The sequence below is a fragment of the Mauremys mutica genome, chromosome 1 (assembly GCF_020497125.1).
Source record: "Mauremys mutica isolate MM-2020 ecotype Southern chromosome 1, ASM2049712v1, whole genome shotgun sequence".
NCBI classification, from domain to species: Eukaryota; Metazoa; Chordata; order Testudines; family Geoemydidae; genus Mauremys; species Mauremys mutica.
In genome coordinates this window covers 248122689-248367343 of record NC_059072.1, presented here as the reverse complement: position 1 = coordinate 248367343, position 244655 = coordinate 248122689, and the positions used below count along the sequence as shown (strand labels likewise).

Genomic DNA, 244655 nt, shown 5'->3' with positions numbered 1-244655 from the left:
TGACGTACCCCCGTCACAACTTTTCACATCATCCTGTGCTGGGCTGGTACAGAGGCCATTTCTCCTCTCCCTGGGACACCACTCCCTTCCGCCCCACTTTTTAAATGCCACAGAGAACCTTGCAGGGCTCCAGAGTGCCATGAGTGAATTTCATCCAGAAGAGGAACACAAAGGAGAAGCACAACAATCCATGTAAAAATGTGCAGGTGTATTAACAAAAACTGTTTTGCAGTATTCACCCATCTCTAACTACTACACAGTAGTAACTGTTCAAGGAATGTTACAAACGTCACAAGATCACTTTTGTGGCAGGAGGTACAATAACTAAGTCCATACTTTACATTTCTTGAATGAAAAGTGCACGCATTCTGCTCGTAGCAACACTGACAAAGGTGAGAGAAGGTTTGTTAGTTGTTGTTTTTCCCAGTCAGCATTCCTTAAGTACTTGCTACCCAGTTACATCACTGTAGCACTGGGCAATGACATTGTTGGTAACATACTGTATTGGCCCAAAATCAGTGACTACAGACTGGCCTCCATTCTGCTTAATGGTGTTTTAGCAATCAGAAGAGCCTCCCTGTTTAATATTTAAACAAAATGTTTAATGTTTAAACAGCAAAATTCTTCTTTGATGGCTTGTGCTAGGTTGCAGCAGGATTGTTATTGGTCTATTGATCTCTGATATGGAGTCCCCAATCTTAGTCTCAAAAATACAGTCACTTTTCATCAGTATGAGACCAATCACTACAGAAAAAGCAGAAATGCTCATTTTAATAACATGTGCTTGTTTATCTTCCAGTTAATCTTTGGACATAGTCATTAGTTTTGCAGGAGATTATTGTGACAGGATGTTTTCTGCTCCTTCTTTCAACCATGGCAGAGTTTAAAAGATTCTGCTGTTAGGGAAGGGGTAATGTGAAACTGCCTCACCCTAACATTACCCTTAGGAAGCAGTGTCAGTCACACCCCTCTAATGCACGATTCCCTGCCTGCACCCCCTCCGCGTTGATGGGATGATAACTGATAGCAAGAGCTGGTTGAAAATTTGTTCTTTGTTAAAAGTTTGACCGATTTTTCTCTTCGGATTTAAAAAACAAAACAAAAAACCCTGAAAAATACATTGCTGTTTTTTAAACTGATTAATAGAGTGGACAAAACATTTCAAAAATTTGATTAACTTTATTTTATGAACATTTTCAAGAAATCTTCATAAAAATGCTTGAGTGCTTTTTTATTATTTAATCAGCTCTACTATCAGCCTATTCCCAGCCAGCCCTATGCTGGCTCAGCTATTCCGGGCCCGCAAGAGAGAGGGTGGAGCTAACTCTCTATGCGTTCCCACCCCCCTCCCTACTAATTCCGTGCCCTTCTCAACCAGTCCCCATCTACCAGCTTTAGGGAGGAAGTGAGCAGGTAGTAACCTTGCTTTCTCCTAAGTGTCTGGACCCAAGATCAGGATAGGGCATGTAAAGGGGCAGGGAGTTATTCTTTTTTCTCCCTTGCGCAGGTGCATAGTCTAAATTTGGATCTAGCCTTAATCAGAAATAAGATGTAAAAAAATGCCAATTTTCATAAAAACTTTACATGTTAAACCAAGTCTAAGGCCTGATTCTACCTTCAGTAGCATGAGTTCATCTGTACCAATATAACTGAGGGTAGAGTTGAGCCCTTCCTATTTATATGTGGTAAGAAGTGCTTCTGAGCATGAAGGATGTACAGCAAAGCATGCCGTGGCATACAATGCAGTTCATTTTTATGATGAAAGCTAATCTTTCTGTTTACTTTTAAATAACACAGGATTATATTTTTGTAAGCAAAATTGCTAACAAAAATCATTGCTGTGGGCTTTTGCATTACATTCTTGAGTTTTTCCTCTGCATCAGTTCTGTGGTTACTTATTATATACATTTTGTTTTAGTGTATTTTAAATTTATTTTTTAAATAAGTCGCAAGGGTTCCTTGCAAAGCACAAACAGTAAATAGTTAATGTTTCATATCAATACAAGGCAGATTATTTTATCTTCAAAACTACCCTTTCACTTTCCTTTAAAGAAGAAAAGTGAGATAAAATATTCTTATTACTGTGCTGTCAATTCCTTTTCCTGGTATATTATAATCGAACAATTGAACCATCAAAGTCCTCTAGAATAATACTGTAGCTAAAGCTTACAAGTAAGTAGATGGTACTTAAGATAGCAATGTTTAAGTAAGGCAAAGCCCCACAGCTCAATATATGTAGTATAATTAATGAAGTGCACAGAAACAGTAATTTCATTAATCTATCTACATTATCCATCAAGTTTCTCAGCTGCGGCAACATGAAATTCCATTTCCTTTCTCTGATGTACTGTATGCAGAGCAAACCATAGCCCAGCTGCCAAATAAATACACATTCACAGTCAATCAGAATTAAACAACTGTGACATCAGTAACCTAATGGTAAATCTGTAGCACTAATATTTTAAAAACTAAGCAATCCCTAGTTATTCCTCTACATTAGTGGTTTTTACATTATTCCAATTGAAGTCAACTGGAAAATTCACACTGATTTAAATGGCAGCAGAATCAGGCCCGTCATTAGGAAGGAGTTTTGATTTAAGATGATACTCGTGTATTAAGAGGTTGCTTGTGAATTGCTGCCTTTCATAGCCATCAAGTAGTTAACTGATTGTGTGTTAAAAGTGTACATGCTCTCAGGGGTTATGAGGTGACCATGTGTCTTATACATAAACAAGAAAACTGAATGGCAAGAATCCATTTTAAGTGTGAATGCAGCTTTCTGTTAAGGTGTTGAAATATGCAGCTTCACCATTTAATTATTATTTCAGCTAGATTTTTAAGTCCTTATCTTGCTTTTGATTTACTGAATTTCTAGTCCATGTGTTCAGATTTAATTACCTGCTACGTATGACTCTTACGACATTGTGTGTTTTTATTCCTGAGGGTTAATATGCTATTGTGGAGTCTCTTAACTGTTCATCTCAGGCCACTGGTGGAACTGACAGATAATTATAGGTATATTATAGGTTTTCCATATGCCTTGGTGGGAGTTTGACCTTATGTTTACTCAATCTTACGTACATTCTGTTTCAGTAGAAATTATTCCCATTTAGTATTGTTCCAAAATCACATATAGATACAAACCCAGTCTCATCTGTCAGGAAAGCACAACCCATGGAAAAGGTAATTTTCAGAATTATGGGATAACTAGGTACTGATGGTTAAAATGATCATTTTGGCTCGTAATTCTTTAGGGCCATCAGACATATGGTAGAGTAATGCAATCTCTAGTCTGACAAGTTGACTAACTAAGACTTCCTTTCATTCTGAGGTCCTTACTCAGTTTGTACTCAGACCTCACTAAGGGAATTCAGTAGGAGATTCACTGAGTAAGAACCTCAGGATTTAGCCAGTTATTGTTCTTGGGCCTGATCCAGCACCCACTGATATCAATGGGAGAGTTGGATCAGGTCCCATGCTGCTATGCATTGACATTATCCTTTTATTACTGTTCTTTAAAGCCCATTGGAGTGTGCCAAGAATAGTGCCAGTGTACCCTTTTCAAAGGCTTACAGATCTCTATTAACTATGCCATTCTGATTTTGCAAGGCTAATGGGTCTGTATCTTTTTTTCTGGATGGACAGAAGCCATTCCCCTGGCAAATACTAACACATATAAAGAAATACATCCTATGGCAATTATCTTCTCCCTCAATTTATAACTATAGCTCTGAATTTACTCCAACAAAAAATCACATTTCCTAAAAATTATATAAAAGTAATTATTTGTCATTTATATTGTATTTATGCGCAAAAATTAAAAGAGTGCCTATCCAAACCATTAGGGGCACCAGCCCAAATTACAATAAAAACAGCAAACCCAACAAAAGCCAATAGACTTCAACCCAATACATATATAATCCATGGCTATAGCTTACTATTCCATTTCTCGATAGTATAATAAGTCCATTACATATAATTCTATATGCAGCAAGATTTTAAGAAAAATATAATGACCATATTTATAAACACATCCCTTTTCAGGAAAATTCCTAAACATGGGATTAACTAGAAGATGCTTAAATTCAAGCACATCCTTACGTGCTTTCCTGAACGGGAGTCAAGATAGGGGAGTATCTTGTATTCAAAGCCCTGCCCTGGGACTCAGAAGATCTGGATTCTCTTTCCACCTCTACCCTCTATTTCTGTGTAATCTTGGGTAAGTAATTTCGTCTCTCTATACCTCACTTTCCCAGCTGTAAAATGGGGATAATACTTAATTTCTCCCATTTTTTGTCAGCCTTGCCTATTTAAACTGTAAGCTCTTCAGGACAGAAACTCTCTCTTCCTATGTGTTTGTTCAGTGTCTAGCACAATGGAACAAAAACAAATATATAAATAATAATTTTAAGGTGGATGGTGTGTTACAGACATCCATTGCAATTAGGGCCTGAATCTGCTCCCAGAGAACAGCAATAAGAGTTTTGCCATTGATCTCAGTGGATTGAAACCCACCTCCCGAGTCTACCTGCCAGAGCTATTTCAAACAAAGTCACAGTAAAAGTTTTTAATTGTTAAATAGACTTCTCCAAAGAGTAAAGTGAAAGACAGTAAATAGAGCAAATGCTTAGTATGGGAACGTGGCAAATTCTGTCTGTAGGACAAAATGTTAAATTGACATGGAAGAGAGAGGCAAAGGCTTCCAGGCACACACCAGCTGTAGGCACCTCTACAGTGCACAGATACAAGGAAAGTTGTACAACAGAGGTAAAGACTGATTATTGCCAAACTGGAGATAGTGACATCACAAGGAAAGTGATATGACGGATAATAATATTTAGCAATATGTGGACTTGATCCAAAGGTCTTTGAAGTCAATGGAAAGATTCCCATTGACCTCAATGGGCTTTGGATCCAGCTCTGGACACCCAAGACTGAATATAGGTTAGATTGCCTAGAAGATCTGGCAAAGTTTTTCAGGAGAGGTCACTAATGATCTGTCACACCAGCCTCATTGGAACCTTTTTGGAGGTTGTTGTTCACTCTCATATCTTACCCCCTCCACCTATCTAGTCTCAGTGGATTGGGTTTGATGCTACTGGCATATTAGTTTTAGTTATTTCAATGCAGTTTGTATGTACAGGATATATAATTCTTTTGTATGGTCTTCTAATCATGAATTCCACAAATTGTTATATTTTGTGTATCCTGATTTGTAATTACTCCTAGTTAGTATTCTTACATACAGTCAAGTTGTTAAGGGCTGCCATCTCTTTTGTGTGTGGGTGTGGGTGTATGCATACTCAGTTAGTATCCAGAAAATGTGCACTTGCATTTTGGAACATACAATTTAGTATAGACCCAAATCCTACAATTTAGATGGCAAAATTCCTAATTTAATCCCCCTCTCAAGCATTTAAAAGACATATTATAGATGGTAGGTGGCTTTGATCCCACAACTAAGTGCATAGACCAAAATACAGATGCACGTTTTGCACGTGTAAATGTTTTCCACAGAAAAGCCAGGCTGGACTGAAGCGTCTGTATAAATCTGGCCCATAATTGGAGAAACAAGCAGCAGGGAAGTTAATTTAACAAAATATGTAGAACAAGATGTGATAATGCTTCCCATCCACCCAGGGCCGGCTCCAAGTTTTTTGCTGCCCCAAGCAAAAAAAATTTCCTGTGCTCCCCCGGCCCCGGCCCAACTCCGCCCCTTCCCCACCCCATTCCAACCCCTTCCCCAAATCCCCAGCCCTGCCTTCTCCCCCGGGCACACCACATTTCCCCTCCTACTCCTCCCTTGCCTGGGAGGGAGTTGGGAGAAGTGGTGGGGAGGAGGTGGAGGTGAGCTGGGGGGGGAGAGTGGTTCCTCTGCCCCCCCCAGGGTTACTTCCTGCGGCCCTCTCCGCACCCCCCACCGTCGCACCTCAACTCCACTCTGCCTGCTCTACTGAGCACGCCGCCGCCACTCTGCTTCTCCCCCCTCCCTCCCAGGCTTGTCGCAAAACAGCTGATTCACGCAGCAAGCCTGGGAGGGAGGGGGGAGAAGCGGAGCGGCGGCGCGCTTAGGGGAGCAGGCAGCAGTGGAGCGAAGGTGAGCTGGGGGGGAGCAGTTCCTCTGCCCCGCCCCGGGTTACTTCCTGCGGCCCTCCCCGCGCCCACCACCGCCGCAGCTCACCTCCGCGCAGGGCCGGCTCCCGGCTTTTTGTGCCCCAAGCAAAAAAAAAAAAAAAAAGGAGCCGCTCCTTGGAAAGTGCCTCCCCAAGCATGTTCTTGGAATGCTGGTGCCTAGAGCCAGCCCTGTCTCCACCTAGGAAAACACATGACTGCAGTCTGAGTGTCTTCCATCATCCTAGACATGGTAATATTAGACAGTAACACAAGTACACATCCTGAATGAACTTGTCGCTGTGATAGTCTATTGTAAAATATTATTTTGGAAAGCAAATACATTCATTCATTCATTGCTTGTTTGTGGATCTCAAGATTCCAGGTTGTCCTAGAGTTCAGGAATATTGTCTGTCTAAATCCCCTGCAGTGCTGGGAAAATCTCAACCTCAATTGATGTTTCTACTTAGTGTAAAAGGAAGTTAGGTGACATGGAAATGTGCCCGTTGTCAAATAAAACAGCCTCACTCTATTCAGGGGAAACCAAGCCAGTATACTATTACAGCAGTTGGAGGATTATATATATTTCCTCATATCTAGATGTGCCCCAATTACTTTCTTACACAACTGTCTTTCACAGCACATATAATGGAAAAAAGGTGGGGCAGGTACGCTCCTTAACTGCAATTTTCATTATTTTTGCAAACCCAGCCCTAACAACATTGCATCTCGTACCTCCTGAGGAAAGAATGCACTGCATAAACACGTGAATGAATGCTGATTCTTAGGACAAGGGCTGGAGGAGGGGAACTGTCTTGTTCCCACCTACAAAAGTTTGTGTGTGTTTTGCTGGGGACATAGAGGTCTGCTGGGCGGAGCTGTCGTGGTATGGAAGAGGTTTCAGGGGGGAGGTGGAAGAAGAGAAGACAGGAGGAAGAATTAGCCCCCATGTGCACAGGCACTGACTTTTGTTTTGGCTAGTTGGTGAGTGCTCCTCTCCTCTCCCTCCCTCCTATGTGAACGCCAGGTGGAGCCTTGAGGGGGAAGAGGCTGAGTGGGGCAGGGCCTCAGGGCAGAGCATGGACAGAGTGGGGGATGGGGCCACAGTCCAAGTGTCAGTGTTTACAAAAGATTCATCTGGCCCTGCAGGTGCTGAGCACCTCCTATTTTTTTCGGTGGGTGCTTGAGCCCCAGAGCACCCACGGAGTCGGTTGCTATGCCCACAAACCTTCTCTTGCCACCAAACCTCACAGATGAGCTATAGGCTGTTCAATAATGGGCAGTTCCTACCATTCTATATGGTTGCCTCCGAGAAGGAAAGAATTTATAGACGTGTGCTGTATACATAGATAAATGAATCCATTACTCATTTTTAAGGTAGTTTAGAAGGTTAAAGTAATAACACTGATCCTAATTTCTACCCAAGGCCAGCTTTTTCCAGATAGTTTGTACCTTGAGGCAGGTTCTAACCTTTAATGGACATAGCTATCTCTTCCAGGGGCTAAGTTCCAGGTTTTGTCAGATAATCAGCTTCATTGTGATTTCGGTTATTACAGTCTAAATCAGGAATGACTGTACTGGTATCAGTTGCATTATACCTGTGGAAAAACCAGTGCAATAGCTTTAAGAATTTGAATTGAACAAATGTAGCTAGCCATCTATGAAAACCAATGTGAAGTAAAAAAACAATTATTCTGAACTGTGTTTTTTACTGTAATAGGTAAGCCTTTTGATGCTTCAAACTGCTTCAAGTTTAGAAGCAAAAGACTAATATAGCAAGTTTTTGTTCTACATCATTTTGTTACATTAGGGAAGGATCTTAATGATAACTCCTGGGTAGAGCTCTGATGATGATCACATCTCAGAAAACAGAAAGATGTGGCCTGCTGAAATATGACAGCCATGGAAAATCATGCAGACACTATGAACTGAATGGAAAAAGGTTTTGTGCATTCAATTTCTAATCTTCTTCTTTCAGCTATTACTCAAACAATGAGCACAAGGATTGGATCAGCCCGCCCCCACAACACCCTGACCCACCGCTGTCATATGAGGTTTTGATGGTGTTTGAGTTTTAGCCTCCACTAGGAGTGGGTTTGCAAGGTGCAAGATGCCCCAAACCTCCCCACTATTGATGCTTGCCCAGCAAGCCAGCACGGGGTAAGAGGGAATATATCAATTCTGCACATGGTCTAGGCAGTCGCCATATGGGGTATCTTCTAGAGCCTCCAGCAAAACTTCTATCCCCTGGCAGAATCCATGAGTAAGTGTTACCACCTTCCCTCCCACAGCTGAATCCCTCCTGAAATGCAGCAGATCAGGAATGAAAAAAAGATGTACAAATTGCACTAGCAAGAATGAATGTGGCCCCACAAACGCAAGTTCAAAGGGTATCTTTTAAAAACAAGCATAACTGTCAGGGTTCAATTAAAAGCTGGCCTCAAGCAGAGAAGTTGGGTTCTAACTCTGGATGTGGTTGGACAGATTTCATATAGAAAGAATCTGAACACACTCAGGCAGAGTCACAAGTGAACCCCAGAGCATCCTGGGGAGGCTTTTAGTCTTTTCTTTTCCTTATTTTTAAAAAACAAGCAAGGAAAATGAATGCAAAATTTTATATGCAATATTACAGATGTGCAATTACAAAAACAAAGGCAATCCATTCAAATTAAATGTCCTCCCACAATATTAACATGTCATATGCTGTATAAAATAGCTGTGACATTGGGGAATGGGGTGTTCTCTCCTCTCATTATCATTATGTGGCATCTTCACAACAAGATTTCAGTAGGTTTACCATTTCCTGAAGAACACGGTGAGAAATGTTGCTGCTGTGATCTGATCACCCTGCCTGTGTGAGTTTCACACAGATGCCTCCACCCTCTTCCCCTCCCAAAAAAACATCTGTGACAAACAAAACTAACTAAAATGAAACTCCCAGAGTTTTACCTAGAATCCATGAAGTCTACTAAGGACTTTGCCATTGCAATTGATTTTAAAGGGAGAGTGCTCAGATACTATGGTGGTGAGGCAGCAGGGTAAACCCAAGAGTGAGGGAGGGAGGTAGACAATATACTTTCTTCTTGATTTTCTTGTTATTTATACATAGTACCATAACATATGCAGGATGTGTGACATAGTCAAGTTAAATTTGATATAGCAACTATATAACTTTTTGCATATCTTGATTTTTTTTTTGACTGCCTAGTAAGACTCAAGGAAATAAGGCTCTTAAATATGTACCTTTAACATACAGTTAATGACATGTTTGTAAATTTAATTAATACATTATTTTTCTTATTTTAATGTATAGTAAAAGGACACTTGTAACTTTGTACTAGAAATAGGATTAACTTTTCCTTTTCACTCCTCCTTAACCTTTTCACTAGTTATTCATAGGCATGAAGGATGATAACCATAATGTTTTATATTAAAAGTAACCCACCCTCAATAGTAGCATTTAATATAGACAGGGATCCACAGGAAAAAGCCCTTGCTCCACATACTTAGATGAAAGAAACTAGAGGTTTGGTGGCAGCATTAACTAATTTAAATTTCCATATAGAGAAAATCTCGGTTACTTGTCATGGTCAGGTTTGTCATAATTGTCACATTATTATTTATTTGTACTGTAGTAGTGCCCAGGGACCTCATGGATAATTGAGGCCTCATTGTGCTGGACTGGGTTTATAATCTAAAACTCTGATCCTGCAAATACTTACACATATGTAAATATAATCACATGCATAAGTCTTTGCAAGATCAGGGCCTAAGGCCCTGATTCAGTAAGACGCATAGGCCCTGCTCCTGCTGCTACTGCAATCAATGGTAAAACTACCATTAACTTAAATGGTGCAAGATCAGTCCCTAAATGGCTTGGTTTTAGTGAGTGGCACTACTCCCATGAGTATAATTAGGCATTAAGGCCCAGTTCCTCAAAAGTATTTAGGCACCTTATTCCCACTGATTAGTTAGGTGCGTAACTACCATTGAGGATCTGAGCCTAAGTCCCTCACTGCTGAATTGGACTTTTCAGCAGATAAAAGAGATTGCCTGGATTCTTGGTCATGAAGGCACAATAGTACCTAGATGCCTGACTCTGTAACAGGCAGATGGCCTAGTGAAAAGTTTCTTCTCTTCAAAACATTGAGAGTATGGTGTGAGAGGCTGCTACATCACTCCATCTACCAAAGCAGAATCACATAACATAATAGGATGTTACTTAGTTTAGCATAACCTATTGGAATGTTGTAGCAGAACACTTTGAAAAAAAAAATCTTTCGTAGTGTGCTACATCCAGTTATATAAACTCTCCTCCTCTCTCTTGCAACACCTACTCATTTAAAAAAAAATCCAGATTGGGGAGGGTGAGAAGATAGGAAATAAAAAATCCAGCCTGAACGTCATTCATTCCTCACAAAGGTTACTGTTGTTCCTATTTAGACCCATTTGGAGAACTTGAAGGTGTCAGCATTTTCTCTGTGGTTGAAACCAAACCACTATGTGAATGCATTGCCTGGTTTTAATCACCAGAGGTCACTGTAGCACTTTTGCTCTTTGCTAAAAGCGTTCCTTTTCCAGCAGATAACATGAGAGAATGTAGGACTCTCGCCTAACTTTAATTAGGCTTTGAAGATTGGAACAGAAAAAGACACAGAGATAAGAGTGAAAAACACATAATAGTAAAAAGGCTGTTAAATGGGATTCACTCATCAGCTTTTGAAATGAATTTATTTCATACAAAGACAGATAGTGTGTGTGTTTCTGGTTTTGGCTGTGTATGAATCTTGTGTCCAGGTGTACAGGGCAGGTGCAACCTATTAGGTGACCTAGGTGGTCGCCTAGGGCATTAGGATTTGGGGGGGCGGCATTTTCTTTGGCAGCAACCACAGCTGCCGGATCTTCGGCCGCCCTGGTCACTGCCGGCATTTAGGCATCGGGGCGCGGGGAGGGCCGCCTGCAGCAAGTAAGGGGGGGGCAGCACGCAGGGGAACTCACACCCCAGCTCACCCCTGCTCCACCTCCTCCCCGAGCATGCCGTGGCTGCTTCACTTCTCCCGCCTACCAGGCTTGCGGTGCCTAAGCTGATTGGCGCCACAAGCCTGGTAGGCAGGAGAAGTGAAGCATCCACGGCGTGCTCGGGGTGGAGGCGGAGCAGGGGTGAGCTGGGTCGGGGGGGGGGGGTGCCTCAGGGCGGAAGGGGGGGTGGGGAGCTGCCGCAGTGGGGGGTGCGCCTCAGGGCATGAAACATCTTTGCACCGGCCCTGCATGTGTATACCTCATGCCCTGGAGACAGAGTCTGTACTTCCAGTCTTGATGCTGGGTTTACAGCTTCACCCTGGCTCTTGATACATCAGGTGAGTATAAGGTACTTCACAGGGAAGGTTATTCTCACTAGAGTGGTAGAAAAAATGGGGAAAGTTTTTGAAGGACCGCCAAAGAAAACTCTCATTCCAAATGGTGGGATTTGTCTAGTAAATTTGCCAGCAACCATTAGCTGAATTTGAATCTGTTTATGAAAATATTCCCAAATGTTTATGAAAATGATGAGGGAGTAAATTTGAGGTTAGTCATTGGTAGCAATGAGGAATTCAAACCAAAAGATCCATTTGATCCAGCAATAATGTGAGTGTTGGAGTTTGCAGCTGATAGCCCAGTATAATAGATTGAGCCAAACACAGATGAAGTCAGAGATTGCTTTGGAAACAAAGTACAATACATTGTTAGCAATGAAGTTCAATTGTTACAACAATCATTACTGTCCTTCCTGCACTAATTGATTATATAGAAGTAAACACTTCAGTTTCTACAAGCAGGATAATAATGTTCTTTTCAAACAATATTGATGGAATAAAAAAATACTTAGCTCTTGCTTTTTAGAGCTCAAAAACACTTTCAAAAGGAAGGTATCATTATCCCATTTTACAGATGGGAAAATTGAGGCACAGAAAGCTGAAAGGACTCGCTTCTGGACAGTGGCAGGTCCAGTAACAGGACTCAAGTTTCCTAACTCTGGTGCCCACTCCACTGGACCACACTGGGTAAAAAGCGATTCAATTTCAGACTCCAAGAAATACAGCTCTATCTCGATATAACGCGACCCGATATAACACAAATTCGGATATAATGCAGTAAAGCAGTGCTCCGGGGGTGGGGGGGCTGAATCAAAGCAAGTTCGATATTACGTGGTTTCACCTATAACGCGGTAAGATTTTTTTGGCTCCCGAGGACAGCATTATATTGAGGTAGAGGTGTAAGTAAATTTGCTGCAAATTCTTCACTTCTCTTTTTCCTTACAAGTCCATTCAGTTTTGTTGGAGTGTCTGAGAGGTGTGTGTTTGCATAATATACCTATATCAGAGATCAAATTAGATATGTTTTTTGTCAACAGAGGTCAGTCATTATTCTGAATGTAACTACCTTTTCTTATCAGTCCACCAGACTAAGGTGGTACAGGGAAGAGTGGCTAGGAGAAACAAACAACTTTCAGTGCTTTATATTGTTAACAAGCCACTTCTTGAATTGAAATTATATCACAGGAGGTTGGTGTTTACACAAATATTGTAACACATACTGGGGGGACTAATGTTTTAGTTTGCGACAACATACCGGTACTTGAGGGAATTATTGCATTCAAAGGCCATGTCTATTATACCTATATGCAACTGTAGCTATGCCAGCATAACCCCATAGTGTAGGTACAGCCTACTCTGACAGAAGGGTTTTTTCCATTGGTGTAGGACCAATGGTAGCTAGGCAGACACAGGCCTAGCTGCATCTACACCAGAAATTAGGTTGGCATAGTTATGTCATTCAGCTGTGTGGATTTGTCACACTCCTGAATGATGTAGCTGTCGACCTAAGTTTCAAGTGTAGGCCCAGGCCAAACTTAGTGACAAACTAAAGTTGCCAGATGACACCTGACCTCACAAGTAAATAATAAAGGCCAGCCAATGGTACCCACACTGTAAGGTCCATCCTGGCATGCTGTGTTATTTTTGTTTATTTGTTTTACTGCTTCAGGTGGGTACATAGGTAAACATCCCCTTGTGATGTAAAGGCATAACCCAAATAGCCCCTGGCATTGTTTTTGTCCAAATATCTTCTTTTAACTTGGACTGTAGGAGATTAAACATTCTTAACCAGCAGGTGTTTTTCACTGACTCCAGGTAGTTTACAAACAACATCCTTTCCATTCAAGTTCTTCCACTTTCTATGCTGCAAATAAGAGGAACAGTTTAAGTCCATTGTTTTGTTCATCTGAGGAAGTTTCAGTCACCTGACTGAGGAAGTTTCAGTCACCTGAATGCCTAAGGGGTAGAAAGATGGATTTGGGGTCACAAAGTCTCTTTGTTCAAGTTTCTTTGTCTTTCAAATGAGGATAGTAATATTAATATTTGCTTAACGTACATGGGTTCATGGACTCTAAATTAACCGCTCTTTGGAAAATATGATAACATCTTTGTCTGAAAGATGCTATGCAAGTTCAAAGTCCTATTATCGTTACTCATGTATTACTCACACTGTATAAATCGGTGGGTCTGAGGGGAAATGAGTAAGTCTGCTTTCAGCAAGCAGAAACTTTTTAATCTCCTCTTTCATTCACAGGTGGTTGTGTTCCCCTCACTCCCACCTGGATTACCCACCCAACAAAAGCCTTTTGAGATTGGAAATTTTTCCTGGGGTAAAGACAAACTGAACTGGCTAAAGGGTAGTTGTTTTTATTGCAAGAGGACTTAAATAAAAGACCCCATTTACTTCAGCAATGAGGAATACCTATTGTTATTCATTGTTTCTTATCATTACTGATACTATTGTAAAGCCAAATTCAAATAATAAGTGTTCTGCTCAAGGGCTGCCAGTACCCAGGAATTAGTAGCTGAAGTAGTGGTACAGTGATAATGATACAGCAGATTCATTTCAAATATTGTGAGGTGGTATCATCATAGAATATCAGGGTTGGAAGGGACCTCAAGAGGTCATCTAGTCCATATTCAACATACTAACTAATACGTTGTTGGTAGAAAAATATTAACTAGCTGTCTAGCTATCTGATTTGTGGCTGCATACAGCCAGTGAGATCTCAAGTTACTGTTTGTGCCTACAGTTCACTGTGGGCACAAAAATATGGGCACGGTTATTGCTGGCCCAAAATTACACTCAAAAAAAGAGGCCACTGCTGAAAATCAAGGCCTCAACTTATTTATTTTTTTCAGACTGTCTCTTTTCTTTCTTTCTTTTTTTATTTATTTAGCTATTTATTTATTTATTTGATAGAAAGGACAGGTAATGGGAATCTAAATTGCTCAAGGAGAATGGATGGACTATAATGAACAAGAACTAATATTGATTCTTGAAATTTTACACCTGTGAAACCAAACCTACAATGAGTTTCACTTGCAATTAAGATTGAGAAAGAGTCTCATAAGAAAGTAAATAAAGGAGGCAATTTAGCACCATAGCTTTCTAGTCCTTTTAACTGGGCCAGGTGCTATTACTCATACAGTCTGACCTCTTTGATTTAAAAGTTCTTAATTACAGTGTGGTTTGCAATTAAAAATGCTAGCATTATTTGTCCTACTGGAGGAAATACCCACACACAACCAAGATGACAGATTATCCATTTTTAACTGTAACAAAGAGGGTGAGGTCATATATTTTATTGGACCAACTTCCGTTGGTTAAAAGAGACAAGCTTTCGAGCTACACCCACGCAGCTTCCCGCAGCCCCCAGTGTTATTGGCTTGGAACAGTGAACCGTAGCCAGTGGGAGCTGCCATCAGCTGAACCTGCAGACGCTGCAGGTAAACAAACCATCCTGTCCGGCCAGCGGATTTCCCTGTTGGGCCGCGTGCTAAAGGTTGCCGATGTCTGAACTACACAGAGCTCTTCTTAAGAGCACTGTGCAAGCTCAAAATCTTGTCTCTCTCACCAACAGAAGTTGGTCCAGTAAAAGATATTACCTCCCCCACTTTGTCTCTCTAATATCCTGGGACCCACACGGCCACAAGAACCCTTTTTTAACCGTTAATTTAAGACAGCTATGCAAGTCACCATATAAAAAGTTAAAACACTGTAAGTATGAAATAAGAACACTTGAGAAAGTTTAAATGAAAACATTTTGAAGTCCAAGGTAAGTGTGGTACCAACTCTTGTACTTTATCATGAATCTCACAATGTTTGGTATTTTTCTTAAAGCCTGAGCTTCTGGAGTCAAGTGATTCCCTAAGAATCTCAGCTTTAATTAAAAGGAAGGGTGAGATTTTTGTCCTTGTGATTGCAGAGAAAAGCTTGCAAACATTAATTCTAAAAGCTTAAGAAACAGAAGGCAAATAACTCAAGGTTTATTATTATTTAAAAATCTCATTATTTTGAAGCCAATCTCATGAGGTTTTTTAGAGGGGTGCTGACTCAAGATTTTCAGCACATGGGATTGACAAAACTGTAAGTCTCCCCATTTTTGTGACATTCCAAATTTTTCATGGCCTTTAAATACAGGTTATCTTTGAAAAAGATAGCGAGATTTGTGCATTAAGGGTGAAATTCAGTCCTGTTCCAAGCCAGAACAATAGTGTGACTTAAGTAGACCTTTTGCTGGCCCATTGCATGGGGGTGATTTTCATTCGGTGTTATTAAGTTATAAATTAGTGCAGTAACTGTTCTGCAAACACATGGTCGTGAAATCCTCACTCAGACAAAACTTCCATGAAAGTTAGCAAGAATTTTGACTTGTCTATGTCAAATCAAGTGTACAGAGTACAAAGTCAAAACATGAAGTGATGTTAGATGTATAGTATAGTATAGTGATTGCTTCGGTATCCAGTCAGTAAAAATCCCTGCTCATTTTCAAAAACCATATTAAGGGTCTGCTTTAGAACATGTGCAGCATTTGGGAATATTTTGTTAAGTGGCCTCATTTTACCTTTGTTTTTTTTTTAATCATGTAAATTATGGGCCAGGTCAGGCCACCAAGCAAGTGTTTCAATGGCTTTAAAACAGATAACACAAAACAGTCCTGTGTTATTTCAGTAGGAATTTCTCTGGAAGCACGGAGCCACAATGAGAATTTAGCAGGACAGATTGTTTTGGTTTATAATGAAAATGATATACTCCTGTTACATGCACCTCCATGACTCTTTGGATGAAATATATTAAAATCTACTACATTCTGAACTGAATTAAGGGATAGTCTGAGGAGCAGATTTCCAAAAGAGCTCTGCTCCTGTTTCATCAGTGCAGGATGAAGGATCTGGTCAAGATGAAACCATTTGGGTTCTCTGTCATTAACAAAGAATTTACAGAATTTAAGGATTGCGACCATGGAATTTCATCCTCTTGTGATGCAAAGTACATGGGCCCTGGTCATTATATCTTTCATGCATAAGAAAATCAAACTTAGGTATGCAAGAACACAGCTGCTGTACAGATCTTACACTCAAGGAGTTGAAGTATAAAAAGGGTTTTAGGGACTAGTATCTCCATATTGATGTGATCTGTTAGCACTTTTTGATACCATTGATCCTCTTCTCCATTTGCATCCTGTCTCTGGATGATCGCATATCACAGAGCCCAACTGTCTCCTCTATGCTGAAGACGTAGATGTATCTTTCCGCTTCTGACCTCTCTCCCACTGTCCAAACTAAAATTTTAGCCTTGTGGATATCCAGCCTTCAGCTTAAGCTCAACATGCACAAAACAGAGCTCCTAATCTTTCCCTCCAAGCACTCCTTCCACTATTCTCAGTCCTATGCACAGCTCTGAACCCAGGCATAATCTTTCACTTGGCCTTCTCTCTAGATCCACACATCCAGGCTGCATTTAGCTCTTGCCTCTTCTTTCTGCATAACATCATAAGGGCAAGTCTACACTACAAAAGTAAGTCAACCTAAGTTATGTCAACGTTCAGCCACCGTAGTAATTAAATTGCTTTTGTGTCCACAGTGCACACCCTCACCAGGGTCGCTTGCACCTTGGCAGTGTGGGGCATTGTGGGACAGCTTCTGAAAGGTAGTAACAGTCAACATAAGGAATGCAATGTCTACACTGACACTGCGTCGATCTAACTACATCGACCTAAGCACTACACCTCTCATGGAGGTGGAATTATTAAGTTGGTGTAGTGGGCGAGTTACATCAGTGGGAGCTACACTTTAGTGTAGCCACTTACCGAGTTTGATCGATGTAAGGCAGCTTACGTCAATGTAGCTCCGTAGTGTAGACCAGGGCCAAAAAACGGCCTTTCTTCTCTGTCCACACAGCTAAAAGTCTCCTCCAGGCCCTCACTGTCTTGCATCTTCACTACTATAACTTCCTCCCATCTGGCCTTGACAAATGCAATCTTAGGGTATGTCTACATTTAAAACACTACAGCGGCACAGCTGCAGTGCTGAAGCTGTAGTGCTTCAGTGTAGACACGCTCTACAACAATGGGTGGTGTTCTGCCATCACTGTAGTTAATTCACAAGAGACAGTAACGAGGTTGACAGAAAATTCTTCTCTCGACCTAGCGCTGTCTACACCAGGGGTTAGGTCAGCATAGCTATGTCTCTCAGGAGTATGGATTTTTCACACTCCTGAGAAACATAGCTAGGACGATGTACATTTTCAGTGTAGACCAGCCTTTACTTCACTTCCATCCATTCAAAATACTGCTGCAAAGCTCACTATCCTCCAGTGGTTAATTTGTAATGAAAGAGGTGCCGGTGCTCAAGCAATTAGGTGCAGGGGCTCAAGCAATTTTTTTTACATTCATAACTGATGCAGCAAGCCCGGGGTGCCGGGGCTCAGCCCTAGCACAAATTAAGCACTGCTATTCTGCTATCTTGCCGCTTCAACCACATCACTTCTCTCTTTGTATCCCTCTACTGGCTCCTCCTTCTCCACTGCATTAAAAACAAACTACTTGTCCTCACTTATAAGACCTTTCACAGCCTATCCCTGCCCTACCTATAATTTCTTAGGTAGCATCAAAACATCAGTTCCCACCTTTGTAATGCAAGTGATGCCAGTCTTACCTGCCCATTTGTAAAATTTTCTAACAAACACCTTTGTGCTTTTCTCCCTTTTTACCTCTTATGCATGGAAGGAGCTCCTGAAAATATCCTCAAAGCCACTGTTACTGTCATTTCAACCCTAGCAGCTGATCCTCTTTCAGTGTGGTTTGACTTTTCATAAGTACATAGTGCATTACTTATGCCCATGATAAAAAATAATAATGTAACTTTATAGTTATTGGCAAGTATTTTATATGGGCATCTGCAGTATTGCTTCTTGGTTAATGGCCAACTAAACCATTAACAGCAACTAATGGTGTGGAAGAAAAATTTCCTCCAGTGCTACTTTCTAATTGTTAGAAAAGCAAACTAAAAATGCACTTTGCAGGTTTAGGGCCAGATCATCAGCTGGTGCAAACAGATGTAACTCCATTGACTTCAATCTCTTTGTGCTGATTTACAACAGCTGAGGATCTGGCCCATTGATTTCTGGAAAAATAAAAGCTTAGAAATAAACAAACAAATAGGATGAGACTTGTCTCAGTCTCCCCATTGATTTTATTTGTATTTTTAAAAGACTTGCAAAAAATCAGATAAAATAAATATCCGCTTACATGAAATTTTAAAATATGCTTGCTCCTTGCTCATGTTTGATTGGTCTTTAAACACTCTACACCAGTGTTTCTCAAACTGGGGTCGCTGCTTGTGTAGAGAAAGCTCCTGGCAGGCCGGGCCGGTTTGTTTACCTGCCCCATCCTCAGGTCCGGCCGATCACGGCTCCCACTGGCCACAGTTCACCGCTGCAGGCCAATGGGGGCTGCTGGAAGTGGCGGCCAGTAAGTCCCTTTGCCCGCGCCGCTTCCAGCAGCCCCCATTGGCCTGCAACGGTGAACCGCATCCACCCTCTGCAGATGGTTTCTATGTATCTATGCTGCTCTATGAAACTGCAATAGTTCCATTGCTGTGGGGACCTTCTGTGGGCTCTGTGAGAAATGGGGTGGATTTCATTCTAAAAGAGGTATGAAATGGTAATTAGATACTTTGCACTGCGCGTTAAGAAAATACCAGGTGGAAGTAGTAATGTTTTGATTTCAACTGGATAACACACCAATTTAATTTGTTTTGTTTTTTCCCCAAGCTAATACAAATAACAGCAGGGTCTTAAATACACCCTATAGTTTTCCAGTGTCATGGCCAAGCAAGAGCAGATCAGATTAGGAGCACACCTCGCCACTGCTGGATATGGTGAATTTCCAAATATTTTCCTGCTCTGCCTTGATTGGCATGGTGGAGACTGACTAAGAAAGCCAGTAGAACTCTTGTTAGATATTCATCAAAGCAGGGCAGGCTCCAGGCACCAGCCAAGCAAGTTTGTGCTTGGGGCGGCAGATTCTACGGGGCGGCTTCCCTCCAATCCTAAAGTGGCATGGCAGGTTTTGAGGTTTTTTTGGTTCCCCGATCTGGCCGCCCTGCAGGGGGCAGAGGAGGGGAGCGCCCTGCAGCAAACTCGGCAGGGCAGCCCGCATCCTTCCCTCCCAGCTGACCGGAGTGGCGCAGAGCCCTCCCAGCAGGCAGCGCAGCGGTCGGGGCTGCGGGGCGAGTGCCCCGCTGAAGCCCTGGCTGCTCCCCTTCTTTCTCTCCCCCCACTCCCTCTCTCTCCCCCCCCATTAGACCGGGCGCACACTCTGCAGCACAGGGAGTCCCCCTGCACCCTGGCTTCGGCTACCCTGTAGGGTTTTTTTGTTTTGCCTTTTTCCCTGCTTTGCCGTCCGCACCATCCTGCCCCACCCACGCTTTGCCACTCCACCTCCCGCCTTTTTTTTTTTTGCTTGGGGCAGCAAAAAAGCCAGAGTCAGCCCAGCATCAAAGTGTCCTGTTGTTATTAGAGATGGACCTGAGCCACCATGTTCAGATCTGGACTTTCCCAAAGTTTGGGTTATTTGAATCTAGGATTTTAGTTCAACCTACAGAAGAGAGAGAGCCAGTCACAATGTTTGGACCTGGACTCAAACTTTTCCAAAATGTAGGTATTATCTGATCTAGGGATTTGGTTTAAATCTATCCCAAGTTATTATGTACAATTGTCCTTTTGTTTCATACAAGTGGGATTTTGTTTTTGGCTTTTTAGAAATGTTATTCATTGTCTATTCAGTGCCAGTACAAAAGACAAAATCCATTCTTCTGTTAATAGTTGTGCCATTGACTCTCTACTCTTAAAAGAAGATGAATACTTTCTTTCTATGCATATAATAGAAAAATATAAATAGGACTTAAGTTTCATCAAATCTTTGTATGCATTTAGCATAGATGATATGCTTCATTCTAAACTTCTGAATACTATTTTGACTTGTGAACAGAAGGAAGAAGTGTTTTTTTCCCCAGTGGTGCTTGCCAAATTTTATGGATCAGATGTTTGTTGGACCAAATCAGAAGTACACTGTAAGAGATGTAGCACAGATGTAGCACTGGCCCTCATCCAGAAAAGAACGTCACCATGTGCTTAACTTTAAGCATGTGAGGGAGCTGACTGAAATCAGAGGGATTACTCATGAGCTCAATTTAAGCACATGCTTAAGTGCTTTGCTGGATCATAGCCATAGTGTAGAATATAGATTTATGAAATACCATCAGTGAAATGTGTGTGAATAATTATAGTAAGTTAAGTTAACATACAACTCTCTTCCAGCAGATACTGTAGTCATTTACTGTTGTGCCATTCAGCGGCTTCAGGCAAACAACCTTCGATCTGAGTGTTCAAACATTTGATTCTACGCAGAACTTCTCAGAACCTTCACACTGTGCTTAGAACCGGTATCAGAATTAGTTCAGAGGTCCCAAGATGAACATTGTAATTATGGTTCATATAAGAACTTTGCTATTTTCTCCAGAATGGGGAGCTTGGGGTTTTGTGGAAACGTCTTACATTTCTTTTCTCTGGTGCCCATTTGATGGATGGCCTTGACGCCGCGACTGCTTCTTCCTCCTCTTCTGATTCATATCCCTGTATTTCTTCTTCAAACACTGCATCAAACTGGGGCTTTGGCATTAAAGCCAGTCTTCTGATTCTAGCTGTATGACCCTGCTTGCTTGGGGACCTCTGACCTGCAAAATCTGACAGTTTCTCTCTTCTATCTAACTGCTCCATCGGAACCATCTCCTGCTGACGACGGTTTGCTGCAAGGGAGCCTGCTCGGAGCTGTGGCCTGAACACGATGGAGACCATTGAATCAGAATCACTGCTGTGATCACCTGGACAGTAACACAAAAGGGACTGGTATTATTAAAAAAGAGAGAGTATTTTATTATGAACTATTAAAAGAAAATACTTAATATAATAAAGTATTATTCTGAGGTCATACATGTTACACTGGAGCTGCAGTGCTTGGGGCAATTACTGTAAAATAATGTACCTGTTATGAGGGACAATTAAAATAACCTACATTTCTTAAGTAGTGGAGAGAGACAATGGATTCTTGGCAGATAGTGCATTCTGTATTGGGCTTTGTTTTACCCAGCAGCTTTAATAAATGAGCATACTCTGCTCCATGTTAATAGCTCTCAATGCTGCTATTGTCATATTATCCCATGCTGGAGACTCATTCCTGTAAGTTTTAATGTTCTGCAAGTTATTCAAGCAGATAACGAAACCCATAATTCTGAAGCATTACAAAAAACACAACCTAGGACTGAATGTGACTGATGAGAGGTTTCCAACTGGAAATTTACAGGTCACCTGCAATTAACAAGACCAAAAGAACCAGTTGCACCTGAAGGTCTGGCTCCAGGGCCCTTTGATTAACCTGGGTGTGTCAGAGCATGAGCCTTTCCCCTGAAGTCAAAGTTCCCTAACCTTATTAGAAACACACCCTTTGGCACCCAAGGCACTTCCGTGGTCTCTGGTGCAAAACTTTTGCCTACACCAAGGTGAACTAGCCCTCTTGTCCTATTTATTTAACTAAGCAAATCTCTGCTCTTTCCTTAATTACAGGCCATCTGAACTCTGAAGGTGTAAAAATAAATTAGCCATACTATTACATAATTACTCATTAAAAAATACAGGAACCTCCAAATAAACAAAAATACATGAAGGGTTATAAAACAGATTGTATCCTATTGCAATTAAACACACACATAGTCGTCTCAAAGAAAATGGACAATCTGAAGAAAATATTTTCAGATTTGAAAGAGGACTGAACATAATAAGGTGAGGTGGCCTATATCTATATCTAGCCAGATGGGGTAATCAGTGCTATAAAGTGTCAGACCTATTGGTCATAGAAATATGTACTTGTGTGAAACAGGAGAAAAATGACCACTATTTTGCAATGTGGTTAATTCGTTTTACCGTGCTGCTTAGGATACTCAAGCAACCAAAGCCCCAGATCCTCACATGTATTTAGATGCCTAAGTCTCATGGGCTCTGTCAATGTGACTAACTCTCCTTACATCCCATTGACCCACTGTGTTCTGCTGAAGTTTGTTTTGCCTTCCCTGATTATTACCAGTGGGTAGCACAAGCTCCTGATTATTGTAAACTCCCTGCATAGATTCACTGATTGTATCTGTAAAACTATATGCCCTGGGCTAGATTCTCAGCCCAGCCTCAGCTGCTTTGCACCATTCCTGGGGTATGTCCGAAAGTCTCCAATGAAATAATATGAGATTTGGTAATGGCAGAGATAAGGGAAGGTTAGGCCCTAAGAAAGGGATGCAATAGATCTTCATATCATAGACTGTTGTGCTGAAATATTTAACAGCTTTTTAGCAGGACTGATATCCCTTGACTCATAAATCCTGTTAGTTACCACCTGTTGTTCTATATCTCTAGTTCGGCAATCTCTTTGAAAATAAATAACTTTGAGGGTTTTGGCTGGGTTCTTATCAAGTGTTCCATACTGTGTTATGCACCCAATATATGCACAACCTGAAGTGGGTAGTTTGCTTATACAGATCACAAACACTCTCTTTTGTTTCAATAGGAAAAAAGAAATGGAACAGAGTAAATGATTTTGCACATGCAGCAACATTTGGCTTTTCACCATTTTTCTACCAAGGTGATTAAAAAAACAGTGTCATTCACTGCCAGATTTTTAATTTTGCCAAAAATGAATAGCCATTTTCAACAGCCTAAACATGTGTTTCGGGAGTTCATATGTAAACAAAAAGCGGAAAGGTGTCTAGTGGCGCATGATCGAATGGGTAGGAGAATGGATGGAGAGTTAAGAGACCTGGGTTCCATGCCTAGCTCTGACACTGGCCAGCTGTGTGACCTTGACAAGTCACATCACTGCTCTTGACCTCTGTTTCTCCTCCCACCTAATGTCTGTCTTGTCTACTTAGATTGTAAGCCGTTCAGAGTAGGACTGCATCTTACTATGTGTATGTAGAGTACATACTACAAGAGGGCCTGATCTGCTACTGTCATACCAAGAAGAAGAAGAAAATGTATATCACAGTGGAGATCAGGGTAGAGACAATAGACACTTTGGGATAGATTGTGTCTGAACCCCAAGGTGTCTTCCTGGCTCTTGAGGCAAATACAATGGACTTTGAGAAATATAAGGGAAGCCAAAAGACATTCTAGTTTTCCATCATTTAGGGAACAAAGGGAACGGTGCCCTCTAAGTTTCTGAAGGTTGGATCCTCTGCAGGGGCGGCTCCAGGCCCCAGCACGCCAAGCGCGTGCTTGGGGCGGCATGCCATGGGGGGCGCTCTGCCGGTCGCCGGGAGGGCGGCAGGCAGGGTGCCTTCTGTGGCATGCCTGTGGAGGGTCTGCTGGTCCCGCGGCTTCGGTGGACCTCCCGCAGGTGTGCCTGCGGAGGGTCCGCTGGTCCCGCAGCTCCACTGAAGCCGCGGGACCAGCAGACCCTCTGCAGGCACGCCTGCGGGAGGTCCACTGGAGCCGCAGGACCGGTGAGCGGCAGAGCGACCCCTGCGGCATGACGCCGTGCTTGGGGCGGTGAAAGGTCTAGAGCCGCCCCTGATCCTCTGGCCTGGAGGGCTACAGGTGTTGGTAACTTGATGTAAATGAGAAAACTGTTTAGGCAAAAAATTTAACTTGCTAAAATGCAGTTTTAGTCACTAAAATGTTTTCTTTTGTTTGTCACCTCACCTGTCTCTCTTTCTCCTGCTTAGTATTTAAATCTTTGCTGTTTATTATTAAACTTATTCTTAGCTTTACTATAAACCATCTCAGTGCTGTTATATTGAAGTAAAGAGCAAGCCAGCAGGCTGGTCCCGTGAGAGGGACTGGACACTGAAGAGATATGTCTGGGGAACTTGAGAACTGGGATTCACTGATTGTTACACTGCAAGGCAAGGTTCAGACTGGCAGAATCTTGAGGAGTTTGCTGGATAGACTGGTGTGGCCGGGACCTGACCTACAATCTAAACTCCAGCAAAGCGCACACTTGCTGAGGCAAAGGGGTAGCACAGTGGCTTATTGGTTCTAGGTGTCCTGAGCAGATGACCACAGTTGGTGCCATGTGAACGCCATGGAGTGACAGATAGGTGAAGGGGATATTGTTGTAAAATTCATGGAGTAAATTCTTGGTTTGCCACTGTATCTTTTTTGGTGTGGTATGCAGAGTAAAGTGTGTTTGTTACCTGTAGAAGCATCATGCCTTGCTTTTCGTCTAGCTGGCTGATGAGTACCATACGGTAAAGAGAGGAAACGCACATTTTTGGTGCTAGCCTGTGTGCAAAGACAGAAAAGCATACAGTACATTTATTTATGCCAACCTGAATTTAGAAGCAGAACCAGTTCAGCATGTAGGACATTCCAGGCTGTGCCTTTCCACCGCTTAAACTATATGGGCCAAATTCAGACTGAGATAAATGGGGGCAAGTTCCCAAGGAAGACTCTGGATTTTAATTCAATGAAAAGATAAACAATAGAGGCACTGTTTTGGCATTCAATGATGGGCCAAACCAATGTAATTTACACACCAAGGGACTGGAAATCTGGGTTGTTACAAGAAGAGAAACTAGCAACAGGATGGAAATAAGGGACAGTGGTTATTTGGGCTTTGCTGCTCTTTGTGCTACACCTACACAGGCGTGCTACATCAGTGTGAAACCAGTGTAAGTAGGTTTACACTTACACCTTCCACACCCTTCTGAACCCATTTACACTGGACTTACACCAGAGCAAACAGGATCAGAATTTGGGATATGATCCAAAGCCAGCTGGAGTCAATGGAAAGACTCCCATTGACTTAAAAGGGCTTTGCCTTAGTCCCTAGGTGTGTGTTTCACTTGTTTTGTACTCACAGTGAATGGCAAAGTTAGTGCAAGTTACAGTGTTTTACCTCTTATAACCAGCATACAGGTGACATGTCACTGACATTACTGTTCACTGACTAGCATACAGGTGACATGTCACTGACATTACTGTTCACATAATTGCTGAATATGGCCCGTTGGGGAAATATTCATTTCAATTATTGCAAAAGCAGATTAAAATTGGCTGGGTTTTGTACGGTCCAGAGACGGGCAGGTATTTTCATGCCCTGATCACATGAATTGTCGCTTGCATAACAGTTACCGGTTTCCCCCAAGGCAAGCTGTTTCCTTTCCTGACACTCTGCCTCAGGCTGTTCTGGCGACGGATGAGAATTTCTTTGGCTTGTTTCTCGCTTGTTTCTGTTGGCAGGTTATGTCTGTTATATGATGGGGTCTGAAATAGGAAATACATGTATTTGAGTCTCTTCCCAATGCACACTTGCCGCGTTAGCTCAAGCTGCGCAGTCCAGTCAAGCATGCAACTGGGAGCAAGGAACGTCTCTTGCGTCCCATTCCTGGCTCTGCCACAGACTCACTGTGAGATCTTGCACAATCTCTCTGGGACAGATCCTGGCCTTCAGTATGGCCCCCTTGTACCACTCCAGTCCTGCCCTACCTGTGCAGCTGTGAATTCCCTCGTGCGGAGAAAACCCCACGTGGTAGACAGCCAGCAAACTAGCTCTACATTATCCTTACCCACATGCCACATCCTACAGAGCTGTGGCCAGGCCCAGGAGGAAAGGATTGCATAAACTGGGGGACCCTCAGGAATTAAGGAATTGCAAAGGGGGCACCTTTGCTTCCCACTCCATTCCTGCACCAGATAGATCTCAGTCAGAACCAAGGACTGACCCCCTCTATATCTTAGGCCTGGTCCACACTAGAAAGGCAGCACAACCTGGCATTTTGTGTCCTATTGGCAAAAGTTTCCATTTAGCCAGCAGTTATTCCCCATCTCTGAGCAGCATACATCCTCTGCCAGATTAGTTCTATCAGTGCAATGCAAGGGTGGAAGCACATGTGTCCATACTGGTAGAAGCTATAATGCCATAATGCAAAATGACCTTCAGCAGTGTCTGGTAAAAGTTTAGTCACTGAGCCTGATTCTTTATGATGTTGAGTACCCATTTACACCTATCCAAAGTGAGTGTAGGGTGGATGTTAAACTCTTTGGGCCTAACTCTCAGCTACACTCAGGCTGCTTTACACTGCGCTGACATTGTAAAAAAGCCTTAAAGTGGGCATTAGTTTAATGTACACTCACTTGAAGGCTCTTTAACACTGCCAGAATGGTATAAAGTGGCTTTAGTGTCAATGAGAATCAGGCCCTTCCAGTCTAATCTGACAGAGATTTACACTCACTGTGCACTGATGAATATGGCTGCAAATGGTGCAAGGCTGTAGAGAATCAGGCCCTCAACCCGTGAAATGAGAGTAATAGTTATCAACCTCATAGAGGTGTCGGGAGGGCAAATTCATGGATTTTTGTACTGCAGTTTGAAGACTTGGGGCCTGATCTCAATCCCATTTATACTGGTTTCACCCTGATGCAATTCCAGTGACATTCCAGAGCATAGTTAGGCCCTCGAAGTTCAAGATAAGGGGGAAGTAGTAGTATTAAAATCCTTCATTTCCAAGAGACGATGCGGTTTCAAATACCACATAGCATGCTATAGTGCACTAATAGACCTTAAGGTAACTGATTTTGCAGACACAGGGTTCACCTCAGTAATGTATAGAACAGATGCATATGGAACTTGCTAGTAAGATAAGAAATACCTTTCATAAGGATGATTGGCCACAATTCAGACAACTTTAAAGAAGAATATAACATGAACAATGACCTGTTATAAAATGATCATTCGCCAGCCCTGCATATGTTACATTAGTCAGGGCAGTTGATCAGCATAATTTCAAGGTTACCCAAGTGTACCTGCTAGCTCACTTTGCCATAGGAGAGCATGACAGTGCTCAGCATTATGCTTGGTTGGTTAGTGATGCATTGGACTGGATTACACTGATGTTGCACCTTTGACTGGCATCACACGGTATTTTTACAGGATACCAAAGCCATGACCATTTTTTTCAAAATAAAGCCTTGCTGAGACCCAGCTCAGCCCCAGCTCATGGGAAAGCTTACAAGACGAGGCTTGGGGTGGGAGGGAGTTCTTCCCCTATCGTCCTATCATGAGGGCAGGGTTTGCCTCCCACACAGAACAAGCCATGAGACCTGCCCCCCAAATCTGGCAAATCTACATAGATCCTGTGCCTCTAATGGCCCTGCTGCTCCTTCACATTGAGGGTAGAATAATATCAGTTTTAAACCTACTCTGCAGATGGTTTGCTTTAAAAAATGTAACTGCTGCACATGTTCAGATAAATACCATTACCCCTAAATTCTGTATCAACTCCATCTCCTCAGTTGCCATGGGAATAATCTACAGGTCTGCTGCTTCCCTCACAGGTCACAGCTTGTGTGTGACTAGAGAGAGAGAGGGCTTGGAAAGTTAAACTAGATAAAACAGGTGTTGGGCAATATCAGAAAGGAGACCATTCCTGAGTCACAGAGATCTTTACAGCTAGGGAAGCCTGACCTCTAGAGCTGGTTTCTAGATTTTCTTGTCCTGTTACTTTGCAGATCAGACATCAGGGTGAAAAGCTAGAAGCCAAACTCCCTTTTACTTTTTGTACTGTGGGATCTGAGCGCAATGGGCCAGATCCTCAGCTGATGTAAATCAGAGCACCTCCACTGAAATCCAGTTGACACCAGCTGAGGATCTGGCTCAGTATTTCCCATTAACACAGTTTCATGGTTCAGCTGAGAAGAACAATGCTATCTTTGCAGCTACCATTGGCTGTTGCTGTGATGGTGAGGAGGGCAAACATGATCTTTTGATCTACGAGTACAGAGCTTTGTTACGATAGTCGCTTACTCACCCTTTGTCGTACTTGATACAGACTATGTGCCAGCATATCCCGCATGGACTCCACCTCTTCAGGGGAAAGCCTATGCATTCTTTGATTTCTATAGCTCCTGTAAATAGAAGGGAAAGGCAAACATTATACTAATTTGTACAAATCACACAGGAATTATCTTTCCTATAGAATTATTTATTTTCCTATGTTATTATTTCTAGAGCACTGCAGGTGTAAATGGCAATTTTCTAACCAATGATAATAAGGAATCAACAAAAGCTAAAAGAGAAAACTTCCTAGTGTTTTGGGGTTTTTTTAAGGTTTGCACTTTGCGTCATCTTTTGAAGAAAGAACATAAGAACATAAGAACGGCCATACTGGGTCAGATCAAAGGTCCATCCAGCCCAGTATCCTGTCTTCTGACAGTGACCAATACCAGGTGCCCCAGAGGGAATGAACAGAACAGGTAATCAAGTGATCCATCCCCTGTCACCCACTCCCAGCTTCTAGCAAACAGAGGCTAGAGACACCATCCCTGCCCATCCTGGCTAATAGCCATTGATGGACCGATCCTCCATGAACTCATTTAGTTCTTTTTTGAACCTTGTTATAGTCTTGGCCTTCACAACATCCTCTGGCAAGGAGTTCCACAGACTGACTGTGCGTTGTGTGAAAAAATACTTTCTTTTGTTTGTTTTAAATCTGCTGCCTATTAATTTCATTTGGTGACTCCTAGTTCTTGTGTTATGAGATTGAGTAAATAACACTTCCTTATCTACTTTCTCCACACCAGTCATGATTTTATAGACCTCTGTCATATCCCCCCCTTAGTCATCTCTTTTTCAAGGTGAAAAGTACCGGTCTTATTAATCTCTCCTCATATGGCAGTCATTCCATTCTTCTAATCATTTTTGTTGCCCTTTTCTGAACCTTTTCCGATTCTAATATATCTTTTTTGAGGTGGGGCGACCACATCTGCATGCAGTATTCAAGATGTGGGCGTATCATGGATTTATATAGAGGCAAAATTATATTTTCTGTCTTATCTATCCCTTTCCTAATGATTCCCAACATTCTGTTTGCTTTTTTGACTAATGCAGCACATTGCGTGGATGTTTTCAGAGAACTATCCACAATGAGTCCAAGATCTCTTTCTTGAGTGGTAACAGCTAATTTAGACCCCATCATTTTATACATATAGTTGGGATTATGTTTTCCAAAGTGCATTTTACTTTGCTTTATCAACATTGAATTTCATCTGCCATTTTGTTGCCCAATCACCCAGTTTTGAGAGTTCCTTTTGTAGCTGTTCACAGTCTGCCTGGGACTTAACTGTCTTGAGTAGTTTTGTATCATCTGCAAATTTTGCCACCTCACTGTTTACCCCTTTTTCCAGATCATTTATGAACATGTAGAATAGAACTAGGCCCAGTACAGACCCTTGGGGGACACCACTATTTACCTCTCTCCATTCTGAAAACTGGCCATTTATTCCTTCTACCCTTTGTTTCCTGTCTTTTAACCAGTTACTAATCCATGAGAGGACCTTCCCTGTTATCCCATGACAGTTTACTTTGCTTAAGAGCCTTTGGTGAGGGACCTTGTCAAAGGCTTTCTGAAAATCTAAGTACACTATATCCACTGGATCCCTGTCCACATGCTTGTTGACCCCCTCAAAGAATTCTAGTAGATTGGTGAGGCATGATTTCCCTTTACGAAAACCATGTTGACTCTTCCCTAACAAATTATGTTCCTCTATGTGTCTGACAATATTGTTCTTTACGATAGTTTCAACCAGTTTTCCCGGTTGAAAACAACTAAAACATCTATTAACATATTGTGAAGATACAATAAGCTGCCATTCAGTTTACAATAGAAGCCAACCTTTGCTTTTTAAGAGTTAACAAGGAAAGTTACCTTCCACACAGTAGGGTCTTGGAGGAAAGTGTTAAACTATGGAAGCTGGTTGATCTGAAATGCTAACTGGATATGCCAGGTCAACCTCTGTGAGAACTTAGTCATACATCATATCATATTTATTTGTCCAGCTTTTCCCTCTTATTAAGTGATGTAATTGTGGTAAATGGCTTGATTAAAGAAGTGTTTCCTTTAATAACATTATGACAGGCTTGTGCTTTCAGTTTCCCTTACATTAGCAAAAGAATACAGCCTTTAATAGCAAAAAGCAGCTGTGTCAGGAGTAAACTAAAAACTGTTATATGATTCATGACTTGGGCCAGAGCACTGATGTTCAGATATGGATTAGTTTAGGCTAGGGCTTGGTATTCAGGTTCAGTGCACAATCCAGGCTAAGGTATGGTGGCTGTATGATGGTCAATTACAGCTAATTTCAGAAAATTACCACCTTCTTCAAAGCACAACCAGAAATAAGGCCTTATCGGGTTTTGCATCTGTGATAAATGAAGGGTGGGTAGGTCCCATTTATGGACAGCCAGCCAGCCAGTTAGCTGTAAAATTCCTCTTGGTAGCTGTTCTCTGCTTGCTGTACCTGTAAAGGGTTAAAAAGCCTCCCTGCATAGGTATGAAAAAGGGGAAGTGGGCACCTAACCAAAAGAGCCAATGGGAGGGCTAGAACTTTTTAAAATTGGGAAAAAACTTCCCTTTGTTGTCTGTTGTTCTCTCTGGGCTGCAGGGACCCAGAGCAGCCATGCTATAAGCAGGAATGCTGTGTAAGATTTGAACCAGGTATGAAAAAATATTTTCCATACCTAGAAGGAATAATTGGGGACAGGGAATGTCTAGATAGACGTGATCAGGTTTATTTCTTTATTTTCGCTTGTGGATTTCCTCTGTGCTAACCCCTGATGCTTTTGTTTGCTTGTAACCTTTAAGCTGAACTCCCAAGAAAGCTAGTTTGGGTGCTTAATTTTTGGAATTGCGCTTTTAAAATCTAGCAAAAGCCTAAGTTCCAGATGTATTTTCTTTTTTGTTTTTAATAAAATTTACCTTTTTTAAGAACAGGATTGGATTTTTGGTGTCCTAAGAGGTTTGTGCACATGTTGTTTAATTAGCTGGTAGCAACAGCTAATTTCCTTTGTTTTCTTTCTCAGCTTTTCCCCGGAGGGTATGTGTGTGAAAGGGCTCGAGAGTACCCCACAAAGAGGAATTCTCAAGTGCTCCTTCCTGGGTCCCAGAGTTGTTGGGGTTTTTTGCATTTGGGTGGTGGCAGCGTTTACCAAGCCAAGGTCAGAGAAAAGCTGTAACCTTGGGAGTTTAATACAAGCCCGAAGTGGCAAGTATTAATTTTTTGAATCCTTGCAGGCCCCCATCTTCTGCACTCAAAGTGCCAGAGTGGGGATTCAGCCCTGACAGCATCCAACCTGAAACCAAAGCCATAGGGATAGGTTTGGGTTCAGGTATTTGAATCTGAACACTGCCAAAATTCAAATGTATTAGAGATCCAAAGTGGCCCATCTCTAGGAAATGGCCAGTTGCTGAGATCAACTGTTGTCTATATGTAGTGATCCAAAATATATCACAGGTGAAAAATGGCAAGTTAGAAAAGGAACACGTCAGCCATAAAAAATCCAACATTTATAGAAAAAAAACACATTAAAAAAAAGTAACCATTTAAATAGTCTAGTTTAATAAATAAATAAGACACATTTAGCCTGGCCCCCTGTCTAGGGACTTATAAATGCACGCATCAGAGCTCTAAATTGGGGAGATGGGCCTGTGGTTTGTTCCAGTGACCATTTAAATCGCTAATGGGTTTTCGAAGTGGCTGCTTCAAAACTCTCTGCAGACCACTGACATGTGGTCCACATACCACAATGGTCCATGAAACATAGTTTGACAACTGATGTCTTGTGCAGTACAATCCCCTCATGGCTGATGCCGTGAAGAGTAACTGCTTCTCTACCCCCTTCTTGTCCAGCCTGCCCTCCCTAGACCTATGGAACCAGAAGCCTGTGGTGCACCTGTAGAGGGATTTTATATCACAGAATTGGAAAAGGGGTTGGGAAAGTATCGAGAAGAATGGGATCATGTAGAGATCACTCCATCCTGCTACTTTCCCCACTCCAGATCAACCCAGTCTGGCTCCCCACTGCGGGCAGATGTAGATGGAAATTCAAGCCTTAAATCATCTCAGTGCTTGTTATCGTTTCACTCTTTAGGTGACTCAAATAAAATACCCTCAGTTTCAGCTGAACTGAAATAGCAACAGAACAAACAACATGAAGATTATCTGTATCGTTCTAAAGCACAAATAAAAAGCGTACTCTTTGCATGGGATTAGCCATTAACCTGCCACACTGATAACATTGAGCCTACCTGGGGAATGGAGAAAAGGTTATGTATTCAGTTTAATAAGCACTTCTTTAATTAATATTTCACAATATACAATATATTTCAAAACCCGCGTTCAGCTAAAACAAGTTTGACTTGTTACCAACCCCATAAAATCATCTTTATTAAAATTCTCTCTCTGATGCTTTTTGCAACTTCCTGCATTTTACTTGCAGAGCCAAGTCCAGGTGTTTTATTTGCAAAAACATTACTGAGATTATATCATTTCGGGTGCATAGCAATTGGTTATAACTCTGGGTTGGCAAAAAAAATCTATTCTGATCACGAATGAACCCAAAATACTCTCCAGATTTGTTCTAAAAAAAATAGCTGGTTAAAAAATAAAAACAAAATTCCCAAAAAATCCTTATCTAATTTTTTCCCCATTTTTTGTTACATTTTGAACTTTCCATACTCTCCATCCAGTTCTACTAAGAAGAAAGTAGCATCCTAGTGGGATAGCGCTTGTGTAATAGTGTCACAGGCAATGAAAACACTCAGGCCTGGTCTACACTACGCATTTATACCGAATTTAGCAGCGTTAAACCAAATTAACCCTGCACTCATCCACACAACAAAGCCCTTTATATCGATATAAAGGGCTCTTACTACCGATTTCTGTACTCCTCCCCGATGAGGGGAGTAGCGCTGAAATCGGTATTGCCATATCGGATTAGGATTAGTGGTTAATCGGATTAGGGTTAGTGTGGCCGCAATTCGACGGTATTGGCCTCCAGGCGGTATCCCACCATGCACCATTGTGACCGCTCTGGAAAGCAATCTGAACTTGGATGCACTGGCCAGGTAGACAGAAAAAGCCCCGCGAACTTTTGAATTTCATTTCCTGTTTGCCCAGCATGGAGCTCTGATCAGCACGGCTGGCGATGCAGTCCCAAATCCAAAAAGAGCTCCAGCATGGACCGTACGGGAGATACTGGATCTGATCGCTGTATGGGGAGACATATCTGTTCTATCAGAGCTCCGTTACAGAAGACGAATGCCAAAGCATTTGAAAAAATCTCCAGGCTATGACAGACAGAGGCCACAGCAGGGACTCAGCACAGTGCTGCGTGACAAGCATAATGGAAAGCCAAAGAATCAAATGGACGCTCATGGAGGGAGGGAGGGAGGGAGGGGGAACTGAGGATTCCAGCTATCCCACAGTCCCCGCAGTCTCCGAAAAGCATTTGCATTCTTGGCTGAGCTCCCAATGCCTGAAGGGTCAAAAACATTGTCCCGGGTGGTTCAGGGTATATGTCGTCAATTTACCCCCTTCCCCTCACCCCTGAAAGAAAAGGGGAAAAAATCGTTTCTTGCCTTTTTTCAATGTCACCCTGTGTCTGCTGCATGCTGCTGGTAGACAGGGTGCTGCAGCGCTGAACAGCATCATCCCCTCCCCTTCCTTTCCTGATGGCAGATGGTACAAAAGGATTGAAAACTGTCCTATCCATCCCATGAGTGCTCCTGGCTGGCCTCGGTGAGGTTGGCCGGGGGCGCCTGGGCAAAACTGGGAATGACTCCTGGTCATTCCCACCAGACGGTGCAAAAGGATTGAAAAACATCCTCATCATAGCAGCTGGAGGCTGAGCTCCATCAGCCCCCCCCTCCACCTTTCATGTCTAATGAAGATTCTGTACTGCCTGGACTATCATAGCAGCGGGAGGCTGCCTCCCCCTCATTTTATCTCAAAAGTCAGTGTTTATTCCTGCATTCTTTCTTACTTCATCACACAAATAGGGGGACACTGCCATGGTAGCTCAGGAAGGGTGGGAGAGGAGGGAAGCAACGGGTGGGGTTGTTGCAGGGCCACCCCCTAGAATGGCATGCAGCTCATCATTTCTGCGGGATCTCTGGGGCTCTGACCCAGAGCGGCTGTGCTCTCTGGTTCTCTAGTACACTTGCTCCATATTCTAGACAGGAGTGACTCTATTTTTAGACAAAACATAAAGAAGGGAATGACCTGGGGAGTCACTCCCATTTTTGTCCATGCGCCTCTGGCCGACCTCAGCGAGGCCAGCCAGGAGCACCCATGACAGCAGCAGATGATACAAAAGGACTGATAACCATCATCGCCAATTTCCAATTGCAGACGGTGCAAAATGACTGATAAACGTCATCGCCAATTTCCAATTGCAGACGGTACAAAAGGACTGATAACCGTCATCTCATCGCCAATTTCCAATTGCAGATGGTGCTATAGCTGGTAACTGTCTCTGCTACCTTGCAAAGGCAAATGAATGCTGCTGTGTAGCACTGCAGTACCACGTTTGTCAGCAGCATCCAGTACACATATGGTGACAGTGACAAAAGGCTAAATGGGCTCCATGGTTGCCGTGCTATGGCGTCTGCCAGGGCAATCCAGGGAAAAAGGGCGTGAAATGATTGTCTGATGTTGCTTTCACGGAGGAAGGACTGAGTGACGACATTTACCCAGAATCACCCACAACACTGTTTTGGCCCCATCATGCATTTGGATCTCAACCCAGAATTCCAACGGGCAGGGGAGACTGTGGGAACTATGGGATAGCTACCCACAGTGCAACGCTCCGGAAATCAACACTAGCCTCGTACATGGACGCACACCGCTAAATTAATGTGCTTAGTGTGGCCGCGTGCACTCGACTTTGTACAATCTGTTTTTTAAAAATGGTTTCTGTAAAATCGGAATAATCCTGTAGTGTAGACATACCCTCAGTCTGATTCTGAGCCTGCTTACACCAGTGTACATCAAGACTAACTGTCCAAAAAGAGTCACAGCAGTGTGAAACCAGCAAAAGTGAGCTCAGAAACAAGCCCATCCTGTCTTTCTTGTGATTATATTTAAAGTATATTGTCTAAAATACAGAAATAGAAATGTGGTATCTACAGCATCTGCTTGGACGTGCTTTGCCTTTTGAAATCCCCACTTCTAAGGCTTATGTTCTCTAAGCCAGTATAACTAAGTGCTATATTTTATCGCAAATCTAGATGCTTTGTTGCACAGTCAATTGGCAAATACATAGTCGACCTGTAGGAATCCCACTGACATGAATGGAAGTTCTGAGCCTGGAGTGAATCCAGAAGACTCATCTGAGATCTGCCCTGATTACCAGAGAGATTTCTTCCCCTTGTCTCTAAAGCATGAAAACCCCAGATAGCAATGATATGCCTGTGCAACTGATCAAAAAGGCTGAGGAGAAATATATCATGTTATTACTGCATTGCAAATGTGGCTTTATATTAAATGCATCAGCATTTCTTTCCAAACCCCCCAGTTTCCAGGATTATTTATTTAGGACCAGATTTTGCCACCCTCACTCACATTGAATAGCGCCTTACACTACAAGCTGTTTCACTGAAATCAATGGGATTACTCACTCTGATACCCTGACCTTCAGTAGCCCCCTTCTCCTCAAACAGTCCCATTGGCTGCTTAAAAAGTAAGGGACTATTTACTGTGAGTAAAAAGTATCAGAATCTGGCCTAGAGTAAGATCCAATTCCACCTGAGCAAACTATTTATTCTAGAATGATATTTTACATCCTACAAACTCAGTTCAGGAGTGAATTTATAAAACTACATTAATCGGTTGGTCTTATGTTTTTAAAGAAAGTAAATAAAAATGTTGTTTGCTTGTCACAACTTGTCTTTCAAACGTCCTATTTGTATTCTCCACATGCAGCTCAGAAATATTTCTGACATACAGTAAAAGGAAAATTCACAGAGATCATGACCATATGCTTCCTTTAATGTTATCCTCTCACAAAAAAAAATGATTTAGAAAAAAATTGACCAGCTCTTAATACACAGTGACACAAGAATTCAAACAAACAAATTAATTTTTACATGATCAAGATAAACAGTTTAAAGAGTAGCCCTAGTAAGGTAACTTTTTTCTTAGGTGAGATCTCTCAAACTCTCCCATGCATATACTTGTGTGCGGTCAGATTGAGGTCAGTGGGTCTGCTCATAAGAATAATTATGTGCATTGAAGTGAAGGTTTCCATGATCCAGCTCTTTATATTTTATAAGGTTTTATCCAGAGTTCAGTTCTACTGATCTCAACAAAGGAACTGTGTTGCACTGAGGGTATTTGCCACATTGATTTCTATAGGGATTATGTTTGTTTTTCACCAAGCCTGTATCACATAGCCTTCCATTGCCTTTAAATTGGCTCCTCTGTTTAGGGGAGAAGGACGGACTCAAACCTTCCATGTATCTCTGGGGGTTGGTTCAGCATGCTGGAGGGATCAGACCACTCTTGCTGTACAGCAGGAAGCTCCCCCTCGGGCACCAACTAACAAAGGCCTTTGGCTAATTGGCACTATTTAGCCTGTTAGTTAAGAAAACTAGAGATGGGCAATAGGATAAAGTAAAAAACTAACCCCACCCTTCCCCATTCTGTCAAACCAAACATTTTTGGAGGTCCAGAAAGTATGTTTCATTATTTTTTTAGTCTCTCTCTGCACCTGATACTCCTGGGGGAATTCTGCACACCTGCGCAATGCAGAATTTTGAAGAAATGTACGTTGTGCATGCAGAATTTCCTTTCCCCCACAGAAATATGCTGCAGTGGTGCTAGCCGCCACTAGGGGCCACTGGACTTGGCAGATCCCAGCTTGCACATAGAAGACCCTGCTGGAGAGCGCGGGGGGGGGGGGGGGGGGGGCTAGAGGGTTCCTGGCAGCTGCAGTTCCCAGCATGCCCTGAGGGAAGGGGAAGGCGGCCTGCAGGAAACTCCATGCAAACCTGGGACTGAGCATCAGGCTCTTTCTCCCTCTGGATTCCTGGGCTCTGGGGGGGGAGAGGAGGGAGGGAGATGGGTGTCTGGACAAGAAAGGGGATGTGGGGCTCTGGGCCAGAGGAGCCCCACGGCTGGGCTCTGGGGGGAGTATCTGAGTAGGAGGGGCCCTACGTTGGGCTCTGGGGAGAGGGGGTTCAGGTGTATTGGCTGGGGGGGCCCTGCAGGAGGGCTCCGAGGGTTGCGGGTTTCTGGCCCTCCCTACTAGGCTCTGGCATGGGGGGGAGGAGGGAGGGGAAGAGAAACAGGAACTGGGTTGTCATAACAGTTCCTTTAACTCTCTACTCCCGAGGGAATTTTTGTGTGTGTCTGTATTGTTATAAACATACTTACTGACTGGTATTTTGAAACAAATTACCAAAATAATTGAAACTGGTGTGATTCTGTAGTCTTATTTTGACAAATATAATTTGCAGAATTTTAAAATATTGTGCGCATCATTTTAAAATGTTTTTGCTGCAGAAAGCCCCAGGAGTAACCTGAGTTCTGGCCAAGACTAGAAGGGGAAATACCAAAATACTACAAGAAAGCCTGTCCTTATGGCATTCTGACCCAGTCTGAAGTAGCAATCTTACAAGAGAGCCTGGTTTCATGAGAGCAGTACCCAAATTTACAGATCCCATATTTCTGGTTACTAATCTGAACTGAGGGCCAGACAAACTAGTACACTCCATTCCTTTGTGTTGCTCTTTCAACACAAAGCAGCTGCAAACCAGAATTTACTGGCCAGTTAAATGAAGCATCTGGCCTCTTTGCATCACTGGAGCAGTGCAAAGCTATCAGCGAGTACCACTAAGTCTAGACCTGAATCTCCAGGCCTTTGCAGGCTTGCCTGTCACTGCTGAAAAACATGGGTAAAGAGGCAGTCTCAGAACCATCGCTGAACGTTTCTTTTCCTATGTAACATGTCGAGGTCCCAGCACCTAACAGTTATTCCCCCCCTCCCAGTACCTTGTTCTTGTCACATTTCTTTAAAGTCCCTGTCTCCCTCAGCTATTTCTTCATATCCCCCTGTCCCCCTTCCTCCCTCTCTCCCATTTGGTAAACTGTAATGATGCTGATACTCACTGGAGAGAAGCTGTCGATGCAGCTGAACTTATCATCCCACTCTCTGCCATCTCAATGGCCTGTTTGATTTCCAGCTTCTTGTACAGAGATACAATGCTGGATTTGGGCTGGTTCTCCCGGATCAGGATTTTCTTTAGATATTTAGTGTCAAACTTTTTAAATCTATGAAACAGAAATGAAAAGCAAATGTAAAAAGGAAAGGAGTCTATCTTCCTCTCTGACAACATCCATCAAATATATATATAATTGCAGGTCGGAAACTGAAGCCAAATTGTAGGCACCCGTGGCCGTGAACAGAAACCTGTTGGAGGACAAAGGGCATGGCCTACTGGTCCACAGAGATGGTAAATCTACTATACAAAAGAAAGAAACAAGCTGCAATCATCTCACAAAGAAGGTTGGGTGAGTGTTAGCATATAGCATCGCCACAATTGTACGAAAAGAAAAAAGGGGCCAGTCTTTCATGCTTTTGTACAAATGTTGTATTCTAATAAGGCATAACAGCAGCAGCTGCACTTACAGCAACGCTGGCCTATTCAGCCAGACACCAATAATGTTCTAAATGGCCCAGTAGTTAGGTCCCATTATGTTGCTGATCATTTTAAATCCTGACAATTAGGGGAAAATATATATGTCCTAATATTCTGAATGCCAGAGAAATTGAATGGACTGCAAAATGATGTCTGTATGCACGCTGCACATGATAATCTACCACTAATGTGCTGCATACACAAGTTCGAATGTGTGTGTGTGTTGAGGCGTGTATTGGCTTTCAGGCATTAGCTTAACAAAACAGGAGCAGCTCTTATAATTTTTTTTTTCAATGGGGCAGTTTGTTATGGCAGAGAAATGTGCTTTAGAGTGTTATGAAAAGCAGTACAGAGTTCATACAATTTCTTATAATAAGCAACTGTTTTTAATATTTGTTGCTATAACAGAAGACTGTAGGTAGCTCTCCTTTGTTCTGTGAACAAGGATGCTCTGCAGAGCTCTCTAGTCCACAGGAAGTTACCCTGAGTGTCGGTTAACCAAGGTAATCAATTCTTAAAAACATATTACTTAATCTTAATGCAAGGAATACCTTCATTTTTATATGACTCTCATATAAATATTTTCCGTGACTGAAACAGTAATTTACTAGTAGTATTCATAGACTCCTCCTATCAGGTCTATTGGGTGGATCTGAGAGAAGTGACAGAAATGCAGCTTATCTCAGTTGCAATGCCTTCAACTGTGTCTGTGGCTTCAAATAGGGAATTCTATAGCCTATGCACCATTGTTATCCTCAATATAGTCTCTGGAAGGTCATTTTTAGCCCATTACATATAAATTCTATAGTTCATACATTTATTGAAATGAAGGCCATCTTGCAGGCAGAAAAGATATTTCGCCCCCTAAAGGCTTGTGTTACTGCTATACAGCAACCATCTGAGCTTGCAGAGGTATTGGGCAGACTGATGATCATATGTATATCTCCACATTCAGATCTGATAATGGAAAGGTTACAAATCAAATGGCAATTTAAAACATCAAGTCAACATCACAAATTGTCTCATCTACCCATTGAAGGTAAATGCTGCTCCCATATAATTACTTTATTAAGTTAATACAAACATCACTTTTGTGCTCTCTCCTAGATACAAAAGGCAGTATAATTCTGAGACCCGGAAAAAATTACTATTGATTACTTTATTATGAGCTATCTACATTGTCCCAAATGTTTGCATGGTGATTTACATTCAAATCAAATGACAGATCCATGCCTCAAGCAGCTTGCAATTTAAAGGGCCACTTTGAAGAATGATAGGCTTACATTTAGGCCTTGTTTGCAGGCTTTCACGGGCATGTGGCATGAGTGTGCATGTCATGCTCCTCCTCTATCACGCTTATCTCCTCCTAGCTTTTGAGGAGGCACAGCAGTGAAACAGATATGAATGTTGCACTCCAAAAGATGATGATTACTCAAGAGCTCGGGTTATATTTTAGAACAGGATATGGCGCATACCCCTAACATTTTCATTCTAATCTAACCTTCTGAGAGCACAAAGTGTATTTACCTTTGAGTAGATAAATATGTCACAGCTAAATTACTTTATTATACCAGACAGTACCAAAACATTCTCACTTGTCTCTCAGTTGATAGTGACTCCAATGCCCACATATATCTTCAATTCCAGCCTTCAAGTGATCCATCATCTAGAGAAAAAAATACAACAAACCAATGGTCATAACATGAAATCAATGTCAAAACAATTCTTAGGTAATCGAAGACCAGATTCTAAGGAATTTAGACACTGATCCAAATTAAACAACTCTTAGAAAATCTAAAATTTTATAAAAATCCAGACAAACTTCCCCATATGCCAATGTCTCTGATCTTTTTATTTTTCCTTAAGATTGTTTGATCTGTACAAGTAAATCTGCTACTAATTACCAGAATTTGCAGGCACCTTGATGTGTTTTCAACCTCAGCAAAAACAACTTTAAAATTTCCAGTTATGACAGCCCATATCTGACTTCAATATAAAGATAAAAGCACTGAGGTTAATTTCAGATCCAATTAAAGTTAGCTGCTACTAGCATCTACATATGTGGTTAACTTTATACATATAGTAGCAATGGGACTACTCAGGGGTAAATTTAACCACATGTTTAAGTGTTTTGTACAGTTTTGTTAAGCTAGTTTAACGACCTTCCCTCTAGTCTACCTGTACATATTATGGGATGTAAACTTAAAGTAAAATGTTTCAGAAGAAAATAAATCATCTTCCAAAATGATTCAGAGTCTTTAAAAATGAATCCTGAGGTTTTATTCATTTGTAATCAACAAAACAGAGTATCCTGATTTAAAACGTTTCTGTTTTTAGTATGTACTCAAGCTGGTCAAAAGATGGTAGTGGAATGAACCACATCTCTGAACCATTGTTGCTTGGCATAGTATGAGCAGCAGTGGAGACAATGAAGGTGCCTAACTGCAGATTCAGGAAAATGATTCTGCCATTTTACACTCAGTTCACTTTTGGAAATCATTCTTTTCAAGCATAAGGACAAGAAGCATTTTAATGAGAGCTTAGATTTTGCAGATTTTGATGGCACTTGCTGGAAAAGATGCCTGCTCACTATGGTTGTGCTTACACTGCAATCAGAGGTGTGACTGCAACATATGTAGACATAATCTAACCTAGCTGGAATAACAATAGCCACTGTACAAGCCCAGCTGGGACCTGGGTATGTAGTTGAGCAGTTAAACCCATGCTGTCCCAGCTTTGCTGCTATTATTATTCCAGCTAGCTAGATCGAAGCTTGCTTGGGTATGTCTATCTGTGCTTCAGTCACACCACTGATCGCAGTGTGGATATACACTATGTGTGAGCTGGTGAGTGGATATTTCAAACCTGACTTTTTATTGTTATGATGCTGGGATTTTTCGTAATGGCTAGAAAGTATCAAGGTAGAGAGGCTGGAATCCAATTGCTACATTGTTTCATTGTTGTGCCTTTATAAAAAGTTCCATTCTGTAGTTTTGAAATTATAATGAGGTGGCGTGGCATCCATATCCAGAGGATGTCATACATTACTTTACAACAGCTTCTTTGGACTCAAACACCATCCAATATTTTTATTAAGATATTTTGGCTGGGATTTGCAAAGGAGCCTACGGCGCTTATTTGCCCAATGAATTTCAATGGGAACTGGGTGCCTAACTCTCTTGGGCAAATTTGGAACTCCCATTCGTTCTCTTTCTAGGATACAGTTAATCAATAAAGACAACTTACTCGCGCATGAATCTCTTCATTGATGCACTCTTTCTTGTTAGTCTTTTTAACATCTAGATACTTGACCAGTGGACCAATTGTGATTCCCTGTATTTAGAAAAATGAGTGAGAAAGTTAATTATTGTTTGAAACAAGCAGATAAAAGGCAAGAGATGAAGTGACTATTTTTTATTTGATCACTGTCTAGAATATAGGGCTTATTTGTTATTAGTTGGGCTGGTTGGAAAATGGAGCGGGAGGTGGGGGGCAAGTTCTGAAAAAAAGTTTCCTTTTTTTTAAAATCAAAATTAGATTTTCATCAGCATTTTCTAACCAACTGTAAGAATTAGTTTCTGTAAACTACCCAGCCTGCTAACCACTTATACTAAGCTAATGTTTTAATAATTAATAATATTAATAATAATTTTATTAATAATTATTAAAATTAAATTAAATTAAATTTCATTCCAGAGGGAAAAATAGTTTCAACAATATGAAAGCATCCTGTTTGACATTTTTTGAAAGAAATGTTTTGATTTTTAAACCTTTTGATTTCATTTAAAAAACTGTATAATATAATGTAATATAATAGTTTAAAAGACCATATCAAAATAAAATGATTAACCCCAAACACATTTTTTTCAAGATTTTCATTTGTAGAAAATTTCTAAATTGTGGGGTTTCATTCCTAATCAGAACAAAGACACATGTTGAAATCACAAACTCCTTCACAAAATGGAATTTCCATCCTGCATAGCCCTAGTTATGACACAAAAGGGGAACAACTACTGTTGTATATCAGACTACAAGGTGAAGTAAAAAATTGGAACATAATTTTCAGAGGAATTTTAAGGAAATCTGTTTTTAAATACTTCCAGTGGTGAAGTTACTAAATATTTAACCAAAACTATAAGAAAAAATTAATTATCCAGCAAAGGGTTATTGTGTTAAATCTGGAGACTCTATCCAGCAACTAAAGTATCAAATAGAAGGATTTAATCCTGATTTAAGTGCAAATCTCAGTGCAAGCTTAACTATGAAGCCTCTAGGCATCGCTGTTGTATGAAATGAACCCATTATGAAACCTGCTTACCTGAATGAACACAGTGAAATATATAACTACAAGAGTAGCCGTAATGAACATGTGCTTTCTAGGGAAGAGATACATAGGAAGCAAAAATGCAAGAGAGAAACTACTGGCTCCTCGAAGGCCACTGTAGGCAATAATGAGCTGGTCTTTAACGGTGAAGGGATAAGTCCGAAACTTGTTGCTGATATAAAAGAGAGCAAACACACCTAGGAGGGAGGAAAAACTATTGTTAACCAAGTAACAAAGAAAAATACTTTAAGTGCAACAGCATCTTTAGCCTTTAAGCCAGGAACACTGTTTTCTTTGCAGTTGTGGGTGCTTGTAACTTCTTTTCTGGTCATTCGTTGAGGCTATTTTCAACTATACTATAAATGTGATGCCTATGAGAAATTTTAACACAATATTCTAATGTAGGTTTCTAAATGTTTTGTGTTTTAACTTTGCTGAGTAGGATCAGAAGATGAGATAAGTGATATTATCCACCACCATTTGTATTTTAGACAGGCCTTCCACTGAGGTGATCTGAAGATATCCTAGATAAGAGCTCTTCCTGCTTTTTCCCCTATAATATTCTTTCAAGCTTTTCTTCTTCCCTTTCACTCCAATGCATTTTGGTTCCCTTCTAAGTTACTCCAGACATTTTCCCACACAGTAGAAGACCAGTGTGTTTGAACAGTGCTTGAACAGTTTTGACAGTTGCATATAATAAAATAATAATAATAATAATACCTATGTCTTTATGTAGTGCTTTTTCATTAGTAGTTCAGTATCAATAATCTTAGTTTACAGAAGGGGAAACTGAGTAACAGAGGGGTGGAAAGACATAGCGAAGATCATCCAGCAAATCAAGGGCAGAGCTGGGAATAGAGTCCAGGACTCCTGAGTCGCAGTCCAGTGCTTTTCACTGACTCCCTTTAAAGGCATTCGGTAACAAAACAGCTGCTTAATTCTCCTGATTTGTTTTGCTTTTAATTAAAGGTAAAACTAATGTGACAGCCTATATGACAGAGATGACCCTTGTGGTCCCTTCTAACCCTATGGTTCTATGATTCTATGTGGCTGGGTGTGGACTGCAGCTTCTGCCTACAGTATATTTAGTTGCTTGTTTTTTTCCATTACCCTCTTGGGTCCTTTTCCAACAGCTTTATTTTCTTAATGAAATGCCCTTGTATCTACGTTTCATACGAGCACCGTGACTGATATAAATAATGAACCGTTATAATTAGAAAAAATGCATTTTATATATCTACCCTGTAACAAGCTTATTGGATTATTATTTGGTGGGCCTCGTAACACTACAAAGGTTGTGTGGCACTTCCCATTATGAGATCCTGTTTTCTGTTGCTTTTAGCTTTGTCAAACTGAAGCTTTCCATGCTGGGCATCTGACTCAGGCTGACAGGTGACCTTTATTTGAAAAGCTCTAAAACCCCCATGCTTTGGAACAGGGACTTGAAATTTAGTAGGGAGGTGGCCTTTGTGCCAAGGATTTGCCTTTTGCTGTACCCATTAAAAATTGTTCACATGTGGCCAAGTTATAAGACTGTAAAATCTCAGTTTGCACATGCTCAGTATAGACTTCATCTTCCCCCTTAAACTCTCCTAGGATTCCATCCTCACCGAGCACGCTCCAGCCTCTCACAGCTCCTAGCATTGAGCAGACTGCATGGACCATCCTCTCACTATTAGTCCACACTATTCCAATGTGTGACCAGGCTGTGCCTGCACCATCCCCACAGAGATAATGAGCATGCTACAGGACCAGAGCTAAAGGAGCAAAGCTGGAATTTCCCTATAGTGGCTAAACCCAGCTGCTCCCAGGGTGAGGCCAGGCAGTGGAACTGAGAGCACAGAGCCTGTCTCTCCTGTGATCTCTGCGCCCCCCCGCCCCTTGCTGGCACCCACGCAGTGCAGAGAAGAAAGCCACCTGATTTGAATGCAGAAGGGACAAAAGCTGAATCGAGGAGGGAGAGGAGCAGATGGAGACAAGGAGACTAAAGAGGGGGAGAAAAACTGGGAACATCTGGGCAAGGAGAGAGGGAGAAAGTCTTCTTGCCCAACCAATCCCAGCCTATGACTAGGAGCCTGGGACAGGGATTCGGTGAAAGCAGCTGGGGCAGGGAGGCTGGGACTCAGTTGGCTGCGAGGGAGGAACACTGAGGCTGCATGAGGAGCTGCAGACAGGGGAGGAGACTGGGACTGGCTGGGCAAGGAGACTGGGATCAGATGTAGGGAAGGAGAGAAACTGGGAGTGGACGGGGATCTTGGGGCTTAGTCAGCAAGTTGCGAGGTGGAGACTAGAACTCAATGGGAAACATGACACACGATGAGAAGCCTGAGGAGAGGAGAATGGAGTGGGAGAAGGAGCCGGGGGTGGCAAAGAGACAAAATTGGGATGGGGACAGGTGAGTGGGGATGGAGCAGGAGGGGTCACACTTCAGAGCAGAGGGCAGAAGAGTCTTTACCCAGTAGCGCACACTCCCCTCCAGAGTCTGGAAGATCCCCAAGATTCACCATTTCTCTACTGCCAGCAAATATCTGTGAAACCCACTGGCAAAATCTTATACCCCTCTACTACAGGGCCACATAGAGGATGTCAACCTACCATTGCTATCAGTTATTCCATTCACTCAAGTGGCAGAGGTTTGTGAGGTGAATCAAAAGGTTCCAACCTGGCTGATGACCACGTGAGTGCCAATCTGATGGAATTTCTGTTTTTTCAGTTTGCTTTATTTAAAAAACGTAGATAACTGCACACTAAAATCATGCATTAAGGTTGCAAAGTCAAGTACTCAGAAATTAAGAAATGCCAGAATTAAGGTTGCCTCTGCAACCTTAATTTACCCCCTTGTGCATATGCATTATGGTACAATCTTTAATTACATGACACTTACTTTAATTACATGACCATAGGAGCCCTGTTTCATTCAGTGATATATAAATAAATTCAAATAAGGAATAATCGTGTCTGAATGCAATGTACTTACTGACTAGTTGTTTTGGGAATTGTATACAATTAGTAGTAACGCTTAAATTTACTTGATAAAAACACTGTGCCCAATCCTAGGATCTGGCTGGTTCAGGACCAGAGGGCATGGGGCAAAGTTGGCTGCATGCTACCTCTCCACTTCCCCAGTCCTGGGGTACCAGGAGCCAATTCTATTACCATAATATGTCAGAGCAGCCTCAGGGCTGGGTTACTAGCCAGGGATCATGAGTGTTCTGCCACACCTTTTCCATTTTACCATGTGACCAGCTCACCCTAACCCCTGGAGAGCTTGGGAAGGGCTGGGGTAAAGCTGGTTAAGCCAGTTTTACCTCACCTGGAGATTTCCTTCACCCATGCCATCCAAGCCAAGGGAAAGGCTTTACAGGAGTGGTGCCAAAGGGCCAGGATCTGGATTCACAGTATATAGAACTTTATCTACTTTAAGAATAAATTTAAATAGCTAATATTCTCTCATTAAAATTGCAGAGAAATGTTCAAATTGCCAAAAATAGATAAGGAACCATTCAGGATCTCGTTCTATTGGTAAATTAACCACATTCTAAAATGTAACCATTATGAAGCCCACTTACCTGACTAAACACAGAAATAATGTATGGCCAGCCTAAATATCAACATAATGATGGAAATAGTTTAATTTTACTTAAAAGTTTCCTTCTCACTGAATCACAAAATCCAGCTTCAGGTATTGACCTTTGGGTTGTTGTTTCCACCCTCCCGCACCAGTTCAGTACTAGTATTTGTGAAATTACCTGGTCAGTAAGACACACCTATTAAACTCATTATTCAACAGGTTAGACAAGTCAGCACTACATTTCCTAGCCTACTTTTGCACTGATTACTTTCAAAGCAGGGCTGCCCGGGGGGTGGGAGGCAGGGCAAGAGGGGCAATTTGCCCCAGGCTCCAGGCCCCACAGGGGCCCCCACAAGAGTTTTTTGGGGCCCCTGGAGCGGGGTCCTTTACTCACTCCAGGGGCCCCAGAAAACTCTCATGGGGCTTGGGCCCCCAGAGCTTCTTCCGCTCCGGGTCTTCGGCGGCAATTCGGTGGTGGGGGACCCCTGAATCCTCTGGGCGGCCCTGTTTCAAAGACGCAGAGCACCACATCTACCCAGGCTGGCTATGTTAAAATGCAGTTATTTGCCTCTTACTTAGCGCACGCCAAATCAAGCAGAAGAGCAGAGTGAAGGAAACAAAGGCCCAGTTCCACTCGTGGTTCCTTCCAACTGTGGACACTCCCATGAACACGAAAATCAGGGTCTCGTTGACACTGCTCAGCATCTTCATGAAGTACTTTATGGTTGTGTAGGAATTCTGGGAAACATTCTCCTCCACATATTTTTTCATAGTCACTGCACATGCCGTCATTCTGTTCATTCGGAAACACCATGCAAAGCATTAGGTATTGGCAATGGTCATCTGTGTTTATCATCTTAAAAGAGAAAGGCTCCTCTAACCACTCCTGCTTAAAGACTAGTTGAATCCAGACTGTCTGCTCATCTCCTTATTTGAACCCACACATGGGCCAGATTTTGAGACCTTTTCTCATGCAATACCTTCATCCTTAAATTGAGCCATTGATTTCAATGGGACTACCTGAGGAGTAAGGGACTGTGTAACGGTATGGACATTGCATCTGGCCCTATGTGTGTATCCCATATAGAGGAGAAGAAAAGGAGCCAGAGTTTGCCAACCTTACTCAAAGTGAGTCTGGTTCAAAGTCATGTTTGTTTTGAATGCATAACAAATACGAATAAAGGGGCAAACTCATGGCTTTGCCACCAGCACCAAGCAAGGAATAATGCATTGTCATGCTGCCCTGGGAGCAGACCAATCAGTGCCACACTCTTCCTCCCAGTAACTCCTCACTCTGGTGTGGCAAAGGAGGAACCCTGCATCAGCCCTACGCCTGGCACAGAGTGTTCCCCTACACACCAGCTAGCCAGCATATTAGGGGGTGGAAACCTAGCTTCCATAATTCTCCACCCCTCCCTGCTCACTGCTGTCCATAAGCATCGCAGGAGGAAATGCAGCAACAGCCCTGCAGATGCTGCTCTTTCCCTTCATAGCGATCCAGCTTGCACGGGGCAGTGAAGGGACACCTGACAGCTCCTTACTTCTCTGCTTGGCTGCATGAACCAGGCCACTATCCGGCCCAAACATATCAGTCAACAATGTGGGCAAGGCACTGATACTATTACTCATACTAAATAGCACCTGACTCTCAGAGTGAAGATAATGAGACTTCTGACTTCTTATGGAGTAAGGGACAGTAGAACCTCAGAGTTATGAACACCAGAGTTATGAACTGACCAGTCAACCGCACACACCATTTGGAACTGGAAGTACACAATCATGCAGAAACAGAGACCAATAAAAGAACACCTTCTTCCCTCCGAAAAAGCAAATACTGTACAGTACGGTGTTAGAGGTAAACTACTAAAAAAATTAAGGGAAAGCAGCATTTTTCTTCTGCATAATAAAGGTTCAAAGCTGTATTAAGTCAATGTTCAGTTGTAAACTTTTGAAAGAACAACCATACTGTTTTGTTCAGAGTTACAAACATTTCAGTTACGAACAACCTCCATTCCCGAGGTGTTCTTAACTTTGAGGTTCTCCCATACTTCCTAGCATGAGTAGGAATATCCTACTGCATGGCAGATTTTGTATTCTCTGTTAAATCAGCAGTCAGGCATTTTCCCAAGGCTTCTTTATTTCCGTCATGTTCTCCACAGCTTAAAGGAAACTGTACGTAAATAGGCAGGTTGAATGCTAAACTGATAGATAGCCCAGTATGTCACCTAGCTGGTTTCCATCTATAATATTTTAGTCCTATCAGCCTTCTACATGGCAATAGTTTTCTAATCTTGTGTGCTCAGAATATTCTGAGTGCTCCTCAAGTCTCCCATTCATTCCACCTAGACAAAGCTACAGGGTGTTCTGGAGGAACAGACACATTCGGCAGGTCCAAGGACATTCTAAGACAAGATCAATAGACATGAATGTTTAATACTGTTGACTATTCAAGATATATGCATAATAAATTTTCATAACCCAAGTGGAAAATGAATGAATTCATCAATAATTCAATGGTGCAACAGTAAGTTCCCATCACTAAAATAAGCAATAATATATTTAATAGGCTAGTAAGAAGAGTAAACCCTGATTATATTAATATTATTCTATTACTAATAATTTCAATAAGCTAATGACAAGAAGAAGCATGTGAAATAAAGTTCTATATATTTTAAAATAATGAATATTCACTGGGGTGGTTTGTAAGGTACAGGAAGATTGATCAAATCTATAACTGATTAATAAATTAGTATTCAGCTCTGATAGGACCTGATCTTGAAGTCAATGAGAGGTTTGCCAATTACGTATATACCATATATTAGTCGGCAAAACATGGACCAGGATCTGGGTCACTTTGCAATGAGTGTAAATAGCTACACAAGGTATAAAACAGTGGAGAACAGGATTAGAATCATATATACTCTAATAATTAGATTGGATTAAGAAGCATTTAAATATTGCATTATAAATGCACTTAGAGTATGAGGATAGGTGCTTTATATATGTATCTAATTAAACAATTGGGTTAAATTTTCAAACACAGGTACCTCAGGTGATCCTGCAAGGTATGTGTGCATACAACTCCATCTTTGCACAGAGACTGTAAACTGGTGTTTGTGAACAAATCAGGGTCTGAGACGTGCAGTGAGAGCTAATGTAACATTTTTGCACTCATAATGGCAGTACACTTTTTTATGCATGTGCAATGTATTGTAGGCGCCCACGTTCAAACATTTGTCCCCATTATGTGAGAATCCCCCCTGGAGGTAGCCTTCACTCATTCTGGGGCACCAGGCTCAGTGAAGTCCCATCCCCAGCTCAGTCATGTGAGCTCAGGGCAGGAAAAAAAAACCTGGTGTTGCCAGACCAGGAGTCAGAGATTGGACTAAGCACCAGCCAGCAGAATTATCTATAGGACTGAGGATGTCACCAGACTTCCACTTCTTCAGTTTTTACTTTAGTATTCTTTCCTCTCCATTGATTGGCTATTTGCTCCAACTCCCTCCCACATCCTCGCCTCACATTCCCTTTGCTGTGCCTCACTGTCTCTGCCCTCCATGCGCCTCTCCATTCCTCCCTCCATCCTTTCACTCTTCTTTCCTATCCCTGTCCCCCTTGTCATCCTCCCATCAATGTCCTCTCTCTCTCTCTCTCTCTTCCTTGGTGTTTACTGTAAATTATAGTCCTTTCTGACCTTCCCTCTTCATCTCACACCTGTACATTCATAACACATTTGGGACCAGCCATAGAACTATTTCAAGGTTACTGTATGAAGTGTCTGGCCTTTAATCAATGGCACCGTTGCTCTTTACAGAGCATGGTGTATGCACCGATGAGTTCTCTGAGGGATGCTGAGTCCAGTGAGCAAGTCACAGTCTCATCCACAGGTAAGGCACACCAACGTATTAGCAATGCTCTGAATCCGAGCAGCAGATTCCTTCCTCCTCTAACGCCAGTCATCACAAAGATTGATCCAGTCCTCCTTGCAATGCCTCGCTCCATCAACAAGCTGATTCGGTCAACCAGTGCATTCTGCACTCCTTTCCCAGTCATTCAAAGAGATTCCAAGGATACTAAGTCATCTTTGCAAACATCCCGAAATCTGCGTAGTGGTCCACCTCTCTTTCTAGACTCTTTGTGAGCCTTCGCTCTTTGGGATCCTGTAATCTGGCATTCACTTGACATGTCCACGTCTTTTCTTACTGATCAACATTCCCATGAATGACATACCAGCACGATTTAATACTTCCACATTTATCACCCTGTCTTGGCTTTTTAATGTGCATGTGTTTGTTTAATGCTTCTGAGTTTTATATTTGGGCCAGATTTAGTTCCAAGTTACACAAAATTAATTTAGGTGTAATTCCACTTAAATCAGTGGAGCTCAATTGATATACATTGCTGTAGCTGAGAGCAAGATCTGGTCTATTAGTCTTTGTTCTTTTGATATTAACAATGTTGTATATAACTACATCCCTCTAATAACATTATTGGGAAGCCACATAGAAATAAATATTAGAGCATAAGTTGGCCTGGTATCAGATCATGATGCTATATCAGCAGACCAAGTTGCACATTTAGGCCCATAAAGAATAACAACTGAAAAAAATAGGACTGGGGCAGCAGAAATCATTATACTAATCCCAAGCAAAACACCTTGTCAAGAATGGAATGGAATTCCACCCGGGACGCATTTGAAAATTCTTATTTGATACTCACGCCAGAATGCCTGAGATGTAGAGGGTTTCAGCAGACAAATATGACAAATAGCTGAACATGAAGACAAGCAGTGGCTCAATGGCAGAAATGTTCTGTGTAAATCGAGTCATGAATGCCGAAACAAATCCAAACACAATGCCAAATAGCACTCCGCCTAGTCCTACTACAAAGAAGCGAGCAAATCCAGCAAGAACATCAACAGGTTCAATCTCTTCGTATCGGTGCATCTGGGTGAAGGCGATGAATATGTTATATAACACCTGTATGCAAATATAATAGCAAATTAGAAATCTTTCAAAACTAGATTTTTCTCAATATTTTTAGTGGTATGTGCCACACACTGTATTCTAATCATATTGCTTAGCAAAATTGTAGTTTAAATCTGAACATCTCCTTAAGAGGCCCCATAATTATCTACCTGGCTGGGATCCTAAAACTAGTGAAGAAATGGTACAAAATGCCAGTCAATGTGTCATATTCATCATGTAAAAACAGTAAGACAGTTAGCCTGAGACACCCCATGTGTGTGATATATGGAATGTATGATGTTTTCAGAAAGTACATGATGCCTCAGACACCATAAAATGTGTAGCAAAGAAGGTGTTCAGAAGCACTGTGATGGGTGAAAATGTAAGAACTTAAGAATCAAACCGAATCAAATCTAATAGAATAGAATAGAAACTAAGCAACTCCAGCTTCATACTGGTGATAGATAAACACTCAACTCATGGTTCAATATGTAATTGTTGTTATTAAATATAATAGAACTCTTATATAACCAATTTTTTATTACCTTGCCCTAATAATATAGTAATTGCAGTCTGTTGTGTGATGGTTATTGATAAATTTGTACAGTGGATTTGTAAAAATGTCAAAAGGACATTGTCAAGGAACTTTTCAAAAGTTTGAAAATACTTTTTTTTAATTCACTTATACTGGCCTCTTGGAGCTCGTTGGAAATTGAAATCTATTGTTATATCATTTTTATATTACAGATAACTAAAGCAACAGCAGCTGCAGTATAATACTGCTACTGGTGAAAGGGTTATTCAGTCTCCAGGCTTATTCATTCTTGGACCTCTCTTTTGAAATTGTCGCAGGGATTCCAGTTGTGTCAAGGACAATCATCTTCTTGGAACTGGATTGAAGCCATCAATTCCCCGAACCATCCAATTCCCTATATATCATACATTAATGACATAGCAGTCATTCTCAAGGTAGGCACTACAAACCTATTAGTGATTTGACCTTTTAAACTGTGTAAATAGCTAATTAAATTATTTATTTTGGTTAAGGAGCTTGAAATACTGAAAAAACATTGTGAGGTTAGGTAGTAGATTATGCTCAGCACATTACACACTGGGTCTGATTTTTATTAAATATAGGTCAGATGCTTAATTATCATACTTTTGTTATGAATAATTTCTACTCTGAAAAATGCATGATAAAAATCTCCTTTGGGATTTTCCATTTTCATCCACTTATCAAATGGCAACTGAAGTGTTCAGCAGGGCAGCATGAAGGTATTGATTAAAAATATGTAAGAGTTTTTGACTACTAGCTGACGATAAATCCTATTGTATCTGTTATCAATAAATATCAATCATACCAGATTCACTTCCAGGTTTTAAAAGTCAGTTTGGAAAAGTCTAAAGTCACAAATTTGCCACAATTTTTGCTACTGATAGCATTAGTCCCTAACACTGTCCTGTTTAAAACAAGCCAAAAAGGCTTCACATATCTGGTGTTCTTTAGTTTTTTTCTTTGCCTAACTAATTTTAGAAGGCTATTTAATGAGATTAAAGGAGATATTTGCTGGTCATAGGCTTCAACTCATTAAAGACAGTAATTACTCCTCAGATATTATCTAGCTTTAATTGCTTCCTAGGAACATTTACCCTTGAGCTGTCATACAGTAGATTCTCAGGGATGCTCATTGTTACTAGGTGACAGGAAACATACAATAAAATGTTCTAAATGGCAGCTTCCTACAAATAAGGGTGATCCACTTTTCCAAACTGCGAAGTGTGGAACTGTGCTTCTCAGTAGCAGACCACTGAAGACTGGATACGCGTACACATGCAAAGTTACCATACAGTACTTGAGTCACCGCAGTTGTTCTCTAACTACTCCCCATTCCTTGTTGATGACACCCTGTCTCCAGCATAGATTTTGGAAAGTGGGCAGTTGGTACCCAGCTGCTGATTGAACACTATTGAGTTTAGAGCTGGGCAGAATATTTTCAGGGAATAACTTCTAGCATTTAGCCCTTTTTCCTGTTCCTGCATTGTCCATTGTCACACAACATCACAATTTCCATGTGTGTGTTCGTTGCGTGCATTCATTACTAAATGCTTAATGCAAAAGTATTTCAGCCATGGATTGCTCACTAACTATGCACTATGAGTATTTGCTAGTCACTTAAGTCACATGCCATTGTTTCTGTTCCATAAATGGATTCCCATAATTCTTTTAGTGGCAGGAAGGCCTGAATCAGCCTCTGGTGCTTTGATTCACTCAGAGAGAAGGCAGAGGCATTTTATGGAGAGGTAGCAGGTCTTATTTTAGGAATTTTTAAACCTGGTGCTTTGGGCTTTTGTGCAAAACCATTATATTCTAGCTAAACACCTGGAGGCTGCATTTTAAAATACCTAGCTTCTTTTTGACTGAAGGCAAAGACATAAACAACTAAAAGCAAGATTAACTAGCACTTTACATAAGATTTTACAAATGATTTCCTTTGTCATGTTCACAAAACAAAATTGGCTTTGTGTGCTGTCTTATTTGTGATAAGGCAGAGCAACATTCTTCCTAGTATTGAAGAACTGCCACTTTTAGGTCTGTTACTATACAGAGCGATTGAAGTGTTCTCCTACTGGTTTTTTAATGTTATGATTCCTGATGCAGATCAGACTACCAAGGCTGCTGCATATTCCTTCCATTCTGAGGGAAGGGCAAACCAACAATGAGCTTACATTGGTCAGGCTTCTGACTAGTACAGGACACTACAGTTCTGGAGTGCAAAGCTAGGGAGCTGGGGGGAATTGGCTGGAGATTCCTTACTGATGGCTCATGAATGGCTGGGAGATCATTCATGTAACTCAGTTGGGTGTGTCCCTGCCTGTGGATATCTGGGTAAGTGCAGTGTCTGTCAGAGGCTTGTAGCTTGACATCAGCATCACAGTGTGAGAGACAACCCAAGCTGGTGGGTTTGGAGGGCTCAGCAGTCCCAAAGTCCAGGTTGCACCCATGGGATCCCATCACCGTGAGTAGAAGATATTTTATATTATATTGCAGTTTTCCTTTAAGACATCAATCAGATATTACATTTATATTCTTTGATTAAAAGAAATATCTTAAGGATTTTGTTTGATAGAGGTTTTGAGGAAGGTTGAGGGTATTTGGAGAGTACTATTGGTAAAAAGCAGCTTGTCTACTGTTTTGAGTTATTAAATGTTTTAATTTATCGACTGAGTTAATTTATTACCAGAGTATGGCTCTTACGTTGTGGTGTGGTCATCGCTATGTGATTATAAGTTTAATTAAGTGTCATGTTAGGCAGCCTACAGCTTTTTGTAGGGTGTTCTTGTTGGTGTCTACATTAGGGTTGGCAAGCCAGTCAATTGACTGGTCAAATAATGTAATTGACCTGTCAATTGACTGCCTATTATTTGACCCTGGTCAAATATTGTCAAATATTCCAGCAAGAATTCCCAGGTGCAGGTGGAAGCTTATCTGTTTGGTTGCATCATAGTGCCATTTTTTCTTTTTCTAGTACATTTTTTCATTGTGTTTTGCACATCTCTGTGTTAAAATAACTCAGGCAAGGAACTTGTTTTTTGTGATTAGGCCTAAGTATCTATCTAAGGAAAAGATTCCTGGAGCACATAAAGTCTTATTCTTTTTGATTACTGTTCTAATAAATCAGTGCTTTAAAATGTTTGACCATTTTTGTATTATTTGACCGGTTAATTGACCAATAATTTTTGAACCAGTCACAAATGCCCAAACCTACTCTAAGTCTAAATAATTTTTAAAAAATGATTCTCAAACTTTTCGGCACAGTGCAACACAGGAGTAACTTGAAAGGGTGATTCTTCTGTGTTCCAGTGGCTGCATCTGAGTAGACACTTGTATTATTCTGAAATCAAAATATATTATTCATTGAATCTTTACCTACATGATACATTATGTATATAGCTCATTTATATTCATTGACTTTACCCTCCCCACTCTCTGTAGATACAATTATGTTGCTAATACGCAGCTCATAGCAAGCAGTAGAAGAACTGGCTGATGGAAGTCTTGAACTTCCTCATGCAAAGAGTTCTTGTGAAGGTAATGGTACAACTTGAATGGGTAAAGTGACCATGATTTGGCCTCCAGTCACTTAAATAGGAATATTTTCCAAACCATTATTCCAATTCCACAGATTTTTAGGGATTTTTTTCCACTAAAGTAATCAATTTTATATATATTTCTACATTAAATATCAAATATTTACATAAGAAATGGCAATATACATAAGCAATGTACATACAGATTTAAGTAGCAAGGATTTATCACATGCATCATTAACTTTAAAATCTTTTCATCCTGACTGGGGAATCAGGAGCCTGCGATCATTTCATAACAATTAGGTCTCAAGACTAAGAGATCAAATTAGTATCCTCCTCTCCCTTTTTTAAATCACTCCTAAAATACCATGGGCTATGAAGACTTTCAACAATGAACTCTGCAAGAGTCTTCCAACACATCAAACTTCCAGTAGCACTTGATGGTCAAGCAGTGTGTGAATTGTTTTTGACTGTGTTCTGGACTCCTGTGTTTTAGATTCTAAAAGGACCCAAAGCATTTAATAAGACCATGCTTGAATTTTAGCACAGTTAGTCCTACTGATTTCAGTGGGACAACTTGTATGCTTAAGTTAAGCAGGTACAGAAGAGTTTTGCTAGATCAGGGCCAGAATTGCCAGATAAGGCCAGAATTTCAAAAGTGACTAGTGATTCTGGATGCCTCATGTTTTGGCAGAGCTGGTTGAAAACCAGGGAAAGAATTTCACAAATACGTCCCTTTTTTGTCATAAAAAATCAGGTTTTGTTTATTTTTCTTCCAATAACACTTTTGAGTCAGCTTGACAGACCTTAAAGGGATTGATTCTCAGAAAGAGATGAGCATCTGCCCTCTGAAAATCAGGCCCTTTTTAAATTGTCTCAATTTGGGCATCCAAAAATTGAGACACCCAAAATCACTAGTCTTCTTTGGAAATCTTGGCCAGAATTCTTTGAAGCAGAATCATTTCTTTTATTTGCTTGTACAATACCAAGAAAATTCTTGGCACTTAGGGTCTGACCCTGCATCACTGATTCAATTATTGTGTGGCCATTCGCATCAGTGGGAGCAGGATCAGAGTTTACTGAATAAGAAATACAAGACATGATTCTCCTCTCACTTCCAGCAGTGCTATAAGCAGTGGATTTTTTTTAATGAATTACTCCAGTGTTTACCATCCGGATGTGTTATGTGAGTACAGTGCCTAGCACTATGGGGCTCTGATCCCTGATTAGAGCCTCTAGCCACCGTGAAATATACACATTATCATCATCATCAATCAATCAATAACAAATAAATTAGAGTGACCAGATAGCAAGTGTGAAAAATCAGAACAGGAGGTTGGGGGGGGGGGGGGGTAATAGGCACCTGTATAGGAAAAATCCCCAAATATCAGGACCGTCCCTATAAAATTGAGACATCTGGTCACCCTAAAATAAATGCATTTCCAGTGGAGTTCCTTCTGTTTCTCCTCTACAGCCAACTCTGCCTCTGCAATGTAAGGAAAAAATGAACAGCAAAAGCAAACTCACCACAGTAATTCCATCATTTAGCAAAGACTCTCCAAATATCATCATGTAAAGCTGCTCATTAACAGAGGCCTCTTCAAAAACAGCTAGTGCTGCCACGGGATCCACAGCTGAAATCAGGCTGCCAAAGAGCAAGTTCTGCAGCAGGTTAACATCCGTGAGACCAAAGGCTTCGATCTGGCAGATCCCATAGAGAGACAGTCCGATGCCAAAGGCATTGAGGAGGGATCCCAGTACAGACCACCACAGGATGGACACAAAATTTTCAAAAAAGGGGCGAGTAGGCATAAAGTACCCCTCCTCAAGGACAATGGGTGGGAGGAGATACAGGAAGTAGATGTTAGTAGTCATAACTGGTGGGGATTTGTGATCAGTGCCAAAAATGATTGCTCCAACCAGTGCCCCGATAACTATCAGAAGGCAGCATTCCGGCATGAGGCTTGGCAGTCGGTGGTAGAGATGGAAACCTTGAATAAAACATGGGGAAATGAGCTGAGTTAAAAAGGTTTTCATGCTGCCATATTTCCAATTCTTCCTGACTCTGAACAGATGTTTCCCCAACTTGCAATATGTTGCACTGAGAAGGCCAAGTTCTACCCTCGGTCACACTAACATAAATCCGTACAACAGTGGGGGGCTAGCCCCAAGTCTTTCCGGTACCCCGTACCCATTAAAAATCTCTTGGGTTTTTTTGGTTGTTTTGGTTTTTTTACAAAAATAGCAATTTTTATGACCATGGTTTCACTATTTTCCATTTCTGATGTGAACAATTTACAACCATAGAAGTGAGATAGCAGCCAATGAACTATAAGCAGGTAATTCCATATTGTACAGTCTGGGGTTTCTTGCCCCTTCCTCTGAAATATCTTGTTCTGTTCACTGACAGAGACAGAAGATTGGATTAGTTGGGCTATGTGTCTAGTACGGTAATTCCTACATATGTGGAACAGAGAAATTGGTCACCATAATTAGCAGTCATTGACCTCACTCACTGCTAAGATGACAAGATAATCAGCTGAACATGAGGTCCCAGTGCAATGCTGTGGCCAAAATGGCTAATGTGCTCCCGGAATGGATAAACAGGGGACTCTTAAGTAGGAGTAGTAGTGCAAGTAGGACGGTACTCTCCAGTATGCAGTACCAGCAAGAGATTTTTAGCAGGTATGGGGTACTGGAAAGACTTGGGGCTAGCTCCTCCCTCCAGAGGTGGGGGTGGTGCTGCGCTCTGCTCCTTAAAGAAGCAGAATATGGGTAGGGAAGGCATTCATTCTTTATATGGCTTTAACAGCATAATGCATATGCTAACAAACTTAAACAAAGCCTTTGTTTAAATTTGTTAGCATATGTATTGTGCTGTTAAATTGGTCAGGAGTCCTCAAGAGGAGAGGGGTACACAGAAGGTGTTTAAACAGTGTGTTTTATTGTGTTTCTCCCCATTGGTCTGAATTATCTGTGACATTCATACTGCATCACATCAAGTCCAAATCATTAGAGGAATGCCTCTGCCTGCACTGACCAGAGGATGTTTGGATTCTGATGTCAGCCCAGTTCTGCAGTCTTACAGGAATCAGGTGTTGTTCCCAGTGTACACAGAATTCTTCTTTGCAGCCAAACTAGTCTAACATGCATTTTGTTAACTGGAACTGGAGCAGCAAAATAAAGAAAACAAATGCCTCATTGTCCATCTTTGTGGGTGAGACAACTATAAGTGAAGATTTTAATGCTGGACACTGATGGCCTTAAACCAGCTACCTCAGGAATCTGCCAAGAACCTTGCTGAAAATATGTTCCTTATCTTAGCAACAGAGCTAAGACTTATCACACATCTGCCCACCTTTATTCGAATGAAGCTCCTTCTGATCTGACAGCTCAGGCATTGTCAGTTTCATCTAAAATAATTTACAAATTTTGAATTTAATCCTCTAAGCCCTTAATCATTTGATCAATCCCACTGAAGACAATGGGACTATTTGCAAGACTATGGACTGCTTTTGTGGTAAGAGTTTCAGGAGTTTGTTCCTATAAATGATGTTGAATCTCCCATTGAATTGCAGTGTTTGGGTACAATATCATAATGCAGTTTAGGATACAGTTCTACTTAAAATTTGTCTTATTATAAGTCATACATATGCAGAAATGGCTCCTCACCCAACTCCCATATTTAATATAAACAGACTGAAATACTACGTATTTTGGGGGAAAGTGAGTAGTTAAGCATGTTGATGTTTGTACATACAAACACCCATTTCATCACTGTACTGGAAAAGATATCTGAACTTAATTTTCTATGGAATTTGAAGAAAGTTTAACAGCCCCAGTTGTTTTCTGTGTAATCAGTGTGAACCTGAAAAAATTACATGTCTTTTAAGAGAATAGAATCAGGGCTTGGCTACACTTGAAAGTTGCAGCGCTGGGAGTTACAGCGCTGGTCATGCAGCTGTGGCCACACTCACAGCTACCAGCGCTGCTGTGTGGCCACATTTGCAGCGCTGTTGGGAGTGCTGCATTATGGGCAGCTATCCCAGCATTCAAGTGGCAACAATGTGCTTTTCAAAAGAGGGGGGTGGAGGGTGGTGTACTGTGACAGGGAGCGGGGAAGATGGAGAGAGTGGATTTTTGGAGCCAACACTGTGTGTTAGCTTCCTGGATTGAAAAATCACAAAATGTTCGCGAACCCTTAGTCTTAACTCTTAATTGCAAACAGCCTGCCTCCAACATGGACTCCCCGCTGTTTCACTCACTCCCTGTGGTGTACTGTGACAGGGAGCGGGGAAGAGAGAGAGAGTGGATTTTTGGAGCCAACACTGTGTGTTAGCTTCCTGGATTGAAAAATCACAAAATGTTCGCGAACCCTTAGTCTCTATTGCAAACAGCCTGCATCCAACGCTGTTTCTCTGTCAAGCAAACATTCACTCCCTGCCTCTCATTTGATCGTTCACAGCCAGGTACAGATAGCTCCTGTTTGCTGTGATCAGTGTTTGTTTTTTTAGATAAGCAGTTCAACGATGGGAGTTCACAACAAAACAAAGAGAGGCTGCATAACAAAACAAAGAGAGTAATTTAGTTAAAAGCATTCTGGGATATCTCCTTATTCCCTGGAGGCCAATAAAAGCGCTGGTGTGTGTCCACACTTGATGAGCAGCGCTGGATCACCAGTGCTGCAATTGCTACACCCCAACCTGACCAGGTGTACAGCCAGCGCTGCAGCCAGGGAGTTGCAGCGCTGGATGTGCCTTGCAGGTGTGGACGGTTACTAATTGCAGCGCTGGAAAGCCTCTACCAGCGCTGCAACTTGCAAGTGTAGCCAAGCCCTCAGTCCACACTTACTGAAAAAGAAAATCTTACAACTGGTGTTCAGAAGAGTGCTACAAGACACAAACATAACTTCATAAGCAGAAAGCGGAAAGGATACCTTCCCACATTATGACCAGCAAAATAATAATAATAATAAAATTTCAAAAAGGCCGAGGTTTCCAGATTTACAAACCTAAAACCCTGTGTTATGCTTTAAACCACCTCAGCATATACCAGGTTAATGAACATTAAAAAGTTAACTGCAAAGGAACACTGAAGCCCATTAACTTGCATATGTGCCAGCCAATATGCCCTCACTGACTAAAGGTGCAGTCATACCTAAATAGCTAAAAATTAATCTTGCCCTTTTAGGTTAAATGGAGTCATGTCACTGGCGCCATCTCTGTTGTTACATAACAGATAACAAAATCCACAGGGGCATGGTGCTGGCAAATAGAGTCTCAGGTACATGGTGTGATTTTTCAGAATCTCTTTTGGCAATAGTCATGTAGGTGAAATAGCTAGTACTTATGATCATGCCATTTCTACGCATGTATATTCATCTTGGTATCTGAAGTTATGAATATTAGCTGTGTTTCCTACATGTTTGCTCCTGTGGTAACGCCCACAAGCTATTTAGCCAGCATATGAAGGGACAAGTCAAGTTGAATGGTCCATTAAGGAACACTTAGCTCACAATGGACCCTGGAAAACGCCTGTCTACACTTAATGGACTTTTTGTGAATGTTCTAACTAGACTATGGGGGAGGGGGAAGTGATGGACATGTAACTTGACCATGTGATTTCAAACATCATCTTTCACAGTAAGAACAGATTTACCTTTAGTTGGCACTTGGCAGAAGCTAAAAGGCCCTGGCCTGGAAACATATCCCTTGTCCCTCTTTCCTGCTCTGGCCTTTTTCCTGCTCCAGCCTCTGGACTATGGGAGCATTCTAACCAAGGGACTGAGGGCTTTAAGGTAATCTGGAGCCTTCATATTCCTTGATCCTTCGCAAATGGATTATGAGTTGGATATGGTACACAGACTGTTCTAGCCTCATTGAGTGCTGATTTCTCCCTTGCAATGGATAAAGATCAGATGTCTGCTGACTTTCTACAAGTCAGCAGCCTTTGATACCTGTGGTATAAGCAACATAGCCCTTGCTTGAGTGGTTTTGTTCTTTCCTCTCCAAATGTCAAAGCCTGTTCCCATTGAACTCAATAGCAAAACTCCTTTGATTTCAATGGGAACAGGATTTGGCCCCAAGAGATCAGAGAATGTGATTTTGATTAATTGCTTATCTGTCTAGATACAGTTCTCATGCATATTCTGCCAGGCTGATTTTGTTTGCCCCTTCTGTATATCACGCTGAGGAAAATAATAAAACAATTTGGGCTGTAGTTCTATCAAGATGTACATGGCACACACAGTTCTATGCCTCTTTTCCATCAAACCCAGATGGCGCAGCATCTTTGCTTTCCTACTGCCTGGCAGAGAGCAATACTTAGGGTATGTCTACACTACCCGCCGTCTCGTCTAGACGTGATAAATCAATCCCCAAATGCACTTCCCCGTCGACTCCGGAACTCCACCAGGGCGAGAGGCGGAAGCGGAGTCGACGGGGGAGCAGCGGCCATCGATCCCGCACCATGAGGACGCGAAGTAAGTCAATCTAAGTCGATCTAAGATACGTCGACTTCAGCTACGCTATTCTTGTAGCTGAAGTTGCGTATCTTAGATCGATTACACCCCCTAGTGTAGACCAGGCCTGAGATAAAGGCAAGCTGGCAGAAGCTTAGTTTGGACATAAGGGAGGCACTGATAGTGTGTTAAGGGAAAGTGGGGTGATTGTTCTTCCTATCCTATCATTTAAGAAGTTTTCAGTTTGGGGTGCTCAATGAGACCTGGAAATACAGGTGGCACCAACGGTCCAAAGCATCATTTTAGAAGGTAAGGGGGGTGTTGGAGGGGACAGAGAGAGTGTGGGGGCCCTGGGCTGGGGGGTGGGGGAGAGTCACATAGAGGGTCACGTGGGGAGGTCATGTGCCCTCCCTTGTGTCCCTCCCATGAGTGCAGTACTGGCAAGAAATGATTTCTACTTGCACCACTGAGTAGGAGCAGAGAGGTTACTGTACCTCCGTATTTGGCACAAGTGTGACCACTGTTGGCATATTGTGCCCAGTTCTGGTGGCTACGATTCAAGAAGGATGTTGATAAATTGGACAGACTAAGAGCCATTAGAATGATTAAAGGATTAGAAAACATTCCTTATAGTGGTAGACTCAAGGAGCTCAATCTAGTTCATTTAACAAAGAGAAGGCTAAGGGGTGACTTGATTCCAGCCTATAAGTACCAACATGGGGAACAAATATTTAATAATGGGTTCTTCAATCCAGTATAGAAATGTACAACCTGAACCAATGTCTGAAAGTTGAAGCTAGACAAATTTAGATTGAAATAAGGCATACATTTTTACGTGACAGAAATTAGCCATTAGAACAATTTACCATGGTTGGTGATAGATTCTCCATCATTGACAATTTTTAAATCAAGATTGGAGGTTTTTCTAAAAGCTCTGCTCTAGGAATTATCTTGGGGAAGTTCTATGGCCTGTGTTATATAGGAAGGAAGAATAGATGATCACAGTGCTTTTGGCCTTGGAATCTATGAATATATGAACAAACAAGGATGCAAATTGATACTGATTTTGATGATGGTTTTACACCTATGAACTATTCTATGGGAATTTTCAGAAATTATATTTGAACTTTTGGGGCAGGACTAGATGATTGTGCAGCACCTAGCACGATAGTTCCCAACATGTTTGTGGACTTGAGGAACTAATATATAAATACTAATTAATAATAATAAAATATTACATATAGGATACATAATGACTAATATTTGTTATAAATATGGCTCCAAAACGACAAATAGTATGCTCTCTGTCGCTCTCATTTGTACATATACATGTATACACTTGTAGAATATGTGTGTGTGTGTGTTTGAATAATACAGTATGAATGTGTTTATATTCATGTGATAAATTACATATATCTTGTAACCTGACCGCTAGCCTACATTCTGCCCATTAGTCCATCTCCTCCAGGACAACCTGTAAAATTCCATCCGAGCAATTTCAATTTCAAAATATCTCTAAGGAAATGTTTCCTTTAGTTCCCCCGAGCTTGAGTAAAATTAAACAGGCCTGAAGTTCAGGATATGCAATACTCAATCCTGCATGCTGAATCTATGACCGCTATCTTGTGACATTTAAAGGTTAGAAACAGCTGAAGAGGGGAGACTGCTAGCTTCCCCCTGGGACAGACAGCACTTGCTTGTAGCCTAGAAAGGTCCTGGGTTAGCAAACTTTAAAGTGTGACATTGTTATTAACGGAAAAGCGATTTTAGGACAGTTTCAGAGGTCTTACATGTTTCTCTGATGCCTACACAGTTGGCTTTATGATAACTAAGCCATCTAGTTTTTCCAGCAGAGTACATACAAAAAGCAGTCCCAATCATTTAAAAACTCTCTAATTCATTTGTAAAATACTTTCGCCATAAACATGTTTTACTACTTGCTTTAACTTCTTACCTACAAAAGATTTTTTTTCCAAAAAAGAAAAACCTTACCTTGCCATTTCTACTTACCTATTTTTGCAAGAGATGCAAGAAGTATCCAAAGTGTAACTTCACAGGGAATTTGCACGTAGTTATAATCCACTGTAAAAACATTCATTCTCTCATCCTGAACAGAGCCCTCAGCATCATGATGGTCAGGCTTGTACTGAGTTGTTGAATTACTGCTCAAGGTGGATAACTCAAAATAAGTAGCAACAAAAGGACACTCCAGAGACAATAGCAACAGCAACCAGTTCAAAAAATTAACACACCTAAATATCTGAGAGCCCATGATTGGGGCTGAAACTTTCTTTTATACTATGTGTAGCATGTACTGTATGCACGAATGTATGTAATATTATCTGCTTTCAGTCTGCACTGACCCTAGCCATCAAGATTCCCTCAGGAAATTATCTGTCATGTTATCACTTTAAAAATCCCAACATCAATGTGTCTTTCTATTTTTGAATTACACAAGGATCTGGAGTACAGATGAAGACACAAGTATTTGCAGGCTTTTGAAATCTAGATAAAAACCTTCAGCAGCCTTGCACTGTTCAGGAATAGTCTCTCTTCCCCATAAGATTTTTACTTGCTCTAGGCTCAATAGTTTTCCTTGTGCCAGAGAAAACTAGGCAATAATGAACAGAACTCATTCAACAAAGACCACAAGAGTAAAAAGAATCCCAGGGTGCAGATCCCAGCATGCTGAACAGGTAGGACTGCCAACTCCATGCCTCCTCTTCCTGCCCTCTCTTTCTCCTTCATGTACTCTGTGTGGTCAGGGCACCTGGCAGCTCAAGTACCTGATTAATTGTATTCACTCACTTCACTGGTAATCAACCACTTCAGATGTAAATAGACTCTTCACAGGTTCCGTTAGTGACATCTAGTGGACATCCACAAAGACTGTACTCTTAAGTTATAGTAAAGTGATCACTAAAATTTGCTGTTTCTTTTACATCCATTAAATATATTGACACTAAGCTTAACACGATAGATAGTAATGATATCACAGACACAAAATTGGCATTTAGCACAAGTACTTAGCTAGTAGGTCTCTGGTATATGGAAGTGGGTCTCTCTGAATCCATCCTTCCTGTTGAAGCTCTTGCACGTTGTACAAAATGTGCACGGAAGCAGGGACTTGCACTTGGGTCTCCCACATCAGAGGTAAGTACCCTAGTTACAATACTATAGAGTCATCCTCGCATGCTCTTGGCCCAATGAATGCTTTAATATTTCATACATGGGACAGCTTCAACAGGCGAGACTGAAAAAGACTCAGTCACAATACCCCATAGCCCAGTGGTAAGGGCACTCATCTTCAAGATGGGTTCACATCAGAGCCCTGCTCCACATCAGGTAGAAGGGGCATTTGAACCTGTGTCTCCCACACCCTGGGTGAGTGTTCTAGCCACTGCGGGCTAAAGGTTTAAGGGAGGTGGCACCATCACCTTCCCCTGCTCAATTTTTGCAAGAGAGGGCTTAATGTGTCTAGCTCCAGGAGAGGATTTTCTGCTATTAAGCCCAACCAGAAGCAGTCCCCCCAACCCTTCAGTTTGGATTTAGGACCTTCAATCCCTTTGAAGGGCAGGGCTTAGAACCCACCCTGTTCCTTGGCATTTCAGATTGGCTAGTTTAGGTGTCTAGTTTAGGTGGCTCCCCATTCAGCTTGAGGATCCCCTTCTTAGGTGCCTAACTCTCCCCATACATTCTATAGGGAGCCTAGGCATCTAACTTGGGGGTATGGATTCCACCAAGCAGCAGAGCATCTAAACATTAGGACTTGCTTTGATGAGTCTAGTCCCCTTTGTGGACCTAGCCTGAAATGTCTCCCATCAGTGGCGGATTAGCCATTGGGCCAACGGGGCCTGTGCCCAGGGCCCCGGACAATTGGGGGCCCCCTGGAAAAATGGGCACCCCCTTGCCCAGCACTCCTGCAGGGAAGCAAGGGAAGCCCCTGTGCCCTGACCCTGCTCCCCGGCAGGAGCACTGGGCGGGGGTGTGGAGGGGACTGCAGGTGGAAGGAGTAGGGAGGGGCCCCCACTTGCTCTGGCCCAGGGCCCCACACACCCCTTATCCATCTCTGTCTCCCATTAATAAACAGATACCAACCCTAGGGTCACCATAGGCATTGTGGCAGCAGCACAATCATGGAAACATTAACTTGGAACAAAGGTGTGTTCAGGACTGATCTAAAGTCTGTTACTTCTGCAGGTGAGAAAAATCAAAATGAGATTATTTGACTTGGAGAAAATGTGACTCAGAGGAGAGACAGAATGAAGAATAATGCCTGGCTATCAGGCTTGGCTGTGTAACCAGGCTAAAAGTGCTCAGGAGCAGATAAGCCCCCAAAAATACACAGTGCTGGTTTCTGTGTTACAGAAAATCACATCTTGCGAATGTAGCTAAGGGGATTATTGGGCACCTCTGTTTCCAAGTCATCCTTAAAGATTCGCTTGCAAAAACTAGTGAAGAGCTCAATCGCATTCCCAAAACTCTCTGAGTTTAAATCCTCCAGGTAGCTGCTTGCGAAGTTTCAAGGATCCCTGTTTAGGTCTTCACTTGTAGGACTTTTCAGCTTCTTACCTGTCAAAAAGAACCTTTCTTTTGACTCCGCAGTTTATCTTCCAATTGTGTTAATATGGTGTCTAAAATGGGGTTAAAAACCTCACATGTAAAAACTTTTTGGGGCTCTGAAGACTTTTTGTTCTTTGCGAGTTTTCCTGGCATTAATTCCCTGTGTTGAAATCACTGCTCTCTGAACCATGTGAATATTCCTAACATTTCAGCCTGGGAAGCAGCAGCTTCCCTCAATGTAATGAACCTAGAAGCACATGTGACGATTCTCAGAGAGTCTAGGACTGTGAGTCACCTTGTTACTCTCTTGCCTCCACTGAGAGAATGAGACTTGCTGGTGCTTAACTGGCTGACACCTCCAGTCTGTTAGCCACCGAAACATTCTCCTCTGGGCTCTGCCAGACGTTCCTTTGCCTTGAAGATTAACAATAGGTGCAGTCCTGTCCCTGAACAACTCTGAAGCATTCCCCTGTAGTTCCCAACCCCATCTCCACTGAACACTCACAGTAATACCAGGTCTGCTGCCTCCAAGGGAAAAGTGTACTCACCATCTTGAACAATTTAACTCAGGAACAACTCCTTGTATAATACCACAGCACTGAGATATACTTATAGTGAAAACAATATTCACTTTATTATCAAAGGTTCAAGATTCAAGAGAAGAGTGAGTAGGGCTAATGGAAACAACAGGTTACATATAAAACAAAAATATAACATACTTTTTCAAGACTAAATTTAACAGGCTATCCTCCAGTCTAAATAAGTTTATTTCACCTCAAACATCTTTTGCAGCATTTTAAACCATGTATGATTGAGATCCCATTTTCATGAATGTAAATGAACTGTCTGTTTACTTCCTAGATGCAGGAGAAAAAGGGCATCCTTTTGCCTTCTCTGTATAACCCCCAAAGTTCATTTTTTGTCCCCAGAGAAAGGAAGACCTTCTCCTGGCTTATTTTCTGGTGGGCGGACTCCCTGTTGATTTCACATTCCCCCATTGAATTCATATGTAAATGGGGCTTCCTCTATGGGGCTTACAATGCTTAATTTACATGTGACCTGAAAGAGACTGGTGAATAAATATCTTTGTCTGGCAGCAACCTGTGTGTCACTTCTGCCTTAACATACACTTTAGAAACATATTTTCAACATACATATATAACGCCTTATGTAGTAACTGTGAATACATTTCATAATGAGATTAATGACCAACAAAACCTGGCTTTAATTTAAGATCTCACATGATATTCTTTGGTGAATCAATCTGTACATATCAGGAGCAGGATAGTCTTGTAAACCAGTTGCCATTGAGGGATTTATGGGTCAGACACTATAATTCTAAGAGAGGGTGTTGAAGGCCACCAACTAAACCAGCAAGTCATTTGAATGTCAAGATCTGGAATATGCAATTCTTCGGCTCGCAATGTTAATTTCTGACAAGAGAATATACCACACCTCAACCAAGCCGGAAACTGAAAACTCTGAAATGTTCATTTGCAAACAATCAGTTTCCAGGTTAAATTCTGGCATAAGGTTGTGTGAAGTTTTATCATTGGCTAAAGGATCAAGAACTCCCCCAACATGCTTTCGTAGTAGATGCATTGCCGCTACCCTTCCTAGCCATCTTGGCGTGCTTTGGCATTTTACTGTAACACTAATATGCTCTTTAAACACATCCCAACAGCTAGCAGAAGCAGAAAACAGGCTATACAATCTTTGAACAAGTCCAGAAAATAGAAAAACTTGGGGCACAAGCACTGCAGCAGCTTTTCCAGCAAGACTCGGGGAGTGGGCAGCACATAGGATGAAAGACTGCTGAAGTCAACTCAGAACACCTTTATATGCTGCAGTCATGTTAGCTTCATCAGCATAGCTTTGTCCCCTGCAACCATCTTTTTTCAACGTCTCAAAAATAACCTCTGTAATACCTTCCCCTGTTTTGATGTGGCTATCAGTGAAATCTACAAAGCATTGAAAAGGGCCCTGAATACACCATTTGGGGCACTAAAAGGGGCTCCAGATGATGCATTCAGGGCACTAAACACAGCTCCAAATATACCACATGAGACACTAATTGAGGCCCCGAATTGTCCACTTGGGGCAGTGGACAGGATCTCCAAACACATCATTTGGGACAATGAACAGAGAAGGTTAAGAAGAAAAGAGCAAGAAGTTAAACAAAACCCATAAAACCTCAGACCTTTTATGGGCCTAGGCCCAGTTCCACTGGAACCATTTTATTCTGTCCTGTGCATGGCCCTAACTGCCAGAGTAACATGCCCTGGAGTTCCTATTTCCTGCTTGGTATGGTGAAGTAGGAACATGAGGAGGAAAGTGTGTATGGGAGAGAGAAAAAAGCGTGATAGTTTGTAAACATCTTCTATTCCCTGTCCTTTTGGTACTACTTACTACTCCCATGGAATCTGTGGTAATTTTGGCTAATGATTTGGGTTATGGAATGCTATGGACATCCATTTTTAGGCATCCTTTAACTCAGTGTTTCTCAAACTGGGGTCGCCACTTGGGAAAGCCCCTGGTGGGCCGGGTCAGTTTGTTTACCTGCCCCGTCCGTAGGTCTGGCCAATCGCGGCTCCTATTGGCCGTGGTTTGCCGCTGCAGGCAAATAGGGGCTGCTGGAAGTGGCGGCCAGCAAGTCCCTCGACCTGCGCCACTTCCAGCAGCTCCCATTGGCCTGGAGCAATGAACTGCGGCCAGTGGGAGCCGCGATTGGCCAGACCTGCAGACAGGGCAGGTAAACAAACCAGGCCGGCCCACCAAGGGCTTTCTCTACACAAGAGGCAACCCCAGTTTGAGAAACACTGCTTTAACTGGAAAAACTGTCTGCCAGAGGCTTGAAATTCCTGGCTCGCTACAGCAGCAAACCTGCTTGAAGCCTATCTAGGTAGTAGGTGTGGTGGCCATAGAGCTGCTCTGTAATAATCTAAGAATACTGACCTATGACCATTTTATGTACACTGTATGTGGCCTGGTCAGTGAGGCACAGTTATTGTACACACCTATATTGAGTTATTAGACTTTCCTGTATGGACATATTCATTTAGCGTAATAGGGGGCTGCTGGGAACAAAAGCAGGAAGGCAATACAATGTCTGTAGCTAAGACATTTTCCAACAAACACTCACAAGGCCATTATAAGACAATGGCTGAGCTATTAATGGTGAAGATGATTTCCAGGCTCCAGTAGGGTTGCCAACTTTCTACTTGCACAAAACCAAACACCCTTGCCCCACCCCCTGCCCCACCCCTCCGAGGCCCTGCCCCACCTCTTCTCTGAGGCCCTGCCCCACATTCACTCCACCCCACCTCTGTCGCTTGCTCTCGCTACGCTCACTCACTTGCTCATTTTCACTGGGGTTGGCTCAGGGGGTTGGGTGTGTGATGGGGTGAGGGCTCTGGCGGGGGAGCAGCTCTGGGGTGGGCCCAGAAATGAGGAGTTCTGGGTGCAGGAGGGGGCTCCAGGCTAAGGCAGTGGGCTGGGATTCAGGAAGGAGTGAGGGCTACGGCTCGAGGTGGGGCCAGGGAGGAGGGGTTTGGAGTGCAGGAGGGGGCTCAGGGTGGAGCCAAGGGGTTCAGAGTATGGGAAGGCACTCCAGGCTGAGGCAGGGGGTTGGGGTGTGGGAGGTGGGTATGGACTCTGGGCTGGGAGGTGCAAGTTCCAGAGTGGGGCCAGAAATGAGGGGGGTCCAGGCTGGAGGAGGGTGTTGGAGTGGGGGGGGGGGCGGGATGAGGGTGCTCCGGACTGGGGCTAAGGTGTTCAGAGTGTGGAAGGGGGCTCCGGGCTGGGGCAGGGGGTTGGGCTGCAGTGGGTGTGTGAGGGCTGTGGCTGAGGGGTGCAGATGCTTGGGTGGGGCTAGGAATGAGGGGTTTGGGGTGTAGAAAGGTGCTCCAGGCTGGGACCAAGCAGTTCAGAGGGCGAGAGGGATCAGGGCTGGAGAAGAGGGTAAGGGTGGGGGAGGAGATAAGGGCTCCGGCTGAGGGTGCAGGCTCTGGGGTGGGGCTAGGGATAAGGGGTTTGGGATGTAGGAGTGTGGTCTGGGCTGGGACTGAAGGGTTCGGGGGTGGGAGGGGGATCAGGGCTGTGACAGGGGGTTGGGGCGCAGGATGGAGTCCAGGGTGCAGGATCTGGGTGGCGTTTACCTCAAGCAGCTCCCGGAAGCAGCAACATGTCCCCCCTGGCTCCTATGTGGAGATGTGGCCAGGCAGCTCTGCATGCTGCCCCGTCCGCAGGCACTTCCCCCGCAGAGCCATCACTTGGGGCAGGGGCAGTGTGCGGAGCTCCTTGGCTGCCTCCACATGTAGGAGCCGGGCAGGGGGACATGCCACTGCTTCCTGGAGCCACGATCCTGCCTTAGCCCCACTGCATCTATGACCGGACTTTTAACGGCCCAGTCACCTGGCAACCCTAGGCTCCAGCCCAAAGTTACACAGCTGTTTTGCCAACAATGGGCACCAAAGGGACGCTAACCAGACACTCTCTAGAGAGAGAGAGGGACTCTGGAGGGAGTTGTGAGTTGAGCTGTTTCTGGTGAGAAGAGATCGTCATGGAATACAGACTCTCCTGTAGGAGTGGCTGAAGCTGTTGGGGCCTTCCCAGGAATGGGAGGCAGGTGTAGAGACTGTTTATTGATTTAAGATGTGTTTTCTCTTAAATGCTTTGGTTCTAAATAAACAATACTCTGCTTTAGGGAGGTTGTCTGGCCACTGGATACCACAGTCATTATCCCAGCGGGAGCAGAACTGCAGGAACTGAACATAACTCAGACCTGCTGAGGTAACTATGATTAGCATTAGGTGACTGCTGCCCAAGGCCATGTGAGAGTGGGAGACTCACTTGATTGCACCCCAAGAAAGTAACAGCTTGAAGCCTGACACCTGAAATGGGGTGTACTCAAAGAGAACAGGAGGGTTCAGAGGTACAGTTAGCCCGGTAACTGTGACAATAGGGATGTTGGTATGTGGCCTTATTGGCACAGCTGCTGGGTACACAGAGCTCCCACCAACTTCAGTGGGTGTGCAGCACTTCTGGAAATCAAGTCAGTGGTGTATACATGTCTGTGTGAGTGAAAGGTTTCCAAGCTAGTAGAATGCTCTTTTCCCCATTCCAAGAATCACCAGGAGCCTCGGTTCAATCCCCTAAGAAAAGAGTATCCTATTAGAACCACTGGATTTCAACTTGTCTCCCCTCTTGTTCAATGCATATATGGGGCTGCTAGTGAGGTGGTACAGGCTGCAGTACTTTCATTATGCTGTTGACACCCAGCTCTATAGTTGTCAGGCTGTCCATGTCTGCGTGAGGCCAGGGCATGATGAGAGCAAGCAAAATTCAGACAGTAAGGTGATGCTGGCAGGCGGAAGCAACTGGAAGATATTCTGGGGGATCCTCAACATTCAGGATGGAACTTCTTCCCATTCTATGGGTGAGGAGAACCTCAACCCTATCATCCCAACATAGCTATGTGAGGGGATCCTTGCTGTTTTCTCCTCTCAATAGGCCCTCTCTCATGGATTTTTCCCACAGAAAAGAACAATCTGGGATAAGAATTTAGGGCTGCTCCCTCTGGACTGCATAGGAAAAGTTACATTAAAAAAGAATCCAAAGGAATTTTGCCATTTTAATTTTTCAAGAAAAACAGAAAAGCAAACATCAAATGAAAACACAATGCAATGAGTAAGACATTCAAACTGGGGTATCGTTATTATCAGCACCAGGGCAAAAGAACATAAACAAAAAAGTCCCGGGTTGGAGTTTCAAAAATGCTCAAACTTGGCTTATTTCTGTTCCCACTGAAATCCATGGGAGTTTTACCAATGACTTAATGACAGCAGAACTAGGCAAATAAAAATGAAAATCCCATCCGTAATTTCTTTATGCTTTTAATTCCTTTCACACAGGAAAGCCTGTGTACACTGTGCGTATTAGTTACAAATAGAATTATGATATTATTACTATTATTCTTAATTACATAGTTGCACTGTAAGCGCTCTATTGTCTTAGGTTTATACACCATCTACTACAATGGGGCCCAAATTCTGACTGGCTACAACTTTGCTGAAAATAATAAATATTAAATAAAATAATAAAATAAAGATATATCACAGCTGCGTCCAGTCCCGCTTGCTTCTACTGAAGACTTTAGGGTTGTCACACTATAGGGGGTTGGTTTTTTTTTCACTTTATGTTACAGTGAGCTATCAATGAGATGCTCTTAAATTTGTGGTCAGGTGGTAGCAGATACAGGAAGTTCCTCTACAATCACCTCACTATTTCTTAGTCTGCTGACTTCTCCCAGTGGCCTTTCTGCTATTGATAACCATGCTAAATAACCTATGGAAAAAAAACTTTACACTGTTTTTCCCTAGCCCCCTGGTATTTTTCACTGGCATATGATATCGCATATATTTCCAGAACTGTTTGTTTGGTGAGTTAGAAGATTTCCAGGTAACCACTGGTAAAATTTTAAGAGCTTTCTTCACTATTGGAGGTAAAGACTCTGGCTCTTGGAACGACTTATACTTAATTAAAATCAGTTTTAGCATGTTATCTTCTAAAGCACAGTTCACTGCTGCCTGCAGTTCAAAGATGCTGGGTCCATTGACATAGCCAGGACTCAAGATAATTATAGCTCTCCTGCTTTGTTGAATAGCTGTGACGATATCATCAGTGTACGCTGAAAAAGAAGTCATGATTAGCACTAGCTTACACTTTGGGCTTTTCAGCCACAGGCACTGAAAACATTTTTAAAAAATTTAATATAATCATGTTAACAACCATGTAAATGCAGCCACCGCTGTAGTAAAAATGCCAGAACTACACATAACAGCACATAGCAATGTCCCTTACATCATGAGAAGAAGAGAAACCACAGGAGCATTTAGAAAGCCATTACCCAATTAATTTCGCAATGACACCTGGGCTAACATTCTTCTGATAAGTACAGTCAAAGACCTGGCTGAGTGCCCCTTCTGGATGCTCTCCAGACTGCTGTACTGGGATCCCAATGCTGAATCCCACATACTCTTAGCTTGCTAGGGCTGGGCAGAATGTAGGTACTGTCCCTGGCTTTGGGCCTCTAAGGAATGCAGTCTGGTGCAGATCTCATGTCAGCAATCCCCCTCATGGCAGTGGGGACCTCGCACTGCAATGGCCGAGGCCCTGAAACTAGTGCCATCTCCCACAGGCCTCCCCAGCTGTTCTTGAACTTTCCCCAGGATCCTACTGAAGGTGTGAGCCTTCTGGTTTCTGCTTTTCCTCTTCAAGGGTATGCATGGAAGACAACAGACAGACAGACAGACACAGTCTTAGCACAGCATTCTAAAACACAGTTTTCTCCTTACGTAGCACGAAAGATAAATGGATCTAGACAAAATAATAAACATATATAAACATAGTTTTCCTGCCTCAGTTTCTACACTACTCTGGAGAGTTCTTTGAGCATATACCAGAGCCCTCTTAGCAGTCCAGGATGTTTTGAAATTTCCAAATAAAAATTTCCGAATTTTCCCTTCTGCAAAAAAAATTGATATTTCATCCTGCCTCCCACATGACGGAAAACCCAGTTTTCAACCAGCATCCCCTAACACTATGCTGGGGCATTGTTCAGTTCTGCCCCAAAGGGAAGAGTTTTACCCTTTTACTGATTCAACACCACCACTTACTTCAGCACCTTGGTGATTTCCCTGGGAGCTGTCCCATTCATGTGCTGACTAAATACAAGCCTGTTTAACTTGTCAGAGCTAATGAGTGCACAGTCAGAAGTGATGTAGTAGCACACATCTAGGAGATACTTAGAAGGGCTGTTTTCCCCAGAAAGTTGCTTTAAAAGCTTCTGTTTTCATTACAGTTAACCTAATTATTTATTAATCCAAAATAATCCTCTAAATGGTCCCATTCTACTACTTATACTTAATCCCACCTCAGCACAGGGGGATGAACTAGATGACTTCCTGATGTCCTATGTCTATGATTATGTGATTCTATTATTCTACTTATTAGGAGGTATTTTATTCTATTGCTTTGTGATGCATGGGAGATCTCCACAGATGAATATTTTCTCCACTTCCCTTTGACATTGGAAGATATCTTAATTAACATAAGAGAAAGTTATAGTGATGTTTAAAAGAATGTGACAGAATGTGTAAAGTTGTGTTAGGCTATGTCTACACTGCCCCTTTCAGTGCTAAAACTTTAGCCGTTCAGGGGTGTGAAAACACACACACACACACACACACACACACACACCGAGTGACAAAAGTTTTAGCGCTGAAAAGCGCCGCTATAGGCAGCGCTTTAGCACTGGGAGGCGCGCTCCCAGCAATAAAGCTACCACCGCTCATTTGGGGTAGGTTTTTTTTTTTTTTTTAATCGCTGGGAGAGCTCTCCCCCCGCAATAAAGCGTGTCTACACTGGCCACGTCATGGTGCTGTTGCAGCTGTGCTGTAACATGGGCAGTGTAGACGTACCCTTAGTCCCCTGCTTCACTTGGGGGATTCTGGAAGGTTCTAGAAAGTTCTAGCCAGCTCTTGAAGCATAGATGACTTATGCCTGATGATACGGGGGGGCACCATTTAAAGGGGTGGCCCCTGGAGGAACCTTCCAGCCCCATCCCTCTAAGCCTGGGCAGCCAATCCCACCTGGTCCTGAGAGGCTGGGGCCACAGGAGTGGGGAGCACATGCCCCTGAGCTGGGTCCTCCAGCCCCCAGCTGACTCTCAGCTCCAGTGTCTCTCCAGAGCTCCTGTGACCTCGTGGACACCTCAGCAGGGGGAGGGGCACAGGCAACACCCCTAACTCAGGTTGGGCAGCGGGAGCCTGTTCCCAGCGCCTTCCGCAGCAACCCCCCACTCTGTGCCCAGCCAAGGCCACTGTGCTCTCCCTGCCCCACCCAAGTTACCTGTGGGGGTGGGGGGAGGGCTCCATCCTTCTCCTCCCATCTGGCACTTCCAGCTCATTCGGCCCCTCCTGCCAGCAGCCGGGCCTGCCTGGGCAGGGTGCAGCCGCTTCTCATGCTGGCTGACTCTGATCAGTGTCAATCCCTTTGTGCAGATCAGTGAAACCCTAGCTGAGGAGGTGGCTCCTCCACTCCCCATCCGGGCCCAGCTGCCGGGGACAGGGGCCAAGTGAGCCGGAGTCCCCCAAGTCCTCCGGCTCGCTCCGCCCCGTCCCTGGCAGCTGGGCTCAGGCTGGGAGCCAGCCTCTGCCACCTCTGCAGCCAGGCTCCCTCGCAGACCTCGACCCTGAGCGGAGTCAGCCAGCCCTTCATGTGCCAATATATATGTAATTTTCACTACATGCATCTGAAGAAGTGGGGTTCTTACCCACGAAAGCTTATGCCCACATAAACCTGTTAGTCTTTAAGGTACCACCGGACTCCTTGTTGTTTGTGTGGATACAGACTAACACTGCTACCTCTCTGATACTTGCCAGCATGAGAACTGGCTTTGTCCCCCATCCTCAGCTCCCCGCCAAGGCCCAACTGCCGGGACAGGGGGGGCGGGGGGCTGAGCGAGCTGGACGTGCCAGGCGGCGAGGCACAGCAGGAGGATGGCAGAGACACCCTCCCCAGGCAGCAGGCTGAACAGAGCAAGCCCTGTAAGGGCAACTTGGCACTTGCCAAAATCTGGGAGGGCACTTGATCCCACACCCCCTCCCTATGTGTCACTAAGGTTTGAAGTTATGAATTTGTTGGGAGCAGAAAAATGGGACCTGTGAATTACTGTGCATTGGTTCTATATAAAGAAAACTTACCCTTGAAAAATGCCAGAACAAGTCATCTGAAGATTTGAAACACTCTCTAGGCAAATGATTTTTCCTGTTTAGTTTAACTATAAGTAGAATTAAGGTAGGATTTCTTTTAAAGCTACTTACAGTGGGCCTAATTCATCAATGAGTTGTGTCTACCAATGTCAGTGGAGAGTTTGACCCAGTATTTCTGAGCTAATTTTATTTTTTATTGAAAAAAAAGGGCATCCGACAGATAGCAAAACATACTTAATACATGCTAAGAACATGTTTAATGTGGATAAATGAGTAATATAAGTAAATTGCAATATAAAGGTGGAGGGGGGCATTCTTCTGACATTCTGTTATAGAAACAGATAGAGGTTTTAATAAAAGCTGGTTGAAAAACAGAATTTCTGTTCCACAGCAAATTCTGAGATTTCAAAATTTCATTTAATCCCAAATGAGGATGAAATAGCAAAATCTTGAATTTTTTTGGGCAATGAAATATTCCAAAATATTTTATTTTGTCTTTATATTGTGATTTTTATATTGTAATCTATAATATATAAAATAAGGGTCTACACATTTTGACTTTTAAAAATTATAATATAATAGAAAAGGTAAAGAGAAGTCAAAATGCACTGTTTCAACCTCACTAAAATGAAACATTGAAATAATTTCCCATTGAAAATTTTGACCAAAAAATCAAATGTTTTGATTTAATCTAATCAGCATTTTCCAGCGAGAAACTGTTCCATTGGAAAATTTATGACAAGCTCTAGCTTTACTGTCAAGCAAATCTCTTGCTACAAAAATGCTTATACAAAAAGTGTATTAGTCCTTTAAGAATGCTGAAAAAGAACTTTACCCCAACCTAATATGTCCCCAGTGACGACACTGAAGTTCTGTGTGAATGGGATATGTTAGGCCATGTCTACACATACAGAGAGATCTCCCGTCGGCATAACCCCCCAAACGTGAGCAGCATAAACTATGATGGCACAGGGAGATTAGGGGGTTGTGGGGCCCTGGGCCAGAGCAAATGGGTGCCCCTCCTCACTCCTTCCGCCTGCAGTCCCCCCCCCCACCTCCCTGCCCGGCACTCTTGCCAGGAGCGAGGTCGGGACGTGGGGGCTTCCCCTGTTCCCTGGCAGGAGCTCCAGGTGGGCGGAGCAGGTGGGGGTGCAGGGACACCCCAATTGGCCGAGGCCCCTGGGCACCCAGTGGCTAATCCACTACTATATGACAGTGGCAGAAGCTCTCTTGCCAATTTAGCACTGCGCACACTAGCACTTATGTCAGTGTAACGTATGTCACTTGGGGGGGTGGAATATTCTTGCCAACATAGTCAGTAGTGTAGACATAGCCTTAGACTTTAGGGGTTGTGACCTAGTGAGATGAGCAGAAGCTCCATGACCAAATCACATGGTTGGCAGTTTTGATGGATAAGGGTTTTGAAAATTAAAATCTATTGGAGCAAAGGGTTGTCTCCTGATGTTTTCCACGTATCAGGAGGGACCTTACCTCCTCCTGGAAGAATGTCCCTTTCAAGAAGACACAGTTTGTATCCGTATTTGTTTTCCAACACCTCCGGAAGGACCTCCAGGGCAAACTGTTCCTCATTAAGAAAAGTGGAATCCCTTTCAAAGGAGTCTTGTTTTGCATAGGACACAAATGCATCAAATTCTTTGCGATCTAAAAGAAAATGAAATTTAAAATGTGCAGATCATCTAATCTAATTAAGGTATTTCTAAAGTACCTATCACCTTTAATTTAATGTAATGGTAAATTCTTATTATAATCAGTATATAAATATTTTATTTACCTGAATACACTTGATTAATAGCAAACAATTGTCAAATCATGTAGTGGAGTCAGTCAGTAATTCAAGATCAGGCCTGCTTCTCCATTACCTTGCAACTTTTGTAGACATTCACAGCCAAAGTGAGTACAAAATGCTACCATTCTGTAAACCACTTCACAAGATGGAAGGCAGTGGAAAATCGGGCCCTTTGTTTCATTTCAGAAAGCATGCAGAAAACAAGTAATATCCTTTGCTGCATGACCAGCTGAAGATCTGGCTCTCGCATTTATATCATATCAGTGCGGCTACTCAAGAAAAACATGGCATTTCCAATGCACAAGCTACTTCTAAAATGCAGTGCATTTTATTGCAAGTAAAAACCCATCTCTCTTACACACCATGTTCTCATAAAAACACATGCATTATTTAATAGAATACTAGAAAAATCCACGTGTTATAAATAGAGATGAGGGAAAGATGCAAAGTTCAGGTCAGGATCCAAACACCACCTCAAACTTTGGAGCCATCCACTTCTTGAGTTCTGGTTCTGTCCCATTAAAGAAATAGATCTGAGCTGTGGATTTCAAATCCAGATCCAAATTTTCCCAGACTTTGAGAAGAAAGTTTGGGTCCAGGGTTCTAGTTGGACCCATCTTTGGCTAGAATGCATACACTGATATATTTTTGTTTTTTAAATAAAATGGAAATACTTTTTACATTTTAAAAAAACTTTTGCGGGGGTTAATGACTAAATATGAACAAGAAAGTAATGGGTGTTGGGGACAGCTGTGAACAGGCTTCTTGCCTAGTACTCAGAGCAAAAGTACTGGATATGGGCTCAGTTCTACAAGATGCTGGCTTCACTGAAGTCTACAGAACTACTCACATGCTTAAAATTAAACATGCACTTAACTGCTTTACTGAATTAAGGCAAGAGTGCTCAGCATCTTGCAATATCCAGCCCTATAAGAATGGTTATCAATACTAACCTATGAGTTAGGTGATAGTTCCTTATGTGATTTTGTCCTACCTGAGGCAGTCAGCATCACTAGAAAACTCTATGTGCATGCTTGTGTATGTCCCCATCTAAGTTTAGTGTGTTCAAAAACTTAAGTCCCGGAAAGTGTGCATCAAAAAAAAATGTAGGTATGCAAATTTCAACGTGCAGATTTGGAGGTTGAGTTGTGGTCCCTTCAAAAAGAATCCTTTGCACTAGAAGTTTGCATTTCCTCATTTCACTAGTGGAGGTCACTGTCACCATATTATAAACCACCACTCCTTATAATTATTGGTGGTGGTGGTGATGGTCCTACTGTTATGGTAGCAAGTGAGGTCAGGGCCACACTGTGTTAGGCTATGTCTACATTTGCCATTTAAAGCCCCAGAAGTCCCTTTTTTGTGCTAAAACTGTGGGAGCCTCTACATTTGTTAATGACTTTTTGCGGTGAAACTCAGAAGTTTCATCACAGAAAGAAAACCACCTTCACAAGAGGCACACAGATCTTTCCACTGTTCTTTTTGTGCTGTTGTGAAAGTGAAGACACATTCTACCCACATAAACACCTTTTGGCCTCCAGAGGATATCCCACAGTTCCAAAAGTGACTACTCTGGCCAGCATCTCTGCTGCTCTGATGCCAGGTAAAGGGACTTCCGCCGCTCCCCCTGTAAGCCCCGGGAAGTTTGAAACTCCCTTTGCCTTTGCTTATAGATGTGGCAGGCATAGGTGCTGCACCCACCAGCAGTTCCCCACAGCTGTTTCACAGTGGCAAATGCTGGGAAGAAGAGGGGAGGAGCAGGAATGCAGCACGCTTTGGGAAGAGGTGGGGCCAGGGCAGGGATTTGGGGAAGGAGTCCAATAGGGGTAGGGAGGGGGCAGAACTGGGGTGGGACTTTGGGGAAGGGGTTGGAATGGGGGCGGGACAAGACTAGGAAGAGGCCGGGCAGGGGTGGGGCTGGGAGTGGGGTGGGGTCAAGCACCCACCGGCGCTGGGAAAAAGTTGGTGTCTATGGTGGCGGGGAAAGCAGCCAGACAATGGCAGGTTGTTGTTTTTTTAAATGCCACAAAACAAACGCGGAAGTAATGAGGCTGCTGGGACATGGGGCACTGAGCAGGGACCCAGAATGCCTTCCGCTAACCTTCCCTTACCATAAGACCTATCGAGAGAGCTGCACTGTGGGATAACTGCCCTATAGCGCTGCTCTCATCGACAATGGAAGTGCTGCTAGTGTAAACACTCTCTGACGCCTGAGGAATTAAGTGAGTACACAAACCAGTGCTTTTCTTTCACTAGTTCCCTATCACCGGTGAAACTTACAGTGCAAAAACTCTGCAAGTGTAGACATACTCTTAGACACGCTACAAACAGTCTCTGGGCCAAAGACCTTACAGTCTAAATGGACAAGACAAACAAAGAGTTGATGCTGCTTTACCCCTCCAGGAATGATCTGGCTTAACACCTCTTTATCCCAGGGATCATGTAGAGAAACCTCCAGGGGACTTTCCAGAGCCCTCATGAAAACTTTGTCACCAAACTAAATGGGGGATTAGGTGATTTCCCAAATCACCCTAGCCAGACATGACTTATCACTGGGCTCACCAACACACTTTCTGAAGAGCAATTTCTTTTTAAATATAGCGGCTTGCATAAAGAGCCAGGTGTGTTTCAGAAAAGTCTTAAAGGTAAAAACCACCAGACTCCTCCACCCCCTGCACCTCCAAGTACATTTGTAAGCACTTTGGGGTAGGGACTGCCATTTCCTGTACATTTTTACAGAGCTTAGCACTTGGGATCCCCAACCTGGTAGAGGCCTATGGGTGTTATTGCACTTTTCATGAATAGAAGTTGATCACTATGATCAACATGTATTTTTTTAGGAAGAAAATATAAATATTTCCAATAAGTTGATTTGCCAAGTGACATTGTCTCCCTCCTTGGTTATGTTTATGAGAAATCATGTTGATTAAATAGGAAAATAAATGATTATATATGTCTCCATTTCCTCACCCATCGCTCTGCAAGCACATGCACCTCTAGTTTACAGATTTTATCACAGATTAAGGGAGAAATTGTTGTGGGAACTTCTTGTTAAAATATTGGGAACACCTCATTCCTCTGTTTACAGCAGGGATCAGCAACCTTTGGCACGCGGCCTGTCAGGGAAATCCGCTGATGGGCCGGTATGGTTTGTTTACCTGCAGCGTCCGCAGGTTCAGCTGATCACATCTCCCACTGGCCATGGTTCGCCATTCCAGGCCAATGTGGGCTGTGGGAAGCGGCGGCCAGCACATCCCCCACGCCGCTTCCCGCAGCCTCATTGGCCTGGCATGGCAAACCGCGGCCAGTGGGAGTTGCGATCGGCTGAACCTGTGGATGCTGCAGGTAAACAAACCATCCCAGCCCGCCAATGGATTTCCCTGATGGGCCACCTGCCAAAGGTTGCTGATCCCTGGTCTACATGGTTTTGCCTAACCTCTGTCTCCTACTCTGATTTTCCCTGGCTAAATTACTGCTATTGTAAATGGCTCATTATAAGACTTCAGTCAGTAAATACGTATTGCCCCATGTGTTCCGGCTTCTCTAAGATCCCAAATCAAAGACCACTGAAGTCAGTGGAAAGTCAACTATTGGCTTCAGACACCTTTGGATTAGGCCTTAATGTGATTGAAGATATTAAAGTAAATGGTTAATAGATATTGCAAATGACAATAGAAAAACTGAAGTAAAATAACAGTCTATCATGAATCTATTTTTCTTACCCCCTATAGTTTCGTCCTTGGCCAAGTAATTTCTATACATCAGCACTATTTCGATCCAATGCTGGTAAACAAAAGCACTGCCCAACAGGAGTCCAACTAGAACTGCAATCGCACCATATAATATGAATATGAAAAGTGCTGTTAAAACAAATTATTGCTGTTAAAATTCAGTGTTTCCATAATAATACTGACATTTACAAGAAATGCTAATACCAGGGATGGGGACTAAACTGACTCACAAGATTCACTCCTGCTTGTCTCCCAAACTTTAAGGAAGTTTGGAACTGGATCCAAGTCCAGTTCTGAATATTGTGACTCAGGCCTAGCATGGGAATTCAAGGAAACAGATAGTGTCTTGTTGACAGTGTAAAAAGCAGATCTGTGCTGGAACACAGAGCAATTCTAGCAATTTTCAAACAAAACCTTTTCCGTTCAGTTTCAAGGAATCCCTCTAACTTTTTGAAAAGTAGAGGGCAATGATGACCACAAGCATATTAGTGACAGTGATCAAAACATATCTCATTATGGGGAATAGCTAGACCTCTTCTGGATTTACCTCTTTCCTTCCTTTTTAGCTTGAGCACTCCTGTCGAGTTCCCCACAGAATTCTGAGCAAAGCAGATCAAGTTGCTGTTCAGGTCCCTTTCAGTAACTTCCCTGAGCGTGGCAACATGAACAAATGATTTGCCTTCAAGTTCTTCTACACGAATCCTAAACAAACAAAAAAAACACTGCTATCATGCATCTACTATTCATTCACACAAGTCACAAAAGCCCATGATTGTACAAATAAAGAGATGTTAACAGTCTTGTCATTCACTTGTGATGTCTGTGAAGGAGGAGGAGTATTTTTAGGCATCCTGTTTTTGCCTTATTTTCCCTTATATGCTCCATTGTTACCCAGTGGGTGGAAAAGGACTGTTTGCTCTCAGGGCAAGCTAAGAGATGTGGGACTGGGTATGGCTTAGCAGTCTGAGCGCTTGTCTACACTACTGACCGGATCAACAGGCAGCAGTCGATCCAGCGGGGGTTGATTTTTCGCATCTAGTATATCACTCTAGCGTCGACTCCAGTACTCCACCTCAACGAGAAGCACAAGGGGAATCAATGACACACCGCAGTGAAGACACCGCAGTAAGTAGATCTAAGTATGTCGACTTCAGCTATGTTATTCACAGAGCTGAAGTTGTATAATTTAGATTGATTCATCCGGTGTGTGACCAGACTACACGTGCCATCCCCACATAGTGATTGTGCATGCTCTATCCCAGAGTTGCAGGGGCAATGCCAGACCTTCTCTAGAATTGCTGCTCCCAGATGCTGGGATGATGCTGGGCACTGCAACTGAGAGCAGGGGGCCTGTCTTTCTTGTGCTCTCAGTGATTCTCCTTACTGATGCCCAAGCAGCATTCAGAAGGAAGCCTTCTGACCTGAATGCTGAGGGGACAAAAGCCAGACTGAAAGAGTAGACTTAGACAAGGAGCCTGGTCAGATCGGGAATGGGGAGGGGGAAAATTGTGGCTGGGAGTTGGAGAGGCGGGCAGTAGGATAAGGAACCAAGAGGTGCATACTGTGACTCAGACTCACCAGGGGAGGCTGGGACAGGTAACACAAGACGACCGAGACTAGAAGCTGGAGAGGAAGCTGGAACTGGGAACAACCCAGTGAAGGACACCCAGTGAGGGAAATGTGAGGGGCAGCAGGGAGCCAGTTGGCAGATAAGGGGGGAGAGGGACACTGAGGTTGGATGTGGAGCTGAGGGGACACTGGCACAAGGAGACTGGAACTGGGCACCGCAGTGGTGGGAATGGGGTTGTGCAGGGGAAAGAAAGTTCTAATGAGGAGCCAGGGTGTAAGGGTAAAACTGAAACTGGCCTGGAAAAAAGAGACTGGGACAAGAAACTAGGGACGGGGTAGGGAGGGAGGCAGAGACTGAGATTGGATGAGGAGCCCCTGGGATTGGTTGCCAGGAGGTGGGGAGGGGAAAGAGATTGAACAAGGAGCTGGGGGAGGAGGGGAAATAGGACTAGCAGAGCAAGGAGATTGGGACTGGAAGTGTGTGTGGGAGGAAGAGGCTGGCATTTGTGGGGAGAGTGAGAATCTGATGGGGAACCCAGAGCAGGAAAATAGGACTGGCTGGGCAAGGATACTGGGACTGGGACAAGGAGACAGGGACAGAGAAGAGACAGGACCAGGACAAGCTGGCTGGGATAAAGTGGCCAGGATTAAGCCACTTTAATCCTGGCCACTTTAATCCTGGGGAGAACAAGCAGAAGAGTCTAACTACTCTCCTCTGGACCCTGGAATGGAACCCAAGATTTCTGAGTTTCACTACTCCTCTGCTGTCTGCAAATATCTGTGAAATTCACTGGCAAAGCGTGCATCTCATTTCCCTCTAGTGCTAGCCCACATAGACGATGACAACCTACTACTGCTTTCAGGTATTCCATTAGCTCAAGTGGCGGAGGTGTGTGGTGGATCTAAAAGTTCCAACCATGCTGATGTCCCAAGTAGGCGCCAATATGATGCCATCTGGTGGGATATCTGTTTTTTCACTTTTTTTTAAACCTAGGAGATCACACATGCACGCACCCACGTGCACACGGACACAGACACAAATGTTAAAAGAACATGAAGGTTGAAAAGCCAAGCATTCAGAAGTTAATACCCAAATTAAGGTCTCCCGTGCAACCTTAATTCAGTCCCCCTGTGAATATGAATTATGATACTGTCTTTAATGACATGATCACATACTATTTTTCCCACATGACCCCTGTCTCATTCAGTGCTCAGGATGGACCTGCTCTGTGGATTAACCAGGGTTGTGTAGTTAAAGAGACCTGTCTGTAGGCCCCTGCTTCATTTGTTGCAGAATTCAAAGGTATGTAGTGACTGAAGCAGGGGATTGCAAGAAGAGAAAGGAGGGTCTGATGGTCAAGATAGTTGAATGCTACCATGAGGAATTGGATTTGTCTCCACATCTGTCACAGAGTTCCTGTGTGATGCAGGGCAAGTCCATTAAACCAAACTTTTCACAGGTGGTCACTAATTGTGTGTCTCATTTTCTGGGTGCTTGATTAGCACTGGGAGCTGCAACTGAAGTAAATGGGAGTTGTGCCTACATATAAAGCTTATGTGAAGCTACATATTGTTTGAACATATACAGTGCTATATAATGCTAAGTAATCTGAAAAATCAAGTTGTGGGTGTCTCAAATTGGGCAGCCAAAATTAGTGGACACTTTTGAGCTTAACTTCTCTGTGCCTCAATTCCCATTTGTAAAATGTGGATAATACTAGGGGCTGTGAAGACAAATACATTGCTTGTGACCCTATAAAGGTGGGAGCTATAGAAAAGCCCAGAAAGGGTTTGATCATTTTTTCTTTAGAGTAAGGTTTGCATAATGTGCAGTAAACAAGGCCTAGGGCCACCTCAGTATGAAGAGAAACAAATTATTAAACAGCTTCTCATTAACTGAGCACTATCTATTCCAGGGGTCGGCAACCTTTCAGAAGTGGTTGTCAAGTCTTCATTTATACACTCTAATGTAAGGTTTTGCGTGCCAATAATACATTTTAACGTTTTTAGAAGGTGTCTTTCTATAAGTCTATAATATATAACTAAACTATTGTTGTATGTAAAGTAAATACATTTTTTTAAATGTTTAAGAAGCTTCATTTAAAATTAAATTAAAATGCAGAGCCCCCTGGGCTGGTGGCCAGGACCCGGGCAGTGTAAGTGTCACTGAAAATCAGCCCACGTGCTGCCTTTGTCATGCGAGCCATAGGTTGCCTACCCCGATCTATTCTGTGCACTGAGCAAGGCAGAGTTCTGTGGACAAAATACTATGTGAGCATTTAATTAAAGACTGTATTTCTGTATATTAATACATATGCACCAGGGAGCGGAATTAGAGTTGCATGAACAACCTAACCCTGGTACTTGCTAAATTTTCAGTGCTTCACTGTAGAACCTTAATGTTCTTTTAACATATTTTTTGTATGTAATTATAGACACGTACATTATTCATACATACATAGTAGTGTGTTAACGTGTTTTATATATATATATATATATATATATATATATATATATATATATATATATATTAGAAAGAACATGTGTGTGTCACACACACTAGTATGTAATGTGTGTGTCTAAAAATCCTCAGTGGACTTTTCTTACATTATCTGATACTTTGTTAGTAATCTTCCAGTGACTCCAGATAAGAAGACAGTATATTAAAGTAGATATTGAAGACACTACATTTGCTTGCATTGTAACCAAGCTGGGTTTTTCTGTTTGTTTGGTTTTTCCCCTTACCGTGTTGGCTTCTGCAAAAGTGGCTCACTTTTACTTTCTTTGTTGTCTCTGTACCAAGTTATCATGGGCAAAAAATTGCTTTCAAAGCCAAAAAATACTTTGCATTCAATTTTAAGAGGTTTTCCTGTGAAAAGGAAACAGAGAAATATTGTTTACAAAAGTCATTGGAAAGTCTTTCTCCTAATTAATATGGGAAAGTGGTTGCTGGGTTGAGATGCATTTTTTCCCCTTTGATGCCAACAAAGGCATACACTGTCTCAGATTTTTTGACCTAATCCCTATAAAACATTGGACCTAAGATCCATACACATGTTTAAACTGGTTTCTATCATCCAGTGAAATGTCAATATTCCATTAAATTGTAATGTCCAGAAAAAATGTTCCAGGCCAGAAAAAGAACTGCAAAAAACTCCCACTTACCAATTTCTACTTCAAGGGTCTTCATGCCACTGGGAGACAAGATGTTTGGGCTGTGGAGAGTGTTTCGTGCTGCAATACAAATAAAATAAAATAACTGATAAGACTATATTATGTGTAGTGAAAAGGTTGCTGTAGTGTCTTAGGCTATGGTAAACCCAAGATGGAATCAGCTCTGATAAGGTTATTGATTATTCTAGGTTACAGACAGTCTATTATATGTTGTTACTGAACATTTAACATTCCATCCAAAGCCCACTGAAGTCAATGGCAATCTCTCTATTGACTTTAATGGACTTGGGATGAGGACTTTAATGATGTTTAGCCTGATGGCCTGTCTGAACATTCCTAACATATAGTCATTTTGTAAGTGGGGCCTCAGGCTATCAGGCCAAGGGTTCACTGCATTGTGGACTAAAAGTTTCTGAAGAAACAGCCGGAGAAGCAGGACTAGAACCAGGAGAGGACAGCATTGTCAATGTGAGAGAGGACAAGATTTTCAGAATGTGACCACAAAGAAAAACAGTGCAGGGGAGGAAAGAGATACTAATTTACTATGGAAAATAAGTTGTTGCTACAGATATTTTGTTATTCTGAGTTCACATGTTACTTACCAATGATTTTTACTCTAACTACTCGTCTCATTGTCCACTGGATGCTGTTGTCAAATAAAATGTAATCACATACATAAATACCAGCATCTTGCTCATAGGTACGACGCAAGTAGATTGTATCATCCTTAAGTTTTAGACTTGATCTAATCTCTTTAAACATTACTCGAATTCCATTCTAACAAAAAGAAAGGAAAATGAAGCAATTAGATTTTTTTTTTCTTTGCTACTAATTAAATTCTCTTTTAAAATCTTAGAGTGGAATTGTCAAGAGAGCTGAATGCAGACCTAACTCTGTTTCCACTGAAGTCAATAGCGGGGTCTGTTATACCATGAGTCTCATAAGATGTGTGTGTGCGTGTGTGCGCTTTTGCAAGCCCTAGCTTCTGAAGGCAGCTGAGAACATGAGAATCTTAGCTTTCATATTTTTTAAAAAAGCAAATTTCTAACACTCCTGATTGTGGCAAAAACTCTGCAAATATGAATGAAGTGGGACCTGAAGACTTAGAAATCAGAAGCCAAATAAAAGGAAAAAACCTCTCTTTTCATATGTCATGATTTTTAAATAAAACTCATGATTTCTTGAGGTCTGAATTATGAATTTTGAATGCTTTGGGTTGGCAATACCGCTATTGCTTTCACTGTGAGCACAGAGCAATACTAAATGCTTTTGAAAATTCCAGACATTCTTAACATCTTAAATATACACACATCCTCTAGAATGATTAAAGATTTTCAATAAAGGCCAATCCAATGCCCATTAGAGTAAATGGAAAGACTCTCATTGACTTCAATAGATTTTGGACCTGGTCTTAAATGAACAGAGCAAGGAAATTCACAGTTCGTATAGAAAGAAACCAGAAAAGAAAATTTGCCATACAAGATGTACATCTTTTCCAAGAAATTCAAAAGTCACTTTGGCTACAGAAATGGTTCTAGTCTTGATTGAACATATAGTTAGTGCTGTAACACTAGATGGCATAAATGCATAGTTAGGTACAATATATCAAGAGTTATTCCTGTATAGCAGGTAAGTCTAGTTAGGAAATTGACTAGACTTCATACTTGGTATTATCTGAATGCAAAGAAATCTCAAAATAGTAATTTCCATTTATTGACCTTTTTTAACCTTATACAGAACTGATCAATTTTTTTAAACTGTGTAAAAAAGAAAACATCCCTTCCTTGTCTTCCAAACTTTAACTTGGAGCCAATTTTATGGCCATTACAAGTAAAGCTTGTCAGAAAATTTTCACCAAATCATTTTTGAATAAAATGCCATTTTCATCTCAGTAGAAACTTTTTGAAAAATGCCAATTTCGATGAAATTTCATTTAGAAAACAAATGAAACATTTTTACATTTTAAAAATGGAACATTTTGATGTTTCATTTTGAAATAACTTTTGAAAATGAAATCTTAATATATTTTAATTTATACAAATGTTTTAAAAAGTTTAAAGGGTTGAAATCAGAATGGAATGCTTCAATTTTATTGAAACAAGATGTTTTGATCCAGCAGAAATTTTTGTTTTAATTTATTTTTTTTCATGGGAAGTTTAGAATTCTTTGGTTTTGTTCCCTTTTGGAACAATTTTTTTTCTCCAAATCATGAAGTTTCCCGCAAAATAGAAAATCAATTTCCATCTCAGCTCTAATTAAAAGCCTCTAAAATATTTCCCCTCAGGGAGTTGTGCACAATTTGCATTTGCTTCAGTAAAAGGTGTGGGCAAATATGTAAGCGTGCAGAATTTAGCCTAAAATTGTAACAGCACTGATTTTATTTAGCAGAATTGGAACAGAGTGACTGTTACCTTGTACCATGTCACTGGTGACCTTTGTAAATGATTGTAACAGTGTATCCCAGGACAAGAAATTGAATGTCCCTCTTCAATGAGAAGAGACAGCTCATTTCTGCCATTATCCGAACAATTTGTATTGTTCTTCGCTTGAACCTTTATGACGTTTGAGAGACATGGGATTTCTTCCCTGTGCAGCAAAGAAAAGAAACCAAGGTCAAGTGAAAACAATCAAACATATCAGACCAAAGGAAGAGTTTAGTGGCATGGAGGTTTTTAAGAACAGGTTAGACAAACTATTGTCAGGGATACTTAATCATGTCTTAGTGCAAAGGAATAGACTAGATGACCACGTGACCTTCCAGCCCTTTATTTACATGATTCTATGATTTTCAGCTATCAGTGAAAGTGTACATCAAGGAAGGCTTTTTGACACACTGACATACCTTATCATACAGATATATACTCCAGAAGCGTTAATCCCGATCGGTCTAAACCAAAGTGCATTCCCTTCCTGAGTGGGGTTAGTACTTTTACTGCTGATAATCTTCAGTGGTTCTCCATCTTTTTGTTGCCAGAACCACAGCACATTACTTTTATAGAGAAATGAGTTGTTGTACATGTGGATACGGTGTTGGGATGGCAAAACACATTCCAAGATAAACTCTTCATCAGTAATTGCATGATAAATCCTTTCAGGTTCTTTATGAAGACACCCTGAAAGGCAGGCAACAAACATATCAGTCAATCTGACATGAATATAGCATAGATTTCATTATATTGAGAGAGAGAGAGAGAGGACATGATTTTTAACATGATTGGTGATTTGGGGTATATTTTAGGGGGTGCCTTAAAGGGTCTGTAAGAACGTAACTCCCTAGCACCTCCCCTGCCCCCGACTGGTTAAGTGTGGTATAGCAGGCTCTCCTTCTCTAGCACCTCCTGTGACAGCCATGCAGTGGTTTGCTTTTTCTTGCAACTCAGCACTCTGGCTGGTCACACGTAGGTCCACCCCTTTCTGGAGTAGAACCAGTAGTCCAAAAACTGATAGTCCTTCAATTTCACGTTGGACCCTCAGACCAACTTTGAACCCACCAGTCCTTGCCCCTGGTATCAGGGAGTTTCAGTAGTCCTTACCTTACCCGTCTTAGGGGCATTTCTGCTCCATCTTCCTCAGTGGACTGATAGGGGAACACATCTCCTCCCTTTCCCGGGACCCTTAAACAAGCAGTCAAGGCCTGACTACACAGACCCCTTGCTGTCTCTGTCTCCCTGCACCACTTCTTACCTTACCCTGTCTTGGGCCTTTGCCTCATCCTCTTCCCCGGCTCCTCATATAGCAAGGTTACACATGTCTACCTTACTTTAGGTCCCATGTGGGAGTGGAGCAGGAAGATTTTGCTTCTTCAGTTTCTCCAGCAGAATCAGTCTCTATGTCTTCCTCCTGGCAACTGCCTTCCCCCTCTCTCTAGAGAGTGACGTTTTAACTGTTTAATGTCCTTAAGATCTTTTGGCTCCTAGTCTTTGCGGAACAAGTCTTATAATTTTGGATGGAGCCTGGAAGTAGCATTGTCCCAGCTAATAGCTCAGGCATTGTCTCTTAGCTTATGTCTACACTGAAAAAAAAAAACCAAACCAAAAAAAACCCCCCAAAGCAGAGAGTCTCCAAGCTTGGTCTGTTGACTTGGGCTCATGGGGCTTGTACTACATGGCTAAAAATAGCTCTGTAGATGTCCCCGATCAGGCAGGAACCTGGGCTCTGAGAACCATCCAGACACAAAGAATTGCTCTATATATATCTCAAAAGCTTGTATCTTCTGCCAACAAAAGCTGGTCCAATAAAAGATATTATCTCACCCACCTTGTCTCTCTAATATCCAGGGATCAACACAGCTACAACTACACTAGTCACTTTTGAAAATTTAGCCCAATAACAGTTAATATCTAAGTATAAATTAACAATGAGTGTCTGGGATTTATAGGTCTGATTCAGCTCCCACTGAAACAAATAGACTTTCCATTGACTTTAATAGCAGTTGGATTGGGCTCTGAGGACCAAAAACTTTCAGTTTGTGTAAATTGACGTAGCTCCACTGACGACAATGCTGATTATACTAGCTGAGGATCTGGCTACATGTCTTTAAACACTAACTAATATGTTGCAGATGTTTTGATTTTTCCTATGTACAGTAATAAATACAAAGCATTCCAAAGTCCCAGGTCTTCGAGAGGGTGGTGCTATCCTCTGCCATAGACAGATTATCATGATTAAAATACAGACTTCTCTCCAAGCATCCTTATTTTTATGGGTTTAATACAAGAGTTAATTTACATTAACTAAATTTCACTCCACACAGGAGGCATCCAGGAGATGTGGGTGGAGTGTTAGCTTAAAGAAAAAGAGTTTCATCCAAACTCTACTACTGAATTAACTATATGATCTTGGGCAAGTTGTTTGTCTCTCTCTATCTTAGTTTTCTCATTTGCAAAATGGATATAATAATATTCACCCATGTTGCAGCAATGCTAATAAAACAATGCTTTGAAACATCTTCATATCCATTTGTGAGAAGTGCTGAATACATGCAAAGTATTATAATTATGTTATCTGTATACTTGTTTGATACCTTGCCATTGTCTTTTGACTGCATGTATCAATGGCAGCCTTCTATAGCTAACTGCTCTCAACAATCCACATCCATACATTTTCCTTTGTCTCTTTGTTCTACCATATCAGAGAGACACATTATCTCCACACAATTTACTGATTATTTTATATTCTCTTCCAGCTAAATCTGGTATTGAATCACTCTGGATAATGGGCTATTGCAGTTACAACTGGTTGGAGAACAGAATTTTCAGCCAGAGGGGAAATTTTCAAGTTTTCAGAAAAAATTAGTCCCGATTCCTGACAAAAAGTGAAAACCTTGAAATTTTTCACAGGACAAAAATTCCAAGCTCTTGTCAATTTCATTTTCTCCCTGCTGGCAGAAAGTGAAATTGACAAGAGCCTTCCAAGCAGACATTTTCCCATGGAAAATTTTGATTTTATGCAAAGGGCATTTTCTGTCAGGATGGTTTTCTGACAGAAAAGTCCCAAAAAGCTCTAATTGTAGTGCTCTATTTTTTTATGAAGCAATGTTTTAGCTTGGATGAAGATGTCAAAGGACTCAGAGCAGGCACCTTGCAACTTTCCCAACTGAAATTAATTAGAGCTCTGTGAAATTCCACTAATGCATAGCACATGAGGACCAATAAAATATAGGAGAGGGCAAAACAAAGTAATGAAAGGAGTTTTGGTGATGAGATTAAGAGGGAAAAATCTGTGGAGAGAAAGCCGTCTATTCCTGATGTATTATTCAGTGGTGTTACAGCAGCAATGAATTTGTTCCATTATGCTCTCAAAACTCCAGTTTTTATTTTTCCATCATATTGAAAATGTCCATCTCCTTTCAGTGCTAACTCTGGGACTATGGATTTTGTATTTTATACAGTTCCAGGCACATCATCAGTACTTAACAAAAAAAATGCATAAAAACTATAATTCATAAAAAGTCTTACACAGAATCAGTGAAAACTCATAAAATGATGATGGGATGTATATTGATTTTTACCAGCCAATAAAAATATTTTTTAAACATTTCCAGTAAGACATGAAACAATCTCTTACCTGTCAGATTAAACTCTCTAACCTCTGCTCCTTTGATAAACAATAGTAGGATCCAGCAAAAAGTGAACATTTTTTCCTTTCCAACTTTGATTTACTCTGGAAAAATGTGTTCTTAGTTGGCCTGTGAAGTACTATGAAATAGATGATCAGAGATGTTCTCCGTTAGCATCATCTTCTTTGCTGTAAAAGAGAAAAATAGCCATTTGTTTTGAATGATAGCACTTCTCACTCCAGTGTAGTATAGACTAAGCTATTTCACATGGTGCACAAAACTGCAGCCTAAAAGTTAGGGCTGTCAATTAATCGCAGTTAATTCACGTGATTAACTAAAAAAAAAAAATCACAATTTAAAAAATTGTGATTAATCGCAGTTTTAATCACACTGTTAAACAATAGAATACCAATTGAAATGTATTAAATATTTTTGGATGTTTTTCTACATTTTCAAATATATTTATTTCAGTTACAACACAGAATACAAAACATATGGTGCTAACTTTATAATCTTATTACAGATATTTGCACTGTAAAAATGATAAAAGAAATAGTATTTTTCAATTCACCTCATGCAAGTATGTAGTGCAATCTCTTTATCATGAAAGTGCAATTTATAAATGTAGATTTTTTTTGGTTACATAGCTGCACTCAAAAACAAAACAATGTAAAACTTTAGAGTCTACAAATCCACTCAGTCCTACTTCTTGTTCAGCCAATCACTCAGATAAACAAGTGTGTTTACATTTACGGGAGATAATGCTGCCCGCTTCTTATTTACAATGTCACCAGAAAGTGAGAACAGGCATTCACATGGCACTTTTTAGCCAGCATTGCAAAGTATTTACGTGCCAGATATGCTAACCATTCATATGCCCCTTCATGCTTCTGCCTCCATTCCAGAGGACATGCTTCCATGCAGAAGATGCTCATTAAAAGAATAACATGTTAATTAAATTTTTGACTGAACACCTTGGGGAAGAATTGTATGTGTCCTGCTCTGTTTTACCTGCATTCTGCCATATATTTCATGTTATAGCAGTCTTAGATGATGATCCAGAACATGTTTGTTTTAAGAACACTTTCACTGCAGATTTGACAAAATGCAAAGAAGGTACCAGTGTGAGATTTCTAAACATAGCTTTAGCACTCGACCCAAGGTTCAAGAATCTGAAGTGCCTTCCAAAATCTGAGAGGGATGAGGTGTGGAGCATGCGTTCAGACGTCTTAAAAGAGCAACACTACAATGTGGAAACTACAAAATCTGAACCACCAAAAAAGAAAATCAACCCTCTGCTGGTGGCATCTGACTCAGATGATGAAAATGAACATGCATCAATACACACTGTTTTGGATCATTATACAGCAGAACCCATCATTGGCATGGACACATGTCCTCTGGAATAATGGTCAAAGCATGAAGGGACATATGAATCTTTAGCGCATCTGGCACGTAAATATCTTGCGACGCCGGCTACAACAGTGCCATGCGAATGCCTGTTCTCACTTTCAGGTGACAAACAAGAAGCAGACAGTATTATCTCCCGCAAATATAAACAAACATGTTTGTCTGAGCGATTGGCTGAACAAGATATAGGACTGAGTGGATTTGTAGGCTCTAAAGTTTTACACTCTTATTTTTGAATGCAGTTTTTTTTGTACATAATTCTATATTTGTAAGTTCAACTTTCATGATAAAGAGATTGCACTACAGTACTTGTATTAGGTGAATTGAAAAAATGCCATTTCTTTTGTTTCAAATGTTTGTAATAAAAAATAAATATAAAGTGAGCACTGTACACTTTGTATTTGTTGTAATTGAAGTCAATATATTTGAAAATGTAGTAAACATCCAAAATATTTAAAGAAATGGTATTCTATTATTGTTTAATAGCACGATTAATTGGGTGATTAATCGCGATTAATTTTTTTAATCGCTTGAAAGCCTTAATAAAAATGTAAACAGCATTTACCCCCAAGTGATTGTGTCTTTTAGAAAATTGGTATGTGCCATGTTTTGGTCATGCAGAGCATTTTGTGCAGATCCATTGTGGACCATATACACATACTGCAAACTTTAATTAAAACAAGTTGTATAGGGAGGGATGGATGTAGAGCCATATTTTCAAAAGCATTTGTGCATGCAGTTAGCCTGGTAGCCCCCCAAAGGGTGAATTAGGCACTAATTAGACACTTGTGGGTCAGATCTTCAACTGATGTAAGTCATTGTAGCTCCATTGAAGTCAACTGAGTTGTCAGTTTACAGCAACCTCTGTTTTCATTCAGTCCCACCTCTTACCCAGCCTCTCCTAAGAGGCTTTAGACCACAGTTTTGCTAGAATTGCACCAATGTGCAAATTAAATTCCCATCTCATTTATATGTCCCAGATGACTGTTTTGTGTCCATCTGATCAAATGATTTAGATAACTGATAAAGTGACTTTTTGGTCTGTAAATTAATGTAGCCTCCTTCCTAGGCTAACTCTGGGCTGGCACAGCCTTCCAAGCAGTATGAGTTATCTGCACCAACAAAGCAGCACAGATTTGCAGCAGGAACAGAGTTTCCAATAGCCATTGCAGACATAATGTAAAAAAAACCCCAAACATGTTCTCAAAGCAAGTTGGCAATATACCCAATAACCCCACTATAGTTGCGGCTATAATTCTACCAGGCAAGCCAGTTGTTCAGAGTGACATTCAGCATAATAATTAATAACATTTTAGCATGTATACGGTGTCTACCTCTGCGGTGTCTAGGCATCATACAAGGCTTGGACTGAGCTATTCAGCTTCTCAGTAAAACTGATCCAACACTGTGTGTTAGCTACTCTTGAACTGGGTGAACTTTGGCTATATAAACTGGTTGTGACCCCCTTCATCAGCCCACCGAGTGACACTGCACTTGCAAAGCTGTGTATCAGGCTCTGACTCACACTCAAGAAAAATCCCTGGGTGAGTTTTTTGAGCTGTGGGCACAATATGCAAATCAGGTCCCACTCACACAAGCAGAGGGATGTACGTCACCCAGTTTGTTTTATATCAGTGACATTAATGAACATACTCCCATTTTGCAGCTTTTGGGGCAACTATTCTACACAGAGAGGTGATCTGCAGTCACATGCCAGAAACTGAAGAAGGCCTTCTGTTTGTCTTTATTCCTGACAAATATGGTTCTCATTTCCCTCTTGTCTTTTGATACTAAATTAGCGCCTGCTCATCCTGCCCATTTCTCATGGATTTTAAAATCATCATGAAGCTGCCATTCCGGGGTCTTGGGATATGCTGAATCAGGAGGCAGGGCTGCCTCTGCTTTATGCTGTATTAATTCAAAAGAAAGACATCCCAGTGCCAGAAAGTGTAGCAGAAAAGCATTTGGACAATGGTTAGGTCAAAACTTCATCTGACGACATCCCATACTGTCTTTGTCATTTCTAAGTCAATGGTACTTTTTCTGTATTTTGGGTAAAATCATAACCAGGACACTCTTTTGATGTGTATCTTAACCATCACACACACACATGCACCCACACCAAATTTCCAGTAACCAAATGACACTCATTCCTTCCACCAGGTTCCTCCTCCTAACAGCCAACATCCAGCCCCCTTCTTATGGGGAGGAAAGCGAGGGAGAAATGGGGTTTAAATGGGGAGGCAGCGAGGGAGAACTCAGACACTCTCTAACACTTTTGTCCAAAGCCAGATTTAGCATTTTTGGGGTGGGCCTGGGAGTCAGCTAACAAAGCCTCCACACTTCAAAGAAAACAGACGCATTTTCACCCCAATCACACCACTTGACAGGAGGCTGGTTTGAGGAGCTTGGGGAAGGGTCAGCAGGATGATTCTTTGAGATACACAATATTAATCAATCAGTTAACTTTGGGATGTGTGTCAGGAAGAGACTGAAGTCTCCTGCTGCTGAAGTACAGCCCAGCCATTTGTTCCTTTCACTGCTACCTACTGGTTTGCATTGATTTCTAATTCGAGGCTATCTTCACAAGGGAAAGGGCCAGAGACTTACCTTTATTAAAAATAAATAAATAAAAGCTGAGATTCTTCTTCACTTTGCCTGCTCCCCCAGATCACAGGAGCCCATCACCAAAGTCTTCATGAGGCCCAGAGGCTAATTCTGCTTCTGCCACATCTGGCTAGATAAAGCTTTCCAAGGATAATGGGCTATATAACTAGACTGAGAAGCATAAGCATCTAAATTAATGAAGAAAATCATACACCATTCATGATTAAAACAACTTAATACATTATCTTGTCTACTGCCCTGGCAATACAGGTTGCTTGCAAGTGAAACTTCCTATGGAAGAATAATCCCATCACTTGAATGAGAATTTGGAGAGAAGCACGAAGCAATGCTGAAGTTTCAGCATTCATGGCAATAACTTGGTGGAACGTACTTAGAGTTAGTTGAAAAAAATATGTATTTTTAAATTTTACAGTAAAAAAAAAGACTTCTCATGAAAATTTTCGTGAAATATACTTATACTTTTCAACCATCTCTAAATGTATTAATTTCATCTCCTTTATAACATTGCCTCTGGAGAGCCCCCTTCAGAGACTGCATGCCCTGCCATACAATGATGGATTGCATTTGAAAGCAGTTAGCAACTGGGCTGCATTCCCCTCTGTTCTAGTATTCTAGAATCCAGAGTACACAAGTCCTGTCCTCCCACCTCCTGAAACTGTGCCTCTGGTTCCTCTCTTTCCACTAGCCTGAGTGAAAACAGAATCCAGTCCTCTCTCTGCTGGGGATTTGTGTTAATATGGTTTGAAAATAGTAACCAGGGAATACTGGGGATTGACTCTTGGTTCTCATGGGGCATGTGGAGGGTTCTTACTTCCACTTTGATTCATACCTTTACAAAATGTTACATTTTTACTACTGGAGCACAGCTCAGAAAGAACAGTCCATTTAGGTAGTATTTAAGTCACTTCTCAATTAATACTCCTGAGGATTATCATTGCTACCTAGTCTCTCAAAGCCAGAGTCTTCAGGACAACGGAGGAGAAAAAGAGCATACTCAAAGTCACCCTTATTCTCTGAATGCATTGTCTCTGTGGATCTATGAAGATCCAGCTACTCGGGTGGTTTAAATGAGATGCCAGAGAGAGAGAGAGAGAGAGAGAGAGAGAGAGAAACCTGGGGGCAATTAGGAAGGTGGGTCTTTTCTAGTCTAGGTTCTAGGGTACTGGAACAGATGGGCTTGTATGCATTCCCCTAATGGCTAACTATTTTGAAGTGGGTTCTGTTCCTGCGTGGCAGTGCACACGCACTCATAGTGGGGATCTGAATGCAAGGGACAAAGTAAGCAACCTCTTTTTATCAATCCATCCTTTTTATGCAGAGCTAGTGTTCTCTGGATATGTAGTGAATACTCACTTTAAGGGGAAAAATTTCCCTACTACAGTTCACTGGGAAGAAAACAAACTTTCTTACCCACCAGCCAGGATACCGATTCAATTTGTGGAGAGCCTTTCAGTTACAAAATAATTATCACTATCTTATCTTAATTTCCTGTGGTAAAGGAATGAAGGCAAAAAGTGAATGAACCATATTACCTTACCAGTATTTCAGATCATCAAGGTTTCTTGCAGAATAATAGCAAGCCTATGTACACTACATATTGTTTATTTATATAACATCTTTGATCCAAAAAAATTACAATCCAGTTTATGAGAGATTCAGTGTCAGGATAGCCCTTGAAGATCTAGTGCAGAACAGCATGCTAACAACTGAGAGTTTATTGTCCTGAGTCTGATCTCACTCATTTACAGCAGCTTCACATCAGTGTAGTGCCACTGACTTCAGAGTCACTCCTGATGCACATCGATGTAAAGGAGAGCAGAATCAGATGTGAAGCGCAAGGTGATTGACGATAGCAACATAGAGAAGAGAAAAGCTAGATACATCTGTGAAAGAAGCAAAAACTAGACAATCTTGCAAAACAACTTACTAAAATATACTTACCTCTATGGTTGCATAAGCACTGAAGATGATATTACACTATATATTTTTTATTTTTATAAAAATAAAACCAACCAGCCAATAAAGTAGACAAAAGCAGGAGGGAAGACAGTGTTTGGAAATAGCAGTTAAAAACCTTACTTGAAAGAAGTAATATCTAAAAATCTTACCTGCACATCCTACCATGCATGATAAAAGTTGTGGTTAGCTCTAGCTGTGAATCTGTTTCCTTTACAGGAATTTCCTTTACCTCAAAGTCATCATCCCTTCCTTTCTCAACTTAGTTGTAAAATGTTCAAACTCAATTTCCGGCTAGTTTTCTCGTAAAAACAGAACAAAAACTGTGTAACCTTTTGAAGAAAGACAACAGCCTGTCATTTCTTTAAAATCTATCGTTAGCCACACAAAAAGCTTATGGGATATTTTGTTTCATTTCACAGCAGGAAGAACAAACAAAGTTTTTTGAGGGGTGAGGTTTGCCAAAATGCTGATAATGTTTCATAAAATTTACTTTATAAAATTATCTGTTTCTAAAGTTCCAAATCTCTTCAATATATAAAAGATCAGCATGCTCATATGATTAAACATAGCTGTCAGCAAAATAGGTACATTTTTTTAACCAGTGCTCTCTTCAAACTGCTGGATCCCATTATGACACTGGCAGATCAAGTGCCAGCTCATGCCAAAGCCCCTATGCTTCAATGAACATTGACAAATGAATAGCCGGAAACCAGCGTGGCTCACTTGTGTGTTAAAATAGGTGGTAAGTTTATGAGAAAGCATTTAGTGTTTGGATTATATGAAATGTTTGTGAGTTACTACATGCATTAATCTCATGTAATATCTGTATCCCATGTTATAAGGGATACAGAATATTAAACCAATATTTTAATGTTTGTTCTGTCTTTTTAAAAGTGTTTGCTATTAAACTGGACACACACACCCCGCCCAGGCAGGAGAGAAACATTAACAAGTGTGAAATACTAGTTTACCACAAGAGGTGCTATCCCCTGACCAACAAAAAAAGCCCATAGACAACACGTGAACTATTTGGCACATCAGTTGTCAACCCATTTTATTGATTGCTCCCCCCACACCCACGAAGAAGGGAAGTGCACAAAGTGACCAGAAGGAACTGTATCACTGTGCTGCTTGGAATTTGGAGTGGGCAATATTTCTAACCTTAAGCAAGGAATCCCCAAGCTGCTTAGCTTGGGTTAGCCTTAAGGCCATATTAAGAGCTTGCATATCACAGTAACTTCTATTACTTTTGAAACCTAAGACTAACTCATTTGTGTATGCATGTTTATCTGTTTTAGCCTTGTAAATAACTCTTTCCTAGTTAATAAATCTTTAGTTAGTTTATTACAAGATGGGCTACAAGCATTGTCTTTGGTGAGAGATCTAAAGTACAATTGACCTGAGGTAAATGACTGGTCCTTTAGCACTGGGAGGCACAAGCGCCAACTCTGTGGGTGCTCTGGGGTTCAAACACCCACAGGAAAAAAATAGAAGGTGCTCAGCACCCACCAGCCACAGCTGTTTGGCAGGGCCACCAATCAGCTGCCTATCTGCTATTTGGTGCCTGGCGGGAGGCGCTCGGGGAAGGAGGCAGAGCGGGGGCAGAATGAGCCGAGGCGAGGGCAGGGCCTCCGGGGGGAGGAGGCAGAGTAGGGGCGGGAAGAGGTGGAGCGAGGGTGAGCCTCGGGGAGGAGAGGGGCCTCGGGGCACAGTAGGGTGGAGCACCTAAGGGGAAAAATAAAAGTCAGCGCCAGTGCTGGGAGTAATGTGAATATTGTATTTTTCATGTAAGGGAACATCTAATCACAAAGGCAGGCATTCCTGGGTGGCAAGATAGACTGGCTGTGATTCCATGATAAGGGTGTTGTAGTGCTCGAGGCATTCATACTTGATACTTGGTTGGTGAAATCTAAGTATAGAACTCACAGCCAGTTTGGGGTTTGTGCCCTCCTTCTTCAGAGTCTGCCCTGAGGTTGGCATCCACGTTTCACGAGCCACTCCAGACAGCCTGACACCCACTCCTCAATTTAGCAGCATATGCCATATTTCTTGAGTCATATTTTCTGTGCCATAAATCCTGGCCTACCACATCCTGCTCTGGCCTGTTCTCTCCCTTCCAGTAAGGCATATTGATAGCACATAGGCCTGACCCTGAACATCCTTCATACAACCTCATTGGCTTCCGTGTGGCTCCATATGGGTCCAGAGGTCCAGCCGTGTGAACACGTCTATCAAAAACATTAGGACTTGGTCCTTCTCTTTCCATATGCACCTCTTTCTCGCTGCCACAATGGCTTCCCTGGCTGTTGGACGCACATTTTGCTCAGGATCTTGCCATCATGAGGAGTAAAATATGGATTTTTTTCTCTAAGAGGGTTACAAAAGTCAGTCCAATATTGCCATAGATTTACACACACACACACACACACACACACACTCCCTCCCATGGCCAAGATTAGGGCTCAATCCTGCAAGGTGCTGAGCACTTTTTGGAAAATGCTGAGTGTCCTCAGCATCCATTGCAGTCAATGAGAGTTAGAGGGGGCGCAGCACTTCACAGGAGGTCTGCTGCACATTGCTGACCTGAGCCCTCAGACAGTCAAAGATGGGGGGGGGCATTTTGTTGTGTTATTTTACTTTTTTATTATTATTATTCTTAGTGCTCATCTACAAAACGCCTGGCATCTGTGAAAAGGTTTATGCTGTAGGCAACAGGCGGTTGATTGCTGCCTCTTTAGTTTTATTAAATTAAAAAATTACTCCTTTAAAAGTAAAGCTTTCCGATTATTCAAAGCAATCTCCTGTCAGCACATTACAAGGATCCTTACTGATCATCACCTGTACTGATTCTCAAAGCTTGTAAAAGTGATATCTCTAGAACCTCTCAACAAATGGTTCACTGCAAACTACTGGTGCTCAAAACCCAACAAGTGAAAATTAGTCCTATCAACACAAGGACAGCCATAATAAGTCAAAAGCATCTGATTATCATTTTTTATATTCAAGAAAAACATATCTGCCCCTCCCACCAAGATCAGAGCCCCATTGTGCTAGGCATGATACATACAAATAGTAAGAAGAGACAGTCCCTGCCCCAATGTGCTTGCAATCTAAAAAGACATGACAGGCGTAGGTTGGGGGAAAGGAATGTAATAGTTATCCTCCTTTAACAAATGGAGAACTGAGGCATGGAAAGATCAAGTGACTTGCCCTAGCTCACAACAGAACTCTGAACAGGAACTGAAGCCAGGTATTATTAGCCTGAAGCCAGCACCTTGACCACAAAGCCATTCTTCCTCTCTAGCACTTGGTTCTAGCTCTGGGCTCTTTCATTCCTTTATTTTATGGTCATACACTTGTCAGAAACGTGTACATTGAAACGCTTCTCTGCGATGACCCCTCCAAACCTTCCTCTTTACCAGCCAACACACAGGTCAGGTCAACCATCTAAAAGCGTAGCCATGTCTCACTCCCTCCTTGGGGCATGAATTCCTGAGGAACTCACGGAGCACAACATGGACAGGAGCAGTCAAGCCGTGGCTGATACCATCACATGCAGTGGATATCCCCCCCCCCACACCCAATACACACTTTTAGACAGTAAGTGTCATAATCTCCAAATAATGTATCGGTTACATTCCAATGTATAGGAAAGAACAGTCCAAAACTCAAACCCTGACCCCTTTGAATATCAGACATGAAGGTCACATTTGAGCTGCACCAGGCCCTAGAGGTTTGATTCTACAACAGATCTAAGGCTGGAAACAGGGCCGGATTTACACCTTAGGTGCCCCTAGGCACAGCATCTTCAGTGCCCCCCATGCCTACAGCCAACCTTTGTGTTTTCCATAAAAAATGAAACTTTTAACCGATTTTTAACTTTTAGACACCCCTAGAATGCTGGCACCCCTAGGCACATGCCTACTATGCCTAATTAGAAATCCGGCCCCGGCTGGAAAGGGTCTGTTTTTTTATGGTACCAGTTCAGACACAGTGGAAGTCTTGGGAGGACAGGTCTCAGAGTTCTGGATCAAAGCTTATTACAAGATCAGCTGATCTAATCAGATTTCCATCATTTTACCTCAAAATCTTATCAGATTTCAATAATGTCAGATCCAAACCCAAGCCTTAGCTTCCATCGATGTTTTAAAAGTAAGCTGGATAGTAAAACCACGGTCTCCACCCATCTCTATTTTACAGGATCAGATTAGCTGCATCTCTAAAGCAAGTACACAGGAGGAGGGAAAAAGGCAAGTTCAAGGAGTTTTCCTCTCTCTCCCCTTCTGCCCACCACATCTTGCATACCTAGTGCCATGGCCAAAGGTAATTACAGTCCCTCTGCTCAGGAAAGCACAGTGATTGCTTCCTGTAGGAATAACAGGCTCCACCACCTCCCTTATGAAGCTGAATGACCAAGGAGAGGGGAAAAGAGGGCACACTTACCAGGCAGTGCCTAGAGCGCTGGGAGGGATTGTGCCTCCATTGGTTTGTGAGGCTCCACTGGGATGATGTAGCTGCACATCACTCCCACCCCGGGCTCTGGTTGATGCCACACACTCACAGAGTAGGCAAAGAATTTTCCAACCCTTAACTCTGTTTCCTAGCATGAGTCAGAGCTGCTAGTGCTGCTCTAGCAGTAGGCACCAAAACTTGAGGCGGTTGAGAGGAAAAGTCACACCTAGGAGACTGTGAAGTCAGGGAGGTTACATGCATATAACAGAGCGGAATTTAGCCCAGTGAACTAAATGCCCTTTGTATGATAGTAGAAGGCACTTTATTCAGTGCAGATTGTTCTAATTTGCTGCAGCAAAGTTCAATCTGCCATGGAGTTAGGGAATTTCCCAGTCATATTTGCTACATGTGTTGTAAGCACTGAGATAAAAGGCCATCATTGCCACAAAAGTACCTAGATATAGAAATGTAAAGAAAGTCTGTAGGTGGGGACAGAACAAAGCTAATATCCCCGACACATTGGAGTGTTTAAAAGATATTTCAGAGATCAATTTTTTTAAAACATTTACTTCTACTATTTTTAACTTTGTCACTTAGAAAAGTGATTTTTGAAAAAGCTACTATAAGCAGAAGCAACTTCTTTAACCCCAATGCTCATCCATATTTTGCCTCGGATGGCATTGTGCGTGCTAACACCAGATCTAAATTCAGCCACTCAGTTTTTAAAAGTCATAAGTCTCAGCTACAGGGTGGCAAGTACTGTTTTGTGCCAGCCTCCCACAGCATGGGAGTCTCTCGATGCAGTTGAAGCACAGTGACGTCTTGCAAGGTACAGTAAAGTGAACCTTATTATAGCCAACTTTTGAAATTTTGCCACAGACCTGCCAAAGTCTCCCCCACACGAGTGATGCAAAGTTTTAAGCATGTCAGTGGACTCGAGAATTACAGAATACACTGAGCCATGAGTCTATTATATTCTGTGCTATGGTGGGAATCCTTTTTCATGAATTAATATGGCAGTTACATTTCAAATGGTGCTTATATTCTCTGCCCACCAGAGGCCAGACACTAGAGCAACCAGTGGAATTCCCTGGCTGAAGACTTCATCCATGTATCTAGCCTATATTGAAGCTGAAATGCAAACATAGGACCCTCATGGTCTATCTGCAGCCGCTTTCAGTCAAGCTGAAGAAGCAGCTCCCCTGGCTGACCCACAGGCAGCTGTGCTAAAGTTTGTCACAATTGGAATTTCTAGTTTTGAACTCTTGCAGTTCAGTATCTTACCTGTTTGTAGTCATCATAATGCTAGTTACACACTGCTTCACTCCTATGCTTGCCATGATTCTGAGGGGGTGCCATGTATAAAGCTACTGAATTTTAGGGCTGGTCAATAAATGCAGGTACTTTTTGTAAAAAAATGTTGAAAATTTTTCATTTCAATTTCAAATTTTCCAAACATTGTGATCACTCTACAAGCTGGTTGAAAAACAGCAACAGCAGAGGATTGTTCTGATTCAGCTGCCACTTCTATGCCTATTACTTTCAAATCTCTCTCCCATCTCCGGACCTCCAGCTGCTACCTGTTCTCACATCTCCAATTGTTTTATAGACGTCACCTCTCAGATGACTCAATGGCATCAGAAGGTCATTCTCTCCAAAAGCAAACATCCCATCTTTCTCTCTAATCTCTCAACACCACTTTCCTTCTGTATTACCATTGCCAGTTTCATTACCCTTCCCATGATGCAGGCTAACAACTTCAGGTTCATCTCTGAATTTTCTCACTTTTTCCTCCCTGACACCACTTCTCTAAATCCTTTAAATAACCCAGATCCACCAACTGATCACTTTGTCCACTGATAAATTCCTTGTCCACATTTTAGTCTAATCTTTCCTTGGTACCTTTCTCTGCTCCAGCTTCCCATCTATATCCCTTCCAGTCTGTTCAAAATGCTGCTCCCAAATGCTCTGACCCCACCATTCCCTTCCTGGATCCCATCCCTGGCTTCTCTGTTTTGGTGCATCAAATTCAATTTTCTTATTATCAGATTTCATCTTTCCTTCTTTTCAATCTGTGCTATACTGTAACCTCTTTGGTGCAGGAAATGGATGTTACCCTACAGACGCCAATGTTGCCACCACTAAAGCCAAGAGGAATTTTGACCCTACGGTTTTAAAGTGTTACATAAATTTATGGTGCTATAATAAAGAATAAAACAGACACTGTACATTGAAAGGTTAACTACTTATATAGCTGTACAAGAGACACAAACTTTGGATCTAAATCATACATGTATTTCATAGCAAGAAACAGTCATTTACTTAATAAGTTCAGTATAACTGGGAAAGAAAGAAAGGGAAATAACTATACAACACCGAAACATACGCCATATCTTCTGCCATGCTGCTAACGTTAAGTTATTATGAACAGGATCAGGAATTACATCATGTATCCATATTTAAAACTTTTTAAAAATAATTCAAAATTTAAAAAGCCCCAGAAGGTTACAATAATCTTTATTTTGAATAGATTCCATCCATAAGAAGTGCAGATCTTATTTTCACTTAATTTTGACAGACAAGCAGAATATTCCCTTTCACCAAAAGTGATTGTAACTTCAAAATGTAGTCCTTTGCACTACAGCCACACTTCAGCTTCCATCTCTGCTATCTGAGAGGTCTGGTGGTAGGAAAAACAAGAAGGGCTTTTACAAAGGTATCAAGGGGGAAAAGAAAAGACTAGTGAGAAAGTACTGTCATTAATAAATGAGGGATGGAATTAAATGAATGATGTTTCCAATATGACTGAGGTACTGAATTCCATTTAGAAATCTGCCTTTAAATAGATGTAGTTTGGACATTTAGGAAGTAAGAAATGCCTTGTAAACACAGATACAAATAAAGCGGATGTAACAGAAAGTTTGAACATATACAAAACAGCATGGGCAGGTGATACAACTCCAATGGTATCAAAGTGTTGCTCTCTCCTTGTCCCCAAACCCTTCAAATCCTGCATTAAAGACAGGGGACAGAAGAAGCATTGGCAATCTCCCACACCTCCGAGAGAATACAAGGATTCCATTGGGTTAGGTTGTTCCTGACACTGGCTTCCTCAAAGGGGGTGGTCAATGAACAGGGAGAAGATGAGGCCAGCAGAGATAGCTGGGTACAAAGAAAAGGAGATGGAGCAATTTCTCCAACGGTAATGCAGTGACTGTGCTCCCTTTGTGCCCTGAGAAGAATTTTACAAACAGAAAAAAAAATTCCTGGAATTCCTGCTGGGATGAGGAAACTATGTATCATCCCTTAAACAGCGCTGTGGCTACATGCTCTTAGACTCTCTATACAGTGCTGCATGCAGCCAACAATCCAGAGTCTCATTAACAGCAATGGGCATTAATGAGGTAACACATTACCTATAATGAACTACCCTTGAACAATTTCTCCCACGTTTTGGGCACAAGTCAGGTTTATTTCATCATCATCAGTGAGGCCTCTCTTAGTTACTATTTTATATTGGACTTCTGCAGTCTTCATAATGGAAGTACAGTTGAGAATTCGACACTTCAGTTTTGTTTGATTTTTTCCCCCTTTGTTCCCTGGTGTACAAGATTGCATTTCATGAGCCAAATTAACCCTTCTGTAATTCCATGGAGTCAATATAGCTACAGATGGAATGAATTTTGTACCGTTTGTTTTTTGGGGGAGCTTTTTAAAAACTATGACCCCACCCCCTTTCAGATGCCAGTACCATAGATGTAATCTTGAATCATAGCACTTCATGGATTTCTGAGGGCATATTTATTTTTCCTCAGCTTGGTCTGTGAAGATCCAGTGGGATATCTGACTAGAGCTGGCTGGAAAATGGAAATCCCTTCCTATGAAAAAATATCATGTTTTTTAAAACATATTCACCCCAATTTGGGACAAAATGTCAAAAAATGAGAGGACCAAAAGACTTTTTTTGTCTCACCAGCTGCCTGCCTAGAAGCCTCTTGTCAATTTTGTTTTCGCCCTGCAGGTTCCTCTGTACCCAAGAAACAAATCACACTGACTGAAAATTTCCCAACCAGTTCCACATTTGCCCTAAGACTGGGCAAGAACATTCTAGTAGCAGCAGGATTTAGGAGCATCAGGTTGAACAAAGTAAAAGAAATTCACCTTATGCCATGAAACCAGCTGTTGTGAGTTACTATCAACTATGCACTTGATTCGGGCTCTTTATAATATTCAGCATCAGTTTAAAGACTTACCTAAAAGTCCTCATGTGCTTAAAGAAGAAATAATTATTATCTGAAAGCCATGTTCAAAAACACAATCATAGAAACCCTGACCAAGTGCAACTGCACAACTTCGTACTTTGGATCTTGTAAATACCGAATAAGCTTGGAAGATCTGCTACTCTAGAAGCCAAAATAGAGGCCTAGATTCACCACTGTCTTGCACCTTATTGTGACGGGTTGGGTCACAAAGACCCCCTTGGGACTGCCACCTGATATGCTGAGCCCACCTCTGACCCCATTTTCCCTGGCAGCTTGGGATTTCAGTACCCTGTCTTGTTGAGCCAGACACACTAGCCTGCTACAAACACAGACCCAGGTCTGAACCACGTCCCCCAAAAGCTGCAGATTCAACTGAAAACAGCTTAGAAAGTGCTCCTGTCTCTAGAACCCAAATACCCAGTTCCCAATGGGATCCAAACACCAAATAAATCCATTTTACTCTGTATAAAGCTTTTACAGGGTAAACTCATAAATTGTTCACCCTCTATAACACACACACACACACACACAGCTGTTTGCTCCACTAGGTATTAATACTTGCTCTGGGTTAATTAATAAGCAAAAAGTGATTTTATTAAATATAAAAAGGAGGATTTAAGTGGCTCCAAGTAATAATAGACAGAACAAAGTAAATTACCAAGCAAAATAATACACCACCACACAAGTCTAATCCTAATACAGTAGGGAACTAAATGCAAATAAATTTTACCCTCAGAGATGTTCCAATAAGCTTCTTTCACAGACTAGACTCCTTCCTAGTCTGGGTCCAGCAAACATTCACACCCCAGTAGTTACTGTCCTTTGTTCCAGTTTCCTTCAGGCATCTCTTTGGGGTGGAGAGGCTATCTCTTGAGCCAGCTGAAGACAAAATGGAGGGCTTTCCAGGGCCTTTTATATTCTCTCTCATGCAACATCACAGCCACAAGATGGAGTCTCTAGCCAGCTGGGCAAATCACATGTCTATGAATGATTCAGCTTTTTGCAGGCAGATACCATTGTTTACATGTTAGTTTGAATGTTCCCAGGAAAGCTCAGATGTGGATTGGGGTCTCCCAAAGTCCATTGCTAGTTAAGTACTCACAATTACTTGAATAACCCCTTCACATTATGTTGAGCAAACCTGTCTTATGTTCTTCCTACAGCAAACACTTTAAATACAAGCATAGAGCCAATGCTCATAACTTCAGATATAAAAATGATACATGCATACAAATAGGATGAATATATTCAGTAGACCATAACCTTTGCAAAGATATGTTACATGCCATATCTAGCTGTGACAAGGCAGTTCTGGCAGGACCCAACTGAGAGTGCCAATTCAGGACCAATTGCTCAAACAGGGCAGTCACAGCCCAAGGCTGGGGTTTTTCCACCCCTAAGGCAAACCAAACCAGCCAGACAAAAAGGACTTTGGTTTCACCCCACTGGCTAACCACAAGTCACACAAGCAATTTCCTTAGGCACTCCAGTCTCCCAGTATTACCACCAGTCCCACTCGTCCTGGGGATGAATGGTTATGAAAACCAACACCCCAGTAAAAGAAAAAAGGTTCTCTCAATTCCAAAGAATCAGGTCAATATACAAATCAGATCTTACCCACAAATCACGCTGTTGTCAATCCTTTAGAATCTAACATCTAAAGGTTTATTCATAAAAGGAAAAAGATAGAGATAAGAGCTAGAATTGGTTAAATGGAATCAATTACATACAGTAATGGCAAAGTTCTTAGTTCAGGCTTGTAGCAGTGATGGAATAAACTGCAGATTCAAATCAAGTCTCTGGAGTACATCCCCAGCTGGGATGGGTCATCAGTCCCTTGTGTAGAGCTTCAGCTTGTAGCAAAGTCCCTCCAGAGGTAAGAAGCAGGATTGAAGACAAGATGGAGATGAGGCATCAGCCTTATATAGGCTCTTCCAGGTGTAAGAACACTTCTTTGTTCTTATTGTGGAAAATTACAGCAAAATGGAGTCTGGAGTCACATGGGCAAGTCCCTGCATACTTTGCTGAGTCACAAGGTGTGTCTGCCTTCTCTCCATGGGTCAGTTGTGTAGCTGATGGACCTTAATGGGCCATCAAGCAGGCTATGCAGAGCTAACACCAACTTGTCTGCAGTGTCACCCAGAAGCAGAGCACAAATACAAAATACAGACAGTATAGAGCCAATACTTATAACTTCAACTACAAAATGATACATACACACAGACAGCATAATCATAACCAGCAACCCATAACCTGGTCTTAGACACCTTATATGACCCCCTTTACCTAAGATTTGGTGCCACTACAGGACCTTGGTTGCAAACCATGTTCTATATGGTCCCAGTTTATATCAATAATGTCACACTAGCATAAAACATATTCCAGTTATGTCATATTTACACTCATAAGTATATTTCTATAAAGAATTATGGAGTGCAACATCACACTTATGTCACCATTTATATCTGTGAAAATCTGTATAAAATGCTACCAGTCTGACTTGGTGTAAATAATTACTCACAATGCTGAGGCATTGGCGAACCAAAGCTGGTATCTTAGATATTGGCAATTATTTTTCCCTCTGTTTATCAATGTACCTTAGATCCTCAACTCTATTGCCTCAGGCCCCTCACCTGGAAGCAGCTCAGATACAAGTCGTACCTACTGGCCTCTCTGGAGAAAGCATTATTCCCCACTCCCCTCACCTAAACAGTTATTTAGAGTACTCTGAGTTGAATAACACTAATCCAGGGACTAAAATATTGCTTTGCCATGATTCCTAAAAAAAACCCACAATCTGGCATTGGTCATGACAGTGACCACCTATAACTATTGAGACTATTAGGATTGATATATGCAAATACACCACATTTCTACTATTACCTTGTCCTCCCCATCCCCTTCTTCCAATCCATCACTCCCCTCCTCCCATTTGTCACTTTATTTACCTGTGTTATATTGTCTAAATCCTAGATGTTGAGCTCCCTAGGGTCAGAAACCGTCTTTGTGTTATATGGTTGTATTGTGCCTAGTACAATGTGGCTCTGATCCTGATTGGAGTCCTTACATGCTGTCACAATAGAAATCATAAATAACAATAGTAATCACATTTCTAATATAGACTATTCACAGGGCTCAAATTGCTTTACAAAAGTGTGCAAGTAGAATTAATGTTTTCTATGAGAAATGAAAAAACTGTGACACAGAAAGGTTTTGATCTGCCCCATGTCACCCAATGAATTCAAGGCGGAGTCAGGTCAGATTCCTTGGGGAAGTTCCTCAGTTTGTGTTAACTGTCTGAGCCCCAAGGGTGAGGGGCAGGGTTAACCTAGCCCTCTGAGCTATGACAATTTATACAAGCTGAGGATTTGTCTCATCTCTCAAGTCCCAGCCGCTGCTCTATTCACTGGACCATGTTGCCTCCCTAAAACACTTGCACTTAATATCGTCTATGTAAGTAACAGCATGTGCTCATTTCCGCAGCATGTTTCTTTTCCAATTTTTGGTTATAAGAATGTTTTAGCCTCCCAACACACAGTTGTCGCTTGGGTTCCTTCTTCTGAGATAGGGCTCATAGAATTATTGTGACGTCTGATGTTTGACTTGGAAGCTTTCACTGGCATCAGGTATCGAAGGTTCTTCCAAAATCTGGAATTCGAAGGAAGAGACTTATCCTCTTTCCACTTCACAACTCTCCTCGATGGTAGAAGCTCTAGTGATTTTGGCAACACATTATAATCACTTATATGCATGTATTCAATTAATATTATTTTAATCTTCCTTTCAACCAGTGCCTTATGCAGTCCAGTCTCAAGTTCATACATGACACTGTCCGAAATGTAGTTCCGGCTCAGTATAATGATTAATCTTCTGCTTTTGTCAATAAATGACTGGACATCATCAACAACAGCTGTAAATTGAAAGATACAGTCATTATTAAAATCAGTTGAAAGTACAGGCATTGACTCAGGACATCTTTTAGCGGTAGTAATAATATTGTACACATTTCAAAGTGACTAAATTACTGTATGTTTTGTTCCTTCCTAATCTATCACACTATTTTTTTTCTTTTTTTTTCACATTACTTAGTAATCTCAGATGTTTAATTCTTATCAATTTATGCAAAACAGCAATGGAATCCTAATTTGCCTGTATTCAGCATACATTTCTTTCATGTCGGAAAGCAATTACAAACCAACATATCAACTCTGGCTATTCCTTATTTAACAGATAAGGTCATCCACAAAGGTCCACCCTGAGCATCAGAGTACCTCCAAATTAAGTCATCAGCCAGGCACAGCTAACCACCTCCTGTAACATTCACTAAACTTTTAACCCTCACTTTACTACCTTTGTACCACCAGATACCTTCTTATTCAGTAATATCAGTACCACAGATAACCAAGTTTGGGTAATACTTGCACCCTCTGCCACATGTAACAGCATAGATTACTATAGAATGACATCTATCAAACCATTATTTCACAGGTTTTCAAAAACAGTGCTTTCTTAAAACAGGGATTGCAGAATAATTTTGTTATTAAAAACAGTGAATGAAATTAAATGGAGAAGCCCTACATCCTGCAAGCAATATGTAACAATATGCTCATGCAGGGCCATAGCTTTACCTAAGATATTTTTCCCTATAGACCTCAGAACTACATGGAATCCCACTGTACTGTCTGAGAACTGCAGCCTTTGTAAAGGGTCATCTATTTATAGACTTTGTATATTCAAAATTCCATGTTATTGCATCTATTTTAAATATTTCTGCAGCACCCATCACATAGGTGTCAGTTATAACTGAGTCAGTTTTAATAAAAGCTGCTTCACCTTCTACATTTTAAAGATTACAGAAATAGTTAATATATTGTGCCATGGGGAAAATATGTGTTTCATAGCACAGATATAGCAAAAGCAGTTGTATTGTAAAGCCAAGCTTAATTTTCAAATCATTAAGATCTCTCAGGTTTCTGAGAAGCTGTAAGCAGAAAGCTTTCTGGAAAGGAAGAAAGTCGAAAACAGAACTTTCACACTCATTCTGTGGTAACACCACAGCTAAATTGTTTTTCTCCTCTGAATTAATCTCAGCATTTAACTAGATAAAGGGCAATGTTCTACCCTGCACAGATTATTCTTGTTTGGGATGCAGAGTGACATATTTTAGCTGATAGAATTTTATGGTCTTCGTTCCATCTGGGCTCAAAATCTGCTCCAATTCCATACACCGCTGGAAAGAGAAAAGGTGTTAGCCCTCTAAAGCTAGTGGGTCTTATAAAATCTGTGCGAATCCTGGGAAATCTGATGACTGTCTTGTCAATGGTTGACCTGCCCTCAAACTGCACAGCAGCAGCCAAGGTAGGGAGTCTATGGGTGTTATTGATGCTTGAAGAAGCATTAAGTCACAGTTTGTATTCCTGAGAGCAGAAAAGAACATGGGCACAGAGAGCTGCTGCTACCATGCTCCACCCTCTCTCATTCTTGTCTCTGAAAGCCTGGATGCCCAATCCTGCAGGCCTTTCAGGTTCTAGGAAGAGAAAGAGCATGTCATAGAGCTAGTACTCCCACATCCTCCTCTCTGCACTGTGGCTAAGATGCACCTAGTGGATGATCCAAAGACCATTAATTTCCATTAATTTCAATATCCTTTGGATCAAAGTCTTCTTTTGGTTACCTCCACACACTGAAATGAAGGACAGAATAAGTCTAAACTTTCTAAACAGCCTCTGATTTTGCATGCATGTCGTTTGATGTGTATATTCTGTCATTTGCACCCCAAAATAGAATCCCCTTTGAAAATGTGACACTTAAGCAAAACTGCCACATTTACAGAGATGTTTCTAATTACAGATCCTGGCCTCTTTGTACCAGTTTAATACCCAGGACATTCCATTTGCTTACCTCCTCCAGGAGACACATCCCGCTCAAATATACACAATTTGTAACCAAAACGGTCTTCTAATGTCCTGGGCAATATCTCCAGAGCAAATTTTCTTTCTTCTACATTGGTAGATATGGAGTCTTTCAGATAAGACACAAAAGCATCATATTCTTTTCCATCTGGAAAAAAATGACCAATTTTTGTCCTGTTGGTGACTGAACAGATCTGACCCATTGCACACATGATAGCTGACCTTTCACCCTGACCCTTATAATACTGCCCCACTGGCAACGATTTTGAGATAAGAGATTTCTCTTATCCATCTGTCCAGTCACCTTTCATATAAAATACCCAGGATCAATTTCAATCTGACACAAATAGATCTACCCACTTTGTTTTCCCAAAGGGTTGCAAAAGCTGTGTCCCTTTTTTGTTGAAAATTATTGAAATGTGAAATTTCTTGACCAGCACTAATCATACCTAGTTAAACTGAACTTATTGATAGAAACTTGCATCATTAAAATGTGATTTTACCCTGAAAAGCGAGTCTGTAAAAATACCATTGTGGGATTCCAGGTTTCTTTCAGTTCTTCTCATACATAAAGACTGTGAACCACTTTGAGATTTGCTGATGGAAAAAGCGCTATATAAGAGCTAGGTATTATTATTATTCCACTATTGGGTAGTGTTGCAGTGTGGAGATTGTCAAAAAGGAACCAAAAAAAATCAGGATATAAATCTAAATACATACAATAAAATATAATAGCATAACAAAAAAGGCACCTTCCCAGGATGTAAGTGGTGTTGCCAGTCTCACTGACTCTCTCTCTCTCTCTCTCTCACACACACACACTAAATAAAGACAAATTCAGCAGCAACTGCCACCATATATAGAAACTAAATTAAACCTTATAACTGAACAATGAAAAATAGCACCCCGTCTTCCTCAAATATAGTTTCCTCAAGCAGCACCCCCCAAAATCCATTGTAAAAAGGATAGCTTAACAAAGGATAGCTCAACAAATTGAGGCTACCTCAGACCAAGGGCCATGTAGCAAGTCCCAAAGTTCAGGGGCGCTCACAAAAAAGTGGTCCACCTCATTTCTACTGAGATAATTCCATCTTGAACACTTCTAATTGATCTCAGCTGTGGCACTATGATATGGGGAAAGAGGGCCTCTCTCAAGTAGGCGGGTCCTAGGCTATTTAGGACTTTATAGAACAAAAACTTTATGGTACATGCAGAAACCAATAAGCCACCTTTATCAGTTATGAAGCACCAGTGTAACATGTTTCTGGTGAGATTCTCCACCTTAACAAGGCTTTAAGATCAAGACTCAATTAAAGCACACTGTAGTAATGTACCAGTTAGGTAACCCAAGCACAAAATCACACTAGCATGGTCTGTATCCAAAAGTAAAAGCTTCAACCTCCTAGCCAGAGGTAAAAGAAAAAGTCCTGATGAAATCTCATCATCCAGGGAAAAGTGGGAATCTAACCAGACTCCCAGGTTGTGGAGACAAGAAACAAGTCAAGGACACACATCTGCAATCACAGGAATGGACATAATCCTCTTCCTAGCTTCCACTGTTTCTCCCCAACCTACTAACATCAATTTTGCTTTATCTGGATTAAAGGTCAGTCACCTCACTCTCTACCATGTTTTGATCTCAACCAGACACTGGGAAAAGCTTTGCACTGTGCCCTCTGAGTTAAAGGACACAAACACCAAGCTGGTTGTCAACATAACAACCCAAGTTTTGTTACTAACCCTCCTAATGTCCTCCTACACATGTTTAACAGGAGGGAACATAAAGTGAAAACCAGTGTAAAACTCCACATGAGAGAGGCCCTAAGGGCTCTTAAGGATCTCCTCAAGAGATGGGAATGAGGTGACTCAAGTGTAGCCCCAACCATGCTCTTGGAGGTCCTCAAGTGAGTCAACAATGCCTTGTGATCAAGAATAGAATTAGAATAGAAAAAAATATTGGCACATACAATGTATCTTCATGCATTATTAAGAGATTACCAACCAACGCAATTAGTGCAGTCTAGGTACTGTATATACAGACTGACAAGGGTTAAGGAAATCTGAGGCATCTAGATACTATGAAGGTTGTCTCACCAAAACCTTCTCAGAAACTAAACCACAAAGGAAAGATCAGACCCAAAACAAGTTGGCCAATTGTCAACATCAAGTGATGGCTTTTTTTTTTTTTTTGGACAGCCTGCCCTCCTTAAGGTTGACATTGACAACCCTTATTAACACTGTACCAGCATCTCTCCAGTGATCTCCAGAAAGCACATGAATCTAGACAGGGGTGGCCCTAGGGATTTTGCCACCCCAAGCACAGCAGGCAGGCTGCCTCCGGCAGTTTACCTGAGGAGGGTCCGCTAGTCCCGCGGCTTCAGTGGACCTCCCGCAGGCAAACCGCCGGAGGCAGCCTGCCTGCCACCCTTGCGGCGCCAGCAGAGCACCCCCCGCGGCTTGCCACCCCAAGCACGCGCTTGACGTGCTGGGGCCTGGAGCCGCCCCTGAATCTAGAGCACAAGTCAGGTGAGCACAGAAGGAATTTGGCAGCTCCAGGGTACTTGTCTTCTCAGAATTGCCTCTTCTTCTTTCTCTCCTCCACTAACCAACCTCTGACTTTCAGAACGAAAAAATCAGGACACATTACATACTGTTAGCATGCATCATCCTATAATGCTATCTGTTACCTTGCTATTTTCTCCCACTCCCAGACACTTCTCTCCTAGCCAAGTCTTGCCTTGTTTACCCCTCTCCATCTGTTCCTACGCAATACCCTCCTCTCCTGGATTTTCTTTTGTTTCCATCTCATTATCTTATAGGACCTACCTGAAGCCAGAATACACTATTTTATTAATAGTTCTATATCACTAAATGAACTTGTTTCAGTGGCAGCATTTGCCAAATCCTACCTCCTATTGTGTCATCTTTTCCAGTGATGTCTCTGTAAAATAAAACTAAGTCAACTCTGAATATCACAGAGAGAACCACCAGGAGCACAGGAACAAGTGAAAAGAATACAGCCATGATTATTCCAGTAGTAAATACATGTGGGTGGAGATCTGGAGGGTTCCCTGTAAAACAAAATCCCAAGAAATTACAACTTTGTGACACAAGTGGCTCATGACATGATTTTTCTTAGTAAAAGTCATTCTCATCTGACAGCTAGAACTAGAGAACTCTACTTCCAGTATGAATCCTTTCCTGGTAGTGTCTCATGTGGCTATCCATCAGTTTTTACTGAAATGGGGAATGAAACACAGAACAAAGCTTTTAAGGTTTACTCCGTAGGCTGCCACCCTGCCCTTGGCCCCAAATTAGGAGATGTATTTTACCCCCTCAGCCCCACACTTCACCCACATAAAGCCCAATAGCTGAGTGAAATGAATTTCACTCTGAGTACTCTAGGATGCATATCATCCCAAATTGCCGGTATGGCTGTGTTCCCAAGTTTCCTCTCACCTGTTTTTATCAGTAGGTATTTATGCATATTCTTTATTTCTTTCTAGCTATTCACATTGCTTTTGTGTGAATGTGTGTCAATTAAAGGCAGATTTTAACTAAGCAACAATTGAGCAACAGCCACTTCTGAACTGGCACTGATTTCGACCTCTAATAGGTGATTTTCTCTCTACTTTTCCTCCCGCGTCCCCCTCAAGGTATGTATAAAAGCCCACCTTATTCCCTTTAATCTCTTTGGCTAGCATTAACTCATTCTGCCCTTTTCTTTTTTTTTTTTCCTTTTCTTTTTTTTGGGAGGGGGGGCTGCCATTGTCTTTTTCTTATATAAGCCTTACACTACCTGACTTTATAGTTAGTTTGGTTATTCCCCTCCCTTTTTCCATCCCAAGTACATATTTTAAACCCACCTATCTTTCAGCAGTTACTTGGGAAGCTAGCTGGTCACTTCATTTTCCTTGTATTCTATTTCTCATCATAGCAGATATTCCATCTATTATGCCTTTATAATAAAGTGTCTTTTAGGACTCCACACCCTTCTTCCACTCTTGTGGATTTTCAGGTTTCCAAGGGAGAACAGTAGGTTTAAACCCATTAAAATAAGCAGTTAGACCAACTGATTTCATACTATGTTATTGTACTAGAAGAGTATATCAAGAAAGATCTTTTATAGATGCTTGTAATGCACTGAACTTAACAGTCATCATGACACACACACACACACACATATATATATATATATATATATATCCAGATTATGGTTATGAAGGTATGTATTTCCATTATATTACACACACACACACACACACAAAATTGTCATTGTAACTGTGGTGTAACTTCAGCATCACCTCCCAACAGGACGGTGGAAAAAAACAACAAAAAACAAAAACAAAAAAAACAGGCAGGGAGGAGGTACCTCCCCAATGAGAGAAAACTGGTTTCAAGCACCTACCCATTGTAAAAACATTGAGGAATCATCAGAACAAATGGTAAGAGCTTGAAACTGAAAGGAAAACCTCACTCTTCAGAAATGAAGGCTATGTCAACACCAGGGGTCGGCAACCTTTCAGAAGTGGTGTGCCGTGTCTTTATTTATTCACTCTAATTTAAGGTTTCGCATGCCAGCAATACATGTTAATGTTTGTAGAAGGTCTCTTTCTATACTTCTATAATAGAAAACTAAACTATTGTTGTATGTAAAGTAAATAAGGTTTTTAAAATGTTTAAGAAGCTTCATTTAAAATTAAATTAAAATGCAGAGCCCCCTGGACTGGTGGCCAGGACCCAGGCAGTGAGAGTGCCGCTTAAAATCAGCTTGTGTGCTGCCTTCGGCACGCATGCCATAGGTTGCCTACCCCTGGGTCTACACAAAAGTGTTACCAACAAAAAGCGCCAGTGTGGACAGCACTGTGTCGGCAGGAGATGCTCTCCCACTGAGAGATCTACGGCCCCTGGCTGGGAGCTTTCTCCTGCCAACAAAGAGCAGCTACACTGTGTGCCTTACAATGGCACGGATGTGCACAGTGTGTACTGTGTAGACCAGTGTTTCTCAAACTGGGGTCACATCTTGTGTAAGGAAAGCCCCTAGTGGGCTGGGCCAATTTGTTTACCTGCCCCGTCTGCAGGTCCGGTCGAGCGCAGCTGCCACTGGCCGTGGTTTGCTGCTCCAGGCCAATGGGGGCTGCGGGAAGTGGCGGCCAGTAAGTCCCTTGGCCCGCACCACTTCCAGCAGCCCCCATTGGCCTGGAGCAGCAAACTGCGACCAGTGGGGGCCGCGATCGGCCGGACCTGCGGACAGGGCAGGTAAACAAATTGGCCCGGCCCACCAGGGGCTTTTCCTACAGAAGCGGCAGCCCCAGTTTGAGAAACACTGGTGTAGACATAGCCTAAGAAAGGAGGGAGTTTTCCCCACTTCGAATATCTATAGTGACTGAAGGAAAAAAATTGAAAACCCCTTTAAAATGTAAAGGGTTTGAACTGAAGAGCATCCAGAACTGGAAGGACAGTGTGGAGGCGGGAGGCTGTTCATGAACATTGGATCCCCAGGGGGGTAGACTGTGGAGCTGTTTTATGTTTGCTTTCCCTTCTGATTTCAACTTCGAATCTGTTGTTTTTCTAGGAAATAAACTTTGTATTTTTATCCCAAGCAGGTCTCTGTTGTGCAAACTATGTGGAATGTATATGACAAAGTGACCTGATAACTGGGAGGCTGTTTCACATCTTCATGAGTGACAAGCCAGAGGGGAATGGTCCAAGTGTTTACTAATTAAGAATGCAGGGAGGATGTATATGGGGACATCCAGGACTGGAAGGTTTGTTGGTGTCACCCTGCAGAGAGAGACTAGGCTGGTAAGAGCTAGAGTGAGTCCTTATGTTGTGGGCAGGCTACTGATGTCAGGACATTGAATCCTTGCTACACAGCACGAAGGCCTCCACAGTTACAAGGAAGACAGTGACAGAACCCCCAACTGGTCTAGGAGAACCCCAAAACGTCTCACTTTCTATTTTTCAGTATAGTGGATATTCCAATCTAGAATATTGTGTGTGACTCAGTTTCCCCATTCAGCTTTTTAATGCTGCTTGACTGAATAGAGCTAAACCACAGGAGGCTGTGAAGGGGTTATTACAGAACCTGGGAGGAAAGGTAAGACGATGACAGAGATAAGTGAGCCTCACATACACAGATTCAAAAGAGGTAGAAGAGAACAATGGCTGGCCCATCAGTTGGTGGGAGAACTGACTTAGTTAGCTCTATCCAGGGCAGGTGTTTTGGTAGCCAGTTTATGTCAGTGAAAAGGCTGACAGTCTGACTGAGATACAGTGTTGTTTTAGTCGTATCGGTCCCAGGATATTAGAGAGACTAGGTGGGTGAGGTAACAGTGTAGCTAGCGGGGGAGCAGGGCAGCGGCTGCTCCCCCATGGAGCACAAGTGGTGCCTTGTCAATTTCTTGGCACCTTTTTAATTTTTACTCATGCAGCCGGCGCTCTGGGTCTTCGGTGGCACTTTGGCGGCAGGCCCTCACTTGCTCTGGGTGTCTTCGGTGGCACTGAAGGACCTGCCGCCAAAATCCCGTGGAGCAAGTGAAGGTCCTGCCGCTGAGGTGCTGATGAAGACCTGGAGCGCCGCTGGGTGAGTAAAAGCACCGCGCCGTCAGTAAAAGCGCCTCAGAGGGTGGTGCTTTTTTTTTTTTGATCGTTCCCCCTGTACCCTTCACCTGGCTACACAACTGGATAGTAACGTCTTTTATTGGACCAGCTTATGCTGGTTAGAGAGACAAGCTTGAAGAAGAGCTCTGTGTAACCTCAAAATGTTGTCTCTCTCACCAACAGAAGTTGGTTCAATAAAAGATATTAATGCACCCACCTTCTCAATATGAGAGACACACTGGGTATGTCTGTATTGTAGTCACAAGGTGTAACTGCAGTTCGAGTAGACAGAGCTTGGGTACCAGAGCAGTGAAGCTGTGACAGCATGCATTTCTGCACAGGCGGTCTAAACCCACCTGGGATTCTGGGTAATTTCTTGTGGAACTAGACGGTACTGAAGCTCATGCTGCTGCAGCTTCACTAGCTATCTTAAAGCTAGCTCAGATACGTCTACTTGAGTTGCAATAACACTCTTCGATTGTAGTGTAGACATACCCACAGAGACAGAGGGAGAAGATCGCAAGCAGTGTAGGCTACTTCTCTGAACTCAGAGGTGGGGAACAAGTCAGGCCTGCCTGAGCTATGGCTAGAGAGGTTATGCTTAGGTAAGGGAATATGCCTGTAGGACTCTTATTTTAAATCTACTTCTGTAACTACTACGTTGGGGCCCACTCAGAGAGACCCTGAGAAGGGACAGTGGTATAGTTAGCCCAGTAAACATGACAACGTGTGTGCCATGTAGTGTTGAAACCAGTTTTCCTCAGCCGGAAGGAGATACATAGGAGGAAAATGATAGAGATGGGATCTTTGGGGGTACTAATAGGAATGCAGAGAAATACCCTTCCCCCAGGCTTTAACTTAAAAAGTGCTGATTTTTAAAGGATATAAGTAGGCTTGGCACAATTTTGGGGAGGAATAATTTCAATGGATGATATCAATGGTTATTTTAAAGCATTTTTTTATTTTTATGGATTTAAATTTTCACAATTGTATGAAATTATTGGGAGGGGTTCAGACAAGTTTTAATAGTAGACTGAGATTCAAAAAGTTAAAGCTTTATAACCATTAAAATACAAATTGTCAACATCACATGTCAAAATATACATAGTAAATATCCTTAAATCAAACTTTAAGGAGTTCTCAAGCAGCATTTTTCTTACTTTGCCTATCCGTACATTTTGATCATCATCGATGGAAATATATTTTCATCAATTTGTGTGTACAGTGAAATTGACATTTACCAATAAAAATCTAATCCTTCCAAGCCTACATATAGCATTTGTAAGTCATTAAATAGCAGAAGTAAGAGTATTATATCATACTGTACCTTTCTTCAGTTTAAATACTTTTAATTGTGACTTATGTGTAGTTTGCAAGAGGCAGGTATAATTACAATTCAGATCCTCCTCTTTAACTGTTTTAATCCACAATAGGTTTGAGGCATACTTCTTGTTTCCTGAATCACTACAACAGAGGTGCAGAGTTAATGAACAGTCTTTCCTCATTACAACACCCAAAGGATTCATTTCAATAAAGTCATTTAAAGGCACAAATATATGTAATGTGGTCTTAAAGGGGTGGCTGTTTCCAATAGCCTACTTAGTATTCACACCCAGTATGGATTTTATAAGTCTAAAAATAGGCTAACAAAGCTTTCAAATAACCCTTAAAGATAGTCTTCTTCTTCACCTTCACAGTTAAGATATAAAGCCTGATGTTTAACAGATCATTACAATAAGAAACTAAGTTTTTATGATTCTTTATGACTGCAGATCAGAATAAACTAGCTGTTCTGTACTAAAAAAAATGGTTAATGAATAAGCCAACTCGTACGTTAGACATACATAACTACATTGCTTCCCTTTTCCTCCTCATTGTCAAACTTAAATTAATCTTTTCAGTGAGGACAATATACTCTATCAGGAAGATGTGGAGGAGAGTCAGCATGGTCCTGTTCTCCATAGGTCCCTATGCATGAGAAAATCCAAGATTTATTAGAAATTAAAACCCATAGTAGCTTATTAATAGCACCTTGGCCTTGGGCCAATGCAGAAAAAAAAAGTAGTACAACAAAACTTAAAACTAAATCCAAAATTATAATATATTACAATACTCATAAATGCAGATTAAAAAAGGACATACATCATTAGTGAGTATATGATCACCATGCCACTTGCTTTTGCTTTATTTTAGTGGCTAACCATCCAAATAGGGTAACCGCTTGAATCACAGACACACCATCAGTTCCTAACAAATATTCTATTTTTTGAGAGGTCATAGAACTAGACATCCAGGACAAAAATACAGAAATCTTTTTTATCTCAAGTGGCAATTCAAATTACAGTGTAAAAAACGATGGGCTAGATCTTCCACCTGCCCTAAACTGCATGGACAAAGACGGTTACACTTCTCAATGCCAGCATATCAGCCTTCTAAATAAGCTGTCTGCATGAATAGGTAATGGAGAGCTGTGAAGGCAGTGTGTTATTACACAGACTGTCTAAACATATGGCATACCCATAAGTCTTTTTTTTAACAAGGGGAAACCACGGTGACATCTGAAATAGAGAACTGCCATATCCAATTGCTTATTAATATCCTCTATTCCTGATTTGATCAGGGATTTCACCTTTTTAAAAACTTAAATCTAATCATTTCCATTCTGTGAAACCTAGAGAATGAAAAGAATTTTGAAAATGCTCAAACCAAGGAAATTTAAGTGAGAGAGTCCTGATGAGCTGTTCCTCCAAGCATAACCTTGGCAAACGCTGTGGGTGCATCCTGTTCAAATCCAAAAATTAATACTACAATTTAGGACTTTGGACAGCATAGAGTTCATAATTGTCTCAGCTTTAAGGAGGATGATTGCAGCATTATTTGGCAGACCCAAAATCTTCCTAATAAATTTGTATTGAATCACTTCCGGTCCCAGGGCTCATTTTACTCACACATTTCTGTGCCATAGAAAATTTGAGCTCATACTGTAGCCTCAAACACTTTAAGGACCAGTGCACTTAAATTGATCCCAGGAGTCCAGATAAAACATTAACATTGAATCTGAGACCTTCTCTTTTGTTACCTAAATATGCTTATCCCACAAGCCACTTTGTGAGAACCAGATACCCAGATAGCCGAAAGAGTTAACTTGTTCAGTATAATGCCATCAAACTTCCATTTATGCAAGCTCTGTCTCTGACTAAAGACAATTACTTTAGCTTTGGCATAAAGTATCAAAAGACTTTCCCATTGCGAGTATAAACCAAACATTTAAAAAACATTTCAGTCACAAAGGTGTCTGTGACAGTAAAACCATATTTGCATATAAAAAGATAGTTACAGTGTGATTTATGATTTTATGGGGGAAAATACTGAGCCCCTTTTAATGCTAAAACAAAATCATCAATATAAAAATTACAAAGAAAAGGGGCTAAAAGACAGCCCTGTTGAACCCCCTTCATAACTGAATTATTCAATTAAATTATCCACAGGCCTATGCCAATCTTGGTCACTGTGTCTGCGAAGAGCTCTTAAAAGATCTATTCCAGCAATCTCCAAATTTGCCATAAAGACAATCCCCATCAATACAATCAAAGGTCAATTTTAGACCAACAAAGCTGCATACAATTTCCTCCCCTGAAGGAGGCACATATTTGTGAATCAAATAAGAAAAAACAATTATCTGTAGTGGAGCGGCACTTAGGACGGAAGAATCCCATGCACTGCTACAGACTAGGGACCGAATGGCTGGGCAGCAGTTCTGCAGAAAAGGACCTAGGGGTTACGGTGGACAAAAAGCTGAATATGAGTCAACAGTGTGCCCTTGTTGCCAAGAAGGCTAATGGCATTTTGGGTTGTATAAGTAGGGGCATTTCCAGCAGATCGAGGGATGTGATCATTCCCCTCTACTCAGCACTGGTGAGGCCTCATTTGGAGTACTGTGTCCAGTTTTGGGCCCCACACTACAAGAAGGATGTGGATACATTGGAGAGAGTCCAGCGGAGGGCAACAAAAATGATTAGGGGGCTGGAGCACATGACTTATGAGGAGAGGCTGAGGGAACTGGGATTGTTTAGTCTGCAGAAGAGAAGAATGAGGGGGGATTTGATAGCTGCTTTCAACTACCTGAAAGGGGGTTCCAAAGAGGATGGATCTAGACTGTTCTCAGTGGTAGGAAATGACAGAACAAGGAGTAATGGTCTCAAGTTGCAGAGGGGGAGGTTTAGGTTGGACATTAGGAAAAACTTTTTCACTAGTAGGGTGGTGAAGAACTGGAATGGGTTACCTAGGGAGGTGGTGGAATCTCCTTCCTTAGAGGTTTTTAAGGTCAGGCTTGACAAAGCCCTGGCTGGGATGATTTAGTTGAGTTTGGTCCTGCTTTGAGCAGGGGGTTGGACTAGATGACCTCCTGAGGTCCCTTCCAACCCTGAGATTCTATGATTCTATGATTTTTGGAAACCAGATTGTTCCTCAGCAAATTAATTACTTTTTCCTGCCCAGTTCTCTAGTCTCATTAAAAGACACCTAGTGTAAGTCCAATAAATTAACTAGGTGGCAACTCCCAGAGTCTTTTCTATCCTCCTTTTTTATAAAGTGGAATAATAATGTTGATAGCTCAACCTAAGGAGAAAATCCTTGTATTATTTATATTAGAGGAAAAGTTTAGCCAAAACAGGTGCCCACTAGACAATGTTTTCCTTAAATACTTCTACAGGGATAAAATCCTCCTCTGGTGCTTTATTATAGCATTATTGATCAATTAAAAAGTTAACTTCCTCACTGGTTCCTGCCAACCAATCTGGAAAGGAACAGGGAATGGAGGCTACCAGAGCTGATCATGCCAAAAAGTTATTAGATGGTGTGATGCTGCCAGGCCAAGTGCCAGCTCTTACCAAGGTAGCAGGCATTAGCTAAGAGCTGACAAACTCATAGCTGGAGTCCAGACCAGTTCACTTATGTATTGGTGTTGCTCAAAATAGGTATTAGTCTTATAAGAATGTATTTAGTGCTTAGAGTCTATAGAATGTTTTTAAGTTGCTGTGTGTATTAATGTAATGTCTGTATTCCATGCTATAAGAAAATATGTACGTTTTGCTGTATCACTTGGAAAATGTTTGCTCTAAACTTGTTAACTCAGATGGGAAGGAGTGTTTCTTCCTGTCCATCCAGAACTATTAAAATCAGATAAGTCACCAAGGAACGTCACAATACAAAGGATTGGTTAATGGCCCGATGGCACATTGGAAATGCTATGTGCAAGAAAGCTCATCCTATGGACTTGGAAGCTGAATGAAGGAAATAAAACGAAGACACAGGAAAATATTTTATCTCTTCGCTGTTTGAACTCTCACGGAGCTAGACACACTAAACTGAAGCCAGAGATCCCCAGAGGTTACCTCTGGGTCTGCCTGAAAGGCATTTTGAATGGACAGATCTCTAGAACTCTGTCACTTTTAGAATTTAAATTGCGACTCATTTGTGTGTATATGTTGGCTTGCTTTAACCTGTAAATAACTATTTCTTTTTCCTAGTTAATAAACTTTTAGTTAGTTTATTACAGAATTGGCTACAGGCATTGTCTTTGTGTAAGATCTAGGGTACCAAATGATCTGGGGTAAGTGACTGGTCTCTTGGGATTGGAAGCAACCTGAATATTTTGTGATCTTTGGTGTAAGTGACCATTGATCACTAAGTCTAGTTTGCCTGGATGACAAGCTAGACTGGAGAGTCTAAGGCCAGGGTGGGCAAACTTTTTGGCCCAAGGGCCACATTAGAGTTACAAAACTGTATGGAGGGCCAGGTAGAGAAGGCTGTGCTTCATCTTCCCCCTCCCACTTCCCACTCCCTGACTGTCCCCCTCAGAACCCCTGACCCACCCACCCACCCACACCTGCTCCTTGTCCCCTACCCACTCCCTCCCGGGACCCCCTACCCCTAACCACCACCCCCCCGGGGACCCCGCCCCTATCCAACTCCCCTGCTCTCTGTCCCGACTGCCTTCCCCCCCACCCCACCCCCAAGAGCCTGCACCCCATCCAACTGCCCTCTGCTCTCTGTCTCCTGAGATCCCCCCCCCGCCCCATATCCAACCCTTCTGCCCCAGCCCCGGCCCACTTACCGTGCCGCTCAGAGCAGCATGTCTGGCTGCCATGCCACCCGGCCGGAGCTAGCCTCCCCAGCCGGGAGCTCAGGGGCCGGGCAGGACGGTCCTGCAGGCTGGATGTTGCCTGTGGGCCATAGTTTGCCCATCTCTGGTCTAAGAGCTGTGACTCGATGGTAAGACTGTTACAGTGATCCAGTGTTACTGTGATTTTTTTTTTTGCGCCTTTCAGGCTTCTGTGAGCAGTAAATTCAATATCTGAAGAGGCTCTTAGAAAGAAGACAATATGCATAGTGAGTGATCTGCCATTGTGACCTGCACAGGATGTGCCATGTTTGTCTTTCTCTCAGAGGACAGAAGTGACTGTGTGTGTACGAAGTGCAAGCTGGTTTCCATATTGGAAGAGAAGTTTAAAGGACTAGAGACCCAAGTATCAACCCAGTGTTGCATCAGAGAAAATGAAAACTTTCTGGATAGAAGTCAGCGTTTGGTACTGCAGGCACAGCATGCTGAAGAATCAGAGAGGGCAGTGCAGAATGGGGAAGAAAACTGGTAGCATATGACCTCCAGAAGAAGAAAGAGGAGAACCCATGTACCCCCAGTGCAGATAGAAGAAAGAAACCATTTTAAAGCTCCCTGAACAGGTGCTATGGTGGAGAATGGTTTGGAAGAGTCATCTGAGAGGAGGAATCAGAAAGAGACCCCACTGGCCAGAAGGCATGGGATGCATAGTCCTGGGGGACGGAAGTTCCAAGACCACCACTCTGAAGAGGAAGAGATGGGTGGTGGTGGTCAGGGACTCCCTCCTAAAGGGGACGGAGTCATCCATCTGCCGTTCAGACTGGGAAACTTGAGAAGTGTGCTACCTGCCTGGAGCTAGAATTCAGGATGTGAAGGAGTGTCTGTGGAGAGACTGATCAAGCCCTTGGCCTGCTACCCCTTCCTACTTCTCCATGTGGGCACCAGTGATACTGCCAAGAATGACCTTGAGAGGGTCACTGCAGACTACGTGGCTCTGGGAAGAAGGATAAAGGAGTTTGAGGTGCAAGTCGTGTTCTCGCCCATCCTTCCTGTTGAAGGAAAAGGCCCAGATAGGGACCATCGAATTGTGGAGGTAAATGCATGCTTGTGTAGGTGATGTTGCAGAGAGAGCTTTAGATTCTTCTACCGTGGGATGTTGTTCCAGGAAAAGGATTGCTAGGAAGAGATGGGATCCACCTAATGAAGAGAGGGAAGAGCAGCTTCACAGGCAGGCTTGCTAACCTAATAAGGAGGGCTTTAAACTAGATTCGCCGGGGAATGGAGACCTAAGCCCTGAAGTAAGTGGGATACCGGGAGGAAACGAGGAGGAGGGTGCAAGAGGGGAGGCCTCCTGATTCACACTGAGAAAGTAGGGCAATCAGCTAGTTATCTTAGGTGCCTGTACACGAATGCCAGCAGCCTTGGAAACAAGCAGCAAGAATTGGAAGTCCTGGCACAGTCTAGCAACTATGATGTTATTGGAATAACAGAGACTTGGTGGGGTAACTCACATGACTGGAGCACAGTCATGGATGGGTATAAACTGTTCAGGAATGACAGATGGGGGAGAAAAGGTGGAGGAGTTGCACTGTATGTAAGAAAGTAGTATGATTGCTCAGAACTCCAGTATGAAACAGAAGAAAAGCCTGTTGAGAGTCTTTGGGTTAATTTTAGAGGAGAGAGCAACAAGAATGATGTTGTGGTGAGCATCTGCTATAGACCACCAGACCAGGAGGATAAGGCTTTCTTCGGACAACCAATTCACAGGCCTTGGTTCTCATGGGGGACTTCAATCACCCTGACATCTGCTAGGAGAGCAACACAGCAGTGCACAGACAATCCAGAAAGTTTTTGGAGGGTGTTGGGGCTCAACTTCCTGGAGCAAGTGCTGGAGGAACCGACTAGGGGTCGTGCTCCTCTTGACCTGCTGCTCACAAACAAGGAAGAATTAGTATGGGAAGTAGAAGTGTGTGGCAAGCTGGGCAGCAGTGACCATGAGATGGTTGAGTTCAGGATCTTGACAAAAGGAAGAAAGGAGAGCAGCAGAATACAGACCCTGTGCTTCAGAAAAGCACACTTTGACTCCCTGAGGGAACTGATGGCCAGAATCCCCTGGAAGGCTAATATGAGGAGGAAAGTTGTCCAGGAGAGCAGTCTGTATTTTAAAAAAGCCTTATTGAGGGCACAGGAACAAACCATCTCAATGTGCAAAAAGAATAGCAAATATGGCAGGAGACCAGCTTGGCTTAACAGAAAAATCTTCGGTGAGCTTAAACACAAAAAGGAAGGTTACAAGAAATGGAAGCTTGGACAGATGACTAGGGAGGAGTATAAAAATATTGCTTGAGTGTGCAGGGGTGTAATCAGGAAGGCCAAAGCACAACTGGCTGATGTGATCGCAGAGCCATTGGCCATTATCTTTGAAAAACTCATGGCGATTGGGGGAGGTCCTGGACGACTGGAAAAAGGCAAATATAGTGCCCATCCTTAAAAAAGGAAGAAGGAGAATCTGGGGAACTACAGCCTCAACTCAGTCCCCGGAAAAATCATGGAGTAGGTCCTCAAGGAATCCATTTTGAAGCACTTGGAGGAGAGGAAGGTGATCAGGAACATTCAACATGGATTCACCAAGGGCAAGTCATGTCTGATCAATCTGACTGCCTTCTATAATGAGATAACTGGCTCTGTGGATATGGGGAAAGCAGTGGACGTGATATATCTTGACTTTAGCAAAGGTTTTGATACGGTCCCCACAGTATTCTTGCCAGCAAGTTTAAAAAGTATGGATTGGATGAATGGACTATAAGATGGAAAGCTGGCTAGTTCATTGGTCTCAGAGGGTAGTGATCCACGGCTCGATGTCTAATTGGCAGCTGGTATCAAGTGCAGTGCTCCAGGGATCAGTCCTGGGGCCTGTTTTGTTCAACATCTTCATTGATTGCACCCTCAGCAAGTTCATGGATGTCACTAAGCTGGAGGGAGAGGTAGATATGCTGGAGGGTAGGGACAGAGTCTAGAGTGACCTAGACAAAGTGGAGGCTTGGGTTATGCCTAGGGCATTGCACATGTAAATACAGTGAAAACATGGTAGACAGGCATTCTTAAAAAAAAAAAATGTTAAGCTACATTAAAAGTCATGATCACAGACATCCTTCATGGAAACCTATGGCCAGCTGATAGGTAGATTGTAAGAGACAGGACTGAAGGAAACTCAGATGTTATACTTAACTAGCAGTCCACAAAATGCAGTATGTTATATTGCACAAACACTGAAGAAAAATATTTTGCAGTAAACATACTTACAAATTATATTCCTTTTTACATATTGATTGTTCCTCCTTAGTGTTCTCTGAACATGAATTTAAACTTTTGTCTTTCCAGTGCAGGATGTATACTGGCTTGGCAGCATTTGAGTAACCCAAGAAAACTGTGCAGTTGAGTATCACCTCTTTACCTAGGCAAAACAATATAAAAATTAACATCCACTCATATGACTAGCATATACCTTCACAAGGCAATGGAGAGTCTGATTGCCAGAGATGCAATCTGGATGTCATAGGACAACCTTCAGTGTGGCTCTCAGCATATCGAGAAATACCGCCAACCTTTCTGGGTATTACAGTATCCATGCAAGTGCACTGCAAATTGACTGAACTGACCTCTTTAAAACATTTTGAGCCCTTTAACAGCTGGGATACTAGCAATGAATTTGGATGGCTGCAATTGATGCTAATTTTCAACTGATAGACATTTAGATGTCCTATTGTTGAGGGGTGATGAGCCATTTCCTTCTTAACACCTTATATGCCTCTGTTCTGTAACTAACAATATATATTCAAGCCAGGTGTGTGATGAGTAGGTGGCCCGCCAGATTACAAAAGCCTTCTCTCACATCTCCACACAATTCTTCCATACTGGGGGTATGGCTACACTTACGGTTTGCAGCGCTGGTAGTTTGCAGCGCTGGTCATCCAGCTGTGTAGGAGCAGCGCTGGTGTGTGGCCACACTCACAGCTACCAGCGCTGGTGTGTGGCCACATTTGCAGCATTAGCAGCGCTGCTGGGAGTGATGCATTATGGGCAGCTATCCCAGCGTTCAAGTGGCCGCAACGTGCTTTTCAAAAGAGGGGGGTGGAGTGGGGTCTAGTGTGACAGGGAGCGGGGGGAGAGAGAGAGAGTGGATTTTTGGAGCCAACACTGTGTGTTTAGCTTCCTGACTTGAAAAATCAGAACATGTTTCCAACCCCTTAGTCTTAACTCTTAATTGCAAACAGCCTGCCTCCAACACGACTCCCCGCTGTTTCATTCCCTCCCTGCCTGCAATCTCATTTGATTGTTTACAGCCAGGTACAGATGATCACAGCAAACAGGAGCTCTGTTTGTTTTTTAGATAAGCGGCACCGGCAACGGCAACGGAGCTCCGATCGGAGCTCGTTCACAACAAAACAAAGGGAGTAATTTATAAAAGCATTCTGGGATACACCTTATACCCTGGAGGCCAATCACAGCGCTGGTGTGTGGCCACACTTGATGACCAGCGCTGCAGCACCAGCGCTGGAATCCTTATTCCCCATGCTGAGTGAGGTGTACGGCCAGCGCTGCAGCCAGGGAGTTGCAGCGCTGGAAGTGCCCTGCAGGTGTGGCCACTTACTAATTGCAGCGCTGGTGGAGGCTTTCCAGCGCTGCAAATCGCCAGTGTAGCCATACCCTAGAAGAAATATTCTCCCATTTTTATATCCCTACGTCACAAGCTATTTTCTGTGCAATGATGAAGCGTTGTAGCTGTGTCAGCTCCAGGTGCTGACATTTTGCAGCTACGTTTGTGCATGTGTTGTGAAAGCAATCAGCTTAGAGACTCTCAAATACTGTAAGGTTAATTTAATAGCACAGGCATTTCATTTTCAGAGAAACATTCTTGGTTTTGTTATTGCTATGCACTGTATGCAACATAAACCTAGAAGTCAAGTAAGCTGCCTGATTTTAGAACTCCGAGGGCATTGTTTGGTGGCTCAGGCCCAGATCCACACAGGCTTGGGGTTTAGGTGCCTAAGTTCCAGTTTGGGCAACACTGTGATCCTCAAAACTCCTGCCGAACCTGATAAGTGCCTAAACTCACTTGGCGCCTATGTCAGGGTAAAAGTTCCCATGGTGCCTAAGTTTCTGCCTTTGAGCATACTGCATCTCTCTAGGCACCCGGACACCTATCTCCCACCTAAGCCACCGAGTGATTCACAAACTTGAGAAAGAGACATTCATTCACCCAAGTCGTGTGTGGGGCCAAACCCAGTAGGCTTGCCCAGTGGCAATCTGCAAAACTGGGCCCCATTCAAAATCTGAACGGAGGCGGCTGTGGTTCTTGTAACTTTTAGCCCAGTGATTAGCGCACTCACCTAGGACATGAGAGACCAGAATTCAATTCCCCCTTCTGCCAGAAGGGGAGAATGGATTTGAAAACAGGTCTCCCGTCACATAGAAGTGTGCTCTAACCACCAAGCTATGAGACAGGCTGATGTGGGGTTCTTCCGGTCTCTCCTGTTGCACTATGGATAAATAATGAAGGAACAACTGGAGCAGGGGACCGGAACCTGGGTCTCCCACATGGGTGCCTTAACCACCAAACTACAGAGTTCTGCTCGCTCTCGCCCAGTGGCAGTTCCATTGTGGGTAAATACTTAAACAGTCATTGGGCGAAAGAGAAAGAGATCATCATTTAAACACAGTGGAAGAGCTTCAATAGGAGAGACAGAGAAGCCAGACAAGAATATCCCAATGGTTAGAGCACTTGCCTGAGAGGTGGGAGACCCCCTGTTCAAATCTTTTCTTCCCCTCTGGCAGAGATGGGGGGATTTGAACCTGGGGCGCCCACATCCCAGGCAAGTGCTCTAACCATTGGGCTAAGTGGTATAAGGTGGGCACCACTACTCCTTCAGCCATCTCGTGTGAAGGCAGGTACCTACCTCAATAAATGCCTTAGGTACCTAAGCTGTCTGATTCCAAGTGGTGAGTTCCCATTCATGGATCATTAAGCAGAGACTGGTACCTTCCTGTCCTAGAACACACCCTCTCATCAGCATCTCTGTTATATCCTTGGGGCAGCCGGTGTAGGAAACAATCACTTGAGGCCAGAGAGCAGGCAGCTAACCAAAACCTCCATTTTATTTACATATCTACAGAGAGCTCCTCAGCCGGTTGAAACCGGTTGAGCTAACCCATAATAATCTAACTCAGTTGCCATAGCAACAAAACCATGACAACCAAATACACAACATATTCCTCCCCCCCTAATAAGAACATCCCCTAAATAAAACACACACTAGACTAGAGAAGGAGGGTAGACTGCCTCCATTCCCGGCTAAACCCTGGGGATTATTTTGCCCCATAACCGTGGGTTCGCCCTAGCTAAAGATCCAGCCGATGAGGAGGCCTTCTGTCTCTAGGTGGATTACGGCGAACTACTGGTGTTATTGCACCCGAAAGCACTAGGGGCTCAGGGTCCGCAGCACGAACAGGTGAGGAGGTGGTATCAGCTCGTGCTGGGCAAAGGGGTATCTCAGCCGCCGGCAGTAATGGAGGAGAACAGTCAGAAACAGGTGACTCGTGATTCGATCCCTCACCAGAAGAGGTGAAGTCAGACCCCTCAACTGCAGATGGGTCCTGAGGACTGGCATGACCTGGCAACAGCTGATCTACATGTCGCCGCCAGGTAAGATTCTCTGCAGTCCGGACTGTGTAGGAAACAGGTCCTGTTTGAGTGATGACTGTGGCCGGAACCCATTTAGCTCTGGAAGTATAATTCCGAGCCAAAACTGGCTGTCCCGGGCTAAAGGTTCGGTCCTTTGCTCTGGGTGCCCGTCTAATGACTTGATATTGCTGCTGATGTTGCACAATTTGTCGGGGTTCAGAAGGTTTCAGCAGATCAAAGCAAGTGCGCAGCTGTCGTCCCATCATTAGAAAGGCCGGAGATGCGTGGGTCGTAGCATGAGGTGTGTTTCTGTAGGAAAGTAAGAAGGTATCCAGACGCTTTTGAATGGAGTGTTGTCCCCTTGCTGATTTCAAAGCGTTTTTCATTGTCTGCACAAATCTTTCAGCTAATCCGTTGGTGGACGGATGATATGGTGCTGACGTGATGTGGTGTATCCCATTTGCTTTCATAAAATTTTGAAACTCCTGAGAAACGAACTGCGGTCCGTTGTCGCTCACAAGTTGTTCTGGCAGACCAAAACGACTAAAGAGTCCTCGTAGTTTTTGGATAGTACTCTCTGCAGAAGTGGACTGCATTATAGAGACTTCTGGCCATTTAGAATGGGCATCTATTGCCACCAAGAACATGCTTCCTTCAAGGGGGCCAGCAAAGTCAACGTGAATACGTTGCCACGGGTTTTCAGGCCAGTCCCATGGGTGTAGGGGTGCCCACTGGGGTGCATTCCTCACACCCTGACATGACATACAAGCTTTTGCCTTCTCTTCAATAGCGCTGTCCAGTCCAGGCCACCAAAAATAGCTTCGTGCAATTTCCTTCATGCGCACTATTCCACAGTGACCGGAATGTAGCTGTTCTAACATCTGTGATCTCAGTGGTGGTGGAATAATGACACGTCTCCCCCACAACAAACAACCAGATTGGACCGATAACTCCGTCCGCTTGGACATGTAGGGAACAAGGTCGGATGAGACCGGAGAGGTTTGTCGAGATTTTCCATGCATCACCAGGTCCATAACGTGGGACAATACTGGGTCAACGCGAGTTGCCTTCTTTATCTGAGTAGCAGTGATGGGTGTATTCTCTACCTGTTCAAAGTAGAAGATTTCCTTGTGGGCGCTATCTTGGTGTTTGACCGGCAAAGGCAACCTTGAGAGGCCATCTGCATTGCCGTGTAGAGTGGATTTCCGATATTTGATTTCATATGTGTGTGCTGAAAGTAACAATGCCCAACGTTGCATACGACTAGCAGCTAATGGGGGAATGCCTGTGTAAGGTCCAAAAATTGATGTCAGAGGTCGATGGTCTGTGAGAAGAGTAAATTTTCGCCCAAACAGGTACTGATGAAACTTCCGAATTCCAAAAACAATTCCTAATGCCTCACGTTCGATTTGGGCGTAGTTAGTTTCTGCTTTGCTTAGAGTGCGTGAAGCAAAAGCAATAGGTCTCTCTTCTCCTGAAGGCATAATATGTGACACGACTGCTCCCACTCCATAAGGGGAGGCATCGCAGGCCAATTGCAGTGGTAAGGATGGATCAAAGTGCGTTAGAACTTCAGAATTTAGCAATGCATCCTTAGCTTTGTTAAACGCAACATCACAGGCTTCAGTCCACTTCCAGGCCTTGTTCTGCCCAAGGAGCTCATGAAGTGGTTTTAGCAGTGTGGCTAACTGTGAGATGAACTTTCCATAATAGTTCAGGAGTCCTAGAAACGAGCGCAGCTGGCTTACATTTCGAGGTGGGGGAGCCTCCACAATAGCTTTAACTTTTGCAGGGGCCTCATGAAGACCTGCAGAATCAATGATGTGTCCCAAATATTCAACAGAGGGCTTGAAGAATTCACACTTGTCTTTGCGAACTCGTAGGCCATACTCTTCCAGTCTTTGTAGGGTAGCCTCTAAATTCTTTAAGTGATCCTCTTCATTTCTTCCAGTGACCAGGATATCATCCAGATAGCACTGAACTCCTGACAAGCCACACAAGATCTGGTCCATAGCCCTCTGGAACAGGGCGGGAGCAGATGTTATTCCGAAGGGTAGACGACAGTATCGATAAAGCCCCTTATGAGTCACAATAGTCAACAGCTCTTGGGACTTTTCATCGACGTGCATCTGTAAATATGCTTGACTCAGATCAATCTTACTGAACTTTTGTCCCCCAGCCAGGCCTGCGAAGAGGTCATCGATGCGGGGAAGCGGGTATTGCTCTGCACACAACACTGGGTTGACAGTGACTTTAAAATCACCGCAAATCTGGAGAGAGCCATCTTTCTTCACAATTGGAACGATAGGAGTGGCCCATGAGCTATGGGTAACTGGTATTAGGACTCCATTGGTGACCAGGCGCTCCCGGTCTGCTTCAACTTTTGGCCTGATGGCGTATGGCACAGTTCGGGCTTTCAGATATTTTGGTGGACTGCCAGGTTTAATGTTCAATGTCACAGTGATTCCCTTCATACTTCCCAAATCATCTCCAAAAACAGCAGCATGTTTCCTTAGTATAGGGATTAGACTGGTTTCTTCTTTAGTCATCCGGTGCACTTCTGCCCAGTTCAGTTGAATCTTCCCAAGCCAAGACCTACCCATTAAGGCTGGGTAGTTACCTCTCACCACAAACAGTGGCAATTTAGCCACCTGTCCATTGAGCTCCACCTTAACATCAATAGTGCCCAGCATAGGCACAGCTTCTCCCGTATACGTCTTCAGAACAGTTTTTGTTGCCTTAAGCGGAAGATGCTGTAGCTTTTCCTTATACACAGTCTCGGAGATCAGTGAGACGGCTGCACCGGTGTCCAGTTCCATGCGTATACGTTTGCCATCCAATAACGGGGTTACCCAGTATTCATGTGAGCCCATTGCCAAAGACAAAACATGCAGTGGCACTTCCTCTTGCGATGAGGTGTCACCTTGATCATCCTGAGTCTGCTCTAGGGTATGCAGGGTTCCTTTTTTTGTCGGCCAGACCACAGGCCTCTTTTTCTTTTGTTTACAGGCACACTCAATGTGTCCCTTTTTGCCACAGTGTCGACACACCAGGTCCTTACACCAGCATTCTGATGCCTGGTGACCCGGCTTACCACAGCGGTAACATTCTTGACTCTGCACAGTTTTGTGGGTCAGTTCTTGTGACACTTTTTGCACCCTAGGGGGTGCACCAATGTATTGTGCCTCCCTTGTAGCCAGTTCCATGGAGACAGCAATATCAACAGCCTTCTGTAAGGTAAGCTGAGCCTCTGTCAGTAGGCGCTTCCGTATAGCTTCACTGTACAGGCCACACACTAACCTGTCACGCAGGGCATCATGTAACATTTCTTTAAATTCACAGTGTTCTGCTAGCTTTTTTAAAATGGCTACAACTGTTTCATCTTCCTTTTGGTCTCTTTTGTGGAACCTATATCTTTCAGCAATTACCAGTGGTTTTGGGGAGAAATGAGACCCCAGGATTTCCACAATGCCACTGTAAGATTTAGTCTCAGGCTTAACAGGGTGTAGTAAGCTGCGTAGCAGAGAGTAGGTTTTAGCCCCTACAACAGTTAAGAATATTGGCACCTTCTTCGCTTCTGTAATGTCATTTGCAATACCAAAAAGCTCAAAACGCTCAGTATACACATGCCACTGCTCTGTATTCTCATCAAAAGGCTCCAGGGGCCTGGTCAGAGTAGCCATGATTTTTAGTTTCACTTTCACAGTCAGTGCAAACAAGCAGCTTTTTTTCTTTGTTTGGTCTTTACCTTGACTTCTACTTCCTTCTGTTACTGGAGCAGCACCGGAATCCCACCCTCGTCGCCAGTGTTATATCCTTGGGGCAGCCGGTGTAGGAAACAATCACTTGAGGCCAGAGAGCAGGCAGCTAACCAAAACCTCCATTTTATTTACATATCTACAGAGAGCTCCTCAGCCGGTTGAAACCGGTTGAGCTAACCCATAATAATCTAACTCAGTTGCCATAGCAACAAAACCATGACAACCAAATACACAACAATCTCCTATTGGATAGTTTAGGTGGGTACCCACCTAGTGTGCTGGCTTTTGTGGATCACATTGTAAGCTGCCTATATCTCCCCATTCATTGCACAGGGAGCCTAGGAACCTAACTCAGGCTTTGTGGATTGCAGTGGTGTTCCTGTAATTTTCTAGGCACTGAAAAGTTAGGCATCATGATGCTCAGTGTTGCACACTTAAGTCCTTTTCTGGATCCAGGCCTCAGACTACAGGATCAGGAAGTATGTGTTGCTGACCTCCTCCAAGCTTCGCAGCCAATAAGAATGAACCAAGTTCTGCATCAACGTACATGAGGCTAAACTGAGTCCAGACTAAACTGCAATCAAAGGACCAGTTGTGCTAAAAGTTAATTGTGTCCCTGGGCCAGTTCTTGTACCAAGACAACTCAGTATTTCTCCCCAATCTGTAGATGATCAAGGACACCATATAGAACAGGACAGGGTATGCTGTTCTCAAAGAATTCAGGGAGATCATTTTCTAACCCACTGAGATTCAGGTATTACTAGAAACCCAATTTTCTAAGGAATTTGTCACATGAAGCCTGATCTGCAGCTATTTAACTTAAAACATCATTCCAAGAATGCAATAGTATCAGTAATCATCCACACTTCCAAGGTACTGTGTCCTCATAAGCCACAAAGTAGCTTTATTTAAAATATCTCACGGTAGTCTGTAAGGTTTGTGCAGCACATTTTAAATAAATGGCTATAGGCAGTTGACCTAGATTGAGTACCATTGTCACAGCACACGGTTCAAATGAAATTTCTTAGAATCCTCATTATCGGATCCATATTAAAATCTGTCTAACTCAGCTACACACAGTAAATACTGAATCACAGTTTGCACCTACAGTGTAGCTCTAACATGTTTTTAAATAAGCTAACTTGGTGTACTACAGAAGTTCTTTTGCAGTTCAGACAGATCTGCCTGTCTGTGTTGACAGGTTTGCCAACCTTCCTACTTCCCATGTCTCTGTACAGAAAAATACCCTAAAACACACTGAACCACATGTTAAAGGGATTGCTCTGTCTTACTATCCACTTGACAACCTATTCCTCTTGTGTCAGCCATCCCATGGAGCTTTGAGATCTACAGAACCAGGAAACACAACTAGGACTTCCTTTTGCTGGCCATAGTGAGCATCTCTTGAACAGGGTAGCTGAACTCAGTTTATGCCCGTTACTACCAATGATGGCTCATCTGAAATAGGCAAGCCACATATCAACACTCGGCCCAATAGGGAGCTATGGATCTGAGCAAAGAAAACTTGCAGACAGTTCTGACTTTCACTAAACTCAACCAGAACATACACCATATAGAGATCAGAACAAAACAATATACATTCACAAAGATTACTCATATAATTAGATACCTATGTGCGTTTCAACATAAGTTTCTCCAGGTTCAATAATCTCTAATTTAACAACTTCAGCTGCACCTAAGGAAAAAAAAGCAATACTTTAAAAATACTATTTTTCTAACATCCCACCTCTGTAAAATGATACCTTGGCTCTATTTCAAAAACTCATGCTTAAGCATATCATATAGATTTCAGCCTATTACGAATATATTTATGAACACTGATGAATCAGCAGTATAATTTCATCTGAGTAACAACAGCATGACAATAACAGTAGGCTGATGCTCTGGCATTACCAAGTAGTTTAAAACAGCAAAATGATATGTCCTGTTGAATTTTTTCATGAACTCAAAGTGTTCAGTTTATGAGGTCCTCAAAGATTCACCTCCAAGACTGCTTCTGAAATTGTTGCATTAATTTACTGTGGCTAAATAGAACTGAAGAGGTGGAAGTGGGGGAAGAAATCAGAACATTCACATAAGACTAAATAAAATCAGTAGATTTTTTTTGCTTGTCTCTTTTTGCTTTTTAAATTAAGAAGCTTACTTATAAATAAGTCAAAGTGCAAAGTCGAAGAGTTTTGCTTTCCCTAGGGGAAGAGAGGTATAGTGTACAGTACATAACAAGAACTACAATAGATTGGAACATTTTTCAAGTTCACTCTTTTCTGAGATGATACATATTTCAGAGGATTTTATTTCATTTCGAAGAGCTTCTCTCTATTCCACAGCCCATCTTCATTTTTTTTTCCTATTGAATTCTAAAATATTCAGCATGTCTATACTGGTAAATGGTGCCTATTCAACAATTAGACTGAACAACATTGTCCGATTTTAACTGATCACAATATGCAATTAACTACATGACCTAATGATATCTACAGTTAGAGATAATGACCTACATCCTTTCCTCTTCACAAAGCCTGAGAAAATGAACTTTGCATAGGAAGCCTCCATTAAACATGTAATGATATGGTCTTCAGACTCCTAAGAAAACAATCTTACCATCTTTCACTATCAGCTCTATTGTACTTGTGGTGTTGAATGCCTTTCCAGCATGACTAATTGAAACAACACATGTGTAATTCCCAGAGTCTTCAATTTTTAAACTAGGAAAATGCAGTTCCTCCTCATTTGCAGAGTTACAGATGTTACAGTTCTGTTTCAATAAAGAAAATGTAAATAATTTTCATGCTATGGATACATTCTGAAGCTTCAAATGAGAAATTAAATATTTTAAAATGAAACCTTTGGGGGGGGGGGGGAAATGCTAAGCGAGGCTGAGGTCCAATTTTCAAACATGGGCACCCAAATACAGCATTGGGACATCCAAATGACAATATAGCACACAACATAAGAAATCAGAGTATTCTAAAATAATCATGGAGATTAAGTACCCAACTGAGTACTCAATCACATGATTTGGGCACCAGACAGAGTCCCATGTTGAAAACTGGGGACAAGATTTTAAAAAATTCTCTCATTTTCAAATCCCCCTTCTCTCCCTCCCCCCATGGTTGCTCAGTACTTCTGAAAATCAGGCCATTTACTCAGGGGGTCTAAAATAGATTTAGGAATGGAATTTTAAGTATCCATTTTTCAAAAATTTGGCTAGGCTCTACAAGCTTAGCCAATCCATTACTCAAAGAAGTTGTTCCCTAGTGTGCCATGTGTGTATCTCAGCCTTGCCTCAGTTGGAATTTGTTAAAAGATTAATGATTTACGTACACATGGAAACACAACTCGTCAAAAAAATAAAAATGAGGGGGGGAAGGTGAGGGGAAATCAACATTTCAAAACTGTTTCTAGGGTTTAAAACTATCCCTTTGTTTTTGTTTTTTTTTTTCAAAAAAGTTTTAACCATTTCAATAATGATTTTGATAAAAAAATATTTAAATTGTTGTGAAGAATTTCACAAATAGAACACTATTCCCAAATTAGACCAGTGCTTTACAAATGAATGGTATAAAGCAGGTAGATAAGGCACTGCTATTCACCCTCTCTCAATATACAAGAAGAAAGGGACATTCAATGAATGCTGAAGGCAGCACATATAAAGCAGATAAAAGAAAATACTTTTTCCACACAATGTACACTCAGCCCATTGGACTCATTGTCACAAGTTACCACAGAGGCCAAGAGCTTAGCTGGGTTCAAAGGAAGATGGGACATTTATATGGGTAATAAATATTTCCAGAGTTATAAAGTAAAAAGTAAAAAGTAAATAAGAGTTTGGAAAGAGAGAGAAACCCTCATGCTTCAGGGTACACACCAACTCTAATCAGTGTGGGTCAGGAGGAAACTTTTCCTGGAGCAGGTAAATTAATAACTGACAACTTCAGGATTTCTTGCACTTTCCTCTGAAAGAAATAATAATTTACCACTGTCAAGAGACAGGACAGACCGACCACTGGTCTGATCTAGTATGACAGCTCCTATGCGCCAAAATGAGCATGAGACATCTCTAATCCCAACTGTTGGGAGCCGACAAATATCATCCATATAAATCCATGGAGGAATGGAGAGGGCTACCCAACATGGTGAAGAGATAGGAAAACAAAAGGAATGTGTCCAAGGCTTTAGCCCAGTTATGGAACACAGTTCACTACAACTGCGTTGTAATCAAGTCCCCTGATTTGGTGTATTTGTAGTACAGAAGAGATTTATGGTTCACTTTAAACAATGGAATTTATTTTACATCTCTTAATGCTATAAATAATCCGAAACACCAAAACTTCCAAGCTGCCAACTACTGTATAAGCAAATCCCAACACTCAATAAGTCCCTTCACACTCCTTTTAGTGTCAGGATCCCATATACACTAAAGAAAGTTGAGGCTGGGTAATTTATCAGGTAGGTTCAAGCATCAAATCTTTTACCATTCCCAAACCCTGAGATCACAAGCAATTCCTGATTGCTAGTATACTTTATCTTGCAAAGCTGTGCAAGTAGACAAGGTCTAACTTTTTTTTTTTGTTTTTAACTTCTAATTTGGGTGGTGATGTTTTTGGTACTTACCTTGTACCACATTATGGTGATATTTTTATTGTGGGGCACAGCATTGCATTTCAATGTATGAACTCTTCCAGCCTCTACAACTTGCCTGGATAAATGATTTGTGTTAAAACAACTGTCTTTACTTCTTTTGAGTACATTGAGGAACCACTCTTGTGACATGGTGACGTTTGTTCCATTGCTATGAAATAAAATAAAAAGTTTTGGGTGTTCTTTAAAGTCATGTAGGTAGGGTAATTTTACAACAAAATAAAAAAATATACCCCTAAAATACAATCATTAGAAGAAAAAGAAAAAAAAAGGAAGCATACCTATATTACCCCGTTTTCTTTTACTCCCTTTTCTTTACTTCCCCACATAAACTAGGTGTTATTTTCAGTAACACCCCAGCTTAAGTAACAGATAAGCATATCAGAACAGAGTCATGAAACCATTCAGTTTCGTATTTAATATAACAATATATGATAGCAAGTATATATACAAATTAGCATAATAAGCTCAAGTTGTTTAAAATGATCAATTAGTGGGTTTAGAGACTTATTCATCTAATTCATTAAGGTTTGATGTAGAGATAATTTTAAAAGTGATTTGTGAATATTTATGAACAAATAAACTTGGCAAGCTCACTCTCTTGTTGTTCATGTGGTCACATTATTCATTGTTTGTTGCCATACAGACAGCCACCAAAGTATTTGTGAAAACGTTTACAAATCCTGAGGGTTTCATGAAGAAGCACAAACTACTACTGAACAAAGGCACTTTGTTTCATAGTTACATATTACCCAAAAGGCAGAGTTAATTACTTTGATAAGATATTTAAAATACTTTCATTGTTGAATATTCCCATATACATAAGTGTGGGCCAAAGGGAGCTGGAAGAGTCTTGGGGTAATTAAATTATTGGAGAAAGATGAATGTTACTGAAAAGCAATAATCAACATTTCAAAAAGGTGCCTAAAGTGAAGCTCTCAATTACACATTAAGGCATCTAAACAAGTAGTTTGATTTGCAAGAGTACTCACAGACTTTTGTTTTATGTTAACATACTTGATAAAAAAAATCACAAATAAAAATATTTGTAATAAAAAAAAGTCATGAAAACCATCAAAGCGAATTCAGTTTTTACTCAATTAAATGTTCCCAAATATTTTAACGTTTTCCCAATTCTAGTGTGCCAAATATGTTTTGTAGTTTTATCAGCCTTCTAGATGTTAAACATCCTTTTTTATATATAAATTTTTCTGTTGAATCCTAAAATAAATAATAAGCTACTTTTGTTTTATCTAGTCTGAACTAAGTTGGAGATAGTTCTGTTAGAGGAAATACCCACTGATAACTGTTTTCAAATATATGATATATATCATAACAGTCATTTCAGAAGAAGGTAGTGGATTAAACATTGACCTCATATTCTGAGTAATAAATGTATGTGGGGTCAGAGTAAACCAATCCAAAAAAACTGGCTTGGCACAGTCTAAACACTAGTAGTGTATCACAAAGGGAAAACTAAGGCCTGGTCTACACTAGGACTTTAATTCAAATTTAGCAGCGTTAATTCGAACTAACCGCTCAACCGTTCACACCAGGAAGCCATTTAATTCGAACTAGAGGGCTCGTTAGTTCGAATTTGGTACTCCACCCCGGCAGGTGGAGTAATGCTAAATTCGACATGGCTAGCTCGAATTAGGCTAGGTGTGCATGCAAATCTAACTTAGTAGCTCCGGGAGCTATCCCACAGTGCACCACTCTGTTGACGCTCTGGACAGCAGTCCGAGCTTAGATTCTCTGAACAGCCACACAGGAAATGACCCGGGAAAATTTGAATTCATTTTCCTGTCTGGGCACTTTGAATCTGACGTCCTGGCTGGACATCGGGGCGAGCTCCGCAGCACCTGCAACGATGCAGAGCTCTCCAGCAGAGGAGTTTGTTATATCCTTGGGGCAGCCGGTGTAGGAAGCAATCACTTGAGGCCAGAGAGCAGGCAGCTAACCAAAACCTCCATTTTATTTACAGATATACAGAGAGCTCACTCAGCTGGTTGAAACCGGCTGAGCTAACCCATAATAATCTAACTCAGTTGCCATAGCAACAAAAACCATGACAACCAAATACACAACATATTCCTCCCCCCCTAATAAGAACATCCCCTAAATAAAACACACACTAGACTAGAGAAGGAGGGTAGACTGCCTCCATTCCCGGCTAAACCCTGGGGATTATTTTGCCCCATAACCGTGGGTTCGCCCTAGCTAAAGATCCAGCCGATGAGGAGGCCTTCTGTCTCTAGGTGGATTATGGCGAACTTCTGGTGTTATTGCACCCGAAAGCACTAGGGGCTCAGGGTCCGCAGCACGAACAGGTGAGGAGGTGGTATCAGCTCGTGCTGGGCAAAGGGGTATCTCAGCCGCCGGCAGTAATGGAGGAGAACAGTCAGAAACAGGTGACTCGTGATTCGGTCCCTCACCAGAAGAGGTGAAGTCAGACCCCTCAACTGCAGATGGGTCCTGAGGACTGGCATGACCTGGCAACAGCTGATCTACATGTCGCCGCCAGGTAAGATTCTCTGCAGTCCGGACTGTGTAGGAAACAGGTCCTGTTTGAGTGATGACTGTGGCCGGAACCCATTTAGCTCTGGAAGTATAATTCCGAGCCAAAACTGGCTGTCCCGGGCTAAAGGTTCGGTCTTTTGCTCTGGGTGCCCGTCTGATGACTTGATATTGCTGCTGATGTTGCACAATTTGTCGGGGTTCAGAAGGTTTCAGCAGATCAAAGCAAGTGCGCAGCTGTCGTCCCATCATTAGAAAGGCCGGAGATGCGTGGGTCGTAGCATGAGGTGTGTTTCTGTAGGAAAGTAAAAAGGTATCCAGACGCTTTTGAATGGAGTGTTGTCCCCTTGCTGATTTCAAAGCGTTTTTCATTGTCTGCACAAATCTTTCAGCTAATCCGTTGGTGGACGGATGATATGGTGCTGACATGATGTGGTGTATCCCATTTGCCTTCATAAAATTTTGAAACTCCTGAGAAACGAACTGCGGTCCGTTGTCGCTCACAAGTTGTTCTGGCAGACCAAAACGACTAAAGAGTCCTCGTAGTTTTTGGATAGTACTCTCTGCAGAAGTGGACTGCATTATAGAGACTTCTGGCCATTTAGAATGGGCATCTATTGCCACCAAGAACATGCTTCCTTCAAGGGGGCCAGCAAAGTCAACGTGAATACGTTGCCACGGGTTTTCAGGCCAGTCCCATGGGTGTAGGGGTGCCCACTGGGGTGCATTCCTCACACCCTGACATGACATACAAGCTTTTGCCTTCTCTTCAATAGCGCTGTCCAGTCCAGGCCACCAAAAATAGCTTCGTGCAATTTCCTTCATGCGCACTATTCCACAGTGACCGGAATGTAGCTGTTCTAACATCTGTGATCTCAGTGGTGGTGGAATAATGACACGTCTCCCCCACAACAAACAACCAGATTGGACCGATAACTCCGTCCGCTTGGACATGTAGGGAACAAGGTCGGATGAGACCGGAGAGGTTTGTCGAGATTTTCCATGCATCACCAGGTCCATAACGTGGGACAATACTGGGTCAACGCGAGTTGCCTTCTTTATCTGAGTAGCAGTGATGGGTGTATTCTCTACCTGTTCAAAGTAGAAGATTTCCTTTTGGGCACTATCTTGGTGTTTGACCGGCAAAGGCAACCTTGAGAGGCCATCTGCATTGCCGTGCAGAGTGGATTTCCGATATTTGATTTCATATGTGTGTGCTGAAAGTAACAATGCCCAACGTTGCATACGACTAGCAGCTAATGGGGGAATGCCTGTGTAGGGTCCAAAAATTGATGTCAGAGGTCGATGGTCTGTGAGAAGAGTAAATTTTCGCCCAAACAGGTACTGATGAAACTTCCGAATTCCAAAAACAATTCCTAATGCCTCACGTTCGATTTGGGCGTAGTTAGTTTCTGCTTTGCTTAGAGTGCGTGAAGCAAAAGCAATAGGTCTCTCTTCTCCTGAAGGCATAATATGTGACACGACTGCTCCCACTCCATAAGGGGAGGCATCGCAGGCCAATTGCAGTGGTAAGGATGGATCAAAGTGCGTTAGAACTTCAGAATTTAGCAATGCATCCTTAGCTTTGTTAAACGCAACATCACAGGCTTCAGTCCACTTCCAGGCCTTGTTCTGCCCAAGGAGCTCATGAAGTGGTTTTAGCAGTGTGGCTAACTGTGAGATGAACTTTCCATAATAGTTCAGGAGTCCTAGAAACGAGCGCAGCTGGCTTACATTTCGAGGTGGGGGAGCCTCCACAATAGCTTTAACTTTTGCAGAGGCCTTATGAAGACCTGCAGAATCAATGATGTGTCCCAAATATTCAACAGAGGGCTTGAAGAATTCACACTTGTCTTTGCGAACTCGTAGGCCATACTCTTCCAGTCTTTGTAGGGTAGCCTCTAAATTCTTTAAGTGATCCTCTTCATTTCTTCCAGTGACCAGGATATCATCCAGATAGCACTGAACTCCTGACAAGCCACACAAGATCTGGTCCATAGCCCTCTGGAACAGGGCGGGAGCAGATGTTATTCCGAAGGGTAGGCGACAGTATCGATAAAGCCCCTTATGAGTCACAATAGTCAACAGCTCTTGGGACTTTTCATCGACGTGCATCTGTAAATATGCTTGACTCAGATCAATCTTACTGAACTTTTGTCCCCCAGCCAGGCCTGCGAAGAGGTCATCGATGCGGGGAAGCGGGTATTGCTCTGCACACAACACTGGGTTGACAGTGACTTTAAAATCACCGCAAATCCGGAGAGAGCCATCTTTCTTCACAATTGGAACGATAGGAGTGGCCCATGAGCTATGGGTAACTGGTATTAGGACTCCATTGGTGACCAGGCGCTCCAGGTCTGCTTCAACTTTTGGCCTGATGGCATATGGCACAGTTCGGGCTTTCAGATATTTTGGTGGACTGCCAGGTTTAATGTTCAATGTCACAGTGATTCCCTTCATACTTCCCAAATCATCTCCAAAAACAGCAGCATGTTTCCTTAGAATAGGGGTTAGACTGGTTTCTTCTTTAGTCATCCGGTGCACTTCTGCCCAGTTCAGTTGAATCTTCCCAAGCCAAGACCTACCCATTAAGGCTGGGTAGTCACCTCTCACCACAAACAGTGGCAATTTAGCCACCTGTCCATTGAGCTCCACCTTAACATCAATAGTGCCCAACATGGGCACAGCTTCACCTGTATACGTCTTCAGAACAGTTTTTGTTGCCTTAAGCGGAAGATGCTGTAGCTTTTCCTTATACACAGTCTCAGGAACCAGCGAGACATCTGCACCGGTGTCTAGTTCCATGCGTATAGGTTTGCCCTCCAATAAAGGGGTTACCCAGTATTCATGTGATCCCGCTGCCAAAGACAAAACATGCAGTGGCACTTCCTCTTGTGAGGAGGTGTCACCTTGATCATCCTGGGTCTGCTCTAGGGTATGCAAGGTTCCTCTTTTTGTAGGCCAGACCACAGGCCTCTTTTCCTTTTGTTTACAGGCATACTCAATGTGTCCCTTTTTGCCACAGTGTCGACACACCAGGTCCTTACACCAGCATTCTGATGCCTGGTGACCCAGCTTACCACAGCGGTAACATTCTTGACTCTGCACCGTTTTGTGGGTCAGTTCTTGTGACACTTTTTGCACCCTAGGGGATGCACCGATGTATTGTGCCTCCCTTGTAGCCAGTTCCATGGAGACAGCAATATCAACAGCCTTCTGTAATGTAAGCTGAGCCTCTGTCAGTAGGCGCTTCCATATAGCTTCACTGCAGAGGCCACACACTAACCTGTCACGCAGGGCATCATTTAACATCTCTTTAAATTCACAGTGTTCTGCTAGCTTTTTTAAAATGGCTACAAATTGTACAACTGTTTCATCTTCCTTTTGGTCTCTTTTGTGGAACCTATATCTTTCAGCAATTACCAGTGGTTTTGGGGAGAAATGAGACCCCAGGATTTCCACAATGTCACTGTAAGATTTAGTCTCAGGCTTAACAGGGTGTAGTAAGCTGCGTAGCAGAGAGTAGGTTTTAGCCCCTACAACAGTTAAGAATATTGGCACCTTCTTCGCTTCTGTAATGTCATTTGCAATACCAAAAAGCTCAAAACGCTCAGTATACACATGCCACTGCTCTGTATTCTCATCAAAAGGCTCCAGGGGCCTGGTCAGAGTAGCCATGATTTTTAGTTTCACTTTCACAGTCAGTGCAAACAAGCAGCTTTTTTTGTTTGTTTGTTCTTTACCTTAACTTCTACTTCCTTCTGTTACTGGAGCAGCACCGAATCCCACCCTCGTCGCCAGTGTTATATCCTTGGGGCAGCCGGTGTAGGAAGCAATCACTTGAGGCCAGAGAGCAGGCAGCTAACCAAAACCTCCATTTTATTTACAGATATACAGAGAGCTCACTCAGCTGGTTGAAACCGGCTGAGCTAACCCATAATAATCTAACTCAGTTGCCATAGCAACAAAAACCATGACAACCAAATACACAACAGAGTTCATGTTATCTGTGAATAGAAAGAGGGACCCAGCATAGACTGACTGGGAACTCTTCGATCTGATCGGTGTGTGGGGCGAGGAGTCTGTGCTTTCGGAGCTGCGCTCCAAAACAGGGAATGCGAAGACCTACGAGAAGGTCTCCAAAGCCATGAGAGACAGAGGATACAGGCGGGATGCAACGCAGCGCCGCGTGAAAATCAAGGACCCCAGACAAGGCTACCAAAAAATCAAAGCGGCAAACGGACGCTACGGAGCCTGCCACCACTGCCCCACCAGTGACCGTGGACTCTGACGATGGGACAGTGTCGATGGCCAGTTCCTCGGTGATGTTCGCGGACGGTGAAGATGAGGAAGGGTTTGTGGAGGACGAGGCAGGCGAGAGCGCTTACAACGCTGGTTTCCCCGACAGCCACGATCTCTTCATCACCGTCACGGAGATCCCCCAACAACCCTCCCCGGCCATTAACCCGGACCCTGAATCAGGGGAAGGAGCAGTCGGTAAGTGCTTTAACCATGTTAACTTTTATTCTTAATATAACAGGAATCTTAACTGTGTGAAAAGGAGGTCTCTCTAGATATGGGGATAGAACAGAAATCATCCTTGGAGATCTCCACGAAGCTCTCCTTGCGTTAATCGAAAAGCATCAGCAGGAGGTTCCTGAGGAGAGCTGCCTTATTGGGTGCTCTGTGGTAGCACAGTTTTCCGCGCAAGGCTTTCATGAGGTACTCAGGGAGCACTGCCTCCCCGAGCACGGCTGTATCGGGCCCTGGTTCGTGCTAGCTTTCACGCAGCATGCGCTCTCTATCTCCTTCAGTGACCCTCCTCAGGGTGATCTCGCTCGGAGACTCCTGCATCTAATTAGGGTAATTACTGTAATTTTACGTCTGGTCCAAAGTATTTTTAAAAAATCTACGGACAGACGGTATAGCACAGACTCAGCACGCAGCTGCGTGACGAGCGTAACGGAAAGCCAAAGAATATAATGGACGCTCATGGAGGGAGGGGGGAATGAGGACGCAAGGTATCCCACAGTTCCTGCTGTCTCCGAAAAGTATTTGCATTCTTGGATGAGCTCCAAATGCTTCTAGGGTCAAACACAGTGTCTGCGGTGGGTCAGGGCATAGTTCGGCAATTTGCGCACACACCCCACCCACCACCAGAAGTGAAAACAATCCTCTGTTGACTCTTTTACATGTCACCCTATCTTTACTGAATGCTGCAGATAGACGCGATGGTGCAGCACTCAACACCAACATCCTTGCTCCCCCCACGCTATGGATGGCTGATGGTACAAAACGATGGAAATCCGTCCTCATCATCAGCCTATTGGCACATGGGGCAGTGCAAAAGGGCTGGTAACCATGCCGACTAGCATCAGTAAGGTCGATCAAGGGCGCCTGTCCCTAATTTTTCATGGCAGATGGTGCAATATGGCTGGTAACCGTCCTCATCATTGCAACAGGGGGCTGAGCTCCATCAGCCCCCACCCTTCTTTGTAAATAAAAGATTCAATTGCCCCTGGACTAGCAGAGGGATGATGGGCTCCTTCATCCACACTCCTTAATGTCCTGCCTGGACTATCATTGCAGCTGGAGGCTTCCTTCCACTCATTTCTCACAAACAAGTCACTGTGTCTTATTCCTGCATTCTTTATTACTTCATCACACAAGTGGGGGGACAATGGTATGGTAGCCCAGGAAGGCTGGGGTAAGAACAGAATGAACAGGTGGTGTTGTTGCAGGAGCACCCCCTGTGAATAGCATACAGCTCATAATTTATGCAGGATCGGACACAGAGCAGCTGTGGTCTCTGGTTCTATGATACAGCGGTTCTCTAGTACACTTGCCCATAATCTAGGCAGGACTGATTCTATTTTTAGATACCAAAAAGGAGGGATTGACTCAGGGAGTCATTCCCAATTTTTGCTTTTGCGCCCCTGGCTGCTTGGCCAGGGGCACTTATGACAGCCCCAAATGGGGCAGTGCAAAAGGACAGGTAACCATGCCCATCTTATTACCATCTTATTACCAATTTATGGTATGGTTGATGGTACAATATGGCTGGTAACCATCTCTGCTGTCATGCAAAAGCAAAAGCATGCTGCTGTGTAGCGCTGCTGGCCCGCCTCTGTCAGCGGCATCTAGTACACATACGGTGACATACACAAAAGGCAAAACAGTGTCCATGGTTGCCACGCTATGGCGTATGCCAGGGCAATTCTGGGAAAACGGGCTTGAAATGATTGTCTGCCGTTGCTTTCCCGGAGGAAGGAATGACTGGCGACATTTACCCAGAATCCACCGCGAAAATGATTTCTGCCCCAGCAGGCACAGGGGTCTCAACCCAGAATTCACAGAGACAGCCTAGACTCAGTTAATTGTTCGCAAAAATGTATCTTTGCAAGGAATTCACTCCCTGTTTCCCATCTCACAGCTTCCACTGTCTCCAGACCTGCCCACAGCATCCCCCTCGCAGAGGCTGGCGAAGATTAGGCGGCGAAAGAAAAAGACAAGGGACAAGATGTTCGAGGAACGTATGGGCTGCTACCTAGCAGAGGCGGACCAGCAGAGCCAGTGGAGGGAGACCGTCTCTCTGGGCCAGCGCTCACACAGCGAACGGGAGGAGAGGTGGCGTGAGGAAGACAAGCAGGCGACTGAAACAATGCTTGGACTAGTGAGGGAGCAAACAGACACGCTCAGGCGCCTTGTGGATGTTCTGCAGGACCGCAGGAGGACAGAGCCCCCCTGCAGTGTATCTGCAACCGCCCTCCCCCGCCACAAAGTCCCATACCCCCCTCACCAAAAATAATCAGGAGGAGGGGCGGCCGGGGACGTGAATACTGTCACTGCACCACAGCACAGTGCTCAAGTACCCAAAAGCTCTCATACCCTACATTTGCCGAAGTCCTTCACTTCCAGACTCACAGTAGTCCCAATCCCAGTCCCATCCCCTAACTGTCTACTTAATTAATAAAAATGATTTGCTGTTAATTACTGTTTCCGTTATGTTTTTTCAAAGAAGACTGTGTTTGAATGGGGGGCGTGGGGAAGGGGGTGGTTAATTGCATAGGACAGTCACCTTTCCCAGGGTACAGACACGGGGGCAGGATCAGCAGCGGGTCACACACACGGTGCAGTCAGTAGGCAACCTGGTCGGTTTTTGGAGGTGGTTTCCAGGATCTGTGTGGGCGGGGGAGATGTGACTTTGCAGCGGGGGAGGGCGGTTACAGATCTTATACAGCGGTCCTTGTCCTGGACCGCTGAGTCACGCAGCTGAGGAATCTGTATCCGTCCTCCTCCACCACAAGGTCACATATCCGCCCGCACACAGAATTCCATAAAGAGGGATGGCAGGCTCCGTTGAAAGAAGCCTTCCGGCACTGCGGACCACTCTAGGAGCAGGAGCCTGTCATTCCTTGAGTTTAGAGGCGGTCTTTACATCACCGCACACCCTACCCAGCACAGCCTGCGTCCCAGTTTCAACCCTTTCACGAAAAGTCATGAATAAAGAAACCTTTGTTAAGTAATAATGGGACATGTATTTTATTTTTACACGTGTGCTGGAAGTGGGGGTAACGGGGTGAACGGGGTATGTAACCGAAGAGGAGAGTCAACAGTAACTGGGTAAAGAAACAGGGGCAGGTTCAGCTTCTCTGTAAAGAAAATGAACAGTCACGGGTCACGCTGCTCGCTGGTATTTGAAGAGTTCCTTGTCGCTGTCCCAGGCGCCTGTATAGGGCTTCATGAGCAAGTGCATTAGCGGGCAGGCTGGGTCCCCGAGGATGACTATATGCATCTGCACATCCACAACAGTTATTTCGTGGTCTGGGAAGAAACTACCTTCCTGCAGGCGTCTGAGCAGCCCACAGTTCCTGAAAACACACGCATCATGAACCTTGCCCGGCCACCCGACGTTGATGTTTGTAAAACGTCCCCTATGGTCCCCCAGTGCTTGCAGCACCATTGAAAAGTAGCCCAATTTCTCAGCAGCTGACTGTGGAAGACGTGGACGATAAAGTGCGAGGAGGAGAAAACGGCGATGATCGCAGCGGGCTCCGTGCTTGCAGTGCTGTGGCGTCCGCGCTGTCACTGACCAGAAAAGTGCACGAACAGATTGCCCGCAGGCGCTTTCACGGAGGGAGGGAGGGAGGTTGTGATTGACGGTTCAATGACGACACTTACCCAAAACCACCCTCGACACATTTCTCCCCCCAGCAGGCATTGGGGGCTCTACCCAGCATTCCAATGGGCAGCGGGGACTGCGGGAACTGTGGGATAGCTTCCCACAGTGCACCGCTTCCAAAGTCGACGCTGGCCCCGTGAATGTGGACTCAGAAATTCGAATTAGTGTATTTAGTATGGATACACAAATTCGACTTCATAAGGTCGAATCCACAAATTCGAACTAAGTTGATTCGAAATAGTCTTGTAGTGTAGACAAGGCCTAAGAAAGCAGGAACACTTAACCTATATATTTATATGCTCAACATGACCTTTGTCTGAGCAACAGCTGAGAATTAATAATAGATTTATCCTTACAACAACGCTGTGAGGTAGACAAGTATTATCATCTAGGATTTGCAGATGGGGGGATAGAGATGGACAAACTAACTGACTTGCCCAAAATCACATGGGAAGCCTATGGTAGAATGAGGAACTGAACCCACATTTTTTTTTAATCCTAGCACAGTTCTCAACCGCAAGGCCGTACTTCCTCCCATTAGACAGTCCCTCAGCATAACGAGAGGACCTCCCTCTGTGGTAACACATTCTGTGAAATGACTTCACAGTTAGTTATACAACACACTGAAGATGTTGGGCCAAATTCAGACCTGGTGTAAACAGGTGTAACTCTACAGAAGATGAGCCTTACACGAGGTATGAATTTGACTTGGAGCATCTCCAATACAGCCTACCTCATAAGATTTTAGTCAACATGCATTAAGAGACATCCTGGTCTCTCACACTCTATGAGGTTTTATCTTTCTGTCTTGGCTTTCATTTTAGTTCTTTGGTTGTACTTTGAAGGGAATATGGTATTACAAAAATCACTACTTGGCTAAAACTCAAAACATGTAGCCTGGCTCAGCAAAGCACATTGGAGAGTGAAAATTCATAAAGTAGCAATTAAGATTTTACCCAAAAAACTCACTGAGTACTAGAATACACTGAATATTAGACTACAAATCACCCCTCAGCCATTTCACTATCAAGGTCAGATTTTGACGTAGTATTACCACTTTACAGTTGAGTGCTGAGTGTTCTGTTCCCAAAGCATGTAAGCATGTGTTCAGCTTCAAGCATGGGTATAGTCCCATTGACTTCAACAGGGCCATACATGCATAAAGCTAAATACAGGCATGTGTCTTTGCAGGATCAGAACCTTAGTGTGTCATTTGCTTGTCGCTGACTTCTACCTCTAATTTTTTTTTCCAGTTACTTACAATTTACCTAGTTACAAGGTCACTACTGTGGAAGAGCTTATTTGACCTGATTTCCAATAACCACAGGAATTTAAGATATGTGCTGCACAAAACCATACAAACAACAACACAGATGTGTGGCAAAGATTGTCAGTCAACTCCACATGTCAAATGTAGCAGGAACCTTCATGACAAGAAATGGGGCTAACTGTGGTCAACTGTGCTAAACTGTTAAACAAATCTGCATTCATTTCATTTATTGAGGGAGGGGGCTTGGCTTGTTTGATTTTATTTTGTTTGTTTGTTTTTCCCATCAGAACACTGATTTGTTGTGAAAATGTTTCACTGGTGCATTTCTGCTTTATCTAAGGAACCTTTATTTTTCTTCCGAGTCAAAAGAGCTGAGTAAAGAATATAACATGAACAAATAAATCAATCAATTTCACCTATTTCTTTTAGTACATTGTCCAATAGAGCCAGTTGCAAATTTTCAACCAAAAATGACTTTTTTCTATAATGAACTTTCATGAAAAATATCAACACTCTTAATCAACATTTTAATTGATAACCATTTTTATATCAAAAATTCTGAAAATCGTTCCTATAATTTTTAAGTTCATATTTAAATAAATTTAAATTTGAAAATCAAATAAAATCATATTCTAAACTATTTTTTGAAATGTCCAAGAATTGTAATTAATGGAGGCTGTTGATAAATTAAGTCTAATATAAAGTTGTACTCCATGAAATTCTAGCTCTTTTTATTACTGGAGAACTGAGTTTTGTATTTTTCAGTGCTATATATCTGCAGTCACACATCTACCCTGTATTTTATAAACAGGAAAGGCCCTTTAAAATTTTCCGGTAATATAAAGCACAAACCATTGCTTTCATAGTACACTATGAAAAAGGAATTATTCTTTTAGCCTTTGTCTTGAAACGTACTGCACTTTCAGTATAAGTCAGTTAAAATAGAAACATCTTCACCTTTTCAAAACTTGATTTAACCATTCTTAAACCACACTTTCTTCCTGCCCTACTGAACAATACAACAACTTAGAGTGCACTAGTCTTACAGCTCTGTTTGAGTCACTGCTTTGTAAAAGCAATTCTGAGGTGAAAGAGCATACTCAGCTAGAAATCAAATATAACCATTCCATTTGTGCTTTTAATACTTCCAATGATGTAAAGTTTTGTATAAAAGCCAGAGCCCAATTATGCCATTCTTACTCATCTTGTGTATTACTTTAACATACAATTAGTCCCATTGATTTCAAAGGGAACACTCACACACACTCAGTTACTGACTCAACACAAGTAAGCCTCTCCATATCAGTTGAAAGAAGTATGTTATTAATCAGTTTCTAAGCATAGACAATGTGTCGTGTCTAGGAGGAACAAAAAAACCCACCAGTCTTCTTTTAACAAAAGGTTTGCTTAAATGTTTAGAGGTTCTGTCTACCTGCAATTAATTGTAAATTTTATGAGCTCAATTCTCCACTGCCTTGCATTCTGTGTAGTTATTTAGAGTTGTGCACATGAATGTAACATGATACTACTTGGGTAAATGTAGCTTTCTGTACCTCTTTGCAAAAGTGCTAATAACTACACAAGGTTCTGGTAATAGAGGATCAGGTCCTAATTTTATACAGTTGCAAAGACTATACATTATCCACTGGACACATGTACCCACCTGACTCTGTATATGTAATTCCCCAGGTCACTGAGTTCAGTTGGCCAAAACTCCAGAAATCTCTCATTTAAAACAAGTCTGTGTGTTTCTTGGATCGAATTCACCTTTCCTTCGCTTTCTTTCAACCAGGTCACTGTGTATGGTTTACTGCAAAGATTCTCTCTTATTGATCCAGGGAAGCAAAGGAAAAAATATTCCCCTTCGAGTACATCAATGGAGGGACGCAAGGGGCACAGCTCTTCTTTGCAGAAAAAAAGAATGGTTAGGAAGCAAAACACTGTTTTCAGATAATGAGACTGGACTGATTCTAATGACATTTGCTGTCTATCCAGTTTCTTTCTAAACAGATTTTCTTTCAGCAGACCTAATAGCTGCTGAAGAGTGTGGCCATAATCAGGGAATCAATATTTATCCCAACCTGAGGACCCAGTTTTCAGGTCTTTATTCTGCCCTTACTCAGGCAAAACTTTTCATGCCTAGAGGAAGGTGGGAAATGGGAGTTTTTCCCGTGGACTTCAGGAAACTTCTATAAGGGCCTGTGAGATAGGAGCAGGACCATGCTCTGTCTTCTACTCTTTCTACACAGATCAGTCAGAGACTTTCTATTGTTAAACACCACTCTATAATTTTTTTCATTGCTCCCCCCCCCCTTTTTACTGACCACATCATTCACAGCATCAATTTCTCCTCTGCCAAGTACAGGGAAGAAATCTCTCCATCCACAGACCCTGTTTTGGTTCTGGCTCCACTAATTTGCCCCACCACAGCATTTTCCTTCTTCTACCCTCTGTGTTAATGGGTTAATTACCTTCTTAGTCCAGCCCATTCTAATCCACTAATTAGGTATACTCAGGTCCAGCCTGGCGGTGATGGATTTAATTGGTGTTCAAGTGATCAGAGCGCTGGCTCAGCTGTTGGTTCCCAGTTCTCTGTCACAGCCCAATTCTGCAATCCTTATTCAGGTGGGATAGTACTTTCCTTACTTGATTTCAGTGGAGCAACTTGCAGAGTAAGGCCCTGATCCAAATCCCATTTAGTCAATTGGAATTGTTCTGCTGACTGTAATTACTGTGGATGAGGACCTAAGGTACTACTTTTAGGGCTAGTCTACACTTACCGTCCGGGTCGACGCGGTGAGTTCGACTTCTCGGAGTTCGAACTATCGCGTCTGATCTAGACGCGATAGTTTGAACTCCGGAAGCGCCGCGGTCGACTCCAGTACTCCACCACTGCAAACGGCGGTGGTGGAGTCGACGGGGGAGCCGTGGAGTTCGACCCCGCCGCGTCTGGATGGGTGAGTAGTTCGAATTAGGGTACTTCGAATTCAGTTACGCTATACACATAGCTGAATTTGCGTACCCTAATTCGAACCCCCTTTTTAGTGTAGACCAGGCCTTAGTGAGGAAAGGTGGTAGAATCTTTTTTCCTCTCCTTTCACAATTTAAAGATGCTATTTAAAGATGGGTCTATCTAAACTGCAAAGTCTGGAACTGAATCTGAACTTTACCAAACGTTGGAAGTGTTTGGTCTAGGGTTTGGGTCAGACCCATTACTAACTTAATTAGAATAACTATCCATTGTTCTACTTAATTCCTGATATGTACTGTAAATTCCAGTACTGCAACAGAGAGAAGGAGCAGAATATCATTGCATTATGCATTACTCACTAGAACTGAGCAAATAACTGATTTTTCAGTTCAGTGGCTAAACGAATCAACCCAAAATGAAAATTCTTCAGTTTTTCTTGCTGAAATGAAAATCCAACAAAATTTCACTTTGGGTTGAACAAAATGTTTTCTTTGACTGAAACAAACAACTTTTTTTTCCATTTAATTTTGTTTTCAAGTATTTGTTACCCTTTGCTTCTTTAACTAAATTTCTAAATAAAATGTCTTTTAAACAAAAAGTTGCAATGTTTCATTTTGACATTTTTGAAATGAAACATTTAGACATTTCAATTAAAAAAGTTTGGGCCAACACAATTTATCTGCCAAATTTGACCCAAATTCACAAATAGTATGTCAACCCAAAACTGCATTTTTCAGCAAATAAATTATTCATTCAAAAAAAATTCACCCAGCTAGAGTATACCAAATATTCACCAAATTATTCCATGTCTTACTGTCAAAGTGATTTATGCTTACCAGTTGTAGCTTTGCTGAGGAATATTAAAAATGGAATAATCAGACTTTCAAAAGCCATTTTCTTGACTTGTAGCTTCTTCTCTGGAAAAAAGGGTAGTGTTCTTTGTTTAACTGACAGAGTTTTGGAAGAAAAACAAATATATGTGATCCATCACATATACAACAAATTTGTCTAAAACTAAGTTCATGAGTAATATAACAAATGTGTAGTGAAGATGGGATTTCCACCAGAATTTTTTTTTATCATCAAAGCGTATTTACATGTATAAGGTCATAATCCAGGACTTTTACTGGCAAGGTTCATATCAGTTGGAGAGAACAGTTGTTTTTCCTTCCACTATTTATATTTCATGTTAGATGTTCTATATCACTTCTTTTTGACTCATATCTGATTAAGTACTGTACATTATAAAATGCTGCTCATTTTAGCTATAGATGCATCCAAACTAAAGACCTGATATTGCAAACCTTAATTATTGTGTGCTAGGGCTTTCAATCATGACTATGGTGTTTGCCGGATTGGACCATTAAAGTCAATGGAAATTTTGTGAATGACTTCACTGAACATAAGATCAAGCCCATAGTTTGGACACATCTGTAGTTATAGCTAAAAATACAAAAATCTGTTGGCAAACCAGGAAGCATGCCAGCTGTCTTCAATTTTCTTCATATTAGATTTTATTTTAACATGCCACTTAGACAGAGGTACCATATTATTTTAACTGCCTTATGCACTACTTAAGGGCAGAGGAGGCATGTGTTCACTGCTTTTCATCATGTATTGACATTTCCATCAGTAAAAGCAAGCGCAAAACATTAGTAAATAAGACTGGAGTGGAGACTCTTCAGTGGGACAACACAGGGTAGTCAGCACAGCACCTAATAATAGGATCAGTTCTAATATTGTACTGTTGTGCTTTACTAATGTAAACATTATGTGTACTCAGAATAATAAACTAAGTGACCAACTAATACATACCTCTACAGCCAGGTGAAGCAACTTTACCCAGTCCCTCTCCCTAACCCACATGTACACACATGCCTGAATTTGTGACATATGGGCCACATGTCCAATGAACATGGTATAATTTAGGACTCTGTGGACAGCTCTGACAGAAACAGATTTCAGATTTCTGATTTCAGGTTTGTTTGGGGGTATTTTAACTAAACCTTTTGCAATTTTAGCATAAGCTTGTTGTAAAGCTTGCCACTGAGATTTACAACTATACACAATTTTGAATTAAAACTGCAAGCTCTTGTATCATTAAAATAGCACTTCTTAAAAATAAAATAATAATACAAATAGATGTAATTGTTCTCCCCCTCTTTCACTTGCTCTCTCTGATCCATTATGAAGATTCACTGTCTCCTCCCTGTCCCTTCCCTCCCCCCCCACCTACATACCTACAAAGAAGAAGAAATAAGTTTATTTTCCAATCTTTAAGAGCCAGTATTACCTACTGCCTAGACTGGATTCTTCTTCAGGAGCACAGCATGAGCTCATTTTCTTTTAAAATATTCCAGTAATAATGAAATACTGAATTGGTAAGAAGGCAAAACCTATTTCCATAGGACAATACCTAGCCCAAATTCATCTCCACAGCAGCTGGGCTATTGTGACTTCTTCAGCTCCTGAGCTACTAGTCATGAAGAGCTTGATCCCACCCACTGAAATTCAATGGAAATCTTCTATTACATTCATCAGGAGCAGGCCCAAAGTCTGATACCTATTCCAAGGTGGTGCCTCCACTTTGTAGCCTTACATAAATGTCCTATTCCCATGAGCGAAATCACAATGTTTGCATTGAAGCACCTAATTTCCTAAAGTGCTGGGAGCACTTGTTCTTCCTTGTTTGATTCATGTCGTTAGCTAGGGAAGAAATTTGACAGTTGCCTACACTCAAACCAGTAATTAGCTAAAAAAGCGGCGCTCACCTTTCCAGACTACTGTACCCCTTTCAGGAGTCTGATTTGTCTTGTGTCCCCCAAGTTTCAGCTCACTTAAAAACTACTTGCCTACAAAATCAGACATAAAAATACAAAAGTGTCACAGCACACTATAATTGAAAATGTGTTTATTTTCCTTTTTACTAGATAATTATAAAATAAAACAATTGGAATATAAATATTGCTCTTACATTTCAGTGAATAGTATATAGCAGTGGTTCTCAAAGCCAGTCCACCACTTGTTCAGGGAAAGCCCCTGGCGGGCCGGGCTAGTTTGTTTGCCTGCCGCGTCCGCAGGTTCAGCCAATCACGGCTCCCACTGGCCGCAGTTTGCCGCTCCAGGCCAATGGGGGCCGTGGGAAGGGCGGCCAGCACATCCCTTGGCCTGCGCCACTTCCTGCAGCCCCATTGGCCTGGAACGGTGAACCACGGCCAGTGAGAGCCGCGACTGGCCGAACCTGTGGACGCGGCAGGCAAACAAACCAGCCCGGCCCGCCAGAGGCTTTCCCTGAACAAGCGGCGAACCGGCTTTGAGAACCACTGGTATATAGAACAATACAAACAAGTCGTTGTCTGTATGAAATTTAAGTTTGTACTGACTTTGCTAGTGTTTTTTATGTAGCCTCTTGTAAAACTAGGTAACTAGATGAGTTGAGGTACCCACTGGAAGACCTCCGCATACCGTCAGGGGTACACGTACACCTGGTTGAGAACCACTGAGCTAAAAAACAAAAGTTACATGAATAATAAGGTTCCATACTCTACCCTGAATAGAATATAAAGACTCGGGGATTATGCATAAAAACTAATGCAAGGTTGGTTTGTTGTTTAATTCTTTGAGTTTATATCGGGTTTCATATCTTCTAGCTGAACTTTTTTTTTCTAGAGGCAGGCAGCCTGACCAGGTGAGATACAAAAATCATAGACAGCCTTTGAAAAAGGTAGTGAAAATGTGGACAGCTACCTAAGGTTTGAAATTTAAATCTGTTAATTTATGGTTCTTAAATACTATTCTTTTTTGGCAGATCACACCAGTGTGATGAGTGGAACTTCTGGTATAGACTCAGGAGCACCATTTAATTTCTACTCTGTTTAAACCTCACTTTCTCATCCATTCCTTTAGTAGCACAGTTTTGTTGCTGCTGTTGTTGTTTTTTCCTTCTTAGCAGCATATTTTAAGAGTTTCCACTCTTGATTCAAACTATTCTTTGAAACAGGCAGAAGAGTGTTCAGGGAGATTAAGTTACAGAGTGGTATGCAAAATACTTCATAATATCTGGATTTGTGACTAATAGTTGCTACTCTTAGGCAAGACACACACTCTTAATCTCAGCTTGCTAGATCTAAATGCTTCTCTTGGGTTTCTCCCACTCATGCTAGCAAATTGTAGCACCTGAGCCACATTATCTGCAACTATCTTCATGTCACGATCAGGAAAAATGTGGGAGGGAATTGTTTCCACTGAAATTTGTCTTATAAAAAGAGATTCTTTCCAAAAAGAGGAAGAAGTTGTGATGTTCAGAAAGGAATGAAAAACTATTTTTAAAAATGGTACTAGAACAAACCAAGGGAACTATTCCTATCAATAAAACATCAGGTCCGCTATCTGAAGAATACAGGAAAACTCACCAGGCTAAGTGACATGTTAGTAATAGGGAATGACAGGTTTCCAGATGAAACTAGGAAAAAACAATTCTCATTATTTTATACTAGGCCTCAATCCAACACAGCATTTAAACATATGCTTAAAATTATGCATACTCATGAGCATTTTGCTGAATTGAGACTTTAAAGACTGAAGAGGGAAGAATGCTCAGCGGTTCTGTGTGAACTGCTGACTTGCGGGGAACACTAGAAGAGGCAAGGGAGTTTAAATCTCTTTATCAACACCGATTCGCTGCCCAATGGATAATATGCAGTCAAGAATGTTAGCATTTCTGAACTGGTGAATAAGGGACCTGCAATCCAAATTTCTTAGTGAGTGACCATTCCTGCTGCCGTTAAAATGGTTTTAAGGAGAATATAACATACCAGAGTCCTGGGGTATGTTATATTCCTTGTTGCATGGTATTAGCTGTCCTGATTAAACTAGCCCAGGGGTGGGTAAACTACGGCCTCAGGGTCGCATCCGGCCCTCCAGATGTTTTAATCCAGCCCTCAAGATCCTGCTCAGGAGTGGGGTCCAGGACTTGCCCCACTCCGTGTGGCTCCCAGAAGCAACAGCATGTCCCACCTTTGGCTCCTACGTGTAGGGGCAGCCAGGGGGCTTCACATACTGCCCCCGACCCAAGCTCCTATGGACGGGGCAGTGCGCAGAGCCGTCTGGCTGTGCCTCTGTAGGAGCTGGAGGGGGACATGCTGCTGCTTCTGGGAGCTGCTTGAGGTAAGCGCTGCCCAGAGCCTGCACTCCCAACCCCCTCCAATGTCCCAACCCCTTGCCCCAGCCCTGATGCCCCTCCCACCCTCTGAACCCCTTGGTCCCAGCCCAGAGAACCCTCCTGCACCCCCAACCCCTCATTCCCAGAGCCTGCACCACCACCCCCGTACCCCAAGCTCCTGCCCCAGCCCAGAGCCCCCTCCCACACCCTGAACTCCTCATTTCTGGCCCCACCCCAGAGCCCTCACCCCCAGCCGCAGCCCACACCACAACCCCCAATTTTGTGAGTATTCATGGTCCACCATACGATTTCCATACCCAGATGTGGCCCTCGGGCCAAAAAGTTTGCCCACCTCTGAACCAACCCTTCTGTAAGCCAGTTTGATTCTGTGACATTTCTTTGGTGCCAAGGATCAGCAAAGCCACTCACAATGAGGTCTCAGCGCTATCAGCTGCTCAGTAGTGTATCATAGTATGTATAAGCAGCAAAGAATCCTGTGGCACCCGCTGTCATTACCCCACCTCCAGCTGGGGAAACTGAGGCACGGACTCCACTCCGAGTACAGGCCAGTCAGGCGCCCCCTGGCAAGCTGGCTGCCCCCCGACTTGACCGGCCATGGCAGTGCAGGCTTAGGTATCAGCCCCAGCAGCTATTCTAACCGAGACCAGGGCCAGTGCCACCGACCTGCCTCCCTGACCTCAGACTCCTGGAGCTGGAGGGCTGGAAGCGATGTTGAGGGCTCATCCAGGCCTCTGGCTGCCAACTTAGTATGTATGTAGGTAAACGATCATTTAAGTGGCATGACAAACATTTAAAAGGAGAAAAAAATGACTAATGTGCGCCTGCGAAATTATTGAATGAGCACTTAGGAAACTGACAGTGAGATGCGGAGGGGAGGGAATCCCCGGGCTCACATACAGCGAACACCTTGCTCACCGTAAGTAACAGATTGTCTCAAATCAGCCAAGAGGCCCGCGCACAGCTGATTTGACGAGCGAATACAACTCCGCGTGTGTGAGCTCGCCTCGCCCCGCCCGGGGACTCTCTGCTCCACAGCGAGCGAGCGACCCCCTCCCGCACGCCCTGCGCTTGGCGGGGCCCAGCAGGGTGCCGCCTTCCCGGCGGGGCCGGGGAGCTGGAGGACGGGCTGGCTCCGGCTCCGGCTCCCGCCCCCGCCTCGCTGGAGAAGTTGGGGTGGTTTGGGCCAGCCCGGCCTGGGAACCGCCGGGGGGGATTCCCTAGCGACAGCGCCTCATTGTAGGTGCAGAGGAGCCCAGTCAGCGCCGAAGCGCTTCACCCAGCCCAGGGACCGGCTCTCCTACCGGCTCCTGGGGCGGCGGCGCCTCGGAGCGGAGGAGAAACCCGGCCTGCCAGGGAGACGCGCTGCACTCGCCGGCCTGGGCGCGGCGGGCGAGAGGAGAAGCGCCCTGGGCAGGGAGGGGAAGCGCCGAGCGCCCCGGGAACCGCAGAGGCGCCCGGGCAGGGAGCGCGCCCCGGGGCCGGGCAGCAGGTGCCCGCAGAGGAGCAGCCTCCCTCCGGGGCTGCCAGCCGGGAAGGAGCCGCCCGCCAAGCTCCGCCGTCTCGCTGCCGGCGTTACCGGGCAGGGGCCCCGCCAGAGCGCTGCTGCCCGGCCAGGGCATTGCGCCCCGCGCCGCGCCGGGCTGCTGCTAAGGCGGGAACTGCAACCCGCGGGCAGCCGGGACCAGCCGCGCTCTGCTGCGCGGAGCCCTGGCCCCTGCGGCTGCTCTCCGTGGAAAGGGGCCCGGCCCCACTTGCTCTACAGACACTCCCCGAGTAACATGACGGGCTGCGGGGGAGAGCGCTGTCATTACCCCACCTCCAGCTGGGGAAACTGAGGCACGGACTCCACTCCGAGTACAGGCCAGTCAGGCGCCCCCTGGCAAGCTGGCTGCCCCCCGATTTGACCGGCCATGGCAGTGCAGGCTTAGGTATCAGCCCCAGCAGCTATTCTAACCGAGACCAGGGCCAGTGCCACCACCTGCCTCCCTGACCTCAGACTCCTGGAGCTGGAGGGCTGGAAGCGATGTTGAGGGCTCATCCAGGCCTCTGGCTGCCAACTTTCCAGAGCCAAGCACCCCCACCCAAAGGCTCAACTCACCGTAAAGAGAAGAGGGAGGCTGAAGAGGGACCGTGGCTCTCCTGCTCCTGCCAGCAGCAGCTCGAGGCAAAGAGTTCTCAGGGAGCTTCCTGCAGCCGTGGGAGGTTCCTGGAGGTATGTCTGACCAGGCCCCGGGCAGCAGCCTGTGCAGGAGAAGTGTCCTCCCCAACCCCTCTGGGAGGGGACTAGTGGCTGAGGTGCCTCCAGCTCTGCCCCTCCCTGGTCCTGGGGCCAGCGCTTGGGGGGCTAAAGGGGTCTTGGGCTCATGGGAGCGGGGGCACGACAGATATGCAGTGACTGGACTTTTGGTGTCCAGTCAATACTTCTGACCAGAGACTATATGGGTCCCCTTAAAACCGGACTTACCTGCCAAAAATTGGACACCGGGCAACCCGACCCCAGTGCTGAGGCAGGACCAAGTAAATTCACACCATCCCTGATATGTGTTTTGCTAACATTCTTAAACCCCTCCACAGACAGGTTTCACAACCTTCCATGGAAGCCTATTCCAATGCTTAACTATCCTTAGTGTTTTAGAAAGTTTTTCCTAAACCCTTGCTGCAAATTAATCCCATTACTTCAGTGGACATGGAGAACTACTAATCATCATCCTCTTTATAACAGCCCTTAATATATGTGAAGACTGTTATCAGGGCCCCCTTCAGTCTTCTTTTCTCAAGACTAAACATGCCCAAATTTTTTTTAATCTTTCCTCAGAGGTCATATTTTCTAAACCTTATATCATTTTTGCTGTTCTCCTCTGGGACACTCCAATTTGTTCCTCTTTCTTGAAGCATGGCATCCAGATACGGAGGAAAAAGAAGAGGACTTGGGATGACATGTTCCAGGAGATCCTATAAGCCAGTCCTGCATCAGAGAACGAGACCAGAGCTTGGAGGATCACCCTTGCAGACAGCCTGGAGAAGGATAGAGTGGGGAGGAGAAAGGAGCAGGAAAAGGAGAAGGATGTGTAGCAGGACATGCTTGCACTTTTCAGACAGAGAACAGAGATGCTGCAGACTTTGGTGGATCTGCAGGTTCAACAATCCTGTGTTCGCCTCCCTCTTCAGCCTATAGAGATCTCAATATTAGGACCTCTCTATACCCCCGTCTACATTCCATGTAACCTCAGCGGTCAGAGCACCATGCTTACCACTCCACCCAGAGAGACTTTTAAAGACAATCACAGCTTCACATATCGTGACCTGTGAAAGCCATTGTTGATGTATGTGTACCTGAAATGGAGTTTTTCTTTCCCCTTCATAAGTTCTGTTCCCTTAATTTATCAAGTTTAAAATGTTTTTTTTAATTGCCTGGTTCATGTTACAGAATAAAATTCTATTTTTGGAACAAATTAATCTTTATTATTAAATAATATTATTATTTAATCTTTATATGCTGTCTGGTGCTGAGCTGGTCTGACACCCACCAATATCCTATTACTTCATTTTGTCACAGAACCCATTACATCATTCACAGACAATATTAATAGGTGCATTGACAATGTTATATTCCTACATACGGAGCAGTCACTGCAAGATTCATACCAGGTTGCAAAAGAACAAGGTCAGGTACAGCACACAACAACAACACACACTACTCTGGCTCACTATTAAAATGGTCTTTCAAAGCCTGCCTGAGCCAGATAGCTCCGCACTGAGCTCTTCTAACAGCCCTGTATCTGGCTGTTCAAATTCAGCAGACAGCTGTTCCACCTCTGTCCTCCCCACCCCAGCGGAAACTTTTCACCCTTTGCTTCACATATATTATCCAGGACACAGCATGCAGCTATAATCATTGGGATATTTTTCTCACTGAGGCCCAACCTTGTAAGAAAACAATGCCAGTGACCTTTCATATGACCAAAGGCACGTTCAACTGTCATCCTGCACCTGCTGAGCCTGTATAATTGAAGTACCGGTATTCCTTGGTGCTGTTGAGGTGGCCAATATATGGCTTCATGAAGCATGGAAGCAAGGGTCTCCAGGATCACTATTGGCATTTCAACATTCCCAATGGTAATCTGACGGTTGCAAAAAAAAGTCCCTGCTTGCAGCTTTCTTCACAGTCCTGTGTTCTTAAAGATGCACACATCATATACCTTCCCTGACCAGCCCACATTGATGTCGGTAAAGTGTCTCTGGAGATCCACCGGTGCCTGCATTACCATAGAAAAGTAACCCTTTCTGTTGATGTACTCTGTGATGAGGTGGTCTGGTGCTAAAATAGGGATGTGTGTGCCATCTATCACCCCTTGACAGTTAAGGAACCCCATTGCTGCATAATCATCCACCATGTCCTGCACATTGCCTAGAGTCACAGTTCCGCATAACAGAAGGTGATTAATGGTCCTGTACACTTGCATGACAATGTCCCTTGCAGTGGATTTCCTGACTTCAAATTGATTCCTGACTGATCGGTAGCAATCTGGCATTGTGAGTTTCCATTGTGCAATCGCCACTCACTTCTCAATTGTTAATGCGGCCCTCATTTTGGTGTCCCTTTGCTGGGGCAAGTTTGGCAGGAATGTGGCCTTGCACAGCCAAAAGTTCTGCAGCCTCTGCTCATTATCCCAAACCTGCATGACAATGCAATCCCATCAGTCAGTGCTTGTTTCTTGGGCCCAAAACCGGCACTCCATCTCCAGCTGCTTCATGAGTGCCACTAACAACCTTGAAATTGTCTCTTTCTATGTGCCACAGCAACCTAGCCTCCAAGGAATCGTCATGTTCCCCACGGCTCCTCTTGTGGCTCTGCAAATACTGGAGGATCATGCACCCTGTGCTTGCAATGCTCCTGACAATAGTTCAGAGCTGTGCAGTCTCCATGATTCTGTCAGAAATGGCAGGCAGTGGGGAGGGACATGCAGGTTTGTGCAGATTTTGAAAAGAAGGTGTAATATACTATGGTATGCAGATGAAATTATGGGATGGAGAACACTGCATTATGGGAAATTGATAGCATGCTTTCAGTTACCCCTGCGCAACTTGTTTCAGCCCCCCATCAGGCATTGCAAAAACTTTCCAAAACACCAACTGGATGGTGGCAAGTTTCACAGTGGAATACCTACCCACAGTGCACTGCTCTCTACATTGATATAAGAACTCCTGGTGAAGACATGCATTGCTGACACAAGGTGCAAAGTGTTCAAATGTACAAGTGATGTAATAACTGCAGCGGCTGTATGCCAATGTAACTGAGGTTGACATAATTGTGTAGTGTAGACATGGCTATAGGCATAGAGGGATCAAACCTGACACCTGTCACCTGCCATAGCCTGCATCAGAAGAGCCACATGTGGGCCACTAATAGGTGAGTGACAGCAATACGCTCATTCAAAAGACACAAGGTGGGAAGGAACTTCAGGGTGAACGTGAGAGTTATTGGCAGGAGCCAGAGAAACAGATGTGTGTGGGGAGACATTTTTGAGTTTGACAGAGTTTAGTTGCTCAGGGATGAGGACTGGGTTAGGTGATCGGGGTGGAGGGGGGTGGTAATGGGATACAGCAGGGGAAGAGAAGAGTGTATGGAAAGTTCAGGTAGTCAGATAAGGTGGGGCAGGTGGAACCCAGCCAGGTAGGGCCAGGAAGCTGCGAGGGCATCCTCAGGAAGTGGGGAAAGGGCTGGGTGAGAACTAGTGAGGAGGGTCACCAGTGAATGGAAGAGGGAGTAAGAAGAGAACTGAGATGCTGGGTTGAGGCGGTGAGGCCGGAGAGCAGAAAATCATTTGGAACAGCTCCGTAGTACGATTCCTAATAGAGATGAAGGAGACAGTGCAAATGGAGACCAGTGCTGAGCTGGAGGGGGCACGGAGATACCCACACCCTCACACCTACCAGCAGCTTCCTTGGGCTGCCTGAGCAAGTCTGCATACAGAGATATAGGCTGACCCACAAGTCCATCCATGACCTCTGTAAATTGCCCAATGATAATCTCTACACTATCATACAATGGAGCCAGGCACTCCTAGAGCCCATCAGGGTCACACCTGCCTTGGGTATTCTGGCTACTGGATCATTCCAGAGACTCATAGGCCAGACCACAGGAATAATCCAGTCCACTGCCTCCTACATAGTGCACCAATTCCTGAGGTTCTGCTGAACTACACCCTTGACTACATCGGTTTCCCAATGCATAGACAAACTGATCAATATGTGGGTGTTTGTTACTGCATTTCCCATCTGTACTCAGAGTTGAGGATGGAACTTATCTCACCACAAGTAAACTGAGTATAGATGCATACCTTACATTAATAGATATACAACATACACTCTCAACATGATGGCTGCCTGCAACGCACAACTCCTGTTCATGGATTTCATCCTGGATCCTGCCATGACTCACACATCTGGGCGATGGCAGGACCCTCAAGGCACTTCATCAAAGAGGAGTTCCCAGCAGGGTGCCTGCTAGATAGGAAATTCACACACACACCCTCGCCCCCCCCCACACACACACAGTGCATCCCCACCCCTTCCTTCCGTGACCAAGCACACCTTATATGGGCATCCCTCACCCCAGCTTAAACAATGCCTGCCACAGCCATCCCAGCCCACTGCCAATATTACAGTGCAAGACATGCATAATGATATGGGTTCTTTCCCCTTGCTTCACATGTTTCCTTCCCAGGAGAGAGACAATATCATAGTGCCAACTCCACGTGAGCTCTGGGGCTGGAGCACCCATGGAAAAAAACAGTGGGTGCTCAGCACCCACCAGCCACCCACCAATCAGCTGTTCAGTGGGCCCCACCAATCAGCTCCTCCCTCTTCCCCCACAGCGCCTACTGTCCACCGCCAATTAGCTGTTCGGTGGCAGGCTAGAGGCAAGGGGAGGGGGAGGGAAGGTGTGGGGCAGGAAGAGGCAGAGCAAGGGTGGGGCCTTGGGTGGAGTGGGGGTAGGGCCTAGGGTGGAGCAGGGGTGAAGCACCCCCAGGGAAAGCTGAAATTTGGCACCTGTGGACAATAGCCCACACGACATGGTTCATGATGCCATTGTCAACCCTCAGACTGAAACCAAAACCCATTATCATCATGCCCACTAAACCACTCAGCCAGTAATAGTGAGAGAGCCTTCAGCATCCTAAGGATTCAGTGGAGGTGTCTCCATCTGTCTGGTGGCACACTGCAGTATAGGCCCAGATGGGTCAATGGGATATTCCTGGCATGCTGCATCTTGCATAATATAGTAGTGCAACACGGAATACCTGCAATGTAGAGGAATTGGGAAGTACCCCTTTAAATAGTTGGGGAGTTATGTAGTGGGCCTCCCTGTCTTCTATTGCAGAAGCTACTAAGTGCTTATGGTATGGAGCAACAATGTATATATGTGTTAAAAACATTTATTTGGAACACAACTGTGTCTATGTGGTTTTGTCGTAGACTCAATGTTGTGTAGAGATGGAAGACACATCCTCTATCTATAATGTGGGCAGAAGGGGGGTGTATATGGGGATGTTCTCTGCAAACCACTGCTTATATTTGTGTTTTAGATTTTTGGGCTGGTGACAGCAATTGCAGCATGTTTGAAGCATTGTGCCACGGTGCAGGGCCTGCTTGGAAAGATGGGCTGGGACGGGGTCACCCAACCCCGCTCTGACCTTGCATTTACGACTGGGTCATTACCATAGGGGGAAGGGCCTAGGGTGGAGCAGGACTGCCAGCAATAGATTGGTTCAATTGACCCTGAGTAGGCTGCTGGGAGGGAGGTCAGGGTTACAAAGCTGTTTACAAAGGTGATTGTGTTCCGGGGGGAGGGAATAGACACATGAGGGTGCTAGGATGGTGGGTAAGAACTGGTAAAAGAGAAGGGGTCAGGTGCGTTGGCATGGCCTGAGAAACAGAGGTACATGGGGGCTGAGAAAAGGCATAGATATAGGTTCTTGGTGGGTTACCGGGTTGTGGCACATGGTAGGCCAGGATTGGCTTAGGGCATGTCCATACAGCAAGTTAGCACATGGCATCCTGGGGTGTAAATCTACAGCGCTCCAAGGTACCACGCACTAACTATCCACGTGGACCTTGCTGCTGAGCACTAAAAGCTCCCTAGTGTGCTTTGCATACTGCTGTTTCAAATCAGAGTAACTCAACGCGCACTAGGGAATTTTTAGTGTGCAGTATCTGGATCCACAGGGACAGTTACTGCACCGCCTGCTCGAGTGCTGTAGATTTACAACCCAGCTTGCCATGCTTTAACTCTACCTATAAACAAATCCTTAGTCTGCGGGAGACGCTGAGTGGTGGTGACAGGCTGGTTCACTGGTGGACTGTGTTGGGGAAAGAATGGGCCAAAGCAGGAGCATGTGCTTTTTGCTGAATCTATGCATGGATGGGTGCCCCATCAGGAAAAACACACGACAATAGGTACAAAGTGGTTAGTAGCGTGACTGGGTCTGTGATACCATCCAGAACCTCAGTCTGGCTCTCCTACTTCTCATGCATAGCAGTAATGGCTTGTCACACCCCACCCAGCTGACCACAGATCTGACCCTTGGCTATATTAATAGTCCTGATTTTGATCTCACAGTGAGTTCTCATTTACACTGGTGTCAGAGAAGAATCAAGTCCAATGTTGAGTACACAGAGAACACAACTGCCTTATAACAGAAAAGCAACAATTTCCTGACAATAGGAAATATCCACTCTTCAGGACTGCAACATGAACTGATCATCATGAAAATCAAACTGAGACTGAAAAATGTGGCATACTGAGACTGCCATGGTCACCTGATTAAATGTCTTGTGAATGTTATTTGCTTTAAATGAGTTTTCACACAATCTTTTTTTTTTTTCTATTCAAGATTCTTTTCTGTCTAAGCAGTTCGTCTAACTTCTAAAACTGGAACATGAGAACTTAGTTGCAAAACAACTTCCGTCTTAAATAGCAACACATCTTAGACTCATGACCACAGGAAAAAACAGTACTTCGCCTTTAGCTTGTGATATTCGGTTAGTCTAGCCTCTCATCTCTGCATCCAGTCAATTCTCAAGTAGGCATTAACTCATGTTAAAGGTCCACTGCAATATTGCCAGCCCCAGGTGTTCTAAAACCAGGCCCCCAACTCATGGCAGTGGCTTAATAATCATGAGATTTTAAACAAATAATAAATTATGGGGTTTTTTATTTGCCTTCTGCTTTCTGACCCTTTAAGATTAATCTTTTTGAGCTTTTCTCCATAACCAGGTGGGCTAGAAACTTACTTTTTAAAAATTCATAAATAAAAGCTGAGATTATCACAGAAGAAAATGATTCCCCAAGGCCTAGGCTTTAAGAAAGCCAGCAAATACTATGCGGGTTGGTAACATTTTGTTTGAATGGGCTATAACAAAGTTTAACTTTTTCAACATATGAATGGATCAGGGACATAATTCCCTTTGTATATTAACTCTGCTATAAAAAGTCTCTGATCAGCTGACTACATTATCTTCAAAATGAAAATTTTTCCAAGGCTGAGAAATAGAGACGCTATTACCACACAAATGATATTTACCCCTGTTACATAGAAAACAGTTCCTTTGATGGACAATTACTGCACAACAGAGTCCACAGTGATGTGAATTAAAGTTAGCTGTAATATTATGGTACCAAATTTATAGTTTTTACCTCATGACAAATGTGGTATATAGAAAAATACACATCAGAAAATGTGCCTGATTTACCACTGCATTACTGCAGTTTTACTGACATAATTCAAGTGAAATCAGTGGCCAGAGCCATTGATATGCTCTGGCTGCTTTGTGCCGCTCAGCAATGCCAAGCATCGCAATCATACCAGTGAATCTGGCTCAGTGGAGTTACAACTGTATACAGCTGGAGTACTGCAGTGGTAAATCAGGCCTTTTGCAAGGGGTATTTTATTCTTTATTGGGATAGTGGACCTAGTACCTCAAAAGCCCTGTCTGCTCTCTCAGATCCTCAGGACATGTAAATCAGTGTAGCTCCATTGACTTCAATACACCATTCCAGTTTACACAAGCTGAGAAACTGGGCGGCTGTATTTACTTCTATTAAAAGTGTTTTAAGCTGACTGCAATCTAACACTGACCTCTATTTAATAATTCCATTCACCCACTAGAGGGTGATCTGACTCTTCTTTACAAACAGAAAAACAGATCAGTTCTCAGAGATGAATGTTTCTATTTTATTCCAACACATCTTTCTGAATATTCTAATGCAACACATATTTTGGGATACATACATGACAGATATCTGGGGCAGGATTCTCTATTTAGAAATAGATATTAAAGTAAAGGGAGGGGTAAATTTGCCAGGGATCCAATCAAACAGGCACAAACTCAGAGGAAATCTGATCTACAACCTGGCTGAATTTGTACATTTTCAGCTAAGACAAATTAATGTCAAACATATTGTCAAATATAGCTGGTTAGTGGAAAAATATTCCACCAAGAAATTTCACCAAAATAGCTGAAAATTTAGACAATTTGTCAAACAAACAAAACAAAAAAACCTGAAAACCCACGATGAATTTTCAACTATCTCTACTTAAAAAAGCAAGTAAACTATTATTTACAGATAGAAACAAGTGTGCTGTCTTTGCAACATTTTGACCATTCAAGAAAACCTATTCACACAAGAAAACCCTTCTTATCAATACAGAAAAAAAAAATCTGGACTTTCAGGCTCTTCTATGAGGAACCTTATAACACACATGCTTTTTCAATCGCTTGTAAGAATTTCTCTCTTATTTTCTGCATAGCTTGCTCTTTCCCATGTTCACATGCAAAGACATACATAAGAGGCCCCTATTTTCTTGCAAGAGCTGATAGAAGTCATTGCTTGATTTTCAATTAAGCAAACCCACAGATTCTTCTCTGAGTTTTACAAGATCTTACTGGACCAGAATCTGGAATTATTCTTGCAAACTCTCATGAACCTAAGAGAAAAAGATACCTGAAACAATCAAGCATACAAAATATCCTATTTTACTTCAGAATCCAATATCAAGCACAGCCACAATATTTAACTATACACAATTAATTTTGCTGATTATTTTGAAAATGTAGCAATTTTCATTAAAATCATCTTTCTGTAAATTTAGCTTTAAAATTTTAATTTTAAGAAAATGTTTACAGTGCAATGAAAGTACACCGGAGTGATATTTTAATTTCTTTTTTTTGACATTACAGAGATAAATTCACTACCTATATAAAGAATGTATTTTTATTCACATTTCAAATTTTTTATTCCAAGCATTCAAAAATACATAAGCAGCAGCATCTAAAGCATTTCTTAATTATTACTAGTATGTTGTTATAATTTTATTTATAATGGCATCTCATTGTGTTATAGGAGCCTCCCAAAACCAGAAGAGTCCCAGTCCCTAAAATGAAGAGCTTACAAACGAAGCCTCTGATCCTGCTATCAGATACATGTCAATGTAGCACCACAAAGATAGTAGAACCCAGAATTAGAACCAGTATTAGATAAGATATAGTGAGATGATAAGACAAGAAGGAGAATTTAGGGGAAAGACTAGAGCGACCACCAGTTAGGCAACATGGTTACTTCACAGAATGATGAAGTAAGGAAGAGGATTTTAGTTTGTTACCATTCTTTTAAATTTTGTGTAGAGTAAGAAGGAACTATATCCTGATATTTACAGAAAGCAAACCGGAGCAGACAATTCAAACAGACAAAGTAACAGTATTTAAGAAAATTATCTATTTACACTGCATGGTTGAGTTGCGAAGGCTTGTGTCTCAGTGGCATATGGTACCTCACAAGTTTCCAGAATTTAGAGTTGGATGCATGTGGGCATTCTTTGTGCTTCTCTTTCCATTTTATGGTACCTTGCTGCTTGATGATGTACCTGAGGGATTCTTGCAAGCCCTCATAGTTCCCAATTGTCTCCATTTCAAGGAGGATCACCTTTATATTGTTCTGAATGAGGGCATTGTATAAGGCAATCTGATGTTCATAACCAAATTCCTCACACTGAATTAGCTGTGGTGTTAGAATGATTATCAGTCTCCTGCTCTTCTGTATTCTCATTTCTAATGCACTGGCTGCATCTAATAATATGCAAAAAAAAAATCACAAGATTGTGAGACATTTACAGACTCCTCTCTCCATATATATTTTCACTGAAAATAACCTGTCTCACTTTAATCTGCATTAGTCTCTCATTATGAATAGACGCTGAAAAGCATACAGTAATCAAGGGTTTATTGCAAATGCTCTCTTTATTTGAAACCTTCATACACTGAGGATTCTTAATTACCAGTGCCCACTATTTAGAGGGCATTTCTAATTTTGGTGCTTTACATAGTTTTGAAAACCTAAGGTAAAATTCAATGGATAATTGAGAATTATATCAGAAGTTCTCAAACTGATTCCCATGGAGAACTGGCTGGCTATATACAGCTCTGAACTGCATAATCAGCTTCTCACATATTTCTTTTCAGGAGTGCAGACATATGGTACAGTCAGATTAATAGGCTTTCACTCCTTTGCTACTCACTCCTGGGATTCTGGGAATGATACAAGGATGTTGCGGCATTGGATAGGTGATCCATATCATACCAGTCATTTCTATGCACAACTCTCCACAATCTATGGGAAATTCTCTTTAAAAATAGATGGAACAATATGATCCAGTTTTATGAAGAAAGAAAAAAAAATTGGTAAATGATCCAGTACACACACACATAGAGCCATAACTTCCTCCTAATCTGTGTGTATAATTTCAGTAGAAGTTGTGTACAGAGTTCAAGAACATGGTGTGGGCTTTTATGACTATTATCAGAATTGGGTTGACAAAACGAACACAGACAAATCCATATTAGTGCAAGAAACATCCTGTCTAGTCTACAAACATATGCAAATCCTAAGGAGACACGCAATAGCTGTGTTTTTATTAACAAAAATCACAGCTAAACTACTGTAGATCTGAGAGCTGAAATTTCATTTTGGAACATAGCATTTGTCAAACCAGATTTGACCATTGATTCACAAAGTCCAGGATCCTGCAATTATCAGAGATCAATATTTGACATTTCACAGGAAGACAATATTCCCCTATCATCAGCTGGGGTCATCCAAGTGTGCCCTCAGCTGGCCAAAAATGGACCTATTGGTCCAGTCACAACTATACTTCTCTTCAAGTTCTCTTCAATTACTGCACAGAAACCCTTTTTCCGTTAAATAACCCCACTGCTGGTTTATTTATTAGCATTAGAGATAACTCAATCCATCATCTTTCAAGCAGACCTTTGTCATCTCCTACTTCTCCACACCTGGTTCTTCAGCCATTCAGTTACCTTTTCTGGGATGCAGTCCTCAGTTTCCTTCCCAACAGTCAACTGGAAATAATGTTCTCCAATCACAGGAGAGGTGTACTCTTTTTTTTTTTTTTAACCCTCTTTGAATCTCTGCCCTCTCTGGGCCTACCTTCTTTCCTGAAGAGTTTTCAAACAGCTTCCCACTGTTCTTTTTCTGGCCCCTTCTTGGAGTTCATCTTTCCATACAGCCTTTTAAAAGGGGCCAGACACCCTGTGGCACTCCCTATGCATTTGACCAATTATGCAACAGTATAGTGTATTTGGACAATTAATTTCTTCTCCATCCCTACAGAAAATACCTTATAGAGTGAGATTTTATTGCCCTTATTTTATCAATCATATCTATCTAAGATTACCAGCCAACAATTACCCAATCCTTGTTTTAAATCTAGTCGTGGCATTTGACTTTTCCTATGCAACTGTATTTCAGTGATAGAGAGTGCCAATGATGAAGGGACTGAAATCAACTGGACTCTTACCTCAAAGTTTTCTGAAGACTAGTGATTACATCAGTCCTTTATTACATTGCCAATGAGTATTTGATTAGTGATTTATAGCCAGATCCTGCTACCCTACTCATGCAAGATATCCCTCAGGAAATATCAGTGTGCATACAATTATGAGAAAGAGCTGTAGGATTGAATCCTAAACTGTTAGTCTGTGATTTTTCCCTTTTCTGTTTCTTGAAAAGCTGCTCACATTGGATTTAGCTGTGACTTTGCCACAAGTCCTAAGTCTGCTTCTGAGGCACTGTCCCACAAGCAGAATGTGAACCAGATTTTGCCTTTGGGTACGTCTACACTACAGCTGGTAGTATAATTTCTGGTTTGGCTGACAAACCCGCACAAGCTGTGATTGAGCTAGAGTGCTAAAAATAGAAGCGTAGCTGCTGTGGCATGAGCACCAGGACAGGTTAGCCAACACAAGTACAATCCCATCCGAGATCCCAGGTATGCACTCTAGGCAGCTCATCCTGCCACCTGTGCAGCCAGGGCTACACTGCTATTTTTAGCATGCTAGTTCAATCAGAACTAGTATGAGCACATCTGCTCAAACTGGAATTATACCTCTAGCTCCAATGTAGACACACCTAAAAGAGTCAAAATCTAGTTCATGGTTCCCCGTTTCTTCAGAAAGGCGGTAAATAATTTGTGCCTCTAATCTGCAGATTACTGTCCCTGGCACACCAGCCAGCAAAAGCTACATCCTCTGGCTCTGCCCATGTGCTCCTCACCCATCTGTGCAGAGGGAGAGTAGCAGCTCCACAGAGGCTACTCTCACACACTGCTGCCCACAATGTGAGTAACCTGCACAAGAGCATAAAGAGACTCCTTAGTCCCCAGCATGGGCTAATACCTAGGATCACAAACCGCCCCCAAACCACAAGTCATTCACCACAAAATAGCTTTTGATCCTTACCTTCCCCAGGCAACATGTCTCGCCCATAAATACACAGTTTATATCCGTGTTTATTTTCTAGAACATCTGGCAAAATCTGGTGAACAAAATATTCCACAAAATTAGCTTCATTAGTGCGATTTTTGGGATAGATAACATATGCATCGTATATCTTCCCATCTGCAAGTTGAAACAAGGGGAAAGCACATTGCTGTTAGTGTGGATGAAAAGTAGTTATTTCAAGAGTTAGAAAAGAAAAATTAATCTTTTGAAATAGATTTAATTAGACCTTTCTGTAAAGCAGAAGCTTGTAAATCAACATATGGATATTTGTAATCTAAAAAAAAGGTGCAGCAATATCATTGATGTTTTACCATTATGGGTGTCATGATTTAGGCCCTGATCCTGCAAACACTGAGGCACGTGTGGAAATTTACAGTGCAAAAGACTGTCTCCCTAAATTCAACAATCCAGACTAGTCATATAGTAAGAATTAAACAAACCAACAGATGTCAGCATGAATCCAATATAATTTTCAGCATTTGTTCCTTCGGTGGCATCATAAGCCAGTAACACAGTGTTTCTCAAACTGGGGTCGCCGCTTGTGTAGGGAAAGCCCCTGGTGGGCTGGGCCGGTTTGTTTACCTGTCCCATCCACAGGTCCGGCCGATTGCGGCTCCCACTGGCCGTGGTTCGCTGCTCCAGGCCAATGGGAGCTGCTGGAAGCGGCGCGGGCTGAGGAACTTACTGGCCGCCGCTTCCAGCAGCCCCCGTTGGCCTGCAGCAGCGATCCACGGCCAGTGGGAGCCGCAATCAGCCGGACCTGCAGACAGGACAGGTAAACAAACCGGTCTAGCCCGCCAGGGGCTTTCCCTACACAAGCGGCGACCCCAGTTTGAGAAACACTGTAGTAACATCCTTTGACATGCTGAGACCAGATAGTACATTTGAAGTCTTTCTGCTTGTGGAAATTACCCCTCACTCACATGATACCTCATGTATCTGCGTGAAGGTACTGTTTACTCAAGCTATGGTGTCGCAATCACATCCAAGGCCTACTTCAAATTCTCCATTGTCTCTGTTATGCTCTTCATCTCCTTCAAACATCTCTCCCTTCATCTCCTTCTCCCCTCTAATCTTAACCATATTTGGTTTGTTGCCATCTCCTCAATCTGACATCTACTTCCTCTCCTGGACTGGTCTTTCCTCCTTTTACTTCCTCCTAAACAGGGACTCTGTTTCCTCCATTTTCTTTTTCCATTTTTAAGTCTCCCACCTGTATTTGACTGTAAATGTTAATGAACTCTGAATGGTGCTTTGGGATATAAAGGAAGGTGCCATGCAAAAGAAAAGTGAATTGCCTTAAGTAAAATAAAGTTAGATAGAAAAGAAGGTGCATGCAATAAATGAAGACTTGCCAGAATTAACTCAGTGCATATTAGCAGGTTGGTTTTGCACAAATTTTCATTATGTTTTGCCATAGAGCAGCAATGACTATATCCTGAAGTTCTTCACTTACATTACCTGTTAAATAAAAAGTGCCTTCTCAAAGAAACCTTTTAAAAAACAGTTACCTGTCTATTATTTATGTGTGTATTTTTGCTTTGATTTATAAAAGCTGTTCTTCTATTAACAGGTGCCCATTCTATTCTCTGGGCACTCTTACAACAATTAATATTGTTAGCCTTATTTATCATATTTGCACTGTCCCTCTAGAGTATTAAACAAGGATTTTCTTTGGGTTGAAATGCTTTTTTTCATAATACACTAAGAGCACTTACACAGAGCCCATGAGAACAAAGGGCTTTACACAGGGACTGCAGGTGGTTAGGGAGCCTATCTAAATCTAACTTACCTCAAGGTTAGTATTTGTACATCAAAATACATGCCCCCATACTAAATTTAGGAAACAGCCTTCATATTTTATAAAGGGCCTGGTTCTCCACTGCCTTGCCAATTAGCTGGCCATTCACACTTGTGCAAAGTGAGCATGCAACACTGCGAGATCAGAATGTTACCACTTTACCCTTATGTTGCCTGGGTATAAATGACTTCACAAGGAGTAACAGAGTGGAGAATCAGGCCCAAAGTACATGGGATGCAATAAACAGTTATGCAATTAAGCCATTTCAGAGCAATTTACCTCTTGCATTTCCCTCCCCACCCCCTTATCTTTTGCATAATTCTTACTCACCATCCTGGGTTTTGTAGGGTTTAAATATCCCCTGACACAGTAGGACAATATCAGTTCGGAAAAAATGGTAAAGTATGAGCAAGAGGACTATTATAACTAACAAAACAAGAATCCCTATTGTTGTGTAGGTGCTGTGATTATCTCCTGCCAAGAAAAGAAAAAAAAAGACAGTATTAGTATTAAAGATGCTAGTAGCTGGGCCCTGTCCTCTGCCTCTCACACAGATCCCGGATAGGATGTTAAGGAGTAAAGGGATTAAAAGAACCTCCCACAGTGAGCAGTAGCTGATGCGTCCAGAAGACCCCACTTTCAGCTCCATTCCAGGAGGTTATGTCAGGGACTGTGTATTGGGAGTGTTATAGTCACTCCCCACACTAGCCTGCCTCCCATATGCCATTTCAGGGCTGGGTGAGGTTTGTAAGCCTTTATCTCCAAGGTATAAAGCAGCTACCATACCAAGCAGGCCCCCAACATTTGTCCTTTCCCATCAGAGGTGAGATCACGGGGTGGAGTGATTGTAGCTGCTTTGCAGAGAGGACCTCACCGTCAGCCCCACCCGCCTCAGATGACATCAGGGGACATGGGGTGGGGAGTGTGGGATGAGGAGATAGCAGCTGTGCTAAGAGAGATCCTGCCTTAGATTAATGTATTTTTTGCTGTATCTCCCCTCCATACAAGCAGAATAACAATGCTGAGCTGCATCTAGCCAGGGGTTCTCAAACTTCATTGCATCACGACTCCCTTCTGACAACAAAAATTACTACCCAACCCGGGAGGGGGACTGAAGCCTGAGCCTGCCCTGGGTGGGGAGGGGATCAATGCCAAAGCCCAAGGACTTCAGCCCCAGGCAGGGGGCCTGTAACCTGAACCCCACAGGACTGAAGCCCTTGGGTTTGGCTTCAGCCCTGGCCCACAGCAAGTCTAATGGCAGCCCTGGTGACCCCATTAAAATGGAGTAGGATTGCCAACCCTCCAGGATTGTCCTGGAGTATCTTTAATTAAACATAATGTCATGTGATGAAACCTCCAGTAATTCATCCAACCAAAGTTGGCAACCCTAAAACACATTTACGATCCGGTGTGGGGTCCTGACCCATAGTTTGAGAACCACTGATCTATACATTAGCAGTTACTCCTGTGACACAAAATGAGGTGGAAGGAAAATTTCTCTCACATCACAGTCTCTATTTTGTTCACCTTTATCAGCCACTGTATGTGAAGCTGTTGAAATAGCTGAAAACATATCTACTGCTAACTTTTTGATGCCACAGCCACTTCTACAATTACATTTTATTGTGATACCTGTATAAGAAGCTTGGTTCTTTAGAAAAGTAATTGGACTCCTTGGACCAGATCCTCAGCTGGTGTAAATGGGTGTAGCTCCACAAACTTCAACTTCCTGGATTTCAGTGAAGTTACACCCATTCATGCCCATCACCCCTTAGCTGTTAAAATGTCTGACTCAAAGACAGAGTATGAGTTAGCTAAAAACACACAAATGAAATCTAAGAAATATTAACAACTCTGGAAACTAGAGAAGGATGGTACAAGTCACTCATGAGAGGATTAATTAAAGACAATATGTACCTCCGTATGAAAACTGATGACTAGATAGGAGTTTTGTAAGATTAGTAAGATATCTGCTTGGGGGTTTCCCAAGCTAGTACAATTCTATGAATAATTTTCAAATTTCTATGGATGACTTCAACCCTCCCAAGCAAATATCTAAACTTTTTAACATGTTCAGTAAATCCATCACATGCATGAAGGATGTTATTTTTAACTATCTGGTAGCCATTAAATGTTATTTGCTATGATGAAAAGAAGAGAGGTGATATTTTCTTTTTAGATAAAGAGGTTCTTGTATTTCTTGATGTATCAAATGTCACACAGGCCTCCAGAAATAAATTCATGTGTTAACTAGCAGAATTGCTTACTTTGGGCTTTGAGGCCTTAGTTTTTTTTCCCATCCAAATCACTGGAATAAAGATGGGGAAAATATTTCTTTTTTTATTTTGATTACATTAAAGCTTCTCTTCTTACAGTGGATCAGAGAAGTAGAAGACAAATTGGATACTGAAGGTAAGATACCCACCTTGCTGGCTTCCCAAATTTTGATTTTGAATTTATTTATAATACTTCTGGTGTCTGGGAAGATTTTCAGAAGCACCTAAAGTATTTAAATCAGGGGTGGACAAACTTTTTTGGCCGAGGGCCACATCCAGGTGGGGAAATTGTATGGAGGGCCAGGGCAGGGGGTTGGGGTGTGGGAGGGAGTGCAGGGTATGGGAGGGGGCTCAAGGCAGGGAGTTGGGGTGTGAGCTGCAGGCAGGGGGCTCAGGGCAGGGAGTTGGGGTGCATGGGGGTGAAGTGGGAGCTTAAGGCAGGGGGTTGGGGTGCACGGGGGTGCAGCAGGGAGCTCAGGGCAGGGGGTCAGGGTGCAGGAGGGTGTGAGGTGCTGGCAGAGGGCTTAGGGCAGGGAGTTGGAGGGTGGGGTGCAGAAGGGGTTCAGGCTACGGCCCGGCACTGCTTACCTAAAGTGGCTCCGGAGTGGCAGTAGCACGCACAGGGGCCCCACGCACAGGGGCCCCTGGCCTCATGTCATGCCGCACAGCTCACCACACCCCTGCACGGCCCCTGGGGGAGGGAGCACAGGACTCCACGCGCTGCCCTTGCCACACCTCCAGGTACCTCCCCTGCAGCTCCCATTAGCCGCGGTTCCCCACTTCCAGCCAATGGGAGCTGCAGGGGGCAGTGCCTGGAGGTGAGGGCAGCACATGGAGCCCTCCACCCGCCTCCCCCCAAGTCCCAGTGACATGGTGCCGGCTGCTTCTGAGAGCGGCACGGGGCTTGTGGCACCACAGGGGGAAATCCCATGGGCCGGATCCAAAGCCCTGACTGGCCAGATCTGGCCCATGGGCCATAGTTTGCCCACCGCTGATTTAGATGCACAAGCCCCCCTGCTTTTTCTTTTTTTTTGGAAAATTTCCTGCCTAAAGATAGCCGAATTCTGACTAGAATTGTTATATGAATCTTTGTTTGTTGATTTCAATCATGGGCTATTTACCCCTACTTACACAAAATTTATCTTTCTAACTAAAATCACCTTTCCCTGTGCGGAACTGAAATATAGATATATATTACACACTCATAAATGTTTTAAAAAACATTATTAAGGTTAGGCAATGCGAGAATTAAGATTGCCTGTGCAACCTTAATTCAGCCCTTTTGTGCCTAGGCACTATGAGACATTCTTTATTCACATCTTATTTATTCCACATGATCACAGCCTTGTTCTATGCACAGGGTGGGTCTGCTCAATTGATGATCAACTATTTTAATATTTGTATTCTCCTCACTGTTCAGCGTGTGTGGCCCGGGGCCTTATTTGTTGCACACTAGTCAAACCTGCTCTGAAGAAATTATTAGTTTACTCCTGAACTTTTCTCTGGTGATCATCATTGCTGTATTTGAGGGCTTTACAAAACATTAATTCAGGGGTCGGCAACCTTTCAGAAGTGGTGTGCCAAGTCTTCATTTATTCACTCTAATTTAAGGTTTCGCGGGCCAGTAATAAATGTTAACGTTTTTAGAAGGTCTCTTTCTATAAGTCTATAATATATAACTAAACTATTGTTGTACAAATAAGGTTTTTAAAATGTTTAAGAAGCTTCATTTAAAATTAAATTAAAATGCAGAGCCCCCTGGACCGGTGGCCAGGACCCAGGCAGTGTGAGTGCCACTGAAAATCAGCTTGTGTGCTGCCTTCAGCATATGTGCCATAGGTTGCCTACCCCTGCATTAATTCATTAATTTTTACAACACCTCTCTGAGATGAGGGAGTTTTATCCCCATTTTACAGATGTGGAACTGAGGCACAGAGACATTGAGGCCAGAAGTATCCACTAATTTTGGGTGCCCACTTTCAGACACCTAGGACCTGATTTTTCGGAGTATTTATCGTTATAAAGCACTTTATATGTTCAAAGCACAGCTCCCACTGATTTCATTTCCTGCTGAGAGTGCTGAAGTCAAGTACCCAGAAAATAAAGAACACACACTTAATGACTAGCTGTGAAAAGTTTGGTTTACGTGACTTGCCTAATGTCACATAGGAACTTTGTGGCAGAATTAACTGACACTCTCCTTTTTCCTCCTGCAGTCCCCTGCCTCATTCACTACGCACCTTCCAACATCTGCAACAATTGAGGCAGGGGTCTCACCAACAACAGTCTCCTTTACTAGATAGAGTAGGTCCAACCTGTGCACTGAAAGAGGCAGGGGTCCTGTAGAAAAAAGCAGTATGTAAGCATGTAATTAAAAACGATGTCATAATGTACCTGAACAAGGGGGCCGGATTAAGGGTGTGCAGGCAACCTTAATTCTGGCATTTCCTAACTTTTCGGTGCTTGACTTTGCAACCTTAATAATGTTACTTTAACAATTTTCCTGCTCTCGGTTGAGGAAAAAGCTGCTCAAGACAACCTGCAGCCCTGGCAAAATTTCAGTGTGCTGCTGTCTTCCTTGTAAGCATAGGGCAGCAGATTTGGGCGAGCTGCCTTTCTGTCATGATAGAAGGGTAGCTGGGCCAAATTTCAGTGAGTGGCACTCTGGCCTGAAGCATGGGGTTGCAAGCCATTCAAATTTGGCCCATCCATGCCGCTGGCATGACAGAGGTGTGGCCAAGCTAAATCAGCCACCCTAGGCAGCTGCCCAGTTTGCCTATAGCTAGAGCAGCCCCTAAGTTCAGGTGCCTGGACCCAGCCCTGGCCCAGCCGCAGAAGCCTACAGCTTCAATTGAAGGGAAAGTTCTGCTCAGCCCAATGCTCAAGTATGCCCGGCGTGGACTGAATCCATGAGGAATTTAGCTGGAAAGCTCTAGCAAGTCTCTACTGAGCATGTGCAAACTGCAATTTTTTCTAAGGTTTATAACTTGGTCCAGTTTGGGAAGATTGTCACAGGAACAGCAAAAGGCACATCATCCCTGACACAAAGGCCACCGTATGCCAAATTTCAGTTTCTTGCTCCAAAGCAGGGGGCATTAGAACTTCTAAAATAAAAGGTCACCAAAATGTTTAGCATGGTCAAAACAATGTATTTTCTCCTAACCTCATTTTCTGAAATGGGAAAATCATTTGGGCTGAAATTCCCCCTCACTCCACAAATCAGCCAGAGGGAGAAACCTGGCATGAAATTTCAGCTTAAAGAGTGACAGTTATAAGCCAGTGAAATGGAAAGCATTGAGCTCCGTTAATAATAGGCAGTGCTACCAGTCTCACCTTTAACACATCTAACTATTGAACTATTTACTCTTAGATCTTTCCCCCCCACATTCATATCCTCGGGCTTTTTAGGAGTTTTCACATTTAAATATCAAATAATTTGCTTTTCTTAATTGTCATAGAACATTACTGTATTTATCTGTATATTACCTTAGTATGTGTAATAGTATCATTACTTAGAGAGAGAGTATTGCAAATACCTCAATACATTTAATCACTGTGAGTTATAAATGTCAAGATTTTAAAGGCATGCATGGTTTTTTTTGTTATTTTAAACCTTAGAATGTTAACCCTCTTTCATGAAAATCAAGTTCACTCACAAATAAAAAACCCAAGCACAATTATTTGTTTAAATTCTATAAACAAAAACTATTTTCTTGCTTTCTCTTTCATGAGCCTAAGCCCTTGTGTTACATTTTAAGCTACAGCCAAGGCAAATTTAAGTAAAACCTCTTAGCCTTCTCCAAGGACACTGGGCCATAACTTAGGATCAAAGTCTTTCCGATATTAGTTAGGCAGCATTCTTACTGCACTGAAAAAGGAGTGCTAGCTCAGTAAAGATTGAAGATTTGGCCCTTGGCATACAAGTTTCCAGCACAGATATATTTCTGCCAAAATAATAATAATAGGACAGAAATTGTTAAACCACTTTCTAGTTCCAAATATTTTAAAATAGTTTTCAATGAGATTTATGACCCACCATTTTTCATTATGACAAACATTCACTGGCTAATTTATAGCACTGTCAAGTTTTGTTTGTACTTAAATCTAACATCATCTTCATGCAGCAAACTGACCTGTTATATCTAGCCAGTACTAAGTACCCGATTCTTCAAGAAACTTGGCACAGGCAGAGCGCCACAGCAGTCAGTGGGGCTCCATGTGGGCATGGGATCCATCCACCTGGCGCCCTTTGGAGGACTGAGGCTTAGGGATTTGCTTTCACCCCACCAGACTAATGTACATTTTAAAAAATGATGGAAGAAACACTATCATTTTCCAAGGCACATTTACATTTATAGTGTGTTTTGGGGGGGCAAATCTAGCCCCCTGCTTCACGTAGCAGAACTGGATGTACCTCATCTTCATGTCATGGAGTCCTGGCTCTATGGCAGTGCATGGGGGTGGTAGGTAGGAGAAAAATATAGGTAGGCTTTCCCATCCTACTTGCCACCCAGGGATTTATAGGGATCATGAGAATAAATATCTGGCACAGACTGATACAGCGATTAGGCTGATGCAGCCTTCCTGGAGCAGCTCCACAGCCTGGGGCAGATTTGGTAGGCCGCTGGATCTGGATTTGGCTCTGAATTAATTAGCTAAAAGTAAACATTTGAAACGGAAGAGCTTGTTTTATTCCTATTTACAGTTTCGTGGTTTCTTCAGAAGAATGTGAGCCAGAGAGAGACAATGCACTACGGGACCATTTAGAGCAGGAAGGCAACCTAAAAGCATGAGCCTCTGAGAAAAACCATTCAAAAGCCAGAAAAATAAAGGGGCTGAAAGTATGCCATCCTTTGTCCCTATATGGCTGGGATTTAGAGAAATCTGACATGGTTTCTACACTCTTGATTTTGTTTTTAGGTTTCCTACTGGGTACAAGAGACATGAAACAATCAGACATCCAATGGCAACAATCCTTCTCATTAACAACAATACATAAAGATATCATATAAACAATATTATGTACGTATATAAAGACTGTTCTGCCCTGAGGTCTAAATGTCTAAAAGATAGCTAATAAAAAAATTGGGCCCTAGCACCACAGTTCAGCAAATACAGGAGCCTTATAAGGAGCTGTTGACATTGGTATTTGTGCTGGATACACAAGAACTGTTAAAAAGGTCACAAACTTCCTGTGTTTATGAAGTTTATACGCATCAGACAGAAATCTCCACATTGGGCTTCCTGGAACTATGGGTTCAATTCTCAACAGGGCTGATTCAGCCCCTTGTTCTTCTGGGAGAGATAAACTGAGTTCCGTGCAATTTCTGGGCAGGGTACTTGTGAAGACCTTGTACAAGACGATGTAGATGTTTCTGGTTACGGAATTGTTACTTTACTTCATCCTGCTAAAATCAGCACATTAATAGGTTTTTGTTGTTGGTGGGCTTTTTTAAGTAACAGCTAAAAGCTGTGGGAACATGGCATTGCTGGCTCTTTACAAAACAACACTAGGAGACAGGTGGTGATAAGAAGACAGAACAGGGGAATGGAGAGGGACAGAATGATGGAAACCAGCCGGACGATATTTTATAATGGCTTTTGCCTCTAAACTAGAAAGAGATCCAAGTAGCAAATTTTGGATCCATGTCTGCATTTCACTTCCAAATCTATCTTCCAGAGATAAACCTGAGTGCCAGATTCAGTCCTGAACTTTCCCAAGAATTTGAGAAAAAATGAATCTGGTGTTCTGGAAGTAGGCCCACCTCCGCTCAGCATGATTTTGGTATCTACAGAAGTAAATATTTTCTATAGCAGAGAGTGCACAGAGGAAAAGTTTTTTTTTCCACATTATGGACCTGTCTGTGATGAGGATGAGAAGACACCAGATCAAGATGAAGGGAGAAATGGAAGATATCGCTGAGGGCTGTCTATGATGGTAGAGCCAGAAATTTCCGGGGTGGAACATCTCTGAATGGGCGTGAGGGACAGAGAGATGCCAGAGGCAACCAGTCTGTGAAGAGACAGGGCAGAATTAAGAGGTATTCAAGCACCCAGTTAGTGAACAGGAAGAGATACTGAGATTGGCCTAACTGTGGAAGAGGAGCAGGAAAGGGGGATTAAGAGATGTGAGGAATGACCTGCTATTGTGGTGCTCAGAGACCAACACTCCATAAACCGCCATATAGACCAGATAAAACATGTCTGTGAATTGACCTCAGAAGATGTCAGAAATGGCTTGTCTGGGAATGGGGAGAACATAAGAATGGCCACACTGGGTCAGATCAATAGTCTAGCCCAGTATCCTGTCTTCCGACAGTGGCCAATACCAGGTGCTTTAAAGGGAATGAACAGAACCTTGCAATCACTGAGTGATCCAACCCCTGTCATTCACTCCCAGCTTCTGACAGTCAGATACTGCCAGAGGGAATCCTGAGGATGTGGTGATCGCCCTCTATGGGTCAAAGGAGAGGAAGATGGGAGCATCTGGAGGCAGTGGAGCAGCCTGTTGTTCCTGTGAAAAGGGGTCAGGAGACATCAGGAACGTCTTTTCCATGACCTGGGCTTGAGAGAGGAGGAATCAGAAGATATCAGGGACAAACCATGAATGTGGAGTATGGGATGAGACTTGGTGTTTGAATTAGGAGTGTTTGGGCCTGTTGATTGCATGAGAAAGGAATCTTGTGTTTGTGGGGAAAAGGAAGTAGGAGAGAGTAGGATGGAGGACTGGAGTAATATTCACATGGGAGAAAAAATAGTGTGTATGGGGTGGATTAGAGATAGTGATGGAAAGGGAAGGCTAGCTTGGGAGGAAGAGTCACTCAGAGAAGTAGTAGTGGTAGAAGATACAGTGTACACTGGAAGAGCCATACCACATAAGTAGAGGCAGATGGTGGTGAAGGCGAGGGAAGGGTGGGAGAGAGGTAGGAGGTAGAGAGGTAGTTGAAGGGACTCTAGAGATTCCCAGGAGCTCCTCATTAAAATTCTGGTACTAAAGTGGAAGGACAGTATGTGCAATTTCCCTGCCACTGAAAGAGTTCACCACCTTCTGGATACTTCCAAATCATCCCAGATAGAGCTGACTGCATAATTTTATGTATGTAGTGTTGTTGTAGCTGTGTTGGTCCCAGGATATTAGAGACAAGGTGGGTGGGGTAATATGTTTTACTGGACCAACTTCTGTGTAAGTTCAAAAGATTGTCTCTCACACCAATAGAAGTTGATCACCTTGTCTCTCTTACATGATTTTATGATATTTGTAATACTATTATGTATAGCACCAGAAGTATGCAAGGATCTTTGGTGACATAAGAGGTGTCTGAAAAGCTGATTTATTGTTTTTGGAAGGCAGTGGGTTGCACCATGCCCCTGTCATTAAACAAACTAAAAAAGAAAAATCTTTGGGACAGACACCCCAGGCCCTCCTACAGATCTTCACATACACTTCAAATCTACATACATTGTGTATATTCCAAGGGAAGGAAATGCAAACATTTCCACTGAAATAAACTTAATCTAAGCATGTTTGCCTAGAGGTGTCACCTCCTTCCTCGGCAGTGATAATGAGAAAGCACTTTTGTTTTACATGGGGGGAGGGGGGAGGAAGAGCGGCTGGAAGAATAGATTTCACAATCCCTCCCCGCTCCTGATTGTGAGCACAACCCTCACCCCTTTGTCACCCTTCCACCTGCTAATACAAATTAAGGGGGACATTGTATTTAAGGATAGTCTTGTAGTTAAGGCAATTGACTGGGACTCAGGAGATCTGGGCTCAGTTCCAGCTCTGCCACAGACTTCCTGTGTGACTTTGGGCAAGTCACTTAATCCCTCTCTACCTCAGTTCTCTTTTTGTAAAATAGCACTGCTTTCCATCTTGACTGTAAGTTCTCTGAGGCAGGGACGGTCTCTATGTGTTTGTACAGTGCCTAGCACAATGAGGCTCTAATCCTCCACAGAGTCTCTCCGCGCTCCTGTGATACAAATAATAATTGTGAAAAGGTTGGAGGCACATCACCGGCAGAAGGGGACTGCACGGATGGATGGGGAAGAGCCACTAACAATGGGGCAGCAGAGGGCACTGGGAGGCCCTGCACAGGGTTCTCGACAGTGGAAGAAAAGGGTGAAGGAGGAGGATATTGGATTTGTTTAAAAGTCTGCTTGTTTCAGGAAAAAACAACAAGGGAGACATTTTACATGACTTTTATTGCAAGGTTATAATTCATCCGGTACAAGAAATCCCTACTGTATCAATGGTTAAATTTAAATGCCAGCTACTGTCATTTCATCATAAGTATTGTTGAGCCATGCTAGGAAGGAGGGGAGGCAGCTACAGCAGGGGATAAGCACTCCTGGAGGTGGCACCAGCAGTCAAGAGTGACAGAAGTAGGGGTCTTGGCGATAGCAGCACTAGACAGAGGGGGACAGACATCACACACACTGGCAGCAGCAAAGTGGGCACATTCAAGAGCCTTTCATGAACTATTATTGATGACCTATGGATAAAAACAAAATAGGATTTGTCTACAGCAAGGACCAGATACTTCATGATCACATTGCCCAGAATTCAGAGAGACAAAAATTTGTTCTTTCACTGAAAATCACATACACAGCTAGTCATTGTTTCCTTCATCCAGCTGTATATGAACCACAACAAGAGATATATATTACCATACCTATGGTTAGCAACATTACTGCAGGGGCTGCCCCACGGGCTTTACTTTCCTTTGATTGAAGGTGCACACCCACAAGAGGTCAATTCAGTCCATAGCTTAGGAGTGAATTCCTCACTGACGCTAAACTCACACACAGCAGCATCTCCGAGCAACACTTCCTACCATCGCTGGATGGCTAGGAGATTCCATCCCATCCTGATGGATGATGGCCTTGCCTCAGTTATACAAGGCTTCATCACTGTATGTCTTGAACTATCACAGTGCAATATATCTGAGCACGAAGCCATCAGCCCTTTGGAAACGCCAGTGACACTGAAGTACATCTCCTCAGCAACACGGGATACTGTGAGCATATCAAACCTGTTCTTTATGCTGCTTCCCATAGATGATCAAGTCACGGCCAAGGTCTGATTTCCAAGGCACTCAATGACCTGCGCTTAGCAGTGCGTCTACACTGCACTCTTCTTCTGGTGGGGTGTAGTGTACATACACGCATAGTCCCCAGAGCACAGGTATAAATAGCAGTGTAGATGGTGAGGCACAGCTTAGGTGAGCAAAGACAGACCAGAAGGGTGTGGGTACATACCTGAATGCATACTCTACACAGCTCTCTACTTGTTCAAACTATGCCTCCCCAGCTACACTGCTACTTTTAGTTGTGTAGTGCCCACTGCCTCCCCACTTCTGGAGCCCTTCTCCAACCCAGGAAAATACTGCAGCAGCGGGTATGGGGTCCAGCACTGGGAAAAGGCTCCAGCAGTTCCATGCCATGTGGAAAGACTACAGGCAGCAGGGAAAGTCTCTGACGGTGCCCCGCTGCCAGAGCCTTTGCCCCACCACAGGGAAAAACTCTGGCAGCGGGGAAAGGCTCTGGTGCGGGGAGGTGCCGCACCACAGTGAAAAGCTCTTGTAGTGCCGAGCTGCTAAAGGCTTTTCCCACTGCCTTCCCTGTACCAGAGCCTTTCTCTGACATATGTGGCTACACACCAGAGTGTGGACATGGTGTGCTTTTCAGTGCAATGTGTAGCTACGCATATTATGCATGTCACCGCCAGTAATGTGTAATGTAGATGTAGCCTAAAAGACCACCCAAAGCTCTGGAATGGAGACCATAATTAAAAGCTTTGCTCCTCAGGCACAATGGAACTTTCTATTATAAAGTCAAGCTCACCTGTTCAGGACATAGAACTTTCTTGGGGGCCGGTCTGAGATTGGAACAAACTCTCCCAGGAGCTAAGGACCATCCCAAACCTCACTACCTTCTGCTCCAAGTGCATGGTGCACTTCTTCAATCTGACTTCTTCTCTCACATACACATTTAGCGGCATGTACATGAAAAAAACAACAACCTCCAAAGTAGCCCCCTACCAAACCAAATCACTGCGCACACAATTCTCCCTTGGGGAGAGAATGCTGGTCACATTGCTTAGTTCACTTCTGGAAGGTGTGCAGATACTAGGGTGATGAGGGTGACATAAGAACCTGACTAGAATAGGAGAGGGGGAAAGGGCAGTCCTTTGGCTCTACAAGAACTGGCAGCTCCACCTTCAACTTTTTTTTTTTAAGATCTTAAAGATTTTGTGTTTCCTGACTTTGTCTTGCACTAACAGCAATAGTTTCTTTTCAAAAAGCGATAAAAAGAGTATTTGAACATTGCTGATAACAGAAACAGAAACTCGTATCAGAGCTATTCCACACACTGATCTGTGACTCAGATCTTGATCCTGGGGTCCTTCTGTGGTGCACAGCAGGCTGCACAGGGCTGTGGTGCTCAGCACATGGGTAAGTGGTTGCTTTGCATAGATTCAAGGAAGGTTAATCTGGCCACAAGGAAAGAGTGATTTGGCAGCGACATTCTCATGAATGCAGTTTTGGATCCCCTGCATGTCATTTTGAATCTCTCATTTACACTACACATGCAACACTCCACACTTACACTGAGCAGAATCCTATCCTTCAGAGCAGTGGTTCTCAACTAGGGGTCCGGGGCCCTCTCGGGGGCCGCAAGCAGGTTTCAGGGGGTCCACCAAGCAAGAACAGTGTTAGACTCGCTAGGGTCCAGGGCAGAAAGCCAAAACCCCACTGCATGGGGCTGAAGCCTGAGCCCCACCACCCGCTGCTGAAGCAAAGTCTGAGCAAAGTAGCTTCCTGGGAGGCCCTGTGGCATGGGGCCCCAGGCAGTTGCCCTGCTTGCTAACCCCTAAGGCCAGCCCCAGCTTTTATATGCAGAAAACCCGTTATTGTGGCACATGTGGCCCTGGAGAGTTTTTAGAGTCTGGGGGCTCAGAAAGAAAAAGGTTGAGAACCCCTGCCTCAGAGCACTAGACTCCGAGGGTGAAATCCTGACCCTAGCAAAGTCAATAGGAATTTTGCCAGGATTTTATCCTGAAGCTTCAAGACCAGATCTCCACAAATCTACCAACAAAACTCTCCATATTATAGTGTGCGTATATATAGATGTATAGTATATATATATATATGTGTTGTATAGTTTGACAATGTGGGGTGGCAGTGGGAGGGATGGTACTTTTTTATTTTACTTTTGCCAGCTGAAACAAACCACCACATGTTTCTGATTCTTCAAACTGTATGAACATTGAAAGGTACCTTACCCTTACAAGGCACTTTGAGCTGTAATGTCACCGTGAGCATTACATTTTCTATTTCGTTTAGTGCTACACATGTGAAATTCGACAGAAGATCCTCTTCCGTTACTTCCTCAATAGTTAAAATGGACTCTCCATAATATTCCCGATCACGTCTCATAAAACTAGTAGAGAAAGTTGTTACTGTTAGTTGTTAAAGGATAGGCACAGCTTGCAAAATATGAAAATTATTTCACATGATTCTGTGCTTACAATTGATGGTCTTCACGAAACCTTGAAGTGTTGAGATATTCAGCTTTGATTTCATTAACCTCCCATGCAACAACGGCTATATTTTGCTTTCCAATCCCCAGAAAGGCTCTACAGCTAATGTTCACAGGAGAACCTAAACAAAAGTCAGTGGGATTTTGTAAATAATCCTTGACCCAAGCAAAATTCCAAAATAAGAGTTATACTGACTTGCACCAAAATAATGGAAGATGTGAATTAAATCAGTTTTAATTCACATCTGTTCAAGTTTGTGTTGACAAGGCCTAAAATAAGGTTAACAAATCTTACACTTCATGGCATAAACTGGTAATGTGCAAGGGAGAGAGAGGAATTCTAACATTCCTGCAAATAGGGAATGATAGATTCATTATAGCAAAGAGTTTAGAATATTTTATTTCTTTAAGTATATTAAAGTACTTGCAAAAGGTCTATCTGATGTCTGGGAAAGGTGGACAGAACCCACCTAGAACTAAAGGTTCATCCCCTTAATCAAGGGAACAGTCATAGGAACTGGGATCAACTAAATCCAGGAGACAAATAATAAGTGTTGGGAGCAGGAATAGGAGTGTAGATCATAGGTTTAAAACAAGGGAACCAAATGGGAACACTGAGCAGAGAACCCAGACAGAACCCATTGCTCTGCACAAAAGTTGCTAAACTAACAACCTGGGAGAATGAAATCCTTTAGCACAGAAGGCAATGCAATCTATCCTCACACTCTGCCCAATGCACCCAAACTATGATTAGGAAGCAATATGTCTAGTAGTGAGAGGAGAGCTCAGTTTACATGATCTTTCCTTGGCTTCTCTCCTGAGAATGGCTCCAAGAGTGTTAATTAATGCCCAAATAACCCACTAAATGGAAATAACTTTCTGTCACTATGGAAGTCTAGTAACCTCAAGGTGAAGAATTCTATCACTAATTCTGTCATCAATCCTGAGTTAGGCAACCCACTGCGGAACGTAATTTAAAAATTATTAAGATAAGAAATCAATACATACCAAACTCCACTTGTATTACAGTATTGTCTGTTGGATATTGAATTTTGGGAGGTATAGGTGAAGAAACTTCTTCTGAAATTAAGGCAAAAGGAAAGCAAGTATTAGACAGGCTTAGCACATTCTCATTCTAGTTTGCCATGCTAACCTTTTAGCATTGCAGAGGCAGAAATGCGAGCTAACACCCGAACACCAGTGGTCCATATATTTACTAGAATTATCTGACTATGCTCCCATGACAACATACTTTGAAAAATCTGCATATGTGTATTACATGCAAAGGTTGTTAATTAATTTTTGTTTCATTTTTACATCCGTATTCATAAATAAGGGGAAAGAAGAAAGAGTATCTTTCTAAAGCATGTTGCTCACCTGTTTACATCTTTAAAATCTTTTTTAAAGACAGGATGGGGAATTCCCTCAGGCAGTTGAGCAAGGGACTATTGCCCATCACTTCAGCTTGGTAGATTCCTTTTCCTTGACCTTTTAGCAGTGATAGCACTTTTCCTTTGGGGTAGGTGGTAATTCAGATCTCCAGTAATAATGCTACTGACATATTTACAGGCCCACATTTTCTAGTGTGCAGGCACAATCTGTGCACAGCTGCATACCCCTGACTCCAGCTTTCACAGAGTCAGAGTTTAAGGCCAAAGATCATCTAGTCTGACCTCCCGTATATCACAGGCCACCAACACTACCCAGGCACCCTACACCAAGCCCAACAACTAGAATTAGATCAGCACATTAAACCCTTAAGCAGTGATGTAGCTACAATGATGCATGTGGTGCAGTCATTCTACGGCCCTTAAGGTTAACCAGCAGAGGCTGCTATACCTTAGGCACCATTGTAGTTATGCCACAGTCTACACCAGGGATCGGCAACCTTTGGCAGGCGGCTCACCAGGGTAAGCCTCTGGCAGGCCGGGCCGGGCTGGGCCGGTTTGTTTACCTGCCACGTCCGCAGGTCCGGCTGATCGCGGCTCCCATTGGCCACGGTTCGCCGCTCCAAGCCAATGGGGGCTGCGGGAAGCCGCTGTCAGCACATCCCTCAGCCCACGCTGCTTCCTGCAGCCCCCATTGGCCTGGAGTGGCGAACCGCAGCCAATGGGAGCCATGATTGGCCGAACCTGCGGGCCTGGCAGGTAAACAAACCGGCCCAGCCTGCCAGGGGGCTTACCCTGGCGAGCTGCGTGCCAAAGGTTGTCGACACCTGGTCTACACATAGGCAGACTAGGCAGCTGCCTACCAGCTGGTGGGGGCTCTGAGGAGTAGTAAGCAGCCCCCAGCTGGGTCACTAGAGAAGCATTCCCACCTCCTCCCCCTGGGCTCCCCATCCCCCGTGTGGGTAAGATTGCAGCTGCAGTCAGAGCTCAGATGCTGAGCAGCTTGGAGCTAATCCTGGTGGCACCGCAAGCACTGCTGAAGCTTCACACCTGCTGCTCAGTGCCCATCCCCAATACAGCCTGCTGCCCAGGCAGAGGCTATGGTGGTGGCTACTTCAACAGCGAGGAGCTCAACTGGGAAGGTATGGGAGAGCGGACTGGAGGTTGCTGGGGGCCAGGCAGCGGGTGCAGGCTGGGATGGGATCAGGGTGTGGAGGTTCCCACGGAGGCTGAGCTGAGCAGCTCCAGGGCAAGGGTTCAGAGGATGGGGCACCCCTGCCCTGGGGGTGGAGGCTGAAGAGGCTGGGGAAGGGGTTTCAGGGAGGAGATGAGGAGCAAGCCCTGATCAGAATTAATTGGTTTTCACTGTTAGAAAGTGTGTTTCTCCTAACTAGACTAGATTCACTGGTGCCCTCCAGCTCCCATGCAACATTTTAACAATGGAAAACCATCGTCAACCTGATTTGACCAGCCAGCTAAACTGGGTTTCTGGAGTGCCCCTAAAGTAGCTGAAGCATACCTCTGGGATAGGATCAAACCCTATCTGACTAGTGAGTGTATCTTAGAAGTACATAGAAGATGTTACAGATATTGGTGGGAGCTGACTTTTTAGCTAGGTCAGGTAACACTTCTATTGTATGGAAGCAGCTAGACCTTAAGGGCCTTACTTAGACAGTAATGGAAAATGGAGTTGGGATCATGAACTTTGAAAAGTGCTGAAGAGGCAGTTGTTTTAATACGAGGTTTTGGTTTTCTAACTGAATGGCAGCATGGATCCTGGTGTTTGGTTTCTGGGACACAGAGACCACATTTTCTTGAGTGGTCTGTAAATTGGTGATAATTCGTGTTTGCATTTGATGCCCAGCTATGTGATTGGCGAATGCAAAGCAAATGTTATTAGTGTGCAAATTGTCAAGTGTTCCCTTGGCAAAACTGTGGGTTCAGGATCTGGGGCTTAATTCCACATTGCATTCCTCCCCTTTGACAGCAGTATAACAACTCCATTCCTTTAGTTCCAGTAGAGTTGCACCAACTTGAATCTGGAGTAACACAATATTGACTCAAGCTCTTGGGCTTTTTGTTTAACTACATGCCTGCTTTGGGGGTGGTTTGTTAGTTTAAATTTTGGCATATCAAAAGTGAGTTATGTGTGATTTATGTTGATACAATATGTTTATTTATTACTAATGTGGGAAGTCTCAGAATTGTTCTTGCACAGATCTCTGTAGCAGGGTGGACACCCCACTCCTGCCTGGAGAGGTTAGAACAGCCCTGGAGAGGGCTGCAGCTGGGAAAAGAGAGGTTGATTAGGAAAGCAGACACAGCTGTAGCTAATGTAAGCAGGGCCCAGCTGGCCTTTATAAGAGGGCGGTGGGCCAGAAGAGCACACACTCTCTATCTAACTCTTGAGAAAGAAGGACCTGGCTGTCTGGGAAGCTGAGCAGGGTACCTGAGGTGGAGCAGTGCTGGGGAAGGGCAGAGGGAGCTGGGGAGCTCCAGCCCAATAAAACCCCAGGCTGCAGGCCTTGTTAAGGGCCTATAAACAAGTACTGGGGTTGCAGAGGTGCAGCCCAGGGTAGGCAAAGGCAGCAGGTCCAAACCCCCTTACCGATGATGAGTGGTCTTCACAGACTGCAGTCTGCCCCAGTGAGTGGGGGCTAGCTGATGACTGGCAGTAGCCACTGAGGCGAGGTGGGGATAGAGGGTTGGGGGTTCCCCTGGGATGGGAGACCCATAAAGGGGGTTCTTCTGGGGGCAGAACCCCAAGTAAAAGGGGTACCAGGGGCCGGGAGGCACAAGGGGGCCAGTGACAGGTGAGACACCGGCCTGCAGAGGGCGCTCTGGGCTGGAAGAGCTCATTCTCAGGATGACCAGCAGGAGGCGCCACGCCAGTGAGTCGTCACCTCACTACAATCTCCCATTAGCCTCTATTTACTGGTAAAACATTAGGTTTAAAATATGGATGCTGTATCTTATGGTGACATCACACACAAGAACTACCAAGATGAAATCATCTCTGCAGGGCTCCTGCACTATAAAATTTAGCACTGTACTGCCAGTAAGAATTTTGTACAAATGTGTAAATAATGTGTAGATAGCTTGCAAAAATGTGTAGACATAGCCTGCATATTGAGTTTGTGTATTTATGGATAAGATGGATCTGTTTTGATTTTCCATGAGGGTAAAAGTAAGCAAAATTTTAGATTTCAAAATTCGGAAGGGGTGCCTAATCTATTCTTGCACCAGGACCATCTGGGGCCTTCCTACGCCCTAAAGGTTTGTGGGTATGTAGTGAATGTACCTGGAATGGTCCCTCAGAATAGGTTCTAACTACTTATGCTAAATAATCTGTTCCACCTTGCATTTTGCTGAAGCTGGGAGTATCTTTCCCAGACCTGAAGAAGAGCTCTGTGTGGCTCAAAAGCTTGTCTCTCTCACCAAGAGAAGTTGGTCCAATACAATATATTACCTTATCTACCTTGACTCTCTAAATGATTGTGTGTCATAATCAGAAAATACGAGGAACTGAGGTGCACCAGTTCCAGAAACCCCTGCAGTGGCAGGGAATTAGTTAAGTGAGATATGCCCAGATGATCATAGCAAGTGAACCAGCCTGGTGCTGGAAAAGGAATATGCCAATTTGTGCTGCCATGCTGACCTGGGGGAAAATTATTTTCAGACCCTATATATGACAATCAGTTAGACCCTGAGCATGTGAGAAAGATCTACCAGCCAAGCACCGGACAGAGAAGAGAATGCTTGGTACCATCTCAGAGCACCTATCCTCCCTCTCCAGTGTCCCATCCTCAGCTGTGGCCATCTCTTATGCTTCAGAGGAAGAAGACTCTCCCCACCCCCACCCCAAATGCCACATTCCAAGCAGGATCAAAAACAAAACAAATTCGAAACTTCAAATGTGGCTACAAAATGGAATTATTGTCCAGTCAGCTCTGTCCTTGACCCTGGTTACAACAATGGGCCCCCTTGATAAGACAGCAATCAAAAGTGTACCCCAAATTCCATTCCTGTCTCATGAGAGGCCCCCACACTTTCAAAATAATGAAGACTCACTCATCTACTAAACTCAAAATGCATCTACAAAACTCAAAATGTTTCCCTCTGTGCATATTCATTACCTCAATCTTGTCTGAGTTGTCTGTCACATATTCACCAAACAGCAAAGGGGACAGAATGGAACCTTGTGGCACTCCACTGAGGGAACCAAGCAAGCAAGTTCTGACCTTCAGAAATGAGCACAACCAGAATAGCCCCAAGACCAGCAACGTTGTCATCACATCCAACAGCCAGTGTTATCAGAGGCTGCTGCTGGGAGATTTAATGTGGTCAGAAAGCACAATTCAGGGCCAAGGCAATGTTGGAAGGCAGAGAGATTATTATGAGATGGAGCCCAACCTGGTTCTGTATCTCAACTTTCTCCATCCACAAAAGTCTGTTGTAAGCAGCTAGTCACAAGCTTCATCATCAAGGAGCAATGAACTAGTGGATAACCTTTTTCTCTCTAATTATATACACATAATTCACTTTGTAGCAAGGCAGGTAGTGATCCTTATCTTACTAAGCAGCAATATGACCATCTTACCTTTAACTATAAAGGGTCTTGTCGCTGATACATTATATACATTTCCACTGTGTATGTAGGTAAAATGACAAGTATAATATCCTTCGTCAGTTTTTTGTGGACGTTCAATAAAAAGATACTTCTCTCCCATTGAATATTTTTCACATGGTCCTTGGAGAGGTTTGCAGTCCTGAAAAATAAGACACTTTCATCATTTGGCTATACATAACTTGGAATAATAATCTGATTTTCATTGATGTTGTTAGTGTTTTATTTACCTTATACCACTTGACAATAGTAGCCTTCGCATAATTGTCAATCGTAGGGCAAACGATTCTTCCAGAAGTTAACGTTCCGGTGTCATTTGGATAACGTATCCGACTTGGGAAACAAATACCTTGTTTGTGTGGATACACCATCACACTCACAGTGGACTGTTTTGTATAATTAGAACTTTAAAAAAATAATAAATAGAAACAGATCAGACACAGAGGGCTGTAGAATATTTCTAAGGATTAGCTAGAAATAACCTACAATTTCTACTGAATGTTATTTTTCCTTTATACATAGGCACATGATACTGTATTTCTCTTGCAGTTCAGTGTGGGGGAAATGACCACATAAAAATAGCAATTGGTATATAAAAGATTCAGGGATTCAGATGGATACCATAAAAATAAGTGAGATTATACAGATTGGGATTATAACTATCCATCTAATTAAAACAGACATCTATGCTTATTATAGCCTTGAAACTTGCTTTTTTCAGTGTTCTGCTTACTATTGTGTAACACAAGTGTAGTTTCCTGAGTCCTCTTTTGATGTTGGCAAAAACCAAAGAAATCGTCCAGAAGAATGTATCCGTCCACCCTCTTCTGCAGGAATGAGCTGGTTAGTTTGTGTGATATACCATTTGATGGTCCTATTTTGACAGTTTTGGGGACACTTTACAACCAAAGCCTCATCTTCCATTGCATGAACTGGAAAAGAAGAAAATAAGAAGTTCCCAATGCTGGCTGGAGGAAAACTACATGGCAAAACTATGGGTAAAATCCTGGCCCCATTGAAGTCATTAGGAGTTTAGACATTGACTTCAAAGGGGCCAGAATTTCACCCTGTGAGTATCTGACATTTTACATATTTAATAGGAAAAAGCAATAACATTTCAGAAGGAGCCATGCTCTTGTATGATCATTAATGCATCATATCTTGAGATACTCTTCATGGGGTAGTATGATGAGGTATAATTTAGACTTGGTCTACACACAACTGTACCTGTTTAAGTAAAGGTGGAATTTTGAACCAAGTTAGTTAAACTGGTGCAACTTGGGGAGGAGGGCACTCCTATATCAGTTTATACCTGGCTTATGTCAGTTGCACCAGGTGGAAACTAAATTGTTATAAACCAGGTTTAAGGTAATATAAGAGTAACCACACAGGGAGTTGCATCGGTTTAACTAAATCAGTATTAAGTTGAATTAATGCAATTTTCAGGTGTGGCCTAGCTTTTAGTACATAAATGCAAATCCAAAGTGACATACTCTTCTCATTAACATATGAGCATACAGCATACCCATTGCAACAAATGCTTCCCTTCAAGTTCAGATTGCATTTGTGAGTGCAACATGTTTCCTTTGAGCTAGAAAAAGGAATTTAGGCTGGATTTGGTATGAAACTAAATTATCAGAGCACATTATAATGGACAATAGGATTGCTTTATGGTTTTAGTTAATTGATTAGCAGCTCCATGAAGTAACAAATACACAAGGAAACTGATTCTTACTCTCATATTTAAATTATGGAACACTAGCAACAGCAGACTTTCTGGAGTCAGCACAAGGATTAATTTAGCCCCATTTGATTTTTAATTCCTTCTACATTTTTCTTACCATGAATGATGTAATAAGCTATTTATAGAACTAATAAGCACTATGTGAGACAGAGAGGAGTCCAGAATTATAGCAGACTCAAATAGTCAAAAGTATGGTCAGGAAATGTTCATCAGAAAATTCAGTGAAATTGAAAATTTTCACGGCAATATATTGGTTTTCAGGTTACATTCCCTGCTCTGCCTGATTCAGACCAGGGACTTAAACCTGGGTTTCCCACATCGCAGGTGAGTGCCCTAATCACCAAGTTCTAGATTCACACTCACTCTTTGGCCCAAGGAATATTTAATTATTTATACAAACTGGAACGTCTCTAAGGAGAGCTCTGTTTTTCACAAATAATTTTTGAAACATCTCAGTTTAGTTCCAATGTGGAATTGAAGCCACTTGTGAAACTTCAACATTTTTCATGAAACAGAATTCTAGTTTTCCAATCTGCCCTTATCAAAAAGGCAAACTCCGTCTTTAAGATTCTTTCTTTCTATGTAACATTTATTTGTTTTAGATTATTTCTTGTAATGTTTAATTGTATTAGAAACACAATTGACTATTATGTTTGTTGCTATTCAAATGAGACTATTAATCAATTCAGCATAGTTGTTTGCTATTTATTTAGTGTGCTGTATGCTTTGCAGACAGATACTTTGATATATTATCATCTAGGTGCCTGTAAATACCACATAGGCAGGAGGCTCTAAAGGGAAAAGTTTATACAGGGACCAGTAGAGGAAGGAAGATTGTACACACACCCCATCAGGGATATATGCCAAAAATGCAGAATGCTCTTGAAGTTCCTGGAAAGTAGGAGAAGAAGAAAAGGAAACCAGAAAGACAGAAGAGGGGATACCAGAATCTGGTGGAGAAGTGAAAACAGGGAGATAGTGGGAGTGAGTAGAGGAGAAATTGGGGAAGCAGGATAAGATGAGAAGTTAAGGAAAACAAACAGAGAAACTGAGACAGGAAAATTGCGGGAAGACACTGAACCCAATTTTCAAACTCGAGTGCATACTTCAACATTTGAGTGCTCAGATTGGGCATAAACTGGTCATGAATAAATATAGGATGGAAAGGAGGAGGAGGAGTGATATTCTAGAACAGTCTCCCAACAATAGCACTGGGGGAAAACAATCTAACCAGATTTAGGATGAAGCTTGATGCATTTATGAATGGGATTATATGACAGGGTTGTCTGAGATATCAGAGGACTGGAGTCCACCATGACCCAGGAGGTCCCTTCCAGTCCTATGTACCTAAACTGTCACATAAATACTTGAAAATTGATTATTTAGTTGTCTGTGCACCAGTGTGAGCACCCAAATGCTGAAACAGCTGCTCTGAGATAAACACTCAGGTCTCAGAATTACATACACATTGGGGAAAAGAGAGATGAGAGAGAATTAGTGAGAGTGGGGGTTAGACAACCTGATGGAGGAGAGCGAAAACAAGAGAGGAGTCAAGAAAGAGAAGAGGTAGCCAGATGGAACTATGGAGAAAATCCCTCTGGCAGAAAAGACACTTATTGTCAGGCTAGAAATATTGCCTTCCCAAAAGCCACTTAAGGGGCATGGTAAGTGTCAGGAGTATCAGGATGTGACAGCATCGCCTGGCCTAAGGAGGAACACATTTAAAATGGAAGCTTTTAAAAAGACAAAGGAGGAGGAGAGAGGTTATAAATAGGTTTGGCAGGATTAGATTTTTATTGGTAAGTATCAGTGAATGTTGATCTCACCATATACACACAAACCAGCAAAAACTATTTCCATCAACAACAATTGAAATTTACAAAGTAAGAAAAATGCTGCTTGAGAGTTTGATTTAAAGATATTTACTTTGTATATGTTGACATGTGATGTTGACAATTTGTATTTTAACAGTTATAAGCTTTAACTTTTTGAAGCTTAACATCTGCTATCATTAAACAATTATGTGACCCCCACACACTTAGCCAACATCTCGCACAGCAATGTGCATTAAAAAGCACCTTTAATGAGAGAGGAAATGTTAGCTAGGGCTCCAGTTCAGCAAATCACTTAACCATATGCTTGACTTCAGTGAAACTTAACCATGTGCTTGGGTGATTTTGTTGAACTGGGGCCTAGAATACCACTTATCCTTTCATAAAGCACCTTTATCTTCCACCTGCATAGCTACCACAAGCAGACAAAGGAAGCTTAGACCTCGTCTACACTGGCACTTTACAGCGCTGCAACTTTCTCACTCAGCGGTTTGAAACCCCCCCCGCCCAAGCACTGCAAGTTTCAGGTCTGTAAAGTGCCAGTGTACACAGTGCCCCAGCCATGCTCCCAGTGCTGGTAGCTACTCTCCTCGTGGGGGTGGGTTTTTTATAGCGCTGGAAGAGCTCTCTCTGAGCGCTGGTGCCACAACTACACAGCCACATTAGAGCGCTGCCAAAGTGAAGACATACCCTTAGTTTAATGTCTCAGAGACAGGTAGTGGTTGATGTATTTCAATAACCTTAAGCAATACTATCTGGGACTAACTATAAACTGTGTTTGGTGGCTTAAGCTAAAGCAGCTAGTTTTAAGTAAAGTGTCCATTACTTGGTGACATTCAAGCTATTTCTGTACAGTCACATATTTGTAACATGAGACTTACATGATTCTGATGTCATGGAAACTGAGAGGAAAGTAGATAGCAGGATCAAGTGCAGAAGGCCCATCACGGTTCTAAATCAAGAAATAAAAAGAAAGAGTGGGATTTTGCAGAGTGCTCTCTTACTGCATCCACAGTACTATCGCTGGAGTACAGATAAAGATGCACATCGATTAAGAGATAGTACAGGGGGATGATAAACTGAGTCATACAGGCTGCTGACTGTATAGTATGCTAGTTCTGCAGCTTGATTTATAGCATTTGCCTCATAAGCTCAGGGCCGGTGCAAGGAAGTTTTGTGCTCAAGGTGAAACTTCCACCTTGCGCCCCCCCCAGCAGCTCCCTGCCCCCCCCCCCCGCCCTGAAGCACCCCGCCATGGCAGCTCCCCCCTGCCCTGAGGCACACACACCCCGGCACTTCCCCCCCTCACCCGGGGAGCTGTGCAGCACCTCCCCACCCCAGCTCACCTCTGATCCATGTCCTCCCTGAGCACGCCGCCCCCACTCTAATTCTCCTCCCAGGCTTGCGGCGCCAAACAGCTGATTGGCACTGCAAGCCTGGGAGGCAGGAGAAGTGGAGCAGCAACTGCACGCTCGGGGAGGAACCCCTGTAAAAAGAAAATGGGGGGCACCGCTTTTTGGCACCCTCAAATCTTGGTGCCCTAGCCAACCGCCTAGTTCGCCTTAATGGTAGCACCGGCCCTGCATAAGCTAATATGAGAGTTAGATTATCTTGACGCTGCCATTACAGTGTTAGTTGCTCACAGCAGTGTTCCTAGCCTCTGTTTGCCAGAAGCTGGGAGTGAACGACAGGGGATGGATCACTTGATGATTACCTGTTCTGTTCATTCCCTCTGAAGCACCTGACATTGGCCACTGTCGGTAGACAGATACTGGGCTAGATGGACCTTTGGTCTCACCCAGTATGGCCATTCTTATGTTTATGAAAACATTATTCTTTTTTTGCTGATATTTCCCAAGATTGGTCTCTGCTAAAAGGTGAATTTGTTCCAAAATTTTGAGCAAAAGCTGTTTAACAATTCTTGGCTTACCCAAGCATGAAAAATATCTCTGTATTCTAATGAAGGCCAAGATTGCACCCAACCCCATGCACAGATGCATAGTAGTGGGTAAGGCATAAGGACCCCCCAACTCTTGTGCTCCTCATGCAGGGTGGTGTCAGCCTCAGCCCTTGCAATCACCTAAGCACAAGAACTGTGCAGGAGTAGAGCCATTAATGGCATTAAGGAATCCAAAGAGGAGGTGAAGACATGGCCCAAACAGATGTGCAAGGAAGGGAGTGTAGCAGCAGACATGCTACCATTACATACAGTACCAGAAAGTTCCGGAGACTTCACAGTGCCTGCTAGAATTCACAGTGAGCAGCATGGCTCAGCACTTCCCCATCAAAATACTTTCTTAGGGGGGAAGTGGTGTAATTGGTATAGCTTTGTGGAGCTTTGCAAATATATCCTTGCCCTAGCTCAAGCTGGACAAGGAGGGCATGGATCAGCATTTACATTGCACTCCTCGTCAGTGCCTGGCCCAGGCTGGGGCATCTGATGGGCGAACCAGTGGACTAAATTTGGTGATGAATCCTGGTCACGTGCCAGGATATGCCAAAAAATCTGTTTGGGAAAATTAAAAAACTTCATTTCAAAATAAAATTTGTATTTCAACATTTATTTTATATTTATAATCACTTTTTGTGACATATCAGTAATAGTACCATCTAATATGACATGTCACAACAACTTCAAGTTGCATGCATCCGACGAAGTGGGTATTCACCCACGAAAGCTCATGCTCCAATACATCTGTTAGTCTATAAGGTGCCACAGGACTCTTTGCTGCTTTTACAGATCCAGACTAACACAGCTACCCCTCTGATACTTAACTTCAAGTTATGTCATAATATAATTGGGAAGCCACATCTTGTCTCTGTTGCAGATCAGTTTTCAAGAGTACCCTAATTGGAGTGAATTACAACAATCTAGCTTAGAGATAAGGAAAGCATGAACGATATTGGAAAAGGCGTAAGTAACATACTGCACATGTTAAGTACACTGTCTTCACACTTCCCATGAAGCCTTTTACTTAAGCAACTGTGATAAATGAAGGGGGGGGGAGCTCCCTTTTATGGACACCCAGCCAGCCAGTAGCTATAAAATCCCTCTTAGTATCTGTTCTCTAATTACTCTACCTGTAAAGGGTTAAAAAGTGAGTGAGCACCTGGCCAAAGAGCCAATGGGAAGACTAGAACTTTTTAAAATTGAAACAAGACTCCCCTTTTGTCTGTCTGTTGTTGTTCTCCACGGAGAGGTGGACAGGACTGAGCTATGCTGTCAGAGCTTGGGCCAGGTATGAAAAAATCATCAGTATCATACCTAGAAACTACTCATTTAAAAACCCCAGATATGTAAGTAGATCAGGAAATGTCTATGGCTAGTGGATTCCTCTGTGCTAACCCCAGGTGCTTTTTCTTTTGCTCATAACCTTTAAGTTGGACTTCAAGAAAACTATTCTTGGCGCTTAATCCTTGTAGATGCTTTTTAAAAACCTAGCAATAGCCTGAGTTCCCAGATGTATTTTCTTCTTTTTTTATTAATAAAATTTACTTTTTTAAGAACAGAATTGGATTTTTGTGTTTTAAGAGGTTTGTGCACATGTTGTTTAATTAGCCGGAGGCAACAGCTCTTTTTTTTCCCCTCAACTCTTCCCTCGGGGAGTGAGGGAGGTGAAAAGACTTGAGGGTACCCCACAGGAAGGAATTCCCAAGTGTGCCTTCCTGGTCTCTCAAAGGTGTTCTGCACTCGGGTGGTGGCAGCATCTACCAATCCAAGGTCAGAGAAAAGTTGTAACCTTGGGAGTTTAATATCAGCCTGGAGTGACCAATATTAATTTTTAGAGTCGTGGAGGGCCCCCCCACCTTCTACACTCAAAGTGCCAGAGTGGAGAATCAGCATTGACTGCGTCAAATATCTTCAAACTCAGCTACTGCATTAGCAACAAAGAATCCTGTGGCACTTTATAGACTAACAGACGTTTTGCAGCATGAGCTTTCATGGGTGAATACCCACTTCTTCAGATGCAAGTGGTGGAAATTTCCAGGGGCAGGTTTATATATGCAAGCAAGAAGCAAGCTAGAGATAACGAGGTTAGATCAATCAGGGAGGATGGGGCCCTGTTCTAGCAGTTGAGGTGTGAAAACCAAGGGAGGAGAAACTGGTTCTGTAATTGGCAAGCCATTCACAGTCTTTGTTTAATCCTGAGCTGATGGTGTCAAATTTGCAGATGAACTGGAGCTCAGCAGTTTCTCTTTGAAGTCTGGTCCTGAAGTTTTTTTGCTGCAGGATGGCCACCTTAAGATCTGCTATTGTGTGGCCAGGGAGGTTGAAGTGTTCTCCTACAGGTTTTTGTATATTGCCATTCCTAATATCTGATTTGTGTCCATTTATCCTTTTCCTTAGAGACTGTCCAGTTTGGCCGATGTACATAGCAGAGGGGCACTGCTGGCATATGATGGCATATATTACATTGGTGGACGTGCAGGTGAATGAACCAGTGATGGTGTGGCTGATCTGGTTAGGTCCTGTGATGGTGTTGCTGGTGTAGATATGTGGGCAGAGTTGGCATCGAGGTTTGTTGCATGGGTTGGTTCCTGAGCTAGAGTTTCTATGGTGCGGTGTGCAGTTACTGGTGAGAATATGCTTCAGGTTGGCAGGTTGTCTGTGGGCGAGGACTGGCCTGCCACCCAAGGCCTGTGAAAGTGTGGGATCATTCTCCAGGATGGGTTGTAGATCCCTGATGATGCGCTGGAGGGGTTTGAGCTGGGGACTGTATGTGATGGCCAGTGGAGTCCTGTTGGTTTCTTTCTTGGGTTTGTCTTGCAGTAGGAGGCTTCTGGGTACACGTCTGGCTCTGTTGATCTGTCTCCTTATTTCCTCGTGCGGGTACTGTAGTTTTGAGAATGCTTGGTGGAGATTTTGTAGGTGTTGGTCTCTGTCTGTGGGGTTAGAGCAGATGCGGTTGTACCTCAGTGCTTGGCTGTAGACAATGGATCTTGTGGTGTGCCCGGGATGGAAGCTGGAGGCATGAAGGTAGGCATAGCGGTCGGTAGGTTTTCGGTATAGGGTGGTGTTAATGTGACCATCAATTATTTGCACCGTAGTGTCTAGGAAGTGGACCTCCCGTGTAGATTGGTCCAGGCTGAGGTTGATGGTGGGGTGGAAGCTGTTGAAATCGTGGTGGAATTTTTCCAGAGTCTCCTTCCCATGGGTCCAGATGATGAAGATGTCATCAATGTAGCGTAGGTAGAGAAGGGGCGTGAGTGGACAGGAGCTGAGGAAGCATTGTTCCAGGTCAGCCATAAAAATATTGGCATATTGTGGGGCCATGCGGGTGCCCATAGCGGTGCCACTGATCTGGAGATATATATTGTCATCAAATTTGAAATAGTTGTGTCTGAGGATAAAGGCACAGAGCTCAGCAACCAGTTGTGCTGTGGCATCATCAGGGATACTGTTCCTGACAGCTTGTATTCCATCAGCGTGTGGGATGTTGGTGTAGAGAGCCTCTACATCCATGGTGGCCAGGATGGTGTTTTCTGGAAGTTCACCAATGCATTGTAGTTTCCTCAGGAAATCAGTGGTGTCACGGAGATAGCTGGGCGTGCTGGTGGCATAGGGTCTGAGTAGAGAGTCCACATATCCAGACAGTCCTTCAGTGAGAGTTCCAATGCCCGAGATGATGGGGCGTCCAGGATTTCCAGGTTTGTGGATTTTGGGCAGTAGATAGAATAGCCCTGGTCGGGGCTCTAAGGGTATGTTGACTTGTTCCGGTGTTAGTGTAGGGAGTGTAGGGAGCTACTGCATTCTTTCTTCATCTAGTGCTATGCACATGCCAAGTCTGAAGTGTAAATCAAAGTTGGTTTTGAGTTTTCAGAGCACATCAAAAAGCACCATTTTTATATTTAGCTACCTTGCTAGACCATTTTTCCCCTTGTTCCAAATTTAGTAAACTCAATAGCAGCCAGGGGATTTTTCTCAGATTTTTAAATGTGATAACAAAAATCACTTCTGAAATGAGAGCAAAATATGAGAGTTTCCATTTATACGATATATTTTCTGTCACTTCTGAATCTCCCTAGAAAGTAAGATTTTAGAACTAAAGCATCATCTCAGTCTTAACTTTATAGCGTCACTGCCATCATGCTGTAATAAAAGCAAATAATTTGTGGGAAATTTTTAGAGACCATTTAGATTAATGGTTTTCAACTTTTTTCATTTGTGGACCCCTAAAAAACTTCAAATGGAGGTGTGGAACCCTTTGGAAATTTTAGACATAATCTGTGGGCCCCCAGGAGTCAGCAGACCGCAGGTTGAAAACCACTGATTTAGATCATTAGCTGAACATTTTCAGCCAATTTTAATTAGATTCAGAAGAGGAAAGCAATCTCTTCTTAAGCAATTTTAGGCAAATTTCATAGATTTTTCAAAATCTGCTTTTTCTACAGAATAAATATCAAAACACTTCTCTTTGTTCCTCATATTTTGTTTGTTTGTTTTAAATCTTGTTTTTAAAGGCCTCAGGTTGACAGCTGGATAATTCGGGGGACTGATAAGGGGAATGTAGAGCTTTCCACCTCTAGGTTACCTCAAGTCTGAATCCAGCTGGGGGCCCTGATGCTGCAAACCCTTATGCATGTAAGTAGTGCCATTGACTTCATTCCACAACTGAGGTCCAGTTCGGTAGTAATTTAAAACTGTTGCCATTTGCGGGTTCTTCCTAAATAGGGAAACATAGCCCCATATTCTCCAGGGAAAGAAGAGATACAAATATTATACCCATTAGTCATTATAGCCCAGATTTTTAAAGCTATTTAGGCATTGCTGCGCTCATTGTTGCAATGCCTAACTGATTTAGGGGCCTAAATTTCACTTTCAAAGGGGTATGTCATAGACTACTGAGTGCCTAAATCCCTTTTACAAATGAGTTAGGTTTTGTGACATTGAGCACAGTAGTACCTAAATAGTTTTAAAAATCTGGACCTATTTGTTCATCATTTGAGAGAGACTAAGAGTCAGACAGGTGAAAAAACACCCTCTGGTCTAGTAATGAAATGGAAGGCTGTCAAAAATATTGGAAATTACATAGGCATGAAGCAGTTCAGAACAACTTTCCTTCTCCTCCAAATCCAGAAATGTTTTCTTCCAAGTGAGTTTTTGTGAAACTGCTGGTTCTATGTCCATAATGCATTTATCCCAATGAAATTGACAATTGTTTTACTACTTACTTTAGAGCTATTTTGTTAAGCAAGTGTAAACCTAAACAAGATGACAAAAAATAAAGGAGCAATCTGCTTTCTAAGAACTTTATATTGTCCAAACTCAAGCTCTTTTTCCAGTTTCAGAGAATGAGACACAAGAGGTGATGTGTGTGTGCGTGCGCGCAAGCGACAAGAGGGTGATAGGCCAGCAGGTAGAAGGTAGGGTTTGAAGCTTAATGGAAAATCATGAGCACTCACAACTCTCTTAATTTTTGAGAGGTAGCATTGGTCATTTACTAAAAAATCTAAGCTTTCATCTTTAGAGAATGAAGTTTATATTCCTTACCATACATTCTTGCTTATATAAATTAAGGAACATTTGCCTTGCAAAAATACTGTCTCTGGACACATAATACTGTAACAGAAAAGGATTAACTAGGACCTGGTAAACACTTCAAAGTTTTGCTGCCATAACTGTGTTGGGTAGGAGTGTGGGGGGAAAAAAACCACTCACCCCAGCCAATATAGTTATACCAGCAAAACTCCTGGTGGAGATGCAGTTATAATGATAGAATAGTGCTTTGTAGACATAGCTAATGTCATTTGGGCAGGTGGTAAACCTCTGATAGCAAAAGATCTTCTTTAGCCAGCATATACTGCATCTACACTAGGGTGCTTTGTTGACATTACTGTACTGGCAAAGAAAGACTCTGTAGTGCAGACAAGTCCATAGGCTTAATGCACTTCCTTGTTCACATTAAGAGTTTACCTTCAAAGCCTACTTCACACTACTTGAATACCAACAGTATCCAAATCAAAGATAATTAAGCTAGAGTCAACAGGACTGAGAGGGGAGAGAATGCACAACTAGCAGTTGCCCTAATTTGTGCACTGGCCAGGACTTGGAACTGGCAAACCACCTACGTCAGGGGTACCATGGAACCAGATGTGACAACTAGATTGCAAAGGAGGACCCTTGTTCCAAGAGTATTTCCTGGAGGGGCTTTTGGGTTTGTGATCAATTTGCACCAGCAGAGTGGGTGCAAAATAGTCCCATTGCAAAGGCAAATTCTTCCCAAATAATTTTAGCCACTGTGTTGCTTTTCACTGCACTGTATCACTGTATTCTTAAAATTCATTGTATGTGCCTTGGCATCAGTTTTCAGCAGGGTCTTGATTCACATACAGCATATGTTGAGTTATAATTAAAGATGTTTTTCAAACACACTTTTTTCAGGAATTTATAAAAAAACAAAAACTTGATTCTGCTTCCATTTTCCATTGAAATCAATGGCAAATCTACAAATGACCTCAATAAAAGCTGAATCAGAGATTAGCAATGTCTAGACACACCACTGGACCTGGCAATATGAACTCGGTTCTCCAATACCTTATACCTTGTGCTATCATTATGCTCATGCAAAGTGTGAGAACAAAGCAGATGTAAAATGCTACCATTTTCATTTAGCAGCATGTTACATCCACCGGGCACAAGTGTTTGCACAAGGTGTAAGGTGAGAAGAGTCAGGCCCATGGTTCCAAAACAGCAAGAATGGGCAAATGACTCCTATATCTTGCTGAGGGACAGAGGCAACCTGACTTTGGTCCCTCAAACATTTGTGGAATCTCTTAAAATAGTGTGATGTAGGATTCAGGCTATGTGACAGTATTGTATATTTACAGGGGAATATGATTTTTACACACACACACACTTTTGCAGGTATATTTGGAACCTACAATATGTTTAAAGTAAAAACTACCTAACAGTTTCCTGGAAAACCACTTACGCAATAGATTTATTTCCATAATATCCTGCCAAAAACGTCAATTTTCTAGATAAAATAACTTTTCCTGTAATTCTCCAACAGCTTTGCTGCAACTTTCCTTTGACCCTGATAAGATGTTCCATGGTCTGAGGGAAGAGAGATAGCTTTATGGGCTCAGTTCTCCAAACCTTTACCCATGTGAAGGAGACTTTGTATATCCAATGTCTGAACATACAGGAATGCCTTCCAATGTAGCATATTTCTCTGAAAAGACATGTTAAGTGCTAGACCCTGTAAGGTGCCAAGTGGCCTCAGCTGCCTTTGATTTCAAAGGCAGTCAGAGTGCTCAGGATCTAGTTGTTGTGTTATAAAAGAGTAGTTGTCTACCAAAGTAGTTTTGCTCCCCCAAATACAGCTGTGTTAACAAACACAATTGTCAACTGTTTTCCAAACTTGCATATTGGCAATACATACGGATATTACTTATAATATTGTTTACAAATATGACTAAACATAAAATGCATACACTTCATACTAGCAAAAACTGACAATTAATACTATAGGAATTTATTCATTCACAATGTTTTATGTCTCTTTGGTATAAAATACTAGATGATACCCATAATGTGAAGAAATCTTAGAAACCTTCATAATGAACACCCATTCATCTTTCAGATGTTATTTTCACACCTTTATCAATACACAAAGCTTTCACTCTGACAGAAAATGATGCTTTAAAATAATGAGCAGAGTGCTGGACTTAGAGCTAGGAATAGCTCTCAGAGGAATCAGTACCTTCCACATTAGTCAAAACTGTAACCGTATAGTTCAGCAAGCCCAACACTAAACTAGAACAGTGTTGGCACAAATGCCGTACATATTGTAGTAATGCAGTGTTTTGAAACAGGCAGGTACATCAATGTGGAAAATGCAGTGCTGCAAAAACCAGTTGCACACAAGAAGCATCTATCATATCTTTGAATTGTAAATAAATGTTCAGCTTAGGAAACTGAGAGACAAATGTTAGTTTCAAACTGTACCTCATTTCAAGGGAGGTCATTCATTTTAGTTCCCAAGTTACCTGTACTCTACACAAACTCGGAGTCCCTCCCTTTTCTTTTACTCAACATTGTTTACATCAGAAATAAAGAATCATGTAAATGAGATTATACAATTATTCATGCCAAAGGAATGGATCCCACAGAATGTTCAGTTTCCTACATGAATTATTTTGTGTGTGATCTTTATTTTGGCTCTCCATCACACACTGAATTACATTTAAATTATAACATAGAAATTGAACCTACCAGTTGGACAATTCAGAATGGACAGAATCAACGGAGTCTGTGTGCCTTGTCCTCTGCATTGATTCCTCTGTTACAGCACATGCCAGAGATTAGTAGAACCTTTATAAACTTGCTTCTGCAATTCATGCCTGTAGTAACGAGATATGTAATCTCATTGCAAGGCACCTCCCACTGCATAGGGCTTATCAGGTGGTAGACACAGAAATTGCTTTGGTAACCAGTGCCTATCAGATGTGGTCTCTGCTAACTAGAAATAAATATACTTCTTAAACAACACTGCATTGGTTATTAATGTGCAACACTTAAATCTACTTTTTAAAGCCTTTGGATTGCAATGTAATAAGCCTGCTGGCTAATTCCAGTGCATCCTTTCCCACAAACATCTGGCAGAAAAGGACAGAGCTGCACTTGGCCAATAAAAGGAATTGTATGATTCACTTTGATTAACAACCAAAAAGAAGTGACATATAAAGAACACTGGGGACCAAAAACATGAACTGAAAGAGGGTGGAGGGAGCACAGAAGAGGAACTTGAGAACGGCTGGCCAGGCAGCAAGGCCAAAGAAATGACCAGAGGAAAAGCTGGAGTAGCGGGAGCAGCTTTTTCAGTGAGGGAAGCAGCCATGAGGTAGCCTACAGCAAAGGTGAGAAAGGAGAGCAGCTGTGCAGCCACATGGTTGGGCTAGAAGATGCCGAAGGGAGCCCTTGAGCAGCAGTTTCTGCTACAAGAAAGAGCAGTCTGGAAGGTAGCCTGAGGAGCTGGACCAACAGTAACTGAGAGAGCAGGGGACAAGATTTGTGGGAGCAGCTGGAGGATGGAGGTGGGGTGGTGTTATACTATGTTACGCACAGGAGGAGAAACTGCCAAGGAGAAGATGCAGGTCACCAAAGCAGCGAAACAGCAATGAGACGATGCTGAGAGCCCTCTACATGACTGTTGAGCAGCTTCCAAAATACCAGAACCACACCCAGGGCTGTCAGACCAAGACCCCAGGACTACCTCCCTCTCAGAAGGGGGCAAAGTTGAAGGTGCATCTTGGGTACGAGATCTTACAAACCCTGAGGGAAAAGATACCTTGTACTTTCCTACTGGATTGCCCTCTAAAGGACTTATTCAGGAATTATGCTTTACTTTCTTTCTTACTACCAAACAAACAATCCAACAACACAGGACGTGTATACACTAGAAAGTTTGCAACCATTGTGGAAGTAACACACCATATGTACACTGCCATTATTACACCTGTTACCACCACTGCTGGCATTGTTGCTCTTGCTCTGAACAAGGCTAACCATCACACCATCCACCCTAGCACTCTGCATCATTGCACTGCTACTACAGACAGTAAATGCTGGTGTAACAACTACAACTGAACAATTAATCCTCCTAATCCAATCCCACAATGCTTCACCATCATGGTTGCCACCCCGACCATCTCCTGGGACCCTGGACCTTCTCCATCTGAATCCTGAGGGATGTTCTGACCTGACCAGGCCAGAGAGAGGGACGTAGATGACTCCGCCACCTCTACTGGCTGAATCCCGAACACCACATGGGATGTAAGACTGTTCTCCCCCCGCCTTCGCCCCACTACCCCTCCCATGTGTCCTTTTCCTTCTCCACCTTATTTCTTCTCTTTCCCCATCTCTCTCCTTTTTCCCTTCTGTCTAATAAGAGTCTGGCTTAGCTGGCCAAGAATACATATTTTTCAACACTGCTGCAAGCCAGTTACCAGAAACAGGCAACTAAAAGCAAAGCCCTTAACAGCCTGATGCTGGTACAAATGTACCAGATCTCGCAGTGGCTGATAAGACCATGTGCTGTGCCTGTGTTTCTCCAGCAGAGAGACTGCAACTCAGGGCAGGTCTACACTACAGCTGGAATCGACGCTCTGAGATTGATCCACCAGTGGTCGATTTAGCGGGTCTAGTGGAGACCCGCCAAATCAACAGCAGATTGCTCTCCAGTCGACCACTGTACTCTACCCCTGACAAGAAGAGTAAGATAAGTTGATGGGAGAGTTTCTCCCGTTGACCCACCATGGTGTAGACCCCACAGTAACTAGACCTAATGTACATTGAATCCAGCTACGTTATTCATGTACCTGGAGTTGCGTAGCGTAGGTCAACTTACCATGGTAGTATAGACATAGCCTCAGAGTCAACACCAGAGACAAAAAGCTACATTTCTGTCTTTGCTGTTTGTTTCTCTCCCGCTTTGTATGTGTCTGTCTCGTTTTGTCTTCTAGGAAACAGAACCAGACTTTAACAGCAGCAATGACTGCTCCAGCCAATCTCTACTCACTTATCTTTACCATGCTATCTAAGAGATTGTCAAATGGGGGGAGGGGTGTCCCCAAAAGGGAAAAGGAACAAGAGATGTTGTTAAAATGAAAGCCTTATTTAATACTTTACATTTAAAATGTTCTGACTGTTTTTCCTTCTTTTCTGTATCTTTAATAGAAGGTTTAAAATGATGTTTAATTGTGTGTTTGCCATGGCATTAAGCAGGCTGCAGTCTGTGTGTGCCAAAGCCCAAAACTTGTATAAAAGTGTTTAATGTTGAACCGCAACTAGGTTACATTAACACCTTTGGCCCATATAGTCCATCTTACAGCATGTGTGCCTGCCTTTTTCCTATGAGTCCACAGCTGAGGAATATTGTTTGATCAGCAGCTGTTAGTAAATGTTCCTACCCCAGCAATGACCAGGAACATTTCTGTCTATCTCCCTCTGGCTAGGAGAGTACAACCATTTCTTTCTACTATCATCCATGCTTTGTCACCGCAAAGCTAGGCTACTGCAATGCACTCTGCATGGGCCTACCCCTGTTGGGATGAATTTGCTAAGCAGGTAACTACTATTCCCCCATCAATGCCTTCTCTGCTGGCCTATGACCCTCCAGAGCAGGCACATCCCCCACCTGGAGCCAATAGGTCATGGGGCAGAAATGATTGCAAAATCCCTGACCCAGGAAGTGACCTTGCTGTAGGAGAAGGCAAGGGCTGCACGGTGAGCTGGCATCAGAGCAGCAGAGCAGAGAAGCTGACGGCATGGGAAGCTGCTTTGAGGAGCTACAGGGCAAGCAGGAGGCCAAGCAGGGGCACAGACTGCAGCAGGAGACAGAAAGCCACAAGTGTAGCATGGCCGAGGTGGCTGACACACACAGCCAAATTCAGAACTGTGCAGAACTTGTTGGAAGCAACAGGGACTGGGCAGGGGTCCTGCAGTCACAAGTCAGAGCAAACAGTCAGCAGCTAGCTCAGGCTCCTAAAGGGACTGGAGCCTGAAGAAGGCTATTGTACACTGCCTTTCACACTGGGAATTAGTCTGAGAAGTGATCAGCGTGCTCTGACCAGGTGTTAGACCCAAGAGATGGGACTACTTTCTGAGGACTACTGCGAAGGACAACTGTACACAGACAGAGACTAGAGGTCTTTTAGACTAGCTGCCATTAGCTATCACTGGCATTGACATGTTACTAGGGACTTTACAAGGGCTGATGCACCACAGCTCTGGGCAGATGTATCAGTTACATCAGTGATCAGAAACTGAAGCTCATGGCTCACTTATCAAGCAGGTCATCTTGCTGGGAGAACATGACATCAATGCTTCATTATCTGCACTGCCTGTTGATTTCTCAGTAGTTTAGGGCATTGGTTTTGGCCTATACAACATTAAATTACTTAGAACCTGTCTATCTTCCTGTCAATCCTTGCCATACTACCACAGTGACGGGGGCCTCAGCACTGGAACATATTATCCACATTGGACTGCAGTAGCCTGAATTTGTTGATCTACAAGGCATAGTTCACGGTCTATTAACTTGGGTCTTATGGAGAGGTATTTGCTAATGCAGGGGTCGGCAACCTCTGGCACATGGCAGGGCCAGTTTGTTTACCTGCCGCATCCCCCATTTTCCCCACTTTAGGTTTTCCAGTTTCCCCCAAAAGTAATACAGTTCTGCCCACTGATGCCTAGAACATTCCCTGACATTTTGGAATTGATCGGAGGTGGCATTTAAAAATAATTGCATTACAGACAGAGAAATGCCATCAAGTTGAGTGCACGGCCTCACCAGCTGGGTCAATGCATACACATGGTAAATTAGCTGTCTTATGACAATTGAACAACAATTAGCTTTTACTATTTCTGAACTACTGCACTCTAGAGCTGCAGCGGGCTTACTAGTGACAGACTACAAGGTTAGCTCCAGGGGCGGCTCTAGGAATTGCGCCGCCCCAAGCAGGGCGGCACACCGCGGGGGGCGCTCTGGCGGTCGCCGGTTCCGCGGCTCCGGTGGACCTCCCGCAGACGTGCCCACGGAGGGTCTGCTGTTCCCACGGCTACGGTGGACCTCCCGCAGGCATGCCTGCAGGAGGTCCACTGGAGCCGCCTGCCGCCCTCCCGCAGCACGCCGCCCCAAGCGCGCGCTTGGCGCACTGGGGTCTGGAGCCCGCCCTGGTTAGCTCAGACAGCTCCGTGACATCTTTTATAGAACAACCCCGTAGTTACATGTTTAACATTAGTGGCACATAACTGACAAACAAATGTGAACCTGCAAACTCCTGCTTGGGGATAGTTCCTTAAGGATAGGGTCTGTCATCTAGAATGCAATAAACATCGCAGAAAAGAAATCAAAAAGTCTGCAACAAAACTCTGGCTGGTTCCTTGTATATAAAAGCCTTGTCTTGCTGTTCCAGGGCTGCCTCCAGAGGGGAGGCTGCAACCATAGGTCTGCTGTAAGGCCACAGGCCCACAGCGGGTGGAAGCAGGACAGTCAAAATGAAAATGAGAGCAGCTACTCTGTCCAGAAGAAACTGGGCCAGCCTGCCGCTGTCATCCCAACAGGTTAGACAGCAAGGAGGAGTGGCGGGAGGTGAGAGTTAGGACCAGGATGGAGTGTCTGTCCTTCCATCCCCCCATAAGGTGTTCTATCATGTTGGCTGATGCCAGATTTGGATTGAATGGGTCCCCATGAAAAAGCGGTGGAAGTGAGACTGAATTCCTAGAGTGGAGAGACCACACATGGAACCTGCACAATGCACGTCAACCGGAGAGAGTCTGAACAAGCCACTGAATAAGCACACAAGAACTCACCTCCCTGGCAAGAGAAAGACCCATCAGGAACAAACTGAAGGTAGGAGACCAAGACCACAGAAAGGAGGCTGCTGACTGAAACCTCTAAAAAATTAAATCAGAGACCATCAAATCTGAAAGATTTTTTTCTATGTGCAACAGTTTGGATTTCTTTCTGTGAGCCCAATCCCCCAGTGACACCAAAGCCTCCTCGCAGAGTGCGTTGGAGATTGTTCTTGTATCCTACCATGAAGTTTTCCCTCAGTTTCCTGCTCTCTTCTTACTAGGAATTATTAATTCAAGTACCTCTTGGGCTGTTTATGCTATTTATATCTGACCCTCTGACCATGAATTAATTAATCAAGGCTTTTCATACATTGTTTATTTAAAGAAATTCTATAAATAAATAAAGCAAACATTTAAGTGCCACAGACGGGATATATTAAAGATAATGTTCCTATTAAATGACAGGACTAGCATAAGCATGAATTTCCAGGAACTCGTTCCTCACAAAGCATGACGACTTGTTACTAAGGAGTCTTAGCAGTTCCTTAATGTAGATGAATTACTGGAAATGAATTTTTTGCTGATCTATGTGTATTAAGGGGCAGACCCTGATCTGTAAAGTTTCTTTGGCCTGGATTTCTCTTCCTCACCATTCAGGAGGTTTTAGTAGCAAAACTGAAGAAAATATGGAAGAATAGTATTATTCTCTGCATTTTATTCAGATATAAAGAAAATGCCTGAATGTTAAGCTATTTAACAAAAATCACCAATTAGGCATCTAGAAATACTTCAGCCTCTAGAATTAAGCTTGGATTCTTCACAAAGTAGGTTCATTAAAATGTCTAGTGACCCTTTTGTTTTGAAGAAAATAACACTTCTACCTTTGCTATATTCACATGGTGGGTTATAAATTGAGTTTGCAGCAGAATTGCTTACGTTGGAAATAGGGCAACACTGGCATTTACTATATACAGGCATGTTCTGAGTTTGGTCCGCCACGAGGAATTTTGGGGACGTTCTGCAGTCAACCAATATAATCACCAAAAGGAATGTCTCAACGTCACCTCCTTTAGCCTAAATGGGGCCAAGGAACAAAGGCTCTGAGTCTTGGGTCCCACCATGCTGTGTGCTATGTAAGACCCAGGAACAAGGAGGCAGAGTTGGCTGTTTTATTTGTTGGGGTTTTTGTGTGTGTGTGCGTGCGTGTGTGTTTTTAATTTAAGTCCTAATCCTTTTTTCAGTGATCATTTTTTTTCTCTTGCTTGTACGTGGTGACTGGATTGCCCTGCTAACAAGAGAAAGATCATTCTTCCCCACACTGATGAGCTGGAGGAGGCCCATCAACGTTTGTGATTCGCTCCCTCAAAGGAGAACCTCAGGTTTTAATTTTGAAAGAGTCAGTTTCTGACCCTGTTCCTTGGGCAGGCGGCTTTGAAAATGCAAACCAGCTCAGCTTCTCAACATTCATTGCCCTCTCCAGGGCTGGACTGAGCCAGATGCTGCTCAGTCGAGCAACTGCTGAGCCACAAGTTACACCCATTATTGCTACAGATATTGCAGCTGCTACAAGTGACCACCCATAGGTGCCAATTCTCTGGGTGCTCCAGGGCTGGAGAACCCATGGCAGGGGCGGCTCTATGTATTTTGCCACCCCAAGCACGGCAGTCAGGCGGCTTTCGGCAGCATGCCTGCGGGGGGTCCGCTGGTAACACGGGACCGGCAGACCTCCCGCAGGCATGCCGCTGAAGGCTCCCTGACTGCTGCCCCCACAGCAACCAGCAGGCCGCCCCCCCTCGCCGGCTTGCCGCCCCAGGCATGCGCTTGGTGCGCTGGTGCCTGGAGCCACCCCTGACCCATGGAAAAAAAATTAATAGGTGATTAGCATCCCGCTAAGGATCAGCTGTTCTGCAGTGTGCAGGAGGCACTAGGGGGGCAGGAGGAGTGGAGACGGCACACTAGGGGGATGGGGCAGAACTGGACGGGAAGAGGTGGGGCAGGAGTGGGGGCTTGAGGGAAGGGGTGGGGGTGGGGTCTTGGGCCGAGCAGGGGTGGGAAGAGGCAGGACAGGGGTAGGTAGGGGCTTGGGGAATGGGAGCAGGGCTGGGGGTGGAGCAGAGGGTTGAGCACCCGCAGTGCCCGGAGAAAGACAGCGCCTGTGTGACCACCCTTCCTCCATCCTGCACCTGCCTCAGTAGGAGCACAAGGAACGCACCATGTAGTCAAGCTTCTGCTGCACTGAGCGAGTCTTACAATCACTGCATACCCAGTCCTCCTCCCAATGGTGCCTACCTGCCCAACCCCAGCCTGGAGCTTAAAGAGCCAAAGCACTGAGAGGGAGCCTGGATCCCTGTTTTCCTCCTTGCCTCCCATCACCCAGCTAGGCAAGATTTGCTTCTCTTCCTGACCCCAGCCCCCCAGGGAAATCTGCCAATAATCAGGAGTTCACCTGCTCACCTGAAGAGCCAAAGGAGATCCAGGTCCCAACTGACTACTCAACTACCCCACAGTTGTAAGAATTGCCATACTGGGACGGACAATGGCCCATCTACAGTATCCTGTCTTCTAACAGTGGCCAGTGCAAGATGCCTCAGAGGGAATGAACAGCTCAGGGCAATTATCAAGTGATCCATCCCCTGTGGTACAGTCCCCAGCTTCTGGCAGTCAAAGGTTAGGGACACACAGACACCTGCCTGCTGCCATCTTGCCAACTCCAGGGATTGAAACAAGAATCTCCAGAGCTAAAAAAACCCCATGAATTTCTACAGTCTGAACTAAGGCTCTAGGCTTGAGAGCTGGGGGCTGTTACAGATGCACATCCTCTGCCAGGGCCGGCTCTAGACCCCAGCGCGGCAAGCACGCGCGTGGGGCGGCCCTTTCCCGGGGGGGCGGCAGGCTGGGCCGGTGGACCTGCCGCAGTCATGCCTGCGGGAGGTCCACCGGAGCCCCAGGACGACCGGACCTGCCGCAGGCATGACTGCGGAGGGGGCACTCGTCCCGCGGCTCCAGTGGACCTCCCGCAGGCATGACTGCGGACGGTTCGCTGGTCCCGCGGCTCGGCTGGACCTCCCGCAGGCATGCCTGCGGCAGCTCAAGCGGAGCCGCCGGACCTGCGAACCGTCCGCAGCTGCGGGAGGTCCAGCCGAGCCGCGCGACCAGCGGACCCTCCGCAGTCATGCCCGCGGGAGGTCCACTGCTCCCGCGGCTCCGGGGCGCCTCCCGGGCATGACTGCTTGGGGCGGCCAAAAACGTAGAGCCGCCCCTGTTCTCTGCAGATCAGGAACAGAGGGGGCACATAACATACATTAACCATTGGGTTACAAAGCATTGCTGGGTTAGGAGAGAAAGAATACAGAATGAATGAGTACAGAATTTTGAGGGGGATAGGAATATGAAACTGATGGATTTTTGAGATTTGGGAATGAATGTGAAATTGATTAATTTTTGGAGGGAAGCATACAGAATAAATGGGGCAGCAAAGAATCCTGTGGCACCTTATAGACTAACAGACGTTTTGCAGCATGAGCTTTCGTGGGTGAATACCCACTTCTTCTTCTTGCATCCAAAGAAGTGGGTATTCACCCACGAAAGCTCATGCTGCAAAACGTCTGTTAGTCTATAAGGTGCCACAGGATTCTTTGCTGCTTCTACAGAACCAGACTAACACGGCTACCCCTCTGAGAATAAATGGGGTTTGTGTTAGGGAGAGTATTTACCCAGGGAGCTTCACAGACATTTTAGGCACCCTCATTAGAATGTTAGTAACGTGTCTCTGCTTCACCTTCTGGTCCTGGACTTCCATATTTCTCTTTCTACTAATGTTAAAATCTTGTGGTTCTTTCTCTAACTGAAGTGTGGGTGACTGTAGATCAGGGTAAGCAACCTATGGCACGCGTACCAAAGGCAGCACGCGAGCTGATTTTCAGTGGCACTCACACTGCCTGGGTCCTGGCCACCGGTCTGGGGGGCTCTGCATTTTAATTTAATTTTAAATGAAGCTTCTTAAACATTTTAAAAACCTTATTTACTTTACATACAACAATAGTTTAGTTATATATTATAGACTTCTAGAAAGAGACCTTCTAAAAACGTTAAAATGTATTACCGGCACGCAAAACCTTAAATTAGAGTGAATAAATGAAGACTTGGCACACCACTTTTGAAAGGTTGCCGACCTCTGCTGTAGATTATCCATCTACCACTTTTTAACAAATCCAGTTCCAACTTGTGGAGAAAATTCTGCAGCATAGCTGTGTGACTTAATAACATTGATCAGGTTGTTGTCCATTCAAGATAGCTTTGCTTATTCAGTTTTGTAGCTGCATGTACTTAGTGCATGCAGTACACGGGTAACAGGAAAACCAGTCACCTTACCTGTGATCAACTGACCACTCAAAGCCAAGCCAATACTTTGCACCGAAGATGAGGTTGGCACCCAACTGGGTAATTTGTTTGTCAGGGCCAGAGCATTAGTTAAAATCCCTGGTCTATTTGTGTCCCAGCAACAGATGCTTTAAGAAAAATATTTATGCAGGATCCTCAGTGGAGGTTGCTGGGGCAACGTAAGGGGTTTGCAACATCCATAGAAAAGAGGAAGATTATCTGAACTACTGCAGCATAAACACAGAAATTTCTGCCACCACAAAACTAGGTGAACAATGTATTTGCTGTCTTCCTCACTTTGACTCTGAACCACATACAATTCCTTATATTGAAAGCCATCAAAGGTAATAGCATTGGTGGCAGAATAAGGCAGAAAGGCTGGATAACATATACTCTAATTATCCTAAAATACTCAAAGGAGAGTTATGAATTGGGGTGACTACATGCTCAGGTGCCCAAACTCCAACACACGTTGATTTTAAGAGAATGGAATCTCAGCTCTTTCTGAAAATCAGGCTCCTTTAAGATGTCTCAAATCAGTCACCCAAAAATTGATGCCCCAAAATCCTGTGCCACTTTTGAATATCTTTCCCTAAAGTTCTCTGGAAAGTATTTTTTTGGTATAACCTAGGAATAGTTGTAAAATGCTGAGAAACATTCCAAACCAAATAGCAGTCTGGTTAGTGTTATCCTTCACAACATAGTAGTTGCTCATAGGAATTGCATCATTTCCACAGAATCCTACAGAGACTCTACTGACATAATTAATAATCCATTTACATAACCAGCAACATCCCCCAAGATCAAAAGGTAAGAAAATAATCAACCAGAAATTTCAAAACCAAAATATATCCAATATAGCAGAACAATCTGTACTGTAGCACCCATCTTAACACCATTTCCATCTGAACTCCCTTCCAAGATTGACATACAAGATGGACACACTATACAAGATTCAGGCCTGGGGTGGGAGACCTCCTATATTTCAGGTTAGATACAAACAGCACAGCAATCTCTCCCCCTTACCAATTCCCCTTTGGTTCAGGCTGTACCAAATAGCAAGCAGGAGGCAACTGTGCTAAAACTGGCCCAGTAGTGTCATCTAGCCTCTAGTCCCCACAAACTCTACAGTACATTACACTACACACACTTTCAGAACCTCTCAGGAATAGGACACAAAAAACAAAAACAGCCATTCCCCTTATTTCTCATAACCTATCTCCAAGAAAAAGCGATGGAACATCTCAGATCAGCCAGTTATTTCTGCTCTCCAGCACTCTCCAAGTTCCCAGTCTCTGACAGGCTGTATTTTGGCTTTCCCCAGCCTCTGCCCTAGCCTCTGTTAGCTACAAGGGGCCATTGGGGGGATGGGGGATGTTCGCTAGGAGAGGAGGAGAGTTGAATTGCAAATTATCAGAGAGCTGGGATGACATCCTGGCCTCACTGAAGTCAATGCCAAAATGCCCATTGACTTCAGTGGGGCCAGAATTTCACTCCCTGTAGCTTGCACTTCCAGTATGGAGGCAGCTGCACCCCCTGATGAGCAGCATGTGTACATCCTAATGGCGGCCATCTGTCTGATGAATCTGGGGAAGTCCATCAGACTGATTCATCTCTGGAGGCTTAACAAGACTGGATGACTTTCTTATAGACATGCTCTGGTCCATGCAGAAATCATAGCTCTATGGTCTGTGTTATGCAGGAGGTCAGACTAAATGATCATAATGGTTCTTTCTGGTCTTAAAATCTGAGTCTCTGAACTGTGCATGGAAGCAGGGAAAGTATTTAATTTATAAGCTCTCTGGGACGGGCACCATCGTTTTGTTATATATTTGTACAGTTCTTAGCCCAGTTGGGCTGGGGCCTTTAGATACCACCACAATACAAATAAATGATGAGATATGGAGGATGCAGAAGATAACAGTGGCTTGCAAACAGGACTAAGCAGCCAAGTCCTGCTGATTCCTCACCAGGGGGGCCAGAACAGGGGGAGGACCAGTAGGCCATGGTCTTTTTACCTCCCTTAAGGGTGAGCGGTAGGGTGGGGGGGGGGAGAGAAGGGCAGAAAGGAGCAAGCAGCAGGCAGGGTCTCGGGGGGAGGAGACAGAGTGGGGAGCGGGGCCTCAGGGTGGAGCACAACAGGGCCTCAGGGTAGCGGTGGAGTTGTGGGGGCACGGCCATGGTCTGGGTGCTGGTGGCTCCAGGCCCCACCCCGACCCTACCCCTTCTAGTGAGCTTCCAGCACTCCTGCTCCTTGCCCCACTTAATCCTGCACATCACATTCCAACTACGAGCCTGGGAACTTACATTCATGACACTACACACCATGGATTTAACAGAGACAGAGATTTTATGGCTCGTTACGACAATTTGTAACACACCCAACTGCCTGCTAACCTTTAACTGACCCCTACATTTTAAATGGTCTCCTGCAGCACGTGTGAACGCCTAACAATCTATCCACCTTGTATTTAGCTTAGACACTCTGGTTAGCTAACCTTACCTTCTCCAGCCCAGAAGAATAGCTCTGCGAAGCTCAAAAGCTTCTCCCTTCCACCACCAGAAGTTGATCCAATAAAAGATATTACCTCACCCACCTTGTCTCCTTAAGCTATTTTTATTAGTTGTGATTTTCAAACACTCAGCCTTAACTCCAGTCTTCCACTTCTTCATGTACAACTAGCATGTTACAGACTTTACACCTGTCTCTCTAGGAAATATCTTAATCCAGGTTGTAGTTTTGAGAGGGCCTGTGAGGAATTGGGTCCATGCTGCACCATAGCTGGTTTTGTGTTAGAGTTTGTTGTTGAGCTCTGTTGAGATCCAGCTGGATGTTAAAGTTGCATTAATTGGATTGTCTGTTAATTTTAGTGTTGGCACTGAAAAGAAACGCACTTATGCAACCTGAACTCTAGGGTAACCATTTTTTTTTCTGTGGGTAGGAATAACATTTTAAATACCATTTTTCTGTTGACATTGAAAAAAAATCTGAGTTCAGCATCTTGGGGAGGAAATAGTGGTTCTTACAGCAAGAGGGAAGTGGGAGTGTGGAAAGGGATATGGCAAAACTGGTAAGACATTTAAAGGTCACATTTATAAAGATGATCATTTCTTAATAGTTTTTTGTGAACATAAGGTTTTTCTGTAACTCTTAAAAGTTATTTATTCAGTCTCAGATTTCATGCATTTTACCTGCCTTTGCTAGTGGCATGTAGCAGGGTGGTCGCCTGCTCCTGCCTGGAAGGGCTTAAAGCAGCCCTGGCAGAGGGCTGGAGCAGGGGAAAAGCTAGGCTGATTGGCAGACCAGCTGCAGCTGGGCCACGCCCCAATCAGGCCACAGCTGGCCTGTATAAAAAGGCTGTGAGCCAGAAGGCCAGTAAGTCTCCCTCTGCTTGTAGAGGGAGAAGGTCCTGGCTGCAGGGACCTAAGCAAGACACCTAGATTGGGAGCAGGGCTGGGGAAGGACCAGGGGAGCTGGGAGCTCTGACCTGGAAGTCCCCAGACTGCAGGCCTGACTATAGGCTGAATAGGTGCAGGGTTGCAATGGGGCAGCCCATGGGTAGGCAGAGGCAGCAGGTCCAAACCCCTTTGCCTGTGATGAGTGGCTTATACTGCAGTCTGCCCCAGTGAACGGGGGCTAGATGGAGACTGGGCAGAAGCCAAGACTGAGGTGAAGTGGGGATAGTGGGTGGGGGTTCCCCTGTGAGGGGGAGATCCAGAACCTGAGAGTGTGGGGGTACTGCCAGGGGGGCAGCAACCCAGAGAAAACAGGCACCAGAGTCTGGGAAGGATATGGAGACCAAGCTGTGGTGGATCACTGGCCTGCAGAGGGTGCTCTGGGCTGGAAATTGAGCTAATTCCCTGAGAGACCAGCAGGAGGTGCCGCAGGGTGAGTCTGTGCACGCTTACATGGCATTATATCCAAAGACTGCTTTAATCTGGTTGTAATCCACAATTTGACCTGCCATTATTCTTGCTTTCCCTTGAACTATTGGCTCAAATAATATGAAGCATTTGGAGTGTAACCTCTGTGTGGTTTCATGACTACAAAGCAAACTTAAACCAAATACTGTTGTTTCCCAGAATAGCTGATATTACATAATATACCAAACAACTTAATTTTTCCTATTAGTTTTTAACCTTGATGTATTTGGCTTCAAAGAAGCATAAGAAATATCAAAGAGTAGAACAGAAAGGGATGTGTTAGTGGTCCTTGACCCCATCCCTTTGACACTGTTCAAGAAACCAAAACACACAACTATTATTAGCTGCCACTGTTAACAACATTTCTGTAATTGCAGGTAAAGCAATTACTGGGTACTGCAATGGAAGCACTCATCTATAGAGGTCTTGCCAGGAGTTTGTTTCCCTATTCCCATAATACTCCACTAATCTGAAAGAGCATATATGGTTTGCACCCATGAAGCCATCAGTGGATGCTGCCAGGAGTGTGACTGTAGACTGGCCTCTGGAATTTTTAATCTCTGTGTCATCTAACCCTGCTCAGAGTAGGGCATATCTACACTACAAACTTTGGCCAACACAAGATACATCAGCATAAAGCTGCTGCAGTTGGTATATTGCTTGTGAGTGTGCATACTTGGCTCCTTGTGTCGGTGCTGCATGTATTCCCCAGGACTTGATGCATAGTATGGTGCCCCATAGGTAAGTATCCCAAGGTTCATCTTGCCACCATCCAGCGCACTGTCTTCTGGAAAGTTTTGTCAATGTATAGTGGGACAGAAACGAGTATAAATGGGGGTGACTGGGAGCAAGGGGTGAGTATGGCCTGCTGGGGGGGAGAGAAATGAGGAGGGGCTTGGTTGCATGAAAGCATGAGTATAAGTCATGGCACTGGCGATGGTGATTTTAGCTGATACCTGACTCTGGAGGATAACAAAGGCACTGAAAGCATAGCTGCTGCTGGCATCCTGAAGCCGGGCCTGTATGCCACCAGCTTGTTTACTGCAGTGGTGCCTACCCAAGTTATCATGGACTGACATGGGAAAGTGTCCTACCACAGAGGAAGAAATAAGGCTGCCATCCCTAGAAACTTCCAGAGTACTTCCATGAGCATTTCATTGAGATCTCTCAGGAGGATTTAAGGGACACCTCTGTGTATATAAACAAACTACTTGTCACGGACCCCGTCCCTAACTCTACAGGGGAATGAAAACCAGATAACAATTCTACCTCTCTTTGTTGTACTATAAGAGGTAGTGGTACAAGTAAATTAATAAAAAGTCTGTGGCTTTTGTTAAATTGGGGGCACCATCAGTACATCATTGAAATGGGAAATACGTTTACATGCTTATCTGAAGTTCCTTCCCCTGCATTGGGCTTGCTCATGCTCAACTGCCGGGACTGACTGGACAGTGGTGGAATCTCAGACAGTTCCTGGCTCTTGGCATTGCTGTACTCCCCTGCAATTGCATGTCCGCCATCCACCTCTTCTTCCTCCTACTTGCTGCTCATGGCAGGGGTCTGTCTTGAGCTCCTTGGAGGTATCCATAGTGCTCTGTGGAGTGGTGTCTCGGTCTCAAGCAAATATGGCTTGCAGCTCTTTGTAAAAGCGGCAGGTCTGCGGCTCAGCACGGGACTGACTGTTGGCCTCCCTGGCCTTCTTATATGCCTGCTGAAGTTTCTTCATTTTCACATAGCATTGCTACTGATCCTTGTCACACCCCTTCTCCTGCATCTCTTGTGCCATCTGCTCACAGATCTCCACATTTCTACAGCTGGTCTATAGCTGTGTCTGCACAGCTTCTTCTCCTCACAGGCCCAGAGATCTAATATCTCCTGGCTACTCCAGGCCGGAGCAGTCTGGAGTGTGTAGTTAATATGTGTTGCAGCGCAGGCGTGCGTGGACAGAGCTCGACCATCAATATGATTTAAAGCAGAGTCCTTTTATTTCTCTCCAGCATACATCTTTATACACTTAAAGCAAGCAATCAAGCAATTGCTAATTGGTTAATAAGGTACAAACAAGCACAGCTGTAACTTCATTGGCTATTTAACATCCTGGCCAACCCTTTAATTTATTATTCTGTTATTGCCTCCCAGCAGATAAGAACGAGCCTCATCCTTGAGACTTGCATGTCAGTTTCCCACACTCTTATGCAAAACAATCCGACACTTCCCCCCTTTTCTCATAATAAAAAAGGGAAGGCACAGCAAAACATTTTCAACTTATAGCATCACATTACTACAATCTATTACACAGCAAAACTAAAAGCAAATCTAAACACCAGCTGCCTAACTAAACCGTAACAATATCTTCCGCAATGCCCTATTTTTACCTATACATCCCTCCTCCAGGTAACGCAAGTGGCCCAAGGGGCCAGGAGGGTTCTGCCAATATGCAAACACCCACAAAGCAGGTTTCCAATAAGGGCTTCCACTGCAGCAACATGGGGCAGCAAGCAGAAGGCCATTGTATTTATGGCACTCTGCGCCAAAATCAGCCAAGGCCGGACCCACTTCGCCGGAATCCATCTGGGACCTTGAAAACAATCTCAGCTAGGCCACCTGGCATTTGCCTCGCCCTGGCATAACAACTTTATCTCATCCCTCTGTTCTTGTAACCACGCTGCTGTAATTTTCCACCAAGGCAGCATAGGGAAGATGCAACCGGACATCTCCCCCCTATTCTTAAACACAAAAAAATTAAAAACATCCAATAAACTACACCAAACTTATAACAAAAGGCATACAAAAAAAACAAAAAAACAGCACCACTTATATGCCCTTAGCCTAATACAATTACAATTACATAGCACAATATACAATCTTCAACTAATGCAACAAAATATTCATGGCCAAACAATTGCAAACTAATTTCTTGCCTAAATTTATTTACAAACATTTCAAAACACCAAAAACTTTTCTCTAAGCATTTTTACAAAATTCAACCTTTATTCCCTCTGGCAACCATAGAGTTAAACTTTTAGTCTCGCTACGCCCTCAAGAGTTTTTCAGCCAGCTTTCCAAGCCTTATCTGTTGCCTGCCCGCTTGGGCCCGATCCTGTTTTCCCTTCCAAATACGCTGTCTATTATAATATAAACCACATCTAATATCAAGCAGTCTACAACGGCCAATAATCAGCACATGACACAAAATTAACAAAAAGTCTAAATAGACTAACAAAGGCACTTTACATAAAAATTCTTAGGGTCACATAAATTCAAAGCCATTCTCCCAAATTACCTAAATTTATGTCTAAACAATCCACAACTCCCCCCTTGAGAATACTCAACAAACCCTTTGGCTGAGTTTTCTCAAACTTGAAAAACAAAAAACAATTAAACTCTAAAAAGCTGGGGCAATTAATTCCACAATCATCCTCCCCATGAACCCGGCAGGGTTCGGTATGTAAAAGCCCTCACCCCCCAACTCAACCGGTTTACATGCTGGGGAGGGGCACTGCAAATATTTACACTTTTACTTAAACAGTGTCTAAATATATTTTTACAACTCCAGATCAAATGGTACTCCTAATATATTTGTAAGGGCAGTGGGCTATCCTGGTGCTCAAAATCACTCCGAATGGCCGTCAGCTGGCCATTCAAAAAGTCAAACATACTAGCTCCCATGGCAATGCTTTCTCAGCCTCAATAAAATAAGAACATATCATTTACAATCCAATTAGGGTGGGCTATACATACTGAAGGATTTATCCAAAACACAGGGCACAGCCTGTAAAATAAATCCCAAAATCCAATTAATATCACATTTCTCAGCAGGAGTCCCAAATTTCTTCCTGCCAGTGTACAATTCTTTGTCTCTTCACCAGGATCAGTTCTCAATGTCTTTTTAGTCAGGAATTTCTGGACTTTGGCAATGTCAATACTGTGAGTGTTTTTTCTCCTTTTTCACCACCGTTGTGGTTCAGCTTTTACGGGGGAAATATCCAGAACGTGGGGGCTGCAGCGGACAAGGGAGAAATTAGCCAGCACGTTACCTTGTCCTTTATTGCTACTGTTTAAAAGCACAATGGAACTAAAAAAAAATTAGGCCAATCATCAGTAGGAAAATTCTCCTGATATAAAGGGGTCTTTTGCAATAAAAATCATGGGTCCAAGCAGTCAGTCCTTTTTGTAGCGTTTCTTTACCCATAAGAAAAGAAATCTAACACATTCCGGTAATGCCAGGCCGAATTTTACAGCTATTCCAGCGGCCTGGGCACAGTCAAGCCCCCCCCTTTCTCTTGGCCGTTCGCCAAGTCTTAGTTGCAAGCAATGTCCTTGGCTGGGCCAAAAAAAAAAGGAATGAGCTTTCTTGCCTTGTTAACTCATGCTGTTCCTTTTCCTTCCCTGCTTGGCTTCTTTTAATCTGTAAATCCTGTGTCAGCTATTGCTGCTCATACCGGAGAAGCATAATGGTTTTCCCAGCACTGTCCCAGGCTCAAACCAGCCAGCGTAGGATGCCTTCTCCGGGCTTCTGTAGGTCCGAACGACCTCCGGGGCCACGGCACAAGCCTCTACCTGCGCCGTGCACTCCAACGTCTTCCCGTCCAGGGCTCGCTTCCAGCGGAGCACCTCCTCGTCCTGTGCCCGAAGGCCGGTCGGGAGGAGCCTCCACAACTCCCCCTCTCTTCTTAATAAGTGAATCAGTGCAGCAGGGAAGATCTTTTCCCTTTGTCGGTTCATAATGTGCAAATAAAACTTCTATATTATCTTTTCTTCAGCTGATACAGCGGTACTCATATCTGAGCTTGGGTGCGCCTCTCTTTTCGGACGCTCGCCCCTGAGCTCAGGCGCGCGTCTCTGTTGGACGCCCGAGGGCTTCTCCGGCACTCTCCCCTGCGGCTCCCAGCCGCTCACCGCGTCTCTGTTGGACGCCCGGGGGCGTCTCCGGCACTCTCCCCTGCGGCTCCCAGCCGCTCACCGCGTCTCTGTTGGACGCCCGGGGGCTTCTCCGGCACTCTCCCCTGCGGCTCCCAGCCGCCCGCCTCTGGGCTCAGGCTCCTGGCCGTTCGCCTCTGGGCTCAGGCTCCCGACACTATCATCACTCGATACGAGTCACATCGGATAAGCACTCCCCGCCTCTGGGCTCAGGCTCCTGGCCGTTCGCCTCTGGGCTTCTCCGCCTGGGTCAGGCCACCGACACTTTCATTCGATACGAATCACGTCGGGGTCACCATTTGTTGCAGCGCAGGCGTGCGTGGACAGAGCTCGACCATCAATATGATTTAAAGCAGAGTCCTTTTATTTCTCTCCAGCATACATCTTTATACACTTAAAGCAAGCAATCAAGCAATTGCTAATTGGTTAATAAGGTACAAACAAGCACAGCTGTAACTTCATTGGCTATTTAACATCCTGGCCAACCCTTTAATTTATTATTCTGTTATTGCCTCCCAGCAGATAAGAACGAGCCTCATCCTTGAGACTTGCATGTCAGTTTCCCACACTCTTACGCAAAACAATCCGACAAATATGATCATCTGAGCAGTTGCTCACAAAAACAGATTGCTGCTAGGTATGCTCACCAACATAGATAACCAGGAAAAGGCATTTCAAAAATTCACAGGGTTTTGAGCAGGGGCTTCCAATCTCCATGATCCCTGAGCAGCAGAGTTCACAATTGTGACCAGAATGGTCAGCATTGGACGTTGTTGGACAGCTGCTGGAGAACTAGTGGGGTTGACATTGGTAACAGTGTCTACACTTGCACTGCGTTGACCTCAGTTCATTGGCCATAGTGCAACATCATTTGGGAAGGTGGTGTTACTGCTGTGATGGGTTGCCCCCTTTAAGATGCCACCTGATGTGCTGAGATACCACTGAGCCCACCTGAGTACCCTTTTTACCTGTCTTACTGAGCCAGGCTATCAAGCCTCCTCCAGCACACACACACAGGCAGGGCCACATCCAACTGCAGAACGACACAGACACTGAGATTAGCTCTGAGAAGACTCAATTTAAGGGACTTGCCCCAGCTCTCAGGTGCCCACCTCCCTTGGAGGGCAGACCCAAAGGTATATTATGAAATCTGCCTCAATGTAGAGGAAGGCATGCATGCAACCGGGATCCCCGTGGGGGCCAGCTGAGGTCACTCAATTAGAGTGAACTGCAAAGACAATGGGGCAGACAAACCCCAAAGCCGGTGGATAATTCAATACTTAGATTTACCAAACCAGCATAAAACAGCTTCTTAATTACCTCACTGGTTATTCAGAAGTCAATAATATAGTTCCCTTAAAGTACCCAGCCTCAGGCCTCCATTCAGGTATCCATGTCAAATATGAAGATCTGTAAATCTTATTTCACCATAAAAAAAGAAAAGGTTCTACCAATCCCAAAGGATTAGACACATTACCTCCCAGATTAATGAATATTCCAGATTTTACCCAAATAGACACATACAGCCCAATTCTTATTAACTAAACTAGAATTTATTTTAAAAAAGAGTATGGTTAAAAGATCAATATACATACAGACGTGAGTTCAAATCTTGAGGTTCAGATACATAGCAGAGATGGTGAGCTTTGTAGTTGCAAAGCATTCTTTCAGACATAGTTCATAGGTTATAGTCCAATACCATATTCAAGGTGAACTAGTTGGCACTGGGATCCCAATCTACTGGTTTAAGCTTCCCCTGGTGAAGCATCAAGCAGATCTGAGATGAACAGAATCAGGATCCAAGGATCTTTTATACAATTTCATGTCTTCTTTGACAAGTTGGAGTCCCTCTGGGAACAAAAAGGTAATTAGGATGACTTTGAAGGAGGTCCATCATCGGTACTTAGCCATCAAATTAACATAAGGCAATTTGCTTGTTCTTCCACCATTCACAGATTTATTACACATTTCAAAGAGAAGAATACAGAGATATCCCATGTTACAATTCATTTAAATGCTAGGATGTTCTTTTGATCTCTGAATTATCAGAATACAGCATAGACAGGGACTGTGGATTACACTGTTGACCATTACCCATATATAGGTAAATACAAAAAAACCACAAACATTATCTCCCGACATGACTCACATTCAACCTTTAAAGACATTTATTTTGCAGGATGTTTAACTCTTTCTGGCCACGTGTTACAGCAGGCCCAAAGCAGATTACTAAACAAATAAAACAAAACACGCATAACAAAACAAAATAAAGCAAACTAAGCTTGTTTCACTAAAGAAATTAGTTACAAATAGTAATTTATCACCATAGATATTGTTGCAGGCAGATTACAGAACATCTTGAAAAGCAGCTGCACTGGTCTGCAACTTGAGACCTCAGTTATTGTTACTCACAAGCTAGATACCCTTCCAGCTTGGGTTCACCCCTTCTCCCCTGAGTTCAGTTCTTGCTTCCAGGTGTTTTTCAGTGTCTCTTTGGGTAGGGAGGCAGAGGATAACCACGATGATGTCACTCCCCTGTCTTATATAGCTCTTGTATATGGCGGGATCCCTTTGTCTTCCAGTGTAAAAACACTGGCATTCCAAAAGGGGGTGGTATCCAGTACCAGGTGACTCAGACGCATGTCTCTACGGGGCTGTGGCAGCCATTACTTGTAGGCCATCCTGAGCATCCACAGAAAGACTAAGCTCTTTTACAGTCCATTGTCTTTGCTAGTGGGCCATTAGCACTGTCTGGCTTTCTCATTGTTGTACCTGAAGGGCTAGTTAGGGGTGACGCCCAAAGTAACCCATTTGAAATGCAGATACATATAGTCAATATTCCTAACTTCAGATACAGAAATGATACAGGTATACAAATTGGATAATCACATTCATTCAGGGCTGGATTACGCAATAGGTAGACTAAGCACATGCTTGGGGCACCATCAAAGCAGGAGGCACCAAAATTTTTTTTTAAATTCTGATATTTATTATTTCCAAAAAAGCATTGAAGTAGTCATCATGGGAAAAATCAGAACTTTGTTAGACTTCCTTACACTCCACTACACACTCTTCCCCTGTTTTTCATTACTTATCCCTACCTAAACCAGGGGGGCGTCCTACTAATGTAGATCGAAAGAATGCGAGGAAATCAGATCCTGTTATGTAGTGTAATAAATTTGTTTTATTGATATATTCTTCTGAGTTATACGTACTTGATTGGTTTTTTTCTCATATATAATATACATAATGTATGTTGTGGAATTTTTTTAAAAAATTCAGATAACTGAGATAAGGGGCAGGATGAAATGTTCCTCAATTTGAAAAGCCACACTGGTGCAGGGCCGCCCAGAGGGGGGGACAAGAGGGGCAATTTGCCCCAGGCCCCGCGTCCCGCAGGGGCCCCCACGAGTGTTTTCCGGGGCCCCTGGAGCGGGGTCCTTCACTCACTCCAGGGGACCTGGAAAACTTTTCCTCTCCCGTCTTCGCTGGCGGGAGGGGGGTCGTTCAGCTCCGGGGCAGCCGGTGCGGGAGAGGGGGCGCCCGAGGGCCCCGGCAGGGAACCGAGCGCGGCTACTGCAACCGCGGGGCCAGGAGCCGGGCCGCCGCCATCTTCGAGACCCGCCGGAGGTGCCGACACAGCGCGGCCGCGGGGTGGGGCCACCAAGAGAGCACCAGGAGGTCGGGGCCGGTGTGTCCTTGAGGGGGCTGCGGAGCGTGGCGGGAGGCGGCAGGGAGCCCGGGGGGGAGGGCAGCGCGCGCGGCCGCGGGAGGCGGCAGGGAGCCCCGGGGGGGAAGGAGCAGCGCGCGTGGCCGCGGGAGGCGGCAGGGAGCCCCGGGGGGGGGGGAGGAAGGGGCAGCGCGCGCGGCCGCGGGAGGCGGCAGGGAGCCCCGGAGTTTTGTCCTGGCCCCGGGACACTGATCAGGGAGGACGTGTCTCCGTTAGCTGAGGTACAGGGCGGGCGGGGAGCCGGGCAGCCCGGGGTCTGCTCCCAGCATGGACCCGCTGGTTGCGGGGCCAGTCTCGCTCTTGTGCCCGACGTGAGACCAGGGCCGCCCAGGCGGGGGGGGGGGGGCAAGAGGGGCGGAAGGGCTCCCCGCCGCCGAATTACTGCTGAAGCGGGGCCCCCCGCCGCCAAAGACCCCGGGCCCCCGGAATTCTCTGGGCGGCCCTGCACTGGTGAAGAAATGGCAAATCAAGTACTACATTATCTGTGCCAAGTTTGCAAAATAGATTTCTCAAAGTGCAGAGGTCAATCTTATGACAACGCTGCCAACATGTCAGGGCGTTATCAAGGAATGCAGAAGAAGCTTTTAGGACAAATATGCCATATTCATACCATGTGCTGCTCACTCTCAATCTTGTTGGCCGCAGTGCTGTTGATTGTTGTCCAGTGGCAGTATGGTTTTTCTCAACAGTCCAGTTACTTTATACATTTTTCTCTGCCTCACCACACTGATGGGCAGTTCTTAAAATATATTTGGGCAATGATCATGTGTTGAAATCTCTAATACTTGCTGGGAGGCACATGCAGTGGCAACAAATGCAATTCTGGAGTCCTACTCAAAGATTGTGGATGCATTAGAAAGTATAGCCAAAGACTAATCACAAAAGGGAGAAACTATATGAGAGACAGAAAACATTGCAAACAAGATGCAAGAACTAGAGTTTGTATTCATGTTGACCATGTGGAATGAAATTTTACAATACCACCACATAAGTCAAGCTCTCCAAGAAAAAGAATTGGATTTGAAAACCATGTGCAGAACTCTGTCAATCATTAGCAGACCACTTACACACTTTGAGGAATGATTTTGAAAGATTTGAAGACATATCAAAAGATATCTTGCCTGATACTAACTACAAAGAAGCCCAGTCCCGCAAGCGAATCAGGAAAAAAGAAGCAAATGATAGCAGTGCAACAGAAACAGCATTGAATCCTAGACGCAAATTTTGCGTATCTACTTTCTATGCTATAAATGATACACTTGAAGCTCATATGAAGAGGAGAGGTGAAGTGTACAAAGTGGTATCAGGTAGATTCTTTTCTAAACGATATGGACTTATCTGACTGACTGTATTCACAAGGTTCCCAAAAGCTAGTTGACTCATACCCTATTGAGTTGAACATGAATCTCTGTGGAGAAGTACGACCGTTCCACTGTTATATGCGTGCAAAGTTTAACAGGAAAAATGAAATTCAGTCACATTGATCTTCATGACAATACTGAGAGACGGAATACAATGTGTATTTCCAAATGTAGAGATCTCACTATGTATTTTTCTAACATTGATTACTAGCTGCTCCACAGAACACTCTTTCTCAGCTGAAAAGAATAAAAACCCCTCAGAGGACAACAATGTGTCAGGACAGACTTGATTCACTTTCTCTATTGTGTATGGAAGCGGACGTGCTTCGTCGAGTCAGCTTCAATGAACGTATCCAGAATTTTGCAATCAAAATCTAGAAAAGGTATTTTAATTTCAGCATACATGTCAGTTGTGTCATTTCAAAAAATAAATTTTTATTTTACGATATAGTATTGTTTTTATTTTGAATTACATATGGGGGGGCACCATAATCTTTTCAGTGCTTAGGGCCTCTAAAGGTCTTAATCCAGCCCTGCATTCAGTAAATCATAACCTTTCCAGTAATATTACATAAGCTATCTTGCATAAAGTACATCTCAGTTATGTCATCCATAAAAGCATATTTTCATAAACAATATGGAGTGTGATGTCACACAACTGCGTTGCCATAATGGGATGCTTACATCAATTGCGGACAAAGTTAAGTGTAGACATATGCACAACTAGGCAGTGGTGCTGGAACATTTTTAATAGTGGGGGAGCTGAAAGCCAGTCCCCTTACCCCTGTCTACCCCTCCAACCCACAGAGCTGAAGCTGGGAGCAAAGCCCTGGCCTCGAGGTGGCCTCAGAGTCTTGGGCGCAGGGCGGCAGCCAGGACTCCTGGGGTGCTTTTAGCATTCCTACTGAGGCCACTTGATGCGAGTCTCAGACGGAGACTACAATTTTCAATATGGGTGCCTCCATATTAAAGCCTTATTTAGGCACCTAAGTAAGTGGCTTACTTTTCAGACATTTGAGCCATTCAGGTTCTTAATAAGGATTTAAGTGCCTAGTTTTTGGCATCCAAGATTGCAAGTTTGGTAGTGGTTTCCAAGAGAGTTTAGGATCTAGCCTCGCTGATGACTTAAAAAAAGGTTCGGTAGGACCAGGACTATTTCCAGTCTTCAGTGCATTAAAGGGAGAGATCTCATACGGGTAGTTCTGGAATCAATGATGCACCATCTCTCTAGTACAAACTAGTTTATGCAAATAAAATTAATGTGGATAATCAAAAGTTCTTATAAATGAAAGCATCTAGGAACAGGGCCCTGTATTTTTATTATTATTATTATTACTCAGAGATTATCCTCTCTGCTGATTTAACAGATTCAGCACAAATTTTTCTACCAAGATAACTTGTTGCTGAAGTCAAGCCTCAGGTGTCATATCTGACCTTTGGATAACCATAGATTTCACCAAATTCACAGAATTGACATTCTACTGACTATAATAAAACTCTTTAAGATAATCTAATCTCTCTCTCTGCAGCACTGATACAAACTGTTTTTTCCGTACCTTCCTGTACCATAGGATGGAAAATGCAGTTTTAAAGTAGTTACATGCAAAATAGTAACTTCCATCAAAGGAAATATGTATTAAAAATATCTATTATGCTGCATACTCTTTTTAAAGAGCTAAAGGGAAGGTGTGATAAATGAAGTGGGGGGTAGCTCCCTTTGATGGGCACCCAGCCAGCTGTAAAATCCCTCTTGGTAGCTGTTCTTGACTTGCTTTACCTGTAAAGGGTTAAAAATTCCCTCAGGTAAACGGGGGGAAAAACGTGCACCTGACCAAAAGAGCCAATGGGAAGGTAGAACTTTTTAAAACTGGGAAAGAAACTTTCCCTTTGCCTCCAGAGAAGGAGACACGGAGCAGCAATGCTATTAGCAGGAATGCAGTGCAAGGCTTCCATACCTAGAAGAAATCATTGGACAGGGCATGTTTAAATAGATTAATAGATTGTAGGGCTGGAAGGGACCTTGAGAGGTCATTGAGTCCAGTCCCCTGCCCTCACGGCAGGACCAAATACTGTCTAGACCATCTCTGATAGACATTTATCTAACCCACTCTTAAATATCTCCAGAGATGGAGATTCTACAACCTCCCTGGGCAATTTATTCCAGTGTTTAACCACCCGGACAGTTAGGAACTTTTTCCTAATGTCCAACCTAAACCTCCCTTGATGCAGTTTAAGCCCTTTGCTTCTTGTTCTATCCTTAGAGGCTAAATGCGAGCAGGTTTATTTCTGTTTATTTTTTTAAGGCTTGTGGACTCCTCTGTGCTAACGCCAGATGCTTTTGTTTGCTTTAACCTTTAAGCTAACCCCCAAGAAAGCTATTTTGGGTGCTTAATTTTTGGAATTGCTCTTTTAAAATCTAGCAAAAGCCTAAGTTCCAGATGTATTTTTTTTTTAATAAAATTTACCTTTTTTAAGAACAGGATTGGATATTTGGTGTCCTTAGAGGTTTGTGCATGTTGTTTGATGGCTGGTAGCAACAGCTAATTTCCTTGGTTTTCTTTCTCAGCTCTTCCTCAGAGGGGGGTGAAAGGGCTTGAGGGTACCCCACAGGGAGGAATTCCCAAGTGTTCCTTCCTGTTTGTTGTTTTTTGTTTTGGTTTTTGCATTTGGGTGGTGGCAGCATTTACCAAGCCAAGGTCAAAGAAGAGCTGTAACCTTGGAAGTTTAATGCATGCCTGGAGTGGCAAATATTAATTTTTAAAATCCTTGCGGGCCCCCACCTTCTGTACTCAGTGACAGAGTGGGGATTCAGCCTTGACAGAAGGTCAGAATACAAATCTAGACAATTGATTTTTTGCAATCATCCAAACATATTCTGTTCAGTTTGGATCATCTTTTCACTAGAAAAATAATGTGAAACTTGAGAGGATGTGACACAGGGCAACAAGAATGTGTTCTAAGAAAAAAAACTGGAAAAGGGCAGGATTTACCCTTTTCTTTAAATATTTTCTTTAGTTTTCGGTACTGGGTGCAAGCAAGCCAAAAAGAGCAAAAGAAATGGAACAAAAACCAGTGAAACAGGAGAATTAGGAAATGAGACAGAAAAAGGAAAGATTGATAAATTTTTCACAGCACCTCACAGCGGGCCACGGAAAGAAAGCCTTCCACCAGCCCATCACAAGGATGGCTCCAACTAAGCAATGACTGGAAATCATTGATGTACACAGGGCCGGCTCCAGGCACCAGCGAAGGAAGCAGGTGCTTGGGGTGGCCAATGGAAAGGGGCGGTGCATCTGGGTCTTTGGCGGCAATTTGGCGGCGAGTCCCTCAGTCCCTCTCTGAGCTGTCACAGAAGTGCTGCTGAAGAGGAAGAGAGGGGGCGAAAGACCTGCTGCCGAACTGCTGCCACCGAAGGAAGCAGCACGATCGGCTTTTTTTTGTTTTTTTCCCCCCACTTCGCCACTTGGGGAGGCAAAAAAGCTGGAGCTGGCCCTGGATGTACAGTCTCAACCTTGAGTATGTTTTTAAGAATAAAGCAATGCCAAAACTGTGGGCACATCTCTGGCAAGCAGGCCACAGAGAAGGAACCATTTATTCTTGCAATAAATTATACAAATACATCTCCCTCACAAGCTCAGAGAGGATGAAAGAGATGGTACGCAACAAATGTGGATTGCATGCTTCAACATTCCACTCTAACCACCCTTTTCAATTATGTTCCCTTTTATCAATCAGCACACCCACCTGCACGCCCTTCTGTCCTCTTCCCACGCCATTCCTAGCTAACTACCGGAAATGTTGGTAACCACATAGACCAGAAAATGTTTTGTTTTTCTTTTCTAATCTAATGTAAGTTCCTGATGCTGACCCACTCCTTTGACTTTCCACAGCTGGATGAACTGAGAAGCTAAAGTTGTGTACTAACAGCAAATGACTCTACGTTATCTATTATTTCATACTCGTGCAGGGGCTTTGGCACCCCCTGGAAGTCTCCTCAAAGCCCTGCGGCATTCATTCCAGTGCAACTTGCTGGGAGGAAGCCATGCTGAGCTAGCCAATGACCTGGGGATTCAGGGGTTAATTGTCAGCTGCAATTCAGAGGTTCTGCCAACAGGAAGCTAATTAAATACAGCTGAGCCTATTTAGGCTCAATCCCTTAAAAAAAGGTGTTGCTCTGTGAGGAAAGATCACATTGAATCAGAGCAGGTTGCTCAGGGAAAAGAGAAGCTATACTACACAGTGAACTTCATAAAAAATACAACTAGTAAAGCTGCATGGAAGGAAATGCAGGTAGAGACTTGGCAAACTCTAGTAAATCTGAACTTCTGCAGCAGACCCTTCACACTTGAGCCTCTCGTGAACTTCTTTCTAATTATGCCACTCTGGGTCTGACTCATATCTGGGCTGCCTGGGATCTATGCTCAGTGGCTTGCAAGAAAACTATTTCAAGGCTTGGTCAGTTGGTGGTAGCTCCTCCATTAAATAAGCAACCACCCAGCCAAGACAGCATGTTGTCAGATTGTGGTGGTGCTTTCTCTATTGTTTTAGTGGCCTAAAGGAAGAATGGACTTGTGGGGAGATCTGGGTATAATTCATGGCTCTGCCAAAGACTTGGTGTGATCTTGGGCACATCACTCAATCTGCCTCAGTTCCTCCTCAGTAAAATGGAGTTAATATGTCCCTACTTTCTATGTACTTAAGGCATCACCCAGACATGAGTGCTGGTATCACAGTGAGCAGGTACCTCACTCACATGAGAAAGCAGTGCTGCTGTTATAGGGGCAGTCTGTGCTGCTGCAGGGGCAGGCTTCAACACCGAACCAAATCCTCGGTCTACTTTAAAGTAATAGGTAATGAAAGATTCACTGCAATAACTCCCTGTCAGGCAGACAAGTCAAACATGAGGCACACAGGGATACATGGAGGGAAGTTACTTGTACCAGTGGCTCTACAGATGAATTGTCTGTATTCATATCAGCCAGGAGGAATAAAGGTTTAAAGATGATAATACTTTACAAAAAGGTATTCTTAAACTAGAGAGACACTTTTCAACAGAGGATTCTGAACTTGGTTTGGAGGTAAAAACAGCTCCTTGTACACCTCCCTTCTAAACCTCCGGCTCTAGGCCACCAAAAGCAATGATAACATTCTGAAAATTTGCCAAGGAAGTGGACTTAATGACCTACAAGCGGAAAAAGAACGCTCTTCCTGGAAAGCTGCACTGCCATTCAGAGAAGAAGGTTGCATATGCCTATAAAAAAGACTGAAGGAAAAAGGGAATAATGCACTTTGCTCTCTTGCAAGAGAGCTTTTCTAATCTCTACCATTAGCATCACCATAGCACTTAGTTTCTGTTTGGTAGCATCCATAACAACCGAACATATTAGGGAGTTAGTCTCCAGGTCTTTTTCTATAGGATCACTCATTGATTTTGAGTAGAGTTACAATCATTGTATAGTATGTCCATATGATATGAGAATAATCTGTTTCCTGTAGATTTATCAATGTTTCTGAATCTCTTAGACAGACAATGTATCTAAACAACTAATGGATGAGAATTGCAGATCTCTTGCAAAGAGAAGCCAGAGGAGAGGAACAAAAACTTTGAAAAGCTCTGTCATATAACTGAATTTTCTTCTTTTCAAAAAGAAAAAATGGTGGTAGTGATGGATTTGGGGAGCAAAGGGGAGGTTATTAAAGACAATGTAGACAATGATATTGAAAGTTGTTATATTGACGTTGGGGCCTCAGGAGCTAAGCTAGACATTATAGTTCTCATGGTCTCTCCATAGCCAGCTACCAATATTTCTAATGATTAAATCCCCTATCAAAAGACAATGTCTCTTAACCATATTCATCTCCTGGAGTGACTATCTTGGGGCATACGAATGCTTGCCTTCCCTCGACTCTATGAGAAGATGCAGGGCTGGCTCCAGGCACCAGCTAAGGAAGCAGGTGCTTGGGGTAGCCAATACAAAGGGGCAGCACTCTGTCCGCTATTGGGGCAGGCCATCCGGGGTCTTAGGCAGTAATTCGGCGGTGGGTCCCTTGGTGGCAGCTCAAAGAGGAAGAGAAGGACCCTCCGCCAAAGTGCCGCCGAAGAATGGAGCGGCGCGATTGACCGTGCCACCGAAGTGCTGCCAATCAGCTTTCTCCCCACCCCTCACCCCCGCTGCTTGGGGCAGCAGAAACCTCGAGCCGGCCCTGAGAAGATGGATCCTATCTGAGGGCATTTGTCCCTCCATTTCACCCTAGTCCCCTCTTCACAAGAGATCAGATTTCTCAATTGGAGAATTAGGGCTGCCAGTTCTGATTTAGACCCTCATTCCTCTATGAATATGCAATCTCTATAAATAATTCCTTCTCCCTTTGCTTCTCCCATTCATCAAAGTTTATACTTGGGCTCTGAGGGCCTCCTGTGCACTAAAACTGGGTAACCACCACCCTGATTAATCAGTCTCTAATCTCTTACCCCCAGTAAGATTAGGGCTTTTATTCTGTTATTGGGTGCTGGGTTGATTTAAGGTTGCTCCTTAAGAAAGAAGCTAAAGTTTATTTTACAGTTGTTGATTTAGTCCACTGAGCAACCTAACTCCCCTGAGGGCTGGACCCTCATCCAGTCTAAGATCCCCTGCAGGTGCCTCATTCTGTAGAAGGATTTAATAAGATTGCAGACCAGAAAGGACCATTGTGATCATCTAGTCTGACCTGCTGCATAACACAGGCCACAGAACTTCCCTGAAGGAATTTCTGCTTGAAATAGAGCATATCTTTTAGAAGAACATCCAATCTTGATATAAAAATTGCCAGTGACAGAATCCACCACAACCCTTAGCAATTTGCTCCAATAGTTAATTACCTTCATGGTTAAATTATTCCTTATTTCCAGTTTGCATTTATCTAGCTTCAATTTTCTGCCATTGGATCTTGTTAGATCGTTAGCTGCTAGACTGAAAAATCTATTATCAAATATTTCTACCTCATGTAGGTATTTACAGATTTAGCCCTTCCCAACTGCTCAGTTACATTCATTCAAATATCACACAAGATAGTCACAGCAGGTCTTAGTACGACTCACTTCAAATATTCAAAATGTAAAAGATGAGTTCAGGATGTTTTATTTTATTACCTTCAAAGACACTAGTTAAGAGTTTAGTTTTATGAACTTCAAATAACTAAATCAGTGATTCGATTTATTTTGTGCCTCAAAGAACCTCAGCTGTAATACATGGGTAAAGTGAGTAATTCTAATTCACCTAAAGTGAGGTGTCCTGTTTATTATTGTGGGAGAAAATAGTAACAAAAGCTTAGGTCTTAACTGAACACCAAACATATAAAGTCAGTCCAACCTAGCCTGGACTTACAGCAACAGAGGTGCTGCAAATAATCTAATGAGTTTCAGCTGCAGCCTACAAAAATGTCTCACTACTTCCACAGAAAACCAGAACAGTCAATACAAGATGGATGGCCTAGATCCTGAACTGGTGTAAATGGTATAGCTCCACTTTCAGCCAATTTATAGCAGCTTGGGATCACACCACACATATATTGCATTGAACATCATCCCAGACAGAACACACACACACACACGCACTTTTAGGGGCTTGATTACGGTGCCAATGTTTTATTAAATAAGAACCACAGAATAATGCTAACATTACAGTTTTCTTCCAGGGAAAAGCTGAACTTGCTACAAATGCTTTTCAGCTTATGAATACCCACTGTTACTGGAGAAAAGTGCTTTTGTACACTTCTTTTCTGTGGAGGATGTGACTAATCTCATTATGTAACAATTTTTACCAAGAACTCTGCATCATTACATTCCTATACACAGGAGCTCTCCACTGTGTAGCTTTGAAGGCTCTGACAGCTATTGAGATAGACTAGCATCTCCATTCTAGCCATGCATGGATGTGGCTAGAACTGAGAATCACCAAGAACAAAAGACTTTGTAGTAGACAAAAGTAACCTCTTCTACACATTAGAGTAAACACACAGATCTTTATTTCAAGCATCTGTCTTTAGAACTTACTTGCATATGCACCTTTAAAACTTTGTAAAATAACTGAAAGACACAAGCAGAACAGGAGAGGCAAACATTGCAGAGCCATTCTTTTGTTGCATGGGCAAAAGTAGAAAGCATTAATGAAACAGCATGGTTTAGACACGTTGAGTGAAATCCTGACCCCATTGAAGTGAATGCAAAATTTCCATTGACTTTCATGCAGCCAGGATTTCATGTTAAATGCTAGTGGTGGGGGTCTGTATTCCTTACATTAACATTCCTTTCTTAAGGAACTGAACTGCTATAACAGGTTTTGATCAGGGAGTTAACATTTAAAAAAAACCCACTTTTGTCTGAAAAATGCCTGAAGCCACAACATCATCATACAATAAGATTTTCCATAAGCTTGGCAAAAGACTATTAGCTTCTGCAGGAATATGTTTTATGCCCAATTACAATGCTCAAGCTGAGATTTTTCAAAGCAGGTCAAAGACTTTACCCATGCATTTTCTATGGTTATTGGCCTATACTCTTTTGAAAATCAGACCAATATTGTTTTTACTCCCAGAAATGTGCTCTACAAGAGGTTTAAATTCATACAGCATAAGAAAACCAAACATTTTTTCAGCTAACAATAAAACTGAAGCATCTTATTATGATACACAGAAGTTTGGAAAAGTCTGTAACGGGGTGCGCTCACCACTGTGGCACCTCCTGCTGGCAGTCTTGGGAATTAGCTCTGCATGATAGTGCATCCTCTTCAGGTGGTGCCTCACCACTGTCATTCCTGCTCTAGGACCCACCTCTCTCCAAGGACCACAGCATCCTCTTCAGCGACACAGCCCTCCGACCGTGCCACACACTGTGCTTCCCCCTTCAGGGGGACCTGCAGCCCAATGTTCAGCCACTTCCCTTAGTGGCTACTGCAGTGAATTGTCTGGCCACTTCCTTATGACCCCAGCATCCTCTTTGCCCTGGCCTCAGGGCCTCCACCTGCAAACCCCCAACAGCTGTCTCTCATTCCCCCAGTCCCTGCTCGCAGCACTGCTCTCTCCAGGGGGCTGGCAGTTCTCTCAGCCCTTCAGAGACACAGTCCTTTCTCCCTGGGCTCCCAGCAGAGAGCTGCCCTCCTCTGCCCGGCAACTTTCTTTTTATATGGGCCTGCTTGACCCTGATTGGCTGCCTCCCTAGGGCTCTATTAACCCCTGGGAGCCCAGTGCGGGGCAGGCATCCCATCACAGTGTCTCTTTTGCATCTGAACCAAAGAAAGTTTCATGTCAGTAGGTTGTGTGTGAGGATCATAGTGATCCGTT

At 43.2% G+C, this 244655-nt stretch overlaps 4 protein-coding genes across 6 annotated transcripts; all 4 read right to left on the bottom strand.

The window, feature by feature from the left end:
- Positions 1–20899: 20899 nt before the first annotated feature.
- On the bottom strand, positions 20900–64676 carry SLC9A4 (solute carrier family 9 member A4). The gene is made up of 12 exons (XM_044988542.1): positions 64415–64676; positions 57472–57935; positions 51608–51867; positions 47464–47681; positions 43312–43514; positions 42240–42326; positions 40589–40659; positions 38464–38625; positions 28326–28422; positions 25651–25782; positions 24711–24798; positions 20900–21353 (listed from the first exon to the last, which is right to left on the bottom strand). Exons 1-12 carry the CDS (start codon positions 64674–64676, stop codon positions 20980–20982), a joined length of 2418 nt encoding a protein of 805 aa, XP_044844477.1. The 3' UTR covers positions 20900–20979.
- Positions 64677–73193: 8517 nt separating this feature from the next.
- On the bottom strand, positions 73194–99241 carry LOC123355491 (interleukin 18 receptor accessory protein). Its single transcript, XM_044998032.1, is given in 13 exon segments — positions 73194–73325; positions 73327–73655; positions 78232–78402; positions 82270–82407; positions 82826–82980; positions 86593–86716; positions 87013–87081; positions 87624–87798; positions 89433–89607; positions 89864–90134; positions 93088–93162; positions 93165–93218; positions 99226–99241. Coding segments are annotated over 13 exon segments (1884 nt in total).
- A 10903-nt stretch (positions 99242–110144) lies between these two features.
- Positions 110145–157362, bottom strand: IL18R1 (interleukin 18 receptor 1). The gene is given in 11 exon segments (XM_044999954.1): positions 110145–111363; positions 111366–111700; positions 113692–113850; positions 116612–116773; positions 121633–121769; positions 129727–129877; positions 138497–138562; positions 139489–139642; positions 141502–141679; positions 155161–155401; positions 157305–157362. Coding segments are annotated over 11 exon segments (1695 nt in total). The 3' UTR covers positions 110145–111309.
- A 14604-nt stretch (positions 157363–171966) lies between these two features.
- On the bottom strand, positions 171967–244435 carry LOC123367631 (interleukin-1 receptor-like 1). Of its 3 annotated transcripts, none has more exons than XM_045011984.1 (12): positions 244043–244435; positions 202600–202670; positions 198876–199074; positions 198373–198547; positions 198116–198284; positions 193136–193207; positions 192117–192249; positions 191871–192028; positions 178641–178784; positions 176468–176626; positions 176287–176355; positions 171967–173779 (listed from the first exon to the last, which is right to left on the bottom strand). In XM_045011984.1, exons 2-12 carry the CDS (start codon positions 202661–202663, stop codon positions 173433–173435), a joined length of 1689 nt encoding a protein of 562 aa, XP_044867919.1. In that variant the 5' UTR covers positions 202664–202670; positions 244043–244435; the 3' UTR covers positions 171967–173432. The 3 variants fall into 3 exon arrangements, with proteins under 3 accessions (XP_044867919.1, XP_044867911.1, XP_044867925.1); XM_045011976.1 differs by lacking the exon at positions 244043–244435 and adding an exon at positions 211938–212067; XM_045011990.1 differs by lacking the exons at positions 176287–176355; positions 244043–244435 and adding an exon at positions 211938–212067.
- Between the last annotated feature and the right edge of the window lie 220 nt (positions 244436–244655).

Coding starts and splice junctions, on each gene's coding strand:
- SLC9A4 (XM_044988542.1), bottom strand. CDS start 64,676: ATGGGCTCTCAGATATTTAGGTGTGTTAATTTTTTGAACTGGTTGCTG. Junction 38,626..40,588: donor CACTATCAACTGAGAGACAA/GTGAGAATGTTT, acceptor TCTGTTTCATAG/ATTTAAAAAGTTTGACACTA. Junction 28,423..38,463: donor GCATCGACAGCTTCTCTCCA/GTGAGTATCAGC, acceptor TTCTATTTACAG/GAGCTATAGAAATCAAAGAA.
- LOC123367631 (XM_045011984.1), bottom strand. CDS start 202,663: ATGGGCCTTCTGCACTTGATCCTGCTATCTACTTTCCTCTCAGTTTCC. Junction 198,548..198,875: donor TACACTTGTGTTACACAATA/GTAAGCAGAACA, acceptor ATTTTTTTAAAG/TTCTAATTATACAAAACAGT. Junction 193,208..198,115: donor AAGACCCTTTATAGTTAAAG/GTAAGATGGTCA, acceptor CCTTAATTTCAG/AAGAAGTTTCTTCACCTATA.